General features: G+C 34.1%; 2 protein-coding genes and 2 long non-coding RNA genes across 9 annotated transcripts; 2 read left to right on the forward strand and 2 right to left on the reverse strand.

The window, feature by feature from the left end:
- Positions 1-9,597: 9,597 nt before the first annotated feature.
- CALCRL (calcitonin receptor like receptor) lies at positions 9,598-111,306 on the reverse strand. Of its 2 annotated transcripts, XM_015073961.3 has the most exons (16): positions 111,069-111,306; positions 91,289-91,356; positions 54,896-54,986; positions 54,621-54,734; positions 53,618-53,710; positions 50,774-50,909; positions 47,911-48,021; positions 47,705-47,817; positions 46,211-46,302; positions 28,969-29,095; positions 25,799-25,952; positions 23,736-23,796; positions 23,585-23,651; positions 18,682-18,900; positions 18,486-18,527; positions 9,598-12,762 (listed from the first exon to the last, which is right to left on the reverse strand). In XM_015073961.3, the coding sequence occupies exons 5-16, from the start codon at positions 53,669-53,671 to the stop codon at positions 12,547-12,549; spliced, it is 1,392 nt and encodes a 463-aa protein (XP_014929447.1). In that variant the 5' UTR covers positions 53,672-53,710; positions 54,621-54,734; positions 54,896-54,986; positions 91,289-91,356; positions 111,069-111,306; the 3' UTR covers positions 9,598-12,546. The 2 variants fall into 2 exon arrangements, with proteins under 2 accessions (XP_014929447.1, XP_014929448.1); XM_015073962.3 differs by lacking the exon at positions 91,289-91,356.
- On the forward strand, positions 43,880-185,426 carry LOC128314083 (uncharacterized). The gene is made up of 3 exons (XR_008295479.1): positions 43,880-48,826; positions 160,511-160,594; positions 184,183-185,426. It is a non-coding gene; the product is annotated as an uncharacterized LOC128314083 (long non-coding RNA).
- TFPI (tissue factor pathway inhibitor) lies at positions 126,924-232,416 on the reverse strand. Of its 5 annotated transcripts, none has more exons than XR_003418637.2 (9): positions 196,717-196,996; positions 167,380-167,502; positions 160,236-160,433; positions 152,460-152,498; positions 148,411-148,587; positions 147,367-147,552; positions 134,104-134,128; positions 130,269-130,448; positions 126,924-129,576 (listed from the first exon to the last, which is right to left on the reverse strand). XR_003418637.2 is itself a non-coding variant. In XM_027055048.2 (9 exons), exons 3-9 carry the CDS (start codon positions 167,486-167,488, stop codon positions 129,470-129,472), a joined length of 996 nt encoding a protein of 331 aa, XP_026910849.1. In that variant the 5' UTR covers positions 167,489-167,502; positions 210,089-210,221; positions 232,319-232,416; the 3' UTR covers positions 126,924-129,469. The 5 variants fall into 5 exon arrangements, 4 of the variants coding, with proteins under 4 accessions (XP_026910849.1, XP_053071392.1, XP_053071393.1 ...); XM_027055048.2 differs by lacking the exons at positions 134,104-134,128; positions 196,717-196,996 and adding exons at positions 210,089-210,221; positions 232,319-232,416; XM_053215417.1 differs by having other exon boundaries at positions 130,390-130,448; positions 196,717-196,998.
- On the forward strand, positions 196,795-231,474 carry LOC128314082 (uncharacterized). Its single transcript, XR_008295478.1, has 3 exons — positions 196,795-196,904; positions 202,771-202,889; positions 230,369-231,474. It is a non-coding gene; the product is annotated as an uncharacterized LOC128314082 (long non-coding RNA).
- Positions 232,417-243,793: the final 11,377 nt, after the last annotated feature.

Here is a 243,793-nt window from a genome sequence, read left to right on the forward strand (position 1 = left end):
AGCTAACGTTAATTAAAAATCCACAGTCACAAGGAGGAGAGGCTATACGATGAGAGGTTTATCACCATACATATTTTAAATACTTTTGCCTGAGAAGAAATAGACATACTCAAGAGGAAATTAAAACTCCGGAGGCAACTATTCTAATTTGGAGCAAGACTAACTGAATTATAAAAGCAAAATCAACCTTCAGAATTTAAATCTATTCTAGATGGAAAGATCCCTTCACTATTTATCATTTCAACAGCGACACAATTGTATTTGAAAATATCTTATTTCGGACAGGTTTCTGAAAAGTGACCTGAGGAGGTATAAAAGAAATAGAAGGATTTGTCTATTATTACAGTCAATCATTCTTCACTCGGGAAGTGAGACTTCACATGCATGGCACACTTAGGGACCCTGAGTTTTAAGGGATGTACACTTGAAAATATCAAAACTAGACACATTTATTCTGGTTTGGTTTCTTGAATACAGCATCCTGACTGCTTGCAAATTTCTTTCCTTAAGGTAAAAGTGTGTTCATCTTTGATAATGGTGTTGATGTTTTCTTTTGATTTATATCATTATGTGTAGAGACCAACTGTTCAAGACATAAATCTTTATACAATGGATTTGCTGTGCTCTGTTAGAAAAAAAAAACAAAAAAAACCATAAAAAAAACAACAAAACCACAAACATTTGAGCATTTCTTTTTAATGGGTATCAATTTCAAGTTCTTCTGAATGATTACTTGCCAACATCCGTATGATTTTTTTAAACTTGTTTTATTTTTTATTTTTTTAAATTTACATCCAAATTAATTAGCATATAGTGCAAGAATGATTCCAGGAGTAGATTCCTTAGTGCCCCTTACCCATTTAGCCCATCCCCCCTCCCACAACCCCTCCAGTAACCCTCAGTTTGTTCCCCATATTTATGACTCTCTTCTGTTTTGTCCCCCTCCCTGTTTTTGTATTATTTTTGTTTCCCTTCCCTTATGTTCATCTGTTTTGTCTCTTAAAGTCCTCATATGAGTGAAGTCATATGATTTTTGTCTTTCTCTGACTGACTAATTTCACTTAGCATAATACCCTCCAGTTCCATCCAAGTAGTTGCAAATGGCAAGATTTCAGTCTTTTTGACTGCCGAGTAATACTCCATTGTATGTATGTATGTATGTATGTGTGTATATATATATATATATATATATATATATATGTATGTATGTATACCACATCTTCTTTATCCATTCATCCATCGATGGACATTTGGGTTCTTTCCATACTTTGGCTCTTGTTGATAGTGCTGCTATAAACATGGGGGTGCATGTGTCCCTTTGAAACAGCACACCTGTATCCCTTGGGTAAATGCCTAGTAGTGCAATTTCTGGGCTGTAGGGTAGTTCTATTTTTAGTTTTTTGAGGAACTTCCATAGTGTTTTCCAGAGTGGCTGCACCAGCTTGCATTTCCAAACATCCATATGATTTTTAAAAACAATTTTAGGCTTTGATTTTAAGAGCCACCCATTTTTTCTTCCAAGCAATGCTATTGCAGTCACTTACAAAGCGTGGTCCCTGGGCCAGCTGCATCATCATCACCTGGGAACCTGTTCTAAAAGCAAGTTCTCAGGTCCCCCCACACTGGCTGAATCATTCTCTGGGGTTGGGACTCCATAATCAGTGTTTTAACAAGCTCTACAGGGAATTCTGATGCACACTCAACTTTGAGAACCACTGTTCTTCTAAACTATGGCTTTTCACTACTTTGTGTATCTTTCACTCCTTTGGCAGTATGGTGAAGCCTATGGATCTTTTGTCAGAATAGTATTTTTAAATATCCAAAATAAAATACACAGTTTACCAAGAAAATATGTTATATTACAATTCTTTTATCCAAATATTAAAAACAAATTTGTGATACAACTATACATGTACTTCTTTATTAAATGCATTTACCTAATGAGTAAGTCTAATAATGATCACAGTTTTAAAATATTGGTAATCAAAAAAGTTATTTCCAGACTTCTGCAACAATCATGATTTGATATAATGATATCCATATCTATGATTTATATTGGTGACAAAGTCATAGTTATGGCTAATACTGTTGTGGTTTTTTCCTATATTCATAAAGGAAGGATATATTGAATTTCAGCCTGCACTTAATGAAAATACAAGCATGAACTTTCTGTGCATCTAAATTCATGGATCTCCTGAATTCTATCCACAACCCCTAGGAGAAAAGAAGCCTTATAAGATGGGTGATTTGCAGTGTATCCAAAAAAATGCTTATTTTGTCATATAATAAATATGATACATTGTAAAACAACATAGGAGACAGGATATGAATCAAATGTGTTCTGGAAGCCATAGAATAAATTGTTCTCCCCCAGGGCACCTCGTGGTCTAACACCTGTGACAGTGAAAGCATAGCTGATCTAATAGTTTACTGGAAATTACCAACAGTGCTACATATTTTCCTGCTTAATCATACAAAACCTTTGTATTCATTATAATTTAAAATTTTTTTCCACACACCCTGCCAATCTTTACCTGTCACTTTATGTATTAATTGACACCTCCCATGATTCCTTAGAACCTCTTAGAAACTGAATTTTCAACTCTTTGTGTTTTCACTGCTAGCCCCTTTGAGGAAATGGATATTGAAAGATCACATAAACAAGTCAAGGTCATGGAGCACAGTTCAGGGCCTTAACTTCCACTTAGTTCCACATTTCTGGTTCTGCATTCTGGCCTCACTGGCATAGCTGCAGAGAGGCAGGGAGCCAATGAGACCTGGCCTGCCCACCATTTGAGATAGCTGAATGGTGGTATTGAATAAAAAGAACAAAAAGGGATCCTTTCTATTTTATCCACTGATGACAGACTACTCAAACAGGAAATAATCAGAGTATAAAAGGATAAATCTACTTTCATCATGAGACAGAAGAGACAATAGACTGTCAAGAAAGGAACATGCTGTTATTTTGTAGATGGGACATAGTACAATAGGAATTTGTGCCAATCCCTTATTTCAGAAGCCATTATTTCAAAGTCTTGTCTTTGCCTTTTAGCTCCTTTTATTTGACAAATTCTCCCCCTTACCCTGATTATTAAAGGGCAATAAAAGGTCTTCTGATGGGCTTTCCTATAAGTTATTTTCTTCTATGTTGTTTCTTATTGGTATGAATAGCTTGATACTGTTTCTAGTATCAAATATTGACACCTATTTCTAGTCTTAACTTTATAATATGGAAACAGAGAGACATTAACATACATTTTCAAATGCTCAGTTTAATTATCTGAGGATTACATTTGCCCTACTGATTCAAATATAGTTTTTAATAGATGAAGGAAAAGGAATGAATATTTATTGAGTGCCTACCATGTCCCAAGCTCTCAATGTAGAAGAGCCAGTGTAAAACAGGGAAAGGGGATAACACACCTGGGCAGGTAGAATAGAGGAAAAGAAAGTAGAAGAACATAAACATCTGCAAATGTGACAGCAATTCGGGAAGCCAGAGGCTGGCTGTGAGAAGGCACAAAGCAAACTATCAGGTAGGAAGAATTCAGGAGCATCTTAGTGGGGTAGAAATATCTGCAAAATATCAGTAGCAGCAGGAATTGACCAAAGTATTTTAGTGGTAGACAGTGCTGAGTTTTCTCCTGCAGCTTTTGTGATGGGTAGAGAAATGTCTGTTGGCAGCTGCAGATAGAAAATTTAAGAAAGATGGAAGACAGGGCAAGTCTGTCTACTGTGAAACAGAACTGACTGCATTTTTATAGGACAAAGGGGGGGCAGTGTTTTCTGTTAGTTTCTATTTATCATACATAAACTTTATATTTGGAGAGTTGAATAAAAGCAAAGAGAAGAAAACCAGATAGAGCTTCTGTGCAGGAGAGAGTGTGAGGATGCTTTCAGCGAGGGGCTTCTTCATGAGAACCACTGTCTCCAGAGAAAGAACAACTGCCCCAAAACTCTGATGCATAAGGCCATGTTTGGGAGGACAATAGATATTTATTATTAGGTTAATTCCAGGAAATAAATAACTTAAATGTTCTTTAGAACAACAGTGAAGCTGGTTTTAAAAATCTATCAGTGAAAAAAGTTGTGACTTCTCTTTTTTTAATGCTTACTTATTTATCATGAGAGAGAGAGAGAGAGAGAGAGAGAGAGAGAGAGAGAGAGAAAGCAGGGGAGGGAAGAGAGAGAGAGAGAGAGAGAGAGAGAGGGAGAGAGAGAAAATCCCAAGCAGGCTCTGCACTGTCAATGCAGAGCCTTATGCAGAGCTTGATCCCAGGAACCATGAGGTCATGACCTGAGCCAAAATCAAAAGTCAGATGCTCAACCAACTAAGCCACCCAGGTGCCCCAAAGCTTATGACTTCTGAAGGAATCCTATTGCAATTACACTTAGCAAATAAAAGGTAAAGATTGCTAGTTACTTTCAGGAATGGCCCATGCTTGACAGGACCATGAGGTATAATATTTGATCAATAGAGTTGTTAGAATAACACTAGTAACGCTAGTTGTTTTCATGGTTATTGTCAAGAATTATTGAATTGTGAATTATTGAAAATGGCAGATAATTGTGGGCTTTAGTATACATAATAAAAGCATGAAATAGATCTTTGGGGAAAAAAAAGAAAAAAGTCTTAACCATTTAATAACTACTTTTCAGTTGGGGTCAGGGAAGGTTTAGAGTAGAAGTGAATTAGGGAACATATAATTCATTATCCAAACCAAGAGATGTTTATCTAGGAAAATGTCTCAGACTCTTCCTTAATATCTGTGGAGCCTGAGGCAAGCGTACAAATTGAAGTCCATATATTTGACATATTTCAAGTATACAAAGGAAGCCACAAAACTACTCAGTAGCTTTCTCTTTCTATTTTTACAAATAAATTTTCAAAACACCCAAGAAGATTAGTTTCAAATTAGATGTCATAATTCTCAGAATCCTTGGAGTTTTGTATGAGGACATGCTGATATTGGGTGAGCTGGCCCCAGGCCTTAGAAGGCTCTTTCTGTCCATCCCCAGCCCCTCCTAACACTGGCAGGGCCTCTCATGCAGATGTAAATTCACCCTTCAGCCTGCATACTGAGTCTATTCACTTCTCAGTATAAACAATGATCCTAGGGCCACTCCTTGAGATGAGAGATGGGCACAGAGGAGGTATGGTCCATCATCAGAAAGGGGAATGCAGCCAAAAGACTTGTATAGTTCCCGGGTATGAGCATAAGCCATTTGGGCTGGAAGCTCTGGGGTCCCAAGATGCCCAGGACATGGTTAGAAGGGGAGAGTTAAGCTCCAGGTAGACATGTTTTCTTGCCTCAGACAACCCCCTTTCACATGGAAATAAGACCAGAGTTGGGGTCTCTAAAGTGCCAGGACAAGAACAGAGCCCCTTTCTCATGAATCTAAGGCCAGTCTTGCAAATGCTAAACTGAAATAGATACCAGGACAAGAAGCAACAAACCTAGATGCTTCAGAAAACTGGAATATATGGTTAGCCTAAATTTATGGAGCGTATGCCAGAATGTAAATTGCAGTCTGGAAAAGTGTCCTGGGTGTGTAGACCTGGATCAAACAGGTGTTCTGTAGAAAGTGCTCTGTGTGGGGCACCCAGGTGACTCAGTCGGTTAAACATCTGACTTTGTTAATTTTCTAATGTTTATTTATTTTTGAGACAGAGAAAGAGACAGAGCATGAGGGTGGGAGGGGCAGAGAGAGAGGGAGACAAGGAATCTGAAGCAGGGTCCAGGCTCTGAGTTGTCAGCCCAGAGCCTGACATGGGACTCAAATTCATGAACTCTGAGATCATGACCTGTGCAGAAGTCGGACGCTCAACCTTCTGAGCCACCCAGGCGCCCCTAAGCATCTGACTTTTGATTTTGGCTCAGGTCATGATCTCACAGTTCATGAGTTCAGGCCCCACATCGGGCTCTGTACTGACAGTGAGGAGCCTGCTTGGGATTCTCTGTCTCCCTGTCTCTCTGCCCCTCCCCTGATCCTCTCTCTTTCTCTCTCAAAATAAATAAATAAACATTAAAAAAAGTAGCTCTTTGTATATTATTGGAGATGAAAAGCATTCTTACCAAAACTTTGTAGGAGTAAATAACACTAAAACTAAAAGACAGACACAGCTGGGCAAGCTTCTTGGACACAAAATCAAAAGGAGAAAAATGACTCTGGCTGCATTTGTGACATGAGCATGAAGAAATAAAAGGCTAAAGTGACCTAAATGAACTTTAAGGAGGAAGAAATTTGTGAGGAAACTGGAAGATATCCTATGAAGAAAGCAGATCAAGAAGACAGCCATCAACAACTTTCTGGAACTAGACTTAGGCAATAAGATAACTTTTACAGGAGTCCTATTTCAAAAAAGGAAGCATTATCTGATTTACAGGACAAGTGTAAATTTGAGTTTTGTTGTTGTTGTATTTTGTTTCCTTTATTATGAGGTAATACAGACCTTGTGATGAAATAAAGGAGTGTTATGCATTGAATGTTTGTGTCCCCCCCCCAAATTAATATTGAAGCTCTAACCCCCAATGTTTGAAGATTGGACCTCCAAAGAAGTAATTAAGGTTAAATGAGGTCATAAAAGTGGGGCCCCGATCTAATATGATTAGTATTCCTATAAGAAGAAAGATATATTGCTCTCTCATTTTCTCTCCACTTGCCCAAAGAAGTCTCATAAGTGCACAGCAAGATGGCAGCTGTCTACAAGCCTCAAGAAGAGGCTTCAGAATGAAACTTTGATCTTGGTACCGTGCTGGCACTATGATCTTAGACTTCTCAACCTGTAGAACTGTGGGAAATAAATTTCTGTTGATTAAGCCACTCCGTCTGTTGTATTTTTTATTATGGAGCCTGAGCAGACTAAGACATGAAATAAACAATAACAGACTGGGGATTAGATATATAAATGTGTTTCCAGAAAATTTTTGACAATAATGGGATAGAATATAATATATAGCCTGAGCTAAGATAAAGAGGTCAAGGGAGGGGTGCCTGGCTGGCTCAGTTGTTAGAGCATAGAACTCTTGATCTTGGGGTCATGAGTTCAAGCCCACACTAGGTGTGGAGCCTACTTTAAAAAATAAATAAAATAAATTTTTTTAAATTAAAGAGATCAAAGGAAAGTTGAAAAGACATTTTTTTAAAAACATTGATTTTCAGGAGACAGACACAGTGCGAGGGGGCAGGTGCAGAGAGAGAGGGATACAGAATCCGAAGTAGGCTCTAGGCACTGAGCTGTCAGTGCAGAGCCCGACACGGGACTCAAACCCACCAACAGTGAGATCATGACCTGAGCTGAAGTTGGATGCTAAACCGATTGAGCCACCCAGGCTCCCCAAAAAGGACAAAGTGAAATAGAAAAAATTAAGAAACTTCTTAAAATAAAATTACATGATAAAAATACTTGGAAATTCAGCAAGCCAGAGAAATGCCTTCCAGCTGAGGTCTGAAGGAAAAGAATGTAGATGGAATTTAGAAATGATAGAATATCCATTCAACTTTGCTGTAAGTGTGGGCTGAGGGGTGTTCCTTGGGGTTTTAGTACTCCTAGATTTTCCAGAGGGATGGTTCAACATCCCTGAATCTAATATCAGTGAAATTCTAGGCTTTTACTTGTAGCTTGAAAGAGACAACTGGCATCTTCACTTCTTTCCCACTCAAAAATTAACAAGATGGTTTTTTTCTACAGACATCTATACTTGCCAGGTGATGATTTCAACACATTTGCCTTTTTAAAGACAAGACAGCAACCATACCAGTTATGTAACTTGTTAATAAGCCCATTTCTCACATTTGGTATTCCAGGGATGGCATGTTTGTAAAGAATAGAGAGTAAGACAGAATGAATTCATGATTTTCTGGGTGATAAAGTCATTTTACTCCCTGTTTGGATTATCATTTTTGGCTCTGTCTCCAGCAAAATATTAAAAAGAGTGACCTAGACACTTCTTCTCCCCCATTCTCTCTTTTTATCATGTGATATTACCACTGTTTTAACTGTTAGGGTACAAAATATGTCAAGGCTTATCTCCTTTCTACCCTCTCCCCCCCCCCACACACACTTGTTTAGAGCTTTCATGACTATTTATGAAATTTAGAATCATCATGTCTGGTCTCAAAATAATTAACTACCATTATTTTTATTTGGATCATATATACTTACAATGTAGTTTTTAGGGGAAAATTGACATAGTTATGGTGATCTTCCTCTTCAAGAACATCATGTATTTTTCCGTGAACTGATTGATGTCTTCAATTATGATTGTTCGTAGTATTGAAATGTATTTCACTCATTTCTTATTTAAGTTGTTCCTATTTATTTTACCTTCTCTTGATGCTGTTACAAATTTGCTCCTTTTTACCCTACTGGGGCGTCTACCTGGTTGTTATATGTGTATATGGGAAATATGTATCTGTGCACATTTACTTTGTGTGTTGTTATATTTCTGAATTCTCCTACTGCTTAGAATAGCATTCAAGGGGTGTCCATAGCTATCATCTCCCCCCCTTTTTTACTTTAAGCGTATTTATTTATTTTGAGAGCGAGAGAGAGGGAGAGAAAGAGGCTGTGCACATAAGCTTGGGAGGAACATAGAGAGAAGGAGAGAGTGAGAATCCCAAGCAGGCTCTACACTGTCAGCACAGAGCCTGACGCAGGTCTCAATCCCACAAAACATGGGATCATGACCTGAGCTGAAATCAAGAGTCAGAGACTTAACCGAATGAGCCACCCAGACACCCTCATCTCTCTTTATATATATGTATATATGTACATACATACAAATATTTATTGTACTTATTGCATGTGCAACATATTGCTTTCTCATTATATAGGCAAGATATATGTTAGAGTCATTGAAGTGTCTTTTCTAGTACTTTCTCGTACATCCTTTTAGGTTATCTTTACCTTTCATTATTTTGAGCTATTTTACAGATTTGTTAGTTGCATAAAATTGATAATGATGTACATTCATCCTCGATTATAGAAATACATACTAGTTATTCAATAGAATGTAACTGATTATTGCCGTAAGAATAGAGCATCTATTTATAAATTCATTTCAACATATCTTATATTCTTCTATATACGTGATACTTGAATTTTTCCATGAATTGTGATATATTGTTCTGTCAATAATGAAAGAACTAACCAAAATCTGGGACACGTTTTCATTTTGTATTTGTGAGTCATGATTATTCCCCCTTTTAAAATTATCCCTAAATAGTTATTTTCCTTCTTTTTCTTTCCTCTGTTCAATACAAAACTACACAATGGAACATAATGGAGAAAGGAGAGAAATTCCTGTACATTTCCCTCTTTCTGGGCATCCTTTCCCTTCTTTCAGCCTAGAAAGGAATTTGAATACTTATTTAGAATTTTATTTCTTTAGAGTTTTCTAGCTTGAAAAACAAATTCACAATTTTTTTCAAATTCATAATATTTAAAAAATTGGTTTATAGGATGTTTTACTGGTTTATTGTAGATTTTAAAGAGGGCAAAAGAGATATAGTCATTGATTTTAGTAGTATTCCACTGACTGCTGTAAACAGATATGTGTATAAATTATTCAACACTTCAGTACACATGCGTGAACATCAACTTTAACTCATAACTTTAATATTTTCATACAATCAAAAAATAGAGATGTACATTAAGTAGACATAATATGACTTATTTTAATTGATCAAAATATCTTGTTTGTGACTTACAGATAAAAGAAGTGGTGGTTTCTATTAGCAGGTTAAAACCAAAAGACAATGAAGTTCACACTTAAAATTATTAAGCCAATAAATACAGCACTACACCTACCACTAATACTATGTACACACTGCGTTACATTTGAGCAAACACCAAATTCCAGAATGGATATTTTATGAATGAATTCACTGGAAAATAACTTTAGAAAATGAAAAAGGACAAACTAGAATTTTTTAATTAAAATCTGACTTACACAAGTACTTACAGAAAAGTAGCAGATCTGTATTCTGAAAGGTAGAAATTCCCCAAATTAGTGTTTAGCTGCCCCAAAAATTTGGCTTTAAAAAGTATTTATTTTATCTTTTCTTTATAAGTAAGATATAAAGGAGATCCTAGTTATCACTTCAGCTTTAGAGAAGTCTAATATTTGAAAATATTACTCATAAGAAAATATGGCTACAAAACTGAGTAATTATTGGATGCCTTCATCTAAAAACTGTGCACTAAACAATTGTGAGCCATAAAAGAAATCTGATCTAAATTTAATATGATAAAAAAAACAGAATAAAAGAAACACTGGAAAATGACAGTTAAATTTTACTGTAATGCTCATGGAGAATTTGACAGAATTTTCTACTGTCATTTATGGTTGAGACTTGACAGTTTGTCTGGAAGAATGTGGAAATATGTGAGCAGTATGAAGCAAAGGATTTGAATCTTTGAAGAATAAGTAGCTAAACAGTGAGTTTATTTAAAGGAATTTTTGTATTATTTAGACAGTGGCAAGTCTAGAACAGCCTGCATTCCTTCCTGTGACAGCTTGCTGTAAAATCCATAAATTTAGAAACAAACGACAAAATCTTTGCATGTGTACAGATGAATTATAAATATATTGACCAAGCCATTTAATCTCTTAGTTCTTACTAATTCAGATAATTTTCCTGGACAATTACAAATGACTTCGGAACTCACAATCTATCGACAGTTAAGAAAGAATCTATGATTACTCAGTCATTAGTTTAATCCATTTTAAGCAAATTGACACACTAGAAAAGCACATACACATAGTAACTTGTCCTCCTCAAATTGAATTTTACTAATTGAAGGCATTTTTGTTTTTCAGAAATTTCAGTGGAAAATAACATTAGGGGAACAACTGAATCCCATTTAAATGTCACTTTAATTCATTAGCAAGGCTTTCTTCCATCTTAATTTAATTACTCCCTAAATGTTCTGACAATTCTTCTTCACTGATGTATTCAAGTCTTTCACTGATTTCTGGTATCATATTATCATAGTAGCTCTAATAAAGCATTGTATATGATATATATGTATATATATTCTATTCCTCTAATTTTTTAAAAAGTCTGAACACTCCCAAAGCCATAAATGTTTATGCAGTAAGCATCAGAAAAGTAATATTTTTAATAGTGTGAAAACCATAAGAATGGCAGATTGGCATTTTTTACTATAGGAATCCATTAACGTTACTGGATTAGAATGCAAGTTCATCGTCAAAATAAAAGGAGAAATATGTCAGACATACCTATTATTAAGGTATGAAAGCATCACCTAAGCTAATATAATAAAACAATGGCTTGATTTTTTTAAATAAATATTTTATTACTTATCATAGATATTTCTGTTCTCTTGGTTCTCAAACAAACTTCTGATGCTGGCATCTGGTTGTCTTTAAAATATTTACCAAATATAGAATTCCAGACTCTATTTTATTATAAAATCAGCCCAGACACAGTATCAGATATTAACATGCATACATTGTTACATTATGTATTTGTTTTTTTTTTTAAACTTACCTAGGTTGTACACATTTGATTTCAGACTATAAAATAGAATAACAGAGTATTTACAAGCTTATTTTTCATAACAAATTTTTTTTACAAACTTCCAAGAAAATAAGAAATCCTTCACTGATCTCCTTCATGTAAAATAATTGCCAGTTTGTCTACACAGTAGAAATGGAAGGGGCAAAGTTTCTATTTACAGATACAGGGAAACTGATTCCCTCCCACTTGTGTAGTAAGATAGGAAAGTAGCTGACAAGGATGCTTTGTAATATCAACCAAGATATCCCCCTGATGATGCCAAAGTAGGATTGTATGTCTGACATACTATTCATCAAACCTCAAAAACAGATATGACATTGGATATAACTGTGATGTATCAGCCAATGAGTAGCCAATAGCAATTCTACTCTATTGCTTTTCTTGGGGAGAAGTGGTTAAGCCAACAGAAATAATGACCTCTTTATGCAGTCCATTTGAAAGGGTAAATACAAAAAGGGTTAGAATACCTACTTGGTTAAAAAAAAATCAACTGCACCAATGAATATGGGATGAAGATTTTTAAAACAAACAAGTGAAAAGTTAATTTTCCCTCTAAGTCTACAGGCCTCAGCTAGGCCTGTTTAGCCAACAAGAGTAGAATCACGCCCGATGCGTATATGAACTTTACAGTCTTGTTCACATGTGAATTCGTGGAGTGGTGTACTAGAGCTGGCACATACCAGCCTACAAGAGTTGACTGTCCTCCTCTTTTCCCAGTTTCACATTCAGTGATGTCAGATTGGTAGACCGAAATTAGCCCTGGTGGGAATACACCATAGAAACTGGAAAAACATTACAAATCAAGGGGTTTTTTCCCCTCCCAAAGGGCTAGTTGTTAAACATTTAACAATATACTACTGAATTGATGTGAGGCGTTTCTTTGTGGTATTCAAGAAATTCATTTTATACTGAAGTCTTCTGGTTGTAAAGTCATGGATCCAAGTCCTTGAGTTAGGAGTGACCCAGAATAGTTAAACAGTATTCCCTCTATTATCAATCATATAACTTTTCTGGTTTTAAGACAACATTTTCAATATCGTGGATGCTTTTTCCATTTAAGTGTTCACTGGGACAGTCATGACTGTATCCTGTACCATCACTGATTGTTGACACTGTGTAAGACGCACTGCGAAGAGCATCTGAATGGGAGAAGCTGTTTCCAAATTGGATTTTATATTGATTCCAATTTCTTTTCAGAATTGCTTGAACCTATCAATCAAAAAGAAACAGAAAGGACAAGAGCAATCCATTATCTGAAATAAAGATACTGTATTTAAAAGTACAATAGAATAATTTGTGTAAAACTTTAGAAAAACCAAAAGCATTGATGTTAATTCGTGAATAATATTGCTTTTTTTTTAAATTAAAACATTAAATTGGAAACATTAGGAAATTTACAGTTAGGAAATTCGTTGCCTTGCTCTTTATTTTAGATTCCCTCGATATTTTTTTCATGCCTTATCTTTGAAGCTTTAATAATGCATATGAATGTATTATGGTCAAACAAGTAGTTAATCCAGACCCCCTTTTGTAAGATTGTGTGTGTAACATTTACTTTTATATCAGTATCTTAAATAATAGATACTGAGAAGATAATTAGAGTATAAAAGAAGAGAGGAAGTATAAAAGAAAAAGAAGTTAGGGAAACAGGGAATATAAATCATCATCATCATCATTAACAGCAGCAGCAACTAGTTTTTACGGAGTGATTAACACATGCCAGGTATTGTGCTACATTCTGGAAAAAAAAGATCAGGGTTTTTGTCCTCCTGAGGCTTACTAGCCGGAGGGAAGAAAGCATTCAACAGGTAATGACAAATGAGATGAGCCTGTGAAAACGTTTAGGAATGATACCACTCCACTTTTTTTGTTTTTGGATCTCCCTCTGACTGGATGAATTTGATTTCAACTGGCTTCCTTCTCCTCTAAAGCTAGAGATCAGGACTTGTAGGCCATATATAGTGACCTAGGTTTGAATCGAATATGAGACACAAAGGTGATTTTCTTCATACTGAGTCAGTGAGTGGAAATGAGAATATTCAAATACATCTCCAGTTTGGCAACCTGGTTGTTTCCAGGTGTCTGATGATTGGGCACACTGGTGTGGGACTCTGCTCCTAGGTTATGAGTGTATTAGCCACATCCCTGTCACCTAATCCAGATCTGTCCAAAACATATGCATAGCTTTGAACTGTCTTCCCCACACTATCTACTGCTCTTTGACCCTTTGCTTCCTCACAGGGAATTTGAGCATCACTAAAAGCAACTTTCCAGTCATCCATGTACTAGAAACATACTAATGCAATAATTGTTTAACTTTCTGCTAATATATAAAATTCCCCAACTTTTCATTCACTGTAATCATGTGTAAAAATTAATATTAAACTTTAAAATAGGATGGCTTAGTTAAGTCTTCATTGTTTTATATAATAGATCAAGAAAACGTCTCCAAATTATGAACAATCTATTACTAATAGCTATTCCCAGGAGATCTTTTAATGAGAGAACTCAGTGGGATACTTCAAAGTCCTTTGAGTCTCCTGTTCTCTGTCACTTAAAATGGACATAAAGTTTTACTGTCTCACTTTATGTTTTAGCATGTAGAAAAACAGAAGACACAAATAGAAAGTCAAACCGTTTCTTTTTTTTTAGTTTTATTTATTTATTTGAGAGAGAAAGAGAGAGAGAGAGCATGAGCTGGGGGTGGGGGGTGCAGAGAGAGAGGGAGAGACTGAATCCTAAACAGGCTCAGCAGTGTCAGCACAAAACTTGATGTGAAGCTTGAACTCATGAACCATGAAAATCATGACCTGAGCCAAAAACAAGAATTGGCTGCTTAACTGACTGAGCCACCCAGGGACTCCCTAAAGTCAATGGGTTTCTTTAGTTAGAATTCCAAATGAGTTACTAAAATTTCGGGTAGCTCTATTGTAGAATTTAAAAATTATGTAATTAGAAATGCAATAAACTGGTTTTAAAAATTGTATTTTATGAAATTCACAACCTCAGGACTTTCCAGTTTATTTCTTTATATATATTCTTCAGGACTTTCAAGTTTATTTCTTTATATATATTAACTATGCCGGAATGGAATAATTTATATTCTTACACAAATAAAGAAATAAAAGCCTTTATGGGACAATGAATATATTTATCTTGCAAAAAAAATCATATTTTGTTTCCCTCATGGTTTAGTAATGTCTTTCTTAATTCTCCAAATAGCATATTTAAATTAAAGCAATTTAAAATAGGGGCACCTGGGTGGGTCAATATCTGTCACCTTTTGGTTAAGCATCCAACTTGTGGGTTTGAGATCTGTGTTGGGCTCTGTGCTAACACCTCAGAGCCTGGAGCCTGCTTATGATTCTTTGTCTCCCTCTCTCTCTGCCCCTGTCCTGCTTGCACTCTGTCTGTCTCTCAAAAATAAATAACACTTAAAAAATAAAGTAATTTTAAATAATATCTGCATACATAATGTCTTCAAGAGCATAAGCAAACAACAGATGAAAATGGTTTTAGAATGTGCCTTTTAAATATTCAAAGATTTACAACAAAAATGACGTTGGGCAGATTATCTAGATATTCCTGATGGGAATTGGTTTTGATCCTTATTTTATGCTAAATTCATTTCTCTTCCCTTTGCTACTAAATGATGGATTGACTGAATACCTTTCCTATATAGTTTCTGTTTGAAAGGAAATGGAATGTAGCTATATACAAAAGATTCTACATAAATGTTGGGAAGAAGTTGACAAGAAGAAATATCATAGCTGTGAATGTATAACTTTTTTAAAAATGAAAGCTTAAATTCCAACAGCCAAGATGCCTTTTGAAATATCTGTTTGCTCTTGAAATATCTGCTTTGATTACAATCATCACCCTATTTCTTCCTTGCAACTAAATCATCAGAAAAGCCATGAAAGGTCAATTTCCTGAACTGCGGGGACCATTTTACCTAAGTTAAAAAATGAACCTAATTAAAGACCTATGGGCCTTGTAGACATCCTTTTGTTTATATTATTCTCTATAAGGACTTAAGTTTTTCATCTGCTTCCTCTAATATATATCACATCTATTCAACAAAACATTAAAGTGACCACTCTTAGTACACTTTTAATGAAAAAATTATGATGGGAAGAGATAACAAGGAAAATTGACATTGGAAGGGAAGGCGTTAAAGATATGAAAATGTTTTTTATTGCCTTACACATGAGTATTATATAAATAGTAAATCCCACTGTTTAGAATATAACCTTACAACATTATATGCCCATTAGCGCTTCATAAGGAAGCTATAACTCCTTATCCTAAATCAATTAAAAAATATTTAATAGAGCTTCATATAAAAATGCTACCTAGTTTTCATTACAGAATGTAGGTTTGATTATTATCAATAAATCTTTTTGTTTACTTTATAAAAATACTCTCAGGTATTGTTCGATTTACTCCTGAGGCAAGGGAGGGCCCTTCTAATGACAAGAGCTCTAGTTTGTGCTAACAGTGCACATTTTATCTGAGTGGGCTAGAGATGAGATGAATGTGGCCTGATAATTTGTCAAGCCACCATTATTTAGTGAGAAATGCAAATAGGAATATTTTGGATAAAAAATACATAAAATTGTTACTTAAAAAAAAAGAAAGAAAAGAAAAAGATAAAGACTAAGCTCAAAGGAAGCTATTTGACCTCCCATGGAAAGCAAGAAGGAGATTTAAGCCGGAGCAAGTGATTTTAAGAAGTACATGACATAGTTGGAACAACACAAAATGAATTTGGCAGCTGTGTCTTTATGTTATGAGAGTGGGAAAAACTAAGAGGCAAAAGGACAAAAAAGGAGGGATTATAGTATTTCCTAAGATGAAAAATGAGTCATCCACAAATAGAGACTGCATCTTGAGAGATGAAGAAAAGGGGACAGATATTGGAGATGTTGTAAAGAACTGAAGGATTTGGCAACAACTAGGCTCAAAGATTTTGTATTATTGTAATTTTTTGCTGCCAAAATTTTCTCAATTTTAGGACATGGCAGAAGATCAAGGTCTCTGTCTCTTTTGCTTACACACAGAGAGTGCAACAAGATTGTTAGGCATTAGTTTAGATATTCCCTGAGCAACCTTTCCAAATAAAAAGGCCAATTTGAGATTGATTCCAAAATGATTAATGCTCCTACTTGTACATATATTTTTGAAAATAAATGACTTGAAAGATCTAATAAGGAATCTATAATGTACTGATAATCTGTTGAGGGTGGGGCATGGTGATAAAATTTTAGATTCCGAGCCTATACTAATCTTTGTGAGACTTGTGTAAGGAACTTGCTTTTTTTTTTTTTTTAACTCCTTTAGTAAAGTAGACACCAAGACTCCAGAAGGTTCAGAATATTGCCCAAATTATTACATCCAGGAACAAAGTAGCATCTTGGGGGTTTAAATGCATTGCTGTGTCTGTGCTTTTATTCTACATTGCTTCCTATCACAAAATATTCTACTAGTGATTATGTTTTGTACACTTAAAAATTACCCTTTAGAATAATATGTCATGTCTCTGCAGATGCAGAGGTGTATTGTTCATATTCCATGCATGTTCTTTGGCTTGTTGTCTATTTCTTTCTCATCTACCTTTAACTGTAAAATCCTATATTGGCAGCAAATAGGATTGTCTAATTCAGTTTATGCAGTCATAAATTTATAGAGGTACATAATCAATGCTATTTGAATTATATTATCAAAACAAATGATTTCTCTATTTTTCCTAATTTCATATTCTATCTATGCTTCTCATCTACTTCAGAAAGAGTCACCATTGTCTACTATATAGCAGAAGCATCATGGAAGCACCACCTAAAGATATGAAATATAGCCTCCCATGTTTGACAGTTCTACACTCCAATATAAATAATTAAGTGAAATAAAAATTTTTAAAAATCAATTTGATAAAATCAAACATGAAATTTCATTATTTGCTGAGAAAGAAATAAATTCTTATTAAGCAAAGAAAACCAATATTTTATAGATTTTCATGACATGTACATGATTTCCAATGTTGATTTATTTGTAGGAATAGTTCTCATAAAGTTATACCAACTGGTTGACATATTTCCCATCTGAAGCTTTGTGATAAGCTTCACAGTTACCAAGTATTTGAGTCTCACTCGGTGGCTCTCTAGATTTCTAATTTTGCTGAGTTTTCCAATCCTCTAACAGATTAAAACTTGTCCGGTAGATTAAAAACAGATAAAGAGCTAAATCAATATAGCTCAAACCACTGAGCCATAACACTATTCATATGCATAAGAAATATGGTACCAGTTTGTAAAACACCTGAAACTTTCCACTTAGGGAAGCCTAGGATAAAAATGTTGAAATATCCAAGAGCATGTTGCCATGTTACAAATTAAAGCATTCTCTTCTCCGAAGTTTTCTAACTTACTGCATGTCCTCCCTGTATAACTGAGAGTTTAATTTTTTTTCAAATCTTTTTGTAACCACCAGAAAACTATTTTCAAAGACCACATTGTGAGCTAGGCAAAACAAAAAAAGAGAGAAAGGGGGGAAATGAAAATGAGTCAAATCTATTTCATATTACAGTGTATGTTTTATGAGGGTGTGGATTGCCTAGCACTGGACCTAGGACAAAGGCCAGACTTAAAAAGGATTCGTTCAAATGGTAGGTGAAAGACTAGATAAATCAAAGTAAATGATAGACTCTTTTAAAGTGAGGCTGATTTTGCCCCACTCTTGAACTCCAGTATGACCCAAGCTTTTGGGTAGAAGAGTTACATCCATGAAAAGAGATCCTGTGGTTCTTTTTCCTGATCAAAATGGAATTTGAAGTAGTTGTTCCTAGGGAATGTGTGATTCTCTCTCTGTCTTTTTAAGGAAAAGATACATTGCAGATATAAAATGGTAAAAGGAATAAAAACAATCACGCATACCTCTCCATTAAAGAAGCAGAAAATTGTAGAAACCAAAAGACCCTGAAAAAGAAAAATAGAATTTTCTGACTCCAGATGGAAAAGATACATTATTTGTCACCAACTTGCTATGTACACAGTTAAGACTAAAACCAAAGCCACATGCAATTTAATACCGAATTTCACAAGCTGCCTTCCTGATTCAAGAGCACCATACCTGATAATGCATAAGGATGTGCATGATGTAATCATATATCTCCTCTGCAATCCTTCCTTCAGGTCTCCACGGAAGCAGCACAAATTCAATGCCAAGTAATGGCACCAGGATAAGTGTAGCTCTGACAGCTTTCATGTAGAGATTGGATTCCGCTTGGTGAGTAACTTTTAACTTGGTGATGAGAACACGTACAATGTTTAATAGAAAAAAAAGATTCACCTAAAAAAATAAAATGACATCATGAAAATTATTTCATATTTAATATTAAGAAGCATTTTTGAAGGATCCTTGAATTTATAAATCTTAGATTCTTTTATTTATTTTTTTAATGTTTATTTTGGAGAGAGAGACAGAGACAAAGTGCAAGCAGGGGAGAGGCAAAGAGAGAGGGAGACAACAAAATCTGCAGACGCTAGGCTCTAAGCTGTCAGCACAGAACCTGACGTTGGGCTTGAACTCATAAACCGTGAGATCATGACCTGAGACCAAGTCAGATGCTTAACTGACTGAGCCACCCAGGAGCCCCAATCTTAGATTATTTTCAACGTACAAGAATATGTTCTACTACAGAGAATATATGTCCAATATATTAACTTGTATTTTTACAATTGTGATTTATTAACTTAACAAGTACATCAACTTTAATGGACCTAGGCTTTAGAAAAATAAAATTACGGCAGAATTAGTGTAGAACACCTTCAGTTAAGAAATATATGAGTGTTTTTATCAATTCATTTTCTTATGTAATTTTTTAAAAGTTCACTGTGGTCCAAAAACTAAATCTTTTCAACATTTTCAGCTCAAAGGAAAGAATTGTTTATGACAAATGCTAATTTTTTAAAGTGTCTCTTCTGTATCACTATCCATACTGGAACTTTCCAAATACATATTCTACCATAAAATAACCATTTTCATCTTTTTGGTTCCTTCTTCCTGTGTTTCTTTTTGTAGCAATAATCCTCATAACTCCCCAGTATAGTATTGTAAGCTTCTTTATCATTCTGAGGAGGCTGGTCACACACTAAATCAGCTGATGTTCAACCCAGATAATCCTAGAGATAAAATAATTTTGGCATCCCACAGGGACTTTTGTTAATTTCTTTCTGTAATTACATATTTGCTGTGTGTTAACAACTTTCCCCAAGACAAAACATTCTTTTTGAAAGGGAGACATAAAACATCAAAATATAGCATGGATAACTAAGTTACTCAGGCAATGGACAGAGTTCTACTTTAATATATCTCTCTCTTTTGCTCTCTCTCTCTCACTCAGGTTGAATACCACTTTCTTATCTTCATTTAAGTCAAAATCTTTTACACTTGACTATTTTTCTCTGTGCCCATATTTATGCCTTCCATAGGATTAATGGCATTAACTCCAGAAGAGCCTCTCAGGACTCTTATGCTATTATGCTATGTTCTCTTTCCTTTTTCTTCACCCTGACTTCTAGTATCTGTGCTTTAATAATCTAAAACTTTTAAGCTACATACATACATACTTTATGCCTGCATACTTTAATAAATTGGAATAGTAATTATAGCATCTCATTTATTACAGAAAACAGTGAACAAATGCTTTTGCTGATTTAAGGCATGTGTTATGAAAATAACTGGGCATAAAAATATCCTACTACTATTCTTAGAGAATCTAATGGAACATATGCTCCAAAGATATACAGCTCACTACAATCCTGATGGAAACACGTCTATGAAAAGTAACATGAGTTATAGACACAGGAATATCTCTGCTAAAGACAAAAGCAGAATAAGCCATTTCAACAGGTGTAAGAAGGAAACATGACAAATCAACACATCAGCTGTTATTCCACCCTTCTTATTATATTCCCTTCCTAAATACTCATTGCTGTTTAAAAGTGTTGATTAAATGGAAATCACTACCAGTCCGTAGAAGAAAATATAATAATGCCCTTTATCTGCTTATAAATTTAGAATATAAAATATTTTATAATCCTTACAGAGAAAATCATAAATTATAAAATCAGTAGAAATGCTGCAATTTAGGTGTCCATTAAATGAAAATTTCTGACTGCAAACTGCTTCTCCAAAATGGCAAATCTAATTTAAAATGTGAAACGGGAAACTAGAAAGTCTCCCTACTTTATTTTCTGCAAATACTGCCATTTATTTTGAATAAGAATAGAACAAGAATTTTACATTTCAGACGAACCAGGTCTAAATCTCATGTATCTTAGCGCAAAACTAGTTAAGGTAAAGAAAAGAAACTTGTTTTTACTCCAATATGCATAAAGATCACATAGCTGGTAGGCACAACAGGACATTTTCATATCACGGTACCACCCTGGGAAACAGGGTGCATCAGCACTGTAGCTGTTGGAGGATTCCTACAAGCCATTCCGATAGTAGAACAGCCAGCAATCACTTAACTATGTACTGAACGGACTTAAATATCTCTCACTAAACACAAATTAAATGTATCCCCTCTCAGCTTCCCTTTGGCAGGATCTCAAAAGTGCTGTAGCCACTTGAATTCCACCCAGCTCAAGGGGAAATGAGACAGGGGAAGTCTGAGTGGAAAGAAACCGATTGAGGTTGAAATATTTTATTTATAAAAAATGTACTTAAGCATGTGACCATATAAACAATTGCTAAGTCCCCTCCCAAGACCTTGGAATTGGCCAGAACCAGTGAGGAGCCCTCGAAATTAAACAGACAGAACAATTTATCCTGGTAGAAAAATAGGCTCCTGCTGTTTTGGTAAGCCAAGAAAATGGAAAAAAGTTTTATGCAAATAATGTGGATTTTCACTTCCTTTCCTACAGAGTAGATGGGTTATATTTCTATGTGATATTCTACCCTAGCTGTACCATCTACTCTTCCCTCCCAAAACGGATGTGGAGAGGCTTTTCTAAGGATTTTGTTAGTTACGATTACATTTTTCATTTGCTAAGGTTCCTTTACTTATTTCCTGAACCTCTCTGATTTAAGCATTTGAATTAATACCCCTTTGCAGAATAGTCAGATCTCTTGTAATAAATTTTGCCTTATGTTCTGTAACCTCCTGGGTGGCCCCAAAACGTGTCTTATTTCTTCTAACTCTCCTCAGAACAGAATGAGAGTATTATGTAGAAGTTACAAGAAACTTTTTAAAGCATTTTCTTTGGACAGTTTTTTGTTTTGTTTTTTTGTTTGTACTTTTTTTTTTTTTTTTGTATTGTAAGCACTGGGTTAGCAGGATGCATCTCATATAATTCTTACAATAACCTGAGGTATCCATTCTTATTATTCCCTAATCATGGAAGAGACAACAAATGCACTGAGAGGTTAAATACAAAACAAAACAAAACAAAGCAGAACTTGCCCTGAGATACCCAGCCAGATGTGGTAGAACTAGGTTCCGGTGCAGGCTCTTTCAAAGAATACTAGGATATCTCAAGGTACAACTTAAACACAGTGTGTCGTGCATGTCCCCAGTAGGTGCAGGGCAGAAGGGAAGGAAATGTTTCTGCCTATGAAATTCTAACTAGAGTCTACATTACAGTATATTAAAACTTCCATAAATGATATAATAAATTCCATGTGTTAATTTTTGAACTGGCTGTCTTATGTGGCCAGGCACAAGTCAGAGGTTTGACATTTGTTATGTGCTTTATACATGCCAGGCTAAGTACTGTATATGTATTACCTCATTTAACTCTTTGTTAAAAGGATTTAAAAATCAGTACTATAATATTCTTTATTTTACCAGGGAAGGACTGGAGACACAATGTAATTAGTTTAATTGCCTGGGGTCATACAGCCAGTCAGAGGTGGAAAAGGAGTTCAAGCCCAGGCCTTCAGCCTCCAGAAGTTTCCCTCTTAATTGTGACTTGTTTTCGACAATGGCTTGAACAGTGTTCAAACATAATAATATACTAACCTACAGCTAGCAAATGTAGTAAAATAATAGAAGAATATTTGTCTAAAACAAAGCATTTGAAAACAAGGTTTAGGAAGCTCTGAATTTTGGCTGAGAAACATACCACCTTTATCTTTTTATATATAATTGAGTATCAGTTGTAATTACCATCTCAGAGAGTGTAATTACATTCTGGTCTCTAATGCTATACGAAAAAAAAGTGTGTTAATCTGGATTAATATATTTCCCTATTGAAACAATGTAACAAAAGCATTGAATGTGACTTCTGTTTCATTGTAACCACACTTAAAAATGTCCAATTGGTGTATTCATATTAAGTAATGATCATTATAATAATAAAACAATAGTTTAACCAATACTCTCTTTTTCCAAATTAAAGTCTTTTCTCTATGGGACTATTACTCTTACTACCAACATAGGTGCGTGGGTTTTTCCCATTTGCCATTCCTACTCACATCATCTATACCCTCTGCCCTTCTCTTCTGCTCTGTGCCCCAGGAAACTCAGAGGCACCTCTAAAGATTGCATCATCGTTCAAGCTTTCTTGCTCTCTGATATTTGCTGCACTTAGTCAAAGGGAAGAACCAAGAAATCAGGGCATAGGAAAAGAGAAGTTTCGGTATTTCTTCCTCCTTCTTCTTCCCTACCAGGCTGTGGTTTTGGCAGTGGCTGTGTTCTTCCACTCAAATCGAGACCTCCTGTTGGGCCACTCCTCCCAGCACTGGTCTAAATCCAGTAACACTGTTCTGACCCCTCTTGGGGTCTAGCCCCATTAACAGCTTCCCACTGCCAGTCCTGGGTGCCTGGCCATCCCTTAGGAATTAGCTCCTGTTCTGTCCCTGCCTTCACTTCAAATACAACACCTTTATTACACTGTCTTCAATTAAACACTGTGAACATGTCATTATTTCCCCCAGGATCTTGAAAGATATCATAGGCCAAATGATTCAGGAAATAAAGTTGAAATATGAACATCATGAAAAAAGGAAAATTTTAATTACATACCAGTAAAGCAGCACAAATTGGACCATGGATAATATAGAGGAGATGGGTATCAGAACTGATCCAGCAGCTTGGGGAAAAAAACAGGAAAATTATGTTGAAGACTTTCATTTTACTTAGTTCCAATAGAAATCAGAAAGAGAGATTATCTTACTTGTCATTGTAATATAAGCTTCTTGCAACAGCATGTATACAAGCAGGGATCAGTGGAAATCCTGTAAATATCAAGTGAAAAGGAAATAAACAAGCAACTTTCTCTGTAGATGGAATTTCTAAAATGTGTCATAAAATATGAAACTCCGAGGTACTCTCGGAACAAACATAACTGGTCACTATATGTTTATTGAATAAATATTATGAAGTGTTTGTTATTTATATATTCAGGTGTGTGTGTGTGTGTGTGTGTGTGTGTGTGTGTGTGTGGTTTCTTCTAATAGAAGTCATTTTGAATCCGTGGACTTCAGAGCCTAAGTCCATAATTTTACTGCCTAAGCCCCAAGACTTAGAAGAACTCAATAGATTTTCTTTTTCTAAGTTACTTCTTTACTTATTTTGAGAGAGAGAGTGCAAGTGGGGTAAAGGTAGACAGAGAGAATCCCAAGCAGGCTCCTTGAACAGTCAGCTCAGAGCCTGACATGGGACTCTAACCCAAAAACCATGAGATCATGACAGGATCCGAAAACAAGAATCAGATGCTCAACTGACTAAGCCACCGAGGAGCCCCAAGAATTCATATATATTTTCTATGATATGGAATTGGCCAATACTTAGTAGATAGTCAGATGTGGGAAGAAGTTGAGACTGATCAGGTGAAGAAAAAGAGAAAGATGATATATATATATATGTATATATCATATATATATATGTATATATATATATGAAATATACATATATATATATCTCAGATATTTGTATATTTTTACCATTCTAAATCAGATTTTTCCAAAATAAAATGAAAAAATGTTTTATAAAGGTAACCTTACTAAATATACTGAATATACTAAAGAGTGTGTGTGTGTGTGTGTGTGTGTGTACATACCTCCATCTATCAGTGTCTATTTGTTGTCTGGCTGGATAGATAGGCAGATTGATATATGATAGGGAAGTATAATTTCAGTTATGTTTCTGGAAACTAGCCCAATTGAATTCATTTTAAACATTATATATTTTGCATTATTCTACTTATTTTTAAAAATATGCTAGGGGGCACCTGGGTGGCTCAGTCAGTTAAGTGTCTATCTCTTGTTTTTGGTTCAGGACATGACCTTATGGTTTGTGAGTTCAAGACCTGTGGCAGGATCTGTACTGAAAGCACAGAGCCTGCTTGGGAGTCTCTCTCTCCATCTGTCTCTGCCTCTTCCCTGCTTGCACTCTCTCTCTCTCTCTCTTTCAGGATAAATAAATAAAATAAATGTGACTTTAAAAAAATAAATAAAAGTATGCTAGAAGCACAAATCAAGAAAAAGGCTCTTAATTACAGAGAACAAACCGATGATTACCAGAGGGGAGGTGGGTTTAAGTAGGTGATGGAGATTAAGGAGTGCACTTTTCATGGTGAACACTGGGTGATATACGGAATTGTTGACTCACGATATTGTACACCTGAAACTAATATAACACTGTATGTTAACTAACCAGAATTAAAAAAAAAAACTTAAAAATAAGAAGAAAAAGATAAGAAAATATGCTAAAAGTGTATCATTATTTGCTTTGTGAATGATACCATGTCAGGAGATTGTGTGGAAAAATAGATCTTTTGTGTGCCTTTATTCAATAACTGATCCCTCTACCCTTACAATAAAATGATATTTTTTAAAAAACAAACTTTTTCAGAGTGGAACTTCAAAGCTGGTTAAGCCCAATGCCCTCATTTTGCACGTAGGAATAAGGAGATTCAGAATAATACAAAGACTAGATCCCTAATTCATGATTCCAATTCTATTGTGTTAGCCACTGCTTATTCAGCCAAGATACACATTGGAATATTAAATAGAAAAAAAAAACAACAACATTGTATTATTGACCTTTTGACTACTGAAAACAATGAGTCAGTGGTACTTTTAAAAATATTTCAACTTACAGCAATAATCAAAGGTTAGTTGCCTGATGTTGTTTAAGAATGATTAATAATAAGGAAAATTGTATTTCAAAGGAACTCTGCATCTTCCAAGAGCTTTCTTAAAAGGTGAGGCAGCACATACCTATAATGGCACTTACCCCAGCCAAGCAAATAATACCACATCAAGTGCTGCTTTTCCGCAAACACAGCCACCACAATGAGTGTGTGTAGGTAAATGCCTTCACAAAGCATCCAAAAGTAGTTACAGCCCATCAGGTAAAGATGAATGAACTGAGATACTTTACAACTAATCTGTGAGAAAAAAAGAAAGAAGAAAGCAATCAGTATTTATGAATTCACATGTAAAGCAATAGTCTAGTTTAACTTAGTTATACAGAAATATGGAATTTTCTCTCCTCTACACAAAATCTTATGCGCTGATTAAGACTGTAAAATGCCAGTCTTCATCCTGATCTAATTGTGCCTCAAAAGTTTTTAGCCACTGACTCTAAAGATATATAATGATATACATCCCAAGAAATGTGTAAATTCCAAATTTATTACATTTAGTGGATGTGTATTTTCCAAATACGCTTTTTCGTGAAAAATGCCCAACAATTCAAAGTCTTGCATATAACTGCTATCAATGCAACTACTTAGTGAATAATAATCTAGCGAGCCATATTTTATGTTATTCATAAATGAGGTTGAGGATTTCATGTAAGTAAAAAGAAGAAAAAAAATATGATTTCCTTCCTCTTCTCCTGAGATCTCCACTTTCTCTTCTCTATTCTTAGGGATAGGAAGAGGAAGGTTCAAATACAGGGTAAATATGAAGAAGGAAGAGATATATTTTACTCTCTTAGAAAGGAGAATAAATTTAAAACTCTCCCAGAAATATACGGCCAATCACTCTCATGAGCTCCTAATTATCTGTTCAATAAATATTTAATGGCAATTATCATTATTTTTGATATAAATATTTTTTTCACTAAAAAGAAAGCTGGAAGTGAAATACATGGAAAATAAATACTTTGTTAACATAGAATAGTAATCATAACATTTGCATATTAGGTAGCTTAAAGTATTTTTTATATATTGTTTTATTTAATCTTTAATGCTGTGTGGCACAATTTATCACTAGGCACATATCTCACGGATAGAAAACTGAGAGAAGTTAAGTGATTTGCTAATATTCATATAATATCAACCCAGGTTACACCCTGAACACAAGTCTTACAATTCTAATTTTGTTTTCATGATTATACACAATGCTTTCTACCTGAAGGACATTGATAAAACTTTGTCTCCCATTAAATACATTGGCAGAATGCATAACATTAAATTTTAAATAAAGTATCTTGATGTCAAACACAACATTATATTAACAGAGTCTTCCCAAAGGTAATAATGAGTTATTAAATTATATTCTATAGAAATATGGACTTCAGCTTCAAATTTTTTACCTGTTATAGTTTTTAGAGATGCACATCTAATTGGGCTTCTTACTACTAACTTCCCTTAAAAATAATCTATCAGCCACCATGATAAAAAGACTTAAAACATGCTTCACAAACATATTTTTATGAAGGGCATTGCTGATATAAACAATAAATTTTCCAAGAATACATGAAGAACAACTATATTATAGCTTGCAATTTGCACATTAAATACAATATCTTCATATCTAAATGTAAGATTTATCATCTCTTGCTCTGCAGCTTCTTGACAAAACTCCTAATCTCTTTGCTCTAGAGCAATTCACTCTTAAATGATAGCCCAGTAGCCAGTTTTTTTTATATTGTTAATTATATCCCAGTGTGTTTCCTCACCCAGTGATGTTAGAGTGGAATATATACAAGATGAAGCAATCCGGATACATATGTGCAAACAATGCAGGGAATCTTAGCATTTTGGAAATTACCCCAATACAGACATAAAACATGTAGGAGAGTATTGTTTATTGACCCATTGAGTGAAAATTCCTTCCCTTCCCTGATTTCAGTAACTAGATAACTTAATCTTTAAAAAAACATTTTATATACACAATACATATCCACTCCTCCACAAATCCATATCCAAAACTGTAGTATGGATTCTACAAACATTACAAAAGCAGATGATTTTAAATACTTAAATATATGTTTGTTATTTTTGGAGATACTTTGATTTAAATATAGCTCACATGTACATATAGTTTACATAAAATGTGTGCATTTGTATAAGTAAACTTGCGTTTATGTTTTAAAATATGGCTTTTATATTATGACAGTCTCTGTGCTTATTTTTGTGTATCTTTTGATACTCATCCTAAAAATTGTGTTTCCAGAAACAGACCCTTAAATACAGAGAACAAGCTATTGTTACCAGAGATGGAAAGTAGGAGAGCCGGGAGATGGGCAAAATGGGTGAAGGGAATTGGGAGGCACAGGCTTCCATCCTATGGAATGAATAAGTCATGGGAATAAAAGGTATAGCATAGAAAATATAGTCAATGGTATTGTAATACTGATGTACAGCGAAGGTGAGAGCTACACTTGTGGTGAGAAAAGCATATAGTGTTGTTGAATCACTATGTTATACACCTAAAACTAATGTAACATTGTGTGGAAACTGTACTTCAATAAAAATTTTTTTTAAAGAAAAAATTGTACTTCCAAAGGCGTTATAGAGAAACAATTTATAAATATTTGCCTAGATAATGAAGACTTAGTAGAGTCCTTTAAAAATTTAATGTAAAGAAGTTTAATGTATAAGTCATTTTCCTCTAGTTTTGTCAACTATTTAAAGTCAGCCTGATCCCAAATGTAGGATAGGAATTTTTCTATTACCATGTCTTGTTTTTTCTAACTATACAATTATTTGCTTTGATTAATTTTTAAAATTCAACTGAGTAGATGTTATGTGGTCATAAATTCTTATGTCCCACTAGCAGCAGGACCCTAAGCATAAAATGAGGTAAATTATACATATATATATAGTTTATATATGATATGTATATGTATCATATATAAATAATTTAAGCATAGAAATGTATTCTTCCTTTTGATAGTCAACTTTTATAACCTGGGAAATATTGAGATGTATTTACCTTTGTAGATTGGTTATATATATATATATATATATATATATATATATATATATATATATTCTCCATATGCCAGACCCTATTTTGTGTGTGTATACACACACACACACACACACACACACATATGTATTTATACACACTTACATATATCAGGACACCCCCCCACCCACGCACCCACCACCTTTCACATTTCTTTCCCTCTAACCTTTGAACCTAAGGATACAATCTCATTTTACTTACAGGATTTGTGGCCACTAAAGCCTGGTTGTTGGCCACTGCAGTGAGATGAATGATTGTTACAACAGAGTTACAAACAAAGGAGAAAAATAGATTTTTGTGCAAGGTAATCCTTTGGCAACTTAGGCTCCTAAAAGGCAAGAGAAATCACATATTTTATTTTTTTTAATAATAGTTCAAATGAGATACATTCACAGTTCATAGCAGCTGCTCCAAATATGGAAGAATTCTTTTTTCTCCCCAAGATTCACTCAATAAAATCTTAATTAGGGAAAACCTATAATGCTTTAAAACAGAGACAAATGAGTTGCTTCAGTATGGGGAGACACACATAGGAACAGGAAGTTTGCCTATACAGGACCTCTACATAAATTTCTTCTATTAATCTCTTACCATGGTTAATATTTTAATTTATTCTGAAAAATGTAGAAACTGAGATTCAGTGAAGTTAGATAATGGATTAAAAAATCCTACAACTAGTTAATTTGAAAACTTTGGGTCTGTCAGATTCTCACACAGATAATGCTCTTTTCACTATACCACATAGGTTTTCCTGTTTATATAGCCTGTTTATGATTGTGGTTGTCCTGTTTATAGAGCCTCTGGGTGGTGGTAGTGATTATGCATACCAAGCATGAGAAAGATAACACTGTATTCAGAATAGATAAACTGATAAAAATATAGACTTAGCAATCAATGAGATTGTTCAGCTCTACTGAATTTTTTTCTAATTGGCCCAGTCATATGTGAGATATGAAAATATTACCACCTTTTACTGGAGGTCCTCCTATGTAAAACAAAATTAAATAAATTTTAGGAAAAGTCATTATTAACGAGAGGAAATACTATTCCTCAGATTGAATCCACATCTACCTTACCAGATTGTGCACATATGACTGAATTACTTATGCTCAAAGACCAACTCAAGTTCTTTTTTCTTCAAGAAGCATTTATTTGAGGGTTTATTATGGGTTACGTTTTAAACTACTAGAAAGGAATCCTTTTGAAACTGAATAACTATATCAAAACTAAACACAAATGTAGGAAGATATGAGGAAGGATTTCATTACAGAAATTAATATGGTCAATTTAGATAATCTATCCTATAGAATACAAACTAATGACTTCTACTTTGGAAACTTTAAGAAGATTTAAACTTAATTTTATCACTATATCACCTTATCCTAAGTAAACTATGTGCCCAGGATACTATAGTTAGGGTGGGATGCCAAGGTTTTCTATATTTAAAAATGCAAAGTTTAAGCTATATTGTCTCTGAAATTTCTTCCAGCTATAGATCTGTGACTTTATATATAGCTTTAGTATTTTAAAGGGTCTGGAAGTGAATTCAATCCAAATCCGTATTCACTTACATGCCTTCCACAGAAGTGGGTGCTATGAGGGAGGCAATGAAAAGTCTTCATGAATGAGATGGCTCTTAAGTCAATCATTGAGCATAAGACAGTTATATGCGACAAGTATGTGAAATCCAGCTGGAACCCTTCAGAATAGAAACAGCTGAGACCTGCTAGTGTTTTCATATTCGAGAGTCCTTGATTTGACTTTGCAGTGCGTGAGGTAGGGAGGTGTAGACAGGGACCAAAAAACAGAGCATAGATGATATTCTATAGAAAGAAGAATCTCCAAAAGTTTTTTTTAACAGAGAAGTGGCATGACTGCTGTTACTATTTAAGTAAAGTCAACATTGATACAAAGATGGCTCTCTTTTGATAAAATACCACAGCAGTGACAAGTGTTTTATGTTCGCCGAGAGTGAAGAAAATGAATGAGTGTGAGAAAAGACCTAGTAAAGAATATTCTTTTCAGGATCATTTATATTATGTATAGTTTATTTATGTATTTATTTTTATTTTTATTTTTATTTTGTAATTGATCACTCGTCTATGATGAGCATTATGAACACGTAAAATATGTCCACATGGTCTTATTTTAAAATGCCTTCCTTGAGTTTATTCTGTGTCTGTGCAGTGCCAATTATTTTTAGAGAAAAACTGCTCACCCATGCAAATATACACTTTTTTTTCATAACAGAATTTGAATAACTCAGCTACCATCATGGGAAAAATAAAATAAAATGTTTTCCTTAGCTGGGCTATTTTGCCCCTTTCTGCTGAACGCACTTATATTTGGGTCCGTTGGTTAAGACATATATATAAACACAAAATTTCATAGTTTTCAAATTATGGCCAAAATACTAGGAAGGTTTGCTTAGACAGAAAATAAGAAATGTTTGTAAAGAGTAAGTTGGAATGAAGGAAAACAAACACTAAAGAAGGCTTTGAAAAATGACAATTCGTAATAGAAGAGCCAGAAGATAAGCTAAGGGACATAAATGCACAGCATTTATATTATGACTATTGGGATTCATAATATTCACATGTGCAAAGATTAAAAATAAATAAAATGGAATGCTAACTAATTAGCTGAAAGTAATTTAAACTTTCTTTGTGTACACTTAAGCTTCCTCTTTTCCTCTATGATAGTATCTCTGTTCCTTTCAGAATTCCCTCCTTTCTGATGACTCTGCTCCTACCTCAATCTCGTTTGAAAGTTAAGGACGTAAAAACGAGCTGCCTGCATCTATTCTCTTCTAAAGATATAGCTATTTTGACTCTAGTAGCAAAAACAAACAAAAAGAACAGCTTCTTAGTCTCTTACTCTGTGATAAAGAGAGATACTGCATTTCTTTCTTTAGAACACAAATAAAGCCATATGATGGGTAAAAGTTTGAAATAATAGAATGAACTCCTATTATAAATAAAATATTTAATATAAAAACCAAATACTTAAGAGGATTCATGAAATCATTTCAGTACAGAGACATAAAGCTTATTTTGAGTGTTTTACAAAATCGTCTAAATAACATGGGCAACATAGATAATCCACCCTATAGAATTCAAGCCAAATACTTTGTTTTATGAACCCTGATATCCAGTTTAGCTGTCCATATTGTTGTATTAAACTGAACCACTGCAAAATAAATTCACTTTGTGTTGTGTAAATATGTCCAACTATCTGTAATATTAGCCTATAGCTATTGCTTTAGTGTCTTCCATTTCTTCCTCCAGGTTCTGTGCAACTTAAATGCAGACAGATGCTGTCCCACACATGCTTTCTATCAAGGCCTAGTGGTAAAAATGCTCAAATGTTTCTAGTGCTGCATATTGTTTTTCTCTAAACATATTCATTAACACATGTAAGTACATCAGTACAAATAAAATCAATTGGTAAATGAAAACCAAAATACATCCTTGATAAACACATTGGTTTCTTTAAATGAAACTCTAAAAATATTCAGGTATTTTTTCTCAAATGCAACCAATTTCACCTACTGTAAATTTTAAAATGTGCTTCTTTTACTCAAAATATTAAAACAATTGTTTCATACACTTGGAGAATGTTTCACAAAACACTCTGCTTTGTTTTAATGTTATAGTATCCCTTTCTATCCTAGCATAGCCACAGAATAGAAAATGTGGTTTGTGGGTTTGGATTGTTTCCATTTCATATTCTTACATATGATTATTTTAGAGTATATTTTTTAATGTTTATTTATTTATTTATTTTGAGAGAGACGGGGAGAGAGAGAGAGAGAGAGAGAGAGAGAGAGAGAGAGAGAGAGAGCTCAAGCAGGGGAGAGGCAGAGAGATGGGGGGAGAGAGAGAATTCCAAGCAGGCTCTACGGTGTAGCGATGAGACTGACAAGAGGCTTGATCTCACTAACCATGATTTCATGACCTGAGCCAAAATTGAGTTGGATGCTTAATTGACTGAGCTAGCCAGGCGTCCCAGAATCTATTTCAACGTGCAATTTGACAATCAGAGTGTTAGAGGCAGTTGATGTAAGTGTGTCAACAAATCATCATACCTCATGTGTAATCTAACTATGCCTCTCAGTTCTCTTTTGGAACGATTAGAAGCAGGTCGTATCAAGTCAGTACACATATTTCAGAGTGGGTTTTGAAACCTGGCCTGAGAATGAATCTGGACTGTATTATCTACTGATATTATGATTTAGGGCAAGTTATTTAAAAACTCTAATCCCTGGCTTCTGCATCTGTAATATAGGGATAACAATACTTCATAAGATTGAATGAAAAGTGGAGTGAGATAAATCATGTCTAGTGTTTTTAGCATAATATCTCACCCATGATAAGTTAGCTATTTTTTTAACACAGCTGTCATATGGCTGATTTTATTCAAATTCTCCAATGTTGGTTTTCTCTCACAAACAATAAAATAGCATCAAGTTTTAGTAATCTAAAACTGCCCATGTTTTAAGTAATACAATGAAACAAAAATTGCCATCTTTTTGTTACAAAGCAAAAGGATTTAGCATTAGAAAGATAATTTACATGTGATGAAGAGCAGGAGACCAAGCAACCTGAATTATCTCCCTAGGCATTTCATCCTTCCCAGAGTTGCCTCCAAATGACTGCTTTCATTATCATACAGACCCCAAGTAGTATGCTGTCCCATATTCAAAGTTCTGCCACACTATGAACAATATATGTTGCCTTTGTTTCCCATTTGGTTTTGACCTAAGATAGAAATTTCCAAACTACTTTCACTCAATACTAATCCTGAGCAAAACTAGTAAGGGAAAGAGGAAATATAAACAATATAAGAATAGCCCAGTCTAAAAAGTACTGCTTTCTTATGCTAGTGTATCTAATTTAATTGCTTAATGCTCAGCTCTTTTCCCAAGAAAACATTAACCATGTATCTGAGAGGAAAGCCCAGGCTAATCTGAACATAGCTAAGAAACAGGCAGAAATCAATACATGTATTACAAGGGAAAGTCGGGGCACCTGGGTGACTCTGTTGGTTAAGCGTCCAACTTTGGCTCAGGTCATGATCTCATGGTTTGTGAGTTCGAGCCCCGCATCGAGCTTTGCGCACTAACGTGTGGAGTCTGCTTGGGATTCACTCTCTCTTTCTCTCTCTCTGCCCTCCCCCCACTCTGTCTCTCTCTCAAAATAAATAAACTTTTTTTTTTTAAAAAAAGGAAAATCAGTGTGGTTATTTTTTGTCTACTGAAGGGAACCTTGAGTTGATGTATTGACCTGGATAGGTATGACACAAAATACACATAACCTCTATCAATAGATCTCTTTGGAGGCTGCTTCTAATCCATTTAATCAGATTAGGAAGCATACAAGAGTGTTTCAACCAAAGTGCTCAACGAAAGTTCTTCTGGAGGGAAATGGTTGCTCTTCTCTATCCTGCTCCCTTCTCCTTTGCCCCTGCCTTTCAAGGTTGCTCAGTTAAGATAACACATGAATATGGGCTGCCTAAGGAACAGATGTGCACATTTTGTGTGGCCAGAAGGCTTTCTCATGTGTGAGCTGCCCCATGCAAGAGTTCCTCCTGCTCTTCTAACGGGCAGGAAACCAAGAGAAGAATGATTCTTACACTCCCCCAAAAGACCCTTTTAGAGATAAAATTCGCAATAATGGCAGCCACCATTTATTGAGCTTTTAGAATAGACACAGAGGTAAGTACTTCACACTCATTATATGATGTAATAACCCCCTGAAATATCATTATCCTTTAATAAAATTGAAGTAAGTTGCTCCAGGTCACAATCCTATTAAGTGATCTGTTGAATTTGAATTTTGAATTTTGAGAAAATAATAAAGCTTCTGTCTCTTTCAGTATTCATTTAATCACTTATAACTATTTATTGATGCATAAGTAATATATTGTGTAATATTTCTAGGTATTGAAGAAACAGTTGTGAATAATACGGATGTCACTCAGGTGGAGGGTAAATTCACACATAAATTACATCACGTAATTCCTGGTAGTGTTATATCCTTTTTAGAAATTAAAATAGGATTAAGAAATAGATAAATACTGTGGCCAGAGTGAGGGGAGACACAAGATAGAAATGAAACAAGAGAAAAATATGGGAGAAAAGCATTCCAAGGAGATTAAGAAGTTACTCTGAGTCAAAGTTCAAAAAAAAAAAATGAGCTTAGAGTTTTTAAGGGGCACAAAGGACAGGGTGAAAAAAAGCATAAGGCAAGACTCCACATTGTTTTTTTCTATTCTAAGATGAAGAAAATTAAAGAGTATAATTTACTAAATGATTTTTGATTCTGAAGCTCATACTCTTTTGTGTTACATTTCAATGTTCTATTAGCAAATGTTAGCAGCATACTGTTCAGTCATTTTTGGGTTTTGTTTTCCCTAACTACTAAAAAGATGCTATACTTTAAAGGGTTTACTTTGGCTTTCTTCTAATATATAGTCGTATCCATGGGTACAGTCTAGGAAAATAAACCATGCCTGCAAGAGTGGAAAACCAAATTGCAAAAAATATTATCAGTTTGGGGTTCTCTATCTCAAATCATTATTTATGTTCTCTATCTCAAATTATTAACTTTTAACTCGTTCAAATGACTGTATCAAGCAGTGAATCATTCGTTTTCTTAAAATGATTTGTCATTCTATTTCCATGAAAATTTGTGATGCCTAAATAGTGCTTGTTTCAACTTACACAAGCAAAATCGATTAAATATACCTATAAAGAAGTTACATATTTATTAGAAATAATAATAGAAATATGTGATCTTTAACATTCAGTTATAACTCAAGTAATAAGTTTGCTGTTTACAATAAGTCCAAATTATTTAATTCAGTTAATTTACTTTAATTTCTATACCTGGGACTCTTCTCCATAAACCAGTAATAGCAATTATGTCATAGTGGAACTGGTTTTTGTTAGAGTAAATTTATTAATTCTTGTACTACTCTCTCCTTACTCAGCTCTGATACTCTAATGTGGAAATGCAATGCTTTTATTATTTAATTACAATGGGCATACTTAAAAAACTTTCCAACCAAGACTCACATTACTGAGTAGGAATGTTTTCACTTCTCACTGTGTTTAGTTTGAGGGAGATGGATTTCAGCACATTGATTGAAATTCACTAATTTGGAAATAGACTGCATATGACCTAATGAAATGTTACTTGAAATACTGCGGTTAATTAACCATTATTCAATGTTAAGCTGAAGGACACCTGGGAAACATGCAGCAGAATAAAATATGTCTCAGAACCATAGTGCCTAACAAACTTACATTGAATGAAATGTACCAAAAAGTTGAGAGAGCAAGGATGATTCTGGATAGGCACTGAGAAGTATGTTACTCAGGGACCACTTGATGACTGTTTCCGAACTCAGTCATTGTCAAACCTCTGACGGGGCAGGTTTGCCAGATTTTAAACAACTTATGTAAGTGAAAAGTTCTAATTTGCCAAGACAAATACATCAGGCTATGGTTTGTAGAGTAAGACTCTTTCTTCTCTATGTTCCTATGTAGAATTTCTTTAAATAGTTAGCTTTGTTTAAAACTGACTTGAAGATGGAATCATGAACAGTTTTCAGGAGAAAGTTTATAACTTAAAGAAGAAAATGATACTTTATCTAGTTTCAAGAGATATATGAAGAAACTGGAAGTGAGATAAGTGTTCACAATATTGATTGAATATATTCAGATATGATTTAAGGAAAAAAAGGTGAGATCTGGATCACTTATCCCGAAGAGCATAAATATAAACATTAAAGGATTATTTTATTAAGAAAGCTTTAGCCTATCGACTGGATAGATTTTTTGCTGCATTTTATTTAGGACCTTATCTCAACTACCTAGAAATGACATCATTGTCTATAGGGTTGCAAATGTGCAACTTGGCTTTGGAATTACTTGGAATCAATGTCTGAAATGTCAGCAAAATTAAGATGTCGAAAAAAAAAAAAAAGAACCACTTTTCCCCCCCTACAAGTCAGTGTTATATATGCTCTTTTATGTGCAAGAAGACAGAGCCCTTTATCTGGGTAAGAGCAAGATTTGCTATGCTCTCAAATTTTAAACATTAATTAAAATATAATTTATAACTAATTCTGGTAAAGTTTATTTATTTATTTTATCTAAAGGGTTGTGCTTTGTTTTTCCAAGGATCATTATGAGTAAGAGTCATTGCCTCTCAGGGCTTGGCAAATCCCAAAGCTCTGTCTCTCTCTTCCCCTCCCTTTCGGTTCCCTTTCTTTTTATCTCTCACTCTCTTTCCTTTAATTGGCTCTAATATAAAACTGAAGTATATCTGGTAAATAGTGTTTCGTGTTCTCTGTTTCTAATTTAAAGCATGCCTGAGTGGTAGACTTTTTCTTTTCTTTCTGTAAATAAAAAATAACAAACAGAACCCTAAGTTGACTTTTTATTTGGTTCTTGGTTTTTATTAGGATGGGCCAGTACCTCTGAATTAACAAACAGGAAAAAAAAATGTCACCTCTACCAAAGACTAAGCAGAAATGACTGTAGCAGGAGGAACTGAGTTAAGAAGCAGAAAAGAGATATTGATAGCTTTTTCATAACAATGATGTATGTGAAACATCAACTCCTATAGGATGTTTTCAGGTTGGTGGTAAGAAAGCTAAATTTCCAGTGCTCTTGACTATTTGAACATGCTTAATTAACCATTCAATTCAGTATTTTCTGAGGTGGTTTTGACCTTTCTTCAACCTACTTACAAAGTATCCTATATTGTTTTACACAGATTCTTCTACTGATTACAATTTTAAGGAATTTTAAGTTCTTTGTCGATGGAGACAAAGAAGGCCAGACAAACTCAAGGGACTTGTTGAAGGTCACAGATAAGTCATGGGAAAGTCAGTCTTAGAAATAAGCTTCCAAGTCAGTTCATGCCTTTCATTTCTCAAAAATGTATTAAGTGCCTACTATGAGCAAGGTCTTGTGCTAACCCCCGGGATGGGTTTTAAAAAACGCAGAGATGATTTGTGCTCTCACAGAACTAACTTCATGATATTCTTTCCACTACTTGTTGCTCAGTGGATAGTTGTTTTTGACGGATAGTGGCTTTTACTGTTTTGAGGAATATATAGTAGAAGTGTCTTAAAATAAAAGTCTAGACATTCTTTAATATGGTTTCAAGTACTGAGTAAGCTAGATGGTATCTTGTGGGCATAAAGAGTTTACTTATTTTTGAGTAACTTAAGTTTTTCTAATATGATTATACTAATATTTTACTTCTAAAATTTTTCACTCATTGTTTACTTATTTTCCTACATGAACATAACAATTTCTTTATAAATGTCATACATACAAAACTAAAAATTGTGTCCTTCGATTTTGTTTTTAAAGTGCCCATATTGTTATAATAGGCCTATCAGGGCTAAAAATTTATATAAAAATCTTTTAATGGACTAATAAGAAAGAGTGATAACTATGCCAATAATAGTGTTTCCAAATTAGACACTCCACTTAGCACTGAACATATACTATGTCAGTCCTTATACCAAACCTGTGATATAGATACCTATAGAGTTTGCATTTTAAATATATGAAATTGAGGATTACAGAAATGAAAGAACTTGCTACATTGCAGGTGAGTGACAAAGGTGGGTTCTGAGACTAAAGGTGCCTGTTTAGAGAACATACTCTTATGCACTGTCGTGTAAGGAAGGATGTCGAGATATATAAAAAAGTATGTAGAATGCTACACCTGGGTCTTACTTGAAGGGGGGTTTTCACATTTTATCTAAAGCCTAAGAATGTATAATTAAAAAAGAAAAATTAATTGGTACTTTTACTTCATTTTGTTTAAACTCTCCATTTTTAAAAGGTAATTAAAGTCAAATAAAATTACTAAGCCAAGTAGAAAGAACACAAATTGGGAGGAAGTCTGGATAACTTAATTAACTACTTAAAACCAGCTAATCTCTTCACTGATTGTTTACAGTTTTTACCTGTGGAAATTTTACCCATCATTTAACACTTATTTCAGTGTTAAAGTGAGATTTATCGCCTCAGGAATCTTCTGATTCTATGAGTCAGAATGAGTCTTTCCTTCCTCTGTCTTCCCATAGCTCTTTGAACCTCCACAGTAGCTTTTTTTTTTTTTTTTCTTTTTCCACTTTGGATTACTATCAGATAGGGATAATGTTATGGGGCACCTGCATAGCTTGGTTGATTAAGTGACCAACTCTTTTTTTTGTTGTTTAACACTTTTAGAAGTTTGTTTAATTATTTTTGAGGGAGACAGAGAGAGCAGGGGAGAGGCAGAGAGAGGAGAGAGAGAGAAACCCAAGCAGGCTCCATGGTGTCAGCACAGAGCCCAATATGGGGCTAGATCTCATGAATCATGAGATTATGGCCTGAGCTGAAATCAAGAATTAGATGCTTAACCAAGTCACTCAGGTGCCCCAGGCAACCAACTTTTGATTTGGGCTCAGGTCTTGATCTCACGGTTGTGAGGTCAAGCCCTGTGTCAGGCTCCTCGAGGGTGTGGAGCCTGCTTGAGATTCTCTCTCTCTCTCTCTCTCTCTCTCTCTCTCTCTCTCTCTCTCTCTGCCCCTCCCCCGCTTGCATGTATGCTCTCTCAAAAAAATTTTTTTTTAATTTGTTGAAAGAATAGAATAGATAAGGGTAATATTAGATGACTATATAGTTCAGTCTCTATGCCTACATGTTGGATACAGTCCAATGACACAGTTAGTACCTCTTTCTTACCATTTATTGAGAGATTGCTATAGGCCAGGTACCATGTAAGGTTTCTTTGCCTAGTATTTTAAACATTATGACTCATTACAAAAACAAACAAACAAACAAACAAAACCCCTGACGCTTACTGAAAAGCAGAACCAGGCTAAATCCATACTATTAGTAAGTGCTGATGGCAAGATTTGAATATATCCCATATTTGTAATTACTGTATTACACTATCCATTAAAACTAACGTAAACCTGAAATCAAGTACACATTTCTCATTTTCACACACCATTTAATATCTTTTTTAGTTCATTATAGAGAATGAACAGTTAATTGCAGTTTTTAAATAAACTTTTAGCATAAGCAATGTAATTGAAAATCTTAACTTTTCTTTAATGTAGAAGCCAACAACCAAATTCTGTATACTGTCAAGACACTCATTGGCTTTGACAAGGTTTTGCCTATGTAGCATGTTATATATCATTTATAAAAGAGTGACATTTTTAGCAAATAAGAGATACATGGATTTATTGCTTACAATACTCTTGATTAAAAAATACTTTCTTTCTAAAAAAAAGTAAGGCCTATTTACATTGTAATATGAGGGCAATATTTGGGGCAACAAAAAATTTCTGGCTTCTCTTTTAAAATGAAGTATGAATCTACAGATTGAATCTTTAAAGCTAAAGTACTTAGCATATATATACATAATTCCAGCTTAAAAAAATGTTTTTCCATACAGAAAATAAACTCTGAAGTTTTAAGTTTTAAGACTTCAAGTAAAAATGAAAATTACTCGTAGTATTAGTTGAATAGTGTTTGCATTAAAAAAATTTTTTTTAATGTTTATTTATTTTTGAGAGAGAGAGAGAGAGAGAGAGAGAGAGCATGAGCAGGGGAGGGGCAGAGAGAGAGGGAGACACAGAATCTGAAGCAGGTTCCAGGCTCTGAGCTGTCAGCACAGAGCCCGACGCTGGGCTCAAACACATGAACCATGAGATCATGACCTGAGCCGAAGTCGGCCACTTAACGCCTCCAATAGTGTTTGCATTTTTAAATAAAACATACCTAAATATAGGGACGCCTGGGTGGCTCAGTCGGTTACGCATGGGACTTCGGCTCAGGTCATGATCTCACGTCTGGGAGTTGAGCCCCGCATTGGGCTCTGTGCTAACAGCTCAGAGCCTGGAGCCTGCTTTGTATTCTGTGTCTCCTCCTCTCTCTGCCCCTCCCATGCTCATCCTCTGTCTCTATCTCTCAATAATAAATAAAGGTTAAAGATAATTTTCTTTTGAGAACCTAAATATAGATGTAAAAATATTAAACCAGATTTTCTTTCAATTCCTAATCAATAATAAAGTTTTTCTGTATAGATTGCTTTTAGTTTGCAAAATACTTTCACAAATGCTAACTTTCCTGACACTGAAATTATGTATTTTGATTTTAAAAGTATTAATTTTTTAATTCTAATCCTCTTTAGTAAGTTACTCCTCATTCATAGACTTGGGTTTGGAAGTAGCATTACAGATCATTAGGTCTAACCAAGTATGGGAATACCCCATTTCAAAATTCTGATTAGACTGACATCTAATTTCTGTCTGAGTGACAGGAAGGTCAATAGGTCAATTGGGGTTCATTATATTTTGTTTAGCTGTTAGAATTTTTTTTATAAATTGAGTCAAAAATTTTTTTGTTATTATATAAACTGTATTCCTAATTACAGTAATTGATATGCTTGAAGTCATCTATTGTGCCCCCTATTTTTTGTCTTTTTCTGGCTTACCATTTTTGATATGTTGACTCCCTGATCAGTGAACATTATTTTCTTCAATTGCTTTACTATCCTAATAAGCCAATTCTTATAACACCCTCTTTCCTTTACAAAGTCAGTTCATAATGGACAGAGTAAATGACTGCTCTGATTAGAGATTTGGCATTAGATACTTTTCATTTATTGGGATAATTTGGCTTGTAGCATTGTTTTCACTTGGCAGTCCCACTGCTTCCTCATTAATTCACAGCAAGCATTTGGTCAACTAAATCATAGACTCACAAAAGCTTTGTCAATTTTGCATTTGACTTTATGGAATTAGTGTATGAGTTTAGTTACATCCTTGCTAAATTCAGACTTGTTTAGGACCATAAGACTTGGTATTCTAGGAGACCATTGTTCTCTTTTTGACTACAGATTTTGGCATGCTATATAATTGTTATGCTTCTTAACTTCATGTCATTCAGATATTTAATGTGCTTGAATATTTTGGCTTATTATAAGCAAAATTTAAAAAAACATTATTTAATCTGAAGGATCTCTGTTGTATTAGTTTTAAATCTACAGAGATAGGTGGTCTCCTAAATGGTAATTAAAAATTTACTCCACATGCGCTGTAGCTAGTCACAGTTTTAGAAATACTACAATAAGGAATTCAGGAAAATTTCACTGAGGAATTGATGTTCAAGTTCAGATCTGAAAGATGAATAAATTTAATTAGGCTGGGGTGGAAGGATAGGCAAGATATTCAACTATAGGATCCATTAATGATTTTGATTTTATATAAATTACAGCAGAAAGTTTAAGCTTTTTAAAGCAAAGGATGACAAAATCATATCTGTATTTGATCTAAGCTTTGAAAATATTCTGGCTTGCATTGTTTAGAATTGAATGAAGGTGGTAAAGGGGAACTTCCTGAGGCTAGTTAAGACAAGGTTGGTGGTGGTGGCAGCAGAGTTAACTAACTGGATCCATTGGAGGGCTGTTAGGAGGTGAAATCCAGAGTATGAGGAAGAATGGTTAGGAAGAAAGTTGAGAAGGTGCCACAGATTGCCCCTAACTCAACTAGATTGCTGGTGGTGGTAATCTTGAAGATGGGTCACTCTGGGAGAAAAACTGCTTTGAGTTAGGAGGAGGTATGTATTACGAATTTTTTTCAAGCATATTGATATTCAGATACTTTTGAGATGATGTATTTGAAGAGCCATAAAAAGATATATACTCTTTGACCAAAAAAATCCCAAGTCTCTGGGAATGTAGCCTAAAAAAATAGTGCCAAATATGGGAAAAGTTATGGCTTAAAATGTCTGTACAGTGTTTTTTATTAATAGGAAAAATTGGGAGTAATGTTACTATTTAAAACATGGGACAATTTAATAAACTTTTGTCAGCTTACACAATGGAATATTATTTAGCCAAGTAAATAACTAAATAATAAACTGAAGAGTTTTAAAAACTCTTTAGGGACATGGAAAGAATTATATAATGCTAAATTATAAAAATAGTTAAAATACTTTGCAATTAAAACTGTAAAAACAAATTAATATGAAATAAAACTACAAAAATCCAAGAAATTGCTCAATAGGATATTAAAATTACAGGTTTATATATTCTTGTCTTTATTTAAGAATTAGTAACATGCTTAATTTTTTTTATTTTTTAAAAAATGCAAATTTAAGTGCAAATCTTGTTTCTCAAGATTATAGTTTGTTTTAAAAATACATATTTTGGGGGTCCCTGGGTGGCTCAGTCCCACCACTTCAGCTCAGATCATGATCTCATGGTTCATGAGTTCAAGCCCTGCATGGGGCTCTCTACTATCAGTGCAAAGTCTGCTTCAGATCCTCTAACCTGCTCTCTCAGCCTGTTCTCCCTCTCTCTTTCTCATAATCAATAAACTTTAATAAAAAATTAAAAATTCATATTTTTAAGTTTATTTATTTATTTTTGAGAGAGAGAAAGAGTGCATGCATTTGTGTGAGGGCCAGAGGGAGAGGGAAAGAGAGAATCCCAAGCAGGCCCCATGCTCAGCACAGAGCCAACATGGGGCTCCAACTCACAAATGGCAAGATCATGACCTGAGCAGAAATCAAGAGTAGGACTCTTCACTGACTGAGCCACCAGAGCACCTCAAGTTTGTTTTTAATTAAGGAATGAATTCTTTTTCCTAAGGTTAAAAATATTTAACAGTCATACCTTTTTTCCCCAAGATTTGTAAAACAGTCTTAAACAGCTCTTATGATTCCTATTTTATGCCTTCAGGATAGAGGCTGACCTCCTTTATATTCAGTCATAGTTGTTAAGTTTTATGTTAAAAAAAAAAAGAAACTTGGCTAATATTACTTTTAAAAAATTTTTTTAAAGTTTATTTATTTTTGAGAGGCAGAGACAGCGTGAGTGGGGGAGAGGCAGAGAGAGATGGAGAGAGAAAATTCCAAGCACACTCCATGAGGTCAGCACAGAGCCTGATGTGGAGCTTGAACTCATGAAACCATGAGGTCATAACCTGAGCTGAAACCAAGAGTCGGAGCCACCCAGGTGCCCCTAGTTACATTAAAAAAATTTTTAATGCTTATTTATTTTTGAGAGAGAGAGAGAGAGAGAGAGAGAGAGAGAGAGAGATTGCAAGTGGGGGAGGGGCAGAGAGAGAGAAGGAGACACAGAATCCAAAGCAGGCTCCAGGCTCTGAGCTGTCAGCACAGAGCCCCATGTGGGCTCAAAATCACGAACTGTGAGATCATGACCTGAGCCAAAGTTGGGCGCTTAAGGGTCCATGGAGCCACCCAGGCGCCCCACCACTAGTTATACTTAAATTAATCCTTTCCATGTGTTGGTATGTTATGGTGTGGTAGATACGTAATTTTCGTGAACTAAAAATCTCTGAGTTCTAGGAGTACTGCATAAACTTAATGGCAATTAGCTGTATCATTTAGTTCCAAGAGCCAAGACAGTCAGATTTTAAAATGTAGTATTTTTAAATTGTAAAGATTTGCCTTTAGAATTAGAAAGGATATGAACTATATTTTTGTGAACTAAACTATATTTAGTCATTTTATTATACTAAATGAGAATTTGAAATTTTAATTTTATTTTGTGTGTGTTTTTTTTTACATTTATTTATTTTTGAGAAACAGAGTGAGACAAAGCATGCATGGGAGACGGGCAGAGAGAGAAGGAGACACAGAATCTGAAGCAGGCTCTGGGCTCTGAGCAAGCGGTGAGCACAGAGCCTGATGTGGGGCTTGAACCCATGAACTGTGAGATCATGACCTGTGCCAAAGTCGGACGCTCAACCGACTGAGGCACCCAGGCACCCCTATTTTGTGTTTTAAATTCACTAAATATTAACCAAGATTTATTACCATATTTTACCAATAAATTTGTTAGCATCAGCAACATTGCTTCACTTTGTCAATTAGCATAAATTATATATCACTATGGACCAGAGGACTCTAAAAATTATCACTTTGGAAAATGGTTTATTTTCTATTTTTAGAAGAGATATTTTTAATCTATTATGCAATCATAACAAAGTTTTTCCTACTCCAAACATAGTATTCATTTAAAAAATCTTGTGTAAGCTAAGAGTATATATGAATAAAGACATGAAGTTTTAATAAGCTGTATGTAAGCATCTGATATGACATAACTAATTACAAATGCATTGAGAACTGGCAGTTGGTTTTCTCAAAAACCTTTTGGTAACTTGTTGCAAAATATAGTATAGTAAATATAATTCTTTAAGAAGTGTTTTCCATATTTTAGGATAAAAATTCCTTTCAACTGACTTTTAATTAATGCTTAATTAGCTTTATTCAGAGTGGAGTTTTTTAAAGTCAGTTTCTAATCATGCCTAGATGATGTTATAAATTAAAAGTGCCATTAAAAAGTTTCCATGTGGATTCCTCAAAGTAACTAATCTTGAAGATTTTTAAAAAGGCGCAGGTTTCCAAAAATACCAGTACAGTTCTGATGCAATCTCTACATCCTGTGATTTTGAACCCATGAGAGACAATGGTTGGTTGGTTTGTATATTCTTCGATGCACTCTGAATATTTGATGGACTGTGGGCCAAAAGCTGGTGCTCTGGTATATCCAGGGGCTTGATAATTTCCAGATTTGGATTATTGTGGTATGCTACTACTCTAGCTGATTCTGAAGCTGCTAATGCTCCAAGACAATTGTTGGAGGAGAAAGAGGAAGATAATGACAATGGTGATAAAGCTACCATGAAATACAGCTACTCACTCTCCATACTGCATTCTATAATTACTTGTGGTGATCAAATTATGAAAACCATTTTAACACATAAAATACTGCATGCAAATTTTGATATTTACTTTCCTATCAATTAAAAAAATCATTTGTTGATTGTCTAAATCAAGAAATTGGAGTTGACTCTCCTTCCCCAAAAAAGAAGTAAATTTCAAGTAAAATTCAAACTGCAATCTACCTATATTAATGATGACCCCCCCAAAAAACAAGGAAAAATAATCGAACCATAATATATTTAGGTTATTATTATTATTAGATAATACGTATTATTCCCATTGCCACATTCCCATTGGTTTCTGTAATGTACCATGTATACTGACACTAACATTGACCTAGAAGTTGAAAATTCAGTTAATAAGCTCTATAATATTTGATAGTTTCCAAAACAAATACAGATACATTTACATATTGATTTTGGCTCTCTTCTTTCCACATGACTTCATACTTAGGCTTCAGATATTTCATCAATCTCTGCTCTATACATTTTATAAAGTCAAGGTAAGATCAATATATTTCAGATTATTCTAAATGTTCAATTTATTTTAAACATTATAAATCATCTATTCCTATATTTTATCAGCACATGACATAAACATGCACAAGGCACTGCATTCACCAAAGACAATTGATAAATTAAAAAATATTTTACATGTACTTACTTGAAATAAAAGAATATGCCAAGTGAGATAAGCAGTGATGCAATAGATAATCCATGTCCAATTATAGTCAGGTAAAACAAATTCAGTGCAGTCTACAATTGGTATGAATAAAAAAACAATTAAGATTCCTATCAATACTATAATCCCACATGTGTATAAGCTCAAATCAATAGAACAAATTATATTTCTAAAAATATGTGTTCTACTCGCATTGCCATTTAGCTTACAAACCAATAGATACTTAAATACATCTGGAATAAAGAGTATCTGTGCAAATTTATCAAGTGACATCAACGTTTATAAATTGTATGTCCTCTTAATGTAGAAAATTAGAAATCATATATTAAACCTAGGAAGGAATAATTTTATTGATCTAGGTTTTGTAATACTTGAAAGTAGCATTTTATGTTTTGAAGGACATTGACAGTTTTTACTCTATCACTTTGTGAATGTTAAATGCTATTAATTATTTTTGTTTATTTTAGACAAGGCTTTCTTTCCTACTGGGTTTTTCTTTTTCCTTTAACAAATTTGAAGCCCCAAGACTAATCTCAATATAGCAATTATAGGAGCCTCTAATCTATACAAATATGTTTTTTCACATAGTTTCACTCTTCCTCTTTGTTTTTTTATTTTTCTGTATTCTATTTGTAACTTACCATTTTATTCTATATTTTTATACTTCTCTTTAAAATCTTCTCTGAATAAGCAAAGAACACATGATTTATAAGTATAGTGATAGCTGACATTTATCAAATGCTTACTATATACCCATGAGTTTTCTAAGAATTTTCCTTGTATTAAGTCAATCCTTATGAAAACCTTGAGGCTAGGTTTATTGTTATCTTCATTTTATATACAAGGAAACTGAGGCAGAGAGAGGTTATAAGCTTGCCTGAGGTCATATGGCTGGTAAAGAATAGGAACAAGAAATCAGGACTCAGTTCCAATCACTGACAAACTGCCTGTATATTCACACCTGTGCAAATGTATTCAGGCACTTTCTATCAAAGCTTAATTGTTGTGACAAACTGTGACTAACCTTGACTTTGATGTATTGTGTTAAAAGTGGGAATGTGAGTGAGTAACCTAGCAGCCAGTCAGGACAGCCTTCTGTTGAGGGACAGAGAGTTGTGTACACCCTTTTGGACTTACTTTGTTTACTTGAGCACAATTCCTGAACTTAGTTCTAGAAACTCCAATACCAATGAATATGTTCCCTTTTCTTTCCCTTTTTAAAATATGTTTTCTTTGGGAAATTTGAAACTCCAATACCAACACATTGACTTGTAAATACACTATTACCTAGCAGGATTGCTTCCTTTGTGTAATGACAGAATGAATAATTATTTCCACAAAGATTTTTCTCCATTGCTTATAAAAAGGCTTTACAACACAATGGAACACTAGGTAAACTTTCTCCAATACCCTATCAGTAACTAACTTTGTAAGTAGATCATGTAAATAACATTTGAGTTCATAATTATTCCATACCTTCACTTTCTCGTGTGTGTTAAGATTACACTGGGTATAATTTGTCCATGTCCTGTTGCTCTCTGGATGTCTAAACCAGTTTCCATCTTGGTCACAGATCTTTGTAACTTTTTCTTTAATTAAAAAGAAAAGAAGAAAACATTAATGCGATTAATTTAGAGTTTATTTAATGTCAAGTGGATCTGTATATAAATCTCTGTTTCTACCTGACGGATCAAAGTCCTGAAAGTAATCAGGGCAGTGCTGCATTGATTCGGTTCCTGCGGCAACATCATTCCAGCATAACCACCCATCCCAGGTTCTGTTACAGTAAATGCCTTAAGAGAAGAATAAAAATCAGTGATTAATAATCCCTTTAGTTATACATGAAGACATAAGTCTTACTGGTGGGCTAATACTGACATGAAATACAAACTACCAACTGCAAATGAAGATCATATAAAATCCATAGCTGGTAAGTTTTTCATCAAGTCATTATTGGGTTTATTGCCAAATTAAATTTAGAAATATCCATAAAAGTGTACTGAAGAGTTTAGATTTAATTCCAGTTCTCAAAGGTGGCTATTCATTCAATAAATCAAGTGGTCTTTGATGGCTGTCCTTAACCATAAAGGTGGTAGTTACTTAGTGTCCCTATACTTAAAACTTTGTAAAAGTATGAGAAATTGGAAAATGTTGTGTTCTTAGGGCAAGGTTTTAGTATTTTCTGAGATAAACAAATGAACACCCTAACACTTCCTATTTCACAGTATTGACCCTAACAGATATTCAGGCCCCTCTACCAAATTGTAGCTCTTACTTCCCTTCCTTCACATTTCAAATGGAGTAGAATGTAAACATTCTCATATTTTCCTTTTAGTAAACTGAAGAGAAAGATCCTCTTACATGAACAAATATAAGTTTTTTTTTAAAAAGGGATGGAGAAATAAAATGACCAATAGTCCAATGTTATAACAGTCTATAATTAAAGAAAATAATTTTTCACCTAGTCGGGCAAGTACTCATAGATAGAAGCCCAAATGTTCCATGAGATGTTTATTATTTTTTAACAGATTTGTGCCACAATCTCAGACTCAATCTAATCTTCATCGAGGTAGAAAAAAATTCTACTGGCCTGAAAGTGTAAGTAATTCTATTAAATTATTAAGTAAGTAATTCTATTAAATTCTATTAAAAAATAACTCATTTCATCTCTGTTTTTTTCTCCTGTGGTTTTCACTTATTTAAATAGTCTACATTCATATATTACTAAATAAAATGCATTTTGTGGCCTAACAGAGAAGAATTCCCTGATAGAAAGCATCTCAAACAGATCCTATAACCTGTCCAAAAGATCCCATCTAATTAATGATAACACTGGCAGTATGATAGATTACACAGGGCAGAATTTTTCACATGTGTTGTATGGCATTTGAGTGAGACAAGAGTAGGTATTCCATTAAAAGAGTTTCTGTGGTCAAAAGATTTGGGAAGCATAAAGTTGAAATGAAGACAGTTCTTTCTTGCAAGACTTGCTAGAGTATTTAAAATTACAAAGTGCATTATGAAGCTCCAAGAGGAGGATTTATTACACAGTGATTCTAAAATTATTTTATCACAAAATTATTTTATTATGAAACACTCATAAAGATATTCCTATTGTTCAACAATGAGATTCGAAGACTACTTTTACATATATCTACACGATTTGGAAGGGGTTAATTCAATAATTTGAAACTTGAAACTTGGAGGTTAGTGGAATAAAGTGATAAGTCAGATAAGTTAACAGAATTTGTATGCAGTTTGTGTACCGGATAATTTAACCCCTAGTGACATAATATCAGATAGTTTGTCAGTGTCTGGTATATATCCAAGATATTTTTAACTGAATAAATATCTCATTAAAAAAATGTTTGCATAGATCTATCTAAATACTTCTCCAAAGATTATCAAATTATATTGTTCCATTAGATTTTTCATTAAGAATTGTTCATTACAATTCTAAAAGTTCTAAAAGTTGACCAATGTGGGAAAATCACTTTTTTCTCTTTCTCACAAGCAAGTTCATTTTGTCAGCTACAAATACTAATAATAACCTACTGTCAATATTTCATTTATATAAGAAACATTATATATTATACCATCAAATATTTTTCCAAAAATGTAAAGATCTTTGTATCCACTGATAATTTAGAAATATCTAAAGTCTAGGGGCGCCTGGATGGCTCAGTCAGTGCGTCTGACTTCAGCTCAGGTCATGATCTCACGGTTGACGAGTTCTAGCCCAGAATCAGGGTCTGTGCTTACAGCTGAGAGCCTGGAGCCTGCTTTGGATTCTGCCTCCCTCTCTCTTTGCCCCTCCCCCACTCATGCTCCGTCTCCCTCCGTCTCAAAAGTAAATATAAACATTAAAAAAATAAAAAAAAGAAATATCTAAAGTCTTTACATTTTGCTATGTTTCATTGTGAGTTTCATGTTTTACATTTTGAAGATATACCTGTGCCAGATAAAAATACAGGGCCTGCTTTTGGTCTTGAGTTTTTATTTTGTTTTTGCTAAATCTAGCAACTCTAATTGTGCTACTCATCCTTGTATCTTCAGAATCCAGGCAAATATCTGGCACTTAGCAGGACTTCAATAATGTTATAAAAATATCTAAAGAATATCTTGATAGAAACAGAAGCACTTAGACCAAATGTATTATACAAAGCACGCGTTATGCAAAAAAATTATAATTTATTATGCAAGCTCCTATCAAGCAGCTTGTGAAAGAGAAATACAAATTACGTAAGCTGAAGATCAAGTCACTGATTTAATTAAAGACACACATTTGATATTTTAAATATCTTTGTACCATAAAAAACATTACTAAAAATATTCCTGTTGCACATAGTTTGAATTAGAATTTTTTAAAAAGGAGCAAAATAAATTATGTCATAAATTTCTTCATAAGTAAGAATGCACATGTAACAGGAAAGCTAACTAACCCATTTTTAACAATGGACCTAAGAAACCCATAAATGATATAATGGAGTAGTTTTCTTTTAAAAGGGTATCAAAGGCATTTAAAAATTAAACAGTCATGTTTACCTTCTGTTTGTTGAATAGGGTCTTGCATAATTTTTTGGTAACATTCATACTGAGCTGTCATGATTTTATTTCTAGTATAGACACCGAACTCATTTAAGTCATCAATGTTCTCTTCTGATTCTGCTATGTCAAGAATCTAAGGGATTTAAAAAAAATCAGAATTGTGAGAATGTCTGTCAGAGGCAGTCTGTCACAGTGGAAAAAGAGTAGCTGCAGTGATATGCTACATGGTTAACTGGTTCTGGGGGGAAAATCCCTGATTTGAACCGTTTGCTAATTTTCATGGTTTAAATGTCCCCACCATGTTTACTTTCAAGTGACCTCAAGTAGCTGTAAATGGCAGCTCTGGGAAACAGGCTATAGGCAGTTCTCAGAAGCCTATAGGATCTGGCTCTGGAATGTGAGCTCTGGAATACAGACAGTTGTATTGAAAATCCACCTCTACTTTTTCACCTGCTCTGTGAATATGGGCAAGATATTTAAGTTCCCTAAGGCTCTGCTTTCTTATTGTAAAATGGAATAAAAAAATTTTTAATGGGATAAAATAGTATCAAGATAACAGAGGGGAATGGGGCGCCTGGGTGGCTCAGTCAGTTAAACGCTGACTCTCAATTTGGACTGAGGTCAAGATCTCATGGGTTCATGAGTTTGAGCTCCTCTATGGGCTCTGTACGGACAACATGGAGCCTGCTTGGGATTCTCTCCCTCTCTTTCTCTGCCCTTCCTCTGCTCTGACACATGCATTCTCTCTTTCTCAAAATAAACTTAAAAAAAAAAATAACGGGAAGTATTTGACACGTGGTAAATATTCAAAACTGTTGGCCATTTTTATTATCAGATTTTGATCATCAAAATATTGAGAAGTTCATTTATGTCATTGGTAAATAGAATTTTTACTGTATGTACATCAATAAACGTTTTGGACAGGTATATATTTAAGATCTTCCAATTTAGTAGTCCTATTTAAGCTTCACTTCCATTTTAATATCTGCATGACTTTTTGTTACTGTTTTGCAATATGAAGCCTGTATAACCTCCCTCAACCTTACTTCTTCTTCACTTTTGCATTATTTCCTTTAATTATCATTCATAAGCATTAATTTTCTACTCTTATTTTGTTCCCTTATACTTGATTCTCTGTTCTCTAGCCTGAATTCATATTTACCAAAGTCTAAGTAGTTATATTCCCTCAGTGTGTGGTACCACTCAAGCCTCACTATCACCTGAGCACCATTTAACATTTATTCTCTCGTTCTTTGATTCGTTTTAATTTCCTAATAAAGATTTGTGCAGCATTTGTGCTGCACAAGCAATAAATGTAAATTTACAGCATTAAGAAAATTAGTATTTTTCTCCTGTTCTCAGGAAGTTTATAGAATTGCATAAAATCAATATCATTTTTATTCTTAAAAACACAGCTTTGCACTATCTGAATGAATTCAAGAAAAATGGTCACAATTCCTTAAATTACAGTAATCAGATTGGTAATCTGATACAGAATTACCTGCAGGCAACCAGAGTTGGCCTGTGTAGTTCATTGGCACAGTCAGTGCAGGGAGGGAGCTGAAGAAACAGGAGTCCTGCTTCTTGAATTCTAGGCTATTTACCTAAGATAACATCTAAGAAGTGTAGGATTTGGACTGCTCCTAGACTGGAGAATGTTTTCAAATACAAATGCTGATAGGAGTGTAGGCTTGTTTTTTTTTTTCCCCCCATTTAGGTTTTCTATATTTTTCTTGAGTTTCTTTGTTTAAATCCTCTTTTGGGGTTTGCTTGAAAACACCACAGGAAATTTATGTGCTGGCACAGAATCAGATGAGATTACATCTGTCGGTTTCTAATATATATAGTGAGATAAGAGTACAGTCCCTGTTTTAATGTGGGAGAGAGAAAAATGTGAACAAAATATTTCTGTAAATAAACATCCAATTGTCTGTGTAAGGAATATGGCCCCTCCGGTTGGGCAATAGGTTTGTAGTCATCCTTAGTCTACCCTCCACCTCCAGTCTCACCTTCCCCGCAGCCGTGTACAAGGGCACACATGAGTGCTCACACTCACATATACAACTGCCCCAAATTTAGCATCAAAGCCCATCAGAAAACAGGCACTTCATACTCATTTGAATGAATGGATAAGGACATTGATTGAAAACAGTGCGTGGTTGGGGTGCCTGGGTGACTCAGTCAGTTAAGCATCTGACCTCAGCTCAGGTCATGATCTCAACTGTTGGTGGGTTTGAGCCCCATGTTGTGCTCAGAGCCTAGAGTCTGCTTCCTATTCTGTGTCCCCCTCTCACTCTGCTCTCTCTCTCTCTCTCTCTCTCTCTCTCTCTCTCACTCAAAAATAAAACATTAAAAAATTAAAACATAAAACAGTGCATGGTTTCAGTTAATGTAAATCAATCAGTTGGCAGAATGGGAGAAAAACCAACAGGTTGGAATCTACTTTTAAACAGATCTAACACACACTCAACAGGTCTGGTTGAAAGTATTTTATTTAATATATATGACTGTAGTATAGAGCCATTTCATTTTTCTTTCAAACTCTGACGATTACCTTCCTCTGGTATCTTTTACATTTTTATCATGGACCTTCCTCACTTTAACATCCCACTCCCACCTCACTGCCCAACCATCCTATAGTGCCTCCTAGTGAATTAAAGCCTAAAAGGATACACTGAAAGAAAATAAAGTATTGCTCTGTTGATTAAAAATGTACTTAATTTATGCATCAAATAACTGTATGTCATTTTGTTGTTATTAATGTTTATTAATTATAGGTTTATTGGAAGTCAAAATAAATAATCATAAATAGAGAGATATATTAGAGGAATTTATCCTTACCATAAAAAAAGGCAAGATAAACAGAAAATACAGGATACATTTTTTCTCCATCATTGAAGCCAAAATTAAATATGCTGTACAATATAAATCAAACTGCAAATAAAAATGAAAGAAATATAATTAATCAATATTTATAAAATAAATTTATATGGTACTCAGTGGTAATTTTTTTAAAACCATATAATAAGTAATTTAAGTAATTAGAAAACATCTTACTTTCTTTGCTTTTACCAAAATTGGAATAAAATAATTAAAGTATCAGGACAAAGAATTTCACAAGACCATAAAGGCACAAATTTTGATAGCATATTTTACCATAAAGCTCACTTTTATCTCCTATATATATTAACCTCATTTTTAATTTTCTGACTCTTCAATAATTTAAGGGGAAAAACTTTCCTCAGGCCAATTTCTTGAGAATCAACAACCATACATCACAAAAATGGCCTTGTAATTTAATAGAAATTATTTTTCCTTTAATTGGGAACTAAAATATTCCTAAATTATCTATATTAAAATAAGGTTACAGGAAATGGACAATACTACATAAAGTATTTCTGTGAAATTTTTCTAATGGTAGATACAATCCTGAGCTAATGAAAATGGACTCTAAAACAACACCCCCTAACATCTTAATTCTTAGAGACAAACATTGCTGGGATTGCTTACTCACTGTAAGGTCCATGAGCAACCTACTTTGACAGTGCTTTTATGAGATAAAAATTATCATGATATAGTCATAATACAATATTTATTTAAGTGAATGTATCCGAAGTATTTATCAACAGAGATTTAAAAAATCCAATCAATAGATATTTGCCAGAAAGCTATGAACTAATATTTAATTTTGTTAAGAACCTTGTCATGATTTTTATTATAGGTCCAATGGTAAAGTAAGAATTATAAAGTTTTTCCACATATTAAATTATTATTTTTATTATCACATGCAACAAAAGCACACCAATTTCTAGCAACTTGAATCTATGTCATTGCTTGCCCTTACCAATGACTCACGTAGACAGCTTTTCTTTTTAATTGTAGTAATCTTCCAAATAATGTTTCTCTTCTATCAGATATACTGGGTTTTTATTATTAGTTGATCTTCTTAAAAAAATAGCTAAAAAATGAGGAGGCATTATATTAATTTTAGATATTTTAAAAAAATGTTGTAACAAGGAAAACAATGAATAAAAGTTTTGTCAATATAGTAATTAATGAGTTGATATTTTAGTTTTTATTAAATTTCACCATGAGAAAATCTAATTTTCCAATACTTACATACACAATTGTCTCCAGACTCAAATCACATTTTCCCCCGGATCATATTTGATGTTGTCTTGAAGAATTTCTTAAATCCAGGGGTCATGACCTGAAATATTGATCGATGTAATAATTTAATATTATTTAATGAGTCTGCATAATTTCCATGAGAAATAGAAATTTTCAAAGAAAATACCTCTATTATAATGATATTTGTATTAAGCTATTCTAATTTTTTAAAATCTCTTTTGCTTACAATATATTTGAGTTTTGTCACAAATATTTGTTGTTTTCCATTATATGGAGAAACTATTAATTTCAAAGTTAATTTCCATTCAAGTTAATTTCCATTCATCTAGGATGGTTAAGATACTAAACTTTTAAATTAAACCACAGTTTAATTTTCCTTTGAATAACTTTCTTTATCTAATAACTTCTTGGAATGTGTTATTAGTCTTAGTTACATATATCCATTTCCCTTGCTCATATGTTTTTTTTCAAAGCCAGAAACCATATCCGATCGATCCGTGTATCTTTGGTTAATTTATATTTCCTGTAAATGAATGAAAAAAATAAGCCAATAAACTACTTTAGGATTTTGAACTTGCAATCAAGGAAACTAATCATAACTATTAATTAACTGCTATTTCTTCTATTAGAAGGCTTTAGATAGTGTTGGAATCCATACTGACAATGAAAATCAGAAAAAAAAAATGTTGCTCTATCAGCATTTTTAGTTTCTTATGAAAGAATGTCCCCAAAACTATTGATCTGTCAAGTTATGTGGTTGTTGAGATACTGAATAAACAGTAATTTACTGCTTTGTAAGTCTTTATAAAGGTTAAGCCAAATTTAAAACATTGGTAGCTTACATTTCTCTGTAGTAAATATATATAAAACAGAAATACACAAATAAGAATGTAAAGAAATATTATTCTATTTGTAAATCAAGGTTTTTATGAAATAATGCTTTCATAACTTACACATGAGTTAGGATTAAATGAACTATAAAATGCACATAAGCTGGAAAATGGAAGGGGAAAGAGCTTCAAAAACACATTTGGAATTTTGCCAAACCCAATATATGTGAAAAAACTTTTACACAACATGAGCAGTTATTTTTGTTGCTTATCTAATAGGCTTCAAAATCAGAGTTCTAAAGAGTATTTGAGTGAAATTCCTTTTAGGGTTCACTAGATAATTCTGGCACCGATAATGAAAGATTTTATTCAATTCACGAAATATTTACCAATGCAAATCATTCCACTTTTATAGTTTCCTTCTTCACCCTATTCTTAAATGATCTGGAACGTGTGCTACTAGTAACCAGGGGGTATTTTGCACTGTGTAAACTTGTAGCACTCCTAATCCAGCAGCCAGTCTGTGGCCTCTGGTTTTATCAAGGATGCAGCAGCAAGGTTGGGTGGCAGTTTTTCAAACACATGGTGGACTCCTGTACGCTCCATAAAGTCTAACAATGCCCATTTTGTGTGGTGATCCAATTCATTTCAGTCATCTACCTGACAAAACCTATCAAATTTTCCTGCCAGCGGACACATGTGGGGAGCAGCAATTATGAAGGAAAGATCACTTTCACCAAAAGTTCTGTAGATCCATAATGGAAGGATCATGACTGGGCATGCAGGTAGCACCCCTACAGATACAGCTGAAGGTCAGTTTAGACTGAGTCTCATGTTGGTAGATGTAATGACATGATTGTCATCAGAAGTATGTTTAATTGTATTCTTCAGTTTAGCTCAATGGTTCTTTGCATGCTACCTCTACAACGTTCATTCAGTGAGCGGTTCTCTTTTCTATATTTAGCTTACTCCAAATTTACATTTGCTAAAATGCATTTGATATTAACTGACCAGACCTTTTAAGCAAATCATTGTAAATCTCTTTCAAATCTTGTTAAATTATTTACTGACAACTGAGTTGCACGTTGCCTTGTGAGATGTAGTAGCTCCCATTCAATTCTAAGGAGAAATGAAGTATGTAATTAAGGGTGCGGTTAAATGACTAAATCTGCTAGTGGGTTTTTCCAAGTGTCTTTAGGTTTGTGTAGTAGGAAAAGAACTTATTTAAAACTAAGAAAGCTCTAATTTGAACTCTTAAATGGATTTGTGATCATAATGATCCTGCTAGTAGTTAACTGACATTCTCTTTAACTGCTAGCCTCACGGATCTTACCAGTACTATTTCATTTTCACTTCCCAAAATTAAACAAAGTGGAAGATTTGGTTCTACTACTAGAAACAAAATAATTTTCTTTACTGTACACATGAAATAAAAAGATCTTCATTCCTCTTGCCAAAAAATCACCAACATAATCTAAAAATGATTTATTTCATCAGAGAAAAGAACATTAAGAAATGAAGAATGTTGTAAAACTTCAAAGAACTTTTGAAATACAGGTTTCTAGTCACTTAGGGCTTTATGTAATATCATCCTGGTTTCATTTCCTAAAATTACCATTGATCTGTAACACAAGACATTTTTCATGGATCTACATTTCCAAGTGCAAAACTTCTAACCAATCTTTTTTTTGCTTACTTCAGTGTGAAATCATGTTTTATTCTACATAAAAAATTTATAAATCAGTGTGACTTAATCAATACTAAGTTATCACAAAAACCTAAATCCTCTAAATGCATAGTAGTGCCTTGCAAACCTACTTTTTATTTTCTCAATTTTTATATTCCTATATGCACATTTCATTAATTTATTTTCTTTATGACGATTTTTATTTTTAGTTGAGTTGCCTAACCCTGATACTAAAAGTATATGTTCACTTCAAGATTAAGAAAAAAACCCACAACTTTTAACTTCCAATCTTCCATTTCCAACGTATTTTGCATTTTTATGGGCCCTATGCCATTTTCTTTTTTTCCACTTATTTATCCAGTCACTATAAATTAGGCTAACAGAAGCATTTCCCACACCTATCTCATTTGCCATGAAGCATCCTGAACCTTTGTGTGAACAAAGTAAGTCGTTTTCTATTTAGTATGTGTCTTTCCCATATGACATATTCAAGAAGTTACATTTCTGAATCAAAATAGGGAATGAGCACTCTCCTTCAACCCCAGTATTCTATACTTGTATGGCAAATGGAAGTTTCTTTCTGTTGTTTTATTCAATGTAGAATAGATAGTGCCACTCAAGAAAAATGTCCAAGTACAAGAATCCTGGTTACCTTTTATTTTCTCCTCACTGTTTATTTCTGGGCAAAACCTAAGTCTTTCTGCTAGAATTATTTTTACAAATTACTTTCTTTACTTACAATCAAATATTTAAGAAAGAAATGACAATATAAGGTTTGAATTTCCTACCCCTATCCTGGCCTGTCCTTAACACTTTCAATAAATGAAGCAGTAAGAAAATTAAAACAGAAGGATTCTTTTTCCTAAACATCTGTTATTGATATAAGGAGGTCAAACTATATGGTTTGTAAAGAAAAATAATTTCACTTGGAGCTTCCATAATTTTTTAGACTATTGAATGAACAGGTAGCAAATCATTGATGTAGCATGAACCATTGTTCCTCCAGTTGTGAGTTCATGGATGATTTACATCAGAATCACTACTGGAACTTCTTGAACATGTCAGAATGTCTAGGCCCCACCATAGACCCAACGAATCAGTATCTTCTGGAGAAAAACTTGGGAATCTGCATTTTGTGTAAGCCTTCAAGGAAATTATTGGTCTATTAAATTTTGAGAAGCACAATGTTAATACATCATCCTCATTAGACCATGCTGAGACCTGAACACACCTACATTCCTCTGTCTCTAGGTCCTGCCAGACTATTTTTTTTAATGTTTTTATTTATTTTTGAGACAGAGGCAGAGCATGAGCAGGGGAGGGGCAGAAAGAGAGGGAGACACAGAATCTGAAGCAGGCTCCAGGCTCTGAGCTGTCAGCACAGAGCCCGATGCGGGGCTTGAACTCACGGACTGTGAGCTGAAGTCAGACGCTTAACCGACTGAGCCACCCAGGCGCCCCCCTGCCAGATTATTTTAAAAATAACTACTAAGAGGGTAACTGGCTGACTCATTTGGGGGAGCATGCAACTCTTGATCTTAGAGTTGTGAGCTCAAGCCCTATGTTGGGTGTAGAGCTTACCAAACAAACAAACCAAACCAAAACAAAACAAAACAAAAAAACTTATCAAGTATAAATTAAGCAGAAATATTCTGCCATGTTCCAAGGCACAAGAAATGTCTCAGAACTCCCAGAGCAAATTACTTATATATCTATTTTAAAATGTACACTGCGGGGGGGGGGGGTGCCTGTGCTGCTCAGTCAGTTAAGCATCCCACTTCGGCTCAGGTCATGATTTCACAGCTTGTGAGTTCAAGCCCCACATCAGGCTCTGTGCTGACAGCTCAGAGCCTGGAGCCTGCTTTGGATTCTGTGTCTCCCTCTCTCTCTGCCCCTAATCCACTTGCATTCTGTCTCTGTCTCTCTCAAAAATAAATAAACATTAAAAAAATTTTTTTTAATCTATACTAGGGGTGCCTGGGTGGCTCAGTCAGTTAAGCATCTGACTCTTGATTTCAGCTCAGGTCTCACAGTTTGTGGGATCAAGCCCTGCATTAGGGTCTGCATTGGCAGTGCAGACCTACTTGGGATTCTCTCCCTCTCTCTCTGCTCCTCCCCCGCTCACACTCTCTCTCAAATACATAGTCATTAAAAAATAAATAAATAAAAATAAATAAAATGCATCCTGTTATGTTGTAATTCTTTTGTGTGTGTGTCTGTTTGTGCCACTAGATTGTGTGCACGGTTAAGAGTAGGACATGCATTATACATACCTCTGTAATTCCCAAACCTAGACATAAAAAGAATACATAGAAAGTGTGTTTTGGGTGCCTGGGTAGCTCAGTTGGTTAAGTGTCCAACTCTTGATTTTGGCTCAGGTCATGATCTTACAGTTTGTGGGATTGAGCCCTCGTCAGGCTCTGCACTGATAGCATGGAACCTGGTTGGGATTCTGTCTCTATTCCTCTCTCTCTGCCCCTCCCTCCCTCATCTCTAAATTAATAAATAAACTTAAAAAAATGGAGAAGAAAGTGTATTTTGAATGGATTGCTTACAAAATGAATTTAATTAAGTTGAAGAAACTGGTGTTAGAGAATGTTACTAGTCCTATGAAGCATATTATACTTTTATGACACCTAAAAAAAAAATCACTGTATGGATTCTACTGCAAGAAATTTGGATTCAGTTCATCTTGATTGGAGCCTAGACATAAGCATTTTTTTCAAGTTTCTAAGGTGATTCCAGTATACAGCTAGAGTCGAGAACCAGTGGTACAGATAAAAGAATCCTGTGATAGACAGAATAATGACCCCCCAAGTATTCCCATGCCCTAATCCCCAGAATCTGTCATTTTAAGGTTATGGACCTTAAACTAGGAAGATTATCCTAGATTACCATGAATTACTCTGCTACACTAAACTAATCATTTGAGCACTTCAAAGTAGAAGAGGAAGGTTGAATAGTCAGAGAGATGCAACAGATAAAAAGGAAGCAGGAGAGATATGACAGAGAGATGATGGCTTTGCCAGGGACCCACATACAAGGACTAGAAAGAGGCCTACAGGCCTGCAAAGAAATGGGGACCCCAGCTGTACAACCTGAATGAATCAGGAGGTAGATTCTCTCTCAGAACTTCCAGAAGAGCATTCCTTGATTTTGGCCTTATAAGACTTGAAATAGAGAAACTAGCCAAGCCCACAGGACTCCTGACCTATGGAGCTGTGAGATAATAAATGTATTTTGTTTTAAGCTACTAAATTTGTGGCAATATGTTACAGCCATAATAGAAAATCAACCGTAAATCCTTACCTGATCAAAACTTACATTTTCCTGTCAAATGTAAGTGGTAACTTTCTGCTTCACAACTGGCCAGTCATTCTTCCTAACTTTAGAATACATTTATCATAGTGCAAGGCAATCACATTAGCTATAGAATATTTCTTTCCAGCTGCTCCTAAATTGTTATGTGATTTTAAGAAAAGTATTTCAATTCTTTTCTGCTTGGTTTACCTAACTAGAAAAATGAGTACTTAATCTTTAGCTCCTTTTTATATTGCATACTTATTTAAAAGACGTGTGCTGGAGTCAGAGAGACACAGCTTCAAACACTTCAAACATAGTTCTTACAACACTTCAACTCACTAACCCTATTTCCTGACAGGAAAAGTAGTATACAAAGAGTGGCTTAATCAATGTTGCCTAGAATTTTTATCATAACTCATCTTGTCAGATTGTTTTAAGTGTTAAATTACATGATACATGTAAAGAACTCATCTCATAATAAACACCCAATAAGAATTAGCTATTGTTATTATCTTTATTACTCTATAATTTTAATTAGTCATGCCAGTGTTAATCTCAACAGAATGAATGAGAGCATTCATATCTTAGTGAGTTGGCCAAAGACACACAGATGCTTAGGGTTGACCCCAGGCTAAGTACTCAGAATCTCCAACTCTAAATCAGGCCCTTTGCCCTGCACTATACTGACTTAGAGAATTGAGCCATTATTGGGATAATTAAGGTTTAAAAAGTGCAGGATACATTTCTGTGTTGCTTATTCAGTTATTTTGCCTAACCACCCAATTTTCATATTTCATTTTTGTTTTGTTTATCAAACACATTTATATTTTTCTTCACACGATTTCCTTCTTTTAATTCTTTTTCTTAGTGAAGTTGGGATATTTTACTTTTTAAAAAACTTACATTAGTAAATAGCTTTACAACTCAGACTTGCCATTTTGGTAAGGTAATTTTAAATTAAGAAATACTTGTAGACATTCAATTAGTCATCTTACCCTAATTAGTGAGCACCTACTGTCACCTAGTTGTGTAGGAAGATGGGAGTAAGTGAAGATTTCTCAATAAAAATATTTATGATGTTGGAGAATAGTAATCATATGCTGATTTTAGTGGTTTAGTTCATTACTTTTAAACACAGTCCACAGGACTCATTCATAAGGTTCTAAAGAGGGGTAATTTCACCAACATTTAAGACAGGAAGTTAGTCGGAAGTGCTCAGTCAATATGTTGTCATTCAATGAGCTTGAACAAGTTACATACCTTCCCAGATATCTCATTTGTCAAATGAAGGAGTAGGATAAAATAATTTGAGCCTTGGATAGGTTTTCAAATTTATGTAAAAGGCAAACATGGTTAGAATAGAGGAACGGTTTTGTTCAAACTAACCCAAATCCAAAATATCCTTGAAACTAAGTCATTCCTAACACTTTTTTTCTGGCTCAAGAAGGCTTTCTCTACGTATCCTCCTACTAAGTTGCCCAAAAGAGTTTGAGTTTGAATCTGAGACAGTGGAAAGTAGACCATTTGGCTACATAATTTTTTTTCTTTTGCTATATGAGAATTCAGGGAAAAAGATCTAAGCCAAAAATAAAAAAAAAAAGTACATCTTGATTTCACCTCTACATATACTGCAACATTTTAGAGCTTCTTGCTTTAGAAAGGCCATTTGGGGCAAGTCTAGTTCTCTTTTCTCCACTGCAGAGAATCAAAATAGAAGAGCAAACATACTTCATAAGCCTCCTTGCCACACTTTTTGAAATGGGTTCTGATTAGTTCATCTAAGTCAAGCTACACTTATTGTCATCAACATTTTAATAGACTAAATGTTCCTGGGTTGGAAGCCAACAATTTATGAATTTGGGATACATTGGGTTTTTATCTCTTTTGCCTTTAACAGAAAATGATCTACATAAAAAAAATATTAAAGAGGCGCGTGGGTGGCTCAGTTGGTTAAGTGTCCAACTTCAGCTTAGGTCATGATCTTGCGGTCCGTGGGTTCGAGCCCCGACAGCTCAGAGCCTGGAGCCTGCTTCAGATTCTGTGACTCCCTTTCTCTCTGCCCCTCCCCTGCTCTCACTCTGTCTCTCTCTCTCTCAAAAATAAATAAACATTAAAAACATTTTCTTTTAAATTTAAAATTTACAGCACCAGAAATTACAGGTCATGTTAAGGAAGATTCAACAATGCATAAATTCAACAAGGTAATCAATGAAATAGTAAGAAAAATTATTACATTTAATTCATCAGTCTTATGAATGACCCTGTATATAAAAGCATATCCAATAGCCAATTTTAAAAAGTCAATAAAAACCTCCAGAACGTCATTTATTTTTGAAGAGACTTCTGGGTTTTACTACAACTATTAAATTCCACATGCTAAGAAAATATATATGATAAATATTGTCTTACTGACTAATGATACAGTTTTCCCTTTTTGAGGGAGATATTAAAAGAAATAAAAACAGCATCCAACTGATATTTAATAATTAGTCTAATGGACAATTGTGATAGGTAGAGGCAGTGGTTGTACTGGTTACAAGTGCTGATTTGAAAACCCAACTCATCGTCACACTTTCAAGTTAAACTTCTATAAGTATTTTTTTCATTTGCAAAAAAACCCTTAACCAGAAGGCTGTTGTGAAAATAAAATGAGATAATGTACATAGACTTTTTATAACTCAGTAAAGTTAGATATTGTCATTACTATTATTATATCACAATAAAATTTGTAAAACATAACCAAGCTTATACATGTTTTAAGTTATTTGCTATAATTTCTATAGCATCATAACTGAAAATTAACCCAATATTTCAAAGGGTGGTCATATGCATCCCAAGTTCTTTTATCTTTTTCAGAAATAATATGTTTGGTTTTATTGTCATTTCAGTCAGTTTTGAAAATAACAAATAAAGTGAATGGTAACAAGTATATTCCCAATATGATGTTCATTTAGTTAACAACATATTTCCTAATATTGAACTTATATAAACTAAAAGTCTAACAAATTGTTTGTATACACTCTAATTAAATAGTCACAACTTAGAATATAACATGCTAATGCAATTAAAAACAAGATATAAAATCTCCCAACTTTGAGTTTAATTTGACTATAATAGCCCTACTGACACTGTATTGGAACCCCCCCAAAAAAAAATACAGAGAGAGAGAGAGAGAGAGAGACATTATGCTTAGTTGCTTATCTAATGAACATTCCAGGTTGAATAGTTGAATAGCCATAAAGACAGATAAAATTGTGATTAAATTTGGGACTTCATTTTACACTCTGAAGTACATACTCATGGGAATAATTTTCCCATTGTGGGCATGATTAGCCATTTTCCGGTGATTTTGGTCACCTTCTTTTTATTTGAAAGAGGCAAGTGGCCAAATCTCAGTCCAATTAGTAAAAGGTGGGAGGGCGACTGAAAAAAAAAAGGCTTTGTACTTGGTGGAACACTCTCCCTCCAGGAGATCTAATATGGAAAGAATTGCTTGCTCAAAGAGTATAAAAACAAAACATATCTTTCCAGCTCTTTAGACTAAGAATTTTATACCTATTTCCCTTTCACAAAGTCAGGAGTCAAATTCTATGTGAAAACATGTTTTCTTCCAAAGGCAATAAAATCAGAAAACGTGGAAATCTCTTGGAAATTTAAGTTAACATAGTAGCGCATCATCAGAGTTGCATTTTTGTCATTTGGGGCTTTCAATTTTTCTTAAAAAATCAAATTTATACAATACCTACTAGCATATCTCAACATTTGGGAAACATAGGAACTCTGATGATCTGTTGATTCAGCACAACTCTCTTTACCCCTGATAAAATGAACCCCTCTTTCCAGTAGAGAATCTCTTCCTTCTGGTTCAAGTGAGTCTGTCCTCCTGGTCACAGAGGTAGGAAGTCACTGAAATCTGTTCAGGTTAGCATCATCCTCTGGTTTTGGTGTGTTTAGGCATAGACATGTAGTCAAGCTACATCATCAGTATTCTCTCTGGGACTTTTCTCTTAATGTTATCAGGGAAGATTTTCTCTTTTTGGAGGTTGCAAAGCAAGTAGGGAATGATTATTAGGCTATCCTAATGTATTCTTCCCACCATATGGAAAAAACCTTTTTTTAAAAAAAATGAACCAATCAGCTGAAAGCTACAAATTAGTGGGGAATCCTATGACATTATTAGAGCCTTTGAATCTATCCATATCTGAAATCAGCTGTAATAGTGGACTTCCTCATCAAGGTAACTGGTAAGTTACATTTTATGACTAAACAGAATTGATCTGGAATTTTGTCTCCAAAATATTTGCAACCAAACATTTCTAACTAACATTTTGAGAAATGCTGGTGCAGTGGAAAGATTACTAAGAAGGTTCCATTTTGCATTTTGCCTAGCTTACAAAGCCTGAATATTCCCAGGTTAGTGAGTTTCCTAGGCCTCAGTTTCCTGACTGTAAAATAAGATGACCTAAAACTCTTCTCCATTCTGTAATCTAAATAACTATAGATTATTTTCCTTTTCACAAAACAGGACATTGTTATTCATTCCCAAAGCATAAACCAAGCCCAGCCAACAGGACTTCGGAAACTTTTCTCCCCAAATATATCCATGAAGTGATTTTTTTTTAAATCTGAAATAATTTAGCAGTACATACTCTTGGATAATCCACAACTAATGTGTGCTTATGGCAAGATATTTATAGCTTGCTCAAAAAGCAAAAACAACTCTTACGTTTGATACCATACATATGATACCAAAAGCACAAGAAACAAAAAAATAGATGGGGACTACATCAATATTAAAAACTTTCGTGATACAAATGATACCATCGAGAAAATGAAGCAAATAACAAAATAGGAGAAAATATTTGAAAATCACATATTTGATAAAGGATTTGTATCTGAAATATACAAAGAGCTTTTATTTTCAATAATAAAAAGATGAATAACCCAACTAAAAAATGGGCAAGGGTTCTGAACAGATATTTTTCTACATAAGACATACAAATGGTGGTGCCTGGGTCGCTCAGTTGGTTAAGCATTTGACTCTTAATTTCAGCTCAGGTCATGATCTCACGGTTTGTGAGGTCAAGCCCCATATCAGGTGCTGTGCTGGCAGTGTGGAGTCAGCTATGATTCTGTCTCCCTCTCTCTCTGTCCTTCCCCCATTCATGTGCTCTCTCTCTCTCTCTCAAAATAAATAAACTTTAAAAGCAAAAACAGAAAGAGACATACAATGACCAACAAACATACGAAAAAAAATACTCAACATCATTAGTTTTACAGAAGTGCAATTCAAAACCACAATGATACCACTTCATACCCACTAAGATAGCTATAATAAAAAGACAATTACATGTAAAGGAAAGATGTGGAGAAATTGTAACTTTGCTGATGGGAGTGTAAAATGAAGCAGCCAGGTTGGAAAACAGTTTAACAGTTCTCTAAAATGTTAAACATAGAATTGCCATATTATCCAAAAATTCCACTCATATATATATCTGACAGAAATGAAAACATATGTCCCAAAATACACCTGTGTATGAATGTTCATAGCAATATCATTTTTGATCGTCAAAAAGTGCAAATAACTCAAATGTCTATCAATTGATGGATAAACAAAATGTTGTATATCCACACAATAGAATATTACCTAGCAATAAAAAGAAGGGAGTAGTAATACATGCTATAACACGGAGAAACCTTGTAAACATTACACTAAGTTAAAGAAGCCAATCACAAAAGACACATATTGTATGATTCTATTTATATGAAGCACAGGCAAATATATGGAGACAGAGATTAGTGGTTGCATGGGGCTAAGGGAGAGTGGTGATGGGGACTGATTGCTAATGAATACAGGGGTCCTTTTTGTGATTTTCCATGTGATTTGTATGTTAATAAAGCTGTTCTTTAAAAAATTAAATGCAACACAAAACGCATGTGTATATAAGGGAAGATTTGTGCTGAGCAGAACATCTAATTTCCTCTCTCTCACTCCTTTGTCAAGAGATAATGTTCACACTGTAAAATCAAACACACTGAACAAAAAACCTGCCTGATTTACAGAACATGCATTAACTCTATTTTATATGTTAAGAGCTGTTTTGATTTATAAGGAAGAGTACATTTTCCTTGAAATTTATTTTCAGAAAGTACTTCTCAACTCATACACAAAAATATATTTCCTATGAGAAAAAAAATTTAGTTTATAAAAAATAACCATTATACATAACTGAGGCAAAAGCTAAGTGATAAACTTAGAAAATATTCATTAGGTTTAAATAGTATTTATAATTGTTTATCTCTTTTCTCCTGTCAGTAATTTCTTTTCTTTACATTTCTGCAGTCTTACTTTCTTACAGGCATGGAAATCTGACAGCTTATATACAAAAAGGCGGATAGTTTTATTCCACTTGTGACATATTTAAACTGTGTCATTACAACCAATAATAACAAAGAAACAACAAACAGGAATATTAGCAAGAAAGAGAAGAAAAATTAATGAACTTTAGTCCATTCTTAGAAATTAACCCAAGTTAAAAAGCTTATATCTCAACTATTTCCCTTCTATGAGTAGGTAAAAGAGAAGTTTAGGAAGGATGGAAAAAAGAAAGGAAGAGAGGAAAGAAGGAAGTGGGAAGGAGGGGGAGGGAGACAGAGAGAGGAAGGAAAGAGAAAAATCATTGGATGTGTCTCAGGTAAATGCACATTTTATTTAAAATTGATTACATTATCCATTATTTTTATGAAGAAACAGTGTTGATAATACTGAAATCTGTTCCTTTATAGGATCTCTATTTCTTACAACCATGAAACAGTTCCGTCTTAATAATTTTTAATATATTCATTTATTTACTTATTCATTCAAAGATTTATTTAGAACCTAGTATATTCCAAAGGCAATATTAAGTGCTGGGGATCCAGAAATGTTATAGTTTTTGCTCTTAGAGATGGTTAAAACCATACAAGAGAAGAAACTCATGTACACATATGGATAATAAAGTGTTATAGGTGGTTCAATAAATATTTTTCAGTGTCTGATTGGACAGATGGAATGACACATCTTACATGGGAGTAGCTTATGTGTGAGTGTGTGTACGCATGCACACACATGTGGAGAAAGTGAGAGAGACATAGAGAATATGACACTTCAGTGGAGTTTTAAAAAAATCAGTAATTTGAAGCTCCAGGTGCTTGAAAGTGGTACATAAAGAGATGAGACTTTCCAGGGAGACAGGGAAACAGATTAGAGATGGTATTTTCTTGGGTTTTTATCTGATAATGTAGGCTAGAGATGCCTGCTGTGATTTGCTGCGGTGGCAGGCAGGACTACCTTGAGAAGCAGTGATAAGTCTGAGGCTAAACCTGGTGAGAGGCACTGATACATCAGCGATGTCTACCATGGGTACCAACTGAAAAGGAATAACATGTATTCCAAAGATCTGCTACCTCCACTACAAAAAATAAATAATGATAGTAGGGGTCTTAAGCAATAGAGCACTGTGATAAGATTTTCATTTTAGCAAGCATGGAGCACCCGGGCGGCTCAGTCGGTTAGGCGTCCGACTTCGGCTCAGGTCATGATCTCCTGGTTCATGGGTTCGAGCCCGGGATTGGGCTCTGTGCTGACAGCTCAGAGCCTGGAGCCTGCTTCAGATTCTGTGTCTTCCTCTCTCTCTGCCCCTCCTCTCCTCACCTTCTGTCTCTCTCAAAAATAAATAAACATTAAAAAAAATTTAGAAAGCAGGAGGACTAATTCAAAGAGGGCAACAAGGGCAGACATAGACAAATTGGAATACTGTAGTGACTTCTAAAGAGGGAAGAAAATAATCATAAAGGCTAGAATTAAGAATAATAATAATGGGGATGTAGAGGAATATTTAATTGTCAGATATATTAAAAATATTTAATCTGTGAGAATATGAGAATTTAGGGAGTGTAAAACATCTAAACAGATTTTCAGAATTCTAACATGAATATCTGAGTAAGTTCCAATCACTGATATAGGGGATACAGCAGAGGAAAAGGGTTGGTGGGAAAATATCTGAGTACAGATGAGACATTTTGAAGAACAAAGTGCCTGGGCCTTTGTCGAGATGGTTCTCAAAATGAGTAAGGGAGGGCCTTGAAAGAAAGTTCACACCCATAATCATATCATAGAATAGTAAACGATGAAATTTCATCCAGAAGGACTGTCACCATAGGAAGGGAAGAGACAGTGTATTCGAAGAGATGTGTATGCGAACTGAATTAGAGCACATTTCAAAACATCAGTGTTTAAGGAATTCAGCATAAGAATGTGTGTTGATAGAGGGTAGAGATAGGGTTTCTTGGGACAAGGAACTGGAAAAACAGGGCATAGGTACAGAACAAGCAAGGGTTGTATGAGTGAAGGAAGGTAAAGGTGCAGACCTGTGAGGAAATGGAGGTTCTTTGGGGACTTAACGAGTGGAAATCTGGATACGCCATTTGGACATTTGCTAGGAACACAGTCCCGTGATGCACTCTGTAAAGTGCTGTCATTTTGGACATACCCAACAAAGCTTATTTTTAATTATTTACCGGTGTGACTAAGTCTGGGTTGTAACTTAAAAATAGATTTTCCAGTGCAAAAGCAGTTGCACAGGAAGAAACTCCTTGCTGAATTAAGCTTTGCCCAAGTGAGAACTGCCGCTTAAGAATAACGCGTTCCCTGTGAAAAAGATGGCAAATCCATTTCAGTGAGTCTAACCTTTACGGGGGTGCTATTATCAACTCAATGGTATGTTTTTTCCTGTTTCACAAACATGTTCCCAAAAGACTTTTAAAATAGCTTTCTTTCCTGCTAAATTGTTGTGTCAAGCACTTTTTCTGAATCTCAGCCTTAACTGGACCAGGATGTGTTAAAGAAAAAAATGCCCTGTCACGCTTGACATGGAGTAACAGGCCTTAATGACAATAGTAAAACATTTTCATAACCTGACTGCCCCCTCTCTCCCTGCATCTTAAGACAATGCATTTTCATGTAAATGCAAAATACACTGAAGAAACAAAAGAAGGGTTGATTTCCCAAAAAGTCAAGTATAAAATCTGTCCGCTACAGTAGGACTTTTTCCTAATAAAGAGAAAAAAAAATATCACTATAGAAAATTAATAGTTTTTTAGTAAAAGTTAAAATAAAAGGAAAATAGGTTAATCATATGGAATGGTTCTCTAGGAACCTAATAAGTTGATCTTTTTTTTCTTCTTCTTCTTCTTTTGGAGGAAAAGAAAAAATTTGTAACATCCTGAGGTCTGACTTGGTCACTTCAAAACGAATCTCATACATTGTTGAGGCCCATTTCTCAAATTGCAACTTGGATTGTAGTACTATGTGTGTTTGTCTTTCTAGTGAGGCGTGTTTCCCCACCGGGAGTCTTTCTTACCAGTGATAACCCTGGCAATCTCAGAGAAAAGAAAAAGTGGTGATGAAAGTCAATAAAAGTTAAAAACAGTCTACTGGACAGACATCTGGATGGAGGCTATAGCTGGAAAACTCACATGAGCCCTTCTGGGGCAAGAGTCAATACACCTATCTGAGCAGTAGGCTGCTTTAGGCAGCAGATAACAACATTTTTTTTCTTTTAAATAACAGTAGGGGAATTGTATTGGGAAAAAAAAGACAGGAAAACAGAAAGGAAAATGCAGGGCATAGAGCACAGGTTTTTGGATCTCTGGTTTTGGATACTAGCTGCAGTATCTACTAATTAAGAATGTAGGCAGATACCTAAACTGCAACCTCTACCTGGGTTTCTGTAGCTTTCAGATGGGCATAATACAACATATCTTAAATACACTGTGGGGGTTACATGTAATAACTCACATAATCACCTATTACAATCTGGTACGTGATAAGTACTTAAGAAGTCATCTCTCTCTCCCCTGCAGCAGAAAGGGAATGCCTTGGTTTGCTTTCATTGGTCCCAGTGACAAGATTTGTAATTTTGAGTAAAATTATATATGGATATTTAACAAACAATGCCAATTGTCAGCTTTCTTTACAGAAGGACTATCGGTCACCATACACATGGGATTACAATATTCAAGAGAGTGTGACAAAAGGCACCCTTTCGAAAAGCACTTGTCTTATCAGAACTGCCTTTGCTCTGTACATAACACTGCTGACCCTTGCTCTGTTAGGAGGTGCCTTTTCTTTTATATATTAGGCCTTTGATCTAAAAATGGTAATAAACACCTGTGATTAAGTCTCTCACATCTTCTCTTTAGATCCCCAGGACAATACTATCAAAGAAGTAAAAGTCTTTCTTGATTTATCACAAACACATACCCTAAAAAGACTTGGTTTTGCATTATCAGCTTTTGGTTCTTATTTGCTTCATCAATTCTTTGATAAAGAAACCAGTGAAACTGAAGGTATCAGAGGCATTGTCTAGAAATAGCAGGAGGTTATTAGTTGGAAATAAAATGGTGCATATATAAACCATAAATGGTTCAAGGGGAAAGAAAGAAAAGTCTGCAGCAGCTCTTAATTAAGTTTATCTTGTTTTCCAAAATAATTAAAACTTAATAATAAATATATACATATATAATAAAAATAACTAAAATAATTAAATTGATAATTTGTTATTAATTAAATAAAATATACTATTGTGTTTTAAAACATAATGTTGCCTTTTATTTTAATATAAAATACTGCCAATATGGGGCTGTGATTCATTTGAGCTTTATCACTTCATTCTTATTGGGAAAGCTTGATTCTGGACCACCCACCACCATCCCCAGCAAAAAAACAAAAACAATAAAATGATTTTTAAAATACTTTCTTTTTCTGTAGAATTGCATAATTTTGATTTAGTTCTTATTATTTAATGAAAATTACTTGTAAGAAAATATGTACTTTCAAAAGTTGGGTATAAATTCTTTAGTGGAGATGTACAGAATATTCAATTTACAATGAAACTGAAATTTTCTGCTACATATCTTCATCATGAAGAAAATCTTAGGAGGATTCTGCCCCCGCATAAAAGGGGGTACCAGTTGGTACAAAAAAGGAGGGAAAAAAAAAGAGGAAGTATAGGGGAACCTAATATGGTGGTTGGTTGGTTGGTTTCTATGGAGTTTTAACTGACCATTATTTATAATGGTGTGGTTAGTACTTTTTTTTAATGTTTATTTATTTATTTTGAAAGGGAGAGAGCACATGTGCAAGTGGGGGAGGGGTAGAGATAGAGGGAGAGAGAGAATCCCAAGCAAGCTCCATGCTGTCAGTGCAGAGCTTCATGGGGCTTGATCTCACGAACTGCAAGATCATGACCTGAGCTGAAATCAAGAGTCGGATGCTTAACTGACTGAGTCACCCAGGCACTCCACTTGATGGTCTTTAAAAAATATATATAGATTGTTGTACTACACAGAATTTAATCGAATCAAAATATTTAAAACAGTGATTTCCAAAGAAATATGATGTGAAACCCATAAGTAATTTAAATTTTCTGGAAGCCACTTTGAAAGAGAGAGAGAAAGAGAGAGAGAGAATCCCAAGCAGTCTCCAAGCTGTCAGTGCAGAGCCCTACTCCAGGCTCGACCTCACAGACTGTGTGATCAAGAACTAAGCCTAACTGAGTTGGATGCTCAACTGACTGAGCCACCCAGGTGACCTTGCTATGGTTAATACTTAAAACAAGTAACCAAATAAGTCTTTAAAAAAATGTGATTTGATCCTCTTCTGTTGTGGGTGTGTGAAAAAGAGAAAGAGAGGAAGAGAGGAAGCCAAAACTAGAAGATAAGACCCATTTTCCTGTTTTATTTCCTACTCAGGGAAGGAGTGATGGGAATCAACATCCTTAAAAACACATGTTAACTAATCAACTGGAAAATTTTTTAGTCCAATGTGAGAAGAGTAGACTTTTGGAAAAAATAAACTATTTTACACAACAATACTAATAATTCTTTACGAAGGATCTAATTACTGTCTTTTCAGGACTTAACTTTAACTGGGCCATCCTTAAGAAACTCTGAACTTACTTCCAGAGTCTCCCCCCCAAGTTATGCCTACACCACAGATAGCGTAATGCTCCTTTTTTACGCATCCTCTAATAGCACATTATCACACTCGATTTGGTGAGGTCTGATTTTTTTATTCTCCCCACTAAATGTGAGTGCTATTTGAGGGCATTGTCTTACTAATCTTTAGGTCTCCGGGCATTGTCTGGAATGTCGTAACCTTCACTAAGCTTTTTAATGAATAAATAAATATTATCCATTACCAAATATGTGTGCATAGTTATAATCATTAGCATTGTTTTAATAATTTACAAAAACTGATCATAGTAAAATTCATGTGTCCATAGAAAGAATAAAAGAAAAGTTAAGATGGTTTGTTCCAGCCATTTTGTTTTTTGTTTGTTTTTAGTTTATTTATTTTTTTTAGTAATCTCCATGCCCAAGAGGGAACTCTAACCCATGACCCAGAGATCAAGAGTTACAGGCTCCCCCAACTGAGCCAGCCAGGTGTCCCTGTCCCATCCATTTGCAAAATAAAGAAAAGCACTATTAAATTATTCAAAAAAGTGTTCTCTCATACTTCTGAAAAAAAAGTTTTTTAATTGGTAGGTAAATATACTATGACAATCAAAATGGAAAAGTTGTGAATATTTTCAAACGAACTATTTTTTCTAATTCTTAAAATTTTTTTGAACATTTATTTATTTCTGAGAGACAGAGGGAGACAGAGTGCAAACATTGGAAGGGCAGAGAGGGAGACACAGAATCTGTAGCAGGCTCCAGGTTCCAAGCTGTCAGCACAGGGCGCGATGCAGGGCCGAACCCCAAAACCATGAGATCATGGCCCGAGCGGAAGTCGGACACTTAACCATCATCCAGGTGCCCCTCTTCTAATTCTCAAATGGTGTATATTCAAAAGTTTAGTAGTATGTTTTTGCCTATTAACCCTGGAATTTTGCTATAGCATAGACTTTTATATGCTAAGAGAAAAAAATCCAAATTTAAAAATAAAAGAATGAGAGGTCTTTGAGTATAAAGTGAGGGCTGAGATAGAGTGAGATATAAATATATACTGCTTGACATTAAAGGTTTTTTGGCAATAAGCATATATTTAAATAAAATGTTGCTTTAAAAAATTCAAATAGCATCTGGTTGAATGAGAGTAAACCCAGGGTTCCAATTTTGACCAAACCTGGGGATCACAGAGGAAACAGAGTGAGAGCTGGTTCTAGCAACAAACAGGTGTGACCTAAGGCTTCTTGTGTATAGTGCATTAAAGTTCCTAATATTCTCACCTCTGTATGTTGTCTTGGTTTCTGCTACTAAACAAGCTCTACATAATTTGACCAAATCCATTTAACTTTGGTGGTGTCAGTTTTGTTTTGTTTGTAAAATAAGGGTATTGGACTAGATTCTTAAATTCTTTTTTGTTCTTTAATTCTATTATTCTAAGGGGAAAATATTGTTATGATTATTTATGTGTTAATGCAAATACATTAAGTATCAAAGGCCAAACTAAAAAAAAAAAAAAAGGAACTTTTCCCCATTGATTTATTTCAGGTATACATGCAACAAAATATTATGGTTGGTAAAATAATGCCATTTTGATATTTATTGATATACTTAGAAAACTTATTTTGAGATTTTGCTTATAGCTATAAGGAGTTTTTTTTTCCTCTTTTCTTCTCAATGCCTTAGTTAATAAAGGAGTTATGTCAACAATCTTAAGCATTATTTAGAAAAAGGGAATCTAAAAATATACCCCAAAGATGTCTAATAATATGATGCTCATAAAATTATATTATGTATGGTGTATCTTCCTTTCAAAAAGTCAGGATGATACAGAAGCCCAAAGGTCTACTGCAGAAATAAATAAATGAATTCATATACCTTTGAACTGGAGTCCTGCGCTCTGTACAAGTGAAAATTTAAAAACTCCCTTCTGCATCCAATTTTTACATTTTTGCTCTTGTGCTTTTCCAGAACAACTTTTGGATTTTATTGCAATTCATCTACAAATTCTCTCATCTCAGAAAAGTTACCAAAAAACTTCAGTGAAAGAAATGAAGTATTTTAATCACTGTACAGTGGATGAAGCAATTATACTCCAGTGATAGCTAAAGAATAAGAATAGGTAGACCAAGAAAAAAGATAAGATTAAAAATGTAGTGTTTTCTTTAACATTTTTATTCTGATCTCTCATTCTCCATGCTTTATACAGTTCATAACTAAAACATTTCATAGAGATACAGAATTTAATGTTTCCTAAATTTTTTCCTAAAAATTAAGTAGCAATTACATTTTTAAAGAGTGTACAAATAAATTAATTCAGATCATATAAAATGTTTATAATTATTCTTGGTTAAAGATATAAAATCTATACCAAGTCTCTCCAAATCTGTAAAAGTCTCTCCAAGACTCTAACAGTCACTGTGAGCTCTTTGTAAAGGAATGTTTTACATATGAATGCCTTTAATTGACTTGGTTTCCCAAACAGTGAAGGATAATAGTCCTGGAACCCCTGGGAAAATGTTTTAAACATTAAGGTTTTTCCCCCTCTTCCACTGGATCAGCTTTTCAAACTCATTTGTTTTGATTCAGGATTTAATCTTAGTAGAAAGCCAGGATTTTCCTCTGGACCAATAAAGAAGATGTTATTGTGATCTAAGCAACTGTGAGAGAGAGGGAGAGGGAAGGAGAAAAAGAGAGAGAGAGAGAATGAGAGATAGTCCAGAAGGGGGAAGAAATATGAGCCACAAAAAGTAACAAAAGATAGGGAGAAAAGGATGAACATCAAATGGGCATAGTATTTATATATCAGAATTTCAAATTTCAGAGATTCAAACATTCCATTTTACTTGACATCATATATTATTTTTTGTGATTATTGTCAGCTCTTATTTTTTGAATCATACAAATTAATTGCTCTATTTGATCACTACTCTATAATTGTTATATTTTTACCAGTTAATTAAATCCTATCTGCCCCCTCCTGTAAGAGGAAAGCAAGAGGATTTTATAGGACTATAATATTATTTAACACACTGTCATTCATATACCAAAAGAACAAAAGTAGGTTTGAGGTAGACTGTTTCCAGCAAATGTGGAAATTACTCTTCTCTTCAACAATTCTGAAGTAGAACAACTATGCAAAGTCGTTGTCATTGGCCTGATCTTGAAATAATCTTTCACTGAAGCTATAACTTGTGTACTGACACACACAAAATAATTTTGATTATGTTTCAATAGATATAAAGTACTACAGAAGGCAACCCAGAGTTTGCTTTGTTCACATTTACATCTTGGGAGAAGTGAGAAAGATTATTTTTCAGAGTTAGTCATTGATTAAGTCTGTATTTTGTTGAGCTCTGATATAAATTTATACTATTTATTTATGTGACAGGCAAATTCTTTGATCCCTATAACCTCAATATCTGCATACAATGGAGATAATGATAATACATCCAATTTGGGGTTGATATATTACATGAAAAATTAGTATGTAGTAAGCTAAGAACACTTTCTGGCATATTAGTAAGCACTTAATAAAAGTTCTTATTATGTATTATTATAAGGCAAATTTAATATTGGATATCAATAATTGTCACCCAGTAGGAGGAATGGAAAGCTAAATTGGGACATCAGCATAGTAAATCTTTACTTATGCAAAAATTTCATTTTGGAGAGTAACAGTCTGTTTTCTATCCTGTGTTATTAGAGTGTGAGTTTGGGAAAGTTGAGGCATTCTAGTTAACATAGAACTGGATTCAGAAACAACCAGCGCCTACCCAAAAGACAAGAAGTTAACACACACATCAGCACCAAAATCTGAAGCTCATAGAACTGAGAGTTGTACTCATCAGGAAATTAGTAAGTGTGGGTGTTTTTTTTAAGGGAACCAGAGAAATGAGTCTATTCTTTTTGTACACCCCACACACATCTCCCCTCTCCCCCATCCTCCACCCCTCCCACTGCCTGCCATTCATTCAGGAATCCCACTTCTCAGAAGATGAAATATATCTGTTTGTTGATGGATTAATTTGGCTAGGTATAGATATTGGTGCTGTCTCAATAAATTCTTTGGTTAAGAGTGAATCTAACAAATCAAGTCCTATAGGGAAGGAATGAAGTAACAAAGAGCCACTATAGAGACAACATATTTGTTTCTTCCTGGAGAAGAGGTTTTTATGAATTCTACTTGTCAAAGTGTAAGAGCTCCAGATAACAAGACATGTGATATAGGATATGAGACAATTGCACATTAGAAAAATCTATATAAATGCTTACATAAATGCTCCCTGAATGTTGGGAATTTGGCTAAAATCAGTGCCTACAGGCTTGGCTTTAAATTCCTGACCTAAAAAGAGGAAAGGGATTTTGGTGAAACCCTAGAGAATAAAGAACAAGCTAAGGTCACCTCTTAAAATGCGTATGTCCACAAGCAGATCTATTTTCATGTAATGATCAGCAAACAAAAAAAAATTTTTTTAAAGGGGCATAATTGAAAAACATTGAAGAACCAAGGAAAGAGAAATCTTTTTGAAGAATCTGAGGAAGAGTATAAATCCAAAAAGTATGCATACTAATATATAGAAAAATTTTCATGAACTGCTGTGGCATTTAATAGTATCTCTGGTAGGAAACTAATAGTGTCTCTGGCATCAATTTGACATTGAGTCATAAAAGGGTTTCCAATTATAAATAGTTAATGAAATATTTGGCTGAAGAATTCGTTTTGAAGGGCTGATGTGTAAGAAGTTCATACATAACAATTTAAATTTGGGAGTCATTGGCGTATAGAAGACATGGATGATTACTTTTTACTTAGAGATTCTAAATTTTTAAAATAATTCTTATCTCTTCCACCTTCTTTGAAAGAATTTCTTAGAAATTGTTGTTATTATGGACTACATTGTTTTTTTCCAAAAATTTATATGTTGAGTCCCTAATCCAAATGGTGACTATATTTGGAAATACGACCCTCAATTAAGGGGTAATTAAGGTTAAATGAGGTCATAAGTGGGGAACTGGAAGAGACACCACGGATGCATACACACAGAGAAAAGGCCATGTGAGGACATGGTGAGAAGGTGGACATCTACAAGCCCAAAAGGGAGGCCTAAAGAGAAACCAAACCAGCCAACACCTTAATCTTGAACTTTCAACATCCAGAACTGTGAGAAAATTAATTTGTGAAGCCTCCCAGTCTGTTATTTTTTTATGGCAGCCCTAGAAGACTAATACAGTTAGGTTTTAGTTGGTTCTCAGAGCCTGAATCTAAAGTGAAACCTAGAGAAAAATTTCTAAGAGCTTTATAAATGGTATTATAAAAATTATCTCATTTTGAACACTTTCTGATTGATGAATAGGCCATTTCATTTATTCACAATTTAGAACAAAGAAATATATTTTAATTTGCAAAAGAACAATTTGTGTTAAGAAAATACTATATGTGAGGTTAAATTAAAATGCATTAAAAAGGCCTTCCTTAGAATGTTTTAACTAGAGGCATAAATTTATCTCAAAGGGATCTGTGACATCTGCCTGAAGGCATTATAAAGATGAATATCATAATATTAAGCATTAAATATAGCAGTTTAGGGGCACCTGGGTTGCTTAGTGAGTTAAGTGTCTGACTCTTGATCTTGGCTCAGGTCATGATCTCATAGTTTATGAGTTCTAGCCCTGCATCAGGCTCCATGCTGACAATGCAGAGCCTGCTTGGGATTCTCTCTGTCTCCCTCTCTCTCTCTCTGCCCCTCCTATGCTCTCTCTCTCTCTCTCTATCTCCCTCTCTCTCTGTTTCAAAATAAATAAAATAAACTTAAAAAATTACAAAAAAAAATATAGTAGTTTGGAAAATGCTGTGATTAATAACTCTTAGTTCTAGAGTCACATGCTCATCTTTTTGGAAGCAGAGGTAGGCTCATATGTCAACTCACCTTCTGTTTCCTCTACTGATCATTGAATCTTCAGTTGTGATTCCAAAATCTATAAAATGAAATAGATGCTAACATTTCTGAGACAGCTTTCAAAATAAGAACATTAAAAATCATTTTCATGGAGTGGTTGAGGTTAATCAAATCTGTTATTTCATGTTTTTAAAAGATCATATCTTTCTAGGGTAGTGAATATAAGACAGAAGTTTGTCTTTTGTATCAAGAATCAGTTTGATTAAAATAATCATCTAATGAACTAGTTACAGAAGATATCAAAGTTTTTTCATGAGATTATGACTTAATGTTCATACTGCATATCTTGGAAAAATGTCGTATTTATTGAACAACTATTTTCTCAAAATGTAATGATAACATTATAATGAAACTGGTTGAAAGTAGAGCTCAAATAGGCTAATGATCATAATTATAGTGCTTCTTCTTTTCAAAAACTTTTAAAAGAAAAGAAGTGGACTAGTACTGGAGAAGTAGCTGTCCCTGTGGTAAAGAGCATGATGCCTTTGCCAAGTTTCATGTGTTTGCCTACAAAGAACTACAAAGAGCTCGGCAGGGCAAAAAAATAAAAAATAAATAAATAAATCTATTCAAAGAATACGTTGAAACTAACTATGAATTCTTGTCAAGTACTTCCAGCAGGAAAATAATGAACAATATGAATTTACTTTTCAAGAGTGTATATATTTGAGTGGTATCTTGAGGAAAAGAAAAAAGAATTTTGAAATGTACAGGAGAGGGCTATAAGTGAGTAGAGGTATGGGGGAAGGCTAGTGTTCAGATAAGAAATGAAGTAACATTTATAATATGTAATCTTAGATTATTTACACATAAGTATATCAATAATATGTGTTTAAGAGTATAAGTACACTTATATCAAATACTGAATGCTTTGCATAGGTTTTAAGAAACAATTGAGTTAAGGGTTTCAAAGCCATTTGAGTTTCCCTTGAACCACTAAATGCTGACTTGTGACTGTGGACTTACAAGAATTTACATGTTGTGTTCTTAGGTAGAAATATCTAAGCCATGAACAGATTAATCCTTAGGGTTATATAGAGCAGTAGCAAGACCTCCCATGTGGAAGAAGCTATGCTCATTTTTTCCTTTCTGAAAATAACTTTATTAGGAAATATCACACACTTGATTTATTGCCAGATGATTCACATGAAACCACAAGATACTTAAAGTCAAGTAGCTAATCCCATAGTTCACTTATTATTTCCATAAATCCAAACACTTTGAAACCTACTCTTGGTTCCATACTATTGAAATATCTTAGTTACAAATAAGACTAAATAGAGACTAAGACTACATAAACTCTTATTCTTGTGACTGAAAACTTGTTGGACCCCAAAAGCCTCTGGATATCAAGTCATGTTATCAATAACTCACAAATTTCTGATTTTGTCTGCACCTTAGAACACTGGACCTCCAGCATCCTGCAAAGTCTCAAGTGTCTCTTGAAATCCCTAAGGGGATGCTTTGCAAGCCAGTCTCTTTCATAGGACCAACCCACACCATTCTTTCCCTAGCACTCTGACTTTCTTTGTCTATTCTCTCTGCCCATAGAATCACTTTCAGTGACCTTCATCTTGCCATGTCTTACTACTTCAATTTGACAATAATGTCACAAAGACTATAACCTAATCCTCACAAAGTCTTCACTTCTCAAGGTGCCATAGTCCTTCTGTGTTCTATATAGAAATGGTAGAAAATGACCTCTAACTTTATCCTCTGCTGCCATTGCCACTTGGGCCCTAAGACAGCACAAGTCCTTTCCAGAGTTTTACTAATTTTCTCATGAAAATGTTGTCTGCATCTTCAGGTCCTTAGAGTCTCCAAACCAATTCAAATGTCCAATAAAGTATAGGTGCCATGCAATACTCTGAGTCTTTATGTCTTCCTCATCATAGATTATGTCTCAGAAAACAAAACAAAACAACCTCCTGTTTCTTTCTTTAGCAACATTCAACACTCCTCAGTATATTTTCAAGCATAGGGATAACAGTGGAGGGTAGTAGGAAGTGGGTGAAAGAAGGGTGTTTGGACCAGGCATCTCATCCTGGTTCCTCTAATTAATAAAAGGAAAGCAGAAATTGTCAAGAATTCAATGAGGTAGCATTCAATAATCTATTACCAAAATATCAAAACTAAATAGTAGGAAATAAATTACTATAAACCAAGGTTTAATCTGATGTTATTTATAACTATTGAAATCAGGATTATAAAATAATTTACATAGTAATAGCTACCATTTATTGTTCACTGCATGCTAAACACTGTCTTAGGTATTATAAGCATACTATCATATTCAATTCTGAAGGTAACAAAATTATGATATTCTCTGTCTTATTTTTTCCAGATAAGGAAATTAAAGCTCAAAGTAATCTCACTAATGAAGTGAGCAAGGATTCTAACCTGAGACTCTTACTCTTAAACATACACTGTTAACCAGAACTACCTCTGGAACCTGATATATTTCACTCCCCTTAATAGTCACTGGCTATATTGACATTTATTAGCACTATTTTAAAGCTTATATGAAGCACTTCTGCCCCTCCCACCCAACAAAACCATCACTAAAAGATCATGTTTGTGGAGCATTTTCTTACTAGGATAGTAAAATAAACAATCCTTAATATTCTTTTACATTTAACTTGGTTTCTTTGCTTGTATTAAGAGCGTTAGAGTATTCTTCAAGAAAAAAAAATGGACCATATTAAATAATACTGTGCAACTTCTGCCTGAAATTATTAATTTTATGAGCAATCACATACAATTTGAGATCTTTCTGATACCAGGAAGTGCCTTTTTTTTTCAGAATTAGCAATAAAGTATGTAACATGAGTTGGAAGATGATGTAGTAAGTATCTTTTGGATAAGCCATACATGTGTGACCAGTTGACAGTTTAGGAGAATTAATCATAGAAGATACTTTTAGCTCAGTATTTTATCTTGACATTAATTATACACCCAGTAAGTACCCATGTTTTTGCACACAATTCTAGTGAAACACAGACTGTTGAAACAATTCAGAACAGAACACTGTCAGCCAAAACACTTAACTCAATGCCATTCACAGCAATTAAAGTTAGAAGGACCTAATGGTTTCATTAATAATAGCCATAATAGTAACAAAAGCTGTTATTTGATGAGAACCAATTATATGCAGTTTTTGTTTATTATTTTGTTTAAATATCATCATTTCACAATATAAACAAGATCAGTTAGGTCCAAAAACCTTTAATTTATGGATGAGGACACTCAGGACCAGGGAAGTGAAATGTCTTGACCACATTAGCACAGCTGCTCAGAGGCAAAGAACAGACTAGAAACATGTCCCCTAACCCAAATTCCTATTTGTTACCCTATGCTGTCTCAGGAAAATCATCCTGGATATGCAAAACCCTGGGAACTGAGCTAACAGCATTTTCAAGATGAAATGTGAGCAACTAATTATATACACAAATATTCATGTGTTCTTTATTACTGAGATTTCAGTTAAAAATTAGCATTTTTAGAAAATATATATTTCCATATGGGTTTAGGCAGATTTAAAAACCAAATGACTTAAACGAGTTACATTTAATGAACAGAATCTCTGCTTAGTCTTTCGTCCATTCCACCGATGTTTGAAGTCAGCTTGATGGCCCTGGTAAGAGTCTGGTTTTACCTTCTGTGAAGAATATATTTTATCACAATCCCTTTTCAGTATAAAAACTCACTGCCTAATGAGTTTCTTAAGGCCCTGGTGCTAAATATGTTGCCACATAAAGAGAGAAAAATACAATAAAATGGCCATTGAGAGACCTGGAAAAGACACAGTGGCCACAAAGTCTCTACGCACATGTGTGTGTTAATTGAGTAGCATTTTCATCATGTCAGGATATGGAGAGCAGTTTCAGAAACTTGACAGGTCGAATTTTTTTCAACAGAGATATCAATCGCGCTACTTACTTGAACAGAGTTTGCATTAAAATTGCATGAGAGATCTTGAGGCAACAACTATCCTCAAGTTTACAGTACATCAGCCCATTATGTGACCCCAGTTAGAAAATGACTTGACAAATTCAATGGACACTAGAGTGGTTATGAACCCCAAAGTTCAGATTTAACAGAATGTGAATGGGGGCATCGTGAAATGGATTTATCAAATCTAACAATATCCTAGAATAAATATCAGAGAATGCTTAGTGTCATGTTGACAATATAGAGACCATCCAGAAGAAGATGGAGAAAAATTAAGTTTTGTGAAAAATGGAGTGTTGCTTATAGATAACTTCTAAACGGCATGATTAGGTGGTTTGTAGTCATCGTATAGAATAGTCAATATAAGTATATTGAAGAGAAATAGGTCCTTATTTTGGTTGTGACACCAGATTACTATTTTCTTTCTTTTAACCAATCTTTTTATTTGCCTGCTTCTCTGTTTTTCATTTAAAAACTGTAGGGGTTGTATCAAAAAATTGTAAGGATACTTCTGGTCCTATAGAACAATAAAGCTAATATATTAGAATAGTGAAAATAGGGCATTTTAAAGCTCTATGGCCAGAAATGGCACCAAAGACTTCCAAGTTATAGAAAGAATAGAAATTACAATTCACATTATGATAGATAGGACTTATCAGAGAAAACGTGGATATTCCTTGATTCACTAATAAAATTTTGCAAAGATAAATTTGATCTTCAAAGACAGGAATAGACAATAATAATAAAATGTAATAGAAGAATTTTCTCTGGCTACAGATATATAGACCTTTCCAAACCAGGCATTACAAAATGTAAACCCAAAAGATAGTCTATGATTTTAATTTAATTTATCTTGTGAGGGGTTCCTGGGTGGCTCAGTTGGTTATTTGTATATAATTTTCCACCAGGTATTCTATCAAATGTCATGTAGCATCTGAGATGTTATAGAAGAATTCAATATTATTTCTCCTTTGCAAAGAAAACACAAGACTTAATAGGATAATGTTGAGAAATATTTTTTAAGTGTTTATTTATTTATTTTGAGAGAAAGAAAGAGAAAGAGTGTCCCCTGTTAGCGCGGAGCCTGACATAGGGCTGGATCTCACGACCTGAGCCGAAATCAAGAGTTGGATGTTTAACTGACTGAGCCACCCAGGCGCTTCATGTTGAGGACTATTTTTATGACCTGGCAATAATCATAAATTCTAAAATCTGCTATGATTCAGAAAATTGATGCTTATGATGGGAAAATGAATTCTAAAGTATGTTGTGATTTTATGTGTATATGTGTATTAGTGCTCCCAGTGGTGTGGCAGCCTGTGTCAGGGCACTGTTTTCTGGATCATTTATTGCATGGCCAAAGAGGTTGGGAAAAATGGAGAGTAAATAAGGACTAATAAACTTCTGGAAATAAGTAACTAAGATTAGCACACTCTATAAAGTGGAATCCCCAAATGATTTGAAGTTGGAATTTGTTACCAATTATATAGTAAATGTGAAAAACAACTTTACTCTATTTGTGTGATAATAAAAAAATAATAAATTCAGCACGGCATTTTCTTTTTCTCATCAGGAGGGACTCTCCTGCTGAAAGCCTCATTTAGCAATAGCCAAATTGGTTTTTAAAATGTGGAGCTGACCAATGAGGTAATTTTTTATAATTGGAATTGATAGTTATTGGTTACTTAAATTTCTGTTACTCTTTCAGGTCATGTAGACAAAACATTTGACAGAAATGTTGAATTTTCTTCTGGAGGTTTTGGTGTCATGTAAAACAGTTTAAAACAATAAAAATGGGTCTAAAGGCTGGTTGGAGTTAACTAATTGTCGCCAGGTCTGTTTGCCAGGCTTATGAATCACAGCTTTAGTTTCCTTTAAATCCAGAGCCTGTTTCTAACAGTCTGTTTCTCATGGCAGGCAAACTTTAGATTCAGCATATTAAAAGGTACAATGATTTGTGTTGGTTTCCCTTTGTCTTATATCTACAGCAGTTTGAGAGAGCAAAGAACTTTTAGCCACAGCAGGAATTTCCTGTAAAATACAATAAATAACTGTACTTTCCTCATATGCCACATCCTTTTTTAATTCCTAGGTCCTAGGCATTTTCCCACTACTTTAGGTAGAAATTTGCTCACTTTTACAGGAAGCGCTACATGTAAATGTTTTTCATTTTTAAAATAATTAGCAAACATATAAAGATGTATCATTAAATATAACATTAGCAGGACTTATACATTAATGGAACAAGCCACAAAATGTGGAGGACTTGCCCATCTGGCATTTACAAGTATACTGTGACTGATGGAGTAACATAAACAGAAAATGAGATAACCTCAGAAATATATAAATATGGACAGTTTAGGAAGCACTGGCTAAGGGCTAGCTCATTTATAACCTTGATAGGTATAAATGAAGTGGCCTAATCTGATTGATAATTTTACTTTGTCACATTCAAGCTAGGGTTTGCACATTTCAGGAAGAGGAAAAGATTTTGTCAAAATTGATATATTCCATAAAAAGATAACTAATTTGCTTTGAAAGGAAGTTTAAGAAAGGCGTGGGAGATAGGATGGAAGACAAATGAAACAATAATAAAATAGCTTAGTGAAACAAACAAGGTTTTTGGTTGGCAGGGTAGGGAGATGCTTTCTTTTTTTTAACATGGGGTTTTCCTACATAGGGGAAATCCACACCCCATCCACTATTAGAATTCATCTGAAGTCTGATGGACTCTGGTTGCGATTTGGCCTGAAGGGCCTGATTCTTAATCATAAGTATGGGACTATCCCACTGAACAAGATTCGAATATCATAAAAATTCCTTCAATATAGGACTCTCTGTTCAACTGATTGCTGAGTCAATGCATCTTGGTAAAAGATTATGGAGTTTTCCTGCATCTAATGGCACCCTCTTATGTTTTTGCAAATGTATCATTATCAAAAATAATAAAACTAAGCTATTTGTTAATGATCATAAATTGCAAATATAAATTATTACACAGAGAATTATAAGCCCCAGTTGTAAAGGAACTTTCTTAACCTCCTTATAATTTATTGTTCTTAACAACAAAAGAGAAACCTTTTTGGTATGTTTCAATGCATTGCTTACAGAGCCTTATATTTATTTGCTTACTAGCAGCACCAACAGCTCATTTCTGTGTGATCTATAGTATCTAGTCACATTATCCCAGATTCAGTTAATCTTGTTGTAATTAAGCCAGAAAGAGAGAGAAAACTGATCATTGAGTGAGCAGGTGACATTTTTAGAACCATGGTGTTTTTCCTTTTCCTTTGACGTGTTTGCATGGCTACTATGCAAACCTCTCCTAATCTTTTCATAGGAACATTTTCAATGAAGTCTTCCCTGCTCAAAATCTTCTATGCAACAAAATATATACCTTGGTGAAATTTCCTGGGGCACCTGGGTGTCTCAGTGTGTTGAACAACTGACTTGATTTTGGCTCCAGTTCTGATCCCAGGGTCATGAGATCAAGCCCTACATTGGGTGGGGACAGCTGCTTAAGATTCTCTCTCCCTCTCCCTCTGCCCCTCTCCCCCCTCCACACTCTTTCTCTCTAAAATAAAAACTAAAATTCCTGTCCAAATGACTGTCAATGAATGTTTTTAAAAATCCTACTTGATTGCATTACCATTACAATTTTTTTTTAGAAATAATGACGATGTAGATATTATAGTAACTAACACTTTTTAAAGGTTTACTAAATTCCAAGTACTAAATACCTCTATCTCTACTTGTATCTATAAATTTATATACAGAGAAACCACTAAGTCTGGATACATAAATTATACATAATAAATTATTTTCTCATTTATATCATAATAGTTAAAAAAGTAATATTTAGGTTTTCAGACTTTATGATAACATTATTAAAAACATGTATTATGTTTTTCTTAGGTTTACCTGTGAGGAAACTGAGGTACAAGTAGGTTTATTAATTTTACCAAGTGATTAAAAAGTGGTTGACTCAGGATTTGAACCAGGTAGTTTGGCTCTAGAGTTGATATTCTAGATCAAATCATAGTAAATGTATTATAAATTTTGATACATGAGTTTTAAACAAAAAAAGTAAAACTTTATTATAAATACATCAATTAATGAGATGAAGAGAGGAAAATAGAAATTCTTTAAAAAATAAATAAAATCTTAATAAATAAATAATAGTAAAAATAACAGTTGGAGTAGAGCAAGCACATGGCTATGAATGTTAGCAGGTGCTCAAATAAGAAGAAATCTCCTTTTCACCAATCAGGATTAGAAAATGTAGTATTGATGGGGTGCCTGGATGGCTCAGTTGGTTGAGTGTCCGACTTCGGGTCAGGTCATGATCTCACAGCTCATGAGTTCAAGCCCCGCATCGGGCTGTGTGCTGACAGCTCCGAGCCTGGAGCCTGCTTCGGATTCTGTGTCTCCCTCTCTCTGTACCCCTCTCCCACGCGTGTTCTGTCTCTATCTCTCTCCAAAATAAATAAACATTAAAAAAAAAAAAGAAAAGAAAATGTAGTATTGTACCTCCTGGAAAGGAATCAGGCAAACGAGTGATGAACAGAAGGAATAAAGGCAGAGTGGATCCAAAAAGATGGAGAGAGGCAGGAAGTAGATATGATATTGAGAGGACAAGTGACATTTTAAAAATGGTGATGTCTACCATTTGATTTGAAGTTATTTGAAGTTTTCATTGCTAGCATAGCAACCTCTCCTGAATTTTTCATTATGAAAATCTGCAATGAAGTTTACTATGTTCTAAAGCAATTTATATGAACACAATTTTTTATGGAGATCAAAGGGCTATTTCAGGGACCAATACAAAATAGAACAACTTTAGGCACTAAAAGAAAGTCTGGTTAAAAGTGAATTAGCAAGGAGTTTTCAGAAAAGCATATTCATAAAGGACACCAAGGCACTTGATTCATAATAACACTGAATTTTGAGATGGGTGTTAGATTCATTCTCAATTTTGCATGTGATAACATAAATGACAAGTATATATATAGCAAAGGTTCCTCATCAGTTGGGCTGAATTCATTTTGTTGAGGGGCACCTGAGCAACTCAGTCATTAAGTGTCTGACTACAGCTCAGGTCACGATCTCACAGTTCATGGGTTCATGCCCCAACTTGGACTCTGCTGACAGCTCAGAGCCTGGAGCCTTTTTCAGATTCTGTGTCTTCCTCTCTCTCTCTCCCTCCCCCACACACACTCTGTCTATGTCTCTCAAAAAAATAAATAAATAAACATTAAAAAAATTTAATTCATTTTGTTGGATTCGTAATTTTTATTTGAATCATTTTTCTTGGAAACATGGCTCCATAATTACATAGCAAGATGAGAACAGGTGTTTTGGGGAACATACTGTCTATTAGAAATCACATCTTTTGATTCTTTAAAAAATTACATTTAAAAATATATTTTGTATGTCTTAATACCTATTTTTATAATAGATCCTTAATCATATCTCTTAGAAAAATTATCTATATTTGGTTTATCTATATTTGGCTCTGAGCAACAGGATACTGTCCAATAAAACTTACAAAGGATGGTAAGACAGTCATGGATGGAGTTGATCTATTGAGCATAGTTCCAAAGACTGAAGATATAATTTTTCTGGAGTATTTTAATACAGTTTACAAACATTGAATTTCAGATTTACCTTAATTTACTTCCTACTGTTCTAATCAAACTGACTCACTACTGATTCTCTGAACTATTTGATGAAAAATAAAATTTTCTTAATTTTTTTAAATGTTTATTGTAATTTTTTCAATTTTTTTATTGTTTATTTATTTATTTTTGAGAGAGAGAGAGTGCAAGAGGGGGAGGGGCAGAGAGAGAGGGAGACACAGAATCTGAAGCAGGCTCCAGGCTCTGAGCTGTCAGCACAGAGCCCGATGCCGGACTCCAACTCACGGACTGTGAGATCATGACCTGAGCAGGTCAGACACTTAACCGACTGAGCCACCCTGGCACCCTAAATAGACGTTTGTTTTAATAGATGCAAAACTAAAATGTATGAAGATGTTTAATTGTTTCCCAAATAATCTATAAATCAAGGTAATGAATATACAATCAAGGTAATGAATAATTCTGAAGTTTAACTGAACAAGTAACAAGACAAATGGACCTTTGAATCCAAAATAATTTTAGTAGAATTTAGTAAATATAACAATGTAGTAAAGTTTGAAATCAGTAATAGAAAAGATTAACTATTTAATACAAAGTGTTGGTACAACTGTCCATCAATTTGGAGGAAAAAATTATATCTGAGATTCAGTGCCAGTTGGATTAAGATTTCAATGTGAAAGTGGACTATTAAAGTGTTAGAAATTTAAAAGTTAATATTGTTGCTATGTTGGAGGCATAAAGAATTTTTAGGAAGATTATTAAATTTTAATGATAACCGGAAACAGATCCTTCTATTTCCTGAATTCAATCTAGCCAGAGATATTCTCCTTATTTTTTTCTCTTTCCCACCTCTTAACCATCTGTCATATTTCAGAGTATAATCCATGATTATCTAAATAAAGCAGGGCAAAAATATTCAAAGTTAGAAATGAGCTATTACAAATCACTTTATTTGTTACCAATAACTTCAGATAGTATTCTATCTCCAGTTCCTATTTTTAATTCAGAATAATTAGGGTCAGAGGTTCCAGAATCTCAGAGCTGAATGGACCTGAGAAGTTTTATAGTGTAACCTGTTCATTTTACAGATTTGGAAGGTAGGAGTTTAGGAGACTTTTTGCCTCGTATCCCACAGCCTTGGTAGATGATCTAAGACCAAGAATTTTCAAAGTCTCACTTCTGTGCTTCTTTCATGAGGTTAAAATTAAATCATATGTGAGTCAAACTAATATGATGGCAAACCGCAATTCTGATTCTCTGTTATATTTTTTAATCTCCCCAGAGACAATTATTCAGCCTCTTTTGTGCAGGAATTTAAACACACATTCACCTTGAACTGTACTTGTTGGAAATAAAATTTTAAAAACTACAAAAGAGGCAATTGACTGCTCACAAAGAATCTTACCAATACTCTGCAAGTCAGAGATCAATCTAATGAACAGAAAACAGTTTATATTTGTACCTTTCATTTTCAAGCCACTTCCAATCTATCTCCTTCACACTATCCAATACATGTTAAAATTTATAAGTTGGAAAGACAGAAAAATATTGTGTAATACTTTTAATTTTCACAAGAAGATGACTAGTACACACAGATGGTAGAGGTCAAGATCAGCTTTTGCCTAGTTAAGTGAATTGTCTTCCATTTTTTGCTCTTTCCTATATGTCTTCATAATTGGGGCTTATAAAAATTGATCTGGCTCCACTTCACATAAAAAAGTTCAGGGAGAAAAATCCAGCTGTCAGATATAAGTAGGCATTTTGAGCATTCAAGCCTTGTTTTAAGGAACAGTGAGTCATATAAAATGTAATGTGCAGAGGAAGCTGACACATAAAAGGACAGAACAACAATGATGAGTTCCCAAAGACATGCTGTGGGAAAAAGAATAATTATAGAGAGTCTATTTTTGGGTCCAGCAGAATTACTTCGGAATTTAAAAATCAGAAGAAGGAATTATGTCACTTAGCTTTGAATTCAAGATAAAATTATTTAGAAGCCTTTTTCATTAATGTTCTTATAGTTTATCAGGATGAAACATGATTAATTGTTAAATACTTTGCAGTCTAAAAATAAGTTAGGACAGGAAAACCACTTTAATTTTGTCAGGAAGAGGGTTGTGAGGTGTAATAATAATTGCATAATAACAGTTCCATGTTATCTGACATGGAAATATAATGCTAAATATAAATAAGAAGACAAATCCGTCTACACCAGTAATCTTTCTGGAAGCACCAATGCCCCCTGAAACTTGTAATTAATGCCCAGGATTGAAATGGAAACTATTTGACCAGGGAGTTCAAAAAAATAGTCTCTAGAACAACTTAAATTTTTAAAACAGCTTACACCACTCCCCCATTTTCCTGTTCCCTTATTTATAAATGATATCTTCTTATGTTCCAATTACAGGGAAGTTTTACAATCATTTCTAAGAATCTAACAGTGACTATGTGAATCACAAAAGAACGACCTTTACAGGCCAAAGTTAGTTCAAATGAGCAACCTAGCTCTATTATTTTATAACGTTAAACATAACTTGTTTTCTATGTACGCATATATAGAAACATATATATATATATATATATATATATATATAGTTATAATATTAAAAGCTTAGCTGCAGACATTATGTGTGTGTGTATGTGTGTCTTTGTGTGTGATGTTTGTGGCAAATACTACCAGATCATTAATATTACTATATCTGCTGGACCCATTCAAATTAATTTAACATCCCTAGTTCTCTGGTCAAGGAAATAAGAACTTCAGGGCTAAATCCATACCTGATGATCCTGAGGAAATGACTTTATAAGTTTGACAGATGTCCATAAGTCTATCCTTACCAGTATCTTGTTAGACTACCTTTCAAAATTTTCTTTTATTCAGAAGTTATTTGACATTAAGAATCATTCTGTGAAATATTTTTTACTATTATTAACATGTTCATATTATTCTCAACTCCACTGGAAATCCAACGTGTTACTTTCATTAGGGCCCGAATGTTCTTTTGGAGTGTATGCAATACCTGAAGGTAGGGCCATCCAAAGATTTGACAGGTGGCATCACAAGTGGTTGAAGTGTCATCGTAGAACCCTGGATGACAAGAGAACATTCCTGTGAATTTGTTAATATTATTAGTGAATAATGGGATTTTAGAGATTTTAACTTAAAGTTATATACTAGTGTGCTTCTTTTGTTAAAATCGTAAATCTTGTATTTCAAATGTTGAATTTTAATGGGAAGTTGGGAGGAGATGTATCAGGCACATTTAGGCTGCCAGGTTGCCACCATGTTAACCAAGAAGTAATCAAGAACTTTGTTCTTGGCACCTTATTTTTTAAGAATGGAGATTCTAAGAGGCACAAACATGGAGGATGGTCCCTGTTGTTCAAGATCATAGCAGTATGAAGAGGTGGATGCTCTGGAATGTTCAGGAGAAAGGTTGTTCCCAGAAGTCAGGATGACTCAGACACATTCTGAGGACAGAATGACATAGCTGTTTCAAAGTATAGAAAGTAGGTCCATGTGATTGAAGTGGAATGAATGAGGGGCAAAGAATGTCATAGACCTTGTCAAAGAGGGAGGCAGAGGCTAGATCATGACAGTACAACATTTAACTTTCTTTAAACATAGGACATTACCAACAAGTAAGATTCATCCACTGCTAAACAAAGAATGTATATGAATGGAGTTTACATGCATCTTTCCAAACTCAAACTAATGTTGAAGGCAAGATATAGCTATAATTGAGTTTATCCTGCTTTGCATTTGCATGGTATTTAGACTTAATAGAACTTCAAAGATGTCAAATTTGTGTTTGCAAATTATGTACCTCCAATGGTTCATATTGTGATTTGAGGGACTTTGACTGAACTTATGTTTATGGATCATCAATGTGTTGTTACTTTTTAAAAAATTTTTAATTTTTTTTAGTTTAAAGAGAGAGAGAGGAAGCATATGAGTGCGGGAGAGGGGCAGAGGCGGGGAGAGGCAGAGAGAGAAAGGGAGAAAGGGAGAGAGAGAAAATCTCAAGCAGGCTCCATGCTCAGCATGGAGCCCTACATGGGGTTCCAATGCAGGATTCTGGGATCATGACCTGAGCTGAAATCAAGAGTCAGATGCTCCACCAACTGAGCCATCCAGACATCCCTATTTGTTGCTACTTCTAATGATAATCTTTGAATTATTGCCAAGGATTTCTATGAAGTCATAGGGATTTTTACATGAAAAGTCAAAAGTACTAAGAAAGCTATGTTAAAAGCTTTCAATCAAATCTTTCATGACTCAAAAAACATTTTTGTATTACTTTGTAAATGTTTACATCTTCACATATTTTAATAATTTATTATATATTATTATAAGGTGTGTAGTATATGTTCCAATTAGGATCATGATCTGGTCTGATTAAGGAGATGTGTATTTTTACACCAACAAACATTGCACATTTTTAGAATCTGGATTTTCTACAAGCTATTTTGGAAAAAATAAAAACTCTTGTCAGTCTCAGGCTTTACTGGCATATCTATGGAATTCAGAAGGTTCAAAGTTGAAGTTTACTTTGAGAATTTTCCCAACTTGCTATAAAGTAGCACATGAAATAGAAAGGACTACTGTTTTTTTTTCTGCATGGTTCTAAAAATTTTATTTTTCATACCAGCTGAAAATGCTATGAAAGAATCTTTTCACCCTTTTGGTGATTTGGGGTGAGTGAAAGAACAAATATGTCAGTAGTCACTTCTGGCTATCAGAAAATTTATTGATGTGGTAATTTTGATTAGTAAATGTGTTGTACTTATTAATAATAAATGTCAGCATAGTCTTACTTCCACTTTCCTCTGAATAATATCCATATCTGTAGTACCAAAGATTAATTAATATCCAAGAAGAAAAGATACAAAGAGGGCACTTGAGTGGCTCAGTTGGTTGAGTGTCCCACTTCAGCTTGGGTCACAATCTCACAGTTGGGTTCATGGGTTCGAGCCCCACGTCAGGCTCCATGCTGACAGCTCAGAGCCTGGAGCCTGCTTCGGATGTTGTGTCTCCCTCTTTCTGTGCCCCTCCCCCACTCAGGCTCTGTCTCTCTCCCTCTATCTCTCGAGAATAAATAAACATAATTTTTTTTAAAAAAGAAGAAAATGAAATCAAAATCAACTAAACCCTGAAAACACAGAAAAGAAATATAGCAAATAAGGCTAATAGATAAACCCTCTTTATATAATGTCATGATGAAACACAACAATTGAGCTAAAAAAATGCAAGCCTAAGTATGTTTAGTAAGAGGAAATTAGAACGGGGGAGAAATATATTGGTTAAATTCAGCTGATGGGGATAAGGGTAATCATCTCCAAAATGAAGGATTACGTGAAAGACAAAAATTCCAATGCCTTCTATAATGTTTTTATGTGTAAAAAATAATTTTACCACAGTAGAGAGAGAGACACTAATTCTTTCAAGATATTGTAGCTCCATAAATGATTTTAACTATTCAAAAGATTATAAAAAGCATACAGCACATGTCATTATACATTTGTCCAAAGTCATGGAATGTTAAACACCAAGAGTGAACCCTAATGTAAAGTATGGATTTGGGGTGATCATGAAGTGTCGACTGTAGGTTCATCAACTGTAACAAGTATACTATGGTGCAGCATGTTGATAGGGAGGGTGTGCATGAGTGGGGGCAGGGGGTGTGGGTGATCTTTGTTCCTTCCATTAAGTTTTGTTGTGAACCTAAAACTGCTTTTAAAAAAATAAAGTCTACCAAAGAAAAAGTGCACATGCACCTGAATGGAATTACTCATTTTCTTCCTCTATTTTTAAAAGAGATTTTGATATATATTTTGATGGGGGTTTTTGAATAAAGGAAATGGGGAGTTAGATATAATTCTGCACATTATCAGTCTGTGTTCTTGTTCATGGTGAAAAATGTTATTCATACATTCCCAGTTTTAAAAGTTATAAAACACTTTTTCCTTTCCCTGGACCAGCCAACCCAAAATAGACAGTCCTTCTCTTAAATAATTATAAGCAAAAGTGGCTTAACCATAATTCTGCAACATCAAGTCACTGCTACCCAATTAAAAACAAATGTTTCTGAGAAAAATTTTAATTCTTTTTACATACAAATTTGCTGTGATTCATAATCAGGACAATGCAAATTAAAACCACAATGAGATACTATGTTACTCCCACCAGACTGGCAAACATTTAAAAGCTTGACAGTAATACAAAGTGTTGGAAAGGATGTGGTGCAGTGGAAACTTCGTACACTGTTGATGAGAGTATAAATTGGTACAAGCACTTTGAATTGCTAAATTCCTGAAACCCCACTTGTAAATTATAATCCCTGTAGAAACTCAGACACATGTGTACCAGGAGATTCATAAAAAATACGTTCATTGCTTTATTGTTTACAATAGTAAAATGTTTGGAAGCAATCCAAATGTCTCAGCAGGAGAAAAGGGACATTCACTGTGGTACATTCATACAGTAGAACACTGCAACCGTGAAAATAAAGAACCACAGCTACATAGATACATTAATAGGGCTGCATCTCCAAAATGCTGAATGAAAGAAGCAATCTCTGAAGACTATATTCAGAGTGATTCCACTTTCATAAAAGTAAAACAAAATAACGCATTGCTTAGAAACACATATGTATGTGGTAAAGCCATAAAGTAAAGCAAAGGAATGATTAGTACAAGCTTTGGGTAATGGTTTACTGCTGGGGCTGTAAGTGTGACCTAATGGAGAGGAACATGACAGACAAGCTGGGTTCCAGGTATATAGGAATTTATTGATTTAAACAATATATTTGTGCTATACATAATCAGCTATATGTATAAGATTTTTTTAGTTATAACACATTTTTGTAGAATAGTATGAAGAATATGATTTCTTTCTCTGTGATTATGCATTTTTTTGTGGATTTATGTATCAGCATATCAAAATGCAATATATTTGGGATAGGTCAAGGCACTAGGTGGGAGAGCAGCTGTCTCACATAGTACTGATCCAATTTTTAAATTTTTTTAAGTTTATTTTACTTATTTTGTGAGAGAGAGAGAGACAGAGAGAGAGAGAGGACAAGCAGGGTAGGGGCAGAGAGAGAGGGAGAGAGAGAGAGAATCCCAAGCAGGCTCTACATCATCAGCTCAGTGGCCTATGTAGGGCTCAAACTCACGAATTGTGAGATCATGACCTGAGCCAAATCAAGAGTTGGTCGCTTAAGCTACTGAGCCACCCAGGCACCCCAGTACTAATCCAATTTGAAAGTTTACTTCCTTTTGGCAAGATATTGTTACGATTAGACCCCCTTGGAATATTTCACAGTTAAATCATAGTGCACAATTTAAACACATACTTTTACAAATATGATTTAGGCATATGAATTCTATTTGATTTTAGGTTACTTTCCAGATATGGAGGAAAATAAGCAACACCAATGATGAGCATCTCTTGAATTAATGTATATATGTGTGTGCATGTGTATTTATCCCCGAGTCCAATGAAAGAGGAAAGGGTCAGTAAAGTTGTATTTTGGATTATTACCTGGTTCTCAAGACTTTTAAGTTAAGATGGTTCAGACAGGGAAAATATACACCTAAATCACAAAACTAATAATTAGGAAAGCCAAAATTAAAAGAGAAGGTAATATATGTGTCTTGTTATTTATGTGTAATTCATGTGAATTAATGCTTGTTATTTCATTCAGAAAGAGAATTACTTGATTTAAAACATGGGTCATGTTCATGCTTTTATTTTGTTATTATAAATTTGAACTTAATTGTGTTTTTATACCTTAATTCTCATCATATCCGGAGTTCACTAAAGAGAAAACTGTTTTCAGGACACACAGGGATCATGTAAGCATCTCTTGTCTCTATAGGCTGAGCCATCTCAGCCTGATTTGGAAGGTTTAGAATGAGCCAAGGTTATATTTTACCAAACAGTTCTGCTGCTTTAAATGTGGTATGATGGATACAGCCCAACTTCTGGGCTGCCTTTTGAGAAGGTGTCCTAGACAGACTAAGACTTGCCAGTAGGTCAGACTCTATGTACCCTTAAAGTACAGTCATTGTCTTGAGCAGTTGGGTCCAAGCTTTAGAACACAATTATCATCCAGGAGGTGGTGTTTGCTTCTTACAACTTCTCATGAACACTCCTCACCTCTTATCAGAAGGAATAACTTCTAGGCTTAACCCTCAAACCAATTTCCCAAACAAAAGGGCAGATAAAGTTTTCTTATCTGAACTGTTAGACCAAGCAGCTGAAAGGCATTTGCATACTAACTTTTCCTCCATGGCCTTGTATCCAAAGTGTCTCCACATGTTAATTTGTGCAGTTCAGTGCTGGATTTTTTATTTCCTAAACTTTCTGGCAAATAAAATGTATCTTAATGGACCAATTTATCTTCTTTTATTGCCTCTTTTTTATCCTCTCTCTTTTCCTACCTTTTTCACTCCTGGTTTTTAGATCTAATTTATTTTACTTTCAAATCCCATCTCTCACTCCTTTTACTCAGTGAGCAATAATTACTAAGTTAATTACATTCTACAGTCATATATATATTTATCTGTAAATGAAAATTTTTCTGAATCTTCTCTTTTTTTCTGTTCTCCAGATTGGCCCTTCACTTCCTAACTTGTTCTCTTCATTTCTTGTTTCATCAACTTCTGGGTGAATCTCCAAACCCTTCATCTTGCCATTTACCAAAGACATTGTCACAAAATGCAGTGTTCTGGATTTATTCCAAGGTGAGGACAGGTTAGAGGTGAGGTGAGGACAGTTAGGGGATTTGTTAAAATAGGACTAATTAGGGAAGTGTTAATAACATTTGTTTTGGACAACATCATGAACTACAAAACTGATTTAAGATTCCTTTATGCTTAGGCTCACAATGTATGTCTCTGGTGTTACTATCAATCTCCTGGAATAGAGATACTTAATACAGTCAAGGTGATCTAGCAGATAGAAAAGATTAACAATTACTAAAATATATATGAATATTAAGATATATATTCAAATCCACTATGCAGTGGAGAGCAAATTATAATATTTAGTGAAACTATTTTAAATCGACAGCAACTTTTTACATCAGGCAATTAGTCAAACCTCAAAACAGCCTTTTTCATATTAAAGGTAGCATTATTAGAAAAGGCTCTCAACAATATGTGGTGTCTGCTGAATCTAGATGAGAAAGAACAAATATTTTGGCCCTGCTTCTTTCTGAATAAGACTACTGGGAGAAAAAAAAGACTACTGGGAATATCTATTTGTCATTGTAAGGACAGATACTAGCTTGAAAACGTATGATGTATGTCTGCTCACTGTAAGAAATTAGTCATTTGCACACTCTGGTTTTTGAAAGTATTTATTTATTTATTAACAATTTATTTTTATTTTGTCTACACCCAACTTGGTCTCAAACTTATAACCCTGAGATCAAGAGCCACATTCTCTACCAACTGGGCCAGCCAGGCTGCCCTGTACTCTAATTTAGTGCAAAGTACTTGAATTTAAAATTCTGTCAGGGCTTTTATTGATATAAAGTTTATTTTTAAGTGCATTTTCCACCCTTTCATCAAGCTCATCTAGATTAAAAATTGTCACTCTGTTGGTCTGAGCTTTATTTTATTATTATTAATTTTGTCTATTTTAAGCTACATGGGACAAAGAAAATGTGTTGCAGAATATTGGTTTGCTATGCTATCTATAAACATACCAGAAATAAATTGAATGCTGGCTAGTCCTTAAAAAATACAGTTTCTTAAAGGGCATTGTTATCACTTATATTTTGTAATAAAAATTTTATTATAAGTACATTATTTGATAATGACCATATCCAACAGTGTCAGGAAGTTCAAAGAGTTAAAGCATAGGAAAGGATGGTTGAAAGGAGAAGCTATTTGACAATTTACTTTTATGTTTTGAGCAAGACTTCCTTTAAAATGGAGAGTTGTTTAATCCAAATAGTCTTGTTGCTTGTGGTTTAAAGTTCAGTCAGTGAGTTATTAGATAATATGTTGAAAGACACTAAGATAACTACAACACATTTTATATACATATTTTCTCTGAATACTATGAGCATAATTTGAGAATCAGTCTTTCTCAAAGGAAAATTATCATTTTCATAGATGATATGAATATCTGGGCTCAGAAGAAAAAACCTAATTATGGTATTTCTAGGTGAATGAATGACTAGCCCTCAGTTTTAAAAGAAAATAAAATTTACTATATGAATCTCAACACATGGAAAATCTACATTAGAAAAACAAGTGTTGTTATAATTTGTGAGTCGAGTCAATTCAGAAGATGTATTTTGTGAAAATCCATCATGATGCTCTCAAACAAATCATGTCTTAATTTAATGATAAATATGTATTTCACGTTATAAAATAGTCCTTTGGTTTTACATTTAGAAAATTTCAAAAACTATACAGTGATGAAAGGGCATTGACAGTTGGCATTCTTTTTAGAATTATCTCTAAATATTTATAAATCAACACTTAAAAGCTTGATAAATTGTGAATTTTCAAGTGCATAACTCATCACTTATCAAACGGGATATAGTTTTTGTAAATTAAACAGAATTTCTATTTTGCCATATGTATTTTTTTAAAAGATTGATTTGCTTTTCTCTAAATTCCACTGCTGCGTTTTTTTCTCCTTCTATAGACATTTGAGTGTTATTGTCCAGAAAGGCAATAAGTAATGGAGTAAGACTTTTGTTGGGAGGCAACAGTTGGCAGGTCTGCCAGTTTCAACAAGAAATTCTGCCAAATTCAGCCATTGTTTGGCCATTTGGGGAAATGCTTCAACATTTTGTGCTAAAATACCAAGCAACCTTCTCATTTACCCTAGTTTAAAAGGTCACTCCTTGGAATTCAGTGAAACCTGAACACTAACTACGTTACAGAAAAGCATCTTTACTAACTTATTTCCCTTTACAAAGGCAGTGGAGGAATAAATATTAGGTTGACCTAAGAATAACAAAATGATAATTAGTTTCTGAGTATTTTCTCTTCGGCCATGGGTCATGTTTACAACACCTTCAAAATTTCAGCTCTAGAATCTATTGGATACTGCAGACAAAATCACGTAGAGTCTCTCTCTAGTTTTCCGTGGAGACTGATGCAAAGAAACATATTCATTCATTAATCATTTGTTAAGAAATTTTTAAGCACCTACTTTGTACAGGCACTTACCTAGGTGCTTAGGATATATTAGTGGGGGAAAAAAGGCCGGAAGAAGTGCTTGTACTTGTAGAGCTTAGAGATAATGGACAGAAAATGGACAATAACACAGAAAATATGTAAATTGTAGTTGATGATTTGTTGCAATGTGATTGGTGTTCTAGGAAAAAGCTAGGACAAACAAAAATAAATGACAATGAGCAAAAGGGTTATGGTCGTGTAGGTGTAGCTGTGTTTAAATAGGTTAGGTTCCAGAAAAAAGTTTGTATCTGAGCAAAGGCTATAGGGAAGTTTGTATCTGGCAAAGGCCAGCAATGGATTTCTGAGAAAAGAGCATTCTATGTTCTTTAAAAGAAACCCACAGATAATTTTTAATCTTGTTTCAGATAATGTGCTTGCATTCCTTTAATTTTATGCCAGTTGATATCAGAATTTACTTCTTTAATAAGAAATAAATTTGCCTGGAGATGAAGAAAGAAGAAATACTAAAGCCTGGAATCCAGGAACTATAGGCCCACCAGTAATAAAGATTAACATTTTATTATTTATTTATTCATTTTGTTTTTATTCAGGTGCTGTAATGATGAGTATGTGATGAAGAGTAAAGGAGATATAATAAACTTAAAAAGTTACTTAGTTCATTCAAATGAGTACTCTTTCATTAATTGCTCTTATAATCTTGTATCAATAAATATGATGCACAATGATCTTTGTTGTTTACTACAAATTTAATTCTAAAGAATTATTCAAGTTGGATTTGATAGGAAAGACAGAAAATCTCACATATTATATTTACAGGTTGTGTCCCTTCCATGATTATAAAACTATGCAGTTATAACTGGGAACAAAAACATGGGCCAGAATGGAGAACTATCCTTGAAGTCTACATGATTTTGAGTAATTAGGAGTGGAATGTTGTCTAAATGTAGAAATCTAACTTTTTTTTTTTTAAAGCAGATGCTATTTCAAGACCTACATTGTGGTTATACTTAATGAAACCCTCTGAAGACACAATGAGCTAGAATCTCCTATTTCTAAGTTCGAAAACCCATTAACTAGATTTATTTAGCTTATTCAGGACTCTAGCTTCGAAGCACTATGTAACATGAAAAGTTTTGAACATGTAGTCCTTAGTGGTAAGGATGATACTAGAAGTGATACAGGTGAGACTTTGTAACCTTAAATATCAAGTCTTTTATGACACTTGAGAATTTAGTGAATAATCAGCTTTCAGAGTTTATCTGAAAAATCACATAATTAGTGGGTTTTTAAAGGGTGTTTGAGTCATACAATGACTCAAGCATAAACTCTTTGTTAACTTTGGTGTATTTATTTTGAAGGAAGTAGGCTGGAATCTGGTTCATTAAGTATGGACATGTATTAATTTTATGATCAAAAAGACTCAGTAAGTGTTTTCTAATAATTTTGAACTGATAACATGGAACACAGCACAGGAAATCCTTTTGGAAAATGTATAATTAAGGAAGTTAACTCATGTGAGGAATTCAATTAATAAAAATATTAAACAATATTTAAGAAAATCATTTTATGGACTTTACCCCTGTCAGTTTGTTCTAGACTTTAATGCTTGCTCATATCTCATTTGAAGCCCTTCCTGTTCAAGTTAATGAAACCAATCATGCTTCAAAGCTTTATTCTTAAGAATATCTTTCTTTAACCACATTCTTTCTCTCTTAAAAGTAAACAATTTCTGATACCCAACCATGATATCTATAATTGATTTAGATGCAAGGAAATCTTTCTGTTAAAGTATGAAAGTTCCAAATTACATTAGAAGCAGTTGAAAATAAGAGATTTCAGAATATCTGAGCCAAAGCACATACAATTGTGAGCTAAGTAGAATCCGTTAGACTGTTTTTTACTTCAGGTTTTTTTTTTAATGTTTCATCTGTAACCCGAGGTTTCCCAAATATAATAAATATGTACAGAAAATATCTGATTTATCAAGATTTGTCACTTTACAAAACATTCTAGCTCAGGCATTCAGTCCTGATCTTATGACAAGATGAAAAGTAGAGTGGTGGCCAGCAGTATAGATGAAGAGTTCATAGTTTAATCGGCACTGTTACACAGCACTGAGGTGGGGCTGATGTTGTCCAGAGCAGGGGTCCTGTCTTGCTTACCTTTAACATCTAGCATTGGGCCTGGCACGTTGTGAGTGTTTGCTAAACTGAGGATCATTCTGTTTAACCCTAGCACTCCTTAATAGCAAGAAGTCATATAACTTAAAATACAACTGTTCTCTGACAGTATTAAATTCTGATATGAATGGAAAGTTCCCCAGATAAAATATACTGCAAAGAGAACAGACTTTAATTTCATAAAAGGATGAGCCATCTTGGAAGGTCTTATGTGAACCATATAGGGGAAAAACATGCTACCGTTGTGGCAGGAGGGGGTGGAATTTAGAAAACTTATATCCTTTTAGTCTCCCTCATTTATAATATAATTGCTTTAAATATTTCTTCTACCTACATTTAGAACCAAATCAAAAAAAAAAAAAAAAAAAAAAAGAACCAAATCAGATTCTACCCCCTTCCAAAAAAACAAACAAACAAAAAGCCCTGAGTAACTGGAGAATTTCTATCTTGCTCATAGTTGGATGACTTAACATTTTTAAGACATTACTAATTTTTGATTCAACTAATAAATTCATTGTAATTCCAACTATCATTCCAGCAGAAAGTTTGAAGAGTTTCCAAAATTTGAAAACCTAAATAATTTTTGGGAAAAAAGACCAAATATGGATGAATGCCCTTAACTGCTTGCAATGTTTAATTGTATGCGTTAACTTGGCCAGGCTATGGTGACCAGTTGTTGGATCAAAAATTAGCCTTGATGTTTCTGTAAAGTTATTTTGTAGATGTGATTGACATTTACCATCAATTGACTTTAAATAAAGGAGATTATCTAGATAATGTGTATGGGTCACATCCAATTGCTTGAAGGCTAAATAGCAAACATGAGGTTTTCTGAAGAAGAAAGAATTCTTCAAAATCTTTGTTTTTCAAGCAACTCTTGACTACTGGAGGCTAGAGAGTAACTACTGGGCATTTGGTTTAGAGGACGGTGAGGGTTAAGCAAGTATAGATGAAGGAACATAGTGGAAGGAAATGCATACAGAATGAAAGATGGGAAATTATCAATTGCAAATTCTACCTACTATGTACAGGCTTATCTCATTTTATTGTGCTTCATTTTCTTGTGCTTCTCAGATATTGCATTTTTTATAGATTGATGGTTTGTGGTAACATTGCATGTACCAAGCTTATCAGTACCATTTGTCCAACAGCATTTGCTAACTTCCTGTCTCTATGTCACATTTTGGTAATTGAATATTTCAAATGTTTTCATTATTATTATTATATTGTTATGGTGATCTGGGATCAGTGTTCTTTCCTATTACCAATAGTAAGTGTTTTGTGCACCACTGACTATGCTCATACAAAATGATGAACTTAATAAGTGTGTGTATTCTCTCTGCTCCCCCTTCTCTCTCCCTTTCCATGGGCCTTCCTATTCCATGAGGTGTAACTATATTGAAATTAGGCCAATTAATAATCCTACAGTGGCCTCTAGGTGTTCAAATGAAAGGAAAAGTCACAAGTCTCTCACTTTAAATCAAAAGCTAGAATTGATTAAACTTAGGAAGATATGTTGAAAGCTGAGATAGGTCAAAATCCAGGTTTCTTGCATCAGTTAGCCAAGTTGTAGATGCAAAGGAAAAGTTCCTGAAAGAAATTAAAAGTGCTACTCCAAGGTACACACAAAGAGTGAGAAAGCTAGAGAGTCTTATTGGTGATGTGGAAAAAGTTTTAGTGGTCTGGACCGAAGATCAAACCAGCCACAACATTCCCTTAAGCCAAAGCCTAATCCAGAGCAAGATCCTAACTCTCTTCAATTGTATGATGGCTGCGAGAGGAGAAGAAGCTGAATAAGAAGTTTCAAACTAGTAGAGGTTGGTTCATGTGGTTTAAGGAAAGAAGCCATCTCTGTAATATAAAAGTGCAAGGTGAAGCAGCAACTGCTGATACAGAAACTGCATCAAATTATCTAGAAAATCTAGCTAAGATAATTAATGAAGGTGGTTACATGGAGCAACAGATTATAAATGTAGACAAAACAGCCTCCTACAGGTAGATGTCATCTAGGACTTTCATAGCTAGAGAGGAAAAGTCAATGCCTGGCTTCAAAGCTTCAAAGAACAGACTGACTCTCTAGTTAAGGGCTAAGGCAACTGATGACTTTAAGTTGAAGCCAATGCTCGTTTACCATTCCAAAAAGCCTAGAGCCCTTAAGAATTATACTAAATCTACTGTGTCTGTGCTCTATAAAATAGAACAATAAAACTCGGATGATGGCACATCTGTTTACAACATCATTTACTGAATTTTTTAAGCCTACTGTTGAGAACTACTACTCAGAAAAAAAATTATTCCTTTCTAAATGTTACTGCTCACTAACGATGCATCTGGTCACCCAAGACCTCTGATGGAGATGTACAATGAGACTAATATCGTTCTCATGCCTGCTAAGACAGCATCTATTCTGCAGCCCATGGATGACGGAGTATTTTCAAGTCTCATTATTTAAGAAATACATTCCCTAAAGCTACAGGTGCCATGGATAGTGAGATGGATCTAGGCAAAGCAAACCAAAACCTTCTGGAAAGGATTCACCATTATAGATGTCATTAAGAGCATTCATGATTCATGGGAAGAGGTCAAAATATCAACATTCACAGGAGTTTGGGAGAAGTTGATTCCAACCCTCAAGGATGACTTTGAGGGAGTCAGGACTTCAGTGGAGGAGTGACTGCAGATGTAGTAGAAATAGCAAGAGGATTAGAAGTAGAGACTGAGGATGTGATGGAATTGCTCTAATCTTATAAAACTTTAACAGATGAGCTTTTTGTGGATGAGCAAAGAAAGTGGTTTCTTGAAATGGAATCTATTCTTGATGAAGATGCTGTGAAGATGTTGAAATGACAACAAAGGATTTAGAATAGCACATAAACTTAATTGATAAAGCAGCTGCAGGGTTTGAGAGTTGACTCCAATTTTGAAAGAAGTTCTACTGTAGTACAATGCTATCAAACAGTATCTCATGCTACAGAGAAATCATTTGTCGGTCAGTGGATGCAGCAAACTTCATTGACTTATTTTAAGAAATTGCCACAGTCACTCAACCTTCAGCAACCACCACCCTGATGAGTCAGCAGCCATCATCATCAAAGCAAGACCCTCCAGCAGCAGAAAGATTATAACTCACTCAAGCCTCCAGATGATGTTTAGTATATTTTAGCAGTAAAGTATTTTTTAATTAAGGTATATGTGTTGTTTTTAAACATAATGCTATTGCACTATACTGTTTCCATAACTTTTACATGTACTGGGAAACCAAAAGATTTGTTTGACTTCCTTTATTAATTGTGATATTCACTTTCTTGAGATAAACTAGAACAAAACTCACAATATATCTGCACTTAAAACCTAAGGTTCTAGGAACAGCATCCATTCACACTAGGGGTGACTAGAGACCAGCAACCAATTGGAAAGGGAAGCAGAGTGATTAAGAGCATGAGCTCTGGAGCCTGATTGCCAAGATTCAGTTCCTGGTACCTCCACTTGAATAGTTATGTGATCTTGGGCACATTAGTTAAAAGTTCTCTTGTTTTTGATGTTTCTTATCTGCAAATACTAATACTAATACTAATACTAATAATGATAATAGTATTTCTTGGGGCTTTGGGGAAAGGCTAAATGAGTTTGTATATGAGTAACTAACAATATATATATACATGGCACAGAGCAAGTCCTCAAAGAAATTAACTAAATAATCTCAACAGAGCAAGCCATCCTTTAAAAAGGGGTTCTCTTGTATATGTGCAGTATGGAAAAATTCACCCACTGCTGACATTGGGAGAGAGTACTGCAGCAGAGAAGGCTGACACTCCTATTTGAGGCAAAATAATAATAATAATAACAACAACAATAATAATAAATGATGTTATTTATCCCTCAGGGATATTAAGATATGTGCATTCAATAATGTATCTTCATCTAATAATGTCAAGGACCAGAGGATTAAGCTGACAATAAATATATACATTTATGAAAATAAACCTGACAAGTTCCAAGATATTTTAGTTAGTTAACTGGGAGTTTAATGAAATTATGTTTAACAGATTTCAAATGTAGCAATGTCCTAACTGTATATGACATGAATACTGTCTGAAGTATACTCCATTCCAGGCAGTTGCTTCAAACAGTGATTATACCTACATTTCTAAAATACAAATGCATAGGTTATATTTTTTGCCTTAGCTAAAAAAGTATATTGGCACATTTTAAGAAAGATTTAAAATAAAAAAAAAATTCATTGAAAATAAATTTTCAAAGACATATGTAGACTGATTAATAAAACATTTAAACATGGAAGTCTAATATTAGGTTTCAATTACCTAAGTGAAATCAAGTCTGCTCTTTTGCCTCACATTTGAAAACAACTAGAGTTAAAAAAAAAACAAGAAAATAAAACAGAAAAACACATTTTGTACTGATGACATCTTTTCCCATAGCTTTAATCCTCCTTATTTTCAGTTATAACATAATTTATTCTTCTCTAGTACTTACCAAAGTTCCCATTTTCCCTTCATATTATCCTTGGAAAGGAAGCAAAATTGAGGTTTATGCACAAAATATCTAAACAACATTTGGTCTCATGTTAATCAATGGATATGGATTCAATTAATATTCATTTGTAGAATTTATGAAATTGATACTTGGATATAAAACAAATTTATTTTAGTTTTGATTGATAAAACACCCGTGTGCTCCCGAATATGCTAATAAACCTCTATGTGACTAATCTGTGAGGAGAAGCAGCACTCTTATAAACCACATAGTTGCCATTTCACTGTATCACTGTTATTTAATAGACCAAATGACATGTTCAGGAGTCACCATGGTTTTATGGAAACCTGGTTGGGCTCAGATTAACCTAAACCTGAATAGGGAAATAATGACAGATTTATATAAAAGTTTATACCATATTAACATATTTTAATTAAAAAATATATTCGCATGTTAAGGGGAATACGATGTCTCTGAAAATTTGACTCTATCCAACAACCTCAGTAAAGCATTGAGCTATAGTATAGCCTTGATGCCATAGAGATAGGTTGGTTATTTATTTATTTATTTATTTTTTATTTATTTATTTATTTGCTTACTTATTTATGTCTGTGTTGGGTTGAGTTTTCTGCCCTTTTGATACCAAGGTAAAAAAATATATATATTTAATTAAAAGCGTGAAGTAATAAAAAAAGTCTTACATTTTAAAAACGAATACACTCTTTTGACCATTTTGCAAATGATACTGTCATTTGCAAATGATACTGCATAATACTGTCTCTTCTAGGTAAACAAACTAATTTAAAGGTAAAAAAAGGAGGAAACAGGTTCTAGGAAAATATTTGCAATTTATCATCTGATAATTAGTACTAATAAACATAGACTCTAACTCAGTTCACAGTAAGTGATTCTACTTTATTTTTAAATAATAATAAGACTTTTATTGTTTTGTTAAAAATTAAATTCATGTCTTCAATTTTTGGTAAAATAATTGAAGTAAAAACAATTAGATTTAAGATTACACAAATACTGGAAAATGCAGATTATTTTATTAATCTGATTTAATGAACAATATTATAATACTAATTAGACATGAAAAAATAATAATCTAGATTTATTGAAGACTTTCCTGTTTAAACAAAATGGCAATATAATGTATGAAAATATATTTCCTGTTATTTAAATAGGTTTGTTGACTTAATTATCATATATCTAATTATATGTTCTTCCTAAATCACACTAGCTCAGTATTTACATTTCAAACTGTACAATTAAATGCAGTCCACCTTTTACTTCTTCGATTTTATACTACTTAAGACTATACATCTTCCAAGTTATGAACCAAATTACAGGGAGTTAAATCAAAGTTAAGGCGTGAAAATCATCCAGATACTTTTTATTCTTAAGGTTTTATTTTATTTTATTTTATTTTATTTTATTTTATTTTATTTTTGAGAGAGAAAGAGTGCAGTAGGGGCAGATAAAAAGGGAGAGAGAAAATCCCAAGCAGGCTCCGTTTTGTCAGCACAGAGCCCCATGCGGTGCTCATTCTGATGACTGTGAGATCATGACCTGAGCTGAAATCAAGAGTCAGTTGTTTAACTGCCTGACCCCGCCCCCAGGAGTCCCAAGATACTTTGAGGTGTGTAACTGCTATTGATGAAGGAATTTGGATAGGAATGATTGTTTATGTGAATAAATGGGGAAATGATTGAAATATCTTGTTGGTATGTAACCCTGATCTTGTGTTTCTGGTACATTCTTATTTTCCATAACTTCATCAAAACATTTTCTTATATTAAATGAGCAGATTTTTTGAAATAATTTAATAATGCAGCAGGGTAGAAGTACTTTGGTAGAAAAAGAGAGCTTTCCTAAGAAATTATAAATGTTTATGGTTCATGCGTGGGCTTTAAACCCAGATACAGACAAATGTTTTATATAGCTGGGTACTGGCTTTTCATATTAAGTGTATTCTCTGATAGTCTGATTGAGTCAAGAACACAGAGGTGTTACAAATTTGACTCTGAGTGTCTTTCATTAACACCATTGCAATGATATAACTTATGTTTTGGGGTTAATAGCATCTCTGAATACGAAACAAAGATAAGATAGAGAATAAAGCCAATGACTTCAAATAATGTCCTTTGAATATATTTGTGTTTTGAAAAGTTGGTTTCGTAATCATGATATCTCTAAAACAGAATTATTTTTTCAAGCTGTGTTCAAAATCATACATAGAGTATAAAATCAGTTTTGTTTCATGAATGTATATTTTGATCCTTTATTTTTTTTGTTAATTTTTGTATAAATATCTGTAAGATAATTCTTAAAAATTAAGGTACTATCAAATTTTAACCATGGAGAGAAAAGTTGAAAGCAACATAGTGTTATATTTGTTACAAAAATGATGCAAGTTAGAAATATATACTAATACTATTAACAGAAGTTTGATTAATTTTATGAGTTTATCAAATAATTTATCCACATTAGCATAAAGCATATAAAATCATCTTTTTTTGTCTTAATATTATTTTGAATTTCTTACTGAAATAAATTTGGTGTGTACAAAATAATGGTACATATATACGATGAATGTGAAGATTCTCATAAATATGCTAGGGTGTTGATTCCATTTAAACGTATCCTAGGCATCACCAGTAGGTAAAGTATATACACGGTGGTCATTCATTTAACATCATTTTTAAAACTACAGAATCAATTCTAATTTCTTTTTTATTTTCCTGTTTTCCCAATCTTTTTTTCAAATTGAATGAGTAGTTTTATATATTCTAACATTTTTACATAGTTTAATAAAACAATATTTTGGAATGTGCTAATATATATTAGGGGGGGAAAGACCTTGTAGTGGTAACCAAAAGCATATCTCATAAAGATAACTGAATATTGCAGGTAAAACAGACTTTAACTCACATTATTCTTACAATTTCTCAACCCTATGTTTCATTTTCCATATTTATAACTGGCCTTAGACTCTGCATTGCTTTTACGATCCCATAGCATCTAGAAAAATAAGTGAATTCTTTATGGCTGAAAGCATGCATTGATCCTCTGATACTCTCCTATCATTAAAGAAAACAAACTTTAGAATATAATAATATGAGTTCTTATTTCAAATGTTCAATTATTTTCTCAAATAATAAGTCTTTGCCTAATGACCTTCAAAATTCGTTACCTAGTGTTTCTCAACAGTATTTTCTGAAAATAAAAATTATAAACCACACTATTAGTACAGTTAACAAAAATTTAATTGTTATGGAAGAAAATTATGGGTTTTTGGTTAGCAATTAAATAAAAATTAGATATGTGTGGGGAGTGCCTTATTAAAAATATTATATTAATAGAATATCTCCTTCTAAGAAAATAATATAAATTAAAAATAATGCTATTTTAATTTTTATTACTAACCCATGGCATTGGGTTAGGCATTTAATGTGTTCTTTTCATTTCCTTCCCTAATTACCTAATGGCTATTTACAAAGTCACATTCTAAAAACACTTTTTCTAATTCTACGCATGTGTCAGGGCATTCAAAACAATTAATGGTTGAAAGGCTATAGGAAATCAGCCACAATATTTTTAAGAATCACAAAATAAAAGGCTTAATTGAAGTTTCCATTATTTGGAGAAATTTGTGGAAAAATTGAGTAGAAAATTATGAGGGAGTTACTCAGAATAAGTTTGTTGTACACTGTTAATGTGCCAGATTATGGGTGATTAAGTACAGGATTTCTCCACTGAAGGACATTCTGCACAGTATAATTACATAGGTAAGAAAGAATATAGACACAGATAAATTATGTCAATCAATATAATTTGAACCCAAATCTGACACTTAATTTTTATATAAGTAAATTATATCAATCAATATAATTTGAACCCAAATCTGACATCTAATTTTTCTTAGTAACAAATTTGTGACATCTCTATACCAACACTTAAGTAGACAATAGTTTCTTAATAGTCCTGGACAGTCTGTACTGGTGAAAGAAGCATTAACAGATGTTTCATCTCAACATTACTGTAAGTTTTTTTCTGGAAATTCTTTTTTAAAAAATACACACTTTAAATTCTCTATTTAATAATCTGCTATACTTATTTGGAAAAACTTTGTCACTTTTCTTTATTCACAGTTATCTCTATTTCACGCTGTCCCCCCAAAAGCTTGCAGAGAGATACCAGAGAAATTGAAGCAATGCATTGTTAGCTAAAGAGTTGTAAAATTATACTTAATGTGGAAATAACATTTTCTTAATCCTAGCCGGGATTTTTTTTCTTTTGTAGCCCACCCCCTGATCAGATACAGCGGAAACAATTCAGGGTTAGTAAGAGAGAGACTTAAGCACATCTGGCCACAATGAACAGTGAAAATTCTATTAGTTCAATAACTAGAGATATATGTGCAAATAAAAGGCAAATAGAAGACACATATAATAATAATTCCAAAGTGATTACTTTTCTTTTTAATTCTCCATTTTGTTCAATTTTGCAGAGATTACAAGACCCCATAAGTAGTTATTCTTCTCCCCCCCCCCTTCTCAGAGTACTAACTGTATGAAAAGTTTAAAGACCCTTCCTGGGGGGAAAATGTTTTCCAGCTGTCAAAATTTAAGCTTAGCTAATAGTAGAGCTAATTTTAAAAGGCATTGTTCCCTGATTAAGTATTTGTTTAGAAGTATGCTTTTTAATCCATTTAGATTTTTATTACTTGCTAAATTTATCTTCTAGAATATCACTGTGCATAATAACATGTAGTAGTAATAGATTTTGTATACATTTGGGAGTAATACACTGTAGTTTCTTTAAAATGTGAAATAAATGAGAATATGTTTCAATATTATTTCAATGTCACTAAATTCACAGTAGGAACATTGCCAAACTAAATGAGAATACTATTCAGAATACATATATTTATTCTGAATAGTGTACTTACCCAGCACAGCTTCTAAGGAAATTCTTGGTGAAATATTCTTAGGATGGAATTTGATTTTCTGAGATTCCGCAGAAGAGATTTACCCCCAGGCAAGGTGGGGAAGAGTGAAAGCTTTGCAATGTAATCCTGCAGGCAGGGTCAGGTCCAGTGAACAGAGCCTGATGATCCTAAATCAAGAGGTGATACTCTCTGCTGGAGAGGCAGGGTTGTTCTGAGTGGATTGGAAGTGTTGTCACATTGTATGTGCTCAGCAGCAGAAGGGAAACATCAGAGCTTCCTGTTACATCACTCTGACCCCGCCTGCAGTTAGTGTTAGGTTACTTTCTTTCTCAAATAGCATACCCCAGGAAAGCAGCACTCCTTTCTTATTCTGAGACAAGAGCAAGAAGCAGCCTGAACAGACAGAGATCATATGCTGTATGAATACATTGTTAGCAGCCAAAGCTGGCTGCATTTCACCTTGACTGAGTTCTGTTAGAACTTGCCACACAGAGCAGCCTGTGATTTGAAGGAAATCTGAATATAATATTCTGTTCCAAAATTAAAGGAGTTAGGGAAGTGTGTGTGTGTGTGTGTGTGTGTGTACTTTACAAAGCTTTGGGGAACTGTTTTATCTAACATGTCTTCCTAAAAAAGGAACACAAAAATAATACCTACATCCATCATAATTAACTCTGTGATCCAGCTTTTATTGAGATCTAATAATCAGTTATTAACTGATCAGGTTTTCACAATTAAATGATGAAACTTTATTCTGTAGGTTTTTAAACCTTTTTTTTCTTTGCCCATAACATAACTATGTGCGTGTGTGTCATGAACAAAACCATTGTGTGTATACATGTTGTGTGTGTGTATATACACATATACATAGAATGGTTTTTCATTATATGTAAGTATATGTTTTAGGGAATAAACTTTTGAGAACATATCAATTTAAAATCATTGCACTTATTTTAAAATATTTAACTTGATTATGTTATCATCTATAAAATAAAATAATAATATATTACATTTATCCTTCAAAATAGCCATAACAAAAGTACAGATAATTTATAAACATAATGGTTATGTAAAATATGTAACATGCTTTAATTTTTTAGAAGTTTTCTATCAAAACATAATTTTATTCCAAATGTGTTTAATAAATCATTGGACATTATCAGGGAAGAAAATTTTAAATTTGAAATGCACTTGTCTTTTGATAATATGGTAAATGTGTGAGATATGACAATAATCATAATCACTGAAATATAAACAACACTGGGCATAGATTTCCTCATCTGTAAAATAGATGAATCAAATAATATCTAAAATCATTTATATCTCTAAGACTTTGAGTCAACAAATTATATAACAATTAGAAATAGATAAGACACTACAATAATTATTCAATTCTTGGTAAATTTGAGATCAGAGGCACTGAAAACTTGGTAAATTCCTTCAATACAGGAACAAAATGAGATGCTCATACTTTCTATTGACTAATAAAGGAGGACAAGGCAACATTAATTAAAGGGATACCATGTTTCCGAAGCAGTATGCTCCTGTTGACATTTTTATTACCTGGATCCATGGAAGAAACTTATTCCACAATCTTTGATTTTAAGATCAATAGGATCAAGGTGAAAAAAAAATACATATAAAAATAGGTTACATACTAATCCCTGTTGGTTTATATTTAAAAGACCTGCAAGAAACTGAGTTATACCCATTCTATAACCATTGCCAGGTTATAGAATATTGTGTTTCCAGTTACAGTTTGGTTAGCTTTGCTTCAGGAGGCTGCTGAGATGTACTTCATTTTGAGCTATTTCCTTCAGCCTGTGAGAGGAGAAGTCAATGTTGCAGATTATGACTGGCTCCACTAACAAGAGTTGTTTAATCAAAATACTGCTGTAGATATTTCCAGATGAAAGCTTTACTGAATTTTGCTATCGAGGCAGCACATTGCTTAGGAAAACCACTAAGAAAGAAGTAGAAAACACTGGGATTGGACCCAGACACATGAAATTCCAGTCCTGGTTCTGACGCTCTCTAGTGTGACCCTGACAAAACTTTTTAGGTCTTGGTGTTCTCATCTTAAAATTCAGAAGAGAATAAAAAAATAGATTTTAGTATCTGAACGATCCTTGTCTATGTCTTCTCATCTTCCATGCTTTATGTAATATCTGACCCCTGGAAAGAGATTAATATAACTTTTGAACTTAAGTTATGAAAAACTAAAACTTTTCCCAATAAGTGTGCAAAAGCATTAATACTGTTTTCAAAGATTTGTTTGTTTCATTTGTCCAACACTAGTAAAGTCTAGTGCATAAAAAAAAAAACCTATGCTTTGAACTTATGTCTTAAGACTCTTATACCAATGCTCTTTCTCCTCAACATCAAGTGCTATACTAAATGGGAAGGCTAATAGAAGTTATAATATTTATATTTAAATGATTGGTCAGGCCATGGTTATAGTCCATGAAGACTCTAGGATAATTTTTATCAGTATTATCTACAAGACTTATTTAGAGGTAATAGGCAAATTGCACCCCACTTAAGAGTTGTCATTTTCTAAACTCCAAATGAAATAAATGGCATTGAGGACTTCCATGGAGGCATGGAGGCACAAGACAAAATATAGGTAATGCCAACTCTCAAGTACACACTGAAATATGATGAAAAATATTTAAGAAAATGCAGCAGAACAAAATGAAAATATTTCAGTAATGAATGTAGCGATTCTTAGGCAATATGGTATTAATTAACACATTAATTCCATCTTATGTATTTCATATATATATATATAATCTTTTCCCATAACAGATTGAAGACACTTGCAAGCATTTAATAGTGAGCAAGCTTGTTTTTTGAACTAGAATGCTGTACCAGTTATGTTGAGGAGCTAAGATAAAAATGGGATGTGTCCTACTCTCTAGTTGTTTAAATCACGGATGGACTAGCACATAGAGATTCAAGCACCAAATTCTCGGTAGTTAGCAACTAACGCTACAAACACAGAGTCTAGATATAACCACGCAGATACTGTCAATAGTGGTTTCAATAGAACTGGGGAATAATGTATAATTGAAGAATGACATATATAATGATAGTCATAGTTGTCTATTTCAGAGTCTTACATGCAGGCTTGTGCCTACATTTGTGGTCCCACGTAAGGCTCCCAAGTGCCATGGTCCCACAGTAATGAATACCAATTACCATGTGAAATGCGCTTTGACTCATACCAGGGGAAGCTAACTCAAAATCTCTGGAATACTGTTTATATTCTTTTACTAAGGTAGCCAAATGAATTAAAAAATATGGTTTGACAAATTTAGTTCTCTACCGGCTTAACTGACCACTTATTTTGAATTTGTGTAGCTACAGCCTTGGAGCATAGTTCTGCCATAAAAATAAACAGGACAAAACAAAACACTTTTACATAAAACCTATTACGGACAGACTACCTCTAGTGAGAATGCAAGAAAGATCTTTAAAAATGATTTCCATGATTGTGTTGTGAGTTAGTAGGTTTCAGGTATTATGTTGTAAGTTAATAATTCCTATGTTCACAATTGTCTGCAAACCATCACTTATACTCGGAGATAATTTATGCAGTCAACAAAATTATGCATGTCATGCTTTATTAAAAATGTACCAACAATTTGAGAAGAAACACATAATTTTTATAATATTTACATCAAAAAATTCTACTAAGGAAATAAGTTGACCTGACCTTTTATTATTTTACCTTGCAATCGCTTAGCAGATTTAAAGTTATTTCATTGCTAAATGAATTGCATTTAGTAAAAGGAACGAGATCCAATGACTAGGCCATTAAGAGTGAATATGCTGTTTTTTACTATTAAAGCAAACAGCTGATTTTTAGTTCTAATTGTACACATAACTTATCATCTTCAAGGACATTATAATGTTATTGTTAAAATATCTCCCATGACTACAAATTTGAACAAGAGCAGAAAACTCTGAATTTTAAATGAGTAACATTACATCCATATATACATAAATAAAACTATTTTGTTAATCTATAGATAGTATTTCTTCTAGTATTTTATAATGTGTTTCCCCAAGAGAGTCAAATAACAAATCAAAAACAATTGGCTAAAAGTCTGCCTATTCTTTTCATTATTCTTATTCATTATTCTTATTAAGTATTCTTGGATTTGGATCTCTCAAGAAAATCAATATTTTTTATAGATATTCATGATTGTTTGAGCCTCTCCTCTTCCAAAAGGAAGAATCCTTGCTAGAATAAAGAGCTGACACTGGCAAATGAGCTATGACATAGACTAATTCAAAATGAACATTTCAATATAACAAAATTATAAATTCTCACTTAAATGAGGGTACAAAATGACCTTTCCAAGAATGAACACCATTAATTATGGTGACATTATGCCTCAGTTTGCTAGGTTAGCCCCAGTTCATATTTCCACACTCAAAACTGTCATGATTTGAATGTAAAAGTATATATATGATCACCTTAGCCATACTTACGCATAGTGCACTGACAAGTGGTAGCATAAATATTGAGAGGAATTCCTTTGCAAACTTGAGTCTCCTTTCCCAGAAGAGTTTAAAATAGTTCTTCCTATTTCTAGGATAGTTTTAGTTGGCATTGAAAAAGATGCCCTTTTCGTCTCTAGATATGTATTTATTGTGAATTTTTGCTGAATTGCTTATTTGCAGAATGTCAATCTTGATTACAAAAATAAACTGTTTATTTAATTTTAAGCTTATGTGTGTTGACATAAGTAGCATAAGATTAAATGACCATGTCTTAAGTTCTAAAGATGCCAAATAGTATGAATGTTCTCCCACTACAGACTTTTTTATTCAGCTATTGTCATACGTATATAACTTGTAAAGTTACTAGTAATTTATATGTTTCTCTTCAATAATTTACTCATGTTTAACATCACTCTGTTGTATACAGTGAAAGTTTTTAAACATAAAGGAAGTGGAATTATGTACAGTACATATATTAAAGAGTACTACAACATATTTGCCTAAAAATTCTCAATACCTTTGAGAAACCAGCAGATATTTTACACTTAGCTTTGAGGAGTGAGGTATCTGCAGTCTCATCCTGCCATCTAGTGTTAAGCAGTCTCACATTGTAAAAAGCTGCTTTCTAAGTGAATAATGAAATTCTTTTTTTCTCTGACAAAAAATCCCAACAACTAGGAAAGATCACTAAGAAAATATTCTGAAGCACTTAACTAGATTTACAGTGGGCAGGTATTTACTGTAGACTACACAATTAAAGTATCAACTTATATATCGTGGAAAAAAGTACATCATAAAATATTTAGATACAAAGACAAAACAATAAATATATGTTAAAACATAATATAAGTAAAAAATGCAAATTAAAAAGACATACTATCTTTTGTCTTCCAATGAATGTATATATGAGGTGCATATATAATATATATATTTAAATATTGATTTAAATATACACAATGCTGAAGCCCATGGCTAGGCTAGAGGGGATTAACTCCTATGTATCTGACCAGGAATACAAATCAGATCTTCAAAAGCTCACAACAGAGTGACAGTGTCTCTGACATCTGACAAATGAAGCCCTCACCATATCCAAGCATGAAAGATATACATTCCACCACTGTATGTTAGAAAAAAATCAATTGCTAATTGGCTATAATCCTGTTCTGGCTTAATACAACTGACACTTGAGAGAGACATTACTTGGGGGCATAATTATTACCTCCAAGCTCTATCTCTATAAACATTTGTATCATAAGAAAGCAAGATTCTGAACAATAACCATCCATAAAACACATATTAATTGATCATCTACCATATGCCAACATTTGGATAGATACCAGAAGTACAAAAATTGGTAATAGAGACATGATCCTTGATCTGAAAGAATTTACTTTCTATCCTCAGGTAGACATTTAGAAAAGTATACTTATTTTTGCTTATATTGCTTAAACATTCAGATTCTAAAAAGCACTACGTTCAATGACTAAAACAGGTGAGCACTGAATAGAAGGAAGGGAGGATGGAGGGAGAACATATTTCCTATAGAAAAGCACTTTCTCTGAAGATAATAATTACTCTGGAACCTAGAAGGGGAGAAATATGAAGCATTCTATAGATTAGAAAGAAGTCTGAAGTAGCGCTTCCCAGATGAGAGCTTGAGAGGATTTAGATGCCACAGTAATTGCTGGAGGAATGCTCTTTAGACTTTAGGCAAAAGCAGTAAGGGAAGGAAGCAGATTTGGGGAAAAAAAACAAACATGAGGTGAGCAAACACGTGGTCTCAAGTAAACTCTGGATTTGGCCTAAACAATAGGGATAGGGCTCTGGAATGTAATCTGAATGACAGAGTTGGCCTCCCTTGATGCAAGGGAATCCCTCTTTAGGAGGTCCTTGTTAGTCATTGTATGAGCCACTCTGGGAGTGGGAGTGCGAGTAGTGCTTTCAAGGGAAAGAACTACCATCAGCTGAGGACATTTTGGAGAAGGATGCAGCTGAGGGCTATTAGCAGCCAATTCTCCCAACAACTGGGAGGTGAGTTACCGGCTCAGTAAAAGAATGTGGGAGGGGGCACCAAAACAGAGTTTGCTGGAAGACTATTGCAAGTAAACAAAACCTGTCCAGGTGGTGCACCTAGAGTCTGGAGACCAGTGAGCAAGAAGGGAGTCCCACACGAATACATCAGGACATAAGTTGTAGGACCTTGTAGACTGTGGTAAGGAATTTGTATTTATTCTATTTGCTGGGTCAGGCAATCCAAATCAAGTTTTATGCTTTGTTCTGGTGCAGTTGGGTATGGCTGGGATGGTGAGGCTGGGTGAGGAGGCAAGTCCAAAAACTTTTCCTGTGAAACGTGTCCATGTCTTTCTGAAAGGCTATTAATTGAAGTTAATGTCCATAGTGTTAACCATGGTTCCTCATATGTGGTATTCTTAAAATCCCCTTCTCATAGTATTTGTGGATATTCAGAAAATAAAAATATCACAATTGAAGGGCTCTCTTTTTTGGGGTTAATTGTAAAGCATAAAAACAAATTCAATAGTGAATTGTAGTAATTAGTATATTTCCAAGTACTTAACATCTAGTAGTGCTGCTGGGTCTCTGTTCTGTTTTAGGGGAAGTTGAGGAGGAAAAACAATGTTGATAACCTGTCATTTTTGCAGAAATATGCTATATGCTTTAGATATTTTCTGTAACTCTGTGAGGATTTTATATTCAGTCATCAGATGAGGGAACAGAATCTTAGTAAGTTTTTACAACTGGAAATTGGTAGAACTGGAACTTGAAAACTAAGTGGTTTAGTTTTTAAACCTGTCCTTCTTTACAACATTATTAGCAAAATATTTAACCTGGCAAACTACTTCAGATAGTTTTGGAAGAAAATTGTATGGAATATAAGTCAAGTGATATTGGTTACCGGGGCTTCAGTTAGATAATTCCACATAGGAAAAAAAATGAGTATTAGCAAGAGAGGAAAGCAAAGCACAGTGTTTAGAAAATTTACCTGAAAGATTCCACACTAGGTTAGCTATTTTTCTGTTTCAATATATTCGTATTCTGGTTTCTATCCAGATCATGCATTTTTCAATATTATTCATATATGAATGCTAGTGTAAGTTTTTGAATATTTGAGAGAATTACACAAGGAATAATGGTGGTCATTTAAAAAAAATAATGCTTGTTTATTTTTAAGAGAGACAGAGGATGAGCAGGGGAGGGGCAGAGAGAGAGGGAGACACAGAATCCTAAGAAGGTTCCTGGCTCTGAGCTGACAGCACAGAGCCCAACGCGGGGTTCCAACTCACGAACCGTGAGATCATGACCTGAGCCAGTCGGACACTCAACCGACTGAGCCACCAGGTGCTCCAATGGTGGTCATTTTTTAAACTCAAAATCTCGTAGAAACATGAGACATATTTAAAAATTGTAAGATAAGTTTTATGTAGGTTCAGTAGAGAAATAAAAAAACATTCACTGATTTTACCGTTTTACCCGTGTCCTAGAACTTTCCACGTTAAAAAATATTTTAGCAACTCTTAGGCAATTATTTCAAAAACAAATTACTAAACGTTTTAAAAATTCTCAAATATATAATTTTTACGTTTTTCTCAGTTAATCTTAAGAGCACTTACATCAATTCCATTTCTCATATTATAAAATTGTTATTTTAGTGAACATTTACCTAAAAGTTCCTACTTTAACTTTTATTGCTTGACTTATTTGAGTACTTGTTAGAGCTCAGAGACTGTTCAAAATATTATATATTCAACATATCCTAGTACCAGTAGTTACCATTTTATTGAAGACTTATGAGGTAGCAAGCACTATGTTGAATACTTTACACATGTGCTCTTACATACCCTCATAATCATTTCACAATAGGGACACCAAGGCTTAACAATCTTAAATCCAAGTTGATTTGAATCCAAATCCTATGCTTTTCATTATTTTATTTGATTTGTTTTTTGTTTTTCTCTTCCATAACTGAAAAATAGTACTCATTTGTGTCTGACAGTTTATTGAAGCTGTGAGATATACTAAATTTTAAAGATTTTCTTCCTTCATTGATTGTATATGTGTGTAGTTTGTGAAGGAGAAAAAGAGAATATGCAGAGTTAAATTAAAAAATTTCCTAACCTATATTAGCTTACAATTCCAAAGACTTTCTCCTTGAACAATAGCAGATACTTTGAGTAAAAAATGGTAATTGTTTATTTCTTCTCTGAAGTAGAAATTTCTTGGCAAGATGGATCATTTAAGTAGCTCATAACTGTTCACATTTAGAAACTCTGGAAACTTCCCTAGGGTGATTTGCAAAATTGCAGAACATTTGTTCAGAGTGGGGAATATGTTTAAAAAAATAGACTACTGGAAAGTAAAAATTCCTTTTTTTAAAATTTTTTCATGTTTATTTTTAAGAGAGAGAGACAGAAAATGAGTAGGGGAGGGACAGAGAGTGGGAGAGAGACACAGAACCCGAGGCTGACTCTAGGCTCTGAGCTATCAGTACAAAGCCTGACGCGGGGCTTGAACCTAAAAACCCGAGATCATGACATGACCTCAACTGACTGAGCCACCCAGGCACCCCTGAAAAGTAAAAATTCTTCAATTCTAAAATTCCAAAAATTGACAAAGAAGGAAGTAACAGTTTCCTCTGGCTTCTTACTTGAGAGCCCTTGCAACTTAAGTGTTCGGTATATTAGAATCATACCCTCTGTGAAAATACAGATTAAACATGGATTAAAACCCCAAGGATTTTGTAATTGATTTAGCTGATGTTATCGCATAAAGAGAAGCACAGCAAATGAAGAATAGCAAATCGTCAATAATGCTGACAGGGATGAGTTAATTTTGGCTACAATTGGATTTGCTTAAAACAGAGTAAGTTTTATATCGAAATGAAAGATTTTGTTACTAGAGATAATTTATTTTCACTAAGCTTTGCTAGTACCTCTAAGAATGATTTCAAAAAGATTAAATACTTTAAAAATTATTTCAAAACTTTCCATGGGCTTGAAATGCCTTGATGACTTAGTGTAAATCAGAAGCACATGTATTATTTCTAGAATGCATATAATCTTGAGAGGGAAAAAAATTTAATGGTTCAGAATTTTTTTAAATCGTAAGCAAAACTGCAATGTTAAGACATTCAGAATCTCCCAAAGTGATTGGAATCTCTGTAATCAATTGGAAGCTTCTCATACAATCTTCTGATGTTTGGGAATTGGGCACTGAAAAAGAAAATCTGTTATAGATGTAGTCAATTTGGAAATGGTGAGCTGCATCAACATAGGTCAGCGTTGAAGAAATACAGGGGACCACTGAGAATGGACCACCTTATGCTAGAAGAGATGTGGTTATTACCAAGAGAAGAGCCAGGTCAGTGGTGATTTTTGTCTTTTTGATCATGAGGCATCTCAACACTTTTCGGCTTACTGTGTATTGGTGTTGAATGTTTTGAAATAGAGAACAGCCCCGTAAAATCCAAAAATACTAAAATTGGAAGAATTCTTATAGGTAGTCTAGTTCAGAACACTCATTTCAAATATGAGTAAATGTGGGCCTGAAAAAATTAGATGACCAAATCATCCACCAAGTAGTGTCTGTATTGGTACAAAAAACAGAATCTTAGTTCACATTCCAGAACTTTCCCCAAAGCCTCTGATGGAAGGCGAAAGCATTAAACACCTTTATTTTAATTTAATGTTTGTTTTTCAGGAAGCACTACAGGCACATAATTGAAAGATCAATTAGCATTATTAAAGCCTTTTAACAAGTAAACAGCTATTATCCTCTCTCAGACTTTCGCATCCAACTTTATTTTGGCTTCTTTCCATTCTTGCCATGGAGATGTACAATTCCACTTTATTTCAACTTCTCTGTGATTATTCCCCCACAAGCTTTTCTGTCCTTTAGGAATTTTCTCTTTATCACTAGTATTTGAAATTTCATGTGAGTATAGGGAGTGTGCTGGGCAGGTTTTCCTTTGTGGGTTACAGCACACCATTTCAATAAAGGAAACCTATGCTGTTCTATAAAATCTCTCTCCCCTCTCTTCCAGCTGTTCTATTTTTCTGGACCTTCTGTTACTTCAGGGTTGCTCCTCAATTGATTTCATAATTTTCTTATTTTTTTTATTATCCAATTTTCATTTTGTATATCTTTTTTTAAAATTTTTAATGTTTTTTATTTATGTATTTATTTGAGAAAGACAGTACAAGCGGCCGAGGGGCAGATAGAGAGGGGGGACAGAGGATCCAAGTGGACTCTGAGCTGACAGCAGCGAGCCTGGTGCGGGCCTGGAACTCATGAACTGCGAGATCATGACCTGAGCTGGAGTCAGATGCTCAACCAACAGAATCGCCCCGGTGCCCTTGTCTTTTTCTTTTTATAGGTTAGAGATTTTCTTCACTCTTCTGTTTTTTAATTTATAAAATGCTTATGTATTTTAACATTTTTTCCCTTCATCATCTAATGTTCTTGTGTTCTTTCTCTGCAAATACTAAGGGCTACAATAAATAGAAGACTATTTAGTTCTTTTTATGTCCCTCAGTAACATATTTGAATTTTCTCTCAGGGATTTTTTTTCTAATTTTTTTTTAATACATCCCATGGGATTTAATGTTAAGTACATTAGGGATGTTGTTCTATTGTGGCTAGTACATTTTTTCTATTTTTCTATTTAGTGTACAAAAATGCTCTTGAGGCACCTGGGTGGCTCAGTCGGTTGAGCATCCAACTTCAGCTCAGGTCACGATCTCATGGTTTGTAAGTCAGTGCAGAGCCCGTTTTGGATCTTATGTCCCCCTTTCTCTCTGCCCTTCCCCCACTTGTGCTCTCTCGTTCTCTCTGTCAAAAAATAAATTAGGGGCACCTGGGTGGCTCAGTTGGTTGAGTGTCCAACTTCGGCTCAGGTCATTTCCCGGTTTGTGGGTTCGAGCCTGAATCAGGCTCACTGCTGTTGGGGCAGAGCCTGCTTCGGATCCTCTGTCCCCCTCTGTCTCTGCCCCTCCCCTACTTGCACTCCTTCTCTCAAAAATAAATAAAAACGTTTAGAAAATAAAAACATTAAAAATTTTTTAAAAATTTTAAATGCTGTTGCTTTCATGTGTTGAAATGGCATGTAGCAATCTTGCTGTACTCATATTTCCATTTTTGGTTCTGCTGTATTTTCACTTATAACAAGCATATTATATGAAACTATGATGTAATATTTATACTTAGTTTCTGTTTCTTACCTTTTTGTTTCAGTATAAAATTAAGACTACCTGGATGTGTTGAATAGTAATGGTAATGGAGAGCATTTTGGTCCTATTCCTGAATTTAATGGGAATGTTTCTGAAATTTTACCACATACATATCATGTTGTAGGTTTTTGGTAGATCTGCTTCATTAGGAAGATCTCTGTTTTGCTCGAAGTTTTAAATCATGGAACGAGTGTTGAATTTTAGTCAAATGAACTTTATTTATTAAATAATAACTTGGTTATTTTTGTCTGAAAATACTTTTTATTACACTAATAATGACCAAATGTGAACCATCTTTATATTCTTAACAAATCATCAATATTAGTGTTTTTTCCTTTTGCCTCAGATTCCAATATGGTTGTTACTGATCCTGTCTTTTTAATAACTTGGATATTTTCATCATGAATTGCTTTATTTTTTAAGAATGCTATATTAAAAAATTATTTGTTAGTTACTGACTTCTTTTTAACATCCTCTCAAATTTTGTGCCTGTGGCCTCACTCTAGGTCCAACCCTAGCAGTCTGATCACAGATTTCAGATAGTGCTTATATCAGTTGGATATCTTGGAATGGACTTGTGAATCAAACCTGGTTAATCAGAAAGTCACAGTTCTCTAAACATGATGTTGGGTCAGGGCTGGCCATAAGATATTTGGGTCAAAGAGTGTAGCCACGATTTTTTTTAATAAAAAAAATTTAGAGCAATTTTGTGTTCATAGCAAAATTGAAGGAAAGGTCCAGAGTTTTTCCATGTATCCTCTACCATGACACATGCATGGCCTCCCCCATTATCAACATCCCCCAGCAGAGTGGTATTTTTGTTATAGTTGAACCTCCGTTGACACATAAATCATCATCCGAAGTCCATAGTTTACACTGGCTCACTCCTGTTGCTGTACAACCTGTGGGTTTGGATAAATATATAATGATGTATTTCTATCATTGTGAGATATCATACAGAGTATTTTTACTGTTCTGAAAATCCTCTGTGCTCTGCCTATTCATCTTTCCTTTCCTACCTATCCCTGATCTTTTTACCTTAGTTTTACCTTTTCCAGAACACCATATATTTGGGATCATAAACATACAGACTTTTTCAGATTGGCTTCTTTCACTTAGTAATATTCATTAAAGTTCTTCCATATCTTTTCATGGTTTGGTAATTTTCTTTCTGACATTGAATAATATTCTATTGTCTAGATGTAACAGTTTATCCATTCATCTGCTCAAGGACATCTTGGTTTCTTCCAAGTTAGGGCCGTTATGAATCAAGTTGCTACAAATAGCTGTGTGCACACTCTTGTGTGGATAAACATTTTCAACTTCTTTGGGTAAATAGCAAGGAGAATGATTGCCAAATGATATAGTTAAGAGTATGTTTATTTTTGTAAGAAACTGCCAAATTGTTTTCCAAAGTGGCTGTACCATTTTGCATTCCTACCAGTAATAAATAAGAGTTGTTCTTGCTCTACCCACATCTTTCCTAGCATTTGGTGGCGTCTGTGTACTGATTTGGTCATTCTTTTTTTTTTTACATTTATTTATTGACAGAGACAGAGCACAAGTCAGGGAGGGGTAGAGTGAGAAGGAGGCACAGAATCCAAAGCAGGCTCCAGGCTCTGTCAGCACAGAGCCTGACGTGGGGCTTGAACTCCCAACTGCGAGATCATGACCTGAGGTGAAGTCAGACGCCCAACCGACTGAGCCACCCAGGTGCCCCTGATTTTGGCCATTCTAATAGATGTATAGTAGTAGCTCACTGTTGTAATTTGTAGTTTACTGATGGTATAGAGCATCTTTTAATATGCTTGTGTCATCTGTAGATCTTCTTTGGTGAGGTATCTGTTAAGATCTTTGAACCATTTTTTAATAAGGTTATTATTTTTTTAGTTTTAAAAGTTCTTTGAATGTTTTATATAACAGTCCCTTATCAGATGTGTCTTTTGAAATATTGTCTCCCTGTTCAATGTCTTCTATTCTCTTGATACTAGATTTTGTACAGCATAAATTTTTAATTTTAATGAAATCCAGCCTATCAATTATTTCTTTCATGGATCGTGCCTGAGGCCAGGGAACAAGTCTAAATGTTTCTAGAAAACTTTATTGGAGAGGATGTGGGCCTTAAATTCTGGAAGTCATCTTGAAACCCTGTGAGATTAAAAAAAGGTAATAAATGTTGGGCAGCAGAATCAGGAATAAAGATGGACTGAGTTTTATTGACAGTATAAAGCCCTGAGTCCATCTATACTTAGGTAAAATACCTTTGGCCTTTCCATTTTTTTTTAATGTTTGTTTTATTTTTACAGAGAGAGAGAGAGAATGTGCATGAGAGAGTGGGGGAGGGGCAGAGAGAGAGGGAGACACAGAATCTGAAACAGGCTCCAGGCTCTAGGCTGTCAGCACAGAGCCCGATGTGGGACTCGAACTCACAAGCTAAGATATCATGACCTGAGCCGAAATTGGATGCTTAACAGACTGAGCCACCCAGACACCCCTAGCCTTTCCAATTTTGTGATCAAATATATCCTTGTTTCATTTCAGACTGCTGGGGCCAGAATTTTTTTAGATGAAGAATTTTAGTCAGAAGTTTTGGATGAGGAATTCCTACTCACTGTCATAATGCTCTATTTTATTGTATTATATGACTAAATGCTTACACACATCTCTCTCTCTCTCTCTCTCTCTCTCTCTCTCTCTCTCTCTGTCTCTCTGGTAAAATGAATTACCATGTATCACTACTCCCTTAAAAAAGTGGTCTGAATAATTCTAGCCAAGACACCAGCTATAGTTCAGAGATTGGTCCTGAGAGACTAAGATGAAGGTCTCATGTTCTATAGAGCAGAATACAGGAAAAGCAATTCAGGTGTGTTCATGCTAAATTTCTTAAGAAAGAACTGAAAGTCAAAGGTTGGAGACTAAATTCAAATGCTAACTTCAAAAAAATGAGACAAGAGCAGGAGCAGCTTATGAAAGAACCCTAGATTTCTCCTAAATAGTTACTTTAATGTCATTTTCTTCTGGTATGGAAATGGGCCAGGACATTTTCAATAGTCAAGATTGGAAGTCATATATAATACATAGTTACATGAAATATATTTAAACATATATATATACACACACACACACATATATATATAATTTATAGAATTATATGAGGTGATTGGTAGAAATATGGGTTGGAGTATGGATTTTAAGGCACGTGTACTAGTGTGTTCGACAAATAAGAAGTCCTAGTACATGAATACACATTTGTAATTGAAAGGAGATTATTAGCAAATTCTAATTAAAGAAGGTGAAAGTCAACTGGAGTTTATGGAACAATTTTTTTCTTTGTCTTAGGACTTAATCTGTGTAATAACTGAAGAACACTAAATTTTTTCTGAGGTAGAAGAAACTTCATGATGGGACACCTGGGTGGCTCAGTTGGCTGAGCATCCAATTCTTGATTTCGGCTCAGGCCATGATGTCACAGTCATGGGTTCAAGCCGGGGTTGGGCTCTACACTGATAGCAAAGAGCCTATTTGAGATTCTTTCTCACCCTCTCTGCCCCTTCTCTGCTCACATGCATCTCATGCTTGCATGCTCGCTCGCTCTCTCTCTCTCTCAAAATAAACATTAAAAAAAAAAACTTCATGGGGTACCTGGGTGGCTCAGCCGGTTGAGTGTCCAACTTCAGCTCAAGATGATTTCACAGCTGGTAGGTTCGAGCCCTGCACTGGGCTTGCTGCTGGTAGTGCAGAGCTCAGTTCAGATCCTCTGACCCCCTTTCTCTCTGCCTCCCCTCCCCCCCCACCCCATTCATGCTCTCTCTGTCAAATATAAATAAAAAATAATAAAAAATAAAATAAAACCTTCATGAGGGGTGTCTGGGTGGCTTAGTTGGTTAACGGTCCGACTTCATCTCAGGTCATGATCCCATGTTGGGCCCTGTGCTGACAGCTCAGACCCTGGAGCCTGCTTCAAAATTGTTTCCCTCTCTCTGCCCCTCTCCCACTTGTGTTCTGTCTCTGTCTCTCCCCCAAAATAAATACACATTAAAAAAAATTTTAAAACAAGAAAGAAAAAAAACCTTCATGAACATAACAGCTATGCTTCATTATTCAGAATATTTTATTTATTATAATGTAAACACTAAAATCATTTGGGCAGTTTTCAGCATGATTCATTAATTTTGAACAGAGAGAAAACTAAGTAGGTAAATACATATAAATGCTGTATAAAGTAATTCTATATAAAATTCACAGTTAGATGTATTTAATTATGTAACACAAAGTAAGACAATACAACCAGAGAGCTTCTTATTTAAAACACAGTAAAAATAATGTTCTCATGCATTAAAAATTAGAAATCATCTGAGTGTGAGTATTTCTTGGTTAAGTAATGAACCTGTGAATGATTGTTGGAGAAAACCGTCAACTCACTAATGTGCTACTTCTATGTTCTTGGTGGCAGATAGGTTAACTTAGGAGACCATATTGTTTATTTAAAGTTATTACTCTCCATGTATAATGATACAAAGCATATTTCACAGGGATTTTGATTTCCAAGTCTCAAATTCCACACAAAGATCCAGTCTAAGGCAGTTACTTATGTATATATTATATTTGAAATCAAGATATAAAATTTTTAAGTGAAAAAAATTGACACTATTTTATAATATAATTTTTATGCTTTAGGATGAAAGTAATTTGTAATTGTATCTTAGTACTTCATATTCAGCCACAAAACAGAGTAATTTTATGGCTCACATCAGCTGAACCCTGACTTCACATGGATAGTCTGGAAAAGATAATATTTTTAAGTAGGAAATCAGCATGAATAAGCTGACTAAAGAGTATTTAGTGAACAGTATATACCCTTAATTAAATTGAAATAGTCATGAAAGAGGGCAGTAGTGTAATATATATAGAACAAAATAAAATTGTGGGGGATGGGTGGGGTTAAGTACCAACTAGTGAGTCCTTGATGGATTTTGAGTGGTGGAGAAATATGCTCTAAGGAATTAATTCTTAGGAATTAAATCAATACTGATGTGAAGAATGCAGTAGGGGCAAAAACCCTGGAGTTGGATGAACTTTATGAAAAAGGAAGCACTAGTGTTTAGAGACTGATCAGATATGTACATGAGAAAAAAGTCAAAACTGGGGTCAAACTTTCAAGTCAGAGGAACAGAGAATTATAATACTATTGCTAGAGAGAAATCATAAAGCTAAACTAAGCGGATGAAGTGATTAGTTGTTTCTAGATGACAAGTTCAAATTTAAATGCAAAGTTTGACGTGAATATTATAGGAACTGAAATGTCTAGGAGTCTGTTGAGATGCCAGACTGCACATAGATCAGCAGAAAAGGATCTGGTTAAAGTGAATTAACTCCACGGAGAGATTATTTAAAACCCTGAGAGTGAATAGTACATAGATTTTTCTAGTGGAATCTTCCTTGCTGATAGACTTTTCAGTAGTAGACCTTCCTTTTCTACATAAATAACATGACTTTTTCTTCCCCCTGAAGCTTACTTCCCCCATGACTTACTTATTGGTTGCATTGCATGCAAAGCTTAATGATAAATGAATAAGTTTCAGTAGGATTCAGTATTCTTGCTATTTGGGGTAAGAGAAAATTTTGTTAAACAATAAAATTAGGAAGTATATAAACACAATTCACTTTTGATTGCCATTAAAAACTTTCCTTTCCACCAAGTTTCTTCTTACCATGACCTGTACTTAACATAACACTATTCAACCATTTTTACTAATATAGTGAGTCATAAGCACACATACATACACAAAATAGTTAGATCAATCAAAATCAGGCAGGCACATGATAGAGTTGACTCTCTTTGTTCAGATAATGGTATGGCTCAAGATTGATTGAGGTACTGGTTTATAAGAAAGGAGAAAAATTATGTCTATGGAGGGAAGCACATAATAGAATTGTATTACCAGCTTTCGCACAGTTGAGTGATCCTTATAGAAGCAAATGCTTGTCACCATGTTTGATGTGAAATCCAAAAAGTGCTTGATCCTTAATATCTGCATTTATCAATTTGGGCATAGACTATAAAGATCATCATACACATGATCAAAACAAATAAATGACAACATATTCTCAAACAGAGAATCACCAACTGGAAAAATGGACTGTCTTGATGTGGCCAGTAAATGATAGCTTGTAGTTAATGAAAAATATAAAGGAATTGAGAGAATAGGTAAATTCACAGTAGCCAGTTAATAAATCATTGTCCTTGAGTAAGCAATTTGACTAGATTAAGAAATGAATTCTGGTAAAAATGTATTAATAGCAGTTAACTTGTACATAGAAAATTGATGGAAATATTCATTAAAAGGATTTCAGGAAAAAAAAATAAAAATTATAGTGAAAAGTTTCATGCAAAATATTTAGAATTAATGTAACAATGTAAGATTTATTTATTTATTTATTTTGTTTATTTATTTATTTAGAGAAAAAGAGAGTATGTGAGTGGGGGAGGGCAGAGAAAATCCCAAGCAGGCTCCATGCTGTCAGCACAGAACCTGACCCACAGAGCCCAAGGTGGGGCTCAATCTCCCCAACCATGAAATCATGACCTAGCCAAGAGCAAGAATCAGACGCTTAACAGACTGAGCCACTCAGGTGCCCCCAAATTTATATTTTTTTAACAAAAATTTTTTCATATCCTATTTTCACTGTCTGCTTCTTTCTTTTTCTTTTAGTTTTAATTAATCCTCCTTTTGATGTTCTTTGGATGAAGCCTACAAAAGGAAGAGAAACAAATTTATTATGCATATTAAAGTAATAAAACATTTTATCTAAAATTTTCTCAAATTATCCTTTAATATTTAAAACAAAAAACTAGCTTAAAAGCCTCTAATTTGTCTGTCTTTGTGTAGAACAACCTAATTCTAAGGAAGTCATTTTGCATATATAAGAATTAGCAAAAATGGATAAGAATGTTATTGATTTTTATTCATCTTCAGTTAGAAATTCATGCTTGTTTTATTAAAGTGAACATGTGGCTGTATATGGTTGGTGGAATTATATGTGATTTTTATTTATATATTGATATTCAGTAAACATGCATCATTTTTATATTCAGAAGAAAATTAGTAACCACATTAAAATGTGCATTATAAGATAGCTTACAAATATTTTGGTATAATCATTTTAAATGAAAGCTTAGTATATAAATATTAAAAGAATAAAATGTTTTGTTTAAAACTGATTATTTTTTGTGAAGGCACATTAAGAGAAATTGTAGTTGACATCTCCAGAACTATCATCTAGATGTAATAATTAAAAGGGGGACATATATTAGCTTAATTATAATAATTTTTTATTATAAATAGAACTAATTTCATAATATTTTCTTAGATTAAAATTTGTTCACAATTTCATGAAAATTGTTATCCTAAGTACTACTGAAGGGGAAGAATGTTTTCTATACCTTTTTTACAAGTCCTAAGACATGCATTTTTAGAAGTAAAATTATTTTCATTCCCTCCACATCCACTGTATTTAAATGGGCGGCATTTCCCAATAACTGAATTATAGTAGAATCGGCTCACATTGGCTTGACACAATCCTCTGTCTGCTGGGGTCAGACACCAGGAAGGACCGTAAAATTCTAAGAACATCAAGAAAACACGGTAAATCACATATGATAGTTAATCTGAGACTTTAATATTTATTGTTTATAGATCGGTCTTGTGGCATGTTTATATAAAACAGTAATCTGAATGAATAAAGGTAGTACTCTCTGAAATCCATGTATTTCAATTTGAGGAAAATGCTTTACTAATCGCCATGTGTACACTACAGTAAGATCTATTGCAAATAAATAAAAAAGTAGATATACTTGTTAAAGGGAAGTGCTATGGTGACTCTTTAAAATGAAAAAAACTAGTTGTCCTAATAAGAGAAACTACTATTCAAAAAATTAACTTACAAAAATTTGTTAATTTCAAATTCATTTGAAAAAAACAATCAATGTTTATATATCATTTTTGTTCATGAATGTTCAACTTTGGGGGCGGTGCAAAATCCTTATTTGATGTAGCACATCTTTATTTGCTGCATGATGCAAGAATTGAAGCTGAGGAAGAGTGTTTTCTTGACTAAAGTTCTAAATGATGTAACATAATCACAATTTAAAGCACAAGAATTCAGGTATAGCAAATTCTAATTTCAAGCTTCAGAGAAGGAGCCCTGAAGAGATGGTTTGATTTAGTAAGAAAGTTTTCTTGTGAATGGAAAAATCAGTTCTAGATGAGTTAGATGTTTTTGCAAAGGAAGGGATATTGCTGAAGCAGGTAAGATAAAACACTTGGTTGAAGCCAGACAGACACACTGATGTGTCAATGGGACTAACCACTTTAAAAACAGAAGAAAGAAAATGCAACTAGGGTAGTAAAAGGATCACTCATTTTCTTCTTCTTCTTCTTCTTCTTCTTCTTCTTCTTCTTCTTCTTTTAATGTTTATTTTTGAGAGAGAAAGCGTGAATGGAGGAGGGGCAGAGAGACAGAGATGGGGACATAGGATCCAAAGCAGGTTCTGGGCTGATAGAGAACCTTATGTGGCTCCCACCACCCCCCCACCCCGAACACAGTTGGCAAGATCATGACCTTAGCCCAAGTCAGACACTCAACCACCTGAACCACCTAGGAGCCCCATGGATCACTCATTTTCTTAAGGCAAAGCAGAGAAATAGTTTTAGTTCAATCGTAGCTTTTAGCTCTTTTGGGAATTCTTATCAGTGAGGGGAAGCTGATACTCTTAACAGCAGATTTCAACTGCTTGATCTTAGTGAGCCAATACTGCAGGCAAGGTGGTAGATGGTGAGGAATCAATAAAAGAAAACTGTACTGGCTTTGCCAAATAGTGAGATGTGGCACAGAAAATAGAGAGGATATGCTAAATGTGCAAAATTGGCAGAAAATAGAACTTTGAGGAATCCAGCCAATGAAGGCAAAGAGGTTGTGCAGAAAGCTGTAAGTGGTTTGATGGCAAGCAAACCCTAAATGAAAAGACTATAAAAGAAATAAAATGAAACAATTTGAAGGAAACATGAGATCTAATCTAAAGTAATGAACAGTAGTATAATCCTAATTAGACATGAAAAAAATAAGGATCTGGATTTACCTCCTGCCTTCTTGATAATTTAAAGATTAGAGTGTCTTGATATAATGGCTTATTTAATAGAGAAATTCTGGAAAATAAATGGAATGGGATGACCATAGAAAGAATATATAAGACATTTTAGAAAGATGATAATTCTGTCAAAATTCAAAAACTGTAATCACATAAAGAATACTGTCTTTGCCTAGGTCTACAAATACTGATTTTAAAAGAACATCTTAGATCTATACAACTAAAACAAAGTCATGTAGTCTAAATTCTTTTTTATGTATTCCTATTTGGGGGCTATAGTATAGCACATGATTATTGCCATCATAGATATAAATTAAGATGTTATTTGGTGAAAATATATGCTTAACTTCCAATGTTGAAGTCTCCTGCCTCCAATATTGGGTTCCGTGAGAGAAATTTTCTAACAGTATAGTAGAGCTACACTGTAATTGAGCCCTACTATTGTGCAAACTTGCCCAATGTATATGCTCTGGATTCTCATTAACCCAGAGTCTGGAATATGAGGAGGTTACCAGTTGCTACCACTTCTGTCTCCACAAACTTTCAAGTTATCACCTGTATTCAGATACAAAAGAAATACTCCACAAGCAATCAGCCTGATTTGAGAAATAGAGAAAATGGCTATTTTTTTTTCTCAACAAGCACCCATAGATGCTTCATAGCTGGTGTGTGAGTATGATGATAAGTTTTATACATCAGTTTCACTTTAGCACTTTGTACACAAGATTTATTAGCCCACAGTAAGTTGAAGATAATATACATAGATGTACCTGTAAGTTGTACACTTCTTCTTTACAAATGTTAATTATTATGTCTTAATAGCAAGATTCCACCTAAATTTCCTTATTCCAAGAGAGATAATTTTTTTCTTTTTTTTTTAACATTTTATTTTTTATTCTTTATACCCAACGTGGGGCTCGAACTTAGAACCTGGAGATCGAGAGTTGTATGCTCTACCAACTGAGCCAGCCAGGCACCCCCAAGACAGAATTTTCTGAAAACATGAAGCAATTCCATCCCTCTTTTTCCTTAACCTGTAGTAAACCTGGCCCCACAAAATTAAGGCTACTTCAAAATAAGAGCAAAATAGACTAGTACATCTCAGGCTACAATCCCTAGACTACAGGTAACAAAGGAGGAGCCTCTGTTATCCTAGGCCAAGAGCCTAGAACACCAGGTGAAAGCTAGAACAATAACAAGCCTCTGCAGGGGGATCTGAAGCCATGGAGGATACAAGTTTGGTGGGGAGAGGTACCCTAGCTTTTGTCTTTCTTTGGGCACCAAGTCTTCCAACAATGTCTGCCATTCACCAAATCTACTCCAAAGCCAAGGGAAAGGGTTTCCTATAATATGGGACAGGGCAAGAAGAAGGCAGGGGTTTTATAGTTGACCAGCACAGATGCCATCAGAGAGTTTCACTACAAGTTAATTTGTCTCAAGCATCAGATTGCCTCTATCTGAAACTCTGACATCAGAACCAGAGTGTGTCTGGCTTGCTGCTCTCTGACCTCCTGGGAATTGGCATATGGACTTGAATTGTCCCTCTTATCAGACACTGGCTCCTGCTTAAAAAGCATCTATCCGTGACTGACCCAGTTACTGTTGTCCATCTATCTCAATTTGTTTGTCCTGACTTTAATCACTACCTACACAGATTATCAAATACAACTCACCTTCGACCCAGATAAATATCGCAGTTCCTAAATCTAAAAATACAAGTATTTTGATAGGTTAAAATTTGAAATTAGTTACTAAGAATGTTGTATTATAAATAGTTAACTTTTAAAAGTTTTTAATACAATAATTATCAGATGGGGAGTCTTTGTAAGGCTATTACCTTCAGAACATGAATTCTACCTTCTATGTAAACGAATTCATTTCTCCTAAAATCATTTTAACTCTAAGAAGTTGAGAGTATCATTGGATTACTTTAGCACAGACAACAATATAATTAAAATATGAAATAGATGGTTTCTCAAGGACATTTTAGCTCCAAGATTTTTTGAGTCCTTGATTACCATCTGGCTCAATCTTCAAAAGTGAGGAAATTGAAATTTCTTGTACCTCATGAGGAGATAAGCTTGACTGTTTTCAATTGACATATTTATTCTAGATAAACATAAGCACTCACCTACTCAAAATCCAGACTTTGATATCTACAATGAAAGAAAATATAAAGGTTTTGAAGTAGTTGCATAATGTAATTGTTTTGATCTAGGTTATAATTATTCAGATATTTAAGCAAGAATAAAAGGACACTAACCTGACTTCTGTTCATTTTCCAAAGGGAATTTAATAACCAAATGCATTCTGTCTTGATCTTGCCATTAGCAACAAGTTGAACAGCTTCCATTTAGAGGGTCTATGATAGATTTCAGAATTCAGGATCCACTTCTATTCTGCCAGGAACTGCCATGATCTAGTATGGCTGCTAAACTGTAAGGTGGTACTCCAAAAATCAGTTTTATATTTAAAATGGCTTATGTAAATTTTCTCTGAAATTTAGACTGTAAACCTTAAATTTTATAGTCACTTTGGATACTTACTATGGTGTCTTTCTGCTCCCACTTTACATACCTAATATTTAGGCTTTTATTTTACCAACCAATTTAGGATTTATGAACCACCCCATGACTTGCTGGGAAATTTTTTGTCTTCTGAGATTATTTTAGGGAATTGAATAATAAACCTTTTTCCTTTGAATGACATATTCTTTTTTTCCCATGATTTTCTAGTAGAGAAAACTATTTTAACTTTCTAATTACAGTTTATCATTGTAAAACACTGAATTAATACAAAAGTATAACAAATAGAAAACAAAAGTTCTCTATAATTTGACCCTTGTCCCATAACCACCCTCAGTGTTTTGGTGGATATCTTCCTGCAAATTGTTTGCATAGGTAAACATATACTGTATGAGCATATAGTACTGTGTATCTTTTTATACTTGATAATATTTTGTGAATGGTTCCATATTCATATATATCATTTTTAATATGTACAGTATTTCATTTCTTGAATCGACAATAGTATACTTAGTCAATCCATTACTCATGTGTATATAGATGATTTTTTTTTTCAATTCCAGATAATGGCTCATGAGCATCTATACACTGGTTCAGATATTTCTAGAGACATTTCTAAAATTAGAATTGTGTAAAAGCTATATTCAATTTATAATTGGGTAGATGCTGCTGAATTTTCTGCTGAAAATTTATATAAATATATACTGATACAATGATGTTTTAAATTGCCTAAACAATTACTTAATGTGGACCTTACTGAAGTGTATGTATGTATGTATATATGTATATATGTATATATGTATGTATGTATTTATTTTAATGTTTATTTATTTTGGGTAGAGAGAAAGAGACAGGATGCAAGCAGGGGAAGGGGAGAGAGCGACAGACACAGAATCTGAAGCAGGCTTCAGGCTCTGAGCTGTCAGCACAGAGCCCAATGCGGGGTTCGAACTCACAAGACATGAGATCATGACCTGAGACACAGTCAGATGCCCAACTGACTGAGCCCCTCCAGTGCATTTATTTATATTCACTTTTATTCTCTCCTCATACCCACAAAAGTAGCTGATTACTGTAGAGATGGTTTTCATAGGTAGGAAGCCTAGCTGTTCTCCAGGTTATAGCTCCACAGTGCCAAGCTTCCTCTATGCTGTTAGGGATTCTCCAGAAGCTACTTTCAGTCTTGTATTTTATTTACTTCATGGTGTGGTAGGAATCAAAAATAGCAAAGAAATATTAGAAGGAAATATGCTAGAATGTTTGGCCACGATTGCCTCTGTGAAATGCAAATATGGTTGATTTTCCTTTTTCTTTTCTATGTTTTCAAGTTGTCTGCCATTATAATGTTCACATTACAAAATAACATATATAATGTTAGAAATACTATTAGATAATAAAAATATTTTTAGATCCCAGAGTCCTGGGGCCATAAGGAAAAGGCTGGATATTGGAATCTGTGGTTAGAAATGGAGAGTAAACCTGCCGTCTGTCAATTTGCTACTTATAGAGAGTAAATCTGTACTACAGGAAAAGTCCATTCACTAACAAGGGAGAATTGGTGTTAAATGGGCAGAAACTGACATTCTATATAGAAAAGAAAAGACAGCAGGGAATGGGAAAATGAATACTGTGGAGTTTTGTTTTGATTTGGATTTTTGATTTTTGGTTTTGGGGTTTTGGGTTTTTTGTTTGTTTTGTTTTTGGCCTATGTGTACAGTAATGTAGCTGAAAGTGAAATGTAAAAAGCATTTCAAATTGAAAGGTCATGGAGGAACAGACAGTAAGATACCTTGCCCTGATACGGAAGCCTCCACAGATTAAAAAAGAAGAAGAGAAGTTGTATAGCTATTTATTGGTTGGATTTCTTGGCCTAGGTATGGCCTAACCCAATAGAAAGAGTTTACAAAGTTATCATCATCCAGGGATTTTTCTAAATAAAACCATAAAGAAAGCAAGCCATGGTAAAATTACAAATTACGAAACTGTTCCGAGTATAATTTATCCTGAGATAATTATGTCTTATATTTAGAAAAGTTTTTCCTCATGAAATCTGCAAAATTGAACAACCTACAAGATTTTAGTGAAAGGTGAAAAATAATGCTTATTTAGTTTCTTGATTGGCATTTAAGGAAGAGTGTAACTTCAACAAGGGGAAGAGATACAGGGGAAATAGGTGAAGGAAAGCACAAAAGTCAGGATATTCCTGGTTTGTTTGGGGTACTTTGAAATCTCCAGGCTATCTGAAGAACAGAGTACATGGAGAGTATAGTGGGATGCAGGGCTGGAAGAGTAGATTTAGACCAAATTAAGAAGGTTTTTGACTACTTATAGACTTGGATTTTATGATATAGACATGAATGAACAGCCAAAAGTATCGAAGGATCAAAAAGACAGTTCTGCTCTTTCTTGATACATGAAGCAAGCTCAACCAGGCATATGTAGGCTAAATTCTACAGGAGACTTGCAATAAAGGAGAATATGAGATGACCCTAACTGAAGTAGGTACATTGGAGATAGATAAAATTAATTACCACATTGACTGTGGGCAGGAAGAGAGCTAGAGAGAAGATAATTCTAGTATTTCTAGACTGATTGACCTAGAAGATGGAATATTTTAAAATATAGTATGAAATATAGTTATAAGCTTTAGAATTTGTTTTTTAGTTTTTAATATTTATTTATTTATGTTGAGAAAGAGAGAGAACACACAAGCAGGGGAGGGACAGAGAGAGGATGACAGAGATCCCAAGCAGGCTCCGCACTGTCAGTTCAGAGCCTGACACTGGGCTCCTTCCTACGAACCATGAGATCATGACCTGAGCTGAAACCTAGAGCAGGACACTTAACCAACTGAGCCACCCAGGTACCCCTATAATTTATAATTTTATCATGGCTTTCTTTCATTGTAGCTTTACTTAGAAAAATCCCTGAATAAAGGGAGAATTGTGAACTATGCCCATGCATTAGCCAGCATCTACACAAATAAATCCAAGATATTAGATAGAAGATAGAACCCAGGCTTTAAAAAGACAAAATTTTAATTGTGATACCCTGCAGTGTAAGTACAATATTGTGACCCTGTCTTCCCATAACACTTGTGCAGCTCTGTGTCTTAGCATATAGTGCAGGCAGTGAAGTCATCTTTGTATCTATGCCTTTCCCCCATTTCAAAGGCAAGCCTATGAAGCACTAAAACCACCTTTCCTTTTTATTATCAAAAGACTTCCAGTTCCCGTGACAATTCCCATCATATAGGACGTATTTGTTGAACTGAACCGACATTAAGTATAATGGATCTGAACCTCAGGTCATAAGAGAAAGTTGGAAACACAGATTTGCAAGTCCTCTGATTAGAAATATGATCCAAAGACACTAACTATGTATTGGTGTTTTAGAATTATGTTTGAATTTTAGAAGTGCTTTATTTTATTTCAGGTAATAGTATTAAGTATACTGAATGAAGATACTTCAGATCAAGGTTACAGGCTTTAGTTATATTAAAAAACTTTACTAATAAAATATATACAAGTAATACCCCTGATTATTTTTTCCTGCTATAAACGTTCACCAACACCAGATAATCATCATCAAAAACTTTAAATACTAATACTTTTGACACCTTATTGCATGTTAAACCTGGGGCTAAGAATTTTATATATGTCATCATAATGATCACAAAATTTTGTGAGATATGCTCTCTACATATAACAAATGAGGAAGCTGAGGCCAAGAGTTGTATAATTTTTTTTCAAGGCCACAAAAAAGAGTTGGCAAATAGAATTAGAATTTAAATCCACATCTTTTTGCCCCAAACCCAGTGCTCTTAACCACTATGATATGTTCTCTGAAAACTAACTAGAAGATAACAATAAGTAAAGATATTTTAATAGTTATTAGAAAAAGAAAGCTGTCACAACTTCCTTTTTATATCCAATTTCCAAATTCTCTCCGGTGAAGCTCAGGTTCAGAATGTCTTGTATATTTCTTACCCCAAGTTACTTGAGTAGAGTTGGAGTGTATCAAGTTTGAATAGGGAAAAGATAGGTCATCAAATGAAGACAGTGGAAACAAATCTTGAGAGTAACAGTGCTGAGCCAAGCAGTAATCAAAGACATCAAATATTTAAAGACAAGAATTATTGAATTTGCATATTCACCCTGGACTGATTCTAGAAATAACAGACCAGAGTTCCAGGCTTTTATGTATTCTGTGATCATATTTGCATTAACCAGTCAGCTATCCACTTAATAGCATTAAGATCTGATGGAAGACTAGAAACCATATTCCACTGTGTCCCTGGAAAAGATGGAGTTGGGATTTTCCTAATTAATAGATTTTATAATAATGCTTCTCAAACTTATTCTTGCAAAGATTGGTCATTATTCAAAGAGAAGAAGGGCCGTCAGAGAATTACAACATAGAGTAGCACAAGATTTTCTAACCTATTCCTCATTCCTAACCTGCTCTATAGCAATATATACCAAATTCATATGATAATGGGGATTTTTCCCCTTTTAACAAAAAACATGTGCCACCAAAAATCAGACACACAGATCAATGGAACAAAAATGCCCAGAAATAAACCCAAACTCATATGGTCAATTAATCTATGACAAAGGAGGGAAGAATACATAGTGGACAAAAAACAAGTCTTTCCAATAAGTGGTTTTGGGAAAACTGGTCAGCTACATGCAAAAGAATAAAGCTGGACCACTTTCTTTACCATGTTCAAAAATAAAATGGATTAAAGACCTGAATGTTAAGACCTGAAACTATAAATAAACTCCTGAAAGAAAACATAGGCAATAAACTCTTGAACATTGGTCTTACCAATATTTTAGGAGTTTGTCTCCTCAGGCAAAGGCAACAAAAGCAAAAATAAACAGGTTGGACTATATCAAGATAAAAAGCTTGTTTGCACAGCAAAGGAAACGATCAACAAAACTAAAAGGCAACCTTCTAAGACTGAGAAGCTCCTTGCAAATGATGTATCTGAAAAGTGTTCATACACAAAATACACAAAGAACTTGTACAATTCAACACTAAAACAACAATTTAAAAGTAAGCAGATGACCTGAATAGACATTTTTCTAAAGAAGACATACAAATGGTGACGAAATACAGTAAAACCTTGGATTGTGGATAACTTGTTCTGTGAGTGTTCCACAAGATGAACAAACATTTCTAATAAATTTTAACTTGATAAATGAGTGGTGTCTTGCAATATGAGTAGTATGTGATGCTGAACATCACATGATCACAACTGAGCCAATGGTTCTCTCTCTCTCTCCCTCTCTTCCTCTTGCTGCGGGATTGTGGGTGATTGTCTCCCATGCTCGGATGCTGGGTCTCAGGCCACAGTGTTTGGCAGAAATCAGGGATTTTTCAGAATGTTGGAAGGTGCCCACAACTGGCACTAGTGTATTTTTTGTCACTTCAAAGCACCTGTGGACAGTCCTTCACTTTTCCATACAAAGGTAAACTTAGGAACGGTTTGCCTCATTCTAGGTCAGGCTGCCTATAGATATAGAACCTTTTCCTCTGCTGCTTTATTGCCAGTTACATTAAAAGCAGTATATGACAAGAGTTTATTAATACTGGCCTGTAGTCAACATTTGTGAGAGCATATACAAAGGCCCCCATGCAGAAAGATTCCACTGAGCCAAGAGGTAGCAGGGATCCCGTTAGTGATCATGAAAGTCATCCTACACAATAACCCTCCTCTCTCTTGTCTCCCTAATACCAGCCACGAAGCCTTTCAAAGGGAGGTGCAGGTTAATTTCTTTATGTTTCTTTATATTTTATATTTTCTTTATTATTTTGTATTATATTACAGCATTGTAATCATTTCTATGTGAATATCTTTGGGTTGTGCAATGAATCCATTATTTCTTATGGGGAAATTCACTTTGATATACAAGTGCCTTGATTACAAGCATGTTTTTGGAACGAATTATGCTTGCAAACCAAGGTTCTACTATCTGTATTAGGTAATCCAAGACAAAACCAAATGGTAAGTTTAGTGAAATTACCTTTTCTCCTAAGTTTCATTATGAACAATTTCAAACACAGCATGTTTCCAGAACAAATTATGCTCAAACCAAGGTTTTACTGTGCATGAAAAGAAGCTCAACATTACTAATCATCAAGGAAGTGCAAATCAAAACAACGAGTTGTCATCTTAGACCTGTCAGAATAGTATCAAAAAGACAAGAAATAACAAGCATTGGCAAGAATGTGGAGGAAAAGGAACCCTCGTGTGCTATTGATGGAAGTATATTTCTATGCAGCTATGGAAAACTATATGGAGGCTTCTTAAAAAATTAGAAATACCTTATGTTCCAATAATTTCACTACTGAGTATCCAAAGAAGGCAAACACTAATTTAAAAAGATATATTCACCCCTATGTTCACTGCAGTGTTATTTACAATAGCCAAGATAGGGAAGCACCCCAAATATCCATCAATAAATGAATGGATAAAGATGTGGTATATGCATACATATACATACCCCCAATGGAATCTCACTCAGCCATAAAAAGAAAGAAAGAAAGAAAGACAGAGAGAGAGAGAGAGAGAAAGAAAGAGAACTTGCAATTTGTGAGATCATGGTCAGCCATAGAGGGTATTATGCCAAATAAGATAAGTCAGAGAAAGACAAGTTCCATTACCATTCCTTATACTGGAATATAAAAAACAAAACTTATAAACAGAGAATAAACTCGTGGTTGTCAGAAGGCAAGGGGGTAGAGGAATAGACAAAATATGTAAAGGTGATTAAGAGGCACAAAGTGCCAGTTATAAAATAAGTCATGGGGGTATAAAGTACAACAGAGAGAGTATAATCAATAATATTGTAATTACTTTGTATGATGACAGATGGTAACCACATTTATGTGATCATTTTATAGTGAACATAAATGTCAAATCACCATAAATGTACTCCTGAAACTAACATAATACTGTATGTCAACTATATATTTTTTTAATGTTTGTTTATTTTTGAGAGAGAGAGAGAGAGAGAGAGAATGCGAGAGGAGGAGGGGCAGAGAAAGAGGGAGACACAGAATCTGAAACAGGCTCCAGACTCTGAGTTGTCAGCACAGAGCCTGATAAAGGGCTCAAACTCATGAACCAGGAGATCACAACCTGACCAGAAGTTGGCCGCTTAACTGACTGAGCCACCCAGGTGCCCCCAATTTCAATTAAAAAGTGCCATGGGGTGCTTGGATGGCTCAGTTGGTTGAGCTTTTGACTTTGGCTCAGGTCATCATCTCCCAGTTCATGGGTTTGAGCCCCACATCAGGCTCTATGCTAACAGATCAGAGACTGGAGCCTGCTTCTGATTCTGTGTCTCTTGCTCTCTCTGCCTCTCCCCAGCTCCTGTTCTTTCTCTAACACTGTCTCTTTCCTTCTCTCTCTCAAATAAATAAATATTAAAAATATTTTTAAAGTGCCATCATTAATTTGTTTGTAGCTTGTATTAATTTGTGAATAAGTTTTGATTTATGGTTGTATAATCATCACATGCATAACTAGTTTATTCCTACTATTTTACTTGTCCATACAAAATTAATGTCATACAATATAATTTGGTTTAAAAATAATTAGAAGTCTATGGTTTTTTTCTTTAAAAGTATCTGTGTATTCAAGTTTTAGAAACACTTCTCTGGAGGAATCTCATGACTGGGGCAGAAAATTTATCCTTGTTAAAACCAGAGATGGTCCAGGAAGAAAAGGATTAGCGAAAGTAGTCAGTGGTCACCTAGGGTGACTGTATTTGGATGAAGCAGTCTTGGCAGAGATGAAGTGCCACATTTTTGTTTTTCACCAGCTCTACCGGCAGGAAATAGAAGGTCTTATGGATCCCTTCCACAAGCTATCTATTTTTAGAAAGTCACCTTATCAGAAAATCAGGGTATGAGGCATCAGATTCACCATGCAGGCATATTTAGATTATGAGGGAAGTTTCTATGCTTCTTGGTCTGAGAGCACATTGTGAAAAACAAGACACTTTTTGGGGGCTATTTCAGTGGGTTTTTGATGAAGTGGGGTTTTTCACAGTTGTTGACAGTGCTGGTGACTAACTGTGGTATGTAGCTGCATGTTTAACTCTTTAGATTATGGGGGATGGTTGCTTTCCAAAAAGTTTCCATGGTTGCCATGTATAAGCACATCTTCAACAAGAGGCCAAATAGAAGACAACATTGTCTTGCAAATCTATAAATTAACAGTAATGGTGTCTGACTTTCATTCAGGCAGTTTATATAACATCGCTTCCAAAAGGCCAATGAAGCAATGAGGGACTAGGTCAAATATATAGGTGTTTCTTTTCTCTGTCAGATGTATGTGTATGTCTACATGTGTCTGTATATTTTTGTTTTATGTTTATGTTTTTTTTCTCCCTGTTTTTTTTTCCACATGTATGTAGAATCTGGCCAATAGGGCATATGCTGAATACAGTCAGGCAAGAGAAAGTGAGTCTCAGGTACCCAAATGATTTTCCAAATATCAGAGTGAGTTGCCAGTGGGCTTTTGAAGTCTATCTGAAGATTTTTTTTCCCAAATATCATATAACTGATGTAGTCCCAAGGCAGCTATTAAGAGCTGACATACAGAAGTAAAGAGAACTAAGAAAATAAATCACTTTTTAAAAAGTTTATTTATTTATTAGAGAGAGAGAGAGAGAGAATCCCAAGCAGGCTCTGCACTGTCAGTGTATTTCTATGAATCCCATAAATAATAATAATGAGTAATATTTATATAGCATGGAATAGGTATCAGGCACTATGCTAAGTGAGCTATGTATATCGACTGATTTCACTTGACAACAAAACCTGTAAGGTGGGTACTATATTATCATCCTCATTTTACACTGGGAAAAAAGGTTCAGAGAGGTTATGAAGTATCTCAAGGTTGCACAGCTAGTAAGTGAAAGACCTGGGATTTGAGCCCAACTCTTCAGGCTCGGAGTCTTTTATCTACTATAATATAGTGCCAGTCACAAGGGAAAAGTCAAAGAAAACTAATTGTGGTAGTTTTTCATTCTGAAAATTATGCACAGAACTGCACATGTTTACAGAGATTGTTTTAGAATTATTTCTCTCACACATGTAGTGAGAGAATGCTTGGTAAGCATTCAGATATCTTCAGTCAAGATGGTTCACTAGAAAAAAAAATTCTCAAGATTATGTGTAATATGTAGTTAAGAATAAATAGCAATTTAAAAAATCACCAAACCGTTTTCTAGTAAAAGCATGCAAAACTTTCAAAATGTTTCCTATTATCATCATGAAGAGAAACTTTAAAATTATATTTAAAAATATTCTACTTAATAACAACAACATAATCTAGCGTGTTTTGGGAATATTCAAATATCCTACCTAAGGACTGTTATTTAACGGAAAAAATTTTAAATGAATACTATCCTATTTGTGTTGTGGGGTACGATATTGTTCCTATCACTGAATCAAAATAAAAAAAGATTTACATCTTTTCAAAAGAAACTAATACAGAGAAGCTTACACATTTGCTAAAACCTAGAATAACAAGGTCTTACATAAACATGGAACCATAGCGGGGCTTGGGTGGCTTAGTTAAGCTGCCAACTTCGGCTCACGTGTCATGATCTCACATCCGTGAGTTCGCACCCGGCATCGGGCTCTGTGCTGACAGTTCACAGCCTGGGGCCTGTTTCGGATTCTGTGTCTCCCTCTCTCTCTGCCCCTCCCCCACTCATGCTCTGTCTTTGTCTCTCAAAAATGAATAAATGTTAAAAAGAAAATGAAAAAAAAAACCATGGAACCATATTTTCTTAAATTGTAATAAAATATCTTAATATAATTGCAAACTTTGGTAGATGTAGCTATTTTAGAGCTGGAATATGAAGAGTGTCTTCATAGACCTCAGCAAAAACCTTTGGTGGAATAGGAGAGAGATAATCTAGGTATAGGAAACGTGGGGGCACAGTTGCCTTCCTGCATTCCGCTACTTGGATGAGATGGAGAAAGGATCATCCAGGTCGCATTGAGGAGGGATGGCTGCATTCCGACCTGTACTTGGATGGGGTGGACGAGGGATCATGAAGATCTTAAAAATAGTTAAGGTGGAGCTTCACTGTCACCCTTTACACATTAAGCCACTCTTGGTATCAAACTTCCCATAGTAGTTCCTGCAACATTATTTCATGTTTTGACTTAGGAATGTTAGAAAAACAAAAGAATGAGAAATAAATACTCCTAGAAAAAAAAAAAAAGGAAAAACAGTCAAACTGGCTAGAGTAATTTAGATTTTGAAGCAAACAAATACAATAAAAAATAAAATTCTCTAGACAAAAAGAAAGGAGGCAGATTTTCCCTAATTTTAAATGCAGTTACTATAAAAGAATTAAACGTCTCTTGTGTTAAATAAAAATCCTCTTAATGTTTTCTTTTAAGTTCATGTTGTGAATTTTTACTGTTTCCTTAGTTAATAATTTATCATTATAACCATTAATTTGGTATACTTTTTATTGTGCAGCTACATAAAAACTCAGGACACTTATCAGACAGTATTGAAAACTCACTTTCTCACATGTATTTTATCCCTTCCTTTCTTTTTTTAAAATTTTTATTAAGACATTTCTTCTGAGTTTATTTATTTTGAGGGAGAGAGCACAAGCAGGGGAGGGGCAGAGAGAGAGGGAGAGGGAGAGACAGAATCCCAAGCAGACTCTGCACCATTAGCACAGGGCCCGATGGAGGGCTCAAATTCATGAACCTCAAGATCATGACCTGAGCTGAGATCAAGAGTCTGGACGCTTAACTGACTGAGTCACTCAGGTGCCTGTCTCTTCCTTTCTATATGGGTAAAGTACCTGCCAAAAATCATTTTTATATTTCATAAAACTTTAAGGCGCAAACATCTCCTGACTTACTCCATTGACTATAATGACAAATGAATGAAGACCTTTATTTGAATTAGTGAAGTAATCCAAACAAAAAATATTGAAACATATTGAAAATTGATTTCATGCATTTATTTTATTAGCAGATATATTGTATCACATGTATCTTTAAGCCCATTAAGTTTGTTATTCTAAACTTCCACATCTTTCACACCATAGGATTTAGCATGCTTTTTCAATATGTGACTCTTAACTGGATTAAACAAAATGTCACTGAAAGACACAGGGCTGCAAGAACACAAACAATGCAATGAAATTACTTAAGTTTACAGATAAAAAATCAGAACTAGAAACACATTTATTCTTACCAGGATTACAAAGTATTGTTTAAAAATGAGACTCAAATTCATCTGGCACTGAGTTCATTGCTCTAATTATAGAATCTAATCTAAGGACCTGAAGGCATTTGAATATACTATGTTTTCAAACTCCCTCTGAAATGTTATATGCCCTTTAATGACATCTCAAGTGCTATTAGAATTTGAATGCCTACAATTTAGGGAATTTAATCCCTAAACTACCCATTCATTTTTTAAGACCTCACATTAAAAAATAAACACTTTACAGAAAGAGACATCTACTTTAGACTTCACAAATTAATCCTGATCCTTAGGCTGGCTTGAGGGAAATAAGGAAGGGTAAGGATGTGGGGAGGAGCGGATTAAAATGGAGAGGACAGAGGTTTAGGGATGTAGAGAACCTAATTTTTCTTTCACATGATAGAGCTTATATGATGTTCCCTCTTTAGCTCTCACATCTCCTTATACTTCCCAGTCGTTCTGTAAACATGTTTCCGGTTCTCTTTGTGACTTCTAAGGTATGGCATTCAGGGCTGAAGCAAATCCCACAGACGTGATCAGGTCAGTGTGGGACTAAACTCGGTATGTATATCCCACCTTCTAGATGAGGGATAGTTAACATTTGCAGTGCTTTAAATCCATCTGGGCAGACATTTTGTTTGCCATGTGCTTGCTCGTTTGTTTGTTGCAAAGACCTGCTCAGAGACTGTCTGATTCTGAATACCATCTGATTCTGATACATGGCTGGGGTGGAGAACCCCTGCCCCTGTCTCTTTTTACCCAAAGGCTACAAATTTAACAGCCACAGAACTCTTCCAACTCTTGTCAACTTTACGTTTAAAACTTTCACATGGACTGCTTCTAAGCAAAATCTCCAATTCTTGAATGAGCACATGTGACTTTTAAAATTTAGGTAGGACCTTATCTTTATCCTGTTAACTTTCAGCTTTCTAGATGATTTTTAACTGCCCAGATATTTGTGGTTTCTGGTTATGTTTTCCAATATTTTACTATTTTTTCCAGCTCTGCAGTTTTGTTGGTATATTTCCTTAATGTAATGTTTGTTTAAATTTGATAAATATGCTGAAAAGTATCTTCAGGATAGCCCTAAATGGCCCAGGCATAGCCCAGAAAAGAATTTTGCAGAAATCCAAAAGAAAATTCCTTTCAGAGTGACCTAACCCTTGGGGATGGTTACTCAACAAATTCCTAATCTGTCCTGTGAGCAAACACCTGAGGCCTTGCCCAATACCATACTCAATTTAAGAGCACCTTACTGCCTTTGACACATCGCTGCCATTATAGCACTTTACCATCAGATGTTGATGCTGATAATTGTGAGAATTATTTTATATGATAATTTGGCATAGAGTTGAATATCATAGGGAAGTTTTCATGTGATGTATAATCAAAAGCCTACTTCAAAGCATACTTTAAAATAGATTAGGAAAATTATCACCCTTATGAGACTGAAAGACTTAAACATTTTGAATCTCAGTATTTCAACACACCTATTATTAGATAACAAGAGCTACATTGTTTGAAAAAGCAAAGTTCTAATATACATTCCACTTCTATTTCTACCATAATATTTTTCTGGTAGCAATTTTAAAAAGATTCTTACCAAAAAAGCTAGGGACGTTGGTAGGCTGGGGAGTGAAGGAGTCATTATTCACAGAATCAAGCGGTAATGTACTATTCACAGATTCAGGCAGTAACATATTAGTTGTAGAATAAAGTGGTAATATACTCTCCGTAGTCTCAGACAGTAATGTATTATTCACAATCATATCCAGCTGGTTATCATTCACTGGGAAAAAAATATAGCCAATTAAAACACAGCAGTGTCATAAGTTCATAATTGTACATGTAAAGCAAAGCATAGTGGTTGTGTTAAGAGTAGACTTCTGAAAATTTTTTCACATTGCTATATTAAATTAGTTAATAGTAAATATTTACTATACTCACATATATAGTTAATATACAGTTATATATACAGTTAAAAAGATAATATTTCTGTGAGCAACTTTGTAGTTCTTGGCCAAAAAAGTTAACAGTTAAAGTTTAAGGCAATCCTTTAATAAATGTTATGGTTAGAAAAAAGATGATTGATTTTCTGTGGTAGGTTGCAAAGTACTACTTGCTCTCAAATTGTTATAAATCTAAGGGATTTCAGCAGCCTGATTCTTATGCCTACATTGTACTACAATATTCTCAGGAAAGAAAATTAAGTAATATAATTTAAAAAAAATCTATGGAAATAATTTCCACTATACATTTCTTAACTTTCTATTGCTTTACAAAATTATTTATTTTATTTTAGAGAACGGGAGAGGGAGAGAGAGGAGAGAGAGAATCTTGAGCAGTCTCCGCATTGTCAGAGCAGAGCCTGAGGTGGGTCTTGAGATTATGACCATGAGATCATGACCCTAGGATCACAACCTGAGCTGAAGTCAAGAGTTGGATGCTCAACTGACTGAGCCACCCAAGTGCCCTCTTTTTTTTAAGTTAACATAGTGACTAATTTTTAGCAGATTTAGTGGATGCAAATGTATCTTCATTTGCATGGCTGGAACAAAAACTGAGTAAAGCTGAACATCTTCTAAGATGCCTTATTTTTAAAGGAATGACTCTAAATGAAGTAAAACAAGATGGGAAATAAACTTACCTGCATCTTCACAGGTGTTCTTGCATTCCTCAAGTGATTCAAAGTTGTTTTGATTGCCAAGGCACCCACCATACTTGAAACGTTCACACTGCTTTGTGTCATTGCTATAAAAATACCTAGTCATATAACCTCGACAGATTCCACTGTCTTCATCCAAAAAGCAGAACTCTGGCTTTTCTAGAAATTATAAAAATGTCAGAAAGAATACTCTTTTTTGTGAATAATTTGTGTTGATTAAATGTATAACTGACAAAGTGGAAGTTACTTAGTGAGTAAACATGAAAAGTGAAAGATAAAAGGTAAACATAGAACTTTATCCACAACTGCACAATATTAAATAATCTACTGCATCTACTGTGACATTTAGAATAAGGAAGATACATCTATTGTTACATATAGTTGCTATTGAAATTTCAAGTTCTAAATTTCTCATAGTAAATTAGTAGGGCAATAACTATCAACTATTTCATGAATGGAGAGAATAAAGGTATTTTATTTTACCCTTGGTTTGGAAGTACAAAATATTATGCCAAAATTTTGGTCTAATTATGTTTATTAGGCTTACGTGCATTGACATTTAGGAAAGATCTAGGAATATTTCATATTTTTCAGGGGTAGGCTTTCATTTGGGAAAGAAGTGTAATGTCTTGTGTTATTAAAATGGTTTCAATTTTTAAAATATTGGAGCAGAAGCTCTGAGGCGTATGGAAGCTTTCAGAGCTATTCTTAGAAGTTCCTGAATACTTATCCTGGAATCTGTATTAGGTGTGACATCTACCACTGTGTCTCTTATTTTTCTTCTTCCAGGCATTGGAGTGACTCCAACAGTATAGAATCAGAAAGGAAATACATGTTCAGGGATTGGAGAGGCATTTGAAAAAAACCTAATACCCATTCTTTGATAGTACTCCAAACCAGACTAAACACAGCTGCCACAAAGTTGCGCCACTGTGATCTACATTACAAACCTTGTCTACATGCGTACTCTGTAAAGAAGAGAATTAAATTTATTTTCAAAATTATGACCGCAAGATATATGGGGCTTGAATTTTTTAGGGCAAAGCTCCAATTTCTTCATTTTTCCCCTGCACCTATATTACCAGAGTGGCAAAATGAACTGTAGTATATCCTTTTACATCTTAAAGCAACTTGTTCTTCTGTCTCAGGGAAGCAATACTCAGGAGTGTTTTACTATGAACAGAGCATATATTTAATAATGTTAAAGATTTCTGCAACAGTTGCAGATCTTCAGAAAAAAAACCAATTTCCCATGAGAGCACTGTTTTATTAAATAAAACATTCTATTTAATATAGTATAAAATATCTACTTTCTATTACTTCTCAAAGTACCAATTTGAAGGTTATTTTGTTTATTCTTTATTGCCTCTTGTTTCTCAAGGTGAATGTTACTATTATTCCCATAGTAACAATTTGTGGTTAAGTTTATGGCACAAGGGACAAAAAAACAATTCTAAATTTTTGTAATGCTTTTCTATAAGAGAAAGAGCAAAAAATACATTCAAATATTATTTTGATACATTTTGACCTTAGCGTGTACTTCTTATGAAATTTGAAATCATCTTGACGGAGAATATAAGAATTCTATGTTTAACAAAAAGGAGGAGGTAAAATATATTGCATATAAAAATAGAAAACAATAAGAAACTATGCTGAGAACTATAATTAAGAAATTCTGCAACTACAAGTTGTTATTTATGGGGACCCATTGTAGGATATGAATTTATTTTAGGACAGAGTTGAAATTGCACATTTGCAAAGTAATTCTCCTTGGGTCTACAGTTTAAAATAAGGCTACAAATCAAGAAACTCATGCAGTATATTCCTCAGATAAAGTAATATTCGTATTAAATCTATATACACAATCCTTGGCCTAAACTGATGCTTGGTTGAAACACAAAATACAGACTTCAAGCTATAGACCAACCTCCACAAACCACATTTTTCACTGTTAACTTTTGTTTGAAGCTGCATACTTGACAATTGTTTTAAACCAGACCATTTCAAAATGGTTGCCTTTATAACTGTTCCAATATTGATGCTAGAAAACATATCACAGAGTTAACTTCAAATTGATATGCTTAGAGGTCTTTATTATACATTGGTTATGGCATCTGAACATTTTTTAACACATGTGAATAGTATTGATAGCTTTAGTCTCTAATTTCCATGTACTATATCAATTAAGAATGAAGAGAAGAGGAACTCCTAACTAGGAAACTAATTACCTACCTACCTACCTCACTGCTCTCTAACAACCTTTTAAGCCAAGCAACTTTGCCACCTACCTCCCTGACTCTTGACAAATGTATTCATTCAAGTTGCTCCTTGATCTTTGCTCTTCCTTTGACACAGCATATCTCTCATCCCTGGGTCTCCTACTTATTTGTCATATCTCCTACAAACGCTGAAGTTGAACTCTACAGATTGGGGATTCTGGAGGCTTGGTGATCTCACTGAGCAAAGCAATGCAGTTGAACTGGAGTAGGTTATAATCAAAATTGAGGAGCCCTTATTTTGCTCTTGAATATAACCACTATTCTAGGATGATTAAAAACTCCATAAACCTACACAGGATGAACATTTTTGCCTTGTATCTAAGGAAATGATATACATTTTTTTTTCTTGAGTTAATTCCAATCTGACAAAACTCAGAAAAAAATGTAGATTCATAACTTGTTAAAGGTAAAAGAATTGTTTCTCTGAATATGCTCATTTTATAGAGGAAAGGAAAGGGAAATAGCGATTCAATTAGGGGAAGTGATTCCTGTGGTTCTTAGGTAAGCGCCTGTGTATCCCATGTTCTTTTCCCTCACATCTAATAATGTATACTGTGCTTTACAGTTTATAAGATTGTATTTCATACAGTGTCAATATTTTTACTGTTTGGAGCCAATTAACTTTGCTAACAATAAGATACTGCATTTTTGGAAAAATATTAACATGAATTAGTAAAAAAATGGATTCTAAATTATTAAATGTACAATATACCATAATTATATGTTAAATTTTATCTGCATGTAATTTTTTCCTAATTTCACATTTTTATAAAAACATTATAACATTTAAATGTTGGTATTGCCTTTCTTTTAATTGAAGCATTGAACATTTTTGTAAAGATTAAGTCGGCATTTTAAGAAAGCTAATTTAAAATTTGTAAATACATATATCCACCAATGGTATTTGTACAAACTTTGCCACTGAATTTATTTTACAAATTTTGATTCAAAGTCTAATGTCTTAAGGTTATCACTCACAAATCTTTCAACTCCCTCACACAGTTAAATCAAAGTCAGTAAAATTAAAATACACTGAATTTTGTAGCTTTTTCATGTCTGAGTTAAATAATTTGATCTTATTGTTTACTGTTGTCATTCAAATGCAAATGATATAACTGGTAATTGGACCAAGTAAGTTCCTAGACTTTCCTAAAAGGAGAATATCTTTCTTAATATATTGGTACATTTTTTCATGTGCTAATATAATATATTCATCAGAAAATAATTATTTTTAGGTAAAATCAATAAATAAAATAATTTAAATCACAAAATAAAAAGTATGCACACACACTAAATAACATTGACAAGAGCACTTATTGTTAAATATTTCCATTTACTTCTGCATACAGACTGTTGACAACTCAAAGGCATATATTCATTCAGGGGAATACTGGATAAAGCTTGCCAAAGCTACACAATGCTGAGATATCAAGGGATTAGAGCTCTGAGAACTAAAGATTAGAGGCATCTAAAGTACTGTTCCGGAGATGTTGAAATAGCATGTGCATGACTCTGGAATGTGACTTATCTAATACTAAATATCATGCTTTATTAAAATGGGTGTAAATATAGCATCTGAAGGCTTCCCCTACCAAATAGCATGTATTTGTTTCTAATTTTTCATTATATCTACTGAAAACACCATTTCAAAGATGGCATGGGGTTATGATGAACTCCGTATCAAAGAAAACTAAAAATTGAATTTCTAAGTGCCTTACACACATTCTAGTTAGCATACAAATGAATGTTTACCTTTTTCTAATGTGGTCTCTGTCCTGGTCTTTACATAATCTGCGAGAAAAACATGTATCAATTACCACAAATTATAAATAAATTACATATACATTTCAATTTAAAAAAATTAGAATGATGTGTTTATTACCATTAAAATTATTCTTTCCTATGTCAATAAATAAATTTCTTATTTTATCTAAAGATTAATTTTAATTATTATAAATATGAAGCCATCTACATTGTAACATAGTACTGTCTCAAAAATGATGTTGAAAGTTTCTAACACATTGACAAAAGCAAGAATTCATGGTGAACTTCATTTGCTATTCAAAAGATCTGTGATTAAAAGTGATTAAGATATGGGGTGCCTGTGTGGCTCAGTCAGTTCAGCATCTGACTCTTGATTTCGGCTCAGGTCATGATCTCACGGTTCGTGAGTTCAAGACCCACATCGGCCTCTGCACTAACAGTGAGAAGCCTGCTTGGAATTCTCTCTCTCCCTCTCTCTGCCCCTCCCCGCAATGCACTGTCTCTGTCTCTCAAAAGAAATAAATAAACTTAAAAAAAAAGTAATTGAGATAGAATCTACCCCTGAAACCAAGAACACACAGTATACACTGTATGTATTAGCTAACTTGGCAATAAGTTATATTTTAAAAAAGTCATTAAGATAATGTGAAATATGGAAGTAATTCAAGTAGCCTACTTTGCATATAAAAACAGGCAATTTCTATAGAGAATTGATAGTAGGGGTGGAAAAAACCAGAATTATCTTTTTTCCTGATTCCTTTCCCTGAATAATTATTTCAACCCAATTACAAGTTGTATTATTATTTCCAAGTACAGAAGAGAAATGAAACAAAAAGTATCTGTGACATATTTTTTGGTTTAACATCAAAGAATCAATGGAATGACTCCACTCAAGAACTAGGATGCCACTTGTCTTTGACCCACGATATAAAAGTATGGATTCTAAGTTCTAATTTAAATGATAGGTAATGAGGGGTGCCTGGGTGGCTTAGTCAGTTTAGCTTCCCACTCTTGGTTTCAGCTCAGGTTATGATCTCACAGTGGTTCCTGAGTTCAAGCCCCAACTCTAGTTGCAGGGCATGGAGCCCTACTTCAGGCTCCTGAGATTCTCTCTCTCTCTCTCTCTCTCTCTCTCTCTCAAATAAATAAACTTTAAAAATTAACGATAGGGGGTGCCTGGGTGGCTCAGTCGGTTAAGCGTCCGACTTCAACTCAGGTGACGATCTCGCGGTCCGTGAGTTCGAACCCCGCGTCGGGCTCTGGGCTGATGGCTCAGAGCCCGGAGCCTGCTTCCGATTCTGTGTCTCCCTCTCTCTCTGCCCTCCCCCCGTTCATGCTCTGTCTCTCTCTGTCTCAAAAATAAAATTGATTAATATGTGGTTTTAATTTACTTATGTAAAAGTAAAGCTGAGTGATGCTTGTTGTACAATCATTTGGTTTACACAGAAAAGCTTTGGTCAAGGCAGCTTATAATTAGTTGTATGGCCAGAGAGACAGGCAAAGAGGAAGACTGAGAAAGAAAGAAAGAGAGAGAGAATAAGTTGGCTTATATACTTCTTTCAGACCCAAATCAGCAGTTGGGTTATTTTTTGGAGAATAAAACATCTTTGAAAGAGAAGGTAATGAAGTCTCTTTTTTGAATTTTGAAAACTATGTTTCATTCAATAGTCTTTTAAAAAAGATATATTTCTAATTGTATTTTTAATATTAAGGAAACCTCAGGAGTCTTTTTCGTTGTAAATAAAAACCTCTCATTTAATGTGCTTTAATTAGATAGTGAATTGTTATAATAGGCTTATACTAAAATATTTTTATATACAACTAATTTGTTACAGTTTTAATTTATGAGAGCAAAAGAATATATACAGATAAACATTATATCAGACTAGACTGCTAAATAGTTTATACTGTTTTGCCTACAACAGCCATTGGATGGGAACATAGAAATGCCTAATTTCAACGTTCAAGCAGTTTTAAAAGAGATAGCTTGTTTGTTTTCTGATTCCATTCCAAGTTTGATTAATTTAGCTGATATACATGTGAATTAACTCAACTATGTGATTCAACACACTAGAATTTAAATGTTTTTATATTACCAATGATTATCTTTTAGGATTCTGAAAATAAGAACCATGAACACCCTATTTAATTGATAATTATGCCAATTACAGTCTGAAAAATAGATAAGTTTTACAGTAAATTATCCAAATTGTCGTATTTTCCTAGATTTATTTAGAACATAACATTTACTGGGACACGTGGGGTGCTTAGTCAGTTAAGCATCTCTTGACTTTGGCTCAGGTCATGATCTAACAGTTCATGAGATTGAGCCTGCATCGAACTCTGTGCTGACAGCTCAGAGACTGCTTGGGATTCTGTCTCTCCCCTTACCCCGCTGGTGCACATATGCGTGCTCTCTCTCTCAAAATAAATAAATAAACTTAAAAAAAACCATAACATAGGGGCACCTGGGTGGCTCAGTCGGTTAAGCGTCCGACTTCAGCTCAGGTCATGATCTCACGGTCTGTGAGTTCGGGCCCCACATCGGGCTCTGTGCTGACAGCTCGGAGCCTGGAGCCTGCTTTGGATTCTGTGTCTCCCTCTTTCTCTGCCCCTCCCTTGCTCATGGTCTCTCTCTGTCTCAAAATAAATAAAAACATTAAAAAAAAACCCATAACATTTATTAATGATGTATTGAGGAGTATTGAGGGTATATTTTACTAATTCCCATTTTAGTAATTCCTTTAACCCCAACATATATGAATTCACATTTTAAATGTTTTATTACAAATATTAAAATGTAATTAATATCCAATAATTTAGTTCATAATTATAGGACACATTTTAGGAATTGTAACTTAATCTATTCTTTTTTCATCTTTTTTCTCTTGTGTAGGAGAGCAGAGAGTAAGAGCTTAAGACTAATTTTTAATGTTTCTTATTTGTTGAAATCAGCCTGGAAAATATTCTAAGCAGGTAGGACAATGGCTATATGGACAGAAGACTCTCATTAGTAAATAGGTCTTCACAATTCTGAACAAATAAAACATGAAATGACAAAGTTAAAAATAAGGAGAATGGAAAAAGTATTTACATGCTCTTTAATTCCTTATGGAGAAAATCCCCATGAAAAGCCCCATGAAAAGTCACTACTAGCCCAACCAATAAAATAGTAATTAATATAGACAGCATACTCTCTAGAGCCTTTAAACCTGTTTGAGGAATTGATGAAATTCTATGAAATTAAATATACCTATTTTAACTTTGTTGTAGAGGCTGACTGGTTATAAAGTTAATGAGAATTTGATGTCTTTCATCTACTTCTTTAATTTCCGACACTACAATGTGCCTATTTTCCCAAAAATAGCAATCAAAGATAATGTTGTGGGAAAAAAAGCAACTAACCCAAAAGACAAAACATCTTGAAAGCCATGCATCTAAAGCCATTTTGCAAACTTTTTATTTTTTAAAACCTATTAACTTCGTTTCCATGCCTCTATTATTACATAGGTAAACACACCAAACAAACGTATACATATTTGAAAACAGCTAACAAAGCAACTTTACATGCACAAGGAGAGCTGTGCATACATATCCAACTAAACACATTCATAGTTCCTGAAATGTTTGGCTTGCCCTGTTCTCAGGCATGGTAGTTCACAAGCTATAGTTCTCATTGGTCTTCCCTCATAATACAGAATTTCACCTTTCAAGCCGTGCTATACAATGTATGTCATATGTTTTACGTGCTGCATACTTATACCATCTTCCCTTTCCCTAGGAAAAACACTTAAAAATTGGTATGAATTTCTATAATGAAACATCTAATAGCATTCTGTCAATAATTTATGCTTAAGTAATTACATATTAAACAAAAACCAACAATTTCTTAAAATGGTCACATTGTCTTAGTTAATTGTAAAATAATTAGGTTCTCTGCATAAAGAGGACCACTTTTGAGAGATTTCACTGGCTGCTTCTATAATATTCATACCTTATCATGTCAACTAAGCAGCATGTTTTACACATGAGTAAAAATTGAAACTACTTATGAGCATAATGAAAAAAAATATATAATTTAGTAGACAGAGACATGAGCAGACACGGCAGGATAAAATGACAACATGTTGATGTCGTTATTTTCTAATGTTTCCAAGTGCTTTCAAGCCTACAGTCACATTATTTATTTGAAAGGATCTTTCCCTTGGACAAGTAATATAAATATTTGTGTAAGTAACATTAATGATTTGTCTATGTGATTATCACATCCTCAATGTGCACAGGAAGAAACAGAGTTTCAGAGAGTAACAAGTAACATTCAGGTTGAAACGAAGCAGAGCTTTTATCATGTTTATTACTTTTTCTTTATTAAACTGTTATTCTATTTATAAAAATAATATGTCCATCTTCATAGAAAATCAAACAACCATGGTTGTGTACTGTTTCTAGACTATTTATTCTGTTCCACTGATTTCTGTCCTTATACTCACATCCTCCTCCTCAATTTTTGCGGCTGTACTATAACTCTTGAAATCAGATAAAATTCTCCAAACTTGCTCTTTTATTCAGAATTGTTTTGCCATTTTAGGTCTTTTCTATTGCATATCAATTTTAGAGTTGACTGATTAATGTACAAAGAAAAATGTGCTGGAATTTGATTGGAATAGGATAGAATTTCCAGATCCATTTGGGGAGAATTTATATCCTAACAACAATGAGTCTTTCAATCTCTTAATAGGTTTTCTATCTCTGTTTATTAAAGTCTTCTTTATTTGCCAATGACTTTTTAACAATGTTTTATAGATCTCATTGTACATGTTGTGCACTTTTGAATTTATATCCACCCCTAAGAATTTCATGTTCCATTATTTTAAATGGAATTGTCCTTTTAAAAATTTTGTCTAATTTTCTACTTGTTCATTGCCAGTATGTGTATATAAATATTTACACTGTCCTTTCATCCAGTGAGATAACTAAAATCTTCTGCAAGTTCTTATAATTTTTCATCAATATATTTGGCTTTTCTCTCTGTTACATGAGAACTCTGGGAGTTGTCCCACTTACAAATCACTATAATTATTTTCTCAAACTTAAGGAATTTCATCAAATGCATGCTGTTTTGTTATTCAGTGACAAATTCAAAGAGACCCTTATCCAGACTTTTTACCTTTTTCTCCACATATGTCCATTGTCTCCAACATATTATGCCTCAGAGCCCAGTCACCTCAATCCCCAATCTCCAATTCCATATTCTCTACCAGGGAGACCACCATGCTGTGTTTGGGCTCCCCTCCAGTGACTGTGGTTTGGAAGCGTGTTCATGCAGAAAGCTGAGAGAAGGCAAGCCTCACCTCACGTGTCCCTTCTCTCAATGATCGCAAGCCTGCACTGCCTTTTTTGTTTTAATTTTTGTAATGTTTATTTATTTTTGAGGGAAAGACAGAGCATGAGCTGGGAAGGGGCAGAAAGAGAGGAGACACAGAATCTGAAGCAGGCTTCAGGCTCTGAGCTGTCATCACAGAGCCTGACATGGGGCTCGAACCCATGAACCATGAGATCATGACCTGAGCTGAAGTCAGGCACTCAACTGACTGAGCCAACCAGACACCCCTGCACTGCCTTTTGATCAATGTCTGCAAACAGTTGCTTCATATATTTTGTCCACTTTTCTAGTCATTTGTACTATGAGAGAAAATTCAGTTCCAGCTACTCCATCATAGCTGAAGATGGAATTGCTCCTTTGATGATTTTTTAAAAGTCTAGCAATGCTTTTTCTATATGCTAGCTATATCCTTAACAGTAGCTTTCTATATAAAACGCTCAGATATTCAAACAATAAAACATAAGTGGCTTTTGAAGATATAATAAGGATATGGAAGCAAGAGACTCGTATTTATACATTAGGTATATAAACAGATAATAATGTTTTAGAAGATATTATAAGCAAGACAGTCAGTGAAGAACCAAATGATTATGTTTGATTAATTCCTAAAGAAAAGGGTAACTTTTGCACAATGGTGAAATAAACGATTTGTGAATTGTAAAAAAGAAACAAGTGTGTATTTCAGGAAAGAGGCCAGGTGATGAAAATGTGTTGGCTGCTAAACGAAAAAGTGAGAATTACAAAGAATGAAGCAACCAGGCCTCTGAGCCAAGGTGCTGAACCTGAGTGATATTCAACTCAACACAGAAGGATACTTGGCCCAGTATGGAAGAGAAAGAGGTATAATGAATGGAAAATGACCCGGCAATCACAAAAACCAAAGGCACTACAGAGGATCACTGAACTGCTTAATCTGTGTTAGTAACATTTCCAGCACATCTATGGAGAAGAAAGAAGGAAATAAGTGCTCTGAGGTCAAGGAAATACATTCGCATCAATCCTTTTCTGTCAGCTCTGGAACATACAACAAAGCACCCCACAGAGTCACAGAGGAGAAAAGTTCTCTCTTTTCACCACACTGACATTTTCCCACAGGCAAGAGCATCATGATGCCAAGGCTGTTTTGTAAAAGCTATTCTGGAAAACATTATCAAAGTGAAAATGCACAGCTGCCTGTTTTGCGAACAAGCAAGGCACCTAGTGTTACTAACTAAAGATATCGTCTCTATGGTACTACAGTTTCATTCAACGAGCTAAGAACACACTATGGGGAAATTTGGGGCTACAAACTGGGGAAATAAACGTAATTCAGCTTCTTCTATCCTTTAAATAGCTCACAATTCAGAAGAATAAAACAGAGACAAAAGCATTCAAAATGTGACCAGAAGTGATTTGGGATTTATCACGAAACGAGATGAAACCACATTATAGTTTGTAAAATTCAGGAAACAATGTTGTTTTAATAGGATTAAAGCAAAATAAAAGTGTTCAATAAACCTTAACAATATAATATGATATACTTTTAAACATTATTACTTAGTAAAAATATGAAAAGTTGAGCTCAGTAAAATCTACAGGGGTCAGTAAGTATAGTATTTTCTACAATATTCCAAGGTCCCAGAGAAAATGACTTAATTTTCATATATATATATATTTCTTCTTTTTTTAATGTTTATTATTATTATTATTATTGAGAGAGAGAGAGAGTAGGAGAGGGGCAGAGAGAGAGAGAGAGAGAGAGAGAGAGAGAGAGAGAGAATCCCAAGCAGGCTCCTCACTGCCAGTGCAGAGCCCAGTTCGGTGCTTGAACTTAACAAACTATGAGATCATGACCTGAGCCAAAATCAAGAGTCAGATGCTTAACTGACTGAGCCACCCAGATGCCCCTATTTCTGCTTTCTGATGCAGTTTAGAATTTTCTCATTAGTAGCCACTGAGAGCCTCAAAGTGGATTCTCAGATTCATTATTTTGACAGGAATAGCTATAAGATCACTGTACTGATAAGGAAAGACCAAGTCAGTGTGACTAACAGTTTCTTTCCTGCCAATTCACAGCTGCCCAGGAAGACTGAATTATACTCACTTCACTGCAGATATAAAATCAGTGAACTTAAAGGTTTTTCTTCTTTATTATGGAGAAATAAATATAGGATAATAAGTGGGGCTTAATATAACTTATGATAACTGATATAAACAATGAAAAACGATATTTGCACATGAATGCCAAAAATGTGAACAAAATGTTCCTTGGAATGTTAAAATAGTTTAACTTTTTTTTCTAAAATTATCAAATCCATCATTAGATCTAATAACCCTGAACTTTTTGAAAAAGTTAAAGGAACCTAATGGCTCTTGGGTAATAATTGTCCCCAGAAACCTACCTCCTATACATTTTTCTTCGCACTCTTCCAGGCTTTCAAAGCGATTCTGATTTCCTTCACATCCTCCATATATAAATTCTTCACACTGTTGAGTGTGAATATTGAAAAAAAATTTCGTAAGGATTGCTCTGCATGGGCCATTATCTGCTTTCAAAGCACAAAATGAATGTGCAAGTTTCAGTGGTGGTAACCCATCATCTACAAGGTAAAAATAAAAGATATATAAGCTTTCATCAATACTGCAATAATGTTCTTTATTTTCATTTCCTTTTCAGAATGTCCTAATTTTTCTGAAAAAGTACAACAGAAATAACACAGGCTGAAGAAACCATGACAAGTTATTCAAGATTATCCAACAGGTACATAAAGTTTATAAACACACCAATGAAACAGGTTTTATCAACTAGTAGAGTTTAATAGTTGATTACTGATTATTAAAGGAAAATGTAGAATAGTTTTCCAGACTCTTGCTATGGATTTGTTTAAAAATATACCAGTTGATCAATGTGGAACTGAGTAGCAATTGTAAGGTAACAAGTGTGTTGACATTAGAAATTAAATAGAGACATCTTTTTAAATTCAGCAGTTTTTAAGGGCAGACATTGATGTCAACTTTTTGATTTGCTCTCTCTAAACCACAGTTGTGCCATTTTTTACACATAACTTGCTACAAACAATAGTATATCTAGATTCATATATCTGTGTACTATATCATACCATGTTAAACCATTATCCCTAATTATGAAAGTATAGGTGTTTGATATTACAAGTACATATATATCATGGTCCATTCTTTTACTTACCATGGTTGGTAACGGTATTTTAGCAATGTTGAAAAAGTTATACAACACTATCTATGTTTTAAAATAGAATGAGGCAATTATTTTGATCTTGAGTTAGAATTTTTTTTCCCTCAGTATTCCGTCACTTATTTTAGTCACAGAAGAATTTCATATCTTGTGAAGGGAGTTGTACATACAGAAAACTCAATTTTTTTCATTTTAATTTTTTTTAATTTAATTTTTTTATTTTTTAAAATTTACATCCAAATTAGTTAGCATATGGTGAAACAATGATTTCAGGAGCAGAATTTTTTAATTTTATTAAGTCCAACAATAGAGGCCTAATTTTAAAGAAGTTGCATTTGCTTATAGATTTATCGGTATGATAGACATGGACAATTGTGGCTGGTACCACCAAAATAATAAAGACCAAATAATGCCATTTCATACTTCTGAGGATTGTCTATAATATATTTTCTAAGCCTTTAAGTATTCACTCTGGTCACTTCTGAGGGATATTGAAACCTCAAAATGACCTAAACCAATTTACCCTTCAGAGGGCAGCAGTATTCTGCTAAGTGAAAACTGATGAAGTCTAGGTATCTTCCCCCAAAGGGTTTGAATACACTATAAAATAATTTACATTGAAAAATATGAATGAATGTCATCATTGTAAAAATATATGCAACATTTTAAAAGCATTAAATAAAAAAAAGTTTGTGGATATAAATCATCGAGAAGGAAATCAGTGTTGAATTCCTGTAATTTCAAAATTTCTGTGAATTTTTTGAAAGAGAAGATAGGCATATCATCAAAGTTAGAATAGGTAAGTTTATCTAATGTCTTCTACCCTTCAGGTTTTGTTATTTTAATGATCTATATCGAATTAATGTCTAGCTTTAGCTATATTTCAGTAATGTTAAAATTCTTTGTGATAAAATAATTGGAATATTATTTTTCATTTTCTATATGGGTCATAAAATGATAACTATGCCCTGAAATCTTAGAAGGATTAAAAATATAGCTTTCTATGCATAAGTTATTAATATGCTGTTTCATTCACTCCATGGTAATTATTTATGAACATGTAAATTTTATCTCAACCCCTTAATGCAACTTTTATTTTTATTTATTTATTTATTTTTGGCTTATATATATTTTTCAATATATGAAATTTATTGTCAAATTGGTTTCCATACAACACCCAGTGCTCATCCCAAAAGGTGCCCTCCTCAATACCCATCACCCACCCTCCCGTCCCTCCCACCCCCCATCAACCCTCAGTTTGTTCTCAGTTTTTAAGAGTCTCTTATGCTTTGGCTCTCTCCCACTCTAACCTCTTTTTTTTTTTTTTTTCCTTCCCCTCCCCCATGGGTTTCTGTTAAGTTTCTCAGGATCCACATAAGAGTGAAAACATATGGTATCTGTCTTTCTCTGTATGGCTTATTTCACTTAGCATAACACTCTCCAGTTCCATCCACGTTGCTACAAAAGGCCATATTTCGTTCTTTCTCATTGCCACGTAGTACTCCATTGTGTATATAAACCACAATTTCTTTATCCATTCATCAATTTAATGCAACTTTTAACCATAAAAAAAATCTAAGTTTAATTTATAAAATACCATATCACCATTTTTATTTCTTTGATAATATAATTGACATTTTTTTCAATTGAAATAAATGGAGCTGACAAATTATAGAACAGTTAGGTTTTCAGATTCCAAATGTGATAAGGTAGAAAAACATAGAACAGAGATTTATTATGACATATAGATCTTCATCTACAAAAGACATATATACTTTCACACCAAACACAATTTTCATGAACTGGCTAATTACAAGTTATAATACTGGTCAAACCTTTAACTAATTTGAATTTTATGCACCTGTGCACTTGTCTGTTTTCAGCTTCCTGTGGGGTATGTGCAGTTGAAAAATATAATTTGGGTGTTTATACGATATTTTTAAGTAATTGTTATACCAATTATATAATGTCCCGAAAGCCAATCAATCTCTATAATATATATGTAAATAGTTTACGAAATGAGTAAATAACGTTGATTGACATATATAAATTTAAATCTCATTTCCTTTTCTTTTTAATGATGTACCTAATATTTTATGCCGATGAACTTTTTGAATATGATTGGCTTCAAAATATGTCTAAAAAATTAAAAAATTAAGAAATAAATAAAATGTCTCTCAAGGCATATTAAAAGTTTCTGGCATCTAATAATGTGTAGTTCAGAATTATAATTTTGCTCAAATGTTCTTAGACTTCCCTGAAATTTTATTTTCTTAAGTTATACACACAGGTGCTTTTTTCTATAGTTCATGATAAATGTTATATATATAAGAGCACTTATACATAATACATATACATTATATATAACAGCATTTTAGAGTTGGTAAAAATATTTTCCATAGATAAATATGTAAATATAAAGAAAAAATGATTTGTGAAAAAATATCTTTCCCATTCATCGCTGAAATTACAGTTGTAAGTTTGAGTTCAATAATGACTGAAAGCCTTTTCTGAGCGGTAGTATATTTGTGAATAATTGTAAATGCTGCTTATATTCCCTTTCTTTACTTAAAGATTTAGAATACTGTGACTGACATTCTGACCTGTTAAAAGTTGTGAGAAGCTAGAAAGTTTGCCTCAAAGACTCTAAGCAGTGCACTTGATTGAGAGCAGACCCACGATAAGTATCATTGCATTAGCACAATGTATTTGTGGATGCATTTTTATGTGACCGATAAAAATTTGACCTGTCAGTTCTATAAATGTCTGATCTTAGAATAGGTCTCAGGATCTCAGGAGTAACATAAATAATTTTGAGAATTAGCTAGGAATAATAAATAATATTCAGATATTTTGAAGCTTATGGCTTATATCCCATTTTTTCAGAAATACCCATAGCGCTCCTCATAATATTATGATTCCTTATTCCCATGTTGATGCTACCTCAGATCTTCAGAAATCTTCACATCTTCATTGATGACTCCTCTGATTTTGACTTTTGATGTATCTGATAGTCCTATTCATCATGCCAAAACTTTTACTTTACATTTTGTCTATTAAACAAATATCGCTCCCTCAACTTGCTATTTAGTAATTATGCCACCAGGTGGCAGGCCATCACCACAAAAACGAAAGCTAGTACCATATTTATGCCTGTAGTAGTAGTAACAGCTGTTGTTTATGAATAATTGTGCTCCAGACATTTTGTAATTGTATTATTTAATAATCACAACAACCTTCTGAATTAGGTATTTTTAAATACCATTTTAAAAATTATAAAATAGCACTATCGAAATTAATTGCTCAGTTCACACCATAAGTGCTGGCTTTAGAATTGGCCCCACATAGTTTTACACCAAATATCTCACACATTCTTAACATTGAGTGATACTGTCACAGATCTGCATGACTGAGATTTCTAGATTGGCATTTAGGTCAAGGACATAGATTTAATCCTAGGATTTCCACTCAATACATTTTTTTTCTCAAATTTACTTTATAAAAACTAAAAATGTTTCAATAATGAAAGCAGGTGATTTTACAACAACTTCCCAAATGAAACACTAAGAATTAATTGTAAACTATATTTTATTAAGTTATTACCTGGTTCTTTATCGTTACTGTTCACATTTTAATGTATTTTTTAGATGAATCATGTATTAGAATATTGTGTTGTCCCATCAGCTTACGACCCACACTTTGCACGTCGCTGACGTGGGGGAGTGATGAGGTGCGCTCCCTTGAATGTGGTGCCATGCACTCCATCCAAAAGGGATGCAAGTCTGTCTTGGTTTTTATTTCTTACTTCGGATAAATCCTTTTGAAAGTTAACAATCGTGTGTTGATCATGTGTCAGGCACTGCGCGGTCAGGGCGGATGTGATAGTACAAATATCAGGTGGCAGCAGACACCCTCCCCCCCCCCCCAACACACACTCTCATGTAGCATGCAGACACTGAAGACTTACTTACATAAATATTCAGGACGTTCAAGGTGCTGTGTTTGTGTGTACTAAGATGCCTAAGCTTGTCTGAAGGATAAGGGAGAGCTTTCCTGAGACTTGAAACTGAGACTTGAGGAAAGTGTTAGTGACAAGGATCTGCCTAACACCATGTAACTAGAAAACACATACAGAGCAGTATAACAGGAATTTAATCTGATGCAGCCAGACAGAATTATGGTTTATATTATGTCATTTTTGTCATTGATTTCTTGTATTTTATGTCTCATAGTCTGAGGATTACAATCTCAGTCTCCCTTCCCCCTGCCCTGGGATGTTGGATAGAAGGCTCATGATAATATTTGGGGATATGTCACATCCCTTTTAGAGTCCTCATTCTCCTGGAACTTGTTTGGGAGTCTAGAGTTTTAATGGAATTTACTATTTAAGAACGCAGCCATATGCTCTGACTTCTCCCTGCCACAAAATGTGCCAGGTGCTTCTATGCAGTTCATATAACAACCATATGAACATAATTATTTACATCTTTATATATAAAGACACTGGAAGTCAGAGAGTTTACATAACTCACCTAATTTTGCAAAGCCACTGAGTGACAACCACACATGCAAACTTAGGTCTGTCTGATTCTAAATCTTATGAAGGACACCTGCTTTTCTTTAAATGCTCCCTGCTAATCTTCTCTCTCCCACTCTAAAGGAATTTAAAAAAAATCTTGTCACTACCGTTTTTTATTATCAAAAGGTTTATTGTTTTTCATCCTCCCCGCTGGTTAGACTGATTAAGAAAAGGTCTACTATTCCCTTGTGAGAGAAGCAATAAGACCTTATGTTTTCTTATAAGATGATAATACTCTATTCAATGAAATGGTATACTTCTATAAAAAGATGTCATGACTTTGGCACAGTGTGATAAATGGTATCTTCAAAATTGAATGGATTCTGATATGGAATCATGTTTTTGAAAGATTAATTAAAAACAAAACCCCAAACCCCAAAACTGGTTAAGACTGTGCAGCTAGTCAGTTTAGTGACCTTCAAGTCTAACTTTGAGGTAAAGGTGTTTTCTTAGCCAGCTTGGTTTTTTCTGAATTTATCCAGAGATTTTAAACTCTGGCTTAATTATTGATGGGTTAATTCTGGCTTGTTGGCCGACTGTGGCAACAGCAACATTTTCAGGAAGCTTCTGGTGACCTGGCGTGCATTTTCTCAGGCTAACTGAGGAGATTAGATTAGGTCAATATTGGGGATCCTCTCTCCTCCCACCTCCCAAGATGGGTTGCCCGCTGTTTCCTTGTTGGGATTTTATTCTCTACATTCCTTCTCTGCTCAACTTCCAGAATATCGGAAGCTATCTCTTTTGATAAATGGGGCAAATGAAGAATTAGAGCTTATTTCATCATGCCTAAATTCTCATTTTATAAAAGCAGATTATAGTGTTTATTAAATAGTTTCATTTTTAGGAAATTTTTATAACAATTTTTTTTTCACTGACAATAGAACAGTCTCTCCGTGAAACAGATTCTTGAGAACTTGGTCTGACTCATCACTGCTTCCCTAGGACCTACCAATCTCAGGCACATAATATATATTTATTTAGTCTTTATCAAAGGGAAATATATTGAATTAAATCCCTTTAAAGAGTGGTTAGATATATGAAATAAAAATATATTTATGGAAGTCTTTTGTACATCATAAACATTACATATGAATAGAAGCTATCACTTTGTTCATATTCTCTCACTATTACCAATGACTTGAGATTTCAATCAATGGTTTACTAATTTGCCACAAAACTATTACTTTTAAGAAAGAAATCTATAATAACAGTCATGGTACAGTCTTCTTTTTGTTCTATTGCTGATTGTTAATATTTTTTTTTAGATACAGAGCTTTCTGGGATGAGAATTAACTTGCACTAAGCCAGATCTCCCAGTGTCCTGTGTGGTTAGGTTCTCACACTGGACTCATCTGGGAAGTTCTTATTTTGAGAATAAGGCAAGAAAAGGAGAGAATGTGTGTAGTTCCTTTTTCTTTTCGCACTTATCCCAGCCAAAGGGTGGCATCACGGTTCACAGAGAGCTGTTTCTACAGCACTTTGCTACCTGCACTTGTCCAGAGATCCTTCAATGTTAAGACGTTATAGCCTGAAAAAAGGAGCCTTCCTTGCTAAAGTGACTTTTTTTGGTGTAAGTTTCATTTTTGTGTTGTTTGGATTTTTTTTTTTACATTTTACATATAAGACATTTCCCAAGAAAAATGTCACTTCTGCAAAGGCTAATTTTTCTACACAATGGAGAAAAATATATTAAATTATCGAATTAAAATTGAGAGCTTTAACTAGCTGAAAAAGATGAATGCTTCTAACATTTTACCTGTGACATCTGTATATTCCTCAGCATCCTCGGCGACAGCACTAAGAGGGGCAGAAGCACAGTTAAGCAGCAGATACACAGAAGTCCAAAAAATCTGTTCTTTCTTCATTGTAGAAATTATTTCTGAAATACAGAACCCAGATATACTTAATTAAGAGTAATGTCAAATTGTCTACAGACTGGTAGGAATCTTATGCATGCCTCCACATGTAAATTTCTATGACATTTAATGTGTATTCTCACACACTGCTGTCCACAAATTCCATGAGTCATATTTAAAACGTGTATGTGGCATTTACTACTGTAGACAGACATTCAGGACATATGTCTAATATTCAAGTACATAGCTCATATTTCAGCCTCGAAAACGCATATTTAAAATGGCAGTATTTGAGAGACATGGGTAAATCCTCATCAACATGGCTAAGTATGTCTTAAGATCCATTTTCATATGCGATTTTATCTGCATCAGTTCTAATGCAAGAATATTTGCTACCCTTCTTTCTCAGCCAGAATTAATTACATTTTAATATTTTGTACATTCTTCTGTTATTTTACTAATGCAGGCAACGTTAAATTCCTGATTTCACTTTCCCTTTGTTTCAGTACTTCTTTTATTTATTTATTTAAAAAAATTTTTAAAAAATACTTATTTATTTTTGAGACAGAGAGAAGCAGAGCATGAACGGGGGAGGGTCAGAAAGAGGGGGAGACAGAGAATCTGAAGCAGGCTCCAGGCTCTGAGGTGTCAGCACAGAGCCCGACGTGGGGCTTGAACTCACAAACCGCGAGATCATGACCTGAGCCAAAGTCAGACGCTTAACCGACTGAGCCACCCAGCGCCCCCAGTACTTCTTTTAAAAAAAAGAAAGGCACTTCACAAATTTTTGTCTTGTTTCCTTTAAAATAGATTTGTTTTTATAACCAATTTCCGAACCAGGTTTTCTATGAGAGAGCAAACAGAACTGTGGACAAAATACATGTCTAGCATTCTATTGAGTCCTTTACCTCAGTTCGTTCACCCTCATTTTAGGCAGTTATTATCTGATTCAAAAGAGTTTAACAGAAAAGTGACTTTAAGTGATAAACCAACACATTTACACTCTGAGGGAAATAGATTTCAGCAGGAAAGTGAGACTTCCTCTTTCAAAATGATTTAGAGATCCACAGTAAAAACTAATGGAAAACCACACTGAAATTTTTTTAAAGGTTCTGTCTCCTTTGGATTCAAAGATGGAAGGAAGTGTGTTCATGAAGCACAGGAAGAGAAAAAGAAAGAACATAGGCACATGTTCAGCCACTGAGGATGTTATCAGCGTCAGGAAAGAAAACAAAATCTTATCAGTAAATAGTCACAAATGCAGGAATGGATATTCCATCTAAAACAATTTAGAGAATTCTGTGTTTACGCCTATAACAAATCATAGCTGCAATACACGCCATTAAGGTGTTTGTAGCTTTGTAATAAATAATAAATAATCCCCCTTTGCTTTAAGCATCATAAAAATTACTAGTGAAAGGTACAACCTGTTTTCTCACAACACTTTGTAAATGTTAACATACACTTGATTTTTAGTCAATAGCAGTGTTACGTACCTTCTATATCATATCATAAAGTATTTGAATCCACAAATAGGTATGTATATATATATGCATATAGATACATAATTTTGAAGAGTCTATCAGCTAAATTTCTAGTCTTTCAAGGACTCTTCTATTTCTATTAGTTTCTTTGAGATATACAACCTTGTTATATCTTGATTGTAAAATATAGCATGTTTTCCTGTCCCATGGTTTAGGGAGCAGGCTGAGGTTGGGTGCTTGAAGAACTTGATGAGAATTTGGGCTTCAAACTCATCAAATTATTCTCTTTAAAATATTGGCCTAGAGTGTTGCCTAATTTTAGTAGTTTTAGACTTTCCTTACTTGTAAGAAACACAAGGCAGCTCAGACAGTTTAGGTCAAAAGGCCATCAGCTTATTCATTCTAGAGAAGGTAGAATAATCTAGGATCAGAAAGGAAGGTTTGTGGTTGGATCTGAGAGTCGGGGAGCTGAATACCGCCAGGAGTCGCTCATTGCTACTGCACTCCTTAGACAAGCTTTATTCCCCCTCAGTGCAGCCCAGCCTTCTCTACAATAGTAGGATGCACCGCACTGATATTTTAAACCTTAAAACATTCTTCCATGAAAACAATGTGACTGCTTCTCTTTATGGACTAGTTTCAAATAGCTTAATAGCACTGATGGTTTCAGTTTGGAAGAATTGAAACTTTTAGACCAATACATTTGAGATGACAAGCTGTTGGGAGACTGGAATCGATTTGGGGGAGCTGAAATGGACTTGTTTCAGGTTTGGAAAATAAGAAAATGTAGTAACCTTGCAAATCTTAACATAAGTGTATGGGTCTTAGGGTGGACAAATGTAGCTCCAAGAAGGAGCGGATTGTTGCTTCCAGAAGAAAGGAAGGGTGTCGGACAGATAAAACTATAAGAATGCCCTGCAGCGAACTACAGCTAATTAATGACACACAGAGTTTGAAATCAAGTTAGCAGATTACCAGTCCAGTCCTCTTTCTTCTCCACAGTGTTGCCCCTGAAGAGTGGCCAAAAGCACTCAGCCTTCCAGAGCAAAAGACTGATTTGGGCACACCACTGAAAAAATACTATGATTTGTTATGACACTGGTAAAGCTGTAGTTTGTGGAGATCACTTAAAGTGAACTGACTTAATTACATATCATTGTAATTGATTTCTTTTTAAAACTTCCAAAAGCATCACTAACTTACATTGCAAAACGGCAAACAAGACAGCAAACCCAAACTGAAGCTGTACATCGGTTAACTCACTATACCTTTCTGCATTCTACTTTCTTGAATATCTGGCCCCATTAAAAATATCTACTACCCAACCTGGTATCGTACAGAAAGATTGACTCAAAGGAGTTCAAAGATCTGACTGTGAAATATAAAACATTAAATCTTATAAAAGAAACATAGGATAATATGTTCATGACAAGGTTGGCAAAGATTTCTGAATCAGGACATAGCACCAATTATAAAATAAATACTGTTAATTACATTTCATTAAAATCAAGATTTTCTGCTCATCAAGATAAGCACCATTAAGACACTGAAAAGGAAGTTGTGAGAAAGTGTGTGAAACTCATGTATCTGAAGATTATACATTGAAAATGTATAAGGAATTAAAAATAAATAATCCAATTAAAAATGGGTTAAAGATTGAATAGGCACTTCTCAAAAAATTATATGCAAATGGAAAATAAGCATATTAAAAGATACTCAACATAGTCATCAGAAAAATTAAAATTAGCACTATTGTGAGAGAGTACAACTAAAATTAATAAAAGCTGACAATATAAAGTGTTAATGAGCATTTGGACCTTTACTATTGTTGGTGGGATTATGCTATCGTCTGAATTATTAGTGTTCCCCAAATTCTTATATAGAATCTTAACTCCCAAACGTGATGGTATTAGGAGGTAGAGCCTTTCAGAGGTGATTAGGTCTTAAGGGATAAGGTTCATGCTCTTATAAAAGAGACCCCACAAATACCCCTCATCCTTTTCACTATCTGAGGACACAGCAAGAAGGTGCCAGCTATGAACCAGAAGGAGGACCCTCAGTCTTACCAAGTCCCCTTTAATTTTTAATTATATAGCAAGAATATATTACATAAAGGTGTTATGTTAGTGACTAGTTGTGCATGATAATATGTTAGACACTAAGAGAGACTTAAAATCTAGAGGAAGCCTTGAATTTACATGTAACCAACAGAGTTAAATAAATATACAATGTTAATAACAATGCCTAGATAAATTGTCAGGATATCTTTGTATATGCCAGGTACATAGTAGTGGACAATAAATTCATGTTAAATTATTTAACTTGAATAAAAATAGTATTTATCTTTTGGGGGCCAAAATTTAAAACTCCTATACTTAGCTCTGCCAACAGCCTGTTAAGTAACCTTTGGAAATAAATTTATATTTTTAAACCTGATTTATAAAACACATGACTTTTGCTACATTGTCCTTAAATTCCATTTAAGTTCTAAAAATTTATGCATTTTAATGAACACATTTTATACACTTCACAGAATAATCTATAGTTAGTATAGTTTACGTTTTCTATTTTTTACTTTAGTGCTAATTTGCAGCATCAATTTTATCTTTTTAGGTCAAGATGTGTTCTCAGAATATGAGTTAGGCAACGTGTTATTAGTTGTTACATATATATATATATATATATATATATATATATATATATATATGTGTGTGTGTGTCAGAATTAAAAAACTTACAAAGGTTTCTCAACTGTAAGACTTTCATAGGATCCTTATTATGGTAATGTACAATTGTATTTTCTATGGGAGAATATACTAAATGCATTTCCAAATTTATATGGGACTACTGTCCCATAAAATATTTTGGGGAAATACTTTGACAAATAATGTTACATTTAAGGAAAAGTCAGTAGATTTTCTGAACCAGAAAAATATTAAAAAGCACGATGTGATCTGTGCTTTAATAAAATCCAGCATATATGGAAACATGTCAAAAGGGCAAAGTTTAAGGAATTAACAGCTAGAATGTTGCAGAAGATCAGATTAAAATTATGAACAGGGAGTTGTCCGTGGAACCACAGAGAAAAGGGCAGGTAGGAGAGACTTTTTAAGTATTGCTAAAACTGAGTGAGTAAATGCAGGATATGAAGGGCAGAGAATTCAAGCACATCCTGAGTAAACTGTTGTGTAATCATAGAAATAGGGAAGTTAATGTAAGTATTGGTGTGCATATCAGGGATGAATTCAGTCTGGACAGATTGTATGTGAAGGTTATGTCTTCTAAGTGGGCCTGTATAAAGGCAATTAAAAATATAAGACAGGAGCTGGGAAATGTTTCGCTATACCATCATCATCATCGTGAGGTAGGGTCATTTCACCAAGGGAAAGGGTGCCCAATAAGTCATTTCCAGCTCCCCTTCAATTTTATTTCCTGTCTTTCCTGTAATTGCTTGGCTTTATGGACACTACCTACTAATCTGTTGGCCTCACTGAAACTGCTAATTCTTGAACAAACCATACAACTTCTAGGTTTAAGACTTTGAAACTACAGTTTTTTTAAATTAATTAGTTTATTTGAGAGAAGGATGGGAGAGGGGAAAGCAGAGAGAGAGAATCCCAAGCAGACTCCATGCTCAGTGGGGAGCCCAAAGCAGGACTCCATCCCATGACCCTGGGATCATGACCTGAGCTGAAATCAAGAGTCACGCAACCAACTTAGCCACCCAGAAACCCCCAAAACCACTATTTCTTGTCATGAGAATATGCTTTTCCAAGATACTGGATTAGCAAACTCCCTTCTTTTAGTTGGTACCCTTTCCAGATAGCTTCTCCTCCAAGAGATTTTCTTAGAGCACCATATTTAAAAAGTAACCAGCACCAGTACCTCATCATTCTCTATCCCAATAACCTGGTTTTTCTTTTTTAAGCTTCTTTGTCTCTTCATTACTGAACTGTAGAAGTTCTGTACCTATTATGGACATAAATTCTTTGCCAAACGTATACATTATAAATATTTTATCTTGGTTTATGGCTTAGCTCTTCATTTTCATATAAGTATCTTGAGCACCAATTTTTATTTTTAATACATTTGATTTTTAAAAATAATCCAATAGTTCAGTAACTATTAGTGTATCTATAGAGTTGTACAAACACTGCCCCCATCAGTTTTAGAATATTTTCATCAACCTATAAGGAAACTCCATACCCTTCAGCCATTACCTCCTCCCTTCCCAGTTTCCCCATTCCACATCTCTAGGTAACCATTAATCTAATTTCTGTCTCTATATATCACCTAACTCTAGATATTTCATATAAATGGAATAATACACTAAATGGCCTTTTGTGTCTGGCTTCTTTAATTTAGCGTAATGTTTTCAAGGTTCATCCGTGCTATAGCATATAGCAGGATTTCATTTCTTTATATTGCTGAAAATATTTGATTGTATAGACATACCATAATTTATCGATTTATCAGTCAGTGAGCATTTGTGTTGTTTCCACTTTTGGGATATTATGAATAACATTATGAACACTTGTGTACAAGTTGCTGTGCAGACATACGTTTTCATTTCTCTTGGGTATATAACTAGGGGTGGAATTGCTGGATCATACAGTAATTTTGTTTAATCTTTTAAGGAACTGCCAAATCAGCTGCACCATTTCACATTCCTACTAGTTATGTCTTGCTTTGTTTTTTTGAATAACACTTATCACCACTTACATATTTATTTGTATACATGTTCACTGCCTTGAGCAGTAAAGCATTTTCCATTGTGAGCATAGACACTTTATGCAACTTTCACATTCTATGTTTGATACCCCAAAAATGACAAAGTAATACTTGATAAATAAGTGAATTAATTTGAGTATACTTTGTGAGCTAAACTTAGGGTATAGTATGGATCTCTGGATATATCCATGCAGTTTTATTTATTTCTACCACTCCCACACACAAAAAATAATAAAGAGGGGTTAGCAGCAAATGTGATAGAGTGGTCATTCTTCCATATTTCTTTTTCTAAATGTAATTGTCTTTTTTAAATTGCATACTCTACTTTTCCGGAAGTATGAAATATTTCAGTTGAAAAATTTGTATAAAAGGAAATTTTTAAAGGAAAATATAACATGAATAGACTAGATTTCATGTTTATAAAATTTTACTTAAGTGGCAGGTACTTTCCAAATCAAAGGAGGAAAAAGAGCAATTGCTAACACCCAGTCCAAAGAGATGGTAGTGTGTAGGAGGGATGCCTAAAAGTGACCTTAGAGGGGCATCTAGGTGGCTTAGTCAGTTAAGCGCCTGACTCTTGATTTCGGCTCATGTTATGATCTCATGATTCCTGAGGTCAAGCCTCATGTTGCACTGTCAATGTGGAACTTGCTTAGGACTCTTTCTCTCCCTCTCTCTCTGCCCCTCCCCCCGCTCTTTCTCTGTCTGTCAAAATAAACAAATAAACATTTTTAAAAAGTGTACTTAGAAAAGAGATAATTAGGTGAAAGAAATGTATTGTTATTTCACTATTATGATATTAATATTCTTGAGAGATTATGTGAAAGAAGGGGAAGTAGTCAGTATAAATCTAGGAAGTGAGGAGCCAAAAATGGAAAGGAAAAGGGAAGAACCTTGAGATTTTTACTTGTTGAGGATATAGGCTTATCGATGAACTTTCTATCAACTACAATCCTTTTAAAAAATATGGGGCACTTGGGCGGTTCAGTTGAGCATTAGGCTCTTGATTTAGGCTCAGGTCATGATCCCAGGGTCATGGGATTGAGCCTTATTTTGGGCTCCACACTAAGCATGGAGCCTGCTTAAGATTCTCTCTCCTTCTGTCCTCACCCCCCCCCAAAATAATCTTATTCTACATGAAATATTATACCCATCTTAAGAAAACTGAGGCTCAGAAAAGAAGTATGATTTTTCCAAATAGAATGAGACAGCTAATATTTGCATCCCTGTTTCTGTAACTCCAGAGTTCATAGTCATATCACCATACCAAGCTGTCTTCCCAAGAATTGGGGAATTCTGTCTTCAGCAATGTCTATAAAGTACCCAGCCTCTGGCTGCCTACAAGGTTATTCTGCTTGGCAATTATATCACTGGGGTAGAGATGACTATATCCCTTATGGAAACCAAGAGCCATCAAATCAATCCAAGTAATGTCCCATGCTCTGATCCCAAGTAATATCTTTCCTTCCTCCCTTCCTTCTTTTTTTCTCTTTCTCTTCTGTTTTTCCTGCTATCCATCCTTCCTTCCTTCCTTCCTTCCTTCCTTCCTTCCTTCCTCTCTCCCCATCTCCCTTCTGCCTTTTCTCTTTTTTAGGTTTGTTTAGTGGTTAACTGAAGGAGTCTGGAGTGAGACTGTGCTATGGGCTCAGTGTGTCCCCCTACAAATTCATATGGTATCTTAACCCCCCAGTAACTCAGACTGTGCTGTATTTTGAGATAAGGCCTTTAAAGACATAATTAAGGACCAATGAGATTGAGGTGGGCCCTAATCCAATATGACTGGTGTCCTTATATAAAGAGGAAACATTAGGATATGGATACACACAGAGGAAAGACTTACTACCTATAAGCCCAGAAGAGAGACCTCAAAAGAAACCATTCTTTGTTGACACCTTCATCTTGAACTTCTAGCTTTCAGAGCTGTGAGGAAATAAATTTCTATTGTTTAAGCTACCCAGTCTATGGGATATTGTTTTCACAGCCCTGGTAAACTAGTACAGACTGTAAAACTTCACATACCAGTTTAGTCACTTACCAATTACATGAATTTGATAATAAATTTATCCCCTCTTTGCTTCTGTGTACTCATCTATAAATTGGGTATTTTACTAGAACCTACTTCACTGGATGTGAGGATTAAATGTAAAGGAGTTAGAATGGTGACTGCTTCAGTAAATTTTAGTTATTATAATTTGTATAAGTAATGTTTGACATCATGTTGGGTGCACTGTAAAAAAACCGAAGCTCAATATTCATGGAGCTTATTCTTCCTTGAGAATGTTACCTCAGATTCTATGAAGGTCTAGAAAATAATTGAAAGCATAGCACTAATTTGGAAAGAGATTAGGGAGAAGCTGAGCAACATTTTTGTACTGATTTGGTTAGTATGCAAGCCAAGAATTCCTGGGCTACAAATTAGAAGATGAGCAGTACAGATCTTAAGGTAAAGTGAATATTCTAAGGATCGCAGTCAAGTGGAGCTAGAAATATTTGGCAATTTGGCTTTGGTGACTGGAAGAGAACTCAAAAGGAATGGCAATGGACATTGATGTGAATGAGAACTTACGGCAGGATTCAAAGAGCAAAAAGCTCACAGAGAATGGAAGACACTAAGAGTAGGCTGGAATTACAGCATTAGATTTCTAGTACATGATTTTGGGAAAGACATGAAACAATATGTAGACAGTTACTGATCTATTCTACCTTTAGTTCCGGGAATGTACTCTTTCTTGTTATCTTCTGTGATCTGTCATTTTGAAATTAATCTGGAAAAATTTCATATTGTGTAATTGTGTTGTGTATTATCAGCACGGTGCTCATATAATTTAAAGTTCCGAGCTCACATATTATTGAACTTCTTTTTTAAAGTTTTACTGTTAATTTGCAAGATCAATGCATACTTTGCTATGTCTAAAAGGGAGGAATTTCATTTTGGCTGCTTCTTTGTGGTGTATCAATGAAAGACAGGACAGACAAACCTGACAACCAGAAAAGAGGAAAAAATAGATTGAAGAATAACTCCAATTTTCTGCTCAGCAGTCGCTAATGTTGTTATCCTCTTGGTGTTTATTACTGCCATCCACTCAATTTGGCTGATCCCTTGGGGGCTACCTTTCTGCCCACTAAAGTTTGGAGCCTTCTTTTATCTTTAATCTATGTGCCTCCTTGGCTCTTTCACATTTTGGGTGAGTTTGCTGCACACTAACACCAAGGATAATGAATGAAGAAATAGAGAATTAAAATAAAACTTATGGTGAGAGAAGGGGAAGATAAAAACCCTTCAGTGATTTTTATAGTTTTCTATTTTCTCTGTATGTTTTGAAGGTCGTCTTTATGAGTAGTATTTTCAATGGAAAATTTCCAAATATTCATAATGACCAGGGTCCAGAAATGGTTTTTTTTTAAACTATTTTTAATAGGCTTCCAACTCTTGTTCCTGGATGGAGAGTTTCTGAACTTGCATAATCTCAGTAAGAGATTTCAGAGCCAGACTTTTCTCAGGCAAAAAATATTTTTTTAATAAATACATTGTGGGAATGCAAATGTTTGGGTGGCTTCTCAAGAGAGGTCTAAGGCTGTGTGACTGCACATTTGCCACATAATAAATTCTAACAAGTCTGTACAGAGCCTTCTTTATCTCTTTATTAACTACCCCCCCAACCCCAGGCCCACATTCTTGGAACACTGAGTCATCATTATAAGCATTATTTTGGCATCAGGATTATTTATCTATGAAATAAGGTTAAAATTAGATAAAATGTGATGAGATTCTGGCTATAGGGAATATACACCACATTTGTTTTAAGAAATATTAGAAGTGCACGGTGCCTGGGTGGCTCAGTCGTTTAAGTGTCCGACTTCGGCTTGGGTCATGATCTCATGGTGCGTGGGTTCGAGCCTCATGTCAGGGCTATTTGTGCTGACAGCTCAGAGCCTGGAGCCTGCTTCAGATTGTGTCTCCCTCTGTGTCTCTGCCCCTCCCCCATTTGTGGTCTGTCAAAAATAAATAAATGTTTAAAAAGTTAAAAAAAGAAATATTAGAAGTGCAAAGATACGGCATTTATAAAACATCATTTTAAAATAAAGTCTTAACATTTTTTTGAAGTGGTTTCTTATCTATTAGGTCACTGTATCTGGACAATAATGCTATACAGCCATTGGCACAGGTATGCTGAATTTATGTTAGAGATACATGAGTTATTTTCCAACATCACATGGCTAGTAAGTGACAGAAGCAAGACTAGATCCTCAACTTTCCCAAAGGTTCCTTAAAATAAACAAGACTTATGGGATAGAGACTAAATACAATTCAGGAAAATATTATCCAATATGTCAATTACTTATATCTGTCTGTATTTGCCTTTGAACTATTACCTTTATTGTGAATTGAAGACTATGAGTAGGCAATATCACCAAAGGAACTACAGTATAAAAACCAGTTTCTCTGGTTGCTAATCCTACAAGTATAATTGATTAACCAGTGTAAGAAAATAGCTTAAAAGCAGGCATCTAGGGAGAAAATCTAAATGAAGACTCAGTCTACAATATGAATATGAATCCCAAATAATTCTACAGCTAATTATAATTATATGCTTGAAATAAGGCTCAAATAAAATAGGAGTTTGCTGTTTTCAACTTTGGTCTTTAGCCAAGATTTTTTTTTTTTAGATTTGTATAAGTGTCTTCTATTTCCTCTAAAATTTGGGGAAAAAAGAAAATATGATGCTTTAAAGATTTTTCAGGTACCTTTTTTGCGGTTCCTTTGTGTGACTTGTTCTAATCTATTCATTCAATCTTTGGCTACTAGGTGAATTTTTGTGTCATCTTCCCAAGTATAAGGGACCCCCCTCCCGCCAGTTTTTTTTTTTTTTCCTAAGGCTTTGACCTGTGCCCTTCTTGAATGCGGTTAGCTAAGGTTTGGGCCAAAAGCCAACTTCCCATATTTACGGATAGACTGATGCAGAAATATTTACACAATAACAAAATAATCACTAATGGGGTACCTGGGTGGCTCATTGGTTAGGTGTCAGTTTCTTTTTATATTTATTATAAAAAATGTCAACAGAAAAGTAATGAAAGATGTATCTACAAAAATTGTTTCTATATGTATTTTGCAATTATTTGAGTATAAATATTTTTCATAATACCAATTTAATTTTTTCATTCAGAAATATCTATAGTTCAGTCCTCTTTCAATATAACTTCTATGATTATAATAAGCTTATAAGTTTTAAGTAACTGGAAATTTTATTTTTTTCCCCATCTCTGCAATGGGAAAAATGCGACACTTTTTATTAATAAAACCGTTTAGAAATTGTCTATTTCATTTATGTTTGATTCTATCTAGAAAAGTGAGTCATCTAAGTGATATATCTGCACAAATGAAAAGCAAGCATTCTATGGTAGTTAATAGGGGATGGGAGTGGGAAAATTGGGGAAATGTTTAAGTGTACAAATTTGCAACTGGTAGATAAAAAAAAAATCCTGGATATCTAATGCACAATGTAATAATTATAGACAACAATACTATTTTATAAATTTCAAAAATGTTAACAGGCAACTTAATTGTTCCCACCACAAAAAACAAGTGATAATTATGTGATGCAATGGAGATGTTAGCTAACATGGTAATAATCACATTGCAGTTTCCAAATATATCAAATCAACATGTTATACACCTTGAACTTACACAAAGTTATATGTCAATTATATCTCAATAAATATTTTTTTTTAAATAAAGTAAGCATTCTGTTTGGTATTGTTAAGATAGTATGAGCCATAGGCAAAATATACTATGACTATGTATTACTAATTATAATAGATTTAATAAACACCTTCATTTAAAGAGGGAGAGTATTATTGAGAGACTGATTCTGACCAACTGATCTTATTAATATTTACAGAATTAAAACGGTCTTCTTAACTGGGGAAGGTAATACATGTTCATTTCTAAGAAATCATAAAACATAGGGGCGCCTGGGTTGCTCAGTCGGTTAAGCGTCCAACTTCAGCTGGGGTCACGATCTCGTGGTTCGTGAGTTCCAGCCCTGCGTCTGGCTCTGGGCTGATGGCTCAGAGCCTGGAGCCTGCTTCCGATTCTGTGTCTCCCTCTCTCTCTGACCTTCCTCCGTTCATGCTCTGTCTCTCTCTGTCCCAAAAATAAATAAACGTCAAAAAAAAATTAAAAAAAAAAAGAAATCATAAAACATAAAGAACAAGAGAAGAAAATCCTAGAATAGCCATCAACCTACACACTCAGAGAAAACAAAACAAAACAAAAAACACTGGTGCATATGATTTCAGATATATGTGAACATGTGTGTATTAGTGTATGTATATGTGTGCTAATATTTACGTAAACGTGAATAATCACAGCACATATGTATTTTGGTAACCTCCTTTGTCATTGAACATGAGGATATAGGTATCTCTCTAAAATGACCTATATAACCTCATTTAATAACTGTATAATATTTTATTTTTTATTGTTTTAGAATTTATTTTGCCAATTAGAAAATTAAGTTATCACAAACATTACAAACATCAATGTTATAAATATATTTGAAGTTTAACATTTTAAAATTTCCTTCACTATTCCTTTTTGGTACATTCACAGGCAAGGAATTATTAGGACAAAATCTTGTACATTTTTAAGAATTTGCATGTGTGTAAATTGCCATTCAGGTATATAATTCCAATATACATCTTTTTCAGGGGCTTATAAAAATGTTTATTTCTTTGTCTTTGCCTAAATGGTGTGTATGTGTGAGAGTGTATATGTGTTTCTTTAAACTTTACCAATCACTCATTTGAACTGCAATAAAAAGTGACTGTCTTTGTGGACAGTATGATGTCTGTGACCAAATTAGAGAAATATTTTACAAAGTATGAAGATGCAAAGTAAAGATTGGTAATAATAAATATATGCATCTGCTCTGGTATACTATTTTCTTTCAAAATAAATTAAGGGTCTAAAGAGATGAGAGAGCAAATAAATATATTAATGTTATTTCATATGTAGGGTAAGACTGCAAAAAATAAAGTGAAAAGAATGGATGTAAGAGAGGAACATGATGCCTTTTGAACGTCAATCTGGTTCTTTCTAGTTGTCAACTAGGAAAAAGCTTTAAACATCCATGCCACTCTAGGTTTTTAGCTGCTAAATAAAGGGTTAGAACAGGTTATAATCTGTGTTGATTTTGAATAAAGGTAATATGTGGAAAACACACGTAACAGAATGCGTGGCCTTAGTGGGTTTTCCTTAGCAAAATTTCACCCCTGCAAACTCCAGTGTGTACAGAAGTAGCAAATATCTCCAGAGTACAGCCTAAAGTTTGATGAGAGTAAAGAACCAAAGAAATGGCCATATTTGTTTTCAGAATGGTAAATGTGACTTATCCCAATTCAGGCAACGAGGAAAAAAAAAATGGAAGGGGGTTAAATGTGGGGGAAAAAAAAAAGATCTTGTTTATCCTCAATTCAAAGAATCATTGTTTGAATCACTGTTTTTAAGAGAATTCCTGACATCTTCAATATCACCAAACATCATACCTCATCAGCATTCTCATTTATAATCCTTAAACTATTTGAGTTTAGCTTGATACTAAACAAAGTAAGTTAGATTAAGACTTTTCTCTCCACTCTGCCTGCTGTGCCCTCGCCTGTGCCCCTCCTAACCATGCCTCACAAAATCGAAGAAATCAAGGACTTTCTGCTCATGACCAGGCGGAAGGGTGCCAAGTTCGCTGGCAGCCACCATTCTGCTTTCTTCATGGACTGTTCTAGATCTCTCCTCCGTCAAGATTAAAAAATAATAATAATAATAAGGATAATGTGACGTTTAAAGTCCGATGCAACAGATACCTTTACACTTTGGTCATCACAAAGAGAAGGCAGAGAAACTGAAGCAGTCCCTGCCCCCCCAGGTTTGGCAGTAAAGGAGCTGAAATGAACCCGGCACACTGATTTGAACTGTATTAAAATTTTAAAAATTCTAGAAAAAAAAAAAAAAGAAAAGAAGAGAAAAGAAAAAGACTCTTCTCTCGAAAAGAAAATTGCAAAATAAGGTGAAAAAACACAGTATGTCAAATCATATCACACTATGATGAACATCAGAGTTGAGCTATATACTCAGTATTAGATGATTAGTACTCTTAATAATGTAAGAGTTGTAAACTGGAAAGGGTAATGTCTGGGAAACACATCCTAGATAAAGTGAAATATCAAAAACCTTTGAAGTCTTGGGAAGAAAACTTGAGAAATTAGGATAAAGAGCAAGCAAAATGTACAAGAAATGTTATACATTAAAGTTTAATGAAAGGAAAACTCATATAATAAATTTTATTTAAAGGAAAGAATATACCCTTAATGAAAACATGAAATAAATGTAAGGGACAGGATCAAATAATGGCAGGTTCAGATTGCCTTAGATTTTGAAGCACAGTGTGACCCAACGAAGCAATATATTATCATATATAAAAATTATCAAGCATTATTATATGTATCCTCCATACTTCATGTCATAACATCACAAATGTTTACCACACACACACAAAATATAAAACATGAAACTAAGAAGTCCTCCTAACATGTACACTTGGAAGTTTTTATGGAGTCAGTTTAAGTATATTCTGGAATATCAGAAAACACAGAAGCTTCCAGATAATATTTTAAAATGAAAGCTGTCTATGATATGTAGTATCATTGGAAGTGGAGTTTGGGAGAAGTGGCCCGATTTGTGAGGAAATTAAAAAGTAAATTCAAGATAATTTGTTGATTAAAATTATATGGAAAGTGAGGAGAGAGAAGAATCAAGGACAATGATAGTTTCCGAGTTAACAAAAAGTCAGTGGATGGTTCCAGGTAATGACTTAAAAAGAAAAAGAACTTGTTGCCTTAGGAAGGTGATGAATTCAGTCTGAGGCACTTTGAGTTTGAAGTTTTTGTAAGACATTCATTGGAGCCATGAAATAAGAGGCCTAATACATACATGTGGAGCTCAGGACAGACATCTCTGCCAGAGGTGAGAATCAGGGGCACCCGGGTGGTTCAGTCGGTTAAGTGTTCAACTCTTGGTTTCGGCTCAGGTCATGATCTCACAGATTCGTGAGTTCAAGCCCCGCATTGGGCTCTGTGCTGATAGCATGGAGCCTCCTTGGGATTCTCTCTCTCCCTTGCTCTCTGCCCCTGCCCCACTCACGCTGTCTCTGTCTCTCTCAAAATAAATAAATAAACTTAAAGAAAAAAAGAAATGTGAAAATCAAAGTATAAATGGTAATTTCTTCTGTGTAGTGGATGAAACAGTTTTAACACATACTTGTATAGCACTTGCTAAGGAGCGGACATTCTTCCTTTTACAAACTTTAATTTCATGTAATCTGTGACTCTATGAGGGGAGTATGAGGATTAGAAAGGAATACCCTAGAACTAAACTCCAAAGAATGAGAATGAGGAAAAAGGTCTGAGAAGACGACTAAGAAATGGCCAGGGAAGCAGGAGGAAACCTGGGAAGCTATAGTGATATGGATGCTAAGGGAGGCACTTCAAGAAAGTGTTGCAGGTTGACAATGTCTGAAGCACAGAGGGTTCAAAGGAAGGCATGGTGGTTAGTGTCAATGACATTGTCAGTACCCTTGCAGAATGACAAAAGATTTGATATAGTTGTGTGGGCAGGTGAGCTGTCGAAGGAACCGGAATAGAGGCTGTGAACACAGCAAGTTAGGGTATCATTTCATGAATGTATCCGGAAAAATAAGAAAAGTAAAGGGAAACTTCTCTTGAGGGTATAGTTTTATACGTTTCTGCCATTAGAGAGAGGGAGAAAAAACTAAAGCATAAAAAAAAAAATGAATAGAGGATCCTATAACATGAATAGAAGATCCTGGGCAACAGATGAAGAGGGTCTAAATTTAGACCTGAAGAAAAGAGTATATTCCATTAAAATGAGAGGTGGAGGCACCTGGGTGTCTCAGTCAGTTAAGCATCTGACTTTGGCTCAGGTCATGATCTTCCAGCAGTTCGTGAGTTCAAGCCCCACATCAGGGTGTCTAATGACAGCACTGAATGGCTTCAGGTCCTATCTCCTTCTCTCTCTGCCCCTACCCTGTTTGTGCTCTTTCTCTCTCTCAAAAATAATAAATAAATATTTGTTTCAAAATGAGAAGTATTCTTTTGGGGGGGTTGGGGAGGTATGATACATTTTCAGATGTGTGAGTGTATGTACATGTATGTATTTTGTGAAGGAGTTGTTGAAGAGCAAATAGAAAGTAGATGTTGTTGCTGTGATTCAGTTTACTAGGTGAATAAGAGGTTGAGATTGTTCAAAATGTCAAGTAGTGGATTTTTAAAAATGTGAGAGTTTGACATCTTCTCTAGACAAAATAAAAGGAGGTATTGAAAATTTCTTGTTAAAGGATTTCTGGACCTCTGGGATCCAAAATTATAAATTCATAATAATTGGCCTGTGAAAATCAGTGCTTCTTCTCTCTAGATATCAAAAATAAACTTTTGAAGGATCCAGAGTTGGATTTTATCAGTTGGACAGAGATAAAAGACCACAAGGGCAAGACTTTGAGGAGTGTTGGCAAGAGGAAACATGTAAGTGGTTTGCTATTTAATTATCCACAAATAATTTTTCCTATGTGTACATTCTTTCTTCAAAAAATGTAGATGATATGTTATGCTAGCAATATCACATACTTGGAAGTTTAAATATATGAAAATGGCTAAATGCACACTCATGTTTATTTTAGTATAAAAATGTTACATTTTTAATGTAGATATGCAATGTTATGATAATTATCAGATATGGTGACACATCCATCTATCAGATGTAATATTATACAAAGTTAAATTGGTAATGTTAATGACTAGAAGCTAAAGTGGGGGAATAATCATGATAATATGAATTTTAAAAGCTGAATACAAAAAATATATGTCTATTTTAAGATCAGCTAAAACTGATGTTCATGCAGAAAAATATGTTTTAAAAAGGGAAACTATATTAGGCTAGTGAGAATATGGATATCTTTTTGTCATTTTTTTAACTTTTTAAATTGTTTCAGTTTTCTTGTTTGTTTTCATATTGAACAACCATTTGTAACCACTTTTTATCGATGTTAGTAAGCCGAAAATGTTCAAAATCTAGATCTCAGGGAAAGATAGCCTATGTCTACTCCAGGAATAAATTTATAGATAATAAGCTTCATTACTCCACTTTAATCGTAGTGATTCCATTTCCCCTATGGTGATTGGTTTAATTATTTCTATATGATAAGTTTCTGACCAATGATATGAGAAAGAAAGTATGCTATTTTCCCAGGGTTCGAGATTATGTACTTTTGAAAAAGATTCTTGCTTTAAATGGAGCCACATGGAAAAGGCCACATGGTGTGTCTGTCCGTTTGTCTTTATGTGATGCTTGTGACTGAAGCAATCATCTTATAATATTGAGACCTACCTGAGATAAAGACTACCTGCTATAAATGATAGAAATAAAATGACAGGGGAACCTGGATTTGTGTTGAATTAACTGGTCTTGAAGCATATTACCTCTGTGCTTTGTACAGTAAGATAATATAATGAAATAAGTAGCCTCATTATCTAAGCTAGTTGGCTGTGGTTTTGTCCTACACCCAGCCAAATGTAACCTAACTGAGAGTTATTTTGCTTTTATTACTTTCACAAACTGCTTATTAACCAATTTTTTTTCAACTGTTTTGATAAAGGATGCTTGGGGGAGCAGTCAGCGCCCCTACAAGAGTCAAATTTTTAGATTATGTTTTAGAAATATACCCAGGGTAAAGATAAAATATGGAAAACAATGAAGCAAAACATTCTGACCTGATAAGTAAATTAATATTAGAAACACAGGGTGATTCAAAAATAAAACAACAACAAAACACATCCTGAAATAACTGCAGACTATTGACTTTATTCGTGTTTACTTAAAAACTGGCAGTCCACTAGGGAAACATCTACTAGATCTGGCTCCTGTTACAGGAAGTCATATTTCCGGAGACTTGTGTAATGTGAAATTCCCTAATGTTAGTTAATAGGTCACATCATAACACTTATCTGTGTTTTAGATTGTGACAATCTCATTGATAAAAAACTTTGTTACTCTCTTTTACATTCAGAAGCAGTTGTCACATATGAGTTTATAAAGCTGGAGAGTTTCTTCTAAGAATAATACATTAAAAGCTGTTCACTGTGTGAGCCTAACTGCTTGTCATGTATAATGTAAGAAAAAAGTAAAGACAATCCCATAGAAAGGAAACGGTGACAGTAGGGAGAAAGAGCGAATATCTTCATGTTATAACCCAAAAATAAAAACTGAAGTGGAGAGCATGATGATACAATTATATACTATTAGAGATAAAAGGAACCATAGGGATAGGTATTTTTAAGGAGAAAACTGAATCCCACAAACAGACCCCCCCAAAGTCTTACATTTGCAAATTGGCAGAACTTCAATTCAAACATGGGAATTGCGAACATTCAAGGAAAAGGCAACTGGTGCAAGAAAGACCCACTGTTCTTGCAAATATCTTCCTCTTTTTTCCCCTAAAGTGGATTTCAGGTTATTTACAATCTCTAGAAACTAACATTTCATCAAGTTCTAACTAGGGGATTTTTATTCTCTGTTTTGGACCTATGTCCTATAAGTAAAATAAGTCAAGAAGAAACTCATCAATTAAAACAATTTAAAATCTTTAAAAATTTTTCTATGTTTATATATTTAAAGAGGAAAAATAATCTCCCTTTAAATAATACTAAGAAATACTAATTCTTATTGCTAGTTAAGAGAGAACAGAGAGCTGGGAAATTGAGAAGGAAAATTGAGAAGTGATGGGCAGGGAGAGAGGAGAATAAAGAGATAATTAGAAGTTATGAGTTGGGAAAATGTAAATATGTATAAATATTTCTAAAAATCTGTAAGTCAAGTCTGAAGAAAATATGCTATAAATCTTCAAATACTAAAAATATAATGAGCAAAGAGAAATCACGTAGAAACTCATAATAGAGGAAATAATGCCAAAGATTGTTTGTTATATATTTACCCATGATTACCAAAAGTCTTTTAGAACAATATGCGTGGAATTATATTGTCTAGATTTTACAGTTAAATTTGTAAGACTTTTTTTTTTTTTTTTGCTGTTCAGAAGTAGATGTCATTCATTTCTTTGAGTTTATCTTTCCTTATCAGAGTAACTCTGCTTCCCATACTAAGTTTATTTAAAAGCAAAGCGTTTCACAACATACTGTATTCATGTCTTTTCTTTAGCAGGAGGAGGGAGACAAAAGTTGGTATTCTATATCAAACCAAAATGGAGGTTTCTGAGAATTCAGTTCTGCTTAACTACTGAAGCCAATAGCTTCAAATAGAAGGAAATAGAAAAGATACAAATGAATACAATAAATACAGCTGTGAAGAGAAAGAACTGAATATATTAACTGTGTTTTTTTTCTATTATTATCAACATCCATATTTAAAAACAGAACAATATTGGAAGATCTACAGTTGCTTCTATTTTTCCTACTTTTTATATTTGCTTTTCTAGGTACCCATTATAGAGCAAGATAGGAAAATGGTATTGCAGGACCATTGCTTCTCTATATAACTATCTATCTATTTATCTATCAACATATCTATCATCTATTATCTTTTGGTTATACAAATACTGTATTAATTCTAATGAATCTATTAACTCACATTGAATGTAACATCTATGATCAGAGGGTATATGTACTTTGGAAAGACACAGAAAAATGGTTGAGACCCTCCTAATAGGGTTCAAATTAAAACTTTGATTCATAGCTAATGCAATTCAGGTTGATATTACCTTTTTTTTATTTCAAGAGTCAATAACTAAAGTCTGGTCAAGTTTTCTAATTTCCCCTCAGAGTCTCCCGTCATCACAGATTTTGTCTCTGCTTAGACAAATATATTAGAAACTTCTCAATTTTCTGCTTCTGCTTATCTTAGTTTATATGAGAAAAGGACAGCAAAATGTTAGCCCATGTATGGTGTGGGGGGGCCCCAAGCAGACTGCCTCAGGATGGGCCACTTTGGCATAATGATTATTCTGAGCTGAAGGCAATCAACACCTTACGAGCTCAAGAGAAATTTTGGGATAACCTGGTGGTTCAGTCGGTTGAGCGTCCAACTTAACCTCAGGTCATGATCTTGCGGTTTGTGAGTTCAAGTCCCACAGTGGGCTCTGTGCTGACAGCTTAGAGCCTGGAGCCTGCTTCGGATTCTGTGTCTCCTTCTCTCTCTGCCCATCCCCCACTTGTACTCTGTCTCTCAAAAATAAATAACTAAATGTAAAAAAAATTTAAAAAAGAGAGAAATTTTTATTTTCTTTCCCAGAATAAGGGTTACTAGCAGAGATGAGTTTTATGTTGAGTGACCTCAAGATTTGTATGGCAAGGCAAGCATCTAATTACCAAACATCTGTTCTTATTGCTCTGTGAAGTGCATTCCTTTCCTCTGAAGTCTCAGACTCCCTAGTTCAGGATGACATATATACCTCATTTTGCCTGACTGTCTTTGGAATTTCCATGTCTATATGGATTCCCCATACATACGATATTAAATTTTATTTTCTCCATTAATCTGTCTCACATCAATTTGATTCTTAGTCCAGCTAGAAGGATCTTTGAAGAGGAGGAAGCAGGTAACTTTCTTTCTGACTGGAAAAGTATTATGGTTCCAAATATTAGCTAAAAGTTTTGTTTAATCTCTATTTATTTATGTTGAGAGAAAGAGTGCTCACAATCAGGGGAAGGGCAGAGAGGGAGGAAGACAGAGGACCCGATGAAGCAGGATCTGTACTGTCAACACCCAGCCCAATGCAGGGCTCCATCTCATGGACCAAACCGTGAGATCATGACCTGAACCAAAATCAAGAGTAGGATGCTTAACAGACTGAGCCACCCAGGAGCCCCTATGAGCTAAAGATTTTATCCTGAAGTACAGTAAACATGGTGAACCAATAATGATCAGTTTTCTCACTCAGTGAGAGTAATTGCTGGTGAAATAAGTCCTCATATGGAAAAATCCTGGAATTTATGCTTGTGCTCTAATGAAAACTATCTGGAGGTGTCTGAGCTTAGTTCCAGATTGAAACTGCAGCTGTTCGTGACTGTACCCATATGTTTAGATGACATCCTGAGTTCAACTTCTCTGAATCACCACTGTAAAGGAACAGGGAAACCCCAGGGAGCTGAGTCATGGACTTCCAGGAACCATTAGCATGTTGATCTTCAGCTACTTCAATTTAGACTATAAAATGTCAAACCCATAAGAGAATGAGAACTGTAGGCCCAGAGAATGAAAGGCAATTGGTGCCACTTCTTTTTTTTTTCTCATAGGATCCAATAAATAGTTCTCTGTTTTTCTTGGTTCCTCCTCAATGAATGCTCATTATTTTACATTTTTATAAAAACCAGTTAGTTTGTCCAAATTGTCATTTCTTTTTCTCCCATCCAAATTCAGTCTAATACATACTCATATAATCAGGAATCCGATAACCTCTTCTTGTTAAATGCCCTACTTAATTCCTTTGATTGTAATTTTCTGAGAATAGAGAACAGAGTTTTGATTTTTTTGTAAGCTACTTTAAATATTAATAATTAAATTAATTTATACATTATTGAACTGTATGGCATTGCATACTTTTTGTATCATGCAAAGGACCTAATATATAAAAAGCATATTGAGTTAATACTCAGCTTTGAAGATATTAAAAATTGAATCTGCTTATTCAAGTATAATGATAGAACTGAAAGATATCTAAAAATGATTTAATCTCTCCCTTGGCTTTTCAAAAAGATCTTTTCTCAAAGATTTCTTTTTCGTTGGATAACTTTATGGCTTATCTCACACGAAAAACTTTATAAAGAGGAGCTCCTGGCTGTCTCAGTTGGTAGAGCACGAGACTCTTGATATCAGGGTTGTGAGTTCAAACTCCACGTTGGGTGTAGAGATTATTTAAAAATAAAAATCTTCAAAAAAAACTTTACAAAGATAACTTCTTTGTCTAGCCTTCTCTAGGACATATTATTACTTGATACTCTTTTTGATCCTAACTCTATATTCTGTTTTCTTTAGATATTTAATCACATCTCAGGTATGTCCTTCATGGTGAGATATAAGCTACTGAGATCTGAGGGAAATTAGACTCCTTTCTAAAATACAAATACACACATGCACAGATATTTTTTATGCACATTTCTGGGCATCTGTGGATGCCCACTCACTCTGTTGAATTGAGGCGTCCAGTACCTACTACAAGGAGAGACCGTCACTTGTATGTCTCTGGTTTCTGAATATGGAGATGATGATATGGAATGCAGATAAGTGGTAGTGGGGAGAGTAATGTTGATATAACAATGAAATGGCAAACAATGGTATTTCAAGGACTTTTTACTTTTTAAAGGGCTTTAATTAATGCATGCAAACTTAAAATGGCTTTAAATGAACTGACCATATATAGAAAAAATTTTAAAAAAGCAATCTCTTGCCATGTGAATTGTGGCTAATTTAAGTTCTCCTGGATTAAACATCTTTCTTTAGTTGATACATTCATCAGCAATTCCTTAAGAGAAAACATACACAGCATACACAAAAAGGTTAATCCTGGGAAGACTAAAATAGGAATAAAATTATGGGCACTAAAAAAAAGGTTTAGGTGTTTCTAAGATAAATTGCTTATCTCACAATTTTTTGAGAAAGCACATTAACATCAGGTTGTGGATGCACAATAATTTCTTTGTTGTGTACCTGTTTCCTATCCTCATGGACTGAACAACTATGCTAAAAGAGATTAAAACCACAGAACTCCAATAAGATATATAGAAATCTGAATAATGTACCCACTTTCACCTGATTATAAGACCAAATTCTAATGCTAAATATAAATTTTGTCTACAGCATTTATCATTTGGGATTATGTTTGCCTCAACTGGTATAAATAATTGAGCTTTGAGGTATTTCAAGCATCTTAATTAATATACATGTAATTGGAGTCCTGGAAAGAAAGGAATGTGCCTAAGAAGGCAAATGGCATCAGATGGAAATGTGGATCTATACAAAGGAATGAAGATGCCAGAGCATGTAACTACATGGGCAAATATAAAAGATTTTTTTTAACATTTAAATCTCTTTAAAAGATAATTAGCTCATCAATTTGACAAATGTATCCTACTAATATAAGATGTTAATAAAATGAGTTTGGAGCATATGGCTAGTCTTTTTAGCTTCATAAATTTTCTGTAAATCTAAATGTATTTAAGTAAAAAGTTTATTTTAAAAAGATGACTAATTGAAACCAGAATAAATTTATAACATGTAAGGAAACAAAGTATATGGCAACAATAGCACAAAGGCCAGGGAAGGAAAAGTAGAAGTACACTGTTTGAAGTTTCTTGTACTATTAGAGAAATGGCTTAACATCTCTTGAAAGTAGAATGGGATGAGTCAAAGATGTATACTCTCAGCCCCCAAACAACCACTAAAATAACAACGAAGGATAGCAAATAAACCAACAAAGGCAATAAAATATTATCATACATAATACTGAATTCAAAAGACCCCAAGTAAGTAAAAAAGAAAACAAAAATAGATAGGACCAATAGAACAACAGCTAAGTGAGAGACATGAATTCAAACCTATCAATGATCACATCAAATATAAATGCTCTAAGCACTCTAATTTAAAGGCAAATATTTCCCGATTGAGTAAAGCATCAAGACCAAATTATATATTGCCTAAAAGTCCATTTTATTTATGAACAAACAAGTGAAAAATGAAAAGATCTTAATATAGACTGATAAAAGAATAGAGAATGTACAAACCACTAATATCAAGAAATGAAGGTTTCACATTATTACAGATTCTAGTATAAGGAAATAGTCATATGCGTATAAATTTGACAACTTAGATAATTGGACCAATTTCTTGAAAGACAAACTACCAAAGTTCACTCAAGAAGAAATGAATAATCTGAATAGCTTATAATTATTTTTTATTGAATTTTGTAATTACAAACCTTTCCACAAAGAAAATTTCAGTCCCAGATGGTTTCACTGATGAATGCCACCAAATATTTAAAGAAGACATGATACAAATTTTACATTAACTACTCCAGAAAATTTAACAGAAGGTAAGGAGTACTTGCCAATTCAATCTGTAAGGCCTGAATTACCCTGATACCAAAACCAAAAACGACAATATGAATAAAAAACATTAGCCTCCAGGACAGCAATATCAGGTAAAAATAGGTTCCAGTTTGCATCAGGAAACAAAACAGGAAGATCCTGTTTTAAGTTTTTAAAATTTAGGTATCCAATATTATAATATTTGTACTTTCATTCTATTGAGAAAATATAAAAGGTATATTATCATGAATCTAGAATTCTTCACACTGAATTCTTTTTTTTTTAATGTGAAATTTATTGTCAAATTGGTTTCCATACACTGAATTCTTTTTAATAGTTTTCTGTTTCTATTTTTTATTGTGGTAAAGTAGATATACCATGAAATTTGCTATTTTAACCATTTTTTTAACATCTAATTTTGAGAAAGAGAGAGAGAGAGAGAGAACGAACAACTGGGGAGGGACAGAGAGAGGGAGGGAGAGAATCTCAAGCAGGTTCTATGCTGTCAACACAGAGCCCGACATGCTCAAGCTCATGAACCATGAGATCATGACCTGAGGTGAAATTAAGAGTTGGAGGCTTAACTGACTGAGCCACGCAGGTGCCCCTGCTATTTTAACCATTTTTAAGTGTACAACTCAGTAGCATTAATTACATTCACAGTGTTGTACAATCATTTCTGCTATCAACTGCTGAAATTTCTCATCACTCCAAACAGAAACTCTGTATGCATTAATCAGTAACTCACCATTTATCCCTTCCTCTAGATGCTGGTAAACTCTAATCTACTCCCTGGCTCTATGAATTTGTCTATTCTGGATATACACATGGAACTATATGCTATATGTTCTTCTGTGTCTGGTTTATTTCACTTTAGCATGCTTTCAAGGTCCATTCTTGTAGTATGAATCAGAAATTCATTCATTTTACATTCATGCATATTTGAAAATAGTTGGCACAAAAAAGAGCAAGAGTAGGCATATGATATTTTAATATAATCATTTTGATTCATTTTGTAAGATAATTTGAAGTTTCCTAAATGGATTTTAAAAATATCAAAAGTTTGCAACAAACACTATTATTCTGAAGGCTCATCCCATTACTAAAGTTTACTTCATTTTTAAGTCTTGTAAAGTAAAGAACGAGGTGATGCTTAGAGATGGGATATTATGGGATTTGAGGCGAGGATAGACATTGATATGAATCATGAAGAGGAGAGATTAACTGAGGTTGGCAGCAGAGTGGTGGCGGCACTGAGGGTGTGGTACAGTTGAAGGATGCCAGTGGTAAATTATGCTTGGTAATAAAAACACTACATTTTATTAGTGCCATATTGATTGATACTTTCACATTTCTGATGTTGAAATAGTCTAATCAACAACATATAATATTTATTCAGTCTACAGAGAATGCTACTATGCTATTATTACATTTTGATTAGGGAATTCCTTGCAGTAAGTCCATGTCACCTCAGGGAACTGTGGTCCACCAGACAGAACAATTGGAATAGAAATACTGCATCACTGGCACTTCTACTACGGATCACGGTGTCCTTTTACTCTTTGTTTTTAAAATAAATTTAAAATGTGTTTGTTCCAACTAAGAGAGAACATAGGATCCCAAAGGAAGTCCTGAAGAGAGATGAACATAGCAAATTTGACATGGATCCAGTGCTTTTTGTTATTGGTTCTGGAAAGAAGAAATGTGGCAATGACTAGGTCATCCTTAGCCTTTTGGTAGTTGAATCCTAAGCTTTGGTTCTACATGACACCCGCCACTTGGAGAAGAAGTGAAGACAAGGAAAAAAGAGTAGTGAGAAGACTGGGCTCCTGGCAATGATACATCACACCAAGAAACCAGTCATGGAGGATTTCAGAGACCTACTAGAGAAAGAACCTTCTGGAATATCTTGCAACATTTCTTCATTTTGATGAAATTTAATATTCAGAAACAAGGACTTTAATAGTCACTCAATTTCTTGAATTCAGATATCTCCAAGGCACAAACAAAAAATTATAGCTTTGGTATATTTCTATAAAAGGTATAATACATTTAAGAATATTTTTTGTTTTTAGGGGCTCTTGGATGGCTCAGTGGGTTAACTGTCCAACTCTTGATTTGCGTTCAGGTCCCAATCTCACGGTTTGTGACTTTGAGCCCCGTATCAGGCTCTGTGCTGACAGTGGGGAGACTGCTTGGAGTTCTCTCTCTCTCTCTCTCTCTCTCTCTCTCTCTCTCTCTCTCTCTCTCTCCCCCTCTCTCTCTGTGACCCTCTCCCACTCTCTCTCTCTCTTTCTCTCAAAATAAGTAAATAGACTTTAACAACAACAACAAAAGAACATTTTTGTTTTTAAAAAGACAAATGTGTAAATTAATTTCCCAAGTTAAATGTTTTAGATGGAAAACAAAAACGGGAGGGTGCTAGAGTCAGGCTTTACTGAAATAGGTGAATTATAGTACAGTTCTTAAATCATGTCTACATAGCAAAAATAAATTGTTGATATAATTAACTTATTTTAACCAATATTATCATTCAACTTATTTATGTATACTAATAAATAAGGTATTTTTAAAAAATCCTATTCTAAGTACTTCCCTTCCCTTTTCATATTGTTTCTCCTGCCCTTTATTCTTTTATTTTGCAAAGATTTTTACTTTGCACTTTTTTTCCTGCTAATTAGGTAGTGATCGGAGTTGAAATGTGTCTTAAAAGTTTGTGACACTGAATTTAAACCAACCATTTCTAAAGAATATATAGCATTTACTATTTGGTCAGTTGCTAGGTATTCTGAGAATAAGTAAAGCCTTTTGAACTTGGCCTTTTCTTCCAGTAGTTACTCATCTTGTCCAATTATCTTTTGAATTTGAATAATATAGATAAAATAATGGTCAGGAAATTAATTCTCAAGAGAAGAGTAAATTAATATTATAAAAAGTATAGTTTAATAACACAATTTCCCACTTCATAGATTATTTTATTTTTAAATTTAGCAAAAATGTTTATAATAGAAGATTCTAGTCAGAATAGTTGTATGACCAACAAGCAAGTGAAGCCTAGAGTTACAATCAGACCAGCAAGCACCAACTGATGGCATAATCCATTTGAACAGGAGCCACATTTTGATCTAGTCTATTGAATGTAAAACAAATACTTAAAAGTATCAGACCATACCTTTAAAAAAACAAACACAAAACAAAACTTGTGCCATTCAGCAAACCTAATGGAAAGAGGAACCAAACAGTAATATGTATGTCATTAAAGTTCTCCAACAACATTCTTTAATTTTTTAATTAAAAATTTTTTTTAATGTTTTTATTTAATTTTGGAGAGAGAGAGAGAGAGAGAGAGACAGGGCACGAGCAGGGGAGGGGCAGAGAGAGAGGGAGACACAGAATCCGAAGCAGGCTCCAGGCTCTGAGCTGTCAGCACAGAGCCCAACGCAGAGCTAGAACCTGTGAACTGCAAGATCATGACTTGAGCCAAAGTTGGATGCTTAACCGATTAAGCCACCCAGGTGCCCTTCTCCAAGTATTTTAAAGTTTTGCTTTTACATCTATAATGTTAATTACCTGTATTTACATTAATATTTAACCCCTTTGATCCCTATGAATATCTTATATAATTTTAACCCATAGGCTCTGAATTAAATTGCATACTCCAATACATTTTCAAAGACAGTATTCATTTTTTAGTTTAAAGATTAGAGGAGATACAGATAAAATGTCTTGAAATAATCATGCACTAGAATGATGAATTAAAAACAATCTAAAACTGTTTTAGGAAAGGATTTTCTTAGGTTTAAAAACTTTGCAGTATCTCAAAATTGACATGTTTCCCTTCTGATGTAAATACTATGCCTTTATACATAAAATATGACTCTCTGGGCTGTAGATTTCCTGCTTGGGTTCTGCCCTCTGTGTTTATCACACAATTTACAAAGTCATTTTGTGACTAATTTCCAGAGCACTGAGTCACACTGTGGCTGTTGCTTATCTTTTCTTTTTTTCCTACATGGCACTGTTTGGCCTTCATTTTTTGGTATTACTTACACAAATGAGCTTTTTCCATAGTTAAATAACTTTGTCTCATTGTAGTTCGGTGGTTGTGTACTTTTATATTATGTGCTTTTATTGGCTACCCGAAGCAAATTTTAATGTTTCATAACCAACATGAACATGATAGTACATCATGTAGGTATGTGATCTATTGCTTTAATTAACATCATTGTACTACAAATAGTGAAATGATATATATTCTTATTTAAGTATCTTAGAATGTGAGTTTTATTCTTCGAAGGCTTGTAAAGTATTTCCTTAGAGAGATTAGTTAATACAGGCATAAAATATTTAATTTAGTTTACAAGAATTCTAATATTTATGCTTCATTTTAACTACCAACAATTAAAGGTTATGGAAGAAGGTTCTTTAAACATAAGGCTGCCAGGGAGTCTCTCAATCATATTTCTTTATATGTTAATATATACTATTTAAAAGTAAACCAAATCTTCAGAAAATTCCAATTAAACACACAATTAGTAACAAATTGCTACCACAAGCTAAGAATTACAAAAAAGACTACATCTCACCAACTTCTTACAAAAATGTTCAAGGTCTTCAAGCATAAATATATACTGCATATATATTTGCATTAGAACTAAATGCAAAGTGCTGAGAACTTAATTTTGCACTGAAATATGAGTTTACTTTGTTTACAGAGAAGAGTCAATTTTCTTTATAGGGTTACAGACAATGGTCCTCCCCTACCAGCCTTTACCTCTCAGTACCCTGTTTTTCTCCCAAGAAAAAATAAATAAAGGTTATTTCTCATGGGCTAGAAAGTATATTGCCAAGTACTCACGAGTCAAATCTCTGAAGAAAGTTCTTGGAAAGATTTTTTTCAAAGCGGAGTTGAGGTTATTTTGTTTTCCCTTCCAGGCACTGAAGAGAAGATTTATCTTTTCTACTTCTTTTAAACAGATCAAGAAACTGGGGAGTGGAGAATAGTGAAAGAAATGTAATCTGATCCTACTAGCAGTGAAGGGCGAGGTAAGAATTTGATGATTATGTAGCCCAAAGTCGCTCCTGTCTATTGGAGCAAAGAGGGAGCCCCAGAGCTGGTTTCAGAGATCACAGGCAGTTGGGAATAGCCAGGCTTCCTGTTTAGGTCACTCCAATAGTATTTAGGCTAATTTCGCCAAACACTTTGAAAGGCTTTTCTATTATGGACAAAATGAAGGAAACAGAATTCAGAATTACTGTTCTTGAAGAACTATATCTTTCACTTTCCAGGATTCTTTTTATAATCAGTTAAAAAAAGAAAAAAAACACTTTTCCCCTCAGAGCTATATATTTTTACAATATATATTTACTATTACATTGTTACTTAATAAAATGACCTCTTTTTCCAGTTTGTTTTTTCTTCAAATTATTTTATCCACATTATCGGTATACTTAAGAAAACAATCTGAGGGCTTCTGAAGTTTCCTAGGATTAGAGAATTATCTATTGCAGAATGATGGGCTGTGAACCCTGAACCTCAGCTCTTTGCTAGTTTTGCAGCTTTGGTCAATTATTTAAACTCTCTGAGCATCCATTTCTTTTTCCCTAACATAATAATAATAAAGGTTTTTAAGTTTGATATATGTAGTAAATGGATTAATACATATATGTATACGTATAAACATATATAAAGCACTTAAGACACGCACCTTCAATAAATGTAAATTTTTGTGTTTATTACTATTGTTTATATTATGATGATAATGATATTATTATTTCACATAATTTGTAAATTCTTAAATATGTCCAATTGTTCTGCTGTAAGTTGCTGTCATGAGGTTAACCTTTAGTGTTTTCTTTTTTTTTCAATATATGAAGTTTATTGTCAAATTGGTTTCCATACAACACCCAGTGCTCATGCCAAAAGGTGTCCTCCTCAATACCCATCCCCCACCCTCCCTTCCCTCCCACCCCCCACCCTCCCTTCCCTCCCACCCCCCATCAACCTTCAGTTTGTTCTCAGTTTTTTTTTTATTAAAAATTTTTTTTCAACGTTTATTTATTTTTGGGACAGAGAGAGACAGAGCATGAACGGGGGAGGGGCAGAGAGAGAGGGAGACACAGAATCGGAAACAGGCTCCAGGCTCTGAGCCATCAGCCCAGAGCCTGACGCGGGGCTCGAACTCCCGGACCGCGAGATCGTGACCTGGCTGAAGTCGGACGCTTAATGGACTGCGCCACCCAGGTGCCCCTGTTCTCAGTTTTTAAGAGTCTCTTATGCTTTGGCTCTCTTCCACTAACCTTTAGTGTTTTCATAATGGAATTATGATCATATCAGACTAAGATCACTAAAGATTTCCTACGATTTCAGAATCTACTATTCCATTAAGGTTTCAGTCATTTGATCAAAAAATCCATCAGTTCCCTGTTTTTCCCTTTTTAGATTGTCTTTGTGCCTTTGGCTTTTCTTTTTTTGTTTGTTTCATTCCTTTAATCTTTGTGTGAGGGGTAACTTTTCTTCTTCTGTATTTTTAATATTTATTAAATGATTATTAGGGGTCTAGCACATAAATAACCTCATTTAATTCTCACAACTAGCTTGTGAAGGTGCCCAGGACAGGCCACCCCAAGATGGCTCAATTTGGCATGAAGATTATTTTTTATTTAAAAGCACTCAAAACTCAGCAGATTCAGAAAAGACTGTTTACCTTCCCCACGACAGCCTAAAAGGATTTAGACAGAGGATCTGCTTCGGAAATAGAACTATCACTAGAGATAACTACATTATGATATGAACTAGGCATGGTAGAGAAGAACCTAGCAAGACCTGTTTGATCAAAGTCTCTAGGTCCTATTGTTTTTGATAGCCCTGCAAATGTTTGTTTACCGAATATTTACTCTTTTTTATCTTCCAGTGAATTGCATGCTTTCCGTTTGAAGTATCAGACCCCTAACCGCTCCTTAGTTCAGAGTGACACATATACCTCATTTTGCTTGTCTTTGGAATTTCCATGTGTGTGTGGATTTCCCATATGTACAAGATTAAATTTTATTTTCTCCTGTTTATCTCATGTCAATTTAATTCTTATTCCAGCTAGAAGGACCTTGAAGGACAAATAAAATTCTTTCCTCTAGACAATGGTGTAGGAGAGAAAAAATAATTTTCCCTCTACCCTTCTAGGTTCTTGGGTGAGACCACCCTGTAATAAAAGATTTACAGGGAAAAACAAACAGAAGTTTAGTAACATGTATACTTTCTGTAAACATAGGATATACCCAGGAAAACAGAATGACTCCTTGAAGTGGCCCAAGCTACCATCTTAAACATCTCTAAAGACAAAAGATGATGTTGGGGGTGAGTGAGCCAGTTATGGGAGACTATCAGGAAAAGCACAGCAAACAAGGATTAGGTTGCTATGCAAATTTAAGTCTTTGCCTTCTCCACTGATAAATTTTTAAAGATTTAGTTATTCTCTTCTTCCTGACACACAGAGGGAGATGCCTGTACTGATGGGGATTTCTTGTATAAACGTAAATGTCCCTTAATAAAAGACTTCTCCTTTTTCTTTTTTTTTTTTAACTTTTTAAAATGTTTGTTTATTTTTGAGAGAGAGAGAGACAGAGCATGAGTGAGGGAAGGGCAGAGAGAAGAGGAAACAGAACTTGAAGCAGGCTCCAGGCTCTGAGCTGTCTGCACAGAGCCCAACAGGGTTCGAACCCACAAACCCCAAGATTATGACCTGAGCCGAAGTCAGACGCTTAACCGACTAAGCCACCCAGGGGCCCCGATAACTTCTCCATTTTCAAAGCTTTTCCTGTGTCTGTTGTTTTTTTAAAAATAATCACCCTAAGTAAGAGATACAGACTTTCAGTTATGGAATGAATGTCATGAGGATAAAAGGTACAACATGGGGAATACGGTCAATACTATTGTAATAGTGTTGTAATAGATGGTAGGTAGCTACACTTGTGATGAGCATAGTATAATGTTAGTTCAATCACTGTGTTGAAACTAATGTGATATTATCAGCTATACTTCAATTAAAGAAATTTAAGTAAATAAAAGTTATAAAGCAAGCCAATGAAATATTAAATAAAAATAAAGCCTTTCTAACTTGGCCAAAAACCAAAAACAAAACCAAAACAAAACAAAAAACCCCACAACAAAAAACAGCCTAAAATAGTCCTTATGCCAGAGAGGCATGTTTTTGGGATGACAAATCCTGCTCCCTTCTAATGGCTGTTCTACAGGTTTTGGAAGGTTAAGTATAGTTTGTGGAGCTCTGATTCACATTGTGTGGTCTGACTTCAAAGTGCAGATGCTTAAACACTCTTTTGTGTTTTCTCACACCTATTCTGTACTTCATACCAAAAAACCCCAAAAAACAAACAAACAAAAAACTTTGCTGTGTGCATTAAAACTTTGGTTTTAACAATGAAACTTTGCTGCATAATTACCCCTTATTACCTCAGACTCTGCCTCTCAAGCATATTCAGTGTTCCCTTCCTACTCACATTCGTGAGGAAATTTGCCTGGTTTTGGATTGGAATGAACACTGATTAATTTGGGGGCTAATCTACAGGCTTTGTTGGGGTAGAATTAAGCTCAGCCAATCAGATTTCTTTTTTCGAACTTGAACTAAGAGCTGTAGAAAAAGTATAGAGTAGGTGCCAAGCTCTTAACTAAAAAGCTGACATAGAGAAAGAGCTGGCAGCTGTAATGATATATGCAAGATGATTATGTGGAGAGAGAATGATGAAAAGAATGACAGAGAATGTACAGCCTCTGAGAGGAGATGAGAAAGAATGAAAGCAAGACAAGACTGGGAACAGGAGAGGTGAGAGAGGGTGTCTAAATTCTACAGCAAAGTCCTTCTCCAGGTCTACTTCCAGTTCTCCTAAGTACTCAAAAACATACATCCTTGTAGTACTCAATCCCTGTTTCCCTTGTTAAAAAGATAACCAGAGGCCCAAAATGGCATCACTTAGGCCAAGTCACTAAACTGGGGCTTAATACCTAATTGCAATTTCAACCTCCCCCAGCAGAAAGGTAAATCTTAACCTGTTAGTCTGGAATTTCCTGATAAGCACCAGTGAAGTAATCTGTCACATGGGCCCTCACACATCCCCAAAGGCAGATAAGATAATTCACCCAATATTGACCTCCTGCCCTTCACTCTAAGGAAAAGTGACCTTGCCTGGAACAATCCTTTCTTTTGTTTTACTTTCTTGTTCCACCTACTTCCTATAAAAAACCTTCCATTTTGTACAACTCCTTGGAGCTCTCCTCTATTTTCTAGATGGGATGCTGCCCAGTTTATGAACTGCTTAACAAAACCAACTGGCAATTGGTTAGATTCATATCTACTTGGTTGAATTTCTGCTCTTTAGCACACTAAAATCTTGAGAAATCTTTTTTATTATGTGAAGAACTTTATTTGAAAGAGTGGCAGCTGAGCCAAAAATAATTTCCCAGAAATCATCAATTTCATATTTATGTTGCATCAGTGAAAACTTTTCACCATTTTCTTCCATATAACTTACACAAACTGGAATATTCTTGTGCGGAAGAGAGCCTGGGGACATGAAGGTCAATTATTAAGATAAGATAGTCTGTCACTACCCTGCTTTGTGGACTCACATTTTCTCTTCTCTGAGGATTACGTGCACTCCCTCTTGTAGTTCTGCCACCAGCTTGCCATTCCACTGTGTACAAGTCAGTGTAAGTCTAAATTAGTCGGAAAAAAAAAATTTTCTCACCAACAATTTGACTCTTTGCCATTGTATCTTAAAGTTCTTTGTATCTAATCAGCATCTGGATTTTCAACTGCCCACCTAATACTAAGTTACTTTCCTTTTCATTCCTTACCATTCTGTTCACTTTTTCTTTCCAACCACCACACAACACAAATAACATTCCAGGCTCTTACTAGGAGTTTGTTTAATTCATATCCAAGCTAGGAAATAGTCTTTTTTTTCTTTACTTGTTCTATATATCAGAAAACATTTCCTAATTTACCCATTAAGAATTTTTTCCATTAAAATATACTGAATGTTTCAACAAGTTCAGGCAACTAACTAGATGAGTGAGACAAATATGGAAGGAAATTAATTCCTTGAAGGAACTATGAGAAGAGTACACTATGAGGAACTATGAGAAGAGTTCTCTGCTGTAGGACAGAGAACAAACTTAGGATGTCAAAAACCAAAATATACAGAAGTTTTGATAAACATCTAAAATGAAATTAAGTTGTCTCACATTGAACAACTATTTTATTCATGTCTGTTTACTCTAAAGTATGTGAAAGATTAGACATTCTATTGCTTTATATTTCAACCAATTACTTATCACAAAGTCACAAAGTGTGACTACAAAGGTCTTGAATTGGATTCGGCAAGGGATGAGTGTTTGAGCTTCAATTCTTTGTCTCAGCCTTCATCCTTTATCTAGAATATAAACCATGGACAGCTTGTAGTTCACTTTCCTGAGAATGAATTTCTGAAATCTGATCAGCAAATGGAAACGTTACACATTTTCAGATTTCAAATGTAAAAAAGAATGGCATCTAAATTTTATCAAATTGTATCCAGAGAAACTCTGTGTAATAGGTATGACACATACAAACATGGGTACAAAATTGCTTCTATTTATTTTATTATGAACAAAACAAATTAACTCTCAAGCCCCTATTTTTACTGATACGAAAATTCGTTTTGCTTTGGTTTGTTTTAACCATGAAGTATCTCAATTATCTTAATTTCTAAAAGGAGTTTTCTAAAAGCAATTCTTCTCATAGGGAAGTAGGGGCTTAGATATATGTCAGGGAGTAAGGGAATACTTAGCTTCTTTGTCTACTTTTCTCTGTGGTAAATTATATTATTTGTTCAAACATATTTGCTGCACCTCCCACAGAGTCCTTCCTTGATAACCAAGAGACAAGAGGATATTTTCCCTCCACATTGACATCAAGTTTTGCTATATTGCTAGGTTTGGTTCATAGAATGAGCAGATAAAAAACAAAGAAGTAGTAGGTAAGTAGATTTTTATGAGGTTTGTGAGAAGTTTATGAATTTTATGATTCTGTAGTTTTGTTTTTTTCATTTTCTCTGACAAATGACTCTCCTGACCCACATGATCCAGATCATTCAACGCACAAAGGTGAGTGAAAATAAACGCTTTCTTGCTAAAAACCCTGTAAATTTGGGGGTACTTTGCTATCAAGTGTTAAGTAGATATACATAATATACACTCTACTTATATATCTTCTTCCCTCATAGATATATTATCTTGACTGCATCCATATTATTATATTACATAATCTTGAATACAGAACTATGGATACCTGGTTACTAAATTTAGACCCCTGGACCTCATTCCTTCTGTCTTTCTGGAGCCCTATTCCCTTTTTTTTCCCCCCTTTTCTTCCTATGCACTTGATTGTAGGATATGAAGTCTTAGGGGGGGAGTGCTTTCTGGAAATTTACTGATGGTAAACAACAGTATAAACAAAATTAAGCACCAATCAATTTGAAATATGTTGTGGATTAAAACAAATTCTTGTTAGCAGTATAATCATAACAAAAAGGTTTTTAGGAATTTTATGGTCACAAGCTGACTCCATCTACAGAAAAATAAATTCTTCTCAAACTAGACTGAATTTTCACATGGAAATCAGAATGAGTGCATAAATGCAAACTTGAGAACTGGAATCATTATGTTACTTTTGTTTTGTCTAGTTCATGTTTTAATTAATAGTGTATATTTTCTTATTTTTTTTATGAGAATGGTTATTGAGAAGTAGTGGTAACAGTGGGAACTTGAAGGTCTACTCATGGTTGAGGGTTATTTAGCATTCTCAAGAGAGTCTCCACAGGACTCTCAGTTATAACTTACATTATTAATAGGCAGATATCTTGAGCAAATGATTTTTCTCATGAGACAAAAAAATATTAACTAAAAAAATAGAGAAAGCTAAATCTTTCTATCATCTGTGCTTAAACATTGCATTTCACAGTTACTGCTACTTATTGATATCTTTATTTATTTATTTTTTATTTATTATTATTTTTTATATCTTTATTTATTTTTGAGAGAGTGAGAGATAGAGTGAGAGCAGGGGAGGAACACAGAGAGAGGGAGACACAGAATCCGAAGCAGGCTCCAGGCTCTGAGCTGTCAGCACAGAGCCCGATGTGGGGCTTGAACCCACGAATCATGAGATCATGACCTGAGCTGAAGTTGGACACTCAACCGACTGAGCCACCCAGGCGCCCCTACTTATTGATATTTTTAAAATGTAATGTCTCAGAGGAAAAACAAAACAAGTTGAATTCCTAGCTTCTTCTTTCTAGGTTTTTAGAATCAGATATTCTATTAGATAGCATGGTAAGATTAGTTAGAACTTTCACTTTCATTAATGTGATTTTTTTTTCCTAATCATATTTAGTTTGTCTAACTCCTTCTGGGAGAATCTGGAATGTATATCTGTATCTCTAAAATGTGAACAAAGAGTAAATTCTGTTGCTTTTCATTGATGCGTATAAGATTCATCATACATCTGCCTCTGTGAAGTAACTCCTATGGAAGTGACATGACTGTTAAAAGGGTATCATACAATCTTAGGTCACAATAATTGATCTATATCATCTAGCATAAGGAAAGTAATACTCCCACTTCCCTTTGCAGTATTGCAGTATTTTGCTCTTATATTTGGACCATAGTTTAGGAGAACAATTGTCAAAGCAGAATGTGTTCAGAGTAGTGAGATAAAACCTAGTTTTTTTTAAGGCATACACTTTAGATATTTTAAAAGTAGTTATGTCTAAAACATTTTGATTAAACCCAGAATATTTAATTTTCAAAATAGAAACTGAAAGGGTGGGGCGAGTCATTGTATTTATTATATTAAAGTATTCAGGAGATGGTTGTGTAGAAATGACAGTAAATTTAATCTAGTTTGCTCCAGAATAATTAGGTGAATGAAGATAATGGGGACATATGTTTTTAGCTTAAAATTAGGATAACTTTCCTACCAATTATAGTTTAAAAAGATAGGATGAGCTGTTCTATGATAAAGAGTATGTTCACTCCTAGAAGAAATAAGGGAGGGAAAGTGACATGTGGAAGCTGTTCAAAAGACATCCTGACATTAGATGAAACAACTGGACTACAAGACCCAGAGAATTACCTCCAGTATTCAAAACTCTTGAGTCCTTCTTATGCCTTGATTAATAGTAAGGATAATATAGCTACACATGTAAAAACAATAGTATAAATAACAAACATAACAACAATAGTTAATATTTATTTAAGGCTTACTTAGTGCCAGGTATTATTCTGCATGTGCCATATTTAAGACCCATCTCATGATAGTGTCCATCACCATCATGAGATGGGTCTTATTTTCCTATTTGAAGATAAAGATAAATGATTCATTCATTTGTGCAAATTCAAGCAGCTAATTAATGAAAGTGGGATTTGAATCCAGATAGTTTGAATTCTGAGCATATAGTCCTAACTATTAGGTAAGACTACCTCTCTGTTTTAGATTATGTTACCTTTCTTATATGTTTCCATAACCATAATAATAAATACTTATTGGGGCACCTGGGTAGCTCAGTTGGTTAAGCATCCAACTTCAGCTCAGGTCATGATCTCACGGTTCATGGGTTCTAGCCCCGGGTCAGGCTCTATGCTGACAGCTCGGAGCCTGGAGCCTGCTTTGGATTCTCTGTCTCTCTCTCTCTATCTCTCTCTCTCTCTCTCTCTCTCTCTCTCTCTGCCCCTCCACTTCTCATGCTCTGTGTCTGTCTCTTTCTCTCTCAAATATAAATAAGCATTACAAAAATTTTTAAATAATGAATACTTATTGTCCTTCTTAGTAAAATAGAAAAAAATTTTCACAAAGCCGCATTAGTACTTTTTAAAATTATGTATAATCTCTAACCTATAAATTCTACCTCTATTCTAAAAAAAAATTTACATACTGTTTTTGTGCACCAATAGACATTTACAATATCAAGTGCAAGATTTTTGTAAAAATGTAAAAAACAATTTAAAAATCAATAAATATGGCATATATAAATACATTGTAATATCCATTTGATGGAATACCATTTGGAAAAGTAGGTATTCATGAATATGTATAAACATGTGAGAACTTAAGAATATATCAGTAAGTAAAAAATGTGGGGCACCTGGCTAGCTCAGCTGGTAGAGCATGTGACTCTTGATCTCGGGGTTGTAAGTTTGAGCCCTATGTTGGGTGTAGAGATTACTTAAAAATAAAATCTTAAGAAAAATTCAAAATCAAGAATATCATTTACTTAACTTTGGAAATACACACAAGTAATACTGTATATTTAATAAAGATATATATATAGTAAAAGGACACACATTTATTTTGGTTGTTCTAAAAAGGAAAGGAGAGGAACACAACTGTAAAAGGCTATAAAAATTGTTCACCTTCAATGGTATTTGTAATATTTTATATCTTTTATATAAAAATACTACATAATACTATATTTTATCTAAAATAATATGCACCATAATGTAAATACATAGAAAATGTGATGAAAATGTTAGCATATATTAATTCTAGATGATAATTACTTGGATGCTTGGTATTTTCTTTTCCTTTTCCTTGATATGTATATTTAAGTTAAAAATAAGGACATATAACAACAAAAGACTAGAAAGAGAAAATTTTCACTGTTCATTTTCTCAAAATTTTTAATTTTTAAAATTCTAAAATCTGCCTAAATGACAGCAAAAAGTTTGGCATCAATGAAACATTAAAAAAAAGAAAAAGTTCTGAAATATTATTCTATTTGACCATTTTCATCACAGTGTGACTGAAAGAGTAGAGAGTCTTTTATAAAATGAGGCTGTTCTCTTTTATAATATAATTTTCAAAGTCAATGTTCATGAAAGGCAAAAAAAAGTTTCCTGGCTAACTTCACTACCAGTTTCATAGAATTGATAGCTGATAGGTGTTAATATAACAACTCTTTGGAACTAGGAAAAGCACTCCTCTTCTAAATGTACTGATTTTTCTTTTAATAGCCTTTCTCACAAAGGAGGTGACTAACCTTGGCAAGATGCATGAATTTTAACATAGCACTCTCTTTGGCTGCCTGTCCCATGCTCACAGGGCAACAAACATCTTTAGAATTTTACTCTAGCAATGGGTTTCCTTTTGCCTCCATTTTCTTTTTTCATGACGAAAATAAATAAATAAACTTTCTTTGGTACTACTTTGCTCTTTATAGATGGAAGCATCAACTTATTTTACTATGAACTGGGTGACTAATAAACTAAAAGCTGTAATAGCATTCTTGACATGTAATCTCGACACCAGTTCAAGTCTTGCAATATCAAAGTATAAATCTTGGAACAAACACAATGCAGCACCAGGAAAAGCACACAATCCCTTGATAGATCCTGCCCTCAGAGAGCCTGGATGATTAGATAATGTGATCTTGCCCTGAATTTCAGAACACAAGACAACAGCCAACCATCCTCATGCTTTCTTTGATTGTAATCTCAGCTCTCCACGCAAAGATCAACTAAACTAAGGGAGACCCAGGTTCTTAGACTCTTAGCTCATTCTTTCAGATAAGTACAGAAGGTCATTTTGAGAAGGTTTCAGTTTCTGCACAAAGGTAATAGCATAGCCAACTTAACTCATTACAGCTTTCTCCCAATTTATTGGCCTTCTCAGCAGTTACATTTTACATTTATCCCAAGTTTTCAACCTTTCTACTATTGACATTTTGGGACAGAGAATTCTTTGTTGCAGTGGGCTTTCCTGTGCGTTGTAGCAACATCACTGGTCTTTATATATCAGATGCCAGTAGCAATTTCCTCTTAATGGTGACAACTAAAAATGTCTCCAGACATTTGCAGTATCTCCTGGAGGGCAAAATCTGCATTAGAACCATCATTCTACTTTGAGCCAAATCCTGGCAAAACTAATCACTTTTGGGGATTCTACCCAGCTGCCTGATCCTGCACCAGCTGATAGTATGTCCCATATTCTTTCTCTGAAATTCCACTCTGCAAGCTTTGGACCTGCTAGGTGGCTTCTCCACAAAGTTCATCTAAATATAGAAAGTGGACATTCTTTCAAATGGTTTTCATTTCAAATAAAATAAAATATCAGTGAAATACCTAATGAAATAAAAGTATATGTTAATTATAGAAAATAAGAAAAGTACAGAAAAGACCAAACTCAAATAAAACTTTATTCATATAGGGACGCCTGGGTGGTTAAGTTGATTGAGCTTCTGACTCCTGATTTCGGCTCAAGTCATGATCTCACAGTTTGTGAGTTAGAGCCCCTCTTGGGGCTCTGTGCTGACAAGGCAGAGCCTGTTTGGGATTCTCTCTCTCCCTTTCTCTCTCTCTGCTCCTCCCCCACTCGTGCTGTCTCTCCCTCTCCGTATGTCTTTCTCTCTCTCTCAAAATAAACTTAAAAAAAAAAAAACAACACACACATTACTCATATGTATTGCCCAACTCTAGGCATTACAAAACTTATTTTATATATTCTCTGTCATGGATAGCTCTATATACATGCATGTACATTATACATTTCTATTTTCAAAATGAGATTACATTGTGTCTATCTGTATGTAGTCTGTTTTTAATCATTTAACATGTTTTTGTACAGTATGTAATCTTTAAGAGAGAGAGAGCACATGAGAGCAAGCCAGGGAGACAGAGAGAGAGGGAGAGAGAAATTCCAAGCAAGCTCTGCACTGTCATCACAGAGCCTGAGGTGGGGCTCCAACTCACAAACTGTGAGATCAAGACCTGAGCTGAAACCAAGAGTTGGAGGCTCAACCGACTGAGCCACTCAGGCGCCCTTCTAATACATTACTTTAATAGTTCCATGCTATTTAATTACAAATGTTTCATTATTTAGTAAGTCAATATCCTGCTGTTAGAAAGCTGCAGGCTTTTAAATGAATGTAAAAGACCTAAATTCCACAGAAATATATTCTAGAAAGCCTGTAGTCCCTGCCACCATATTGGCATCATTTATGTGTTTTATTATTTTATGTCAAAGGTGTGAGGCCTGTTTACTTCATGAAGTCAGCCAGGTTGTTGCCACAGATCCATGGACCTCTGTATTTTATTAGGCAAATGGCTGCATCTTCCAATAATACTATGACACTGGAAGCACATTTGTCTCCCAGGAACTAAGATTCTTTTCTTGGAATGTGACAGGATGGAATTAAAAACTGTAGAGATGCTTACCTGATAATATTTCTTCTAGGTTATTACAGTATTAGAAAAAGTTATAAAGGTGGAATAGGGTTGTTGAGCTTTAGGTAGAGGAGAAAATGTATAAAACTTTGGTAAGTCTATTTAAAAACAAGACTTAGATGAGAGTTCAAGTTCATCTGAGTAAAATCAGTCTAACTGCTATATGTAATGTGTACATACGTGTATTAGAATGTATCTGTATTATATTAGGGTCTAAAAATTATGTTTGTGATAATATATCTCAAAAAATGTTTGAAATGATACCAGGTAATGGGTTACAAAGAAATTGCATATAAACTGTCTTTTTTTAATGTTATCCTGATCACTTATTTTTCTATGTGAGTTACATGAAATAACTATTTGGATAATAATGTTTCATTCAAAATATTTATTTTATTTAAACTAAAACCATTTTTATCTCTTTATTAAGTATATATTTGTGTTTTCACTAATCTTTTCTAAAAAGAACCAGAAAAAAACATACTGCTCAGTGTCATTTGTAATTCTGAAGAAAAATGGCTCACCAGTGAGGTTTTGTGATTATCTATCTCCCTTTGTCTAATGATACAAGACACAGCTACAAAAGCAAGAATGGTTGGTAGTCAGAGTTTGACTAGATTTTTTTGTAAGAATCATAAAAATATTGCTAACAGATAAACTCTTTTTAGAAATTTAAGAAGTTACTTCTCATAAGTTTATATATTTTTATTAAAATATTTTTACTTACAAACTTCTTAGGAAAAATTTCAAAGTGTCAAATAAAACAGCATGTACATACACAACATGGACATATTTATTGAGTACTAACTATATGATAAACTATTCTAGAATAAAGAACTAGACAGGTAAAAGCCTTGTCTTCTTGAAACCTTCATTTTAGAACAATAAACTGATGTCACTAATGATGACAATTCCTATTCAGTAAACAGGGTTACAGAGAACAAAAGAAAAATCTCACCTTATAAAATACCTTCTTTTAAAACTGGGATTAGAAAGAAGTTATTCCAAGAGCTTCATGTAAAATTCTATTTCTTTAATTTACACAAAATTGTGTAAGTTTATCTTCTAGAGGTTTTCACTGATTTCAATATCTAAAAAGTAAAAACAAATTCTTGTTCAATTCACATCTCGATTAATTTTTTAAACCTTTTAGGATAGAATGTCATGGTTACAGTTATATTTTCAAATAAATGTGTAACCAATTGAGCTTCACACCTTATGAGAGTACTCATATACCAACTCCCTCAAAGGTACCTTTAAAAAGTTTGTTTTCTGTTTTATAGGCAAAATGTGCAAAAATTTTAATTTGCAGTCCATTGAGTAACAGCGAAGTTGAATGTTCATTTTCTTAAAAATATTTGTTTTTCTTAAATGTTTATTCATTTTTGAGAGAGAGAGAGAGAGAGAAAGAGAAGGCAGAGAGAGAGGGAGAATCCCAAGCAGGCTCTGCGTTGTCAGTGCAGAACCAGACACGGCACTGGAATCCACGAAATGTGAGATCATAACCTGAGCAGAAACCAAGAGTTGGATGCTTAACCAACTGAGCCACCTAGGCACCCCATCATTTTTATTTTTTCTTTTGTGAAGTGCTATCTATATTCTTTAATCATTTTTCACATTTTTAACATGCATATTTTTTTGATTTATAAACAACAAAAAGTTCTCATCCAGTATCCCAGGTTTTTCTCTCTTAAAAGGTTTAAAATTGAGGTAAAAGGTAAACTGATATTCATTTTTAACTATTAAAACATGTACCAAATTCCCAAAATTTTGTTCATAAAAACACAATGTTGGTTATTATTTGTTAAAGGAATATGTACATACATATATACATATGCATGTACATTATACGTATACACACACACACAGTAAAGCTTTGGTTTGCGAGCATAATTCATTCCAGAAACATGCTTGTAATCCAAAGCACTTGTATATCAAAGAGAATTTCAAGAACCATTGGCTTAGTTTTGATCATGTGACATTCAGTGTTATGTACTACTTGTATTGCAAGACATCACTCGTTTATCAAGTTAAAATTTATTAGAAATGTTTGCTCGTCTTGTGGAACACTTATAGAATAAGTTATTTGCAATCCTAGGTTTTACAATACATAGTTATATATATTTATTTGTACATACATATATATGTTTAAGGATAAAATGCAGTATTTCCTCTATCAGACTAAGTTGTACTAAAACAAGGAGATCTGTATGATAATATAATAGCAACAATAATCATGATGATATTAATAAACATTATTGAGCAACTATATATATATAGTATTTTCCTATATATTTTATAAATAATTATTTTAATCCTTAAACAATCCTCTAAAGTAGCTATTGTTATTATTTTGTATTTGAAGGAATATAAGCTTTGGAAAGTTTCATTCAGTTCACCAGAGTTTAGCATGTACAGACAGTACGTAGCCTAGAATAGTTTAAAATCCAAATCTGTAGTAATCCTTTGTCTCTGATCTTTCCAGTGGGCACTACTGTATTGACATGCACCACACAAATGATCAGAAGGCAGAGTAAATGACATTCTAATTCCCGTCAACAAGGCCTTGCCTTATCACAAAACTCACTTTATCCTCTTCCCTTTTTATCTTTTGTGTCTCATTTCCTTTTTTCTTTTAATTTTTTAATGTTTATTTATTTTTGAGAGAGAGAGACAGAGCACAAGCAGGGGAGGGGCAGAGAGAGAGGGAGACACAAAATCTGAAGCAGGCATAGAGTCCAATGCAGGGCTCAAAGCCACCAACTGTGAGATCATGACCTGAGTGGGAAAAAGCAGTGTTTGTTTGGAGTATTTATTTGAATGGGAGAAAACTGGAATATAATCACAATTTTAAAAAGTAGCAAGAAAAACTGTGGTACTCTGAATACTATCTTCCTTCAAATTCTAGGAATAGGATTTATTTCTTGCTCATGGAAAACATGGGACTATTTGTGGTTAATTACTGCCCTCTGTTGACAACATGTTAAATGTCTTAATATATTCTTAAGAGTATTTAAGGTTATAATTACAAGAAATTTCACCTATAAATCTCATCTATAAAGATGAATAAATCTAAAAGAATTGAAGTGCTTTTGCTTAACAGCCATAGCTAGTTAATGATTAAGGATGGAATGACACCTCAGGTACCATGACCTATGATCAGTCTTGTGTTACATAATTTAAAACAATGTATTTTTTTCCTGAGAATAGTTTCCATTTTCTAAGACTCAAAAACAAAATTTACAAGTCATAGAAATTTTAAAAATTATTAAAAATTAAAAAAAGTCTGTTTAGTTTAAAAATAAATCATACAGTAAAGAAAAGAGTGGAAAGTAGAAGTGGAAAATAAACATCTTTCTCTCTCCACCTGATTCCACTTCCAGAGGTGGCCACTATTAACTGTTTCTTTGTCATTCTAGAAATTATTTATATATGTATCTAACTTTTTTTTCCAAAATTGAGGTACAGTTCTCCAACTTTTTAAAAAAATTTAAAACATATATCTTAGAGTTAATTTCATATTAGCACATAAATGAAGATATAAGGCATTTTTTCATACCATGGCTTTTTATTGACACTTTGAAATTTACAGGCAAGTTTAGAATGTCCTTAATTAGGTTTGCCTCATATTTCCTCATAATTAATTTAGGTTATGCATTTCTTCTTGGACTATTACATAAGTGAGGCTGTTTTGTTCTCATTTCATTCCATCAGAGGGCACGCGATTTGGTTTGTCTCATTACTGATGATGGATGTTCATTTTGATCATTTAATCCAGGTGTTATGTGCAGACTTCTCCAATTGCAAGTGATCCCATTTTTCTGTTCCTGCACACAGAGAGGATTTGAATGGCAGATGTGCTCAGCTAATTACAAAATCAAAAATAATTACTTTGTCAAATCCTTTGTCTCAGGTAGCAGGAATGGAATAGATCTCAGAATGTATTATTTTCACAGTAGTACTGGCTTCTCTGGCCTCTCATTTGATTCCAATGCCCATTTCTGGAGGAACACACAGATTCATGGAGTATTTGACCAGTTGTACATGGAGTGTGAGGAAGGGTCTGGTATATTAAATAATTCATATAAATATGAAATTTCTTAATACGTAGGTCTGTATGTAATGTGAAGTATAATAATAATATTTTGATTGGCAACTAGATGAACTCCAAAAACCAGAACTGCTGAAAATTTACTTTTAAACACTTAGTAAGGTTGTCATATTTTCAAAAAATCCTATTAAAATTTCAGTCATTCTTTTAAATTTTGATATTCATTAAAAATGTTCACTTTGCACATATATTTTAATAAATAACTTTCAATACTCTAAAAGAAAAAACTTTTTGAAAATATGAAATTTTTAAATGTTTAGATTTAATTTACATTTGACAAAATATTTGAAATTGCATATACTTAAAGTAGAACAAAATTGTCAATATGTTGATTATAATTATTAATTTTGCTAAAATGAAGTCAAAAAAGATCAATGCTATGAAATAAACACATAAATACTTATGAATTGTGCATGCATCTAGTTTGTTATTCATCCAAAGCATCACTGGACAATTTAAGTGATACCCAAATATGCACAATACAAATTCAATTGATATGTCCTTAGACATTGATATGCCTTGGTATTTTGCCAACTTTCAGCCCTATAAAAATTATAGCTTTATAACATATTTTACAACTTCATCTTTATGAAGTATATTGTCTAAGTAGGATAGAAAATATCTTATTCAATAATGTACTAACGTGATTAATAACTTTTAATATTTAACATATGGTCATCATTAATGCTTTGCTGCTTTCTACTTCACCATAATACAAACAGGTGTTTTCTGAATAATCCATTTATCAGCTATTTTTTGACCACCTATTACATGCCACTACTGGGACTATAGCAGTGAACAAACCAGATAAGCATTGCTGTTTTCTTGGAACTTACATTTAAGTGCATTTTTCATCAAAGGGGTCAGGGGAAATATTCAGGCATATGACATAGCTTTTGGCCACGTAATGGCACAAACTATCTCAATTTTCTTTGTTGACAAATTTTGTCTGAATAAACATGTGGTTTGGGTAGGACAAAGTCATAATTGCAGAGGGATTTATCAGAAGACTTGACGAAAAGATCTGGCTTTGGGGAAAATGTTTAAGGGGCAAAAGGAAGCAGAAGAATAATAGGAAAATGTCAATGTAGGTAATAGCGTTCTCAGAATTTAATGAGTATAATTAAAAGAAGAAACAGGAAAATATAAATTTAAATTGAGTGTTGTTTCAGGCTAGAAAGGTATTCTAGAAAGTAAGCAGAATAAGGTTGAATAATTGGTACCTTAACATGTAATGAGCAATCATAAAACCACAACCCTTATATTCCAATGGAAAGATAGTGATAAACAGGTGATGTCCATTTTGCACACTCAGAAAAGCAAGGCTAATTAGAAGTGCTGTACTTGTAAATTCAGTTCCATTAAAAGCAAAACCAATTCAGGAAATGGTATTTTCATGGCATGATTTTTTTTTTCTGAGTTCTACTAGGATTGTGTCAAATCCATATATGAGTTATTCATTTGAGAGTTTAGAAAGTGAGGTGCCTGCCAAAAACCCATCTGGATGGAGAAGAGTATCTATTTCCACTTTTTTGACAATAGTCATTTTTCTTTCTTTTGATGTTGAAGTCATTCAGAATCCAGGTGACATTCATTAAAGTAAGACTAAAGTAAGACTAAACCATGAAAGTATGACAAAACTTGGTTTTCATTCTCTCACAAAAATTGAAGTAATGAAATGCATAAGTGACAAGATCAATCTAGATTTTTCATGTTTATCTTATTTAGGGAGTGTATCCTTCCTTTTACAAAAATAGATGACAACTGATATGCATTTGCTTTAGTGTAATATTTCAGGCTTCATTATCTACATGTCACTAAGCATGGAAATAATCTTCGGTGAGTATTAACATTCTTTTATGGCACATGGGTTAGGGGGCTGTTTTCCATCTTGAAACATTTCTCCTGATACTTGCTCTATTCATTCTTTGTGGATAGCATGTACCACTCATAATCAATAAGGACCCAGATTTATTTACTGTCTGAAATAACCTTAACTCCAGTCCACTCCACAGTCTCTCTTCCTCTTTAGTAGTCATGAAGTTGGGGTGAATATTTTTCATTTACGATGTTGTACATTGCTATATATGATTTTTTACACAAATAATTCATCCAATTGTTTTTTATTTTACTTAAGATTTTATTTTTAAGTAACCTCCCCACCCAACACGGGACTTAAACTCACAACCCCAAGACCAAGAGTCTCTTGCTTTTCTGACTGGGCCAGTCAGATGCCGCAACCCCCCTCCCCCCGCCAATTGTTTTTTAAAAAATACATAAATAGTATATTACTCTATTTCGTTTGCAACTACATTTTTTCACACATGATTACATTTCTGAAATGTATATGTATTTACATTTGTGGATCTCCTTCTTTCACTTTTGCTTTGGTATAGTATTCCATTTATTTAAAAAAGGCAATTAATTTTTTCATCTCTATGCTTAGGGAAAGTTAGTTTGATTAGCTTGCTTTCACTTGTTTTTGCTTCAGTGAACATTCTTACACGACACCCTGCACAAATCTAAGCGTATGTTCTAAATAGATATGTAAGATTGGAATTGCTGCATTGTAGAATAAGAGGTTTTTAGTTATGCAAGGTATTCTATATTGATCATCACAGAACTATATAAGACTACTTATTTCTCCACATGCTTGCCAAAAAGTGTTGTCAGAATTTTAAATTTCTGATATACTGATATTAAGAAATGCCATCTTATTGTTGATTTTGCTTTTATTTCTTAGATTTCTTGTAAGGAAATATTCATATTTATTGATTTACTGATCTGAGAAATGCCTGTTTATATCCTTTGACTCTTTAAAATACTAGGTTTGCTGTTCTGTCTTGTTTTTATTTAAAAAATTTTTTAACGTTTATTCATTATTGAGAGACAGAGCATGAGCAGGGAAGGGGCAGAGAGAGGGGGACACACACAGAATCCAAAGCAGACTCCAGGCTCTGAGCTGTCAACACAGAGCCCATCATGGGGCTTGAACTCACAAACCATGGGATCATGACCTGAGCCGAAGTCGGACACCCAACTGACTGAGCCACCCGAGCTCAGTCTTGTTTTTATTTAAATAATAAATGTTTCTTAAATATTTTGGGAAATATTTTCTATTGGTTATATGAATTAGAGATGCCTTCTCCAAATATGTATGTTGTCTTTCTGGTTTGCTTAGAGTGGGTGGTTTTTGTTTTTGTTTTTTTGTCAAATAAGGATTAATACTGAGGCAGGTAAATATATCAGTCTTTTCCTTAATGGCTTGTGCTTTAAAAATCTTATATAAAAAATTCTACCTATCGTAACATGGATGAATATATTATTCTACATTTTCTTCTAAAATGTTACTTTTAAATCTTTAGCTTTGAAATCTTCATTTTCATCTTCTGTTTCAAACATTTCAAAGTTCTTTCGGCTATTTTTTTTTCACTCTTTACATCTTCCATATAAAGTTTAATATTGGTGTGCCGGTTTCTTCAAAACCAGTTACTGTTGACTGGTAATGCATTGAATTAATAAATTAATTTGGGAAGAGCGAGCTTGAATAACTAAGAAGAGCTAAGATTTAGTGACTTGGGAGATGTACTGAGCTTCGCTCAGAGACAAGCAGCTCATTAATAAAAACAGAAGTAAAGGTTGAACTCACTGGGTTCATGCCAGTGAGACTGATGCAATCATGCAGGGGACTTCACTAAGAAGGGTTCTATGCCTGGTTTAATACTGTGCTATCACCATCTTAACTTCTGATCAACTGATCCACAGTTTCCTTTTGCTACTAGGCCTCCCAAATTATGTAGCTGGTGTTAGAGAGTCCATGGGTAGAGTGGCATAACATGGGCAGATAGGGTGGTGGGTGTATTTGGAAGTTCTCTTCCATTGGCTTTTATTTTCTCAATGAAATAGGAAGAAAAGGTTATTTTTCTCCCTGTGCTGCATTCTGGGTTATATCTCAAGGTCTCATATTCAGTTCATTAATTCTTTCTGTGTCTAATCTGCTGTTTGATTGATTCAATATTTATTATTTTTAATTTATTTATTATTTAATGTTTATTTACTTTTGAGAGAGAGAGAGAGAGAGAGAGAGAGAGAGAGAGAGAGAGACAGAGCATGAGAGGAGGAGGGGCAGAGAGAGAGGGAGACAGAATCTGAAGCAGGCTCCAGGCTCTGAGCTGTCAGCACAGAGCCCGATGCGGGGCTCAAACTCACTGATCGTGGGATCATGACCTGAGGTGAAGTCTGACACTTAACTGACTGAGCCACCCAGGTGCCCCAATTCAATAAATTTTTAATTTTTGTGCTTGTATTTTAATTTTAATTCTATTTGATTTTCTTTGAACTCTGCCTTTTTTCATAATTTGGTGTTTTTTGTTTTATGCTTTTCGTTTCTTGTTTTTTATTTAATGATTTTATATGTACTTTCTGGCCTTTTTTTTCTTTAGTATTTTTTTTTTTTTTGAAGTTTTAGGTACTCTAATCATCCTGTTGACTATGTGGTTGCTAGTGGTTATTTATGACACAAATAACTTTCAAAATGTTTTCAGCTTCACAGTGAGATTATTTGTGATAATCCTGTCTTGGGTTATGTATCTTTTCAGAGAGTTTGTACATTTGCATTTGCCAGGTATTCCAGATGACAGCTATTATCCCATTTGGAAACTTTTTTTCACCATTTATACAGGCATTTTATTTCATAAAATTGTCATAATGCATTGACTTTATTAGAACAACATAATTTACTGCTGTTTTTGGAAAACAAACATGTGTGAGTGAATGGGGGAGGGGTAGAGAAAGAGGGAGAGGATCCAAACAGAGCCCAATGCAGGGCTCCAACCCACAAAATCGTGAGATCATGACCTGACCCCCAGTCAGACACTTAATGGACTGAGCCACCCAGGTGTCCCCAATAAGTGAGTTTTAATACAACTGGAAGGTCTGCAAAACAATTTGAGTAACAACTACACTTTAATTATGATGTACTGTTTTATTTTCTTTATTTGTTCTTTAGTTTCCCAATAATCAATTAAAAGTCAAAAAGAGGAATATGGTTTAGTTTTAAAACATTATTTAAATTCAGTAAAAACTTGCATGTATGGGATAAAATTTTTGCCAACTAAAACATTATTCTTCCCAGTTCATACTCTATTTCAGTGTTTTAAATTTTAATCACACAAACAGAGCTCTTATTATTTAATAACAGCTCTATATAAACATAAATTTTTATGAATAAAACATTAAAGCTTTATGTAACATGAAATATTCTAGATCATAGAAAAAGGGAATGTTTCTTATATCATTTTACATATTTATCATAACCTTAATATCATAACACATTAGGAAACTCTAGAATAATTCACTTAGCACTATTTATTTTCTAAATACATTGATTAGAAATATAATTTCCCATAGCATGAAAATAATAACACCAGAAGCAGAAAGGAGTTAGGAATATAAGTTTTGTTCAGAATTAGGGCATCAAATAAGCAATTACACATACACATTAGAAAGAAACCCCAGGGGTGCCTGGATGGCTCAGTTGGTTAAGTGTCCACTTTGGCTCAGGTCATGATCTCACGGTTCATGGGTTCAAGCCTCACATCGGGCTCTCTGTTGTCAGCACGGAGCCCGCCTCAGATCCTCTGTCCTCCTCTTTCTTTGTCCCTCCCCCACTCACACAGTGCTCTCTCTCAAAAATAAATAAACAACAAAAAAAGGGAAAAATACAAATATTTAAAAAAAGAAAAAACATGTCAAGAAATATTTGTTAAAATTCTATATGCAATCAGAATTAAATATCTAAACATTATTAAGGAAAGAGGAATCGACAGAAATTGCTTAAAAACAATGAAGAATATTCATACACACACACATACACAGATAAACCAGCAAACAATACGTAAGACAGTGCAACACTGAGATAATTAAAAGTAACAAAAAGACAGGAATGCCCATTATCATGAAATTTTTCAATATTATTTTTGGCACTTTACATCTGTACTGCCCAATACATTAGCTATTGTTCACATGTGAATGTTTAAATGATTTACAATTAAATCAAACTTAAAAGTCAATTCCACAGTTATACTAGCCATGTGCACCTAGTAACTCCCCTGTTGGTAGTGAAGATTTAAAGCATTTCCATCATCACAGAAAATTCTGTTGGATAGTGCTGTTCTTCTAGATAATGCAACAAGGCGATAAAAAAAATTGTATACACATTAAAATAGGGAGAGAAACTTACTCTTAGATGTAGGCAACCAGATTGTATACCTAGAAAACTGAAGAAACTACAAGTACATCAGCAAGGAAATTTGTTGACTGTTTAGGTTAATACACACAAAAAAAATCAATGTAGCCTTTTTTCTCTATTAACAATTACCATTGCAAAATGGAAATAAAAAATACTCTGTTATTGTAGCAAATAATGAACACACAAATAGTAAACAGTAAATGACAGAGTACCCATATATAAATTTAATGGCAAAAATGAAAAATCTGTATAATTTGTTTTTGGTGTATTTTTGATGGGCATTAAAGAGGACCTGTGCAAAATGGAGAAACTATGTACCTAAATAGAAATGATTGCAAAATTAATGAATAATTTCAAGCAATTCCATAATAATTTGATTTTTACTTTAGATTTTAAATAAGATTTTATATTTCAGAAGAATTATACCTAGTAAAATTACAAAGACAAACTGGAAGAAGAGGTTCTGTTCTTGCTTTACTAGATATTAAAATTGAATATGAAAACATCATATGCAAAAGAAAGTATATTATCTCATTAAGGTGCATAGAAACTCGTGGAATATATAAAAAGCCTAAAAGAGTCTAACATGGTGTTATATAGGAAATAATTCAGTGGGAAATTGTTTATTTAATAAATGTTGCTGTGGGTTGATTAATCATCTGACAAAAGAAAAGCCAGATTCTTATTTCATTATTTAAAAACCACTGTCAATGAAGTAAATGCTTAAATGTAAAGAAAATGAACAAATACTTTACAAAAATAGTAGAAAAATGAAGTGCTATAGGTGTTACTAAATGCAGAACATATTCAGAAAATAGAAAAGGGATAAAAGTATAAAAGGGATATATTTAACTACACATTTTTATTGTGTGGCAAAAGGTACCACAAAGTAGCTAATGACAAATGATAGTAGTAAAGGCTAAACAAATATATCTTAATATAAAAAATTAATATATCCTACAAATATTTCTGATAAGTTGATTTAAGAAAAGACAAATACCAAGCTAGAAAAATGGCAGTTGTGGCAGACATGGTTAATAGCCATCAAATATTCCCCAAATATACCTCATTTGTATTTCCCAGACTTACTAACAGTCTGATACCCTAAGACTAGGTAGCATGAGAAGTCACAGATAGTATCTGAAAGCTAAGGCTGCAAAGAGCTTTTATGTCTCCTCTGCGATTCTTGAGTTTTTGGAAGCTCTCTTGGAACAAATACTATAGGTAGTTCAGATATAACACTGAAGGGTCTTTTCCAGTCTAAGTCCCTGAGTGACTGTGGATCTGGGTTTGCTGCTAATTCATTCTGGGCATGTAACGTGATTGAGAAATAAAATTCTCCTGTGTTAAGCCATCAAAGTTTCTGGGTTAGTATATTATCGGAGTATATCCTAGATTATCCTAATACAGCAGGCAAGTTATAGAAGAAGAAATAAAACAGTAACATGATCATTAGGAATATTTCAGCCTCACAGGAATGCAAGTTAAAGCAATAATTAAATAATATTTTTGTCTTCAGATTTACCAAACTTTCAAAATTTGATAATATCCAGTGCTATGACACAATAGGAGAAAATGAAACTCTTTTTCACTTTTTTCATGATTTGTTACAAGTTTTGGAAAACCAATTTGTAATAATATTAAACAAACAAGAAAATACATAGTCTTTAACCCATTATTTCCACTTTAAAAGATGTGTCCATGGAATATCATGTAAAAATAAAAGCAATAGTAGTTACATGCATACACATACAAAGATGTTTGTTGCAGGCAGCATGATTTCAATATAAAACTAAATAGCTGGAATACTGAACATCTAGCAATAGAAAAAAGGTTGAACAGGCTTTTGATCTAAGGAATGGTCAATATGTTTGTCAAGAGAATTTTTTCAAAGTTCAAGTGTACTATTTGTGACCCATATTTTTGTAAAAGAAACGAATAATCTCTACATGTGCGTGTATCTAAGATATTCATATGAATATAGGGAAAGTATGAAAGAATATACTAAAGACTGTTGAAATTAAGTCAATATTGTGGGAAAAGAAATACAAGAGTGGAGATGATTAAAGCTTTCTTTATACATTTTTGTATCATCTTTACTTGAGACAATATGTACATACTAACTTAGGGATGAAAGAAGAAAGAAGTCATTTCTAAATATTACAAGGAGAATTTTATGTGCTTCTGAGCCTTTCATGTGGAGAGATATTAACATTATTTGTTAACAATTTCATAATGGGTAATTAGCAAAAACTATGTTTTTCTCTCAAGATTTCTATCGTTCGACTTTACTTATGTTGCATAAAAATAGAAATGGGTTCTAATTATGTTGAAAGGATATATCAATAAGTGTCTTAATGTTATGTTAATATAGTCATTCTGTGTGAACAAGTTATGTTAGCTTAAGTGAAAATCATTGAAATAAAATGTGTTTCCCTGTAAGTTTCACCTATTGCTAATAATTTTCCTGTAAGCCTAAAAAATGTTATCTCCACAGGGAGACTTCAAGTATTTAAAGGTAACTATTACTGATTATTTACGCTTTTCTTTCTTGGCTTAAACATTCTCAAGTTTCTTCAGCTCTAATATTACAAATTTCAACACCTAAACTCTTCTTAAGATGCTTTAACTTGTCAATGACTCTCTTAAAATAGGCAACAAGAACTGAACATAGTATTCCAGATGCAGTCTAGCCACCTGGAGTTCACCATTGACTTATTTCTCCCTTTGTTTTTGAAAAAAAAATTAAAATAAAAAATAAAACCAGAATAAAAATAGAAATTAAAAAAATTAAGGCAATTTAAATCAAAACCTTTAATGTGAACAGGCTATATCAAACCTGTGGTCAACTAAGATCTCTTAACATTTACTTTTTAGTGTGAACTATTATCACATTGTATCTCTCTTATAATATATTTTTGTAACTCATGTGACATTTTATATGTACCTCTGTTAATTTCATAATGGGGGCATTCCATTTTTTTCATCCTATCATGATTGCATTAAATTGTGATTTTTTTTTTTTTTAAATCCATGTATTAACTTTTACCACTATGGTTTTAGAAATGGTAAATTAGGGGCGCCTGGGTTGCTCAGTTGGTTAAGTGTCTGACTTTGGCTCAGGTCATGATCTTGTGGCTGGTGAGTTCAGCCTCACGTCAGGCTCTGTGCTGACAGCTGGGAGCCTGAAGTCTGCTTCAGATTCTGTGTCTCCCTCTCTCTCTGCCCCTCCCTCTCCTCAAAAAATAAACATTAAAAAATAATAAAATAAAGATAGAAATGATAAACTACAATGAAAATATTGAATTACTCAGTGCCACAGAGTAGCATGACTGTGAAGTCCTCCACATCCCAAACACACACAACACCCAATTTAATTTATGCAAGTTTGTAATATACCTACACATTCACCATTTCACTCAATATTCACTTTCCAAATATTCAATAAGAATGATGAATAATCCCATGAAACATCTTGGTAATGATCTACCATTCAGGGGAAGACATGCATTCAGTGCAAGAGATTAATATTGTAAATGATTGTTGTTTGACTCTTTTTTAATTAACAGACTCTGCTTTTGAGGACAGTTTAGATTTACATTAAAAATGAGAAGATAGTACAGAGTTCCATATTATTCCATACAAGCAGTTTCAGATTACCCCATTATTATTAATTTACTGCATTATGTAGCACATTTGTTACAATTGATGAATTAACATTGATATATTATTATTAACTAAAGCCTGTAGTTAAAATTGAGGCTCACAATTGTACAGTTCTATGGGTTTTAATAAATGCATAGTGTCATGTATTCACCTTTATAGCATCATATGGAATCTTTAGAATAGTTTCACTGCCCTAAAAATCCTCTGTGCTTCATGTATTCATCCCTCTCTTCTGATAACCACTAAACATTTTAATTTCTCTATAGCTTTTTTTTTCCAGAATGTCATACAATTAGAATTATACACTACATAGTCTTTTTAGACTGGCTTTGCTTTCTTGAAAAATATGCATTTAGCTTTGCTCCATGCCTTTTTGTGGCTTGATAGCTCATTTCCTTTTATGGCTAAATACTCCTCTGTTGTGTGGGGTGTATCGCAATTGTTTTTTCACTCACCTACTGAATGATATTTTGGTTGCTTCCAGTTTGGGGTGCAAACTGCTGTATAGAGCTGCTATAAATATTTGTGTGTAGGTTTCTGTATGGATATAAGGTTTTTAGTTTATATCAGTAAATGCTAAAGAGCACAATTGCTGACCAGATGATAAGACCATTTTTAGCTTTTTAAGAAACTGCACACTTCCCAGCAGGTGGCCATAACGTTTTGTATTCCCACCAGCAATGAATGAGAATTCCTGTTGCTCTACATACTTACCAGCATTTGTTATAATCGGTATATTTTTATTTTAGCCATCTATTAAGTGTGTAGTGATATATTGTTGTTTTAACTTGCAATTCCCTTGTGACATAGGACACTGCATTTTAAGAGTTCTTCGTATATTTTGGGTATAATCCTTTATCAGCCATGCTTTGCAAATATTTTCTCCCAATCCATGGCTTATTTTTTCATTCTCTAAGTGATTGGTTTATATTTTCACCCAATGATTTGTTATATGGATACATTCTTAGAACATTTAAAACAAATAGAAAAAATGTGTGTAGTTTAATACTTAATAACACTTTTTCTTTCCCTTGTATAGCAAATCTAAAACATATTCTTTGATTAAATCTCAGTTGTCACTGGATGTCACTGTTGCTTTACAAAATATGACTGTTTTGTTCATAAAGACTGTTTAGAACATTTCCTAAATAAGCACTTCATTAAAAGAAGAAAATCCACATTGTTAAGTACCTGTCAATTAGGTTTAGGTACAAGCTACATAGGATATCAATAATTAGGTAAACATTTATTTTTTAATTTACAAGATATTAGTTTCTTGCTAAACTTACAGACATGTTTCACATAGCACAAAGAATTCACCAGGAAGACTATACAGAACTAAGATAGTTTTTTGAACAATAATTTTTTTCAAGGATTAAGATTTAGTCCACATATGGTACCTGGCTAATATGTAGCACATTAAGAAATTTCAAAGTATTTTATTACTTACAAAACATTTTATTTATTTATTTAAAAAAAATTTTTTTTTGTAACGTTTTATTTATTTTTGAGACAGAGAGAGACAGAGCATGAACGGGGGAGGAGCAGAGAGAGAGGGAGACACAGAATGGGAAGCAGGCTCCAGGCTCTGGGCCATCAGCCCAGAGCCCGACGCGGGGCTCAAACTCACAGACTGTGAGATCGTGACCTGAGCTGAAGTCGGACGCTTAACCGACTGAGCCACCCAGGCGCCCCACTTACAAAACATTTTAAATCAATATATGTAATATATATAATATATATATTTAAATATGTGTATGTAAACATATTTACATACATATATGCTCAAGCACTAAAAACCTAAATGCTTAATATGGAATAAATTCATCCTATAGACACTTTTTATCATAACCTCCGTATAACCCCTAGATATCATAACCATCAGCTAAACCTGCCTCTACAGATCAGTTTCTCTTGCAAAATGCCTTATACCGAAACAGTTTTTGCACATGTCCTTCCATGCCTTGACTTTGTCCCACCCCATTGTCAGGCTAAACTATTCCACTGTAAGCATCGTTTCCTCAAAGACTCCTATATTGGGTTAGAATCTCTAATTTTACATTATCTTAGATCTGCCCTATGGGGCTATAAACTTTCTGAAGGTGGTAGAGTATCTGCTTTATTGATTCCTAATGTCCAGTAGCACATATAACATCATTCGTAAAAATGTGTTTAATTGTGAAACTTTGGTTAGCAATGACTACTTTAACAGTGTAAAATATGTAATACTAAAAGTCACTTACAATCATAAGAAATATTACTAAAAACTCATTTGGAGAGATATGGATAAAGTTCTAAATCTAAAATAAATATAATTGATAAATAATTTACTTAATTATTCCTTAGACCAAAGGATATAACTAATTACTCTGTTACATATCTATACCTAAGTCTGAAATGGATGGCACTTCCAGTGTGTTATATTAGTCACAGAACATAATATTTCTAGTCTTGTTAATTGTTTATGCAGGTTATATTCCTAGGCATCTAATTCGATTTATGTAACAATGAATCCTCCATTTGCTCTATGCAAGTTTTTCTCAGCTTCGTATATTTTGTAGGAACAGAAGCAGAAACAGTTTGCAGTGGAGACTACATGGCTCTCAGAACACATTGCTGAGGTTGCACAGAACTTTGCAAGGGATACAAAAAATTGTTTTAGGTATTTGCATTTCATATCAGAATTGGAACACAACTTTAGATCTCTATATTGAATGGGAATGGAACAAGACAAAAATCCTCTGGGATTTACAGCACAGAATTAGGGCATAGGGTTTCTGAACACCTAAACTTGACATAATGAAAATGACACCTAAACTTGACATAATGAAAATAAAGGAAACAGACAAACTCACTCTCCAAAATAAAACAACGAAGATTCAATACATTCTCTTAATATACTAATCCTATGTATAATCCTTCCTATGTATGATCACGTTTTCCTATGTATTATCCTTTCTAATTTAAAAAATACTTTATACAACAAGCAATTATGTCACTATGAACCTGATTTGTTGAGTGCATTAGAGAGGGTATATAGATACAAGAGACTCTGTCTTATCTGTACAAAGCAATAGCCATTGGTAGCATTCATTGTTGGTCCTTGGAAGATGATTGTTAACAAAAGTCTTCAAAAATATAGACTGACAAAAATAATACTCTTAAGTCACAGTTAGGAAAACGTATATAAAATAATATACTTATGCAGAATGAATCAGAAATCTTATGATCCGTGATATTATGGTGAAAGAGTGGTTTGCTAAAAATTACTTGAAACTCACAGCACATGATCAACTTTATGTGATAGAGGTGTATTAAAAATTTGGGTTCACTTAAAAGAATAAATACTTTGGAAGGAACAAAAAGGAAAATAATTACAGTGAATTACAATGTTGTTAAGTAATATATATTCAAAAGCAGTTATGAAATTTCTCTTGTTTTTGTAATAAAACCTACACATAAAAAATCCCTCTTTTCTACACACCAATAAAATCAGTGGTTTTTTTAAAGGATGGGTTGTGTTTAATATGGATATAGAGTGACTCATGCAACCATCCACCATGGTATTCTGTTGATTTCTAAAGCAATGCATATGGGAACGTTATTTGCCATGGTAAAATGTGAATGTGAACATTTCAATGATGTTACTAAGAGAAATGGTAATGAGAGTTTTTGTCCTGCAACTATCTATAATTAGTTTATTATTGATGGAAAGAAGATTTCCATCAGTATAGATTATCTGATAATCATGCAGAATAAAACAATAGGATCAAATCTGAATTACCATAGTAGATAAAGAAGTTGACTTTATAGCTGAGAAACAAAGGAATATATAAATATAGGTAATGAAGAAAGGCAATTGGCAACTGAAACTACTTACCATGGTAAGTAGGTATAAATCTAAGATTTATTGATACTGGTACAAGGAGAGCATTTTTAAAAATTATTTATTTGAGAGGAAGAGTATGCAAATGTGCAAGCAGGGGAGGGGCAGAGAGAGGGAGAGAGAATCCCAAGCAAGCTCTGCACTGTCAGTGCAGAGCCTGATGCAGGGCTTGATCCCATGAACCATGAGATCATGACCTGAGCCAAAATCAAGAGTCTGCCGCTTAACCAACTGAGCCACCCCAGGTGACCCCTAAGGAGACCATTTTTAAATATAATACAGTTTGTAGGGGAGATTGCTACTTTCTCCCGATATCATGGTAACCATATAATTTATTTTGCAAATTGGAAGTTCTCTAACAGTGAAGGAGCTTAAATATTAAGGGATTCCAGAAGAAGGACTACATTTTTACCTGAATTTACAGCAATTTTTTACCTGAATTTACAGCAAACTTGGATACATGTTCAGTCTACCTAAGATCCATTCTCTACTTCTCTTAGGATAATAACAGAGATATTAGAACATATTAATGTGCATAAAAGAATTTGTATTGCAACAATGTATAGTAAAAATGTATATTTCATAATATTGGAAGTATTTATACATAAATATTACAATATGCATTTCTTCAGATAAATGATTGAGTTCTTTAGGTAACAACTCAGGGCAACATAATTGCAAAGCATATGCCTGGGAATCCAAGCAATTACTAATAACTAAATTTATCTATAATCTATCGATCAATCTATTTAACATCACCTATCTATCTTAAAAAATTCATGTAAGGTGAAAATGGTCTTAATAGAAAAATTGCTAAATCAACCAACATTGACTAAATTATGCAAAATTAATGATTCAACACGTATGTCTATGTAGCTGATATAAGCAAGTATCACCTTAATTAATTCTTGACTGCATTAAAGAGTGGGAAATCAGTGAAAAATTGTAAAAGCATTAAAATGTTTTTCTTGCTAAATTAATTTTCTCATGTTTTGATAAGGCTAATGCTAACTTACTTTGGAAACTACCTTTGCTATAGCTTCCATTATGTTCCAGAAGCTAGTCATCATTTACCTGTTTATTCTCAAAATCAATCATCACACCTTATATTTTATAGTACCTGATAATTTATAAAATGTTTTTATATCCATACATGATCCTGATAGTTTCATTATGAGTGATACATATGAATATTTATGCATTCAGTTTGAGTGAGAAGGAATAAAATTACCTTCAATGTATGCAGATTTTCTTTTAAATTTAGTTCTACCAAAGAATCACTTCAATTGGTTTGATAAGCAAGTTTCAAGCTTTGACATGCACTTTATGTATTCCTGCATATAAACAACCCAAACACAGTGGTTTAAAATGGTGTAAAAGGCCAGACAGTAAATATTTTACACAGTGTGGACCACATGCAGTTGCTTTTGCATGTTGTTATTATTGTTGTTTATCTCTTAAAAATATAAAAATGATTGATTCTTAGGTTGAAGTCCCATACATAAAAAACTGAAGGATGGATTTGGCCTGTGGTTGTGGTTTTCCCAGCCTTGCTTAAACAACAACCATTTTATTTACCCTAATTCTGTGGATCAGAAATTTGGGCTGGGTTTTGCTAAGTGGTCTTTTTCTGGTCTCACTGGGATCATGGCTCTGGTTAACTAAGAGCTCAGCTGGAACTGTATGGTCTAAGACAGCCCAATTCACATCTGAGTTTGGTGCTGATTGTAAGCTGTGTTGTGGTGTCTCTCATCCTTCAGGAGGCTGACCCCAACTTCTTCAAACAATTACCTGAGGATTCTAAGATCATATTGGAAACCGCAAGTTAGAAGTCCAGCCCTGATTCAAAGGAATGGGAAATAAACATCACCTAGTGATGGGAGAGTATAAAACCACATTAAAGGTGCATGCATACATGGACAAAAGTAATTATAGCAGCTATTTTTATAAGAAATATATCACATTACTTTAAGATCTAGAAACTTGATGATTTTATGTTAATGATAAGATTTTCTGGAAAGAAGTCATATGACAAGCTAACCTAGCATACCAGTTTATTAATTTGCAAAGGGATTTGACTGCCAAGAAGCCCACAATGCTTGTGCCAGCCAAAAATATATATATTTTTTCTATAAACAACACGGGAGTCCACATTTTTTCCTGAAGTTTGCTACATGAGGAGGAAACTGGTGTGTTTTTGGCATGGGAAACATGAGGTATGGGTAGGAGTAAATTTTTTAATGCTTACTCTCCTTGGAACAGATGCTCTGACTTGGGACTATCAACATAGATACCAGCTTCCCTAGCCTGTGTTCCTTTACTGCAGAGGCATAAAACATAAATAGAGTTTCGCAGACTCTCCTAAGCTAGATACGGCATAGGTGCTACCTTGCAGTTCTACTATCAGATTCAGAAGGAAAAGAAAAAACAAGCATGAATCATGTGTGAGGACAGCAGCTTAGCTTCTGAACACCATGATGGTGGTGTATATATACATACTCTGTAAAGCTTCTAGCATTCAAACTAATCTATAAATTCAATACAATTAAAATTAACATTCCAGAAGTTTTGTAGAATTTGATTACTTGATTTAAAATTTTTCATGTAAGGGGCACCTGGGTGGCTCCGTTGGTTAAGTGTCCAACTTCGGCTTAGGTCATGATCTCACAGGTCGTGAGTTCAAGCCCCACATCGGGCTCTGTGCTGATAGCTCATAACCTGGACCTCGCTTCGGATTCTGTCTCTCTCTCTCTGTCTCTCTCTCTCTCTCTCTCTTCCCCTCCCCAGCTGACACTCTGTCTCTCTCCTTCAAAATAAATAAACATTTAAAAATTAAAAAACAAAAATAAAATAATTTTTTTAATGTAAGAGTTATTGCCCAAAGATAGCTAAATGAGTTCTAAATACAAAAGAATGTCTCCTTTATCAGATATTAAGACACACTGTAAAGATACAACAATCAAAACCTCATGATATGTGCATATGACCAAAAAAGCCCCAACTAGAACAATGTAACAAAACAATAAAAAAAAAAGTTCCATTAACACAGGGGAACTTGGTTGTCATGGTTTAACAAATTTGTGGGGGAAAGGACCGATTGTTTAGATGGTGGGAATGAGAATCTGGCTTAAATCTATAGAAAAATGAAGTTTACCTGGAGCTCAAATCTATATGTAACTATTAGGTGGATCAAAGACTTCAGTGTGAAAGGCAAAGTATAGTACTAATTCTAAAAGTAAGAGAGACTATTTTTGTTACTATGATGTCATGAAGTATTGCCAAAGTCCCCAGTGAATGAAATGTATTTATTCACACTTCTCTTCAGTGAAGGAAACAATAGAGAATTCAAGAAGGTGAATTACAGGCTGGGGGAAGTGACTAATACCAAGGGATTAGAACCTAAGATAACAGAGTAAACTCTGCCCATTAACAAGAAAAAGACCAGAAACTAAGAGAAAAACATTCAAAGGAGGTAAGTATTTTTTAGAATTAATGTGCTAGCTAAAGTGTTCATGAGGAGATGTCCAACTTTACAAATAATCAAATAAATCAAATATTTAAAACATCAGTGTCACAGGGTGAACGACCTGGTTTGCCTAGCATAACCTGTTTATGATTTATATATCTTTGCAGTTATCATTATCTCTTCTTAGCTATTAAAAATGCTCTGGTTTTGATAGATAAGATTATATATTTTCTTATTAGCTATTGTGTTCTATGCTTCAGACGTGAAATAAGTAAGCAGACTGTACCAAGTTGTTGAAAAGACTATAGAAAATTAAGAGCAGATTAATCTTGCTGATGGGAGCGTAAGCTGTCAGTGCTACTATGGAAGGCTAACTACCAACCCTTATTGGGACTGTAACTGTGTGTTTTTCTCTCACACTGCAGTCCCACCGACTGTTTGCCCAATGACACTGTCACTATTTGTTACTGCATGGCTGTGGTAGCAGGAAATTGGGGGCACTTATGTATCCATGAACAGAAAAATTCAAAATGATTTGGAATGGGATACTGTGCAGAATTTAGCACTTGGAACTAGATAAATATAAAACAAAAATCGTCAACTATAATGTTAAATGAAAAAAATTGGCGAAATTACACTCGTAGGTAAATATCATTTGTACAGATTGAAAACACAGCCATAAAATAAAATTATTTAAAAATAAGAGTACATACATATTAAGGACATATACCAAACACAGTAGAGTGAAGCAATGGGAAGAGGCAATGGGGGCGAAAACCTATGGTGAAGGAGAAAACATGCAATGTAAATTGAGGAAGCATGGGGGTGTGTGTGCATGTTTATACTGTACAATCTTATACTATGTATAGTAGCATATTTATTTCTCTCTTGCATAACTTAGCAATAGGCTTTTAGTTTACATTTTCTTGAGTCTTTATCTTTGAAAAGTAACACTACATAAACATCCATATATTAATTTACTTTACATTTTCTTGAGCCTTTATCTTTGAAAAGTAACACTACATAAACAGCCATATATTTATTTATTTATATTTATTTATTTATTTATTTATTTATTTATTTATTTATTGATGTAGTAACACTACATAAACAGCCATATATTTATTTATTTCCCTTCAATTATTGGAAGTATTTCTGTAGTCTATAATTCTTTGTTGGATACAAGGAAAAGCCAAATAAAATTACTTTAAATATTTGTTTGAAACAATTCCAGATTTGAAGGAAAAATATTAGTATGGATATACACAGTGAAATCAGTGAATTACAGTGGAGCCACAATGATTAGTTGTAAGAATAAACCACTTTTCAATTTATCTTTTGACACTCTAAATCAATGACTGACACCACCAGCAATCACACATATAGACTGATTCTTCAAATTTCAATTGGCTTGGTGATGTTTGTATTTGACTTTTGTGGAAACAAAGAACATAATAAAGAGAAGCAACATTATACAAGTCAAAAATAAAAATAACACTGACACTGGAAAATTTATTTAACTGAGAATTCTGGCAAAACATACAGAATATCTTAGATTTTGCTTATGTAATAAAAGATATATATTTATACAAATAAAATACATTCACTAAAAGATGTCTTTACTAATTTTTCTAACATTTACTGATGGCCAAACACTGGCTTCTGAATTGCTTTTATATTTCATCACCTACATTTTATCCTCATAACAGCCCCATGAGTTAATGTTTAGTATGGGTTCAACTGAAGTTAATGGTGATTCTCCTATCTAATTTAAGCGACGAGGGTTTTAATACAGGGAATGGTACTTACAAAACTCTGGAAAAGACTGGAGGATCAGTCATTAACCTGTACTCCTAAGAATCACTTCCAGTAAAATACTGTAAGACCAGCCCACTGAAGATTCCATCTATGACAAACACAATCTGAGATTTCTGGTCACTGATTCTAGAATTACACTACTTTTGTCAGTCTTGGAGCGAGGTAATAACCAGCAGAATTGATGATTCTAGAATCCCGCCACTTTGGCTGGAGACTAGGAATCAGAAAACTGCTGTCCAATGATTATCTTCTACTTGATCTACTTAAGGAAAAGAGAAACTTGAGGCTTAGCCGCTCTTCTCTAGTGATTTACTTCTCGAATCTAAGTCTCAAGCAGATGCATCTCTTCGGAAAAATCCAAATCACACCCAGAGCCATAGTTGGCCAGGAATCTGGGAAATGTAACATTTTAGTTTCCTGCCTAAATAGACAGGACATTAGACAGGTTGAAATGCATGTTGTGTAAGTCGAAGCAAGAATCAGAAATGGAGGAATTAAGTCAGTTGTTGAGGCTACATATTTAATTAATGCTTTGCAACAGGTTCTAATTGTACTAATTTTCACAAAGAATTCTTCCTTCCTTCCTTCCTCCCTCCCTCTCTCTCTTCCTCTTTCTTCCTTCCTCCCTTTCTCTTTCTTTCTTTCTTTCTTTCTTTCTTTCTTTCTTTCTTTCTTTCTTTCTTTCTTTCTTTCGAGAGGGAGCTCAAGCAGGGGAGAAGGGCAGAGGGAGAGTGAGAGAGAATCCCAAGTATGCTCCACACGCAGCGCAGAACCTGACTCAGGGCTGAATTCCATGAACCATGAGATCATGACCTGAGCCAAAATCAAGAGTTGGATGCTTAACTGGCTGAGCCACCCAAGTGCCTCAAGAATTATTTTCAATTGGAGAAAACTTCAATGAAAATTGCAAGTTTTCTAAAAGAGGGGAGAAGTTATAACAAAAATTATAAAAATTGACAAACAACTCTGCTCTTCATATGTAAATAATTAATGTGAAGCTGATAATTAATAAAACCTCTTACTGTCTAAACTAGGCAGCATCTGCTAACACCCCAGGTTCTTAAAATGCTGCAATAAATAACAACAGCTATGTATAAATTACATTTAAAGATATTTATAAGATGAGATGTTAGAAAATAATTCTAGGTATTGACTACCTCACCCTTCCTAGTCCAAAACCTCCAAGATAAATACCTCCCTCCCTCTTGGACTCTTCCTGAGAGAGCCCTCTGTAGTTTGGTGCCTCTAACTCCATTGTTTTCTCTACTCCATTCTCCCCAAGTAATTTCAATTTTAACATCAAATTATAATATAATTATTATTTGGAAACTTGAATTGTGTAGTTTACCTAATAATTTATCAATGCATCTATAAAACCACTGAGCTAAGAAGTGAGATATTTCTTTTATTAACTTGTTGATAAAATTGATATCTATTTTAGTTTGACTTTTGAAGTCAATGTCATTTATTTTTAGAAGTTTAGATTTTAAACATAGCATAAAGTTGTACTTTTATTTTACATCAAGTAGTGACTGAAACTAAAATTCTCTTTCTGTATCTCTATCTCTATTATATCCATATCTATGTCCATATTCATATGTAATTTTTCTATCACCATTTTCACTAACATCTTCAGTTCACACCGTATTTAGCTGTTTTAATGACATAACTATTATTTCCTCTCTTCTTATGAATAAGAGGTCTACCCATAAGATAGCATAATAGATGGAGCTAGTACAGAGATAACCATTTTTTAGGGAGTTTAAAAATAAATCCAGTGCATAATATAACTGACTGAAACTTCTTGCTATAAGACAAGTAGGTCTGTAACTATTTCAGAGATATAATAGAAAATATTTTGGTTCAAGATAAAAAGTTCACAAGCACAGTTAGTTTCAAAGGGGCAAATTAAAGGGAAAGGAAATATGCTTTGTGAAAAACTACAAAACATCCCACTAATAAGTAAAATTGTATCATACAACTTGTTCAATCTTGTTTCATTCATCCAAAAACATGAAAAAAGGAAGTGCAATAGGAAATGGATATAATCAGGAACTCTTAGAGCAATGTAAGGTTTCAATATTAGAGGCAAATGCTTGTCATTTAATGGAGTAAACGTAGTTTGTTTTTTTTTTCCATAAATAGTATTTTCCATTTATGAATAACAGCATATCTAGATATTTGTAAAAATATTTAAAAAATACATTCGTCATAATGGTATTCCCCCTCCAACTTCATTCTAGAACAGCATATCTTTTTTTTTTTTAATATCTATTTATTTTTGAGAGAGAGAGGGGGAGAGAGGCAGAATGAGAGTGGGGAAGGGGCAGAGAGAGGGAGACATAGAATCTGAAGCAGGCTCCAGGCTCTGGGCTGTCAGCACAGAGCCTGACGTAGGCCTCAAACCCACAGACCATGAGAGCATGTCCTGAACTGAAGTTGGAGGCTTAATGCCACCCAGGCACCCCTAGAACAGTGTATCTTAAAACACATTATGGTCAGGACCATAATACATCTATTAACCTGTACACTATTTACACTATTCTACTTATCACAATACCTAAGTTTTTTTTCTACATTAAAAGAAATTAGAACCTTATGAAAACAAACTTAAAAGCAAAATCAGGTGTTAATAATCACAATACAGTCAGTAATGTTTAATTGAAAATAATTTTCTATAAAAGAATATAATATATATTCACTTAGAGTTTTGTCCACATTGAGAGACTGAAATCCTCTTAGGTAGGTATGACTATGAGTAGTCTTGTACTGTCCTTACGGAATGTCCTTTGCTTATGATACTGATCACGTGTTACTGATTCCTTTTTGTCCTGTGTTGTTCTTTACACATGCTGATTTGAGTTGCAATGTCTCTTTTGCAGGAATCCTTATTTTCATCAGAAAGTTCATACCATAGTTTATGTGAAATCTATTTATTTTTAAAAGAATTTATTAATCCATTGTTCCAATGTATTGTATAAAGTGTCTGCTATAAATTATATGTTCTACAATTAATAGTGGATTTTCTATTGGTGAAGTACTACACTTTGTGGGTTTGTTTCTCTGCCCTGATTTCTCTGTTCCTGCATATACATTCTTCCTGATGATTTTTTGTGACCTGAATCTCCTCCATCTCCAGAGTGTTCTACTCTTAGAGTGAAATGAAAACAGATGGTCAGAGTTCTTACAGGAAACCATGGCTCACATACATTCAGATAATTCAAAAAGAGTTTATTCCCAAAATACAAATTACAAATTTGGGGAGAAATACAAGAATAATGTAGGGATCCAAATAGAACAGCAGTTTGCTATCAGTACCCCTATGCCTGAAGTGTCAAAAGGAGGGAGGAGACTACAATCGAGAAGGAACAAACAAAAGTGAAGATAGAGCACACCACCTTGACAGGAGCCATACTGATGATGTGACCTTTATGTGAGGGCATTGAAAGCTCAAGGCAACTTCACAAAGGGAGAGCTATGGGAATACATACCTTGATATTCCTCTTCTGTTTTCTCTCTCACTCTCTCTCTCACTCTTAGTCTGTCTCTGTATTTCTGTCTCTGTCTCTTTGTTTCTCTTTCTCACTTCCTGCCAGGACTCCCCAAAGACTGCATTTAACTCCAAACCAGTGTAAATGGTGATCTTATTGATGTAATCCATAGGGATCAGCCTCCTGAAGAAATAGGGCAGGATGGAGACAGGAGATAAAGTGAATCCGAAGGATCAAAGATACCTAGCACAGTCCACTTTTTTGCCTCTTGTCTTCTTTCTAAAGCTTGTCTCTACATTTGAAAGCATGAGGTCTGATCAGCTACTTTATCATAAAAGGGTACCATTAATTAGTTCTTACTCCTACCTAAAACCTAAGGTTTTAAGTACTCTTGTGTTCTCCATATAGTGGTGGTGGTGGGGCCGTGGTGGTGGGGGGGGGGGGAAGGATGTTGTAGAAAGTAACTTATTAAGTGATATAAAACTGTAGCTACTATAGTCCTTTTCTGTCATTAGCATTGAGGCCAAAGTTGACAATTATAACTGTTTTCCACCACTATTCAACATTTCTCTTACCCTCTGCCTCAACCAAGTGAGACTCTACCTGTGGATACGCCAGACCTTCTTTTCTGCTTAAGCTGAGTACTAACTGGTTTTACTGGTCTACTGTGTTCTTAGAGTTTTCTAAGAAGAAACACTACTGGGCATAGCAGCACTAAAAGGCACCTGAAGGCATCTCATAAACCTAGTTTTCATTGGCACTACTGAGTTGGAGCAGTCCAATTTCCTCCTAGTCATCAGCATCAAATACCCTGTTCGGTACAGTGACCTTTTCTCTTCTTGTTGGTTCAGTGGCATAGGAGATCAAAATGGCCTGGGACTTGGGACTAAGTCCAGGAAAATAGTCTACTCTTTGGGAAATGGTATCTCTAAACCTATGGAACCAAAGGTCCTGTTGATAGAAAATATATAAATTTTAGTAGTGTATATATATATAAATTTATATATATATTTATAAATACATATATAAATTTATATATGTAAATATATAAATTTTTGGACATGAGCTCATTGCTATACTTCCTTTGTCCTAAAATATGCCCCTGGCTTCTGACGATTTTGTGCAGCATAACATAATAGTAAACAAGGAATTCTGTAACGCTACCAATGGGTGGTGCTTGCAGAAGCAATGTAGTTCAAGAAGGCAAATCCACATCCACATATATGTCAATCCATTCAAAGATACAAGAAAGAGAAAACAAGGTTTCTGGTACTAGATACTTTTCTTGAGAAGGGTTATTTCAACAAGGATTTTAAGATACATACATATTCCTTTAGCTAAAAATATATGTCATACTAATTTCTATGTAATACTGGTTCTTGTATATTTCGATTTTTAAAAAAAAATATTTTTAATGTTTATTTATTTTTGAGAGTGACAGAGACAGAGCACAAGCAGGGGAGGGGCAGAGAGAGAGAGGGAGACACAGAATCTGAAATGGGCTCCAGGATCTGAGCTGTCAGCACAGTCCCCAACGTGGGGCTTGAACTCGGGAATGGAGAGATCACAACCTAAGCCAAAGATGGATGCTTACCCAACCGAGCCACCCAGGAACCCCTTATATTTTTAGATTTTTATAGTCAAGTAACATTTTACTTAAAAAATTATGTGCTTTACAGAGAATACTAATTTTTAATTTTTCTAAGGCAGCCAAAAAGAAAAAAACCCTTCCGCTTACTTTAGCCACATGAAAGAAAAAATATTTTAACATCTAAAAAGAAGGAAAAACATAATCTCAGATAAAAGGTGATTACTTAAAAGAAATAATTTTAGCATAATGAAAAACTTTCTATGGTGTCATTAGTTTTCTTATTTTTCTGTGAATATTTTTTTAAATTTATTTTGAGAGAGAGAGCATGAACAAGCATGAGTGGAGGAGGGGAAGAGAGAGAGGGAGGGAGAGCATCCCAAGCAGGCTCTGCACTGTCAGTACAGAGTCCAAAGCAGGGCTTGATCCCATGAACTGTGAGATCATGACCTGAGCTGAAATCAAGAGTCAGATGCTTAACTGACTGAGTCACCCAGGTGCCCCATTTTTCTGTGAATATTTTTAAAAATCATGAACCAACAACTAACTGAAAGATTAGAACCACTGATCTGTAACATTTAAGATCATTATATTGTCCTAATATCCCATCACAACTCCAACACGGCATAAGGTAAAACCAGTGAGTTTCATGAGTATGAGCTCAGTGTAACATTTCCTTATCATAAAAGTGCCTTCCTAGGAACTAGTAGTTTAAGGAGATTACTAATTAACATTATACCTATGAATGTAGTGTATGTTTGTATTGAGTGATACAAGAGAAAAGGAGAAAGAATTATTAAAGAGTTACTAAGACCTGTTAAAGAATCTCAAATGTTATGGCTACTGTTTCATATCAATCTAACTGTTGGATAATTGATAAATTCTAAAATCTCCTTTTATCTGATGTACACCCTAATGGTACAAAAATATAAAGGAATGCTAGACTACCATAACACCTTCCTCTAGCCTGTCAAGTTGCAAAAAAATTTACAATGCCTAGACACACTATGAGAAATAAGTTTAGTGGAAATATTTATATTTCCCACTAACTTTATTCTGGTCTCAACATATTATATCAAGATACACTTTTTCATTTATATTCTTAAGGGGAGAACCATCAATTTACTTAATTTACATATGTGATACTATGAAAGGGGAAAGGTGGTTCTATGGAGAGTTATAGTAATGAAATCAAAAGGAGTAATTTCTTGAATTCTAAAGTTATAACAAAGCTTTTCTATATTTGTAAAGAATAGAGTATTTATATTATGGTGGATATTTGTTTAGAAATTTCAAATACTCTATGACATAACAGAGGACTGCGTTGTAGATAAGAGATACAGTGATACCTGATATAAAGCATATAAAAACTACCTCTGCTTATGTACCTAGAGAAAATAGCCATCTCATCTTTGAAATTAGCCTTAATTCCTTTAGGATCTAGGCTAACTCTCATTCTTTTGATTCTTTGATCAAAAGCAATGAAAATCTGAAAAAAAAATACAATATCCTGTGCCAGAATTCTTCGTGAGTTGGCATCAAAAGCTTAGCATAGAGAGTACGAACTTTAGAGTTTGACAGATCTGGGTTTTAGTCTTGCCTCTGCCACTCAGTAATTCTGGACCTCTGGCAAGTTACATAAACTCACTGAAACTGCAATTTCTCATGTGTAAAATGAAAGCACAATATCAGCTTTGATATCTATCTCTAACATTCACCATCTGTGTGATTTTGGTCATGCTATATCAACACTATGTGGCTCATGTTTCTTATCTATAAAATCATGATAACGACAGTACCTCCTTCCAGAGGCCGACTAACCAAGTGGCAAATAACAAATCCTTCCAAGATCCTGTACTTAAGTATATATTCATAATTTTATATTACTTTTTAGCCTCTCATATTAAAATCTTCAGGTCCTAGAAAATCTGGATCCTCTTCTGCCCACTTCCTTGAGAAGTTCTGATATTATTATTTTTCATAATTACTATTATCTTTCCTGGTTAGAAGGCTTTATGGATTGTGTCTGGATCAAAACAGGTGCACATGTAAATGTAATTTTAATAATTATATTAGCAGTATTATTATTGTTATTCTATGAAGGCAAAGTGATTTTGTTTACCCTGATTGTACAATTTTTGCATGTGTAATTTATAATACTTAAATTGTTATCTAACTTAAGGAAATTCTTAGTCCAGTTATTTCTCATTTGCAAAAAATATCCACTTGTATATATATTCTTGGTTTCTTAAAATAATAATGGTTATTTTTGCTGTCATTAAAGCTAGCACTTAATGAGAGCTTGTTTAGTGCCAAGGACTCTATAAGTGCAACCTTTAACAATGGTAGGTAATACTAGTAATAGTAATTAGCCCCAACTAATTAGCTAACTACATTTGGAATTGTATAGTTTTTTACTCTTCATGATGGCTTCCATGAAATTAGTGACAGAGTGCAATAATTATATTGTATTATGGTGGATTTTTGTTTAGAAATTTCAAATACTCTATGCCATAATAGATGACTAGTGTATGTGAAATAAGGCATAAATAGATTACAAAATATGCTCCAAGTTTTACAACTTGAAATGGTAGAGCTAGAATGTGAGGCATATCTGTCTGACTCTAGGGCCTTAATATTACTAAAATATTAATGTATAATGGCTCTTGATATTTATAGAGAATGTAAAAGTATAACCATGTAAGACAGAAGCATTGATTTACTTTAATTATGAAATGTCCATTATATTTGGCTATTTTGGCTGTTCAGTATTCATTTCCCCCTTCTTTGACAACCCTAATTTCTTTTTCAGGTGTTATTTCATTCTCACTTTGTATGGTCTTAGTAGAATGTTGATTAAGGTGTTTTGCCCTCCTCTAGGGTCCTTTTTAGAACTAGCGTGGGTGCCTGGGTAGCTCAGTCAGTTAAGAGTCCGGCTCTTGGTTTTATCAGGTCATGATCTCACGGTTCTTGGAACTGAGCCCCCCAACTAAGGGTTCTGTGCTGACAGCATGGAGTCTGCTTGGAATTCTCTTTCTCCCGCTCTCTGCCCCTCCCCATTCACACTTGCTCATGTACTCTCTCTCTCTCTCTCAAAATAAATAAATAAACTTAAACAACAACAACATAGTAAGGCAGTGGGAACTTTTCATGAGAAGGGTTTTCTATCCAGTTGAGTCTAAACCCTGCCTTAAGCTTCTAGTAAAAGTTTTGCCATGCTTTCAAACCCAGTACTTGATTAGATATTTGGCAATCACAAAGCAAGTCTTTAAAACAGCTTTCAATGTGGGTGAATAATAACAATTATTAAAAAAAACATTCAGTAAATGTAAATTATCCATGGTAGTAAAGGTAGTGCAAAGTGAGACTCATATTACAACTATTTCTGTTAAAATATTATTATTTAAAAAAACTAATAAAAAAAGTTAATAATTTTAGGGGAATGAAAAATGCCATGGCTTTCCCTTACAGTAAAACAAATTATAAAACTGGGGCACCTGGGTGGCTCAGTTGGTCAAGTGTCTGAATTTGGCTCAGGTCATGATCTCACAGTTTATGAGTTCAACCCCCACATCAGACTCTGTGCTGACAACTCAGAGCCTGCAGCCTGCTTCGGATTCTGTGTCTCCCTCTCTCTTTACCTCTCCCCTGCTCATGCTCTCTCTCTGTTTCTCAAAATAAACATTAAAATTTTTTTTAATTATAAAACTAAGTTTCTAGAATAATTTCCAACCACAAAGGAAAAGCCATCTCATACTGAAGTGAAGGCTGTCTTCTGTGATGTCACATCATTCATTACATCATTCCTAAACATCGCCATGTTTAGGAATGCCCCAGTTCCTTTAAGTCCCCACATTGTTAGACCCCAAAGTATATAATACTCTGACAAATAGCATAATCCATTGGAAACGTTTAGAATAAAAATTAAAATTCCTCTGAGTAATCACAGAGAATTCTTGTGTCATGTCTGGCTGATGTTAATGAGCAGTGAAAAGATCTTTAATGAAACTGTGTGATGTGTGAGCTTGGTAATTGCTGTGGTCAAATTCTTTAAATCACTGTAAGGCTTCTAAAGGAAGATCCAAATGCTCTTGATTAAAGGAGGCATGCTTCAGCAGATCTGCAAGGAGCATTCAGCTGTGTGGCATTCTATTACCACTCATGAGTTAGCTTACAGCACATTGTTTAAAAAATGCAGATAGAATTTGTGTTAATAAAGGGTATTTTATTTGGCAGCATACAATGTTGACTTCGTGAGAGATAGACTTTGCACCCTTTTGTTTTAACCTTCCACAATATGAATTTATGCAATAATATCTGCAAAGCCTGTGAAGCAGAAAAAGTCTATTTTTTTTTCATGTTCAACAGTCAGATTGCTCTACTACACCATGTTCTACTTGCTTTTAATGACCTGAAGGATGCTCAGAAGTGACTGATAAGCAAACTGCTTTTGGTAGTCATGCCAATGGCCAATATGCCGGATGGAACAGATCTAATAGGCAAGTGGTAAGCTCTTAACGATGGCTCTTAAGGGAAGAATAAAATCTATCTCGTGTAGCCTTAAACATTTCCTGGGACTCTAGAGATTACTCTCTGCTCTTGGCAAATGACATTTTAGGAACAGTATTGGGGTATGAGACACAATAGACAGGATGGAAATCAAGTGCAAAATCACAGAGTTAACAATGTTTTAGAATTTGTGTAAAATAAGCTTTATCTGATATTTGTTCACCTTATTTGTGCCTTTTCTCTATAATATGTGAGTATTTAAGTCATATACCTCATGGGCATATAATTAACTTTGGTTTGTGTAATTAATGGATCAAATTTGCAGATTATCCATGGTGGTATATTTTTGAACATGAAAATAAGTGATATGAAAATATGAATTCCCTAGGGAAACACTATTATCTCTATCAATAGATGTATTAATATCAATATCTATATCAACCTTGTATTAACATTTCCCTAAATGTACAACAAAAAAAGAATAAGTACTTACAATTTGAAAATAATATTTTTGTTTTTAGTAATTTCTTGAATAAGGATTTATTTTGTGAGGCATAAGTACGACATGAAGATACATCACTTTGCATACAATCTCCGGTTGTTCTGGGGTACTATATATAAGACTGCACTTAGATTTGTAAATGAACTCTGTATCTCTGTTGGTCACAGGTCCTTGAAGAACTCTCCCATCTATGGATATTGTGTCAGAGTTCAGCATTCTCAGTCCATAAATGGTCTATAAAGAAAAATAAAGAAACTCTTGTTAACTCCTCTGAGAAGATAAATATAGCCAGAATGGAACATTATAAAAAAGGAGATTAAGTTGTTTTCTGGAAATCGCAGGTATAAGCTGAGAGCATTAAGTTATAAAATTGTGTTAGAGATTTATTTTTTATTTGGTCAATAAATTCTGGCAAAATGGTCCCTGCAAGTTATATAATTCAGAGTTTAATTCTTTAATAGTATTTAATAGTAACCACCTCCATGGTTACCAAAGAGGTTAAATAAAGTAAAGGTTATTTAAGCAGATAGACAACAAATTTAATTCTCTTGTGCTTAATTGTCTAAAAGAAACCTGGTATATTTATATCTTGGTAGCTAGCAAGCTATCGATATATCAAAAAATAGGATTTAATAAAAAAGACGAGGTGTATTTTATGAGCAATTGTTACACCAAAGTAAGAGGTGAAATTTCCGAGTATTTTTAGGGACAGTAGTCAGAAGCTGAAAGGTTTCAGCAGTACTTATTCACTTTCAATACTGCAATATTTATTTATAAACAATATCTGTAATACTTAATCTAAAAGTAAGAACTCTTTTATCAGTAAGAACTATGTAGCTTCTTGATGCAAATTATCAGATTAGGTAAATATCTCTTGGTTTTGAATTGTGGTAAACAGAAGTGCAGTGTCACATCAGGAAGATTAATGATCATCGGGACAGTAATGTCAGTGAAGTATTTGTAAGAATGAAAGAGTCAAGAGTACCTCTTATGTTAGTACCAAATGAATTTACTTCCATTTTCCTTCTTCTTTGTCAGGTATTCCTAATTTAGGGTATTTTTTCTTCCTTTCCAGACACACAAAAGTATAATTTGGAAAATTACTTGTATGTGTATTTGGCAATTATGCTTACATTAAAATGGCAAAAGAGATCTTGATTTTCAAAAGTTTAGCAGTTTTTTTGGGAACAGCCAACAACACATTTTACTTTGGGAAAAAGTGACCTTTAAAGCTATATAGGTAGGTTGAGAAAGTATTTGGTTGGTCTGTGAATTTTTGTATCTAAGATCATCTAATGAGACTAGTTTAGGGATTTATAAGGATGTGATGTCATTTAGTGTAGAAACTGTTTTCTCTCATAATTGATTCTTCAGCA

This window comes from Acinonyx jubatus, chromosome C1 (genome assembly GCF_027475565.1).
Source record: "Acinonyx jubatus isolate Ajub_Pintada_27869175 chromosome C1, VMU_Ajub_asm_v1.0, whole genome shotgun sequence".
Lineage (NCBI taxonomy): Eukaryota > Metazoa > Chordata > Mammalia > Carnivora > Felidae > Acinonyx > Acinonyx jubatus.

What these genes read in the sequence shown, in the direction of transcription:
- CALCRL (XM_015073962.3), bottom strand. Translation starts at nt 53,671, where the DNA reads ATGATGGAGAAAAAATGTATCCTGTATTTTCTGTTTATCTTGCCTTTT. An exon ending in TCAGGACTTTGATCCGTCAG is followed by an intron (nt 47,818 to 47,910) that starts GTAGAAACAGAG and finishes TTTTAATTAAAG; the next exon opens with AAAAAGTTACAAAGATCTGT. An exon ending in ACACACACGAGAAAGTGAAG is followed by an intron (nt 46,303 to 47,704) that starts GTATGGAATAAT and finishes TACCAATTGTAG; the next exon opens with ACTGCACTGAATTTGTTTTA.
- TFPI (XM_027055048.2), bottom strand. Translation starts at nt 167,488, where the DNA reads ATGAAGAAAGAACAGATTTTTTGGACTTCTGTGTATCTGCTGCTTAAC. An exon ending in GGAATATACAGATGTCACAG is followed by an intron (nt 160,434 to 167,379) that starts GTAAAATGTTAG and finishes TTTACCTTGTAG; the next exon opens with ATGATGGGTTACCACCACTG. An exon ending in TCTTAGGACTTGTAAAAAAG is followed by an intron (nt 129,577 to 130,268) that starts GTATAGAAAACA and finishes TTCCTTTTGTAG; the next exon opens with GCTTCATCCAAAGAACATCA.